This window comes from Cadophora gregata (assembly GCF_030347475.1).
Source record: "Cadophora gregata isolate MNR1 chromosome Unknown scaffold_7, whole genome shotgun sequence".
Classification (NCBI taxonomy): domain Eukaryota; kingdom Fungi; phylum Ascomycota; class Leotiomycetes; order Helotiales; family Ploettnerulaceae; genus Cadophora; species Cadophora gregata.
The window spans coordinates 1,099-279,058 of NW_026695930.1; the positions used below are offsets into that span (position 1 = coordinate 1,099).

At 42.9% G+C, this 277,960-nt stretch overlaps 56 protein-coding genes across 59 annotated transcripts; 28 read left to right on the top strand and 28 right to left on the bottom strand.

The window, feature by feature from the left end:
- Positions 1-2,522: 2,522 nt before the first annotated feature.
- On the top strand, positions 2,523-4,018 carry ONS95_012796 (uncharacterized protein; the record flags this gene model as incomplete). The annotated part of the gene is made up of 2 exons (XM_058506413.1): positions 2,523-3,845; positions 3,950-4,018. 2 exons carry the CDS (start codon positions 2,523-2,525, stop codon positions 4,016-4,018), a joined length of 1,392 nt encoding a protein of 463 aa, XP_058357140.1.
- Positions 4,019-17,024: 13,006 nt separating this feature from the next.
- Positions 17,025-17,833, bottom strand: ONS95_012797 (uncharacterized protein; the record flags this gene model as incomplete). Its single annotated transcript, XM_058506414.1, has 3 exons — positions 17,025-17,441; positions 17,489-17,531; positions 17,580-17,833. 3 exons carry the CDS (start codon positions 17,831-17,833, stop codon positions 17,025-17,027), a joined length of 714 nt encoding a protein of 237 aa, XP_058357141.1.
- A 3,340-nt stretch (positions 17,834-21,173) lies between these two features.
- Positions 21,174-23,108, bottom strand: ONS95_012798 (uncharacterized protein; the record flags this gene model as incomplete). Its single annotated transcript, XM_058506415.1, has 3 exons — positions 21,174-22,717; positions 22,772-22,969; positions 23,021-23,108. The coding sequence occupies 3 exons, from the start codon at positions 23,106-23,108 to the stop codon at positions 21,174-21,176; spliced, it is 1,830 nt and encodes a 609-aa protein (XP_058357142.1).
- A 1,856-nt stretch (positions 23,109-24,964) lies between these two features.
- ONS95_012799 (uncharacterized protein) lies at positions 24,965-26,447 on the bottom strand (the record flags this gene model as incomplete). Its single annotated transcript, XM_058506416.1, has 2 exons — positions 24,965-25,761; positions 25,817-26,447. The coding sequence occupies 2 exons, from the start codon at positions 26,445-26,447 to the stop codon at positions 24,965-24,967; spliced, it is 1,428 nt and encodes a 475-aa protein (XP_058357143.1).
- A 921-nt stretch (positions 26,448-27,368) lies between these two features.
- Positions 27,369-27,824, top strand: ONS95_012800 (uncharacterized protein; the record flags this gene model as incomplete). Its single annotated transcript, XM_058506417.1, has 2 exons — positions 27,369-27,730; positions 27,780-27,824. Exons 1-2 carry the CDS (start codon positions 27,500-27,502, stop codon positions 27,822-27,824), a joined length of 276 nt encoding a protein of 91 aa, XP_058357144.1. The 5' UTR covers positions 27,369-27,499.
- Positions 27,825-29,149: 1,325 nt separating this feature from the next.
- On the top strand, positions 29,150-29,700 carry ONS95_012801 (uncharacterized protein; the record flags this gene model as incomplete). Its single annotated transcript, XM_058506418.1, has 2 exons — positions 29,150-29,601; positions 29,664-29,700. The coding sequence occupies 2 exons, from the start codon at positions 29,150-29,152 to the stop codon at positions 29,698-29,700; spliced, it is 489 nt and encodes a 162-aa protein (XP_058357145.1).
- A 2,881-nt stretch (positions 29,701-32,581) lies between these two features.
- Positions 32,582-33,203, bottom strand: ONS95_012802 (uncharacterized protein; the record flags this gene model as incomplete). Its single annotated transcript, XM_058506419.1, has 3 exons — positions 32,582-32,610; positions 32,658-32,907; positions 32,958-33,203. 3 exons carry the CDS (start codon positions 33,201-33,203, stop codon positions 32,582-32,584), a joined length of 525 nt encoding a protein of 174 aa, XP_058357146.1.
- A 1,040-nt stretch (positions 33,204-34,243) lies between these two features.
- ONS95_012803 (uncharacterized protein) lies at positions 34,244-35,308 on the top strand (the record flags this gene model as incomplete). The annotated part of the gene is made up of 3 exons (XM_058506420.1): positions 34,244-34,738; positions 34,782-34,956; positions 35,004-35,308. The coding sequence occupies 3 exons, from the start codon at positions 34,244-34,246 to the stop codon at positions 35,306-35,308; spliced, it is 975 nt and encodes a 324-aa protein (XP_058357147.1).
- A 266-nt stretch (positions 35,309-35,574) lies between these two features.
- On the bottom strand, positions 35,575-37,424 carry ONS95_012804 (uncharacterized protein; the record flags this gene model as incomplete). Its single annotated transcript, XM_058506421.1, has 5 exons — positions 35,575-35,913; positions 35,961-36,293; positions 36,336-36,492; positions 36,545-37,057; positions 37,135-37,424. 5 exons carry the CDS (start codon positions 37,422-37,424, stop codon positions 35,575-35,577), a joined length of 1,632 nt encoding a protein of 543 aa, XP_058357148.1.
- A 287-nt stretch (positions 37,425-37,711) lies between these two features.
- On the bottom strand, positions 37,712-41,809 carry ONS95_012805 (uncharacterized protein). Its single transcript, XM_058506422.1, has 4 exons — positions 40,109-41,809; positions 39,416-40,063; positions 38,805-39,370; positions 37,712-38,759 (listed from the first exon to the last, which is right to left on the bottom strand). Exons 1-4 carry the CDS (start codon positions 40,701-40,703, stop codon positions 37,800-37,802), a joined length of 2,769 nt encoding a protein of 922 aa, XP_058357149.1. The 5' UTR covers positions 40,704-41,809; the 3' UTR covers positions 37,712-37,799.
- A 1,085-nt stretch (positions 41,810-42,894) lies between these two features.
- ONS95_012806 (uncharacterized protein) lies at positions 42,895-43,275 on the top strand (the record flags this gene model as incomplete). Its single annotated transcript, XM_058506423.1, has 1 exon — positions 42,895-43,275. One exon carries the CDS (start codon positions 42,895-42,897, stop codon positions 43,273-43,275), a length of 381 nt encoding a protein of 126 aa, XP_058357150.1.
- A 674-nt stretch (positions 43,276-43,949) lies between these two features.
- ONS95_012807 (uncharacterized protein) lies at positions 43,950-45,697 on the bottom strand. Its single transcript, XM_058506424.1, has 2 exons — positions 45,000-45,697; positions 43,950-44,949 (listed from the first exon to the last, which is right to left on the bottom strand). The coding sequence occupies exons 1-2, from the start codon at positions 45,615-45,617 to the stop codon at positions 44,080-44,082; spliced, it is 1,488 nt and encodes a 495-aa protein (XP_058357151.1). The 5' UTR covers positions 45,618-45,697; the 3' UTR covers positions 43,950-44,079.
- Positions 45,698-46,677: 980 nt separating this feature from the next.
- ONS95_012808 (uncharacterized protein) lies at positions 46,678-49,892 on the bottom strand (the record flags this gene model as incomplete). Its single annotated transcript, XM_058506425.1, has 3 exons — positions 46,678-47,796; positions 47,839-48,184; positions 48,229-49,892. The coding sequence occupies 3 exons, from the start codon at positions 49,890-49,892 to the stop codon at positions 47,161-47,163; spliced, it is 2,646 nt and encodes an 881-aa protein (XP_058357152.1). The 3' UTR covers positions 46,678-47,160.
- Positions 49,893-50,320: 428 nt separating this feature from the next.
- Positions 50,321-51,768, top strand: ONS95_012810 (uncharacterized protein; the record flags this gene model as incomplete). Its single annotated transcript, XM_058506426.1, has 2 exons — positions 50,321-50,626; positions 50,722-51,768. The coding sequence occupies 2 exons, from the start codon at positions 50,321-50,323 to the stop codon at positions 51,766-51,768; spliced, it is 1,353 nt and encodes a 450-aa protein (XP_058357153.1).
- Positions 51,769-52,240: 472 nt separating this feature from the next.
- On the top strand, positions 52,241-52,959 carry ONS95_012811 (uncharacterized protein; the record flags this gene model as incomplete). Its single annotated transcript, XM_058506427.1, has 3 exons — positions 52,241-52,404; positions 52,467-52,672; positions 52,727-52,959. 3 exons carry the CDS (start codon positions 52,241-52,243, stop codon positions 52,957-52,959), a joined length of 603 nt encoding a protein of 200 aa, XP_058357154.1.
- A 316-nt stretch (positions 52,960-53,275) lies between these two features.
- On the top strand, positions 53,276-55,006 carry ONS95_012812 (uncharacterized protein; the record flags this gene model as incomplete). The annotated part of the gene is made up of 4 exons (XM_058506428.1): positions 53,276-53,296; positions 53,390-53,612; positions 53,735-54,627; positions 54,714-55,006. 4 exons carry the CDS (start codon positions 53,276-53,278, stop codon positions 54,738-54,740), a joined length of 1,164 nt encoding a protein of 387 aa, XP_058357155.1. The 3' UTR covers positions 54,741-55,006.
- A 135-nt stretch (positions 55,007-55,141) lies between these two features.
- Positions 55,142-60,061, bottom strand: ONS95_012813 (uncharacterized protein). Its single transcript, XM_058506429.1, has 4 exons — positions 59,938-60,061; positions 58,427-59,860; positions 58,132-58,376; positions 55,142-58,076 (listed from the first exon to the last, which is right to left on the bottom strand). The coding sequence occupies exons 3-4, from the start codon at positions 58,218-58,220 to the stop codon at positions 55,415-55,417; spliced, it is 2,751 nt and encodes a 916-aa protein (XP_058357156.1). The 5' UTR covers positions 58,221-58,376; positions 58,427-59,860; positions 59,938-60,061; the 3' UTR covers positions 55,142-55,414.
- Positions 58,800-59,474, top strand: ONS95_015066 (uncharacterized protein). The gene has a single exon (XM_058508752.1). It carries the CDS (start codon positions 58,997-58,999, stop codon positions 59,324-59,326), a length of 330 nt encoding a protein of 109 aa, XP_058357157.1. The 5' UTR covers positions 58,800-58,996; the 3' UTR covers positions 59,327-59,474.
- A 14-nt stretch (positions 60,062-60,075) lies between the features above and the next one.
- On the bottom strand, positions 60,076-60,576 carry ONS95_012814 (uncharacterized protein; the record flags this gene model as incomplete). The annotated part of the gene is made up of 1 exon (XM_058506430.1): positions 60,076-60,576. One exon carries the CDS (start codon positions 60,574-60,576, stop codon positions 60,076-60,078), a length of 501 nt encoding a protein of 166 aa, XP_058357158.1.
- A 799-nt stretch (positions 60,577-61,375) lies between these two features.
- Positions 61,376-61,829, top strand: ONS95_012815 (uncharacterized protein; the record flags this gene model as incomplete). Its single annotated transcript, XM_058506431.1, has 2 exons — positions 61,376-61,463; positions 61,633-61,829. The coding sequence occupies 2 exons, from the start codon at positions 61,376-61,378 to the stop codon at positions 61,827-61,829; spliced, it is 285 nt and encodes a 94-aa protein (XP_058357159.1).
- A 66-nt stretch (positions 61,830-61,895) lies between these two features.
- On the bottom strand, positions 61,896-66,502 carry CTF1BETA (Cutinase transcription factor 1 beta). 2 transcript variants are annotated; one of them, XM_058506432.1, is made up of 3 exons: positions 65,377-66,502; positions 64,820-65,325; positions 61,896-64,771 (listed from the first exon to the last, which is right to left on the bottom strand). In XM_058506432.1, the coding sequence occupies exons 2-3, from the start codon at positions 65,288-65,290 to the stop codon at positions 62,975-62,977; spliced, it is 2,268 nt and encodes a 755-aa protein (XP_058357160.1). In that variant the 5' UTR covers positions 65,291-65,325; positions 65,377-66,502; the 3' UTR covers positions 61,896-62,974. The 2 variants fall into 2 exon arrangements, with proteins under 2 accessions (XP_058357160.1, XP_058357161.1); XM_058506433.1 differs by having other exon boundaries at positions 61,896-65,564; positions 65,622-66,502.
- A 3,656-nt stretch (positions 66,503-70,158) lies between these two features.
- Positions 70,159-71,584, top strand: ONS95_012817 (uncharacterized protein; the record flags this gene model as incomplete). The annotated part of the gene is made up of 4 exons (XM_058506434.1): positions 70,159-70,359; positions 70,406-70,685; positions 70,732-71,026; positions 71,086-71,584. 4 exons carry the CDS (start codon positions 70,159-70,161, stop codon positions 71,582-71,584), a joined length of 1,275 nt encoding a protein of 424 aa, XP_058357162.1.
- A 2,712-nt stretch (positions 71,585-74,296) lies between these two features.
- On the top strand, positions 74,297-75,255 carry ONS95_012818 (uncharacterized protein; the record flags this gene model as incomplete). Its single annotated transcript, XM_058506435.1, has 2 exons — positions 74,297-74,769; positions 74,841-75,255. The coding sequence occupies 2 exons, from the start codon at positions 74,297-74,299 to the stop codon at positions 75,253-75,255; spliced, it is 888 nt and encodes a 295-aa protein (XP_058357163.1).
- A 1,204-nt stretch (positions 75,256-76,459) lies between these two features.
- Positions 76,460-77,764, bottom strand: ONS95_012819 (uncharacterized protein; the record flags this gene model as incomplete). The annotated part of the gene is made up of 3 exons (XM_058506436.1): positions 76,460-76,800; positions 77,019-77,249; positions 77,512-77,764. 3 exons carry the CDS (start codon positions 77,762-77,764, stop codon positions 76,697-76,699), a joined length of 588 nt encoding a protein of 195 aa, XP_058357164.1. The 3' UTR covers positions 76,460-76,696.
- A 1,097-nt stretch (positions 77,765-78,861) lies between these two features.
- Positions 78,862-82,417, bottom strand: NAM2 (Leucyl-tRNA synthetase, mitochondrial). Its single transcript, XM_058506437.1, has 2 exons — positions 81,594-82,417; positions 78,862-81,549 (listed from the first exon to the last, which is right to left on the bottom strand). Exons 1-2 carry the CDS (start codon positions 82,233-82,235, stop codon positions 78,967-78,969), a joined length of 3,225 nt encoding a protein of 1,074 aa, XP_058357165.1. The 5' UTR covers positions 82,236-82,417; the 3' UTR covers positions 78,862-78,966.
- A 252-nt stretch (positions 82,418-82,669) lies between these two features.
- ONS95_012821 (uncharacterized protein) lies at positions 82,670-84,545 on the top strand (the record flags this gene model as incomplete). The annotated part of the gene is made up of 2 exons (XM_058506438.1): positions 82,670-83,674; positions 83,718-84,545. The coding sequence occupies 2 exons, from the start codon at positions 82,670-82,672 to the stop codon at positions 84,543-84,545; spliced, it is 1,833 nt and encodes a 610-aa protein (XP_058357166.1).
- Positions 84,546-84,859: 314 nt separating this feature from the next.
- On the bottom strand, positions 84,860-89,862 carry ONS95_012823 (uncharacterized protein; the record flags this gene model as incomplete). The annotated part of the gene is made up of 7 exons (XM_058506439.1): positions 84,860-85,185; positions 85,270-88,860; positions 88,915-88,975; positions 89,023-89,175; positions 89,258-89,431; positions 89,485-89,652; positions 89,707-89,862. 6 exons carry the CDS (start codon positions 89,860-89,862, stop codon positions 86,342-86,344), a joined length of 3,231 nt encoding a protein of 1,076 aa, XP_058357167.1. The 3' UTR covers positions 84,860-85,185; positions 85,270-86,341.
- A 1,697-nt stretch (positions 89,863-91,559) lies between these two features.
- ONS95_012824 (uncharacterized protein) lies at positions 91,560-92,376 on the top strand (the record flags this gene model as incomplete). The annotated part of the gene is made up of 3 exons (XM_058506440.1): positions 91,560-91,734; positions 91,809-92,139; positions 92,196-92,376. 3 exons carry the CDS (start codon positions 91,560-91,562, stop codon positions 92,374-92,376), a joined length of 687 nt encoding a protein of 228 aa, XP_058357168.1.
- A 415-nt stretch (positions 92,377-92,791) lies between these two features.
- Positions 92,792-94,063, bottom strand: ONS95_012825 (uncharacterized protein; the record flags this gene model as incomplete). The annotated part of the gene is made up of 2 exons (XM_058506441.1): positions 93,812-94,063; positions 92,792-93,753 (listed from the first exon to the last, which is right to left on the bottom strand). The coding sequence occupies exons 1-2, from the start codon at positions 94,035-94,037 to the stop codon at positions 92,792-92,794; spliced, it is 1,188 nt and encodes a 395-aa protein (XP_058357169.1). The 5' UTR covers positions 94,038-94,063.
- Positions 94,064-94,436: 373 nt separating this feature from the next.
- On the bottom strand, positions 94,437-100,689 carry ONS95_012826 (uncharacterized protein). Its single transcript, XM_058506442.1, has 11 exons — positions 100,558-100,689; positions 99,898-100,389; positions 98,442-99,837; positions 96,664-98,383; positions 96,580-96,611; positions 95,908-96,523; positions 95,678-95,848; positions 95,491-95,631; positions 95,313-95,444; positions 95,051-95,265; positions 94,437-94,994 (listed from the first exon to the last, which is right to left on the bottom strand). Exons 2-11 carry the CDS (start codon positions 100,004-100,006, stop codon positions 94,769-94,771), a joined length of 4,758 nt encoding a protein of 1,585 aa, XP_058357170.1. The 5' UTR covers positions 100,007-100,389; positions 100,558-100,689; the 3' UTR covers positions 94,437-94,768.
- Positions 100,690-103,608: 2,919 nt separating this feature from the next.
- ONS95_012827 (uncharacterized protein) lies at positions 103,609-107,354 on the bottom strand (the record flags this gene model as incomplete). Its single annotated transcript, XM_058506443.1, has 6 exons — positions 107,306-107,354; positions 106,923-107,248; positions 105,513-106,876; positions 105,305-105,465; positions 104,881-105,257; positions 103,609-104,832 (listed from the first exon to the last, which is right to left on the bottom strand). Exons 3-6 carry the CDS (start codon positions 105,851-105,853, stop codon positions 103,609-103,611), a joined length of 2,103 nt encoding a protein of 700 aa, XP_058357171.1. The 5' UTR covers positions 105,854-106,876; positions 106,923-107,248; positions 107,306-107,354.
- Positions 107,355-111,051: 3,697 nt separating this feature from the next.
- Positions 111,052-112,245, bottom strand: ONS95_012828 (uncharacterized protein). The gene is made up of 2 exons (XM_058506444.1): positions 111,626-112,245; positions 111,052-111,579 (listed from the first exon to the last, which is right to left on the bottom strand). Exons 1-2 carry the CDS (start codon positions 112,152-112,154, stop codon positions 111,359-111,361), a joined length of 750 nt encoding a protein of 249 aa, XP_058357172.1. The 5' UTR covers positions 112,155-112,245; the 3' UTR covers positions 111,052-111,358.
- Positions 112,246-116,411: 4,166 nt separating this feature from the next.
- Positions 116,412-116,884, bottom strand: GRG-1 (Glucose-repressible protein; the record flags this gene model as incomplete). The annotated part of the gene is made up of 3 exons (XM_058506445.1): positions 116,412-116,428; positions 116,526-116,709; positions 116,870-116,884. 3 exons carry the CDS (start codon positions 116,882-116,884, stop codon positions 116,412-116,414), a joined length of 216 nt encoding a protein of 71 aa, XP_058357173.1.
- Positions 116,885-120,617: 3,733 nt separating this feature from the next.
- Positions 120,618-122,510, bottom strand: ONS95_012830 (uncharacterized protein; the record flags this gene model as incomplete). Its single annotated transcript, XM_058506446.1, has 7 exons — positions 120,618-120,883; positions 120,968-121,165; positions 121,248-121,478; positions 121,534-121,586; positions 121,639-121,728; positions 121,803-122,080; positions 122,184-122,510. The coding sequence occupies 7 exons, from the start codon at positions 122,508-122,510 to the stop codon at positions 120,618-120,620; spliced, it is 1,443 nt and encodes a 480-aa protein (XP_058357174.1).
- Positions 122,511-123,596: 1,086 nt separating this feature from the next.
- Positions 123,597-125,037, bottom strand: ONS95_012831 (uncharacterized protein; the record flags this gene model as incomplete). Its single annotated transcript, XM_058506447.1, has 2 exons — positions 123,597-124,707; positions 124,754-125,037. The coding sequence occupies 2 exons, from the start codon at positions 125,035-125,037 to the stop codon at positions 123,597-123,599; spliced, it is 1,395 nt and encodes a 464-aa protein (XP_058357175.1).
- Positions 125,038-126,096: 1,059 nt separating this feature from the next.
- Positions 126,097-131,684, top strand: ONS95_012832 (uncharacterized protein). Its single transcript, XM_058506448.1, has 19 exons — positions 126,097-126,719; positions 126,804-126,904; positions 127,000-127,742; positions 127,816-127,835; positions 127,952-127,967; positions 128,028-128,116; positions 128,188-128,236; positions 128,303-128,357; positions 128,423-128,541; positions 128,689-128,704; positions 128,770-128,851; positions 128,922-129,061; positions 129,167-129,383; positions 129,530-129,732; positions 129,802-129,915; positions 130,044-130,242; positions 130,300-130,365; positions 130,422-130,482; positions 130,538-131,684. Exons 1-19 carry the CDS (start codon positions 126,294-126,296, stop codon positions 131,503-131,505), a joined length of 3,684 nt encoding a protein of 1,227 aa, XP_058357176.1. The 5' UTR covers positions 126,097-126,293; the 3' UTR covers positions 131,506-131,684.
- A 5,796-nt stretch (positions 131,685-137,480) lies between these two features.
- On the top strand, positions 137,481-138,199 carry ONS95_012833 (uncharacterized protein; the record flags this gene model as incomplete). Its single annotated transcript, XM_058506449.1, has 2 exons — positions 137,481-137,574; positions 137,628-138,199. The coding sequence occupies 2 exons, from the start codon at positions 137,481-137,483 to the stop codon at positions 138,197-138,199; spliced, it is 666 nt and encodes a 221-aa protein (XP_058357177.1).
- Positions 138,200-138,259: 60 nt separating this feature from the next.
- On the top strand, positions 138,260-142,284 carry ONS95_012834 (uncharacterized protein). 2 transcript variants are annotated; one of them, XM_058506450.1, is made up of 10 exons: positions 138,260-138,349; positions 138,396-138,818; positions 138,870-138,987; positions 139,035-139,490; positions 139,536-139,688; positions 139,732-140,034; positions 140,081-140,509; positions 140,555-141,007; positions 141,094-141,357; positions 141,623-142,284. In XM_058506450.1, the coding sequence occupies exons 2-10, from the start codon at positions 138,696-138,698 to the stop codon at positions 141,667-141,669; spliced, it is 2,346 nt and encodes a 781-aa protein (XP_058357178.1). In that variant the 5' UTR covers positions 138,260-138,349; positions 138,396-138,695; the 3' UTR covers positions 141,670-142,284. The 2 variants fall into 2 exon arrangements, with proteins under 2 accessions (XP_058357178.1, XP_058357179.1); XM_058506451.1 differs by lacking the exon at positions 141,623-142,284 and having other exon boundaries at positions 141,094-141,502.
- A 2,007-nt stretch (positions 142,285-144,291) lies between these two features.
- ONS95_012835 (uncharacterized protein) lies at positions 144,292-146,026 on the bottom strand. The gene is made up of 2 exons (XM_058506452.1): positions 145,683-146,026; positions 144,292-145,574 (listed from the first exon to the last, which is right to left on the bottom strand). The coding sequence occupies exons 1-2, from the start codon at positions 145,706-145,708 to the stop codon at positions 144,506-144,508; spliced, it is 1,095 nt and encodes a 364-aa protein (XP_058357180.1). The 5' UTR covers positions 145,709-146,026; the 3' UTR covers positions 144,292-144,505.
- A 33,438-nt stretch (positions 146,027-179,464) lies between these two features.
- Positions 179,465-181,380, bottom strand: ONS95_012836 (uncharacterized protein; the record flags this gene model as incomplete). The annotated part of the gene is made up of 2 exons (XM_058506453.1): positions 179,465-180,050; positions 180,167-181,380. The coding sequence occupies 2 exons, from the start codon at positions 181,378-181,380 to the stop codon at positions 179,465-179,467; spliced, it is 1,800 nt and encodes a 599-aa protein (XP_058357181.1).
- Positions 181,381-185,064: 3,684 nt separating this feature from the next.
- ONS95_012837 (uncharacterized protein) lies at positions 185,065-185,959 on the bottom strand. The gene is made up of 2 exons (XM_058506454.1): positions 185,522-185,959; positions 185,065-185,467 (listed from the first exon to the last, which is right to left on the bottom strand). The coding sequence occupies exons 1-2, from the start codon at positions 185,716-185,718 to the stop codon at positions 185,320-185,322; spliced, it is 345 nt and encodes a 114-aa protein (XP_058357182.1). The 5' UTR covers positions 185,719-185,959; the 3' UTR covers positions 185,065-185,319.
- A 1,215-nt stretch (positions 185,960-187,174) lies between these two features.
- ONS95_012838 (uncharacterized protein) lies at positions 187,175-188,477 on the top strand (the record flags this gene model as incomplete). The annotated part of the gene is made up of 2 exons (XM_058506455.1): positions 187,175-187,367; positions 187,426-188,477. The coding sequence occupies 2 exons, from the start codon at positions 187,175-187,177 to the stop codon at positions 188,475-188,477; spliced, it is 1,245 nt and encodes a 414-aa protein (XP_058357183.1).
- A 107-nt stretch (positions 188,478-188,584) lies between these two features.
- SUB7 (subtilisin-like serine protease) lies at positions 188,585-191,044 on the bottom strand. The gene is made up of 2 exons (XM_058506456.1): positions 189,680-191,044; positions 188,585-189,624 (listed from the first exon to the last, which is right to left on the bottom strand). The coding sequence occupies exons 1-2, from the start codon at positions 189,959-189,961 to the stop codon at positions 188,689-188,691; spliced, it is 1,218 nt and encodes a 405-aa protein (XP_058357184.1). The 5' UTR covers positions 189,962-191,044; the 3' UTR covers positions 188,585-188,688.
- A 203-nt stretch (positions 191,045-191,247) lies between these two features.
- ONS95_012840 (uncharacterized protein) lies at positions 191,248-193,014 on the top strand (the record flags this gene model as incomplete). Its single annotated transcript, XM_058506457.1, has 3 exons — positions 191,248-191,638; positions 191,687-191,817; positions 191,877-193,014. 3 exons carry the CDS (start codon positions 191,248-191,250, stop codon positions 192,906-192,908), a joined length of 1,554 nt encoding a protein of 517 aa, XP_058357185.1. The 3' UTR covers positions 192,909-193,014.
- Positions 193,015-193,390: 376 nt separating this feature from the next.
- Positions 193,391-195,008, top strand: ONS95_012841 (uncharacterized protein; the record flags this gene model as incomplete). Its single annotated transcript, XM_058506458.1, has 4 exons — positions 193,391-193,475; positions 193,610-193,741; positions 193,797-194,860; positions 194,913-195,008. The coding sequence occupies 4 exons, from the start codon at positions 193,391-193,393 to the stop codon at positions 195,006-195,008; spliced, it is 1,377 nt and encodes a 458-aa protein (XP_058357186.1).
- A 1,078-nt stretch (positions 195,009-196,086) lies between these two features.
- On the top strand, positions 196,087-199,210 carry ONS95_012842 (uncharacterized protein). Of its 2 annotated transcripts, XM_058506460.1 has the most exons (5): positions 196,087-196,398; positions 196,454-197,024; positions 197,083-197,228; positions 197,293-197,338; positions 197,398-199,210. In XM_058506460.1, the coding sequence occupies exons 2-5, from the start codon at positions 196,557-196,559 to the stop codon at positions 198,826-198,828; spliced, it is 2,091 nt and encodes a 696-aa protein (XP_058357188.1). In that variant the 5' UTR covers positions 196,087-196,398; positions 196,454-196,556; the 3' UTR covers positions 198,829-199,210. The 2 variants fall into 2 exon arrangements, with proteins under 2 accessions (XP_058357188.1, XP_058357187.1); XM_058506459.1 differs by having other exon boundaries at positions 196,087-197,228.
- Positions 199,211-199,592: 382 nt separating this feature from the next.
- ONS95_012843 (uncharacterized protein) lies at positions 199,593-200,132 on the top strand (the record flags this gene model as incomplete). The annotated part of the gene is made up of 2 exons (XM_058506461.1): positions 199,593-199,787; positions 199,839-200,132. The coding sequence occupies 2 exons, from the start codon at positions 199,593-199,595 to the stop codon at positions 200,130-200,132; spliced, it is 489 nt and encodes a 162-aa protein (XP_058357189.1).
- A 394-nt stretch (positions 200,133-200,526) lies between these two features.
- On the top strand, positions 200,527-201,712 carry ONS95_012844 (uncharacterized protein; the record flags this gene model as incomplete). Its single annotated transcript, XM_058506462.1, has 6 exons — positions 200,527-200,709; positions 200,774-200,806; positions 201,038-201,133; positions 201,195-201,369; positions 201,424-201,519; positions 201,591-201,712. 6 exons carry the CDS (start codon positions 200,527-200,529, stop codon positions 201,710-201,712), a joined length of 705 nt encoding a protein of 234 aa, XP_058357190.1.
- A 35-nt stretch (positions 201,713-201,747) lies between these two features.
- Positions 201,748-202,805, top strand: ONS95_012845 (uncharacterized protein; the record flags this gene model as incomplete). Its single annotated transcript, XM_058506463.1, has 2 exons — positions 201,748-202,093; positions 202,147-202,805. 2 exons carry the CDS (start codon positions 201,748-201,750, stop codon positions 202,803-202,805), a joined length of 1,005 nt encoding a protein of 334 aa, XP_058357191.1.
- An 896-nt stretch (positions 202,806-203,701) lies between these two features.
- ONS95_012846 (uncharacterized protein) lies at positions 203,702-204,322 on the top strand (the record flags this gene model as incomplete). Its single annotated transcript, XM_058506464.1, has 1 exon — positions 203,702-204,322. The coding sequence occupies one exon, from the start codon at positions 203,702-203,704 to the stop codon at positions 204,320-204,322; it is 621 nt and encodes a 206-aa protein (XP_058357192.1).
- A 115-nt stretch (positions 204,323-204,437) lies between these two features.
- SEC16 (vesicle coat component) lies at positions 204,438-211,410 on the bottom strand. Its single transcript, XM_058506465.1, has 3 exons — positions 211,151-211,410; positions 205,513-211,056; positions 204,438-205,452 (listed from the first exon to the last, which is right to left on the bottom strand). Exons 2-3 carry the CDS (start codon positions 211,019-211,021, stop codon positions 204,761-204,763), a joined length of 6,201 nt encoding a protein of 2,066 aa, XP_058357193.1. The 5' UTR covers positions 211,022-211,056; positions 211,151-211,410; the 3' UTR covers positions 204,438-204,760.
- Positions 211,411-211,535: 125 nt separating this feature from the next.
- Positions 211,536-216,743, top strand: NEO1 (putative aminophospholipid-translocase). Its single transcript, XM_058506466.1, has one exon. It carries the CDS (start codon positions 211,776-211,778, stop codon positions 215,727-215,729), a length of 3,954 nt encoding a protein of 1,317 aa, XP_058357194.1. The 5' UTR covers positions 211,536-211,775; the 3' UTR covers positions 215,730-216,743.
- A 2,697-nt stretch (positions 216,744-219,440) lies between these two features.
- On the bottom strand, positions 219,441-220,433 carry ONS95_012849 (uncharacterized protein; the record flags this gene model as incomplete). The annotated part of the gene is made up of 4 exons (XM_058506467.1): positions 219,441-219,814; positions 219,864-219,976; positions 220,036-220,040; positions 220,092-220,433. 4 exons carry the CDS (start codon positions 220,431-220,433, stop codon positions 219,774-219,776), a joined length of 501 nt encoding a protein of 166 aa, XP_058357195.1. The 3' UTR covers positions 219,441-219,773.
- A 793-nt stretch (positions 220,434-221,226) lies between these two features.
- On the top strand, positions 221,227-221,952 carry ONS95_012850 (uncharacterized protein; the record flags this gene model as incomplete). Its single annotated transcript, XM_058506468.1, has 1 exon — positions 221,227-221,952. The coding sequence occupies one exon, from the start codon at positions 221,227-221,229 to the stop codon at positions 221,950-221,952; it is 726 nt and encodes a 241-aa protein (XP_058357196.1).
- Positions 221,953-222,564: 612 nt separating this feature from the next.
- On the bottom strand, positions 222,565-222,819 carry ONS95_012851 (uncharacterized protein; the record flags this gene model as incomplete). The annotated part of the gene is made up of 2 exons (XM_058506469.1): positions 222,565-222,653; positions 222,702-222,819. The coding sequence occupies 2 exons, from the start codon at positions 222,817-222,819 to the stop codon at positions 222,565-222,567; spliced, it is 207 nt and encodes a 68-aa protein (XP_058357197.1).
- Positions 222,820-223,827: 1,008 nt separating this feature from the next.
- ONS95_012852 (uncharacterized protein) lies at positions 223,828-224,253 on the top strand (the record flags this gene model as incomplete). Its single annotated transcript, XM_058506470.1, has 1 exon — positions 223,828-224,253. The coding sequence occupies one exon, from the start codon at positions 223,828-223,830 to the stop codon at positions 224,251-224,253; it is 426 nt and encodes a 141-aa protein (XP_058357198.1).
- Between the last annotated feature and the right edge of the window lie 53,707 nt (positions 224,254-277,960).

Here is a 277,960-nt window from a genome sequence, read left to right on the forward strand (position 1 = left end):
AGCCGTGCAGGGCGTAGCCCTTTGTATTATATATAATATAATATTCAGACTTAGGGTCAGACTTAGGGTCACACTTAGGGTCAGACTTAGGGTCACACTTAGGGTCACACTTAGGGTCATACTTAGGGTTAATTTCACTTATTATACCGTCAAATTTACGGCGAAGCCGTGCAAGGCGTAGCCTTGTTTATTATATATTATATATTATATATAATACTTAGGGTCAGGCTTAGGGTCATACTTAGGGTCATACTTAGGGTCGATTTTACCTATTATACCGTCAAATTTACGGCGAAGCCGTTATATATATAAGATACCGTCAAATTTACGGCGAAGCCGTGCAGGGCGTAGCCCTTTATATTATATATAATATAATATTCAGACTTAGGGTCAGACTTAGGGTCACACTTAGGGTTATACTTAGGGTCATACTTAGGGTTATACTTAGGGTTATACTTAGGGTCATACTTAGGGTCGATTATACCTATTATACCGTCAAATTTACGGCGAAGCCGTGCAGGGCGTAGCCCTTTGTATTATATATAATATAATATTCAGACTTAGGGTCACACTTAGGGTTACACTTAGGGTCATACTTAGGGTCAGACTTAGGGTCACACTTAGGGTCACACTTAGGGTCATACTTAGGGTAATACTTAGGGTTAATTTCACTTATTATACCGTCAAATTTACGGCGAAGCCGTTATATATATAAGATACCGTTAAATTTACGGCGAAGCCGTGCAGGGCGTAGCCCTTTGTATTATATATAATATAATATTCAGACTTAGGGTCAGACTTAGGGTCACACTTAGGGTCAGACTTAGGGTCACACTTAGGGTCACACTTAGGGTCATACTTAGGGTTAATTTCACTTATTATACCGTCAAATTTACGGCGAAGCCGTGCAAGGCGTAGCCTTGTTTATTATATATTATATATTATATATAATGCTTAGGGTCAGGCTTAGGGTCATACTTAGGGTCATACTTAGGGTCGATTTTACCTATTATACCGTCAAATTTACGGCGAAGCCGTTATATATATAAGATACCGTCAAATTTACGGCGAAGCCGTGCAGGGCGTAGCCCTTTGTATTATATATAATATAATATTCAGACTTAGGGTCACACTTAGGGTTACACTTAGGGTCATACTTAGGGTCATACTTAGGGTCAGACTTAGGGTCATACTTAGGGTCGATTATACCTATTATACCGTCAAATTTACGGCGAAGCCGTGCAGGGCGTAGCCCTTTGTATTATATATAATATAATATTCAGACTTAGGGTCAGACTTAGGGTCAGACTTAGGGTCACACTTAGGGTCACACTTAGGGTCACACTTAGGGTCAGACTTAGGGTTAAGGATAAGGTTAATTAGATACATAGTATCTAATAGATACTATGTAATTTACTAGCGCAGCGGATATTACAGTAGTAATATTAACCTTACTTAGGGTGAAGGATAAGGTGAAGGATAGGGTGAAGGATAGGGTGAAGGATAGGGTGAAGGATAGGGTGAAGGATAGGGTAGAGGATAGGGCTAGATATAAGGCTGAAAATCAAAGGATAATCGAAGAATCAAAGGTAAAAGAATAAAGATAAAGGTAAAGGTAAGAGATAAGGTGAAGGATAGGGTAGAGGATAGGGCTATACTTAAGGTGAATAAAATTTATTAGAGCCGAAGCTTTGAAATCAAAACTTGAACCTTATAACCGATGCTTTGAAATCAATAGATTAAACCTTATAACTAATACTTTGAAATCAATAGATTAAACCTTATAACTAATACTTTGAAATCAATAGATTAAACCTTATAACCGATGCTTTAAAATCAATAGATTAAACCTTATAACTAATACTTTGAAATCAATAGATTAAACCTTATAACTGATACTTTGAAATTAATATTTTAAGGGTTAGGGTCGGACTTCGGGTCGAGCTTAGGGCCGAGCTTAGGGTCGAGCTTAGGGTCAGACTTAGGGTTATATAGAAGGCTATTCCCTTTCGATTATTCACTCTTCATCACTCTCTTAACTATCATCACTCTCTTAACTATCATCACTCTCTCGACGATTATCACTCTCTCGACTATTATTACTCTCTTACCTTATCTTTCTAAACTATTACTCTCTTACCTTATTACTTTCTCACCTTATCCTTCTGAATTATCACTCTCTCAACTACTTTACTATTATCGACCCTATACTTACCTTATCCCTGCCCTAAGCCTTACCCTAGGCCTCTCCTATCTACCTTACCAGCGCCTACCTTACTAGCGCCTACCTCACCGTCGCCCTCTCCGATTTTTTACCGTTTATTCTTCACTTACCCCCCTATTTCAGCACCTAAGGATTAATTTCCACCGTCTAAAAATCGATTCTACCGGCTAGTTTTCGAGATATCATCACTTTTATAAGTTATCTCGCAATTCTACTGATAAATCACTAAGTTTTCATATTTCCCCTGATTTTTACCCCGCACTTTACCCCGCAATTACCCCTCTACCCCTCTTTTACTATGCTGTTCGAATGCCCCGCGTGTAAAAATGAATATATCGATATTCTCGATCATATTCGTAAAAAACACCCTACTGATTCCTTTACAGAGCTTCAATTACAGCCTATAGGCCTTGTTCCCTGCCCTACCTGTGCTACAGCGTGTAAAGGAGCCCACGGGATTAAGACTCATAGCGCTAAAATCCACGGAATCACCGGTAGCTCTAGGGTATCAACGCAGCACCGAATCCATACTACCCCCTCTGCCTCAGCACCCTTAGACGCTGAAATCGACGATTCTATAGGCACCCCCTACCCTGTAATCGATTTCCCTCAGCTACTAGCACCCTTTCGAGCCGCTACCCCTAAGGCCAGAGCCTCTCTAGGCCTTTCAGGCTCTGAATACCCTACAGCTCCAGGGGCTACAGGCCTGTATAAGTCGCCTCCAGCACCTACAAGCCGAAATCTCAGTACCCCTCCACCCCTACCAAGCCCCCCATTCGATATCTACCCAGGCTTTACAGGCTCTCCGTCCCCTGTAACTTCAGCACCAAATAGCCCTAAATCGCCTACCTACGCCCAAGTTACCGCCACCCCTCTAGGCTCTAAGCACCCTACGGCTCCAGGCTCCAAGTACCCCGCACCTTCAGCACTAACAGGCTCCAAGACCCCTGCACCTTCAGCACCTACAGGCTCCAAGCACCCTACGGCTTCAGGCTCCAAGACCCCTGTACCTTCAGTACCTACAGGCTCTAAGCACCCTACGCCTTCAGGCTCCAAGTACCCCGCACCTTCAGCACCTACAGGCTCTAAGACCCCTGTACCGTCAGTACCTACAGGCTCCAAGTACCCTACGGCTCTAGGCCCCGACCTCCCTACAGGCACCCGAAGGATTCAGACCCCACGGGGTATTTGGTACTCGATTCCAGGGGAAGTAGACGCTATACTCCCAGCGTACGACGGCCCTACAGGCCCTGAACCAGACTCCCTCCCAGGCTCTCGACCCCCCACGCCTACAGGCTCTACGTCACCTACATACGCCCAAATCGTCGCTACAGGCTATATACCCCCGAAGCCGTCCACTAAACGCCCTGCAAGAACACCCTCCCCAGGGGCTCAACGCCCTACGACACGCCAAAAGATAGGCCCTACGCAGCCTATAGAGCCTATAATCAAAGACAGCTCGTCCGACGAAGATCTTTATAGTGCCTCTACAGCGCCATCGTCCCCTACCCCTAGCTTTGAAGACGCTATCTCAACGCCTATACCAACTACACCTACCGATAAGACGCCTACCACACCTAGCCTACCCTCTGATAGCCCCTACTTCCCTCGACTATCACGAGTAGGCTCCCCTATAAGCAACCGAAGCTACTCACCCCTAGAATCACCCCCTAAAGCTCCCCAAGCTTCAGCACCCTCTCACGCTAAAGAGCCTATAATAATAAGCTCTTCTCCCCCAACAACCCCTACAACACACCTACCCTCCAAAACTACCACAACTCACCTACCCTCTAAAAACACCACAACTCACCTACCCTGCGAAACCTCCACACCTAGCCTACCCTGTAACCCAACACTCCAGGGCCGTACTATAGGGCCTACAGCGTCTAAACGCCCTATATCAACACAAGGCACAGCATCTTCAGCGCCTAAACGCCCTAGAACGTCAACACTAAAACGCCCTACCGACCCCCTCACATCTGAGCTACCCTTTGGATTACAACAATCGATCCACTGCCCCCAGCCTCAGGCTACCTCAGCACCTACACCCCTACACCCACAGGCTTCCTCAGCGCCTACACCCCTAGACGAGAGCGCTAAAGACCACTTGAACGCTATAAGCTCAGCGCTAAGAAACCCCTATATGCAATCCCTTATGAGATATAGCACTATTAAGGTCCCTGAAACACGTCTCCACGCCAGGCAAGCAGCGCTATTTACAGAGGCTGCTAATCGAGCGGCTTTAGCGTTCTTACGGCAGCCAAGAGAGAAGCAATTACTGGACTTTTTACTGCTTCCCAGGGTTCTCGGCCTAGGATTACAGAAGGAAGAGCTCGCTAAAACGCTGAAAGCCTACCCTACGACTATACCGGATATCCCTGAAACTCAGGGACCTCCCCCTGAACTCCCTACCCCCTCAAACGACTCCCCCGCCAAAAGAGCGACTAAGCTTCTGGAAAAAGGCTATATAGGGCGTGCCTCTAGAGCCCTAATCGACCCTACGCCTCTAGCTCCTAGCACTCCAGAGACGCTAAATACGCTATACTCGAAGCACCCTATAGGGCATAATAACCCCTTCAGTAACGCTAACCCCTCCCCGGGGCAAAATATCACCCCTGAAACGATACGACAGGCTATTCGATCGATTAATAGAGAGAAAGCCCCTGGCCTCAGCGGCTGGACCCGCCCGCTACTTGATATAGCGCTAAATTCGGAAAACTCCCCTGTAACTATAGCGCTTACATACCTAGCGAATATGATTCGACAGGGTATAGCTCCAGGGGTCGACCTCCTATGTGCTTCCCGACTTATAGGCCTTCAGAAGCCTGACGGAGGTGTTCGACCGATCGCTATAGGGGACCTTATTTATAAGGTAGCCCTAGAAGCGATCCTTATCAGCTCCTTCAAGCCGTCTATGCTTCTACCCTGCCAATTAGGCGTTAGCACCCCAGGGGGTGTAGAGCCTATAATCTTCCTCCTTGACGACGCTATTACCGGCCTAAATACCCTAAAAACTCAGCAAATCGCCTCCTTAGACCTTATCAACGCTTATAACCGAATCGGACGAACCTCAATAGCGGCCGCAGTCGCTAAATACGCCCCTACCCTCTATCGGACCGCTAAATGGGCCTATAACCAGCCTTCAGTGCTAGTAACAAACGAAGGCCACACGCTAGCAAGCGCTGAAGGAGTACGCCAAGGAGACCCTATTGCCCCCCTCTTATTCTCTCTAGCGATCCGCCCCCTGCTAGAGCACCTCCAAAAGACCCTACCGAAGGCTACAATTATAGCTTATTTGGACGATATCTATATCCTTAGCCCTGAAACTACAGCACTACTCCCTGTAGTTATAGAAGCCTTCAGGGACTCTCCAGTAGCTCTTAACCGCCAAAAGAGCACCGAAAGCCCTATTTCCCAGTTACAAACCACTGGACTTAAGGCCTTAGGGACCTTTATAGGCCCTGTAGCACACCGCCGAACGTTCCTCCAGGGGAAAATCGACACTCTCGCTACAGCGCTATATACCCTACGAGACCTCCCTAAACAACACGCTACCCTACTCCTACGGGGTAGTATACACCTACTCCTACGACACTTACAGCGCCAATTGTACTCGGAAGACCTACTAGACCTCTGGAGGTTAGCAGACCTACGAATCAAGTACGCTGTACAAGCCCTAATCGCTAGGGAGCCAGGGGAGAAGACTACCCTAATTCGCCAGGCTTTACTCTCTCTTCCAGTGAGAGAGGGAGGCCTAGGGCTCCCTATACACGCCTTATTAGCCCCAGGGCTCTATAGGGCAGCTAAGGAAGCCTCTCGATCGATTCTAGTGGCTATATGCCCTAATCTCTACCCGGAACCCCCTGGACGCCCTGTACCGACAGCCCAAGAGGTCTTCTCTAGTGTTAACCAAGACCTAGAAGAGAAGATTCTACCTACCCTATCAAAACAAGCGCTAAAATCGAAGCTTGAGAACGCTAGCTACCTCGGACGATACTGGCTTAGAACCCTGCCCACGCAAAAACACCACCTTTTAGCGGATTCTACAGTTACCGAAGCACTACGGACTAGGCTCTTACTCCCTGTAAAGCCCCCTATTTCGCCCTGTACCGCCTGTGGAGCCTACCCTCAAATAGGCCACGAAGACACCTGTAGAGGTGCTGAACGACGCTGGATTATACGCCATAACCAGGTTACCCGTGCATTTATTACTACCCTTTCTAGCCGGGAAGACCTTAAAGTGGAATCGGAGCCTACGCCAGCTAGAACGCCTATAGCCCTAGAAAACAGCCAACGACCGGATTTTTCAGTGCTTATAGGTACTTCTAGGCACTATTACGACGTTCAAATAGTAGCAATCAACAAGGATTCAGCACGCGAAGAAGCCTATGCTACGCTATCAGAGGCAGCAAACGCTAAACGGCTTAAATACAGCGACTTAGGCCCTGTATTTCACCCCCTGATCTTCTCGGCAGGAGGCCTAATGGAAGCCGAAACAGCGAAGACCTATAAGGCCCTACAGGGCCTATTAGGGCACTCTAGGGCTAAGTGGTTAGACGGGTATATCGCTAGCACCCTAACTCAGGCTCGAGGAATCGCTGCAACCTCGATCCTAGCACGTAGGTAGCTTATAACACACGCTATACCTACCCTACAGCACACACTACACCTACCCTATAACACACACTACACCTACCCTACGGCACACACGACACCTACCCTACGGCACACACTTCACCTACCCTAAGTAACTCACACTTCACCTACCCTGTGATACACACTCTATCTACCCTATAGTACACACTCTACCGACCCTGCGACTCACACTCTACCTACCCTTTGGTACACACTCTACCTACCCTATGGTACGCACTCTACCTACCCTGCGACTCACACTACACCTACCCTGTGGTACACACTCTACCTACCCTGTGGTACATACTCTGCCTACCCTATGGTACACACTCTACCTACCCTGCGACTCACACTACACCTACCCTTTGGTACACACTCTACCTACCCTGTGGTACATACTCTGCCTACCCTATGGTACAGACTCTACCTACCCTGCGACTCACACTACACCTACCCTTTGGTACACACTCTACCTACCCTTTGGTACACACTACGCCTACCCTCTGATACACACTTTACTTACCCTTTGGTACACACTCCACTTACCCTGTATTATCTCCTTCTGTCTTAGTACTCTACCTTCTGTACCCCTGACACCTTCAGGCTCTTACCCTCTGTATTATTAGTATAGTCCTTCTGTATTTCAAGACTATTAGAGAGAGATAAAAACACTCGTCGCAAGCTAGCGTAGTTAGAAACAAATATAACCCAAACCTCAAACCCTAACCCTGGATTATACGCCATAACCAGGTTACCCGTGCATTTATTACTACCCTTTCTAGCCGGGAAGACCTTAAAGTGGAATCGGAGCCTACGCCAGCTAGAACGCCTATAGCCCTAGAAAACAGCCAACGACCGGATTTTTCAGTGCTTATAGGTACTTCTAGGCACTATTACGACGTTCAAATAGTAGCAATCAACAAGGATTCAGCACGCGAAGAAGCCTATGCTACGCTATCAGAGGCAGCAAACGCTAAACGGCTTAAATACAGCGACTTAGGCCCTGTATTTCACCCCCTGATCTTCTCGGCAGGAGGCCTAATGGAAGCCGAAACAGCGAAGACCTATAAGGCCCTACAGGGCCTATTAGGGCACTCTAGGGCTAAGTGGTTAGACGGGTATATCGCTAGCACCCTAACTCAGGCTCGAGGAATCGCTGCAACCTCGATCCTAGCACGTAGGTAGCTTATAACACACGCTATACCTACCCTACAGCACACACTACACCTACCCTATAACACACACTACACCTACCCTACGGCACACACGACACCTACCCTACGGCACACACTTCACCTACCCTAAGTAACTCACACTTCACCTACCCTGTGATACACACTCTATCTACCCTATAGTACACACTCTACCGACCCTGCGACTCACACTCTACCTACCCTTTGGTACACACTCTACCTACCCTATGGTACGCACTCTACCTACCCTGCGACTCACACTACACCTACCCTGTGGTACACACTCTACCTACCCTGTGGTACATACTCTGCCTACCCTATGGTACACACTCTACCTACCCTGCGACTCACACTACACCTACCCTTTGGTACACACTCTACCTACCCTGTGGTACATACTCTGCCTACCCTATGGTACAGACTCTACCTACCCTGCGACTCACACTACACCTACCCTTTGGTACACACTCTACCTACCCTTTGGTACACACTACGCCTACCCTCTGATACACACTTTACTTACCCTTTGGTACACACTCCACTTACCCTGTATTATCTCCTTCTGTCTTAGTACTCTACCTTCTGTACCCCTGACACCTTCAGGCTCTTACCCTCTGTATTATTAGTATAGTCCTTCTGTATTTCAAGACTATTAGAGAGAGATAAAAACACTCGTCGCAAGCTAGCGTAGTTAGAAACAAATATAACCCAAACCTCAAACCCTAAACGCCCTAGAACGTCAACACTAAAACGCCCTACCGACCCCCTCACATCTGAGCTACCCTTTGGATTACAACAATCGATCCACTGCCCCCAGCCTCAGGCTACCTCAGCACCTACACCCCTACACCCACAGGCTTCCTCAGCGCCTACACCCCTAGACGAGAGCGCTAAAGACCACTTGAACGCTATAAGCTCAGCGCTAAGAAACCCCTATATGCAATCCCTTATGAGATATAGCACTATTAAGGTCCCTGAAACACGTCTCCACGCCAGGCAAGCAGCGCTATTTACAGAGGCTGCTAATCGAGCGGCTTTAGCGTTCTTACGGCAGCCTAGAGAGAAGCAATTACTGGACTTTTTACTGCTTCCCAGGGTTCTCGGCCTAGGATTACAGAAGGAAGAGCTCGCTAAAACGCTGAAAGCCTACCCTACGACTATACCGGATATCCCTGAAACTCAGGGACCTCCCCCTGAACTCCCTACCCCCTCAAACGACTCCCCTGCCAAAAGAGCGACTAAGCTTCTGGAAAAAGGCTATATAGGGCGTGCCTCTAGAGCCCTAATCGACCCTACGCCTCTAGCTCCTAGCACTCCAGAGACGCTAAATACGCTATACTCGAAGCACCCTATAGGGCATAATAACCCCTTCAGTAACGCTAACCCCTCCCCGGGGCAAAATATCACCCCTGAAACGATACGACAGGCTATTCGATCGATTAATAGAGAGAAAGCCCCTGGCCTCAGCGGCTGGACCCGCCCGCTACTTAATATAGCGCTAAATTCGGAAAACTCCCCTGTAACTATAGCGCTTACACACCTAGCGAATATGATTCGACAGGGTACAGCTCCAGGGGTCGACCTCCTATGTGCTTCCCGACTTATAGGCCTTCAGAAGCCTAACGGAGGTGTTCGACCGATCGCTATAGGGGACCTTATTTATAAGGTAGCCCTAAAAGCGATCCTTATCAGCTCCTTCAAGCCGTCTATGCTTCTACCCTGCCAATTAGGCGTTAGCACCCCAGGGGGTGTAGAGCCTATAATCTTCCTCCTTGACGACGCTATTACCGGCCCAAATACCCTAAAAACTCAGCAAATCGCCTCCTTAGACCTTATCAACGCTTATAACTGAATCGGACGAACCTCAATAGCGGCCGCAGTCGCTAAATACGCCCCTACCCTCTATCGGACCGCTAAATGGGCCTATAACCAGCCTTCAGTGCTAGTAATAAACGAAGGCCACACGCTAGCAAGCGCTGAAGGAGTACGCCAAGGAGACCCTATTGCCCCCCTCTTATTCTCTCTAGCGATCCGCCCCCTGCTAGAGCACCTCCAAAAGACCCTACCGAAGGCTACAATTATAGCTTATTTGGACGATATCTATATCCTTAGCCCTGAAACTACAGCACTACTCCCTGTAGTTATAGAAGCCTTCAGGGACTCTCCAGTAGCTCTTAACCGCCAAAAGAGCACCGAAAGCCCTATCTCCCAGTTATAAACCACTGGACTTAAGGCCTTAGGGACCTTTATAGGCCCTGTAGCACACCGCCGAACGTTCCTCCAGGGGAAAATCGACACTCTCGCTACAGCGCTATATACCCTACGAGACCTCCCTAAACAACACGCTACCCTACTCCTACGGGGTAGTATACACCTACTCCTACGACACTTACAGCGCCAATTGTACTCGGAAGACCTACTAGACCTCTGGAGGTTAGCGGACCTACGAATCAAGTACGCTGTACAAGCCCTAATCGCTAGGGAGCCAGGGGAGAAGACTACCCTAATTCGCCAGGCTTTACTCTCTCTTCCAGTGAGAGAGGGAGGCCTAGGGCTCCCTATACACGCCTTATTAGCCCCAGGGCTCTATAGGGCAGCTAAGGAAGCCTCTCGATCGATTCTAGTGGCTATATGCTCTAATCTCTACCCGGAACCCCCTAGACGCCCTGTACCGACAGCTTAAGAGGTCTTCTCTAGCGTTAACCAAGACCCCTAAGAGAAGATTCTACCTACCCTATCAAAACAAGCGCTAAAATCGAAGCTTGAGAACGCTAGCTACCTCGGACGATACTGGCTTAGAACCCTGCCCACGCAAAAACACCACCTTTTAGCGGATTCTACAGTTACCGAAGCACTACGGACTAGGCTCTTACTCCCTGTAAAGCCCCCTATTTCGCCCTGTACCGCCTGTGGAGCCTACCCTCAAATAGGCCACGAAGACACCTGTAGAGGTGCTGAACGACGCTGGATTATACGCCATAACCAGGTTACCCGTGCATTTATTACTACCCTTTCTAGCCGGGAAGACCTTAAAGTGGAATCGGAGCCTACGCCAGCTAGAACGCCTATAGCCCTAGAAAACAGCCAACGACCGGATTTTTCAGTGCTTATAGGTACTTCTAGGCACTATTACGACGTTCAAATAGTAGCAATCAACAAGGATTCAGCACGCGAAGAAGCCTATGCTACGCTATCAGAGGCAGCAAACGCTAAACAGCTTAAATACAGCGACTTAGGCCCTGTATTTCACCCCCTGATCTTCTCGGCAGGAGGCCTAATGGAAGCCGAAAGAGCGAAGACCTATAAGGCCCTACAGGGCCTATTAGGGCACTCTAGGGCTAAGTGGTTAGACGGGTATATCGCTAGCACCCTAACTCAGGCTCGAGGAATCGCTGCAACCTCGATCCTAGCACGTAGGTAGCTCATAGCACACGCTATACCTACCCTACAGCACACACTACACCTACCCTATAACACACACTACACCTACCCTACGGCACACACGACACCTACCCTACGGCACACACTTCACCTACCCTAAGTAACTCACACTTCACCTACCCTGTGATACACACTCTATCTACCCTATAGTACACACTCTACCGACCCTGCGACTCACACTCTACCTACCCTTTGGTACACACAATACCTACCCTATGGTACACACCTTACCTACCTTGTAATACACACTTCACCTACCCTGCGACTTACACTTTACCTACCCTTTGGTACACACTTTACCTACCCTATGGTACACACTACACCTACCTTGTAATACACACTTAACCTACCCTGCGACTCACACACCACTTACCCTAAGTAACTCACACTTCACCTACCCTGTGATACACACTCTATCTACCCTATAGTACACACTCTACCGACCCTGCGACTCACACTCTACCTACCCTTTGGTACACACAATACCTACCCTATGGTACACACCTTACCTACCTTGTAATACACACTTCACCTACCCTGCGACTTACACTTTACCTACCCTTTGGTACACACTTTACCTACCCTATGGTACACACTACACCTACCTTGTAATACACACTTAACCTACCCTGCGACTCACACACCACTTACCCTAAGTAACTCACACTTCACCTACCCTGGGGTACACACTCTACCTACCCTATGGTACGCACTCTACCTACCCTACGACTCACACTACACCTACCCTGTGGTACACACTCTACCTACCCTATGGTACACACCTTACCTACCTTGTAATACACACTTCACCTACCCTGCGACTTACACTTTACCTACCCTTTGGTACACACTTTACCTACCCTATGGTACACACTACACCTACCTTGTAATACACACTTAACCTACCCTGCGACTCACACACCACTTACCCTAAGTAACTCACACTTCACCTACCCTGGGGTACACACTCTACCTACCCTATGGTACGCACTCTACCTACCCTACGACTCACACTACACCTACCCTGTGGTACACACTCTACCTACCCTATGGTACACACTCTACCTACCCTGCGACTCACACTACACCTACCCTTTGGTACACACTTTACCTACCCTTTGGCACACACTCTACCTACCCTTTGGTACACACTACGCCTACCCTCTGATACACACTTTACTTACCCTTTGGTACATACTCCACTTACCCTGTATTATCTCCTTCTATCTTAGTACTCTACCTTCTGTACCCCTGACACCTTCAGGCTCTTACCCTCTGTATTATTAGTATAGTCCTTCTGTATTTCAAGACTATTAGAGAGAGATAAAAACACTCGTCGCAAGCTAGCGTAGTTAGAAACAAATATAACCCAAACCTCAAACCCTAACCCTAGTCCCCCTTATCTTCTTTAATATCTGATTTATCCCAAGTTATTACCCTTACTACTATTACCTTTATAGGTTCAGCCTTATTTATAGGGTACTATAGTACTTATATTAGCTATACTATCGAACTACTCCCCTTAGCTTATCCCTTACTAGTTCCTTGTATTAAGGTTCCCCTCTAACTAGCTCGTATACCCTCTATTACTAGGACTCTCCTGCGCTACCTGACTAACTGCTCCCTGCTACTCGCGCGTTTATAATATATCTAGCCCTAATAGTTATACACGAGCCCCCTTTCTATATCTATTAGGAAATCTAAGTAGTCCCTACGGAAATACCTATTTTCTAAATAGTAGAAATATTAGTTCTAGCGATCCTTATAAGTACCTACCGCATATACTCTAATTAGCGAGTTATTCAGACGCCGGGGTTAGCTCGAGTAAGCCCCTTATAGCAGTCTAGATAAATTAACTTAATCACTAAGTCCTACTAAGTAAGCTCCTAACTAATTTCCCCCGCTAAGCAGGCTAAATCCTGATCTTCCCCTAGGTACTTATAAAGCCTGCGACACTCTTATAGCTAGCGCTAGCGCGTTAAATACCTAGGTTATCTCCTTTACTACTTCTATAGATATAGTCTTTAAGTTAATAATAAGAGGAACTAGCTAACCTTCTGCCTTAAGAGCGATAAGTACTTAGCTAAGCGAATCTACTAATTCACTAAGGCCCTCCTATTTCACGCGACTATCGGAAAACTCCTGGACTATCTTATTAAACATATAAATCTCAGTAGCTATCTTAACTAAGTTATTAAACTTAATTATACCCGGCTTATTAATATTAATCTTATTCTTATGTATTACCTTCCTATAAACGTCTCCTAGCAGCTTATTTAAGAACTATACTCCCCGAGTGTAATTTTTTAACTAGCCCCTTTTTACTAGGATAGCTAATATTATAGTAAATTATCGAATAAACTACTTTATATCGCTTTCTATAGTTCGTGATTTTAACTTTAGAGCCTTAAGGAATAATTAGGAGTTCATCTGTTAAAAAGTATCCTGATCCTTATACTCCTCTAAAAGAGAGACTACTAGCTCTTCCTAATTCTTACTCGTCTACTCTAGTAGTATCTTAATATACTAACTAATAGTAAGATTATAATATCAGGGAAGCTATTTGATTTAGTCTGTATCCTTTAATTAGGCGTTATCACACTAATTAGTATACTATTCCAAGAACTCTATAATATTAGCTCCCTTAAAGTATAGCGCGCCTAGTATACCCGGGGCTAGTATAACTAAAATATACTTAACTTCTACTATCCTAGAATTCATAGTCCTCGATTCTTAATAACTTTCCTCCCGGACTTAAATATATTCTATTATATTACTTTCCTCTGTGCCTAGTGCTCTTTAGTTCTTAGGATCTCCTAGAAATATAGTTATATCAGGGAATTCAGTAAATAATTTAAACCTTTAGTGCCTGCTTATAAAGTATAGTATACCTAATGTTACTAGAGTTGAAAGTGCTAGAGTTACTAGTAAAAGCGTAGCGATTATACTTCTTATAACTTCTAGACTTAGCTCTCCTAACTACTCTAACTTCCCTAATCCTTTTTCCTTATATCCCTTTTTCGCCCTACTTCAGGCCCCTTTTTTATATTAGACCCGCTTTCTTTTTATATTTATCTATTCCCTACTTATTTTCCTCGTATAAACTTTCTCTATTACTATAGTAACCTCGTCTTCTAAGCTTATTATAATAACTTTCCCTTCCGTGCCTCCTTAGCCCTCTCTACTTATATTCCACTGTTTCCCGATATCCTATCCGCTAAATAAGGGCTCTCTAAGCCCCTTTTTTCTAGTTATTTCCTATATATCTATCTATTACTATAACTAAGTTACTAAGTAGTGAAATTCTAACTCCTACCTTTACTACTAGCTTAGCTATATCCTAACTATTCCTCTACTTTACTTCTAGTTCCCTACGTAGGTCACTAATATAAAAAAGTAGGGTAGTACTATTAAAGTGCATAGTAAGCAGGGACGTAGAGGACTACTAACTAAACAGGTAGTAAGAGTAGGAGAGAGAAGATAATATATTCGTTACGCGCTATCGCGCCTATCTATATAACCTTACAGAACAGGCCAACTATCTTCCGACCCAGAACTACACTACCCCACCATAATACTCTAGAAAAGAGGCTAGCTAAAGCACTTCCTAAAGGGGATAGCTATAGCTATAGCCGAGCTAGCTAGAAGTAAAAGAGTAGTCTCTATACTCTATATACTACGCGGCGTCACAGCTATTTTAAATATAAGGACTATAAGCGTAGACTTAGTACTATAGGCCGTACTACTAAGTACGCTACCCCTTTAGATAGGAGATTCTCTCTCTCTATAGTAGCTCCTTATATAACTGCAATTCTGACAGATACAGACTATAAAGCTGCTATCAAGCCTATAGATAATATTCTTTTGTCCAACTCGAGTTTAGTAATACTCAAGCCAAATCTCCTTGACATACTCAGTGATCACCTCCACAATCCGCAACTACCCGCTGATAAGACCAGCCGGCAACTCCTCCCAGCACCATCATGGTCCCACTGGAATTTGACCAACATGCCGCTCATCCGTTACGTACCAGAGGGCATCCAGTACTGGAACGGCAACAGTCAATCATATTTACTGGCAGACCAAGAGCCCTCTAAGCGAGTTCGAAAGACTCACCACAACCCGCGGGTCTTCAAGAACAAAGGGGGAAGACAGAAGTCAATGCAGCTGCTCCGCGCCCTCACAAGAACAGCCCATTTCTGCTTCTAGTTGGAGGACATTGCCTCGTGGGTCGCCACCCACTGGCCACAAATACCAGAAGATCTTGGTGGGCTCGCTGTCGCGAGAAATGAAGTTGCGGGGTTTATTACCGAGATAAAGTCAACATTGCATGCATCCGCAAAAATTCCAATAGCAGACATCATAAAGGAACTCGATTCTGGGGCGAGAGTGATCAGCCAGATTACCTCATCCCAAATCACGCATGTCTTGGGGTCGGCATGCAGCAATTCGGTGGACCTTTCTTCTCCTCGGACAAAGGCCTACGTGGCCATAAATGTTGAAGCATACAGGACATGTACTGAGCAATCATCCGAGCATTTGCGACGCCAGTGGATCGACTACCGAGCTGAAACGGCAAACCAGTGCAATTAAAAGAGGCAATCATGCCATTCCAGACCGAATGACGGTAGAGCTGGACCATTTATTTGCTGGGAATTCCCGCCCAACCACGTTTGTCAGAGCCGCAAGGCGAAGCAAGGTCCGGACGCAGCAACTACGCGAAAGAGACCTACTAATCCAACAGACTCCTCCTCCTTTAACCTCCCCTCCATCCTAACCTCACAACCTTCATCTCACATCAAATCTCACATACAATCTATTCATTACCATGTTATCGTTTGTACCTACCATCTATATCTATGTCATCGTTTTTTCACATTCTTCCATCAGAGCACATTTTCCAACCCGCCGAATGAAAAGGCCAAAGTACAAGCACACCGGAGGATGGGTCCCCCTGCTTATTAGCACCTCACATAACCTTTCCTCAACATCATCATATCTATTGTACATACCCCAGAGAATTATGCGTGGCCTTGAAGGCCAAAAAGGGAATGGAAGTCAGTGCAATCCCTCAAAATGCTCCCCCTTGAGTGATATAGTGATAATCTCAAGACACGCATCAACATGAAGCATATGAACGTTAAACTCTAACGACAGAAATCCAACTTCCACCTACCTGAACCAAGATAATAACTAGTTCAAGAAGTTCATGTTTCCAAAAAATCACAAGTTTCAATCCGCGTTACCCCAACTCGCCGAGATTTCCGCCTGTATTTCAAGAACTTGGATCAGAGAGACTTGGATGAGTTACACAATTACAAGCCCACTCCGGCGCAAACCTATGAGTGGCAAAACATGCGTCACATCTCAGGTCATTTTTTTTATGATTAATAAGGTATAAGTTCGTGAATAAGCATTCTTTTTATGATCATGAAACTACCTCCTGCTTCCCTTAGTTTAGTAATAATTGGTGTTAGTTCAGTAACGAAAGCACAGCAACAGTTATTCAGCTGTCTTAAGCCCATCCTCTTTCAAAACCGATCTCTTGCCCGTCCTGGGAGATCATGTACCGAAGCGCCCGTCCGAACCCTGTTTATGTTCACAATAAGCTGCTTGGGCTTCCGTCCAGGGTCTCGCTCCACCAGAATATCGTCGAACCGTAGTCTGTCTCTAATAGTACCTAGAATACCATCACCCAGTTCATCCCTCAGCAAAGCCGACACTTGGCCCTGGTCCAACCTATACCCCTGGCTCAAATCTGCTGGTGGTCGGACATCTAGCTGGTCATACCAGATCCTCATCACCGCGACAGAGACCTCCCGATTGAAATTTCTCATGTTCAACTGAACAGCAGCCGGGCCTGGTCTGGCAGAATTGGGCCGTAAACCATTGCATTGTGTACTATGTGAGCCACTCTTGCTCTCAGCCAACCTTGCACCCATTTGTCGCTAGCAAATCGCCGAAAAATTTGGTCACGTCCCCCACGGGTCGTTACATCTACCACACCATCGCTCCATTCTCTTGATTCCATGCAGAAGCTGGTATGTGTTAGTCAGATCCCTCCCACTCGACCAGGCGGCACTTACATAACAGCAGCAAAACATCTGGCAAAGAAGTCTCCCTGTAACGCACCTCCTGGATTATTCGCCTTTAAGTAATCCGTCCACTGCTTTGTGAACTGGTCTTCTGGTGGGGCTGCAGGAGAGACAAGCCTTGCAATCCTGTATGCTGTGATGCTTCCATCCAAGTACACAGCGACCGTGCACAGCCCTCTCTTCATTCCCACATCCACTTTTACATTCCCAATGTTTAACGTAGGAGAGCCATCGTGCGCCAGCATCGTGCTGGCACTTCCGATTGCAGGCAGTACCCTCTTCCATCTTGCTACAGTTGTCAATATCTGGTCTTCCGCGGCTTCTTGTGCCAGGCGATAAGCCCGCAGTCTTCCCGCACGCAAGTCCAGCTCTTCTCCGCAGGCATCCCACTTCTCCGGCGCAGACTGCTTCCTGGTTGGGACAACAGTTCCTAGAAAATAGGCGCGATTGGCAGGGTTGTCTGTAGCCCAAGTTAGAACATGTTGACTCCCTCTGCCCAAGCTTCTAACTTACTCAACCATCCAGTGGCCATTGTAGCTCTGTCCTCTTGTACTCTTGATCAACTAAATTCAGTGGATGGAGACTACGTCGCCTTGTGCTTGAATCAAGTGGACAGACGGATCAGTGGAGGCTGAGAAAATGCCTGCGGCTTCGTCTGCATACGCCACTCGAGATTGATGAAACACAACAGCGCTGGGGATCCGCAGAAGATAATCAGGTTGTCACACTTGGGATGGGAGAATGGGGGCCAATGTGCAGAGAGAAAAGAGACAGAAAGTTAGAAATGCTCCCACCTTCCATTCTTCAGATTCGTTCCTTCCATTTCTGTATCTTGTGGTGAATTTGATTTTGTGGTAGGCCCTCCACTTGACACCGCCGACTTATGTACACGTGCTCGAGATGTTTTTCATCTCCATTTCACTTCTTTGAAACGCTCTTATTCCTATCAACGATCGTATCTCCAAGGTTGGTGAGCAAGCTCTTCAAGCTAGTCTTAATTGCTTGCCTACCATCCAACTTTGAGGCCATTCACAACTAGATACAATCTTGCTATCCACTCACTTCATGAAATCAATTCACCACCTGGCTTCTTCTCTCCTCGTTCTTCGCCCCTCGAGAACGACAAAACAGAGCTCTCCTCTTCCTTCTCAAAACAACGCAAGTTCGTCTTTCCTCACGCTCCGCTTTCCCAAGTATCACTATTCCCCATCTCACGAGCATTAGTCGACGGCCAGGTTCAACTCTGGCTCGCACAGTCTATTCCTTAGACTTCAATTCTCGCCATTGACTGATATCCGTGCTTCCTGCCCAGACTTTTCTATATCCCATAAACCAATTCGTGTCCTTCTCTAGCTTAATAGTAAGTGTTTGATCATCTCACTATGTAAGCACTTGAAATTGTCTAAATCTCTAACTCAAAGCATTATCATAGCTCAAAGCCTGGAATTTCTCGAAAATGGACTATATCCATGATTCGGATACCGGAAGTGCGGACATCAAGGGAACTTTCGACGAGCTAGAAGCCAAGATACCGATTCTTAGATCCATCCAGCCATCGTGAGACAACAATACTACTTCAAGCAGTGGGGAGCTCCTCACCGATTTCTTGTCCCACTCCTCTACGAAGGATTCATCGAACATTGGTCAATGGACATTATCCAAGATAGCCTTATTCAAAAACACCAGCCTTGGGCGAAGATATTGGGTGGGTGATATGTCAGCATATTTGCTGGCAAGCGAAAAGGCCCATAGGCAAAAGCCTCGCGAGACAAGAAGACAATTTCAGAAGCACGATGGACCGAAGAAAGCCATGCACTTACTGACTGCAATCATCCGGACCTGCTACTTTTGCGATTTGCGATGTTCTTTTGGGTGGGTGGTGTCGAACTACCCAGAGCTCGTCCAAGACTACGGCACGCTTGAGGAGGCCAACACTTTATTCCATACCCAAACCAGCGGGATTCGAGATCGAATCAACAAAACAATCAAACAAATCATTCCCCTAATCAACTTCTCCGCCAATATTGCCAATCAGATTAAACAGAGTTACATCAATTGTGTTCTCGGCTCGGCTTTTGCGAATTCGATTGAACTTGAAAAATCCCACTGGGCAAAGCAGTTGATGATTTGATCCTGGAAGCCGTTAATACCCAAGTCTCCACCACTCACCCCGACTATCCTCACGCAATCAAAAATAGGCTCCGAAAAGAGATGGACAACCTGTCGCGAGATGATCCTACCCGAATTTCCGATCCCTTTAAAGTGGATATCGTCCGGCACTTTGCTTCCAGCAAGAGAGGCACAAGATCGTTCAAATTGTCAATTCGCGCGAAAACGCAGGCCCCGTCAAAGATGAGTCCAGGCACAGCTAACTCACCGTCTGTCGTGCTCGAGAGCAAAACCTCAGTCCTGAGCCTCTGACAGCATAACCTCCTCTTTATCCTCAACTACCCTACCTCATACCATTCATGCGTGCCCTACATACTCTCTCTAGAGATTCACTACTCATGTCACCTATCTAGTTCTTCAAGGTCTCCAATCTGTTTCTTCATTATCATGTTTTCCCGCTTCTATCACGAATCAAAATCATGTCCCTTGTATCACGCAGCAGCTGACAATCAATCAGCGAAACCTGCGAGTCTTCCAAATAGATTAGCTCTCGTGCTAATCCTTTGGTCGTTCCGCCGTTTTCTCTATGACATCACGCCCTATCTCGTTTATCACTTCTACGTTCGCCTGCGGGTTCAGATGTTGAATGTTGTTTGTGCCGATCTTACGAGGCTGCTCCTTCTCTTATAGTCGACCGAGAGGCATGTTGATAGCTAATCCCAGCCTCGAGACTGCATCTTTCCTTACTAGTGTAGGGGCCGCATGCAAGGAGCGTGACAAAGGAATTTCCACAGCGGATATTCCTTTGGATTTAACTAGCCTAGAACAAATAATCACGGAACATATGAGTCGTGACGATCTCCGCCGCATCAAATGGATTGATTGGACGAGTTATGCATTCTCGTCCTACTTGGCGCGGGCCATTCGTACACGTGAATGCATAGATGATACGTGCATTACTGCAAATCAATTCTGAGGTCGATCAAATGCCGTTTCTAGGAGGAAGAAGCGGATGGATATGTAAGAGAGGGGGAAGTGGAAGGGAAGAAGGAGCTGCTAAGTGACTATGTCATGATTCTCACAGTCTGCATTGATTGAGCATGAAACGAAGTGAGGATGCAGCAATGATTCTGGATATTCTGGTATCTTGGATTAAAGCTTAACGCAGCTTCTAGATGCTCGACCTCCCTGGGCGACTTCCCAGAGCGCACAAGGCGACAACCGTGCCCACGGGAGGCGGATATTTGACGCAGAGGATAAAAGTGGGGTATCATAATAAGATCGACAGGAAAAAGGGGAGTTGCAGGCGCTGAGAGGACAAATAGACAAGCACTAGTACTGGTGGATGGCGACGGTGTCGAGAAGTGGCCGAAAGATGCAGAAGAAGAGATGAGTATGAAGAGTTGCAATGCAGGGACAGGTGATGGAAGCTGGTACCAGGCAAATTCTTCCCGTCGTGAACGGAGATCAGAATGTTTAACCCTCATGTTTTCTGCGAGGCTTTCGCGAGTCGACAATAATAGCTTGCCTCCGGGTCCGGCGAGTCCTCTTATTACCACGTCCTTTAGCCTGTTCGACATCTCCACTCGGCTCAAGTGGAAGCGATGCGTCTTTTGTCGATTGTGGCGGAGTGATTGGAGGGAATGTTGGGCCATCGGGCGAAATGTATCTGTTGTTCGTATGGGAACTCTGTATGAAGTGATCATCCTCATCGTTCGCCGGGAGATTTGCATACGGTGGAGCGTAGACACTGTCTACAGCAGGAACTTGCGCAGAGGAGTCAGGCTCATTGTTTGTCGGGAAACTCGTCCAGTATTCTGCTAGTAATTGATTGTTGGGATCCTCATCGTCGTCATAGTCGTGGCTATCACAATCTGTAGCGTTCGCAGTTTCGGCTGGTATACTTAGACCGACAGAGGATCGATGATTTGCTAACCACTTCTCGTTCAACTCGTCCCTTAACTTCTCCGAGGTTTCTTTGGCATCGTCCTGTAGATTCCTCAGTCTTCGTCTGCTTTTCTTAAAATCTTGATAGCTTGATATGAGCAAAGAGCTTGATTCAGGATATTGGTGATATTTGACTTGGCCTTGGGTCTCAGATGAATAGTGCGCAAAGGTGTTAACGGTAGTGCCGTCGGTAGTGAAAGTCGAAACAAAGGCATAACCTGGAGGATCAGGGCTCTCGAGGTATGAACGTGCTTCATTTCTGCCGTAAACCATACAAGCACCGTCGTATGCTGCTTGAGTCTGTGCGAGTATCATGTCTTTTCCTGGACCTTTCCACTCTCCAGCTAGATGTGGCAAAGTAGTAGCTTCCGGGCCGGAATACACTGTAGCCGCTCCACCAAGCTGCTCGCGGGCGGGGAACGGGTCAAACTGTGTTAGATCAAGACCCTCGACCATATCTGGCTGTGCAGCTGAAAGGTCGTCATTAAATCCGATATTCTTTGGGAAGTTGTTGAAGGCTTGGTTGTACGACTTGTGATATCCGGACTCGTTATAACGCTGCAGCAGCATGGATGTTTCATACAGTACCGACGCTTCATTTGGTGCTCTTCGGATAGCGGAGGCAAAGTACTGATAATCTGACTCGCTTGGTGAGGCTGTCTCTCGGCTTCTGTCGATTCGGTCTTGACGTGATTCGAGATTTGCAGGAGGCTTGGAGCAGTTTGGATTCAAAATCCCATTTTGAAAAGCGATATCCGGAAAACCCGAGTCCGTCGTGGAAGTGCTTTGTTTTGACTGGGTTGACTTTGTCCCGGAGTATGAGGACTTTGATTTTGGTTGATGGCGGTGTAGACCCAGATCCTTGTTAGTAGTAGTGGTTGTGGAAGATGAGCGTCCAGTAGACCCTTTCCCAGCGGACTGCCTTCGCTGTCCTCCCATATTTTCCAATTCTTTCAAGTTCCTCCGGGTCAAACGAGCGCATTTGAGGGGTCTTTCGCCACTGGTCTCGAAGGATGTGTCAAGTCCTCGCTTCCGAGTTTGGTAAATCTGTTTCTCTGGTGAAGAAAGATGTTCTGATGTATGATATAGATCAGCACTATTCGCCGAAAACAGTACGCACAACGAACCTTGAGCATGTGCGCTTGAAGGTGCCCGCGCCGATGCTTCGACAGCTGTATATGAGGTCTCTCCAAGAGGCTGTGAAGTCTGAGCCGCTGTTGGTCGTTGCTCGCGGGGGCTTTGAGATGCGTGGTAAGATCCTGGAATATAAGTTACTGAGACATGGCGCGTCCTTGACTGTATCCTGGTGCTCCGTCTCTGTAACACTATTCATCATTAACATGTCTGAGTATCGCACAGAGAAGAATCATGCCTACCGGAAGGGGTTTGTTGTGGATCTGGCAGCGGTCGCTGAGGAGCCGGCCGTTTACGAATCCGTGTAGATGGTGGGTTCATGGGGGACATGGCAACTGTAAGTAGAGCGCGATGTTGGTGGTTGATGTTATGGTAGGAGGTCGGCAGGCCGATGGCCCAATGTCCGAGACAAGGTGTGCCGCATTAAGGTGTGGTAATTAGCCTGCAAATTTGATTTGCTCGCGTGTAATCGAATTGCATCGGATGATTCTGGATAAAGTTCTGTTCACTCAAACCCAATCAATTGATTGAGAAGTTGGTCAGTCGCGACAAACATGGAAGTATTTGTTGTGCTGGTCTTGGCGCGAGACGTCGTTGTTAAGCGCCCTAGTTAGCTTCAGCGGGTCGAATCCCGTCACGATTTGCTAGGTACGGAAGTACGTAAAGTCGCTACAAAGCCAATCGGACCACAATGCGATCGGCCCGAGGCGAGGCGAGGAAAGCAGGGGGACCAGGTCTGAAACCCCGCTTTCTGCGATAGGCAACAAATATGCAATGATAGCTACCTAGGTAAGAAATTCAGTTGGGTAACTTACCAAAATCAGGATCAGCAAGAAAGAGCACTATTGCAACATTCAGTAGAGCTGTACGAAGTAATACGGACTTCGAGTTACGCCGTCAGAGTGCATGTAGGTAGCAGGCGAGGCTGGTGGCTGGAACGGCGATTATGAAATGACTCGATGGTGATGTTGACCACTAGTTAGTTCTAACAAAAATTAGTTTCAACAGAAGAATTAACAGCTGCCAATCATGTCCGTGTAACTACGCATTCCTACTTTCAATGGAGGCCCGTTGGGCTGTTACTAACAAATACGTAGCATGCGGCGTATGCTGTATCCAGATGCATTTAAGAATGGATGCAGGGGGTTTTACTTCGTATGTAAACCGTCTTATTCTCCACACTGATGTTCTGTGACACGCTTTCTGGCGGGGTCGGTCAGAAATGCCCTACTCGGCTCCCTATTCGGCTGAGTGGCGGAGATGCGCGTGGCATCAGAGTCAGTTAGGCTGCGATTCTTGCCCTGTACAGAACAGGCCTTTTAGAAACCATGCGAATCCGATCCATGCATTGTTGGTGACAAATAATGTCTAGGCAGCAGTATACCTTGACAAGAAAGGAAGTGTCTTTGGGTGGTGGAAAACAAATTAGCAGCGTTTGGACACACAAATATTTGCACTCTTGACGTGTCTTGACCAGGACCTGCTTGCATGCTGAGCCAGCCTCTAAAACTCTGCGTTGGAGGAGTGCAGCCTATTAAATGGAGAATCAATGCAGGATACCCGCTTCGCTTGGTTTTCCGACGCAATATGGCCCCCAATGTCACCCTAGAGCTCATCAGCCCACTTCACACCATAGCGGGGAGCAAAGGATAGCTGTTGCGGACGTTTTCAAGAGAGTGACAATAGAGCATTTCATTTACTACTGTACTGTAATGGGTGCGTATGTGAAGATACGAAGACAGGCGTATGAACCCTACAGAACAGATAAAGGAACGAGTCCGAAAGACAAGGAACCCTGGCGGAGAGCAAAGCACTTTACATGCTGCTCGAGATCGTCGAGAAAATGCATTTTCCTGCAGGCACTATTGAATGCGCACGAAATGGAGACAGAAATAAATAGTTGGCAGGATGGGCTCATAGAGACCATAACAAGTGAGGTGTGGACTCAAGTGAGGGTGAAGCTCAGCAACCACTCGCGGAAAGCAGGATTCTTATCTACTTCTGGAGTTGAGAGCGACACAGATAAATGAAGGCGATTGAAACATTTCAGGGAAGGCTATTTGATAATACCGCCTTAGGCAAAAGGAAATCTGCTTATTTCAAAAGCCTGACTTTAGGCACCAATCGAATCCTATCAACTCCTGCACGACACTTGAATGTGAATCTAACTCTATTGTTTGCTCTTCTTATACCTCTTCTGCCTTCTCTGTCTTGACCTTCTCTGCTTTCACCTCCTCTTCCTCAGACTTCATTGCCTCATATGCTTCCTCGTATCCATGCAATTCAGCCATCTTTAATGCCACGAATGAGTCCACTTCTTCATGAGGAATTTCCACGTCACCGCTGCTCAATTTCGAAGTCTCTGCGACTTGAGTCCAAAGAAATTCATCGTCAAAGTCGAAGCTCTCCCGTATAAGCTCATGATACCAGAACTTCCCGTCCTCCATAGATTTCCTCATGAGACTTGAGAAACTCTCCTCCAGGGATAGATGCTGGATTTCCAACTCTGAAGCTCCTCCTACACAGAGCTTTGCATCACTTTTCGCAGACAAAAATCTTTTGGATTCTTCCTCTACCAAAATCCCATGGAATGTCTCAAACTTGGACTTAAATAAGTCCATGAAACCTGGTATTTCAGACCACCGACAAGGATTCCGAAGTAAGAGCCAGCGCGGGGGCGAGTACAACATTTGGTACGGAGCAGCATACGTCCACTCTAGGTCAATCCACCACAATTTGAGGTCGTCGTCCAGTATGAAATTAGAGGGTCGGAAGTCGTCGCAGAATAACGTGAAAACATCATTATGATCTTTGGAGATGTAGCTAGGGGTTATGGTCTGGAAAAGACGGCGGTTGGTATACTTGCGGCGTGCATCATCAGCGTCGTCAACACTGTTGCGTTGCTTCAATAGATGCTCAAGATTCTGCTGGCCGACGTGACTGAAAAAATCGCTCGTGCTTTCAAAGGGTGCCTTTAAATGGTCTCAGTGGTGTAAGAAACGCTTCGCAATTGGTAGTAAGAACTTGGATAGGCTTACCACCATTAATCACACCCCCTACTCGTGCTACCTCGTTCATCTTGAGAGTTAATGGTCTAGCCGTCACGGGATAGGAGCCTTCATTATCAGACGAAAGTGACCCAATCCGATCAAACTTATGCTCAGCAAGCTCAAGCAGGATATAGGCGACTTGTCGATACACGATTTCCTGGACCTTCTCGTCGATATCTGATCGCAATCCACTTCTCGGCTCATTTGGGTTTTCTTTCCACAGCTTATCCAGAGTTTTTCCTTTGATAAATTCTGTGATCACAAATGGGCCTAATCCTAAATCGTCCTCCATACCATACGCAATCAATTTCGGGGTGCGGATTTTTGTCTCTCTAAGAATGTACTTTTTCGGACCGAGCTCACGTCTGACTTGTTCCTTGAGGTACATAACTTTTCCAGGCATTGGAAAGCGTAACATCCATTGTACCCCATCTGCAAAGGCGAATCGGCAACAGAAGTTGAAAGATCCGCAATCTATGCTCTGCTGCCAACATGGTTGATCATCTCGGAACTTGGAGACGAACTTAGAGAGAGGGGCGTCTTGTAAGGAGTTGTAGAGATCGAACCATGCATCGCAAGACGCCTCGTGAGAGGCTTCTGTGATCTCGTCAAAGTCCATGAGGATGACGATTGATGCTGAAGGATATGGGTAGTAGAATGAAAGGTGAGTGACGCAGGGTTTTCTGTAGTCCTGTCCTTTCGTGCGTAGGACACAGCAGTCTATGGATGTATGTGGTTCTTGGTGCAGAGACAAGTAACGGAAGTGCCCTTATTATAAACACACACTAGACCCCCTTTGGATTGCTACCCAATTGCCTGAGGTATGACCACGTGATTAGGTAAGCATTGAGTAGCGGGATGGAATGAGGGTATTCATGCTTCTGTTAGCACTTCACCTCATCGATTTCGCATCGGACAATCAGCCAAAGCCCGATCACTCTTCGCCACCGTTCGTGGAGTCTGCCAACATAAAACCCACCCGCATTCTCCTTACCCAGTCTTTCCAGAGCCGCTACCTCGAGTGAACATGGACTCTCCGGCATCATCGCTGCATGCTGATGTGTTTGTCGCGTGAGCCACCCTAATCCCATATTTTAAAGGGAAAAGCAGGTTCCGCCCCACCGTGGGAGGTGCACTTTCCTAGTATAATAATCATATCACTGTTATAACTTACAAGATCTTGGTGACTGTCAACTAGCAGACAATTGATAGTGAAAGAAAGTTCTTGTCAGATGAGAGGTCATTTTTTCAGGAAAGTGCGTTGCAGCTCCGACAGTGGGGCGGAACCTAGTCAAGCCAATCTAATATCCCTTAGCCTTCAAGGAATACCTGTAAAAGATGTTATAACATGTTAGACCAAATCCGGGTCTCCCTCTTATTCGCGTTCCCTATAGCATCTTAGAGTTATCTCTATAGTACTACAGCCTTTTACGAACTAGTGGCCCTAAACTATTAAACTTAACGATATATCCCCGGATTTATTTCTACGATAGTATAACCAATTCACTAGTCCACGACATAGTGATTCAAATAATTATCACCCAAGTATAAACAAAACACAAACACACGCGTCCGTCCTCCACCTTGAGAACAGCAAGCTTCCAAGCATTTTGCAAATCCCAAACTTGCACCTAACCACAATTACTTTCCATCACATAGAGCTTATCCACCATGGGAAAGCCAGCACGACCAGTACGCGACTTCTCCGGCGCCGCCGACCAGTACATTGCCCTTGAGCGAGCTAAGGCTGCTACTACTAAGACCAAGAAAGCTGAGGACCTGGCTAAGGCCAAGGCCGCCGCTGAGGCCATGGCTGCCGCTGAGGCCGAGGCTGCAAAGGCTGCTCTAGAGTTAGCGGAGGAGACGGCATGTATTGCAAAGAGCGCGAGTAAAGGAGCAACAGTAAGCAGGAATCCTTTGTTCACATTACGCAATACTAATAGTTTTACAGTTGAGAGAGCCGTTGGGTCAAGTTAAGCATAAGGCTCCTGATTAACGATCGCTCGCAGATCTCTTAAATAGTGCCCGCCTGCCTCCTATACCAGTATCTCCCGTCTTCCAACTTGAGCTCTCTATAATAAGTCAAGAAATCTGCCAGGTATGATCTCCAAAAGGAAAGTCAGAACTCACATTGCCCCCGCCAATATCTTCATGGTGAATGATGACATTAACGTAGACGAGATATTGTTTCTGTTCAGATATCGCGTCTACTCCGCTATGAATATTATTGCCAGGCCCAGCATCCAGAGGAACCATCTTTTGTATTCTCCTGAGCGACAACTCCATCGCTGGGTGCGCAGAGTGCCTTGGAAGAATGATACCATAGGGTGCCGCGTCCGTTGTTGAAAGTACTGACTATGAAATTGTACTTAGACATCACTAAGAACAAGAGTTGTGGTCTCCATGTCTTTGTCGACAATCATGCTATTTGCTGTTTAATGAGGCGCAGAACAAAGACAGGGTGCAAAGTTATCAGCGAAACTCAACGGGAGGAAAACAGACTTCTGATGTTCTGTGTAGTAAGGAAGGAAAAACAAAAGACAAGTGCCCGAAGTCCTAGCGCCTACAGAACGACTGCACAGTCTTCCTTCACTTTCTTGGGTACTTTTGAAATCTCGATCGCCCGGTGAATCCTTTCAAGGCACTGTGGTTTTTGTGAACAATGCAAAACTTTGCAGCCCATTATGCTATGGCGTTCACAGCTATGGGGCCAGCAATTGCATTACCTGGACGGCCACATGCACATCTCCTGCAGGGGACGCAGCTTGAGCCAACAAGCTGCAAGAGCTCTTTGTCCAAGCAACAGTGCGATGCTTCTTCCGGTTAACCTTGGAGGTCGCTCGATGTTAGCAGGAACGATGAGGCCGACGCCGCTTAGTCAGACGCCGCCCGCCTTTAAGGCGAGGCCGTCATAGTAGATACGAATGCGAGCCTTTGACACTACACAGACTTGTACCCCTTTACACTCGAGCCACCCTCGGCCCACCAAACCTTTAAAGACGAGTTTCGATCTAAACTCAAGAACCTCCACCTCCACTTGCTATGAATTTTGCGATCAAATCGTCGCCGTCTACCTCAAAGAAACCAAAGAACAGACAGAATAGAGAAGGTTGGAGACAAAGAGGAGGTTCTTTCTCGTGGTGACTCGGGAATCGATTGTTCATTGAAGTCTGACTTCTTTGTTCATTCAAGTTTGATTTCGACTTGGAGCTGAGTATGACAGGGATCTACGTATCAAAATAGATGGATACTAAGGAGATTCTAGTTATAAAAGCTTGCGAAACTCCTATCTACGATACCAAAGTCAAAAGCCAAGTCAAGATGGTTCAGTCGTACCCGCACTCGTCTCAGGCTGCTGGCACTTCGATTCGTTTTATTAATGATGCGGACAAGCCCCTTTACGGCATTCGCAACAAGGAAATCATTGCAACAAACAACCCAACATGTCTTAGTGGTGAAGGACTTTCATCACACGAGGATGCTTCGACTTTTGCTGCTGCAAAGTACATCTCAGCTCACGCCGACCCGGTATTCACGAAGTTGTGGGAACAAGACTTAGGCAATGATGTCACCAATCTCATCTTAGCTGCTCTCCCTGATACCGAGCGGTGGACCCTAGCAGTGTTTCGCCTTGGCTTTGCTCGGAATTATTCAAATAATCCGATTGTAATCACTATTACTATTGGCGAGGAAGACTCTGCGGTGCACTCATCAATCCAAGAGCTGATCAGTGGTATTGCCGCATTGCCTAGTTTGCAGTCATATGATGAAAAGTAAGTACCCCATCATACGCCTATCCTCATTATAGTTCGATTGCTGATCCATTATTTACCAGAGTCTATGTTGATGTTTGCAGATCCGGTTCAGCATGAATCTTCACGTGTACAGGGGGCATCCGGTGCCATTGCTACCCAACAGCGAAGAGACAAAAGTCTCTGAGCAATATTAACTAAACATTTCTGGCCTCATCCTTCTCGAGGGCATAAACTGGTCACAGTACATCTTTTGCCTCCAACCTTTACTAATATTCGACTTGGCTTTTCTGAGGCTAATTATCTTGAGGCTACTTCGGCGTGCTAGTGATCATCATAACAAAGTTTTGTGCTGACAATCCCAGTGTAATTCGTTTCAGGGAACCGCTGGTACTGGAGCTATGTCTGGTTTTGATTGTCGTCACCAACTTCTCTGCTGTCGTATATGCTCCTCTTAAAGCTAGCGCCTATTATCAATTGTCTCCGGCTTGTGCCAATGCGAGATGTACAGGCTTACTCGATTCTCCTGTCATGTTTCCTCTACCTGAACTCAACGAGGACCTTTACGAATCTGATTGACTTTACATAGATTTGCTTTGACCTTTGCCTCTGAAACACACTTCTGGTTTAGAATAGATATCTTCCATGAAAAATAGAAAATTAAGCAATGTGCTCGTATCCGTGGTATTCACGGCATGCATATAAGCTCGCTCTCTCTTCTTCATTCGGATCTATATACAGCCGAGTACAAATCCCCAAGACTCTCTATTTACACTTGCATAAACCACTCCTCTATGGCATCAACACTTCTGGACCTACTTTGACGCTCGAACTGACCTTTGGCATTAAGCTGGCATATTATCACACTTGAACCAATATTTAACTTTGAACGGTTTGTTATGCCTGAAGAGACAGAGAGTGAACGAGGAGGCAAGTAGAACTAACCTCGGCTTAAGGTAGCATTAATAAATGAGACTTCCCGCTTCTGGATCAGGTGAACTGCACAGGGTATCTGCACGCGCCGGGGACAGATAGAAAACTAGGCGATAGTGAGCAAAGCCGCATGAACAGAGGGCTTATAGTTTGTGTTAGTACAGGCGATGGCGAAATCTCTGTGGGATATTGTCCCAAAATAGAGTGTAGGGACAGCATATTGTTAACGCAAGGACGTGTCTGGTGTTTTGGTAATGGGGATCTAGAAGCCGCAACGTTGACCCTTTCCTTAAGCTTCTCTGAGGTGGTAATTGTAAACCATGTAGATGGTGGATTCATGGGGACATGGGTACATGACAACTGGGAATATTGCGAGATATTAGTGTTTGGTGTTATTCGAAGAGAGTTGGCATGCTGCATGTCCAGGAGACTTTGATCTTGTCTCAAGCTAAGAGCTCGCTTCCATTTGTTTATGCTGGCGGATGAGTAATCGGACACGACATCACTAGCAGCGGTAATAATGCAGGTGCCGCGAAGATTGCTCCTCTCTTACGCATCACTGTCCTTGTTCATGCCATTGCGGCTGGTGTATGAATCTGAGCGTTGGGATGACATTCTCTGGGTAGGTGGGGAATCCGGCTGTGGTCGCTGGTGAGAATCAGCCTTTATGAGTGGACGACACTTCTGGATTAATTACAAACAAGAAGTTGTAAACAACAGCGTATGCAGCAATGTTTGCGCTATCTCCTCACTCAGGCTAGTAGTCGGGCAGTTAGATTTACGAGAATGCTAGGTGGAGATCGGATTTACAGCAGTGAGATTATGCATCTGTAGCACGGTTTCTATAACACGGCTATGTAAGCACAGCCTTCCTATCAAGTCTCGAGTAATCAGAACTTCTATATTGCAGTCCGTTACATTCGTTCTTTCTCAAAAATTGGTTCAGTGCAAGCACAGTCAACATGTCGGCGGGAGACTTCTGCTTGTCTACGTCTGAAATGATTACTCAATTTATGGGTATTACTGAACAGACAGAAAGCCAGAGAGGAATATAAAGGACAGAGAAGACGTCAATGGGTTATCAATTCTCGATCTCAACTCATCTTCTACCACATAAACATACACCAAACTCAAAATGCAGTTCTCATTCACTAAAGTCATTGCCACATCTATCCTCCTGTCCCCTCTTCATGCAGCAACGGTCTCCTTCTGGCCCAACTATGACTGCTCTGGGACGCCGAACATAGAGTATAATCTTGGCAACGTAGCTTCTAATAACTGCTATCCGCACAACTTTGTCGGATCCGTGAAGGTATCAAAGTCAGCGCCTGGCTGCTTTACTTGGATAGCGTATGGTGGAGACGGCAAGAATACTTGCTATGGGCAGAACGCGCTCTGGGGAATTCACACGCTGTGTACCAGGGATCAAGAGCCTGGGCAGTCAGGAGAATGCTTCAGCTATGCTGATTATCCGGCATTCACAAACTGGGGTTGGAGGCAGGTTTTCGACTGTCCGAGCCCTGCATGCAAAGAGGCTGAGCTCAATCGTACTCTGAGGTAGATTGTCCACCCCTTGATGTCGCTGTTTAGCGCTAATTCATCGTCAGTACGGAGTAAGTATTTGGATTCAATGAGGACAGTGGAAGTCATGAACGCCTTGTCGTTGGAATTCGCTCCACTGAATGTTATTTCGCTTCAACATGGGCATGGGTGTTGTTGTTGATATTGATGATAGTGTTGAGACTGCTGATGACCATGGTGACCATCAGCACAGGGATCAACATGTCGTGACGGAAATTATATATATGGCAAAGTCAATCTTTGAGCAGTCTGATTTCAAACTTATAAACGTAGTTTGATTAATGGATGCATGTTTCTGCCAAGAAGTTTCATGATCGTTCTCTGTAGTCAGCAGTAAAACTAGTTCATGCCTAATGATTTTTGAATTACACAATTTAGTCATGATCCGGGAGTATTTACTACTCGCAAAGAACCTTGGATTTGAATAGCAACTACGAACCCTACCACCCTCCAATACTGCAGCACATCAGCAGTCGGAGACATGTCCTCAAACGAGACTATACCCATCAACAGAAGCTATTCAAGCAATCAGCACAAATCCAAGACCACCAAAATGTACTCACAGTAAGTCGACGTTCCATTCACCACATATGCAGTCTCCACGCCAATGTACACCCCACTATTAATGAAACTATACTTAGAATCTCCCGTCTCAAAGACGTAAGTCGTCCTCCCCACAAAATTCACTTCCCACCCCGTCTGCTTGACCACAATCGAAGCAGGGGGAATCTCCGAGGTCTGAATCAAGTACTCAAGCTCGAGCTTATACGGGCCAGTTCCATTGGCAGTTTGGTAGTAATTGGCAACGCCGGACTTTCCAAATGTTACTTTTCATCACGAGCTAGGGATACGGAATCACTGACCACAACTTTACCGGCAACTCCTTCGTTCCACTTGGCACAGAAAGTCCCTCCAATGACCGGGAGATAGGTCCGGTGGGCGCTCCAGATGTCAATACCGACGTTGGTGCCGGCTCCTAGGGTGAGGTTGATAGTGAATTCATATTGTGGCTTCGGGGTGACTTTTGGGGATGGCTTGCAGATTGTTTCGGTTTCAGCACGCGAGGCCAGAATACCGACAAGAGAGAGAATCGAGGTTGGGAACTTCATTGTTGTGTGATAAAGATCGTTGCTGCTTCTACTCGGCTTGAGGTTAGGGCAGAAGTAGTATTTATCTGCTCATCCGACTTCAATTGCATCACACGTCAATAGCCTGTTCGTACAATCTTACACTGGATTGCAGAAAGTAACCATATCTAGTAACTCTTGGTGATCTACACTCCACATTAGTACGAATTGGGAATCTCTAAAGAGGCAAGAGACGGCGATCTTCCCATGTGGTAGTGCTTATTTTTCGCTTAGGGCTGACAATAAATACGAAGCAATGAGTAACCGGTCGCGCAAACGTTGAACATCACGTACAGATCCAGAGACTGAATAAACAGCCAGAAATCCTCCACCTAGGGGGAAAAAGTTCTTGCAATATCCAAAGTCAGCGATGGCCACGAGACTATCTGTACAGGCCTTGAGGCTGGAATGAAGATCACGAAATCTTGTGCACGTGGAATGGATCAGCAACCGGTAGAATCAGGCAGTCCAAATTCATCGGCCTTTTTATTTACCCCAGCCAAGCCCAAAGGACCATCAAATCCTAGTTTCCGTTCCGAAAGCCCATGGACTAGTACCAGGTGACGTCCTAATCCCCCCAGACTATCGGCGGCTCTCACGGTACACGCGACCGCACCCCACAACTCGCCTCCACAATCTAAAAGAAGATAAACGATCAAGCATCTCGTCTATCGTCAATACAGCAAACAGATCACGTCTCTCCCAGATCCGATAGTGGCTGGCACTCATCAAGCCACAGAAAGTACCTGTGTATTTACCCGGTCTAAGCTTTCCAGGTCGTCACACCAATTCCGGTAACCGAGACACCCCTGTTCGCCCTGCTCGCCAATGACAAAGCTGGGAAGTCCCCTCGCCTCGGTTATGCATATTGATCGTGTACACTCTATCTGTACATGCGAAGCGAGCTGGTAGATGACCTCGATGTTGATCTTGATCTTGATCTTCAGAAGATCTGGAGAAGATAAAAGTGAAGCAATTCCCATCGCTGCATCTTTCTAACCATTGCCAACAACACCTTTAAGATGATCCTCCCCGAAGGATACGTCGCCGGCTTCGTCTGCACGCTCGCAACATGTGACGTGAAACTCTGGGGCTTCATCCACTACCAGCCCTCCCTCGTCGGCAACATCCTCTTCCTCGTGTTGCTCGACCTGCTCGCGCTCGCACAACTCGTCCTCGGAATCAAATACAAGACTGGTCTAGTATGCGTCTCGATGCTTCTTGGTCTAGCGTGTGAATCTCTGGGTTACGTCGCGCGGATCCTGCTGCATTACGATCCGTTTAATCGGGCGTATTTCCTGTGGTACTTGATCACTCTGACACTTGGGCCGGTGTTTATTGCTGCGGCAATTTATTTGTGTCTTGGTCGCATTGTGATGGTGTATGGGGAGGGAATGAGTAGGATTCGGGCCAGGTCGTATACGGTGATATTTATGGCTTGTGACTTGATAAGTTTGGTAGTGCAGGCTGGTGGAGGTGGACTTGCTGCTTCGGTGCCGTTGTGGAATCAGAATCTGGTACTTCCTTTTACACCTTTGTTGAATTTGACTGACTGGGAAGATTGATATCGGTACCAACATTCTTGTTGCAGGTTTATCATTCCAGGTTGCGAGCTTGTTTGCTTTCCTGGTCTGCAGTGCCGACTTTCTTCTTCGCGTAAGGAAGCGCAAGGATGAACGGAAGGTTGAGAATGCAGACTTGTACAACGACAGAAAGTTCAAGTTGTTCTTGGTCTGTAAGTCATCATGCCCAAATTTTCTACATGGTCGCTGAAATGGACAGCTCTCGCGTTCGCAACCCTCTGCCTCTTTGTCCGAACCGTCTTCCGATCAGTCGAATTGAGTGAAGGCTTCTCCGGTCGCCTAGCCAACAGCGAAGTACAATTCATGGTCTTGGATGGAGTGATGGTCATTCTCGCCAGTACAGCTTTAACTGTGATGCATCCTGGGTTTGCATTTGGAAACAAGTGGGCAGTTGGAAAATTCAAGTTCAGGAAAGAGAAGACTGTCGAGGAAGATGGCCCAACAGAGACCGGAGAGAAAACTGGACCATCGGTCATAGAGTCTCCAGTCACCGAACTTAGATGAGACATTATTTCATTTGTTGGCGCTGATGGGTATTAGCCCGGAGATGAAAGAGTTTTTCTAGAGATACTTACATAGATTTTTGGTTCTTAATCATATTCCTGGTCATTTGAATGCCCTGATTTATATCCCAGCTTCGTCAACAATATTGATGCGTTTTCTCTCCCATATTCTGCTGGCTATGCTCGATGTGCTCGTTTACCGGTAATTCCACTTCTGGAGTATGTGTCTCCTCAAATTACAACGCACTCGAATCCCGCTATCGAAGCTCATATCTTCTTCTCTTGAACGGTCTCTGGATCCTGCTCCTTTTCCATCCCACCACCAACCACTGCCACCACTTCGGCACTCTCCTCCATGTGCCCCTGCGTACCAATACTAAACCATGGAACAAAGAGTAATGCCGCTGCCGAAACACCAACACCAAACCAGAAGACCATCTTGTACGGTCGGAAGGCAGTCTGCAAAGCAGCATGGCCATCACTCTGGGCACTGTAGATACTCGAGGAAATACCAAGTCCAACTGCAGAGCATATTTTCATCACTGTGTTGAAAATCCCACCCGCAACAGATTGCTGAGCTGGCGGAAGCGAGGACATTACGTACATCTGTAAACAATCAGCTAAGACTCTCGTATAGGAACAGGAAGACTCACATTAGCGACATTGAACTCCAAATCAGCTCCAATAACAGATAGAAGCAATGAAGGAAATATGAAAGCCCAGTAGGAGCTATCCACTTCCATGGTCGCCAAGAGAAGTGATGACCCAAGGTATGCGAGAGCACCGATGCCAGTCAAAATTTTGTTGTTGATTTTATGAAGTACCAGACCCGCAATGATGTTGACGGCAATTCCGCCGATTGCCATGGGAAGAAGATGGATTGCAACTTTCAAGGACGAAAAGCCGAGAACGTTCTGCAGGAACAGTGAGAGCCAAAATGCACTCATGTTGAAAGACAGGAATCCGAGAAGGACGACGACGTTTATCTGATGGTCAGCTGGATTACCCAGTTGGATCTGGTGACTTACAAGAGAGAAGTTCTTGTCCCTCCAAACGTGAAGAGGCATGAGCGGATACTTGTAGAAAGCCTCCCAGCCAACAAACCCCACCATGAGAACAACACCAAGCACCAGCAGTGCAATGACATATCCGGTGCTCCATCCCTTCGGAGCATCACCAGCAATCCTAACACTTGTCAGCTTCCTTCATACTCTCTCCGGAGAGAAGATGATCTCACGTCAAACTCGAACAAAACAATGCAATCCCAGTAATGCTCAACCCCACCCCCAACAAATCAAACTTCTTCAACACACTCCACTCCACCTTCTCCGTCATCCCCTCCTGCGTCCTCGGCACCGTCCAAATAGCCGCCACAAAGAACCCCGCATACACAATCGCCAGAAGATAAAAGCTCGCCCTCCAATTAAACACACTCGCAACCACCCCAGAGAGCACACTGCCCATGACAAAACCCACGGGATTCCCCGCACTAAAACACGCAAAAGCGTAGTTCTTCCTCTTACAGGGCACTTCGTAAGCCGCACCGAGAATCCCGACTGCGGGGGGAACGGCGGCAGCGCTGAAGAGGCCGAGGAGCCCGCAGAGGACGTCCATGTACATTGCGTTTGTGGCGAAGCCGGTGGTGAGGCTGGCGAGGGAGAAGGCGCCCATGGAGGTGAGGAGGAGGGAGCGGCGGCCGAAGGTGTCTGCTACTTTTGCGAAGAAGAGGAGGAAGGCTCCAGAGCTGAGGCTGGATGGTTGGGAAGTTGTAAGTATATTCTTTTGAATCATAGTGAGTAGAAGGAGGAGGAGGATGGAAGAACTTACGAGGAAGAGGCAGTGATCCACGTGATTTGCGCACTACTCATATTGAGATCTCGTCCAATGGGAGCAGTAATCACTGTACAGATCCCATAGAGAAAGGACGACATGCCAATAGACATCGTTGCTGTTAAAACGAAGAGGCATTCCTGGATAGTAGACTTGAAGCATGCTGGGCGATCGCCTAAATTCGAAGGTTGGGAGGCCTGAGGTGGCTCGATTGAAGACTTGATATCTGGTGGTTCAATATTGGCTGCCATGATTCCTTGTTCTCCCCCTTCTCCATTCTTGTCCATGGCTTAGTGTTGTGCCGTTGTGAGGAAGTGAAGATATCAAAAGATATATCTACGCAGCCTAGAGGAAAAACGGTGTGGGTTTATTCCGTATCCGTACTTACCTAGCTTAAGCTTACCCAATCCCGCGTCAAGCCTGCATGCTGTGGTAGAAGTGGGGTCGGCCCGGCTCCCACGAGCTAGATACCCGTTCCGGACCGGGTTGAAGCCGACCTCGAGACGGGGTTGGATATTAGCAAAACGGAACACTTTGTGCGCGTAAAGCTGTCATTAGGTACCATAAGGTAAGTACGGAATGAAGAATTACATCACAAGCGGAGGCAGCCAATGAGAGAGTGTGTACGGCAACACGAGCCACCCGCCCTAAATATACATTATCTATAACCAACTACCTCTAGGGGTACTCAGCTTACTATAACTCGTCATACTTTTCAAATGCCTCAAATTCACTGGACTATTCCTCCTCCGCATATCATACGCCCTCCCACCTCTCACATCAACCCCCTCTTTCATATAGAAATGACCCGAATGATCATCCAGCACCGTATGGAAATCCACATTCAGCTGATCTCCTTGCGGACCACCTCCACAGCTTCCGTGGAGTCGTGCAGATGGCGGACTGTTGACTGCGAGCGAGAAAAGGTTCTGCAGTTCCGTGAAGTCGGTTACGAGACCGCTTCGCATGAATAAGTATCCCAGGCAGAAGACGTTGGTTGCGAAAACGAGAGCGAGGACGATGTAGAACATGCCCTGCCACCTCTGCGTCACGCCGGAAGTATACTGCTGCGAAGTAATAGTGGCGTTGAACTTCTCGTAGACTCCAGGATCCAGGATCGTGGCAGTGGAATTCCAGTAATGCAGGAACGTCGCGTCAGTTGAGCTCAGAAGCAAAGTACTGCCAGCCATGACAGCCAGAGTCTCGGAGATACTGGGTGTAAGGGTGCTGAGCTTCACATCGCCCCAGCCGGGAACAGTTGGGATGAGTTGTGCGAGTAATCGAGAAGTAGAGGAATTGGCATTCGAGATACCAGTGTTTAGCGACAGGGACAACATCCATTGTGATCCGACATTTCTCCAATCCAGATTTCGAGCACCTAATGGAGCGTTATCGACAGATCTGTTGTATGCCATCCGGTTGTCTTCGTAACAGTGTGATTCCAAACGTCCTCCACTCATTCCGGATACGTTGTATAGTGTACTACAATTGGGCGACAGGTACGATCGCAGCTGGCAGATGGTGTAATCTGGTGTTGAGGCTTCCGCAGCTTTGATCAGCATGTAAACGGAATCCGAGTTTACCACGGTGATGTTGGTCAAAGAGTTGTATTCCATGGGGTACTATTGCGAATTAGATTTATCATCATATGAGGGGTGGTAACATACCATTGGGAAAACAGGCGGCTGTCGACCATGGGTAGGGCCCCATTCAAAGATATCGTCCACCGCGGTCCTGTTGAGGTAATCCTTTCCGGGTATAACCTGAACATCGGCTGCAAAACCATCATAAGCTTGAAGTTGTCCCGGAATGCCACTCTTGTTCGTAGTGATGGCATTCGGAAACTCAGTATAAATCAGAGGCGCCAACTCCGTCTTGTTGAGATTGACACACAAGACATTCAAGCTAGGGCTGACAACTGCTGCCTCGATAGAGTACTCCCCGACACCTGCCAGTTCTTCCGGCTGCAGGACTCCATTCTGAGGCGTTCTTGCAGCAGCGAATATCCCGGCGTGTGGCATCGATAATGTGACATTGTTGACGATCCGCTTGTACTTTGCATAGGACGCTGTCATGTCGCTTGTATTTGTATCGACCCAAGTGCCAATCACAGTAGTATTATCGTGGAGCATTGCAGGGGCTGGAGGTCGGCCGGACAAGTCAGTTGATACACCTGTTCCTCCAGCATTGATAGAAGCCCAGGTGTCGAGGAACGTGATGGAGTTGTGATATGCTGTACTTGGTTAGGATGGCGATACAGCAGGAGATAGAGACATACCTTGTCCTGCATATTCCACAGACAAACAAGTCAACCCCGCGTACAGAGGATCAACCTTGGTAGAAACCGGCGTCTTGCAACTCTGTTCAATATACGGCGGATTCGCATAACTGGCTTTCACTAATCCCACCATCTCCTTATCCTCCCACTTTCCAAACTTCAAATGCGGCGCAACCAGAGCATCGGAAGCAGTAGTGTAGAACATAGCCATGAAAGCAGCTGTCAATGTAATGCATCCTAGAACCGTAAATCCAACATGTTGCAAAGCTTGCCAATGCGTGATCATGAATCCCGGCTGAACAACCCAAGTCCTCATCGTCATCTCCGCGATCGTCACCCCTCGTGAATTTTTCACCAGAGATCTCCGACTCAGCACCTGTCCCAGAAAGGTCACAAAGACCGTAACGAAGGACAGTTCGATAGTTTTTGCGAACAGTGCGAACAGGATCGATGCCGTCTCCGGTGTCAACTTTCCTCCTGAGTGTATCGCTCTCCCATATCGAGGCTGTACGATCGCAAGAACCAAATATATCCCCGAAAAAAGCGTCGAGTAAACCGAGAGGAAAAGAATAGAAATCGAAAGCCAACTCCTCCTCTTGGAATGTATGTTGTTTTTCGCAGCACACCCTGGTGTAGGCGCAAAGAGTCCTGCAGAAGTCAGCATAGTTCACTACCACTCTTGAGCGCACCTACTCGTCATGTCATTATTATCATTATTCATTGAGGGCGGTCCAGATTGCTGGTCCCTCGTACTCTGATATCCCAAATCGATATTATCCACCATTACACTCCTCCCCTTCGTGATATCTTGTTCGTCCAACGAAGGGTCCCTCGAGCCCCCGGTACTGTATCCATCTCGAGCCGGCCACGCAGGAGAAAGTAGAGGATTCGCAGATCCAGGCACGCTCGTTCCAGGCGAATTGATAAATTGGCCGATATTCGGAGAGCCTTTCGCATTCATCGATGGTGTAAAGGGTGTTGGAGGATCGAGAGGAGAGATTGTATCCGAGTTTCGACTTCCAACAGGTACTCGTTGTATCGAATGCCTCCTGTCCGATATTCCCAGTCCCTGAACTTGTGAATCCATTGGTTGGAAAGCCTGAATTGTAGGAATTGGCGATGTATATCGTGGAGAAGGATCTGTAAAGTCACCAGACATTGTGTCCGCTCTGTGGAATGTACCTCGAAGGTCTGGAGAAGGAGTAGTCGAGCTCATCGAGGGGGAATCGGAGAGGTCGCTGATCTGCGGCTTCAGGAGACTTCGACGGTCTGTTGGTTCTTTCGACATCGTAAAGACTCAATTGAGCTGGGGAAGGTAGATAAAGGAGGTCTTCAGCATCGGTGTACTTGCTGTGCCTTTGCAAACATTGATCAGTACAGCATGAGAACGTTCTGTCCAGGAATGACGCGAAGTGGAACGAAGAGGAACGATGAGATAAGATAGATCCGGAGGGGATCTATTCTAAGATGAGGCTGTAGGATGGAGAGAGAGCGACAAGTGGGAAAGCCACAGGCGTAGGAAAGGCTGACGGGAGCATCCTTCGATATAACACTGTACGAGTGGAGTGCATTATCATCAGAACTAACTGTTGGTGTGATATTACGGGGGGTGGTGGAGCACTACCAAGCATCCGCCGCATACCTTGCCTCACACACCTTGTGCGCAAGGCTCTCGCAGCAATCCAGCACCAGGACCAGCTCAAAGCGGGCACGGGCATGAAACCGGAGAGGCTTCTGTTTTGAACTTCTGAAAAGGCTTGACACATTTCATCCCGCTTGCCCCTTAGTTTCGGGGTCTTCGGGATCGTAAACTGGTGGAAGATGGGATGTTGGAGGGGAATTGGTGAGGGGGAATCGGGGAACATTGAGGGGAAACCGACGTGGCATCAAGCAAGTGTGGGATGACGAAGTGACACTGCAGGCTTGGTGCGTTGGAATCAATAAGTGCTTGCATAAGTGAGTGCATATCAACTGAAGTGCATTCCTCATGCAGAGAAGAAGTCCTGCGGATATCGACATCCTGACTGTGATTGAGGCCTGGAGCGGGAGGCTGCTCTGCTACTGCAGACACCCGCAGGAGTTTATTGGTTGGTGGCGTTAGGGCTGGTAGCGCATTGGTTTAGCACTGTTGATCGCGTCTAGAAGCCAGTAAGAAGTGTTGGAAGTGAGAGTAAGGTTCTGCTGCGGCAGGGAGGCTGAGCTTCGCCACAAAGTCCTGTGGAGAGAAGCCCTGTGAGAGTGACGGCACCAGTGATTGATCGGTATTGATCATACTCAGCACTAATAATGGAAGCGAGCGTCTCCTCATTCCTGATGTCCAGCCTTCAAAACCCGAAAGCGAAGTTCATGTTCTGTAAATAAGTCCACCTCCGAACCACATTGCCTCGTTTCCTATCAATACATCACTTCATCTCATTTCAATTTCAATAGCCACCACAGGTTGCAGGTAAAGTGCCTTGCCAAGGGACTACCCCAGTCTACGAGGAACGGACTCCAGAAAAGATCTCGTGAAGCGTTGAACACGAGCCTTGTCTCTCTCTAATGTTGCTTGGCATCCGAACTTCTTCCACTGTCCGGGTTACACGACCGACACTTGCATCTGCAATCAACGGAAAGTCGAAAAGAATAAATTTTTCCCCTGGCTCTGTTGGTGTTCCATGGCTTTCTTTATTCCAACAATTTCCTCTGACATTCATGGCTGAAGTTACGACTCCTCTGTTGTGGGTTTCAGATTGTGTCAAGACAGCATGAACCACGCAAGGAAGATCTGGATCATCCCGAAATAATTTGACTTTCTCATATGTGGGTATCCTCGTAAGCTTAATCTCCTCGTACCATTTTGACGGGATGGCCGAGTGTGCAATTGAGTTTGCCCGAGGACCGGATTGCTCTGAAGCTGGAGACTGGAGAGATGTTCCAGAAAATGGCTAGATCTGCTGAACCTTGCAGGCCGATGTGCTGGGCAAAGGGTTATATACTCGCCGAAACGTCCTCCGCATTTTGAGCATATCTCCAAAAATTGTTTCTCACGGTTGTAACAAGGTCTCGACGAGTGCAGGATCGATCTCCCACAAGTTCCGGAGTTGTTCCAGCGAGTCATGATTTGTCTTCAGCTTCTTCAATCAAGTTTCCGCTCACTTCAACAGGCTCATACTGTCGGCGCTACCATTCCAATGGTAGAGTATCCACTACCACTTTCACATAAGCTCACCTAAAGAATATCCCATAGCGCTTCATGATCTATCCTCCATTTTCAATTTCCCGTCACTCCACTCACCCCTCTGAAGCCATGTCTCCATTTACAACCTACCGAGCGATGCCCTCTGACCTCTACAAGAAGTCGACATCTGAGTGCAAGCATACAAAGAAGGTACTGACTAGTGATCAATGTTGGGATAGATGACCGAGCAGCAAGAATATGCATTTGTGAAAGATACAATTCGGGCAGGAGTGGACACTGGTCGAGATCCGAGCAGCTGATGAGGAGAATGGGTTCAAGCTTCCACCCCACGCCCGCCACTACACCCATCCATTGCTACCTCTGTCTCCATGTCTTTGAGTTTTTGACGTTCCATCCAGTAAAATCACAGGATAGCCAGTATCTCTTCCCCTTGAAGCCCTCACCGGGGAAGAGACGATACTTAGGCCCGCCATCTCGAGCACCACTACTAGCAGGCAACTACGCCCAAGCAAGAAACTTCATGCTCCAACAAATAGTACCTCTATCAAAGAAAAACGGAGTGGACCCAACCAGACATTCGCGTACATACCCTTTCCCATCATACCGCATTCATCCCTATTTGGGAGAACAGATCACCAAGGCAGCATTGTCTTCTCAGAATACCAGTGTCAAGGCCTAATACACCAAGGAGAAGCACGCATCGATGAGATTGCAAATGCTCAAGAGGCAGCTGTGTATGTGATTATATGATCAGCATGCGCGGGGTCATTCTTGAAAGAGGGATTTGAGGTTTTTGTGTGGGGTGATGTGGAGACGGGGGAGATGGATGAGAAATTTTGGGGAAAAGGGAGTTGAGGATTGGAAAAGAGAGAGATTTCTCGGCTGTCGGAGTGGGAGGGAGGTGGACGCAAAGGGTACGCTGGAGATGAGGGGTGGTTGGAGAATGAAAAGTGGTTTGGCGGACTTTTCTCTTTGATTTCTTGTCGCAAACATCAATCTCCACTCACTTCCTCGCTGCAAAGAGCGCCGCAGTAAACTTCTCGTTCGTAGTAACTATTCTAGCATTTCACAGATTCTCAACAACAACAGAGTCACGAACATTATCCGCATCTGAGCACTCATCCGCCAACGAGTAACCGCAACCGTCGCGGCAGCAGCACTTCTCATCACACTGCTTGATTTACTTGATCCAAAAATTACCAGCGAGGCAAGCCGTTGACCGTCTAAGTATTTCAAATACTCAAAGATTGCCGCATGTTCACGGCAACAGTCCATACTCGCTTCGCTAAGCGATATCAACAAATTCCCCTTGCCGAAGTCTGTATAAAAGACCTCAAGCGAGACATGTCCGAGTGATGGCAAATCAGACTTTGAAGATCTAGTCACTATATCTAATTTTTTGAAATCCGCTATCTCCAATCCAGAGGCTTGCCCAACAACAAAACGCCCCGCAGCCAGGTCCTCCCCTCAATCCAAGGTCACTTCACCACCCACGACCCTCAACATCCACGACAACCAAATCGGGTATCATATCTGATCGATAACCACTCCACTCTATCTCACCATGGAGTCCGTAGCCCCGCTCGTGTACCCTATCCCATGCATCAGTCGTATCCCCATCTTCAGCCAGGATCACAATTTCCACGCCCTTCTTTCTCGCCGTTTGAACAAGCGCCTTAATTGCATCCAAGCGATCTGCATTTGTCAAGAACGCTCCTTGTAAAGTCAACTTCATCATCGCTGGGAACACAGTCTCTTTTCTTTCAATGACATCCTGTAGCGCAGCTGGGATCCATGACGGGCAGTAAGTTTGATCTCCCACATATGTAACATGCAACTCCTCCAACGAAGCTGGGAAGGTTCGCCCCAAATCATATTTTACTTCCTTTTTGAAACCTCCCAAAAACATCGCCGAGATCTTCAAATATCTCAGTTTATCGAACGCAGCCAGCGATAGAGCACTCAAATGGTCGATGTCTTCAGCAGCGTCACCAATGTACTCAGAGTGATCGAGCACCAGATTCTCGAGCGTTTTTTCAACGGCCTTCATCGAATCCATAATATCAGATGTTCGCACGGTATACCAAGCCCATGCATGACCGACCTCATAGATGAACGTCTTGAGATTGCGACACGACTTCAAGATTTTGTCAAGGTCTGCAGCATAGAGTTGGGATCCCCGCAGTTCAAGCTCCTCGACCGGCGACGTAGCTATTCCAAGCGTACCAAGGCTTTCCGTCACTGCATCCTGCTCGTTATTTCCGAGTTGATAACAATGGACACGGCGAATCGATGGTAGTTCCATATAAGCGCCAATCATGTCGGGTGGGTTGGGGTATTTCTCATCCCAGCCCTGCAGGAGATTAGAGACAGTCACAGGCAGGGAGCGGGGTCTGGACATACACTTATCAGAACGTCTGTCAACTTCGTCAACACTGGCTTCTTATCGAACGGCGTATCTCGTCTTGATATCCTCTGTATGAAATGTAGAATCCTTTCCTGGGCATCCATCATGTCTCCAACAATTTGCAATCTCCTCAAGTTTGGCAGTTTTGAAATTAGAAGTGCGATGATCAAACCTTCATCACTTCCCTCTAAGACAATCTTGAATAATTTTTCCTCCTCTTTTGCATCCTCTACATCAGCAACGGCCTTCATAAGCAGAGAGTCTACATCCATTTGGTCGTCTGGCCCCCCCTTTCTGGAATTGGAATCTCGCCCTTCACAGAGGGGCACGAGGTCGCCTTCATCCTCGGAACTGAACATATCGCGCATGGCGAAGGTCTGGACCATGGCCGCCAGACTGGTATTTTTGAGAAGATGGTAAGTTAAAGGGATGAGAAACTTGGTTCCAGATGCACCGTTGGAGCCTTCGAGATCGATGTTGGAGTACAAGGCGGGAGTTGCGAGGCGGTTAAGTGTTCGGGACGTGAGAGCAACAGCGTGCAGAGCATGTCGGGGTGTGAGAGAGATGATGCGGACGAGGAGTTCCTCGGACAATGCTTCCAGGGATGGAGCCATAATCGTATTCGAGATCTTGAAACTTCAGATGCAGACATCTCTTTGTTGACAGCAGCCAGGATAGGTGTGCTTTATAGCAGATCTTGGCCAGGCTTCCTGTGCCAACTAATGAAGTCATTGGAGTAAGCTGCATAAATCCTTCCATTTCACGGCGGCGATGCCCCACAAACTCTAGGCACTGCAGCCAGCCGGCTTCTCACTACTTTATGAGAAGTTTAGGCACTTTACTGCTAGGTCAAGCATTCCGGGTAATATCCCGGGCATTCTAACGTTGTTCACTCAAAAAAGTCGGGTCTTCGCGAGCAAGAATCCACAGATCAATGCATTGTCAAACCTAACTTTTGATCTAGGTTGTAGCACTGCTATGTCCCAAAAACTAATGAGAGCTTCAAATGAAGAGGATATGCCATTGAAATCCATGACAACAGCAACTCCCTCTTGTTTTCCCTCGCTTGGCTTTTTCCCGAAAACACAATGCATCCGGTAACAAAACTAGGTTTTGCAATACTCTTCTAAACCAGATGCCAGATCAAGATGTTGAATGATCCTGAGCTGAGATCGTTGCTCGTTCTAAACCTATTGTCAAAGCTGTCCAGAACCACCAATCGTGAACCATTTGATGTAGAATGCAATCCATTAATTCCCGCTGCTTGAACACCTTTCTTCTCCTACCGAATGCTGTTGAGACAGGTAAGGATTGACCTTCCAGAGCATATAGTCCTCATGCTCTAAGGATATAATACACGTGGGTTAGGGTAGCGTACGTAACTCAGGCTGTATTAGAAACTAAGCTAAGAGCTATAAGTTCTTCTCTCCTTCGCAATTAGCTTCTAGGTAAGTAATATTAAGTAGCGATCTTTCAGCTATCCTTTAATGATCCATTTGTGCCTTAAAGTCACCTCGGTGTGCTAGTAATCGTTTCAAAGGACTAAAAGGGCGTTCAGTTGAAATAAAGAACTGCAACAGTTCTGAACCTTCCATTCGTGATCCAAAGACGGCAAATCGAGGAGGAGGTTCTTCACTCATCAGTATGTGTTAGAAAGCTCTATGGATCTAGTCACGACGATTTATACAATCTTTGCTACTGTGCTGATACAATCATCCGCCGAGGGCGCCTTCCATTACCTAGGTGTGTCGTCGCTAGTTAGCATCATTACTCAGCGCACAACGTCTCTGCCCACAAGCACTTTCATCGCAGGCATCAGTACAGTAATAGCGACACCATATCGTCAAGAGACCACAACTGAGTTCATTATAGCCACAGCACCTCTCTACCAATCCTTTCAAGTCACCATCATGGTTGGCATCCATAATTAAAACCACAAATCACAGATGGTGCATGCAAGGCTCCCATTCCTCTACCACCGACGCCTTGCGAGTCCTGAACATCCTCCTCAACTCCGCTCTTGTCTCCACCGGGGTTGGTTCACGCTAATGGAGAGCTTCACTGAAATCATGTCTTTACTGATTGGGTAGAGCTGGATACCTTTCCAAAACCAGCTTGGACTGCCCATCACGTGGAAGAAACCACTATGACGACCGCTCACTGTCCCGCAGGATTCCTCATCGCCCACTCAATAAGTCCAGTAATAGTTGATCTTTTCGCACCTCCCACCGCCGACAGTACCTCCCAAGGGATAATATTCTTATACCCATCTTTATGCTTCGACATAAGCGAGAAGATTTTCGACATGCCATCATACTCCTTGAACTCGTCCAGCTGCTTCAATAAGCTCGACTCAGGATCGTTCTGGAGAACATATTCAAGAACCAGAGCAGCTACTGCAGCAGCCATTGGCGTTGCCACCGACGTGCCGGACATTGATCGTCTGGCATTGGCGTTTCCGTGCGTCGTCCAGGATGATACGATGTTCTCGCCGATGATGCTGAAGTTTTTGTCTGCTTTTGGTTCGGGGTTGAAGCTCGATCGGCCTCCATCGCCAGTTGCAGAATTGATACAGAATACGCCTGTCATACTGGCGGGGAATGCGATGGCTCGACGCGTACCATTGTTCGAGGCGGCGGCGAAGACGAGGACTGGTTTTGCGAGAGCTTGTCGAATAGCTGTGCGGACGAGTGGAAAGATACCATAGAATCCAAACGACATGGTGATGATATCGACATTCCAGTTCCGTTTCCCATCACTGTCTCTGTCGGAGTTACACGCACGAGTGATTGCCTTGGCAGTCAGTAGTTGTCAGAAAGGAGACGACAGTCATACCTTAGCAACGACTTCTGGATCGAGATTACTGTCGAAATCCTTTGCTACCCTTGCGACATAAATATCTGCTTCCGGAGCAACTCTCCGCAGAATTCCGACACAGTATGTTCCATGGCCGCACGTATCGAACGCTTTGCCTTCAGGATCCAGAAAGTCTTCCGGGGTTTTGATTGGCCTGTTCATGCGGGATGCTGATTGATCTTCTTTGAAATCAGGATGAGAGAGATCGATTCCTGTGTCAAGGATAGCAATCTTGACTCTCTTTCCTTGTGATCTTCGGAGGTGTATTAAGAGATTTTGGGTCTCGGACTCAAGGCTATCGAACCAGCCATTTACTGCGAATGTGCTATGGAAAGTCAGGTAAATTCACAACTCCATCCACTAACTCACCTATCATCGTCTTCTTTTCCTCCTTTGGCATCAAAAAGCTGGCTATAATATTGTTGCACTTTCTTTCCGCCGTCTGGGGAAGACCCACGTTTCTTGCCAGGATTCGCAGAAGCAGATCTCACCTCACCTGTTCCAGGCCCTTTGTCTTTCCTGCTGTTAAGTGACCGCGATCGAGAAAGATCAGGGGATGATTTGGCTGCTGGATCAGGCTTCAACGATGGGGAAAGAGGCTTTTGCTCGGGTGTCTCTTGCTTTGCAGTATTGGAATCTAGCTTTGCAAACCATGGTTTCTGAGGCGGTGGTAAAGGCTGGCGCGAAGGTTTTCGGAGAGGCTTTTCAGATTCCCCGACCTCACTTCCACTCGTCGAGCCAGCTTGAGCCGATCCGAATTGTGAGAGGAGATCATTCCTTGAGATGTGACGAAATGGGATCCTATCTGTCGGGTCTCTTGTCTCCTGTGAGTTGGATCTTGGCCGAGGCGTCACATTGCCATTTGACTTCAACTTCCCTGTGTTGGCTTCTAGACCATCTTTCCACTTCTCAAGTCCAGAACTATGCTTGGGTGCAGAAGATGGTCGTTGTTCGGGTTTCTGAACGTTGATAGATGGAATTGGAATTGGCGATGATGGCTCCTCATTCTTGGATGTAGGACCTCCTTGTTGAGACGGCGAGTGGCCTAGCTGTATCATGACATCTTCCCGAGCCTGCTCCCTTCTGGCCTGGGTCTTTTCAATCCTTGCTTTCTCCTCTGCTGCTGCTCTTTCAGCACGTTCTTTGATTCTCAACTCCTTAGCCAGCCGTTCGCGTTCAAGTGCACGAGCTTCAACTTCCTCTAGCCTCTTCTTCTCTGCATCCTCTTTAGATTTATTCTGGTCCGATACCTTCTCCATGGCCACCTTCTCCTTGATCGGGCTCGTGCCTGCTGATTTCTTGGCGTCAACTTCGGCCTTCTCGACGGCTTTTCTCTTCTGTTCCATCTTTCGTGCCTCTCCCTTCTCCGCTTCCTTCCTTATCCTTTCTGCCTCCTCCGCAGCTTTCTGTTTCTCCGCCGCCTTCTCTTTCTTACCACTTTCAATCCTCTTTAAATTCTGCTTGATGGCTTCTCTACTCATCGAAATTTGCTCATCCGAAGCATGTAGTTCAAGTCTCCTCTCCAGCACCCACTCATTCAACTCTTTGGATTTCCTGTACAGTCGAGAATGATGCCAACAGGCCGCCAAGTCGTAAGCGATTTTGAGCACTTGAATATCGACGTCTTCGTAGCTCTTGTACACTTCTTCATACAGTTTGGCAGCCGATTTGAAGTTCTTGAGTGCGACGTGATCTTGCGCTAGGTTCAATTTCACCTCCAGAAGCTCCTTCGAGGGTGGATCACCTCCCTCGACTCGGATCCGGGTGTCCAGAGCAGCTTGGTCTAATCTCCTGGCTTCTTTGAAGCGTTTGAGGGAGTATAACGCCTGTGCAAGGGCTTCTTGGTCGGACACGGTACAGTTGTGATCGGGACCCAGAACCTCCAGGCTCCAGTCGAGATTTAGTTGACACAGAACCAATGCTTCTTCGAATTTACCGTCCTCGGATAGTCTAATAGCTTTCCTGCATCTCTCTTTCCACTTCAAGGCTTCTTCTCGCTTGGAGCCATCCACGTACTTGTCGAGAGCACCCATCACATGGATGAAGACTTGACATTATTCAGCCCCAATCTCGGGTTTGACTGATTACTGGTGGTGAGATTTTGGCCCTAGCGGGGCTGGCCGTGCCGCATAGACCTGTCGATCTTGGCCGTCTGGATAGTGAGCGGGGGGGAGTTACAAATTCGAATAAATTTATCCATTTTATGCTACCTTACAATCCGCTATATCTGTATGAGGAGTAGCAGACTTAGACATCTCATTGAATGCTATTTTCAACAATTATTTCCTACAATATGGGCCAGGGGGCTGATCTCTCATACATCTCTGTACAACTTCTAAGCGCCGGTACCTGTGCCAACCTTGAGGATCCAGAGGACCCCCGCACGAGCGTACAAATAGTGGCTACACCGCCATCCTGACCCATCATTGGAAGAGCAGTACATGAATACCCAACAGAAGGAATGCCTGAGTTCTCCATTCCTGCTCGCGCAGAAACCACGCCAACAAGTCTCTGGGTCACTATAACAGGCGCCGCATTTACTTCCACGATCCTGCTCGGACCAAGTCCCACCCCCACTCCACCACCCGCTGCGAGCTCCTCACCGAGTAGAGGGACAGTCATCGGCGCAATCGTTGGCTCGATATTTGGGTTCTTGCTTCTCTTATTCTTGATCTGGGCTTTCGTTCGAACAAGTCGATCTAACTGGGTCCCGCATGACAGAGGGTCGATTGATGAGGTGTATGTTGCAAATCCGAACGTTGCGCCAGTACGTTTGGTTACCGTGACTGAGAGGACTGAATATACTGCTACAAAGGTTGTGATCGAAAGGACGGAAAGATCCGATAGGTTTATGTTGTCTAGGCCATCGAGAAAGAGGGAGCGCCTGCCTGTCGTGTATTCGGAATCTTCGGAGAGCTCGAAAAGCTCAGATCACTCGTGAACGACCGGCCAACTGAATTGGCAGTAACCACCTTTCTTGTTAATACAAGTCTTGTTCAAATGTCCAAGACGTACTTCCTCGTCCCAACTCGGGACACAGTTCCCAGTGGTTCAATCTTCCTTGGGAGCATCATCAAATCCCCTTACTCCCCAGAACTTTCGATTAATGGAAAGAATTCACATCTTCTTTCAGCCCTCGAAGTCATTGAAACTCGTCTGGTTGATACATCTCAACAGCTATCTAAAAGCGGCAAAGGGAAGACAGGAGTCTGGGCAGAGTTTCTGGGTGGCATGGGGATTGGTGCAGATATCAGTGGGACATGGGACAACACAGAGGAGTCAACATATAAGTTCTCCGAGCTAATTACCAAAACCATTTCCCCATCACTCTCCGAGATCCAAGCTATCTTCAAGGAACCAGAAGTCCAGCAATGCTTGAAAGACAGTCGCTTCCGGAATAACCTGTATATGATTATCGGCATCAAGATAGCAAGAGGAGCCGACGTTGCGATCTCCAGAATTCGCGCCAGAGGCGGGAATTTGAATTTTGGGATTGACATGACACCGTTTGGTGTTCCAATTAAAGTTGGGCCAGAGTTTGAACTTTCGAGGGAGGTAGGACACTCGGTTGAAGAGAAGCATACAAACGATTTCGTGTTTGCATACCGGTTGAGGGAGATTAGGTACCGAAGAAAGACTGTTGAGGATCAGAGGGAGTATCGAAAGGGAGACTTGATGGGAGCTGGTCAGAGGAACAAGAACGGGACAGACGGCGATGAATCGACGGCTGGTGTAGGTGCTGAAGTGGGCTTGGAAGATATGAAGGTGGATCAAGAGGAAGAAGCTGAATTGATTGGTCTAGGAAATGGCGATGTCGATGGAGACGGATGGGCTGCTGACACAACATCGGCTGTCGATGAAGATGGAGAAGAGGTGCAATTTGTGTTACTTGAAGATGATGATGATTGATTAACGATACCAATGATCTGTATAGCAAGCTGAAGAGCGAAATGTAGGGACACACAATGAAGTTTGACCAAGGACAATCTGGCTGGTTGATATCACATGACCAGGCGGCTTCACCCTGACTATCGGCCTGCCCCTCTCGCAAACCAGCTTCCGAGCCTAAGAAACGGTACAAGAGCAGAACGTTCAGAGCTAGCCACTTCCAAAAATATCTTGGACCCTGCGTTGAGTTAATTTGTATAAACAAGGTAGGACTTAGGCTAATAATCAACGCGACACACTGCCGGGGTAAAGATCGGTATCGCATCCTTTTTGGGTCCGGAGGTTGATCAACGTTAATTAAACAACATGGACTGACATAACTAATGCATTCTGTGCCCATTGGATTGTGGATGTATATGAATTGTATAAGTGGCACGGCTCCCATTGTGCTTTTGACGAATATTACTCACACGCAAACTTACAAGTCATATCAATGTTCTCCCTCACTTCCATCATACTAGCTTCCATGGCTATTCTTGGCTCTACGTTAGCTCAAAAGAGTAACTTCACTTCACCAACCCTGCAGGGCGTTTCATATGGAGGAACTGGCTGTCCTCAAGGCTCGATCAGGTTTTCTGTACCGATCAATTCCACTAGGTAAGCCAACCAACGATTTATTGCATAGAAGAATGTTCAGACTGACGAAATGTCTATAAAAGATATGCTCTTGCATTCAAAGGTCATGCAGCTTCAATCGGAGACGGTGCTCCAGTAACAGAAGCTCGGAAGAACTGCCAGATCAACCTCAATCTCAATTATCCTGTCGGCTACCAGTATGCTGTAGCCGGAAATACATACTCCGGATACGCAACACTGGATTCTGGAGTTACTGCTGTCCATCAAAGTACATATTACTTTTCTGGATGTAAGTTTGCCATCCAACTTTTCTGTCAGGCAATATTAATTAGAAATCGAACAGACGCACAGCAAAGCTCCACACAAAAGACCTTTACGGGACCGTATAACGCGCCGTACTCGGTTCAAGACTATGCTGTAGATGAGAAGATTTGGTCGCCGTGTGGCTCGACTGCAGTATTGAATATCAATAATCAGGTGAGGATTACGAGGCCGAAGAACACAACTGGATCAGGGACACTGTATGATTCTGGGCTGTGGGATATCTCGCTGGTGTGGAGGGCCTGTTCTCAGTGATGATGGTTAATGAAAGCTGACTGGAATGGGAAATATTGATTTGGAAGAAAATGAAACGAAACATTTTGTAGTAGCACGGGCTTGTCATCTCTGTTCTGCCTTACGTTGGGGTTCGCGTGCAGTACTATTAGCGGCGAAGACTAAGACAAGCGAGTTGTTTACTTTCCGTCTCCTTCACCGCGTCAACGTCATTTAAAACTCACCTTCGATAAAGATTTCACGATCGATCTAGCAGCCTCCGTCTGCACACATCAGGGTACATACTTCAACAGACATTGAGGTCTAGATACAAATACGACTCACCCAAAGCGCAATAATGCAGTACGAACGCCAACTGGTAAGGCTCACCCTCTTCTCTTTCCTTCGTTTGGAGTATCTCTATCTCATGACGCCAGCATGCATACTAGAACTTACAATCTCTACTCCATAGGACAAGATCTGGCTCCGACTTCAAGATCCCAACGCTCCTCGGTCCCGCCATATAGTCAGCACACGTGAAGTTTTCGACGATGTCTGCGCGGCGTTCTTGCAAGCTGAACTAGGACCAGAGGGAGACAATCATGCTAGTTCCGGACCGTGGGGTGGAGATACAGAACAGAAAATCGACGATATTAAGACGTACCGTGCAGAGTGGAATGTTTGGGCTTATTACTGTGAGTCGATTCCTTGTCTCCCCAGATGAATAAAAGGAAAGGGAAAAGAGTTATATCTCATGCCTCTCAAGATATTGACATTTCCAACCTCTCTGGATACGTCTGCTGATTACATTCTTCAGATGGCGAGCAAGACCCCTTCCCAGGCATTGATCCAGCCCTCCGCACATACCATACTCACAACCTCAACTCCAACACGTCCCCTAGCAGACAACGAGACACCTATTTCCCTTCATACTCCATTGAGGATACGACCAGGGAGAAGAAAGACATCGGTGCTGAACTTCGAGGTCGCCACGCCAGCGAGAAAGAACGAGCAGATGATCAAAAGGACAGGGCACTCCGAGCGATCGAGAAGCGAGCAGAGGAGGCGAAGAAGTTCATGGAGTATCGGCGACGCAAGGAAAAGGAGAGGAAGGAGCGCAAGCGGAGAGAGCTTTTGAGCGTCGATTCTAGGGACAGGGATGGGCACCTGGATGTGGAGGGTAGGGAGACGAGAGGTAGTGCGTATGACACACGATATGGAGAGGTTGAACGAGGTTGGGGATACGATACCGGACACGGAAGACACCAGGAACCGGACCGTGGATGGTCTCATTATGGCGAGCAATCTAGTCCTAAGCCTGTAAGATCTGGATATATTGACCGTGAAAGTCGGCGTGGCGAGCGACATGCCGTCTGGGGAGAAAAGGATCAATATCACGCCGAGCGACGCTCCGACTTCTCACCTCAAGTTCAGACAAGCAAGCAAAACTACCCAGGCAAGACCCGAAGAACTCATAGTATTGACAACCACCATGCTCGATACCCACTCTCTCTCCACCGCGAAGATGCCATCCGGAACCTCGAACCCCACGACAAGTATCGGTCATCCCAGTGGATTCATGGCAGTCAGGCCGAGGAATACTCATCTTACCAAGGGGTCTCAAAGCAAAAGGGTAGAGAGAATGATTCGCAAAGTCGTTGTGATCGGGGATTTGGGATCTTGAGGGATGAGAAGGATTGTTATAGACAGGTGAGTTGAGTATATTTGTCTGGACTAGGAGGGAGATGAAGTACGAAATAGAAGTGGGAACGGAAATGCTGACTTGGATTAAATAGGAAAGGAAGAGATATCGAACGGAATAGGCGATGACAGACAGAGATATGAGCTGGCATGCATGATACCGAGCGGTCTTGAAGTATTTTGAGGTCATGCCCTGTTGAGTTGAGACAGCTAGGGGTGCCAGACTGGTTGTATTTTATTGAGGCAGCGGTTGGGGCAGAGAGCATTTCCGGTTGTTATTCTCAATCATCCACGAAGAAAAAATTCTGGTTGATTCTGAGGATTTGGAGAGTGCTTTACAGAACAGAAAGCGGACCTTCCAACGATGAGCCTTTCTTAGATATCAAATGAAAGAATGTTGGTGACATCGTTAGCCTTCTTTGTCTTTATTACCGGAAGTAGTGTTGATACACACCCTGTCCACTGTGCTGAGTACCAATTCATGCCGCACCTCATCGTGTTCCTATCGTTTAGCCGAACCTCTGTTGACCTTAATCTTCACATAATTATCATCTCACGTTCACTTCAACTTCACGGAGTCATCATCCCGCTCCTTCTCTGTCGCTACATGCTAATGTCTCTTAGAGAAAAGAACGACAAAATAAAGCAGACGCCATCTCTACTAACATCAAAATCGACCTACCATATTATCATCGCAAACACATGGAAAAGGCCTCAACTATAAACCGTCATGTCATCATTTCATTCTCGTAATTCATACATCGAATCATGTATTCATCCATCATCCATAGCTCAATCATTCCCACTTCCTCCACTCCTCCTCCAACCTTCCCACCTCCCTCTCCACAACCCCAGTCACACTCGCATTCCCACCCGAACTCCCGAAGCCCTTCTGGCGTCTCAACTCGCCCAAATTCGCCTTATACGCACTCTCAATCTTCTTCCTCTCCCTCGCCTTACTAGCCAGCATCTTGTAATCCCCGCTATCGACAGCCAGTCTAAAAATACCCCTCATCTTCGCACTGTAAAGTTGACAGCTCGCCTTGGGCAACCTCTGAAGATTCTTATTAAACATCAGCGGAATAGCCTTATTCTCCTCTAATTCCGGCCAGACGACCTCGTCAAAGCATTCTTCGCAGACGGTGAACTCGGGGAGTTGCGTGATCATGTGCCAGCGGCGGTCAAGAAGGTCTTTATCCTGCTGGCACTCCTCGAAGAGGGCAAGGCGGCGGGCGAGGCTGGCAAGGTCACGGGTATCGGGCGCGTCGTCGTGGTAGGAGGCGAGGTCGGCGGTGGTTTCGAGGGCGTCAAAGTACTGGACGAAGCGCTTGCTGTCGAATCTAAGGTCGCAAATTCGGGGGCTGGGGGTGGTCTCTGTGCGGACGAAGACGCCGCGGATGGTCGGGAGGAGGACCTCGACGCTTTTGACGCAGCTGAAGCAGACATCGAAGCCGCGGACTGGGGCGCCGGTTTTGTGGTCGATGACGGAATGCCATTGTCTGATCGCTTCGTGTTTACCGAGACAAGGTGGGTAGCTGGCAGCGATGTTGGCTAGGCCGTAGAAGAGGTTTAGATCTCGTCTTCTTTCTTTTCTCGTCAATAGCCAGGCGATCCTGTACCATGGAGAGCTACCGAAGTCACAGAGAACCTCGACATCTGGCGGTCGACGAGCGGCAGGTATAAACAAGTTACGGAAGTCGGTTGGAGCGATGATGGAGTTGAAGCAAGACGGACAGATATCGAAAGATGGGCATTGAGGTAGAGTCAACCAATCGTTTCGTCCACGAGTGAAATGCGTTCGCGGACATGTTGGGAGCGGCGCCACACTTCCACGTTCAATATCCTGAGAATATCTTCGATATGATCCAACTGGCTTCTCGAGATTTTGAGATGGAGGCTGCCATGAGTTGGCGACTCCAAATTGTGGAATAGCTGGCGAAGTTCTTGTTTCTCCTGGCGAGTGTAGATCAATCCTTGACGGGATATGAATTGGAAGAGATGTATAAGATGAGTTAGATGGGCGAGGCTCGCCTGCTCTTGATTTGGGTCGTGGGACATCCACAGGATTCAATCTATCTGCTCTTGGTATTTCGGAATTTGGCGATACAGGGCGCGACGTATTTCTTCTTCCGGACTGTGGGAACGTTTCTGCACGTTCAACGTAATCTCCTCTAGGAATCTGACTTGGAGAGACCTTGGGAGAAGGTAGTGGACTCGCACGTCTTGATCCCTTGAGATCCATGGAGGACCTGTTAGATTTAGACGGAGATCTGTGATGATAATCTTCTTTTCCTCGAGGGCCAAGATGGCGTCTGTTCTTATCGGAGTCACTGTCCGCAATCTCATCATCACTGCTGCTGTAATATGATTTCCTCTGTGTTGACGATCTCGAGGATCGGGCAGATTTCTCGCCTGGTCGACCACCAACTTCTTCCATCAGCTGCTGCGGTCTAGTCAGCTTTTCGAAATTCCCACTGTTCCGTTTATCTGAAGATGGCGTTCCAGGACGCGATCCAGAAAAGCTGCCGCTATTTCTTTTGTCCGTCGGAGTTCCACTCTTTCCCCATAGCGCGTCATGAGCTTGTTGTCGAGGGACGGATTGGGTGAAGTATTCCTTAGGCCTGATAGCTTCTGGCGAGAGAAAGTATTCTGCAGCTGGTGTTCGTGGAGCTGGTGGTTTGGGAAACTCCTCTTCTCTTGGACTTGCTGCAAACGCAGAGGCACTTCTTCTGAATTTGGGTGGGATCTCTCGCGGGACTTTGGTTTCGAGCGTTGGGAGGTCCTGTCTACTCCTCCTGCGCTCAAGCGGTGGGTGTGGTTGCTCGATCTTGACCTCTCTTCTAGAATCCTGTCGCGGTGGCCTCTCTGGTCGATCTTCCTTCCTGGATTCCTGCCGTAGAGGTTTCTCGGGCCTCTCCTCCCTCCTTGTGTCCCTTCTCTCTTCCCGCCTAGAATCCTGTCGTGGTAATTCTTGTCTCTGCTTTTTCTCTTCTCTTCTCGGATCATATTTCCCCTGTTCATACCTTGATCCATTCTTTATCGGCTCTTCTCTCTTTGTATCCTTTGCTTTGTTTCTTAGCTCCCTCCTCCGCTGCTTCACCTCATCGTCCGAACCAGAAGTGCTCTCCGCCTTTGGGACGAAGACAAACCTCCTCTCTGGATTACCATTTGCATCTTTTGGGCAATCGACATCTTGTAGGAACGCTCTTTCGGCTGCTGTGACCTCTGCTTCGAGTATGATAGGATTCTGGTTGATTTTACCCCGCAGTGGGGGGTCGTAGGACGGGATAGAAGGGGATGATTCTCTAGCTAGGGAGATAGCTTCGTCTTCTACGATAGGGCGAGGGGGAGGTGGAATTCGAGGTCCTCGACTTCTGCTGCGTTCTCGTTCTCGTGGGATGTGATGGGTGGGGGTGTGGAGGAAGGACGGGACGTTGGAGCTTGGAGGCTGAGGATTTCTGTGAGATGGGGGATTAGATGAAGCTTATTTGAGGAATAAGGAATATGTTATACCTGTCGTACCCAGATGGACTCTTGTCTCTCGCTGTCTTGGTCTTGAAGTAGCCATTTACCAGCAGCTCATTAATTCGCAGCCCCTCCATGGTCAATCCTTGGCTTAGCCCGAACCTAGCAGAACCTCTCGGAGGTTGTGGCCATAGGACGAAGGTGTATTAGATGTTAATAAGAGATGTATTGAGGTGGGAATGACTTCAGTTCGTAAATAATACACTGGCCGTAAGAATGTTGTCGTAGTATCACTGGTATGGGTAAGTTGGCGGTTACAAGGAGGTGGGCTGGCTGGATGTACGAAAGATGCGGCGGCGTCAGCAAGTGCAGTGGCCAAAACGTCAAAGACAAGACAGGACAAAGACAACCCCTCTTCAACTGTCCTTTACTCTCCTCTGCATTACGGAAGTTACCACACTACGGAGTATTCACGGGAAGAGCGCACAAAGTGTCAGGATACCGCGTAAAAAGATCCACAAAAGAGCGGTGGAGATATCTTCAAGTGAAGTGTGTGGTGTTTTCTCCAGGGACTAGGCTCTTAGGGGTGTGTACATGCATATGGTGGAGGAATATCATTTGTTCATTTGACGGGTAGAGGGGTGATTTGCCCCCGGATTTCAGCGAATTGGTAGAGACTTGTGCCTGAAAATTCTGATGATCTACAGTAATGTCTGCATTTGGTTGGAGGGGTTGGCTGAGAGGAGAAGGTTTTTGACTCTGTTGTGCTCTTTCGACGTGATGATATGATTTGATGAGTCTATTATTATGGATCAATCAGGTAGAGACAGATGTAGTGATACTCTGAATTTTCACTTTGTTGTCTAAGTATTAGTGGAGAAGTGAAGCCCAATTATACCTGAACACGAGACCAATGTCCAAGTTGAGGTTGTACAGCAAAAGGAGACAAGGGAAAGAGACACTCAATCTGGACACAAAGGATCGTTGTGACAAGCATCCAGTTCTAGGCAACTTTGTCGTTTCGAATTCTCCATTCTTGTCATGTGTTATCCCAAGTATCCAAGGATCTTTCGATGCCGTACAGACAGAACTCCGGCTGGCAAGTATCCAGCGCTATGAATATATGCCTTTGAGCCCAATAACAAAGACTTGGTATGCTGACGTCCTTTATGCCTCAAAAGTAGACTTTACTAGATTACCTACCAAGGAGGAAGAACATACACGATTCAGCGCTATACATTAGTCTCGTCCACATGTCAAAAGGTGACCTTGCCGTGGCCCGTTCCGTTCCCGTTGGATTGAAGTCATAGTTATGCCTTCTCAATCCACTCTTCGAGTTATGCCTTCTCGATCCACTCTTCGAGTTATGCCTTCTCGATCCACTCTTCGAGAACAGTTTGCTTCGGGTCCATGATGTATGGAGTGTTATAGAAATAGTATCATCTGGATGGCAGTAGAACTTCGGACATGCCGAGTATGGTCCAAGAGTTGTGAGGGGAGCATTTGCATCCGAGTTCCGGGGTTGAGCATTTCCAAGAACTTCTCCACTGTTGCGGTGGGTTATTTACAGAGATAAAGAACTCCCAAAGATAAAAGAGAGGGCTATTTCAGCCAGGGCCCGTGGATACTTTAATCCGAACCTTATGCGTTAGACATTCTTCAGCTATCATTCCTTTCCAGACGTTCCATAGAGTCACTTGGCTATATTTAGCGGAGATATTGAGCCGGAGCCATGATGTCTGTCGAGTCCCTTTGTAGCCCCTTTGTCAGAAACCATCTAAACTGAGAAGGAAGTATTATTAGTCGTTCTTTATTCCCAGCTAGGATACAAGTCATGCCAGGCTAACATCGTACCGCTGATGAACCTGACATCCCATATTACCACAGCCTAACGCCAGCAATGCAACCGCCGTCCAGATGCAACCCAGCCGTCCGTCTACCATTACCATTGTATTATACACCCATTCCTACTAACCTCTCTCCGAAGCGCATCTACCAGCCATCCTTACCCTCCTCGTAATCGACAAGGTGCTCCATAATGTCAATCCCATCACTGTCATCCCCCTCCGCTGCAGCAGCCATCTTCTTCTCCTCCAACTTCTTCTGCCTCTTCTTCTCCTTCCTCCCCCACTCCTCTTTCGCACCCTCTCCCTCACTTCCACTCTCCGCATCACTCCCCTCATCCGCAAAACTAACACTCTTCCCACCCCTTAACGCATTCGGACTAATCTTCGCCTTCTTCCCCTTCTTATCTGCTGCTTTCTGACTCAACATCTTCTCATGCTGTTTCGCCTGCTGCCTTTCGCCCCATTTTTGGATGTAGGGACGCAGGAAGAGGTAGCCGCCGACGATGGCAATCATGCGGATGTAGTTGAGGGTGGTCATGTCGTCCCACATGTGTACGGCGTTGCGGGTTAGGTTGGTGTAGCCCTGGCGGGGGAGGGAGATGAGCCATTGGAGGAAGTCGAGGGTGTTGGCTAGGAGGGCGTCCATTGTGAGGATGTGGGTGTGGAGGTTGTGTGTGGTTCGTAGGGGGTTTGAGTGAGGGGTTTGCTAAGACAGGTGAGGCTGGGAGAATTGAGCCTGGTGCCGTTCGTTTGTCTATCGATCGATCCGCAGAGTATGATCGTATAGGATTATAGACAGTGAGGCTATTGTTGTCGCAAGCCGTCGTTGTTCGTAGTCGTCGCAGATACGCAGTCGCAAATGAAGAATATCTTCAATTCCAAGTCTCTATGCTCTCTCTCTCTCTTTTCAGAACAGAATCTCTCAATTGCAGAAAATTATATGCCAAATCGAGTGGCAATATGCGCGAAGAATATACTCAAATAACCCCTCTGGCCAAAAAGAAGGAAAGGTCGGATGTGCTGGGCGATTACTTTTTAATGACTGTGCAATCTATGGACACTGGTGCCCGCAAGTGTGCCAGCAAATAAATTCCCGCGCCGGCAATGAACCGGTCGGGAACGGAGAAAAGTCGGCCCAGGATCGCGTCTTCTGGAGTCCAGACGCGTCCCCCTCCAAGTTGTATCAGACTTCAAATACCCCTCACTGTCTGCCCAAACGGCTTCGCAACGGTTGATTGTGAATTATTCGAGGTCGCGATGTCTCAACAAGAAGATGAAGATCCTATGCGCGAGGTATTACCCCTAGCGTTCTCTCTCCTCGGAGTTCATTTCGAATTCCAATCACAATCGCAATCCGAGCCCCAGGACTGGGATTGAAGCACATAGCTGACTTGAACGTTATGAAATAGAAACTAAAAGCTTCCCTCTGGTTCAGCATCGGCAAAATGGTAGATGAAGAAGCTGCTTTACTGAATACAACGGCTACACCACAATTCATCGGTGCCATGACGGAGATGGTATGGGCACAACTTGGTATGGCACCGATCCTTTCAATTCCAATCGTGCCACCAGGAATTTCAACGCACAGAACCGATCTTCCTCTATGATCACATCCATTACATTCCCCTCCCCCCCCTCCCTCCCTCACGCCTCCACAAACACACACCCCGCACAACACTACACCCTCTAATTCTCCCCTTAGAAAACACAGCCATAGACCTCGAGTCCTTCTCCCGACACGCAGGCCGCACAACAATCACAACCGAAGACGTTTTACTCATGACACGAAAGAACGAGGCTTTACAGGGGATATTACGGGATTTTGTGGAGAGTGAGAAAGAGAAGGGTAAAGCTGTGGGCGAGAGGGGGAAGGGGAAGGGGAAAGCGAGGGGGAAGTAAATGGTTTGGGGGAGGCAATGATAGGGAATGATTGACGGGAGGGGGGGGGGGGGGGGGGGGGGGGGGGGTGGAGACAGCAAGGAAGAGAGGAAGGATTTTGGTGAAGAATAAGGAGGGAAGTGGGGGAAGATATATACCCAGGAAATGGATGGAGGGAATAGCTGGCACAACGAAAGGATGGCGTTTAGGCTGAGCTTTTTATTTGACAAGCATACGACTACGGCACCACACCTAGCTTTTATGGGCGGATGTCGATCACAATCAAAACACAATTTCAAGATTTAAGAAAGCTGTCACGCCAGCTAATTCTCCTTCGAAAGACCGCATACATATATGAATTTTTACAATTCAAGGGGAAAGAAAAACTTTTTGATTTCCAACAGGCCCCGCCGCCCAGGGTACTGTATACTATCTGTTTGTCTGCCTGGCTACCTGCCAACCCAGCCAGAAAGCAAAGCAAGCAAAAAAATCGAAAAGCTCGCGAATATCTCTTATTGCTCACGAAAATCGAATCGACTCAGATCCAATGAATCCAATCCAAGGAGAGCCAATACACTCTCTGATTGTCGATACAAGAAGAAACAAGGTAGCCAAAGCCATCAAAGGAACACAACAACCCAAAAAAAAACAAAAACCAAAACCAAATAACAGGTCAAAAGTCCAGATCTTCAGCAGCCGGCCATTTAAACTCATCCAAAAACAAGAAAACCTAACGCCAGCCAGCCAGCCAAACCCAGCCCAAACCAGTCGATCTATTGCTGAAATACAAAAACAGGCGCCCAGCCATCAATCTATCCAAATTTCTTCCAAGACATGGGTAGAAGCCAAATTATCACTTCTTTCTTTCACACCCCGCGGTGTTTGTTTGATTTCCTCTTCGCTTCGTTTTCGACCTCGCGCCTCTGCTCCATGATGGATCTGGTCGCTGGTATTTCTCTGGATGGACGATTGTCTCTGGGATCCACCGCGATTCTTTCCGCTTCCCATTCTATCCTCTGGACTTCTTTGTCGGCTCTCGGTTTTCGGTCTCATCCCATCTCATCTCTCCAGTTTCCATCTCATCATCCTGATCCGAAGAAGGGAAGCAGTCTAATACCACCTAGTAGAGTCCATCTGTCCATCTCTTCCAAAATATCTCGCATCTTTCACGCCGCAACATCAACCTCCCCACCCTTCGTCCCCGCTCCCACACCCACACCCACCGCAGCAGACGAGAAAAAGTCCTCCCCAGGCACAGGACTATGCATCCTGCTCCACCCAGGCCCCTGATCAACCCAACTCATATCGCCCATGAATCCACCACTCTCTCCATGCGCGCCCTCATCGAGCGGCAAGCTCCAGAGATCGTTCGCGCCGCCTGCGCCGTCGAAATTGAGGAAATCGCTCAGGTCGACGTTGGCGTCGAATTCGTTGCCGGTGAGGCTGAGAGAGCCGGGGAAGAGGGGGGTGATGTTGGTGTTGGTGTTGGAGGAGGAGTAGGGGTTATTATTGGTGTTGTTGGTGTGGGAGGAGAGAGGGTCCTGCGATTGAGATTGAGCACCATTTGCAGGAGGAGGCGAGAAGGCAGATGCGGTGTGGGAGTCTGAATCGGGTGGTGTATGTGCGAGGAGAGACGACGCAGCAAGGTTATGCTCGAGCCCACCTCCATTTACGATCTGGCCGTTCTCCATCCCGCTGTATCCAGAATCCATAGGTAGATGCTGCACGGCGTCGTCTGCTTCTCCAGGCGGCGACATCCTTCTTGCGGAGTACATCATCTTGACTTTCTCGCGCACCTCGCGGACTTTCTGGCTGGCGAGGGTATTCTGGATATCCTCGTGGCGCATGTGGCTTCTTGCCATGGAGCTCGGTATCACCATGTCGATATCTGCTTTTCGGATGGCGGCTTCAAGGAATTGGGTCGCGAAGTCGGCGCTGGCGTAGTTGTCGCGTAATTTCTCGAGGACTAGCATACATTGGCAGAACCCGTTCATGGCTGCGCGACGGGCCTCGTCGTTGCAGGATTTGATGTCTAGGAGGTGGATTATGATGGCTGGCAGGAGCACGGTCACGCCTGTGGTGGGGAGGTACTTTTCTAGGTTGTGCTCGTGGATGTTTTGGGAGATCTTAGTAATTTCGCGAGACGCTTCTCGCACTTGCTTCCTCGAGAGATCTTGGAGTTCTCTGCTGGAATCGGGTTGGGCGCCACTTGTTCCTGCGCAGGGGAGGACCTGAGGCCGGTGCAGAGCAGAGAGAGTGGTGTAGTAGACCATATGGAGCAGAGAACGCTGGACAAAGACTGTTTCGCCTGCTTGGCCGGGGCCGATGAATTCGGTATAGTGGCACGCTGGAGGCAGATCCCGAACCCATTCTTGCAGCTCCTCGTCGCAGCGGGTGACTTCGTCCGTTTGGTCGAGTTTCTTGGGGAAGAGCATGACGGAGGAGCGCGTGCTGCCTTCTTGGCCTTGCATGCCTTGGTGGCGGACTAGGACGGAGTATTGTGCTGAGAGAACGTGGGAGATGCAGAGGCAGAGTTTGGCTTTCGCTATGCACATTTGGGCGAGTTCGAGCTGGATGGAGGGCGTTCGCATGAGCGTGCAGTCTTGAGGAATGATGGTGATGTTTTCTGATAGTACTCCAATCTCAAAATCCTCTTCTACCAGCATTGGGACGTCGTAATCCTCGTCCTTCACGCGTGTTGGCCTTCGCATTCCCAGAGCAATGAGACGATCCCGCATGAAGCAGGACCACCAGATGCGTTTCCATAGCTTCTTTTTCGCGGGCTCCATATTGGAGTTCTCTGGATTTCGGTGTAGACCAATTGTATGTGCTAGGGAAATTGCCACTCCCATCCAATGCCATGTATCTTTTTGATCGTCGGGAGTTTCGTACCAATATGTCATGAGCAGGAGGGATTGAACAAGGGAAACGCGGTCAATTTCGTAGTCGAAGTCGTAGAGAACCTGCAGAGTTAGCTTTGCAATTCTCTTCCTAAACGCAAAAATACTTACTCTGGCTTTTTGGAAGAATGCTTTTCTAGCAGCCTTTCGATTCGTGTACCCCGCCGCGACCAATTGGCTCATATCCACGAATGCAGTACCTGCAAACATGATAGCCTGGAAGAGCAACAAACTGATCTTGCCAGATTCTCCAGTCGAATCATTCATTATCTCCAGAACATTGTGTAGCTCCAACAAAGGCATATACGGGTGTACGAATTCGCAGTATGCTCGTAGCAGGGCATCTCGCACCGGCGTATCGGGCAGGGACAATGCGCCTTTCGCAAACAGGTAATCGATATCCACAGAGGTCATCCGTTGAGGCAGCGGTTTCAAGTAGGCTGGTAATTGATGCTTGAGCAGAATCGGCGGAGTTGCCAGTCTCGTCTTCGTCAGGTCACCGCTGAGGGATGCAGATGTCAGGAGGGTATAGGTCGGATCTGGATCGTACTGCGTGGCAATGAAACCCTGCCTGCGAAACATAGTGTGGTTCTCGATCTTTTTGGACACATTCTGGTCTGCGGCTGTTGTTAAATGGGAATGGTGGGAGAGTATCCCAGGCTGCTTACAGATTGGATGGGGGACGTGAGCTCCTCCCGCAGCTGCGTAGTCTTCAGGCAAGTCGTTGGACGAAGAGCTGCTCCATCTCCTGTTTTCTGGATTCGAGATATCCGAGGGATTCACGATGCCGTTCGGCCATTGTTGTGGTTGTTTTGGTTCTGATTGTTGTGATATCTGAGTGCCATTCAGATGTTTTCTGGGGTTTGACGGTCAATTTTTGGATTACTGAATTCCTAAACACCAAGAAACTCACTTCCGCCGTTTACTCTCTTCTATCACACATTTAATTCCATCCATCGTACAATTCGAACATGTGACGTCTCCCTCTGAATTGACATGATACCGTTGCATGACATCACAGCGCACTTTTCTTGCTCTACACGCGGCGCATGCCTTCGCCGCCCTCCTCTTGACGGGCTTGGGATTTCCATTGCCTCCTGCGGAAGATGCACCGCGCTTTTTTGGATTTGACTCCGGGGACGTGGGAGATTGTGGTGCAACAGCGATTTTGGTCTCTGGAGAATCACTCTCGACCGTTGGCATGAGCTTCATAGTCTCTGTGGGGGAAATTGAGGCAGGCATGTGATGTAATATTTCGTGGGTCTGGTCTGGTCGACTCGTTTTTCTGGTCAGTCAGTGTGCGCCAATGAAGGGACCCTGACAGACGGAACCGGGATTGAAGTTTCGTGGATTGGATTGATATTGCAATGGGTATATGGTCATGAAAACAGGACAGAAAATCAAAACAAAAGGTCCAGGTACTTCAATGGCGGACGGGATCGGGTTTCAAATCGGAGGGGGCATGCTCCAGTATGTATATGTAGACGTCAAGACGGCCAAGACATGGAAAAGTCCGCCGCGCGACTCTGTTTGTGGAGGAGAAGTGGATGCGATACCTTAGTCCGAAGCCATGCTAGTTTGAGGTCCCATATGAAAAAGCTGGAGCATCACATCAAAGGCACATACATGCACAGGGATCTAGGATGGGGGGAGACCAAGTTTAAACCTGGTCTAGACGATGGGGCTGGGGGAGCTTGAGGCTCGAATGGGCAAATAAGATCCGTTGTGTGGAGGTGAAAGATGGAGTTAGCGACTAAAAGGGACAAGACCGAAGACTTGAAATTCATTTTGTCTGGCTTGTGATTCGTGTTTCATTTAATTATTTTCTCTATTATTGACAGCTGTTGTGTGATCGCATTCCTGTGCTCAGAAGACATGTGGTTGTTTTCATATGAGACAGGGAAATCCCGCCACTGCAAAGCATGTGAATGATGTGAGATCAGATACCCTTTAAGCCGAGCCGAGACGAGACATATTATGGTTGTACAAAACAATGACCGTTCATCCCAAGCGAGAGAATCCTTCTTCAGACTTTATCTCACAGATCGAAAAAATATATATATATATATATAGTAATCACGATAGCATGTACAAGAAGGATCAACAGCACGGCAAGAGCGGCATTTAAATACTGTGCTTTTGCATCCATCCATCCATCCATCCATCCATCCATCCACTGAACAACCTCATCCCGTCCCATCCTCACACACGGTCCGGTGCCGGAACCAGTATCAACCAACAACCTGCAAGCAAAGAGGACTGACTTCTCAAGAACCAGCCGTTGTAACGCTTCTAGAGAGATCTAAACCGTCAAAGAACTGAAATACAGAAAAATCCAAGCAAGCCCAGCCGTACTTCTCCGCAGAGGCGTTGAGCTAGAACAGGTCAGTATGCAGGGCTAGTATTTGGGGAAGCCAATAGCGAGGGCCGGATTCTGACAGTTGACCTCATGAACCGCCAGAACGCCATGCCACCAGTTGCTGGATTGAGGAGAGATGGGCTTGGGTTGGCGTGTGTGGTGCCCAGCTCAGTAGAGTAATCCAGATTTGAATTTTTCTTGACCCTCGAAATATGCTTGCAATGTGGTTTGACTTTTGGGAGAGCCAGTCGTCATACCCATGAGTAGTTTCCTGCGAAACGGGGAGATCCCACTTTCTCCAGAATCAAAAAAGATGCGAACTTCCTCCCCACTACTCATGTTTTAGTGGGGAATCGAAACTGCTGGTAGATCACGATCCAGGTCCAGGCTTTTGCACACAAACATCAATAAACTTTCCGTCTTCCGTCCTCAATCCCGTGTATGAGTCCCGTCCTTGTCACTACTCGGGTAGACTCGTTTACGACTCGACGAATTGAAAGTGCGGTCAGGGTGATATTATTCCCGTGGATGGATCCGTTCCCATCCGATTATATCATGTAATCTTTCAATCTTACAGTACTACTGCACTATTGTGCGGTGTGTATGCGAGATATATCGTACATAAATTACCTACCCCGCCAGATTGGTTACAGGAACGGTAGCGTGGTACAGAAACGGCGGCGGCGTCGTCATGCTTGGTAGGTATGGGATCTGTGATCTGATCACTCACGACTCACTGACCGCTGATTTCTTTATCGCCGATACAATAGATGCACATTTTACTGCACTGCCCGCATTACTTTATTATGAAGCGAACAAAGCGTCCCACACTGCCCGCATCTCCAGGGGATTGCATGGATCTTCAGCTGTCCAGTCGTCCATGTCCAGAAAACGATCCTTCAATAATATCAGCCCCTTCTTTCTTTCGTTCTCCACATGATGAGTAGGCAAAAGGCGTAAAGGCGCACGCACGCATATACGCAACGAAAAATTATCATTGAGAGAGGCACCTCCATACATTCCATTCCGTACTTTCTCCTTTCCTCTCCTCTTCTTCTCTTCTTCTCAGACAAACAAACAAACAATCCCCACTTCACCACAAATATCCAATCCACGGCTCAATCCCACAAAAATTACACACCATGATTATTCCCACCGCCGAATAATAATGGCATAAAACCTTCGCCTTTCAATAATAATCCCATCTCGCGTGTCCCGAGCAACAAGCCCCTCCCCTCCACAAAACCGGGGTAGTAGTGGAGGTGGGGTCATCTCCCTCCCACCTCCCACCAGCGAGACGCGGCATCCACAGCGGCATGCGCTGAGAAAGAGAGAGAGAGAGGATGAGGATTATCTAGGCGCCGAGACATCCTTCCAGACAGGGGTAGTGATTTTAAATCTCCCAAGAGCCCAAGGGCTCCAAGAGTGATGCAATACCCGAACTTTGCCGAGGAGGAAGGCCGTGCGTCTTGTGATGGGCTTGGCGACGGCTGGGCTGGGCTGGGATGGATGAGATGAGGTTCACGTGTGGGTGTGGGTGTGGACACGATTGGGAGGAGTGTGAGTGTTTACATGTGCTTTCGGCCGTTATAAATATTTTCACGAGGGGACGAGACGGTGAGTGAGTAAGTGAGGGGGATTGCAAAATTCTGGAATACCGAGGTGAGGTGTTTGTCTGTCTGTCGGTGAAGGTAAGTTGCGATATTCCGTTTCTTTGGAAGGAGTCGGATAGATTATTCTTCCTTCCATCGAGATTCACGAGTACGAAGAACACGGATCGGTGAAGTTGAGGAAGGACACCGATGCGAATATGGGGTTTGTCGAAAATTCCCATCCAGGTCCTCGATTGCAAAGTATGTATGAGACCGACCATCCAGGTACCTAACGGTTGCGGATGCTGTCTGAGTCTCAGGATATATACAAACCTGGAGGCTGGGACTTGAAGACTCCCTCCCTTGCTTCGTGGGGTGGATGAATTAAAGGTCTCATCCTCGACCCATCTATCCAGCAATTTGTCTTTCCGCTTGCGTTGCGGACGAAGAGTCCCGGGATCCTGGGAGGAATATAGCTCACCATGACACTTGTGGTATGTACTTCGCATTTTCTGTGGATGTTGAATATCGTGTGGTATGAATGTGGCAGCAAGCGCTGTCTTCATTTACACACAGGTAGATGGATGGGTAGGCAGGTATGGCTTGATCTCGGTCTCATTTTATTTTCTTTCAGGTTACGATACAGGCCAAGTGGTACTCTTATACCTTCATAGCCCCAGGAGAGAAATGTGAAACCTTTACTTTGGGAATTGCTGTTTCTTTATACTTATATTAAATTGATATATTCTCTCAAGTTTGTTTTCACGGTGGACATATCCTCACACACCTACCAACACATGATACAAATCAGGGACGAAAATCTGAGTTGCAAGTGCTCCCTTCGTTCCACTTGACGGGTATACTGGAGGTATCTCTGTATCATGCGAATATTCTCGTACGTTATTTTATCTGTAAATCGTATCTACGAGTTATTGTTTCTCTGATTTCACAGCCTATTTGCGTCGTAAACTGGTTTCTCTCGACGTATCCCAAGATCGAGCGCCAGTCTGCGCGCTTTTCAATTTCTCGACACTTTTCAAAGTCGAGCGCATTCAAACTTGGAAACGTTTAGAATTCGAGCGCCTTCAAATATCAAGCGCTTCCTAATCGCTTCACAAAGTCGAGCGCTCACCAAATTCCAATGCCAAGCCTGATCGCTTGTCGCTTCCAGACCTCGACGTCACACATTCCCCACGGGTCCATCAAAACATCCTGATGTCATGCAGGTGCGCTCTCAGTGTCTACAGCATCGGCGATAAACAATGGAACACAATACAATAGCCGATATTTCTCCAGTCGCGACTACTGTATCGCTCCTTGTGACAAATGAAGAATGAGTGGTGGACTGAACAAGTGGTGAGGTCACAGCACAATTTATTTTTGATCGATGATGAGCAGTGGAGCTGTTGTTGCATCACCAAAAATCCACTTCAACGCTACCATTGCATTTGCAAGCGGGTAATCTATCCGACCATAGATACAAAGCCACCGTCGCAATAATGGAAGGAACAGAAACCAAGGATTTTGGAGCAACTGAATTTCGAGAGGATATCAATAAATCTACAGCAAATAACAATCAATCTCAATTGGAATCACCAACGAAGAAACGCAAAATCATAGCAGAAATGGCAGTTCCAGAGCAATTCGAGGGTTTCATGATCCATGATACCAAGAACTGGAACAAGTTCACCAAGGAGAAGGTATGTCCCTACCTTTTTTCCGTAAAACATATACTGACCCAGACAGTTCACACCCAAGGTCTTCGAGGAATACGATGTCGATATCGAGAACGAATGTTGTGGTGTATGCGGCTCAGACGTCCACACCATCACTGGAGGATGGGGCGAGCTTGCCACAGCACCTATTTGCGTCGGCCACGAAATCATCGGAAAGGTTCTGAGAGTTGGATCACAAGTAAAGGAGTTCAAAGCTGGAGATCGAGTTGGGGTTGGTGCACAGGTTCAATCGTGCATGAAGTGCCCGCAATGCAAATCCAACAACGAGAATTACTGCCCGAATATGGTTGGTGAGTAGTCCCTTCTTTTGCAAAGAGGTTTGAGCTGACAGAAGAGATACTTATGGCGCTCCATACAATATCGGAGGAGGAAATCCAAATAAAGATGCTGGTGGACCAATGAAGGATAAGGACGGGAAGCAAATATTCGCACAGGGAGGATATTCATCCCACAGCCGAGTTCACGAACAATTCGTTTTCAAGATCCCGGATAACATCCCTTCCCACGAGGCTGGTCCTATGATGTGCGCTGGTCTCACAGTCTACTCCCCCCTCAAGCGCGCCAACACCGGTCCCGGAAAGAAAGTCGCTATTCTGGGTATCGGCGGACTAGGCCATTTTGCTATCATATGGTAAGTCATCCCTCGCCCTCACTCTCCGGTTTTCAACATATCTAATAATGATTTCACAGGGCCCGCGCAATGGGCGCAGAAGTCTGGGCCCTCTCCCACACCCCCTCCAAAGAAGCCGAAGCAACCAAGCTCGGCGCCCACCACTTCGTCTCCACCCAGTCCCAAGACTGGTTCAAGCCCCTCGCCTACACATTCGACTTCATCCTCAACGCCGCAGACATGACGCACGAGTTCAACCTGCAAGACTACATGTCCACGCTCGCGATCAACGGCGAGTTCCACAACGTCGGGCTGCCCGATAAGCCGCTCCCGCAGATGATGGCGCAGGACTTCGCGGGTAACGGGTGTAAGATTGCGGGCAGCCATATTGGGAGTAAGCAGGAGGCGGTGGAGATGCTGAGGTTGGCGAGTGAGAGGGAGCTGCATCCGATGATTGAGACGATTGATATTTCTGAGGAGGGGTGTAGGAGGGCGGTGGAGAAGGTTAAGGGGAATGAGGTTAGGTATAGGGTTACGTTGACGGGGTTTCATGAGGTTTTTGGGACGGGGAAGAAGTAGATGGTGGGTGGGGAGGAAGTTGTGAGATGGAGATCTTTACGGTAGAGAGTCGGCTGAGTGTCTGAATGTACGTGTATCAGTATGACGATGTGTGGTATGGCTCAGGTAGCAGCATTGGTTCTTGTTGATGCACAAGGTAGACAGAGGAAGACGAAGGAAAAGAAAAGAAAGAACAAACCTTCAAATCTCCGCGTCGATTTCAACAACGTGTACCTCTGTGACCAAATTGTTTATCGGTAGACCCCATGACTTGATTTCATCCCACAGTACTCTAGATCCAACAACCTACCATGCACCGCCTGATACTGTTCTATTTTCCCCCTCTTTCTCACCTTCTCTGTCATGCTTGCTCGGTCCTACCTTGCTCTAGACCTTTCCATTATCCCAGACAAATACAAGTAATCAGCAATCTTTGAAGTCAACCACTGAGTAGGCAGTATATTCATTTCAGTCCAGCAAACTTCAGCTTGGGCTCCATGTCAATCACCCAACTCGATCTTTTCTTTTCCCCCCAACGAACCAGTTTACAGCCACAGCGCAAGCTATGTGGATGTTGATGTGGGTCAGGCTGAGCGGCTTCCAATCACTCACTTACACACTTACACACACACTTGCACACTTACACACTGTATTTTTTGAGCTTACTTGCTCAGGTGAAATTGAGTGGAGAGTAGAGAGTGGTGAGTGGTGAGTGGTGAGTGGTGAGTCGTGTTGTGTTTAAGTATCAGAAAGGATAGGACAAGTACACCGCTATCTTCATAAGTCGAATTGGACTGAAATTCCGTGTGAATCTGGAGTCTGGGAAGAAAAATGAAGAGGGAAGGGGATGGGAAGAGAAAGGGAGGGAAGGGAAAGGAAAGGAAAAAAGATGTAAGACTGGATCAAGTACACTGCCACAACAAACGACAGATACGAAAATCAAAAGTAAAGTTCCAAGCAAGGCAGCAAGAACCAAACAACAAAAAGGGTAAATCAGTGTCGTTGACTAGACTAGACTTGAAAGGACATGGATACCCCAATCCGAATATGCTTTGAATTCCAGCTCTGACTTTGACTTTAGTGATATGCAATGAATGATGTGCAGTTGACGTGCGGTACAGCCACAAACGGGAAGGAGGGATATCCATAACTAACTCGATGTGACAACATGCTTGTTGCGAGTCGCGAGCTCGAAGAGGTGGATTAGAGTTCAACGGTCCATTCATTATGTAAAACGGAATGGAAGAGGAGAGGAGAGAATGGAGGGAGAACGTTGGTTGAAGTAGTGTGGTGTAAACTGTGACATGAAATGATTTCATTACTGTACAAGCTAAAGCTGAGTCTCGAAATTGAAAGTCGTGAACCGTAGTAGAAAAGGCTAGGAGTGTGTTCACAGCCCTTGTCTCTCGTAGCCAAGATTATGGAGCACGGTACAGGACGCTGAGTGGAGGCCCCGGAATGATCGTCTTGATGCGCTGTATTAGAGTTCCAAAGATTGAAATGCCGTGGTAAACTTACTCAAGGACATAGCTAACAGGAAGCGATGCTGTCAAAACTGCGGGGTGGTGAGAATTGAAACAGGTACCTGTTGGCTACCAAACAAACATCCATCAAGCGGTCAGGAAAAGTTACTCTTCAAAAACCTGAATAAGCGCGCCTACACAACAGGTCCCAAAGCAAAGCAAGGCTGGAGAGATATATGAAACTATCGCCAAAAATCTAGACCCTTCCCCAAGCCTCGGAGTGTTCGCTTCCAACTTCTGTTGTCTTTGGCAGTGCGACTGAGCGGTTTAGAGCCAGACAGACAGGGCAAAACAACTAGATCCTGCCAAACCAAGGTTCGAAATGAAGCTATTCCCAACCAAAGCATCATGACGGATGAGGCATCTGTAGTCGAGCATTAGCTGCTTCTTTACCGTCGCACTATGCAAAACCAGGAGAAAAATCCCCTCAACTGCCGTGAACGCACAGTGCTGTACATCCCGCTTCAAGTGTAAGTCTCTGCTTTTCACGTGTCAGTGGCTTGCCCTTTCTTGCATCCAGACTCTCCCCTCTTTTCCTCTCTTTTATCCGCACCAAATGGAAGGTCAGCGATGACCATCACAGCCACAACAACAGCCACATCCACACGCAAGCCACAAGTGTCGATCTTCAATCTCACGCTCGAGTTTCCTTGGCATCATGGGCAAGGATGACGTCGCAGCGGTGCATCGACATCATATGTGTGGCTTTGCCGTGACATGATTCGTTGATCGTGAGGGAGCACCCACCTTTTAAACTCTAGCTGCGCGGCATGACGATGGGAGAGTGACAGGGGGGAGATGAGGAGGGAGAGGGGAGACGGTCGAATGAGGTCGTGTTGTTGGGAGGGAGCGGAGCTAACTGCCTTGCTGGGAGGACGCTGGGAGGAAGGAGGAAGGAGGAAGTGTGCTAGGGTTGGGGGTATGATATAATGCCAATCTATTGATGGGAGCTAGGGATGTTTGTAGTGGTTTGGTAGTGTGGAAAGTGGTGGTGTGTTGATAACCTGCTCCTGCTCCAGCTCCTGCTACTAGCTGAGTGATGTAGCTTGGCACAACCCGAAAGGAATATATTGAGGTCCGCTTTCCCTCCTTCCCCGGCTTTTGTTTTCCTTCCCCCTCCATCGACAATACCACAAACAGTCTAAGAGGACGAAACATTACAACTCCCACCATCAACAACAACAACAACAACCACTCATACACCATCACAATGGGTTTCGGCGGCGTCGCTCTCAAGAGCGTCTCCCTCTTCTTCCGCGCCATCGAATTCGGCTGCGCAGCAGTCATCCTCGGCATCTTCTCCTACTACCTCGCCTCTCTCACAGACCACAGCCTCCCCATCAGCGTACACATCAAAGCCGTAGAAGGCATCTCGGGCGTAGCAGTCATCTACACGATCGCAGCTCTCGTTCTCGTCTGCTGTCTCGGCGGCATCGCTTTCTTCTCCGCTCTGGGCATGCTCCTGGACTTTGCATTCTGTGGAGCATTTGCGTATATCGCGTGGGTGAATCGTCATGCTACTGATGGGTCTTGCTCTGGTTTCGTCAGGACCGCCTATGGAAATGGGTATACGAACCTGGGCAATGAGGTTGTAGGCGGTGATGGTGGGGTTACGATCTTGCCCAAGTTGAGCACTGCCTGTAGATTGCAGAAGGCTGCTTTTGCCGTTGCTGTTATTGGATGGTAAGTTCTCCATCTTCTCCCCTCTCTTTACTACATAATCTTGAAAGGTCAATACTAATATCCCCTCCCAGCGTCTTCTTCTTCATCTCCATCTTTCTCGAGTTCCTCCTCATCAAGCACCGCCGCAAGGAGCGCGCCTTCGGCCCCTCCCCCAACAACGGCTACACCGCCGGCTCCCCCAAGCGCAAGTTCTGGCAACGCAAGAGCAAGAGAACCACCTACGCCGACAAGAACGCTGATGTCCTGCCCACGCACGCTACACCTGCCGATATGCGCACTAGCTATGCCACGGATACTACGGCTGTGGGTGGAGGAGAGCCCCCGATTAACAAGTATGGTAATACCGCTGCGTATGGAAATGCGCCTGTGAGCAATGGGTATCAGACTCAGACTACGACGCATGCGGCTCATGGCCCGGCGGCGGTGGGTAATGGTGTTAGCCATGATGGATATGTAAGGACGAGTCATAATCAGGGGACGTTTTAAGTGAAGAAGGAGTGACGGGTATGAGAATGAAAGATTTCTTTTCTAGGTGGGATGAGGAATCAGTGGGATAAGGTGGGAAGGGAAAGGTGTATATATGAGAGATGATACCATGATTTCCTATACTGTACTACTACTACAACTAATAATTAATACAACTGTACATCAAAATTACCATTTCCCTCCAGTGTAATATTCAATACCACTTCCTATCCCAACAATTAACTCGCAACTAGCCCTTTGCTCTTTCCAGCCACAGCCGTACTAGACTGATTGAATTCTTGACTGCTAAGAAAACTCAACCGCCTACAGCAGTTACCTACGTACTTGGCATAGTGATCTCTGTTAGTCAGTCTTACTCTTTGAAAATTTCGTACTATAACCCTCAGACTTCCTTCCCTCTATTTTAAGTCTATGATAGCCTCACTTTGATACCGACCGTTGTATTTTGCCTCTATTATATCACATCACATCACATTACATCACATCATATCATATCATATCATATTATATCATATCACATCATACCACATCATATTATAACAAAACCAGAATAGAAATAATAGGGCTAGAGCTTATCTTTCAAGGTACTAGGTAGTTTAGTAGAACATGAAAGTTTGTTTGGAAAGGGAGCCTAGGTAAGTAATGTTGGACGCTATTAGTCAAGAGATCTATATTACATAGGGAGTAGTATGTATGTTTGTGTATATATATAAGAGCTATCTTCTGGGAAGAATGTAGAGTGTGAGAGTAGCGTGGAAGAGCAAGTTGTGAATGAGCTAAGCAACGTTCCCCTTTCTTAAGAGATCTATGTTGAATGATATTTAGTAAGTGTATATAAAGAGCTAGCTTATAGGAATATTGTAAGCTTGAGACTTGAGAGTAGACTTGAGAGTAGATTATTTAGTCGAGTTGCGAATACGGTTTTGTGTACCGTTTATTAGCCAAGTATTTAGAAAATAAGTTGACAAAGATTTGTGTAATATTAAGAAAGAAAAATGATAGGCGAAGTATGTTTGATATTGTAGGGAGGGAGAGTGAGATACGTAGTTAAGTGACTGACTGGAGAATTTTCACTTTTAGGCTACGTACCAAATGTGAAATGTACCGATTTGACAAGTTGTATGATACTTGTATATAAATAGAAAACAAGGTCAAGCTTTCACCGGGTATATTGAGAAAGAAGAGACAAGGAGGAAAATATTGACTCCTTGCAGCTTTGTTAAGTCGTGACCTCAACTCCGTACGACCTTATCTACCTCCATCACTTAAAATTCGACATTCGACATTTATAAGATCAGCATCACACATCTTTCTCCCCTCCCCCCTGCCCTTGTTTGATTTCTTCTCCTTCCTCTCCTTTCCTTTCAGGACTGTTCCTCTATCTGTATCATACAGACGAGCAGGGACTGACTACTTCGCTGTGGACAAACGTTAAGGTATATTACCAATTCAACTGATCGCACCACAGGAAACAATGTGCCCTGCCTTTCTGGCCCCAGAGTTCAGAGCCGCCGTCGTAGTAGCAGTCGCCGCCGTGTATCATGTCTGTGGAGGTGTGGTTGAGTTAGCAGGGTAAAAAATGAAAGCAGGACCTGAAGTAGAAGAGCGTAACCCAAAATTACAAGAGGAAATAGATGTAAACAAGCTCGTGACTTCAGACACAAACCCAATCAACCAATCCCAAAACTCAACTCTCTACATTACCAAAAAAGAGAAAAAGAAGAAAAAAGGGGGTCAAAAACAGAAAGAACTAACTAACTAACCTCTATCATCCCCACTCTTATGCCCCTCAAGATGTAAATACGCCTCCCTAAACCCATACCAATCCTGCGAACTCTGATACTTCAGGAAGACTTGAAAGCCGCGATGACCATCGAGGGATTGGAAGCGCCATTGGCCGTTGGCGGGGAGGCCGGGAAAGGTGGCGTAGCGCTCGTTGGAGTTGTTGTCCGCGACGACGACTTCTTCGACGAGGAAGTAGTCGTTGTGGCATTCTGTGGAGGTGGTTAGTGAGTGGGAGGAGGTTAGTGAGGTGAAGAGGAGGGGAGGGGAGGGGAGGGGAGGGGAGGGGAGGCACGGGTGGTGGTGGGAGGTGAGAAGAAGTTGCAAATAAGTCTTTGGAAGGATTCGTGGAGGGGAGGAGAGGATAGATGAGTTAAATTGGCAAGTTTGATAGGCAGGAAAACATCTCCTATAATAGTGTTTTCAAACCCTCAAAAAGTCCCTAAATTTGAAACAAACAAATCTTCTACTTACCAGTATCACAATGATACTGATTATACAAATCCCTATACATCGAAATTCGGCAAGCATTCGACTTTGGGTTAAACGGGTTGCGACTCTCTATCTTCCCTGTCTTTGTGTCATAGCGAGGTAGAGGGAAAATGGCGCGTGTGGAGTTGTAGTGGGTATCTATTTTGTGGATTTTGGATGTGGTGGTGGTGGGAAGGGCGGATGTGAGAGTGAGAGAGGAGAGGAGGAGGGTGATTGTGAGAGGGAAGAGATGCATTGCAGGTGTATCTGTGTGTGGGTTGCTGAGGATGAGGATGAGGTATTTTTTTTCAGAAATTGAATTCCACTGTCGAGTTGATTCTTGAAGTCAATGAGTAGGTAAGAGAAGTTTCTATAGTGCTGTATTAATACACACTCCGTTCTCCTAATCATCAACGTCGGCCGACGTGGCTGAACATTATATCTTCATAATCTATCTCAACCTTGTCCTAGATTCAACAAGAGAGTTTTGAGTGAAAAATATGGTAACCAACGAAAACTCTCTCCCTAACGGCTCAACCCCAAGAAAGGAATATGGTCCTCCCTCCCCCGACCTTTTCATCTCTATCGTCCTTCCCAATCCAGTATCCATCTCCTCGAGGATGTTCACCCCATCGAATTAAAGTCAAGAACATGAAGGTCACAACTCCAGCTCGTTGCTTACAAAGCTTACATAAAAGTTGCCCGCCCGACTCATCTATATAGCCAGCCACCTAACATACCTAAATCTTACCATCAACCCATTCATTTCTTGAAAGCCATGGAAGAAGCTTTAACTTTCCGTGTAAGTAGCTTTGAGCAGACTCTTTATCCGATCACACCAGTGCCAATCACTGATGCTTACCGGCTCCAGCTTCAGCTGAAGGATTTGCCAAGATAAGCCTGAAAAATACTAAATGAAAGGCATAGCTGCCATTTTTCAGCTCGACCGATAAAGGTACAGGGCCAAGATTCTGCTGAGAGAAACGGCTCGGTAACCATTTTCGGATGAGGCATGCATGCGATGAGGTTCGAGAAGCCGAGCTGTGGGTGTTGTATAGTCTTTGTTGATTTGATTTTGATTTTAGCCGAGGGGGCCAGATGTGGTGGTGGTGTCAAGTTGGATGTCTGCGCTTCTTGATCTTGATGCGATAACGATAATTTTTTGTGGTGGTTGATAAGTATGATGGAGGGTCAGATATTTGGAGATAGAAGGAGATAGCATGTTTCTTTTGTGGTGTGATCATTTGAAGGTGAAGAGCCCAGCCTGCTTTGGGCTTTTGGATGGGTATGATCTATCTTCGGAAGGATGACCAGAAAATCCACTGTGGGTTCTCGAGGGGAGCAAGGAAAGCATGCTAGAGGTAGTAGAGAGTAGCAGCAGCTCTGATCTATTTCAACATAATCTATACAGGGTGTAATATCTTACATCTCATCTTGAATCCTCTGCCAGGGTAAAATCTACATGATGAAATTAACCGCCTTCCCATCTCTAATAACAATCATCTTCTTCGCCCTCCTCACATCAACACCCTTCCCACCCTTTCCCATTAACTTCTCCCTCCCCTCCTCCGTATCCAGAATCTGGCTTCTCAACCAATCTTCCAAATTCAGTCCCGAAAGTCCTTCGTCCGAGATTGGGATCTTGACGGCGCATTTCATTTTCCCGTTGACTTGTACCACGCAGGTTCGTGTCGTGGGAGCTAGCATGCTGAGAGTTCCATCAACGGTGGGGAATGGTGATGCGAAAACGGAGCAGACGGGAGTTGGGGTTAGTGCAGGGTGGAGGAGCCTCCAGCACTCTTCTGAGAAGGCTGGTGTTATGGGAGCCATCATTTGGATCAATGCTCTTGTGGCGTGTACCGAGAGACGGTAGTCGGGTATGTAAGTTGTTGATTTTGGGTCCTTGGAGTCAATTTTGCGGTCGTTGTACTCTGCTATGGTATTTGTGAGAGTCATCAAGTCCGAGACGACGGTGTTGAGTGAGTGAGTCTTCTCATATGACTGCGTCACATTCGATATGGTGGCTTGCACCGATCGCCACAGGTCGCGATCTCGTGCCACGAATCCTGACCAGAGCTTCACTTGATTCTGTTCCAGTTTTTCATTTGAGTTCTCTTGCGGCTGTTGTGATTCGAGAACGATGCTATTGATTATCTGTACTCTCTCCGTTGACAGCTGCGACTTAGCTCGCAGAGACTGCTCTGAATCCTCTCCTTCTGACGCGTCCACCCTGCCTTGGTTCGTGGGCGTCTCAGTTGCAAGAAAGTAGAGCTTCGGATTGAATTCATCCAGACTGTTCGAGTCGACCCAGACACTCCGGTTGGTAAAGATCATCTCGTGAAGTCTCCGAAGCCATCGAGTTACCCCTGCAATCTTCTCTTCGTCCCATTCGAGCACCTCACTGACTGGAGCTTGGAACAAGATGTGTGCTCTGGTGGCATCTGCTCCATATTTAGCCATGCAAGTTCCGGGATCAACCCCGTTATACTTCGATTTTGACATCTTCTCAAAGCTGACGTTTGGTGTTTCGTTTGTAGCAGTGATGAGAGGCTTGGATGGGTCTGTGAGATCTACTTCGTCTGGTTTGAGAAATCGTCCAGTCGATGGATCCGAGTAAGTTTTCCCATGTACCATGCCTTGAGCCAGGAGCTTTTTGAAAGGCTCCCCGAGAGACTTTGCCCCATTAGGCCAGAATGGTGTGGTGGCCATGAATTTGGAAATAAATCTCGAGTATAAGAGATGCAAGATTGCATGTTCTACGCCTCCGATATACAAGTCTACTGGCAGATTTGCATTTGCTGCTTCAGCCGAGAAAGGCGAATTAGAATTCTTGGGGTCTGGAAATCGCATGAAATACCAACTGGAATCAACGAATGTGTCCATAGTATCTGTATCTCTCTTGGCAGCTTCCCCACATTGTGGGCAAGGAGTATTGACCCATTCGTGGGCATGCTCGAGCGGATTGCCCGTCTTTCCATTCGCCCAATGGCTATCAACAACTGGGAGTTTCACAGGAAGCTGATCATCTGGCACAGGAACAGGACCACAGCTGCCGCAGTGAATGATTGGAATTGGTGTTCCCCAATATCGCTGTCGACTGACTAGCCAGTCTCGCAAACGCCAAGTTTCTGCTTCTGATCCGAGGTTTTTCGATTTCAGAAGATTGACAATACTATTGGTAGCATCTGCAGTCTTCAAACCAGCGTGTGACCCGCTTTGCTTTGTGAGATGCCCATGATGAATAAATGGGCTCGTCTGAAGAACACTTGTTGCTTCATCTGGAGATTGAGAAACGACAAAGCGAACTGGGTCGTCGTAGCGATTATGTTTCCAGAAAGCATGGTCACGAGTGTCGTGACCTGGAACACCCATCACAGCCCCATCTCCATAATCTCCAAGAACATACGGCGCGACGTAAATTGGCAATGAAGCCTTGGTGGCATCTGGTGTGGATTCTTCATAGGCGAGAGGATTCAAAGCCCGGACGTTCGGGAGGAGGTATCCCACTTTCGAGTCGAGTGGAAGAGCTGGAATGGTATCGAGGAAAGCTTGGAGCTCCACATCGGCTTTTGCCAAAGATTGAACAATAGGGTGCGTCGCAGCCAGAGCAACATACTGCACACCATACAAGGTATCCGGTCTGGTAGTAAATACTTCGATGTCGGAATGTGTTTGTTGATCGTAGGCCACAACGGGGAACTTGATTCGAGCCCCTGTTGATTTCCCAAGCCAATTCTTCTGCATTGACAAGACACGTTCTGGCCATGCGCCATTCTTCTCAAGCTCCTTCAAGCCATCCAGCAATTCTTGTCTGTATTCCGATATCTTGAAGAACCATTGCTTCAACATCTTCTTCTCAACCTTTGCTCCAGACCTCCAGGAACATCCATTTGAGTCTACTTGTTCGTTTGCCAAAACTGTCTTGTCCACGGGATCATAGTTTACTAATGACTCTGCTTGGTACGCGAGCCCAGCTTTGTGCAGTAGGAGGAATAGTTGCTGAGTATGCTTGTAGAATGTAGGATCGCATGTGGCAAATTCCTAAGAAATCAGCGTTGTACTGCTTAGAACACAAGTCCACATACCCTCTCCCAATCCCATTCCCCATTCATGGCTTCCAGCTGCGATTTCATTTTCTGGATATTCTGTTTCGTCCATGTTGCAGGTTCAATTCCTCTTTCAATTGCTGCATTCTCTGCTGGTAGGCCGAAAGCATCCCATCCAATTGGGTGTGTCACCTCAAAGCCTTGCATGCGGTGGAATCTTGCCAGCACATCAGAAATGGTGTAGACTCTGAGGTGACCAAGATGCAAGTTTCCAGATGGATATGGAAACATTGGAAGGACGTATTTCCGTCCTTTACTTTCTACTTCAATGTCGTCCGGGTATTTCTCCTTGATGACCTTGTTTTTGGCCAGAAATTCGTCTGCAAGCTGTTTCTGCTTTCCTTGTCCCGTCTTCGAGGTTTCTTCCATCTTCGCCCAAGTCCGTAGGATTGCCTTGTGTACCTCTGGAATGGCATCTTTCGTTACTCCGTGTTTCTGTTTCTCCTCCTTCTTGCTCTGCCATTTCGCCCTCCATTTCTGGTCCAGTGCAGGGAGATCAAGGCCATTGTAGGCAGCTGATCTAATTCCTCGGCTGACGATCGGGGAACATCTACCTCCAAGGATTCTCCCGTAGGCAGGACGGAGCCCCCGGTGCCCGTTTCTGCCAATTGCCGTAAACATCTCGTCTGCCGGGCATTGTGCACTATAGCAATCGCATCATTGCGTGGTTGGGAATAGCTTCATTTTATGGTCAACGGTTAGAGAGCTTGGAGCTCAAACAAAATGCATTGGTCCGTGCATTGCAGGTGAGACAAGCTCCGCCAAGCCAGCCTGCCCAGCAGACGTCCGAGAACGACAAAGCAGGAGGAGAACGGAACATCGAAACTCTGCAAGCATCAGCGACCGTCCCATCTCTCACATCTCCACGTCGCTTCTTTACTTCTAATGGTTGCTCTTCGAGTATATATTTTGCGACACACCCAATTCCCTACATCTGCTATTTCAACCTTACGACTTCACGACGACATGATCCATAACACACAATAATACAGCCCTCCAAACCGCATTTCCCCAAATCTCTCTGCCAGAGCATGAGGATATAAAGCACGAAGATCATGTCACGACCCTTTTCCAACCTCCAACCTCATGCGCGCGACTCCTTAGAACTGGCCAGTCTGGCCTCGAGTTCCCCCGGTGCACGAACATCCTCGTCCTCATCACGATCCGGAATATCATCCTCGAGGAAGCTTTCCCTAGAGGCAGACGACCCTCTTGATGCACGGAATCCAGCTGCGAATACTAGAGAGAATCGGTCCTACTCCAATTCCTCAGTCTTCGACTTCACATCGAACCTCTATCCTCTCTCCTCCACATCTGAGAATGGCTATGCGCCGATTGGAGCCCCTATATCTTCTTCGAATGGGCAGACGACATTAGGGGGAGGGTCGCTGGAGAAGCACAAGACGTTGACATATCTGAATGGACTGTCGCTGATAGTGGGATTGATAATTGGGTCTGGAATCTTCTCGTCCCCCAGCCAGGTCAACGCCAATGCTGGATCACCGGGAGCGTCGTTGATAGTATGGACAATTGCGGGCATATTGGCATGGACGGGGGCGTCTAGTTATGCAGAGTTAGGAGGAGCCATACCGCTAAATGGAGGAGCGCAGGTGTATCTTTCCAAGATCTACGGAGAGCTGTCCGGCTTCCTGTTTACGTGGTCTGCAGTAATGGTATTGAAGCCCGGTTCGAGCGCCATCATATCTATAATCATGGGAGAATATCTTGTTCGAGCAGCCATTGGAGCAGAGGCAGAGAATGTTAATTCTTGGATCAACAAAAGCGTGGCGTTGGTTGGATTATTCGCGGTCACATTACTGAATTGCATATCGACGAAACTCGGGACGAAGATGGGAGACATGTTTATGTTCTTCAAGTTTGTTGCATTGCTTGGTGTTACGGTTGTCGGCATAGTGGTTGCACTTACTGGATTCTCGAATTCTGGAAGTGCGAATCAGGATTGGAAGGATAAGGGATGGTTTGATGGGACGAGTACGAGTGCTAGTTCTTGGGCTGTTGCTCTTTATGCTGGACTCTGGGCTTTTGATGGATGGGATAATGTGAGTAAATATACTGCAGGAGAAGAATATTGCTAATTTTCAGACCAACTATGTTGTAGGAGAATTTCGAAACCCAAGCAGAGATCTACCCCGCGTTATTCATACCGCAATGCCTCTGGTCATTCTCTCATACCTCCTGGCAAACGTCGCATACTTCTTCGTCCTGCCTCTGAAGACCATCAACCACTCGAACACAGTCGCTGTAATGTTTGGCAATAAAGTGTTTGGACCAATTGGATCTCTCATCTTGGCCTTGATCGTCTCAGCATCTTGCTTTGGGGCTCTGAACGCCACAACCTTCACATCTGGACGATTGGTATATGTGGCTGGAAAAGAAGGACTGCTTCCAGCAGTGTTTGGAAAGATCGGTCTTGGAAGTAGTGCGGAACCTAATATCAACACCCTCCGAACACGAAATTGGGCATCGAAGACTCTAGCCCGTATGTTTGGTGATGAGGAAACAGGACTATTCTTTACGCCAATCAACGCCATGATTCTCAACGCCGCTTTGACAGCAGGATACATCCTCGTGGGCGAGTTTGGAACTTTGGTCACATTCTACGGCGTGGCAGGCTACACATTCTATTTCTTTACTGTCCTCGGGCTCATCATCCTTCGAGTTCGAGAACCCAATCTAGAGAGACCGTACAGGACGTGGATCACGACGCCAATTATCTTCTGCTGTGTGAGTCTGTTCCTGTTGAGTCGGGCTGTGTTCGCAGAGCCATTGCAGACGGTGATTGTGGTGTTGTTTATTGGTGCTGGGGTGCCGATTTATTATTGGAGGATACGAGGGAGGGATCAGGGGAGTAAGAGGGAGAGGGGGGAGGAGGAGATTGGGTGGAAGTTTTGGAAGAGGTGGCAGAGGTAGTGAGGAGGTGTTTGAATTGAATATTAAGTGTTGAGTGTACACTGTTGATTTCTGCTCCGCTTGTTCCCTCGAGACTTGATACTTCCTGGCCCCCCCCCCCCCCCCCCCCCAAAAAGGATCCATACAAAAGACCCGCCAAGTGGCTCATCATTCGTCCACATCACACACATGGCTACCTCCACCTCAGTTGTTTTCTCTTTCAATTACAAAAATGGCCCAAAAAATGCCAAAAAAAAAGAACTTTCTGATCACTACGAGGGTCGAACTCGCGACCTTGGCGTTATTAGCACCACGCTCTAACCAACTGAGCTAACTGTTATCATATATTAGTATTTTGTTCTGATTCATAAATCATCGTCAGATGATGAGTGAGTAAGTACTTACGCGATCCTTATCAGGTGTCGTGATGTCGGGAATTTTGTTATTTGGGTAGATGAGGGAGGAGGGATATTTGTGTGCCGAGGAGGATGCGGGAAGCGGCTTTGGGGAAAGGGTGAGTTGAGTAATGGAATGGATCCACTGTTTTGGAGAGGAGGGTCGACCCACTTGCTCACTGAGAGAGGTACACGGGTGTTTGTTCGTCTCCTGAGCTGGGCTTGTTCTAGTTTGGGTGTTATCATGTAGTGCATCGTGTTGTGCACTGTTGGGGATACACGTCGAAGATTAGTCGTCGTTTTCTTGCACGTTTGAGACAAGAGCAGAGTATCACGGCCGTTATTCTCACCTTGAAGTTCCGAAGAGAGGCAACCATGGAGTTCTTATCCTTGGGAAATCACCGTACACATCGACCGGATTTCTCCCCATCATCCGCCCTCAGCTGTTGCGGTTAATTACTCGACGAGATGCTGGAGTGATGGGTGTGACGGACGTTTACAAATATATCACCAAAGATATCAGGTCAAATCCAAAGTACGAAACGAACACAAAACTCGAATCACATCACACATCCCACGGAAGTCACGAACGATTCAGCACCACAAGGATGTCATTCTTCGACTATCAGCTTTACCCAAAAATGCAGATCTGCTTTCCCCGTTGCTCTCTTCTCTTCCTTTCTGAAGAAGTTGAGAGACAGTAGGCCACAAGATCTGGAAAACACGGTATCGCCTCAAGTCACCTCACCTCAACACTACACACCCATCCCCAAAACGAAAGAAACCCACTCTTCAACCCACTTAGCACCCCGCACAAGTCCCACACCTAATCGCCGCAAACACATTCTGCACACACTGCTCCGAAATACCCGGCGGAAGCATGATGAACGAGGGCGGGACGTCGACCGCGATGGGACGTTGAGGAGGCACGACGTCCGGTGTTGAGATCGGGGGAGGAGAGATCGGAGGATCGACCTGAACTGGTGGCTGTGGGGGGATCTCGCCGGTAGTGGATGTTGGAGGTTCGATCAGGTATGCGGAGTCGTGGGCGTCGTTGTTGCAGGGGGTTTGGACGTCGTAGTTTCCGTGCTCGAAGAGTTGGCAGGTTTTGATTGGGTATTTGCTGTTGGAACCTTGGCGGGCTGTGTAGAGGACGCTGTGGTGTTCATGTTAGCACGGTGTAGGATCAAGAAATAAGGAGCTGGAAGGAGAGTGGGGAGACTCACGACTTGCAGTTCGGGGTGCCGGCGCAGATGTGGATGCAGTATTGCAGAGATGGGACGTCTGGAATGACAGTGATCTCTTTCTTGCCGCCGTCAACATGGCGACAGCAGAGGATGTAGAAGGATTTGTCTGGACCGACGGCATATCTTCTATCCTGGGCTGGAGTGTGGAGGTTGAGTCAGTACTTTTACTTGAAAATTACTTCAAAGGCAAAAGAGAGGGATCCATTAGCTTACAAGTTGGACAAACAGCTTCAGGCACAGTCGGAGCATCTAGAAGCTCAATACGGCTCCTCGGCGGGCACTTGTACGTCCCTTGCGACCCCTTCGAAACATCAACCGGTTTACCAGTTGAGTCAAAAGATCCCCCGAATGGACCCTTAACCACATCTTCTCCTCCAGCACTAGGATGCGATCCGTCCGGATTAAGCGGCGTCTGACCCGTCTCGCCTGGCTGCTGTACAGGAACTCCACCACTCTCATGCGAACCAGACGTCGAGCCTCCGCCTTCAACAGGCTTTGTAGTGTCAACAGGCCTACCACTTTGGTCGAACGAGCCTCCGAATGAACCTTTGATGACGCCGGTGTCTCCGGATGAGCTGGGAATAGATCCTGTGCCGCCGGTTTGCGGATTCTGCGATGTTTGGTCGCCTGTTTGGCCTGGTTGCTGGATGGGGATGTTTCCGCTACTGTGGGAGCCGGATGTTGAGCCTCCTGCTTCGATGGGACGGCTGCTTTGGTCGAAACTACCGCCGAATGGGCCCTTGATGGGTTGCTGGCCTTGCTCACTTGGCTGTTGGGTTTGTTGATCTCCGGTGGAGGGGCTCACTGGAACGCCACCAGTACTTTGTTGCCCTGTGGTGGTATCAACTGGCTTGCCAGTGTGATCAAAGCTGCCTCCAAATGGACCCTTAATGGGTTGTTGGCCTTGCTCGCTTGGCTGTTGACTTGACTGATCACCTGTCGATGACCCTCCGGTGCCCTGCTGACCGGAGGTATCAATTGGTTTCCCAGTATGGTCGAAACTTCCACCAAAAGGCCCCTTGATTGGAATTTGTCCTGAATCCCCTGTCTGAGGTTGAGATCCAGTTCCAGTTCCTTGCGTACCTCCTTGTGGGACATCACCACCTTGGATAGGAATATTACCAGTGCCGTGTGTTCCCCCAGATGGTACATCCCCGGTGATTGGCTTACCAGTCTGATCAAAGCTACCTCCGAATGGGCCTTTGATAGGAGCTTGCCCCTGATCCCCAGGTTGTGTTCCGCCTTGAATGGGGACATTTCCAGAGCCTTGTGTACCCCCGGATGGCACACCTCCAGTGATCGGCTTGCCACTTTGATCGAAGCTACCTCCAAACGGACCCTTGATGGGTACTTGTCCTTGATCACCAGTCTGCGGCTGCGTTCCCCCTTGTGGGATATCACCACCCTGGGTCGGAATGTTACCTGTGCCTCCTTGAGTTCCTTGCTGTGCGGGTAAATCTCCTCCAGTGACAGGTCTTCCACTTTGGTCGAAACTGCCTCCAAAAGGACCTTTGACGGGAGCTTGTCCTTGACTTCCACCCTGCGGAACATTCCCACCTTGACTGGGGACGTTACCTGTGCCTCCTTGTGTAGGTATGTCTCCTCCAGTGACTGGTCGACCAGTTTGGTCGAAGCTGCCTCCAAATGGACCTTTGATAGGCTGATCCCCTGTTTGCGGTTGACCCCCACCATGTGGGATGTTTCCGCCTTGAGTTGGGACATTTCCGGAGCCACCGGTCTCAGGTTTTGTTTGATCAAATCCGCCAGTTGATGGCTGACCACCGCCTTGCTGGAACGATCCACCCTGATGACCTGGTTGGAACGAGACGCCTCCAGAAGTTTGATCTGGTTGGCCTGGGATATTTCCACCCTGAGTATCGGGTTTTCTGTCGAAGGATCCTCCGAACCCTGTACCCGTACTAGGCTTTGTATCAAACGAGCCTCCACTTCCAGTGCTAGGTTTGGTGCCTTGACCTTGTTGTCCTGTTGTACCGGAATCCGGCGTTACGAAACCTCCTTGGAAGCCTGCAGGAATGCTCTGCGGTGCACCAGGTGTCCAGCTCCAGTAATAACCATTCCCGGACTGGCTGTATACCCACGTCCATGATCCTGAGCCTGAAATTCCAGATATAGTGGGAGGTTCCTTGTTCGAAGGAGAAAACACCCATCCAGTTGAGCCTGGCTTTGTAGCAGGAAGCTGCTGAGAAGAAGGTGTGAAAGACCAGTAATAGCCATTTCCAGTTGGTGCAGATACCCATTTCCATGTGCCTGCTGTACCTGAAATTCCTGCTGGCAGTGCCGGAGGTGTGGTCTTTGATGGGGAGAAGATCCATTCTGTCGATCCTGACTGGGGCGGCGGCAGTTGCTGCTGCGGAGATTGAGGCGAGGAAATGTACGACCAGTAGTATCCGTTTCCGTTTGGAGCAGAAACCCATTTCCAAGTTCCTGATGTAGACGCACCAGCAGGCAATGGAGGTGGTGTAGTCGACGAAGATGAGAAGATCCATCCAGATCCTCCTGTTGGTGGATCGGGGAGCTTCTGCTGAGTTGCTGGCTGTTTTCCAGAAGGAATAAAAGACCAGAAGTAACCATTTTCATCAGGACTGCTCACCCATTTCCAAGTACCGGAGCCTGAAACCCCTGCAGGCAGTGGAGGTGCGGTTGTTGATGATGTGGAAAATATCCAGGGAGTGCCTGAACACAGAATTTGGTAAGCAGTGGGAGGTATCTCTGAAATGTAAAACAAACCTGGTGCTGCCGGCAAATTTTGCTTAGGTCCGGCAATGAAGCTCCAGTAATATCCTCCACCCTGGGAACACGTCAGTGTCGCTCTCGGCTTTTGATCCAAGAACTTACTGAAGGCGCAGATATCCACTTCCAAGTACCAGAAGTTGATCCTGCGGGCAAAGGAGGTGCGACACTGTTCGACTGAGAGAATTGCCAAGCCGTGCCAGGAGGCGGTGGAAGATCCTGCTTTGGACCAGGAATAAAGCTCCAATAGTAACCGCCCTGAATCGCATCAGACCGGCCCTCGTTCATGGATTCAATGTATGATAACAGGATTCATCAGAATCTTAAGCATAATACTTACAGACGGACCAGAAATCCATTTCCAGCTTCCATTAGACTGACCAGCAGGCAATGGAGGTGGTGCGGTGTTGGATTGCGAGAATTGCCAAGGTGTACCAGGCGCTGGACCAAGTCCTTGAGATGAAGAAGACGGAGATGACGAAGATGAAGATGAATAACTCCAATAGAAGCCACCCTGTTGTAGAACAAGTTAGGAAAGGTGGAACTTGTTGGGAAAGAGAGCCTTACAGATGTGGGAGCGGGGATCCATGTCCATTTCCCTGACGACGATGCGCCAGCAGGCAGAGGAGGAGCAACAGTATTCGATTGAGAGAATTGCCAAGCAGAACCAGGGGCAGCAGGAAGTTGTTGATTTGCTGTCCACTTCCACTGCTCGCTCCATTGGCCTGACTCACTCTGTCATGAGTTAGTCTCTGTTGATGACCTTACACATTTGAAATCCCTTCTCACCCATTGTTGCGTTGATGAAGACCACGGTTGACGCTTTATATCCCAACCATTACTTTGAGAAGTGATCCAAGGCTGAGGTTTGATGTCCCAGCCGCCTCCTTGGGCGAAGACCCCGAATCCCAAGCTGGCAACAACGCCAAGCTGGGCGGTTCTCATTTTGGAAGTGCAAACTCAATCAGAAAGAATTAAAATAAAAAATAATTGAAGAGAACATTCCATTGGCCCTGAAAGACCTATATAGGGTCTAATAATGAATTCAAAGACCTCTGTGTCCGAGATGCCTCGGTATTGTGGCGTCTTACCCCGACGATCTCTTGTGTTTCTCAGGCACTAGGAGCTTCATTTTCGTCGCACAGCCTCAGTGCTTCCCGAACAGGAATTCAGAAACTTCTCAGGGGTTCATGATGTGACAAATGAACGCAGGAGAGGGATTGAGCGACACTTGTGTAACAGCTGAAAAGCCAATCTCCCCACCACAATACGGGATTTATCAACTCTCCCATTTTGCAATGCCATGACGCGATTGGTTCGCTAATAGAGGGAATCAAAACAAACATCATGGAGCGCTAGCCAATGTCTGCGGATGTAGGTATTAATCGAGATGTGGACTGTCGATATTATCTTAGTAGATGCACTTCGAAACCCTCGACAACACTCTACGCAATTTCTCTCACGGTCCGCTGGTAACACAACCCCCGCATCTGCGGAGATTGTCTTGTCCAATATCTGACGCCGCAAAGATCCCTAACATGTTGTCGAACGTGTGTCTCAGAGTTCTGGATACATTGGAAAGATGAACCAAGAAATTAGAAGGACGAGACCGGGGATCAGCGCATCCAGATGTCGTGACTTTCGTGAAAATCACGACTTGCACTATTGGAGCACCTTCCCAAGGCCTTTCAGTCTGGTCTTGTACTTGTGGTTGCACAACATGAATCGAATTGAACGTTGATTATGTGATAGTAAATCTCTGTCCTTTGGCCAGAAGTTGTCTTGATCGCTGCATAATTTCCTGCCAGAGGTTGCCGATTTCTGGACTGCTTTGCATGATGGAAGATGGGCTTAAAAAAGCTACTGTGAATCTGGCAGTCATTACACTCAGTACTCGATTCAATCACTGAGTAAAGTTTTTCCTGATTTACAAGTACTAAAGAAGACATGGAAGCCAAGATTCTCATGGACACCGACATGCTGTGGTCAACTGGAGATTGCAGATCACGAATAGCAGAGCTGTAGTACGAACCATTTCATTCACCTGCTACCGATCCTCAACTTTTCGGGCATTCCGAATTGTTTGTGTTCTTGATAGATGACTCGAAATGATTAAATTTAATTGGTTCCCCACTCGTCTGTTGAGGGACAGTCACACAGCAGGCTGTTCAACAACCTCACTCATCTCGTTTCCCAGAGCAACTACGATCCCGACGCCACTCAACATCTCCATTTCTTTGTCTTGAAACAATACACCTGAGCAACATTGAATGAAGAATGAACATTAATAATAGACAAATTAAAACCATGAGCTGCGTCGTGATAGTCTCTCAATATGGCAAAAGCAGCTTCCTTTTCTCAAGAAATAATCTTTAGATCTGCTTTTCATGGATAATTAATAGTGGAAACTTGACGAGAGACAATTGTGAGATTTTACATCTGAACACAGCATATAAGATTATCTCGGAGTCATCAGATCGTCAAGATTGAGTATCGTTCAGGATGTCCTTGAAGAGTCTGAAACTCACATTCCGACGAGGTTGGAGAACATCGTACCGAGAAATATCACTACCCGCCACAAACGAGCAAGTTCAACATTTGGGCCCTTTTTATCCACCATCAGTTTACTTCACTCTTAAAACATGTTCTCTAAGTTTCTCATTCTGACTGGCATCACCCAAGTTCTGTTGGTGGATGCTGCTTACTACCCACCAGGATGTGGTCCATGGCCAGCAGGTGTTCCTGAGGTAGTGAATGGCGTAAAGAGACCACCATATCGGTGTGGGGGTGGTCCAGCATGGCCTCCGGAGCAGCCAGGTGAGGAAATTCCATTTACATTCTCAAAGCCCTTCCATTTGGTGAGCAGTTTGGCTAATAGGAAATTTCTTCAGCGCCGATCTCCGTCACAGTCACTGTGACATCCACAACCACAGTACAACTTGCACCAAAGACTGTCACGGAGACTACAGAAGCTCCTCCAAAGACCAAGACTTTAACTGAATTTGAAGAACTTCCTCCCAAGACACGCACCATCATTGAGACGGAAACACTTCCAGCCCAGACCAAAACCGTCATCGAAACCGAAACTTTACCAGCAAAGACCAAGACTGTTACGGAAACGGAGCAGCTCCCAGCAAAGACGAAGACTTTCACAGAGACTGAAACAGAGACATTGCCAGCCAAAACACTCACAGAGACAGAAACTTTGCCAGCTAAGACTGTGTATGTTCCTTGTGCTTCGTAAGGAAGACATTTAATGCTGACAATCACTTCCCCAGCTATCAAGTCGCTCCGACCGAACTTGCTCATGCAGCAGCGAACCAGTGTGCTTCTTGGTTCAGTGATGGCTCTCGACCTGTACCGGTATTTGATCTTGATGGGCAGCCTCAGTGTTGTCTGCCACATCCTGACTCGTACTCGAAAATATATGGCGACTGCCATGTGGGACCGAGAATTTGAGGCGCTTGACGATGGTTGAGGAGAACACTTGGAACCATCTTAAACAAGCAGGCTATGACTGAGTTTGAAGCAAGGGATGAGTCATTGGAAACAGAAGTAGCACAATGGTCACCAGAGCACAGTTCATATGTTCCGTTACAACTGCATTTTAACTCCGATGCTTCAAAGTGTTCTTGCAACGAAACTAAGCCGATTTGAGAGAGTATCAATACCATCGCTGTGTCTAATATTCTTTTTCTCGTCCCGTCATCCTTCAACAGAGATATGTTAGACCTTTCAGACATCTTGTTGTCGTATAAAGTTAACTGGTCGGATCCCCCATGCCCAGGGACAGGTGTTCTCATCCTCTAACTGACGCTCCCTATGTTCATGTTTGATCGTTCAATTCTTTGGCAACATCAGTCTACCCCAAGGATTAAGCTTGAAGCCGCTCTATATTCCGTTTAAAAAACGTGTGAAGATAGTCTTCCGCACCTAAGACATCCCTTTGATAGAACTCAAGTAGCCCTGCGATCATCATATCCCTCTGTTCGACAGCTTTGCGGTCCGTCCGCGAGACTCCAATCCCAAACTCAACCCAAACAGCCAGGTCTTTTCTTCCATCGGCTTTCATTGGGGTTCGTTCCCATCTCAGACGAAGAAGAGGAAACAAGTCGTTGACCTTTGCAATTATTTCACCCTTCACGCTCGGAGTGATAGGCCCAATGATTCGAGCGAAGGCTTTGTTGGTGGAGAATACGAATGAACCTGATGGAAATCCTGTCAGGGGATCCCAGCTGTCTTGGAGCTTGATACTTGGCCAGATTGGAGGCACTGTATGTTGATTCTCAACTGCTCCCGTGACAATAGACAAAGGGTTAGCTGGGTAAGTGTTACCATCCAGCACATGAGGTATGGGTTGCGATGTATTGACTGCCATTTTCTGTGGATCACTGCTTGTCTTCACTCGTGCGGATTGGTCATCTTCTTTTCTTATGCAGCTGGCAAAGCTCGGATGTGGTGTTGTACTTGATTGCCGAGCTACGGCCGGAAGTGCAGGAGACTTTTGCAAATCTTGAAGTTGGGGAGAAGTTGTCTGCTGCTCTATTTCGGAATCCTCATGGCTGAGCTTTTGTTTCCGATAGGATCTTGATTTGATCGAGGCTTGAGGCTTCCGGAAGGATATGCGAAAAGGTGAAACGGAAACGTCTGGTGTGGTTGGTTCGCGAATTTTCTGTGGGCTTGGTGCTTGTTCGATTTGCTTCAATGGTGAAATGCTCTCTGGCTCCTTATCTTCCCTTCCTGTCAGAAGCTTAATGCGATACAGTGCTGTTGCTCGATATTTTGCTGCTGAGGATTCTGGGGGTGGAGGAAAAGCGGCATGAGCAGAGAGTCCCCCTAAGTTAATATCAGCACACTGCACAAGATATTGTGTTGCTATGCCATCAAAACCTACAGAACTCAAGAACAGTGATCTGCCTCGCTTGGTACAGCAGCATCTCCTCTGACCGTCTCAATGCCACCGGTAGTTCAAAGCTTTCAGCTCGAAGACTTATAAGGTATGAACTCACAGACTCGCATAGCTGTTGGTAGCTAATGAGGTTTCCTCCTTCAGGTTCTTCAAGCGGGGGGACAGTGGCTGCCAAGTGTTTAAGAAATCCTTCTGTCTCAGCAGAGCTCATTTTGAATACAATGTGTGACTTATGGCTCTTGTTTTCGCGTCTGAAAATAATCGAAGTGAAAGAAAGATGGATATCGAGACGAAAGTAGCTTTAGTGTTGAAGATGAGACCTTTTCATGTTGTGGGAAACAGCGTTTGGTGTGGAAAATCGCTAGTGGAAACGGCTGCCTGCATATCCTCAATCATTGATGTTGAAACAGCCCAATTCCTACCCCCAATCACGTTTGATAGCTAGATAGGATATTAAAAAGATAGTGGAGACTACACATCCCTCACTCTAACCATCTACCACGTTGCTGTCGTCGGAACTGATGATTTGTTCATCCCTGGTCCTGGTGAATTCATCGTTTCGACAATACCACACATGCTAAGGTGAACTCTGATCAAAGAACTGAAAGGGGAACAAAACTTGATTGTATGCTGTGCTGATCTAGATGTGGCCACAGAAAATGAAGTCAACAAACGCTCGCTTGAAAGTCACGTGCAATCGTCGATCTAACGCACACAGCGTTGCTTTCTAGACGAAGGTGCGGAGGGTCAGATCCATAATATCAAACTTGATTGAAGATTTCAACAATCTTTTCTTCATCTGAGATGCATACTGGAAGTATTCAAGAGGCGAAGTAAGATGAGATCCTAACATTGTATTCCAACAATTGCGCATCCAGTTCTAAAGTTACATGGAGTCCTGATTCAAGACCCATAGTGTCGGAGTAATTACTCTAGAGAAGATCATGGCTTCTTCGGCGGCACCTTTCCAGCTTCTACATCGTCCAGATGGGATACCCGACGGGTCAGTGAATGAGTCAGGGTTCTTGCAAGGGATGACTTGGTGGAACTTTCGATCGGGTTGAGTCCTTCCAGACTGTCATTCTTGGAGCCTGGCCTGTTCTTGCCTGTCTTCTCATCTTCATTTTTAGATTTCCAAGGCGGTCTGAGACTTTGAGCGTAATTCCATCTATTGGATGGCCGTGTTAGCATTTGAGTTATGCCAAGCCGTGCACTTCTACTCACCTCGGGATATTAGCAGCCGGTGGTGGGCGTTTGGATACAAAATGCCAAGCCATCCAGAGTGAATTTCTGATCCAGTCCAATAGTTCCAGCACCTTACCCATAAGAACTGCTGTTGTGAAAGTGAGGACGAATAGAATCAAAATGATACCCACGAACCAATCCCTTCCCATCGCGGGCACCACAACCTTTTGCTCGTCTGGAATAGCAAATATGGCCTATCTCTCAGTCAGCCATGCCTTGCAGAATTTTCACTTATACTTACTGCGGTCAATCCCACTGGAAGGTAGGCAATGGTCAAGTAGGTCAACTTTTGAATAGTGGTACTCTGTTTAAGAGAGGTCATACTCTGTTTGAGAGAGTTTCGACTGTCGTTCAAGGAGAGAACTATAGATAGCTAGAACAAGTTAGATAATTGGCATAATTTGACTACCCATGCTCACCGAGTCTCGATATCGACCACCAAGTTCCGTCTTTCTCTTGATTTTGATGTGCAGGGCACTCAATAAGCACACGTTCCGCTCAAATGACTCGATAGAGGATTGACAGAAGCTCTCAAGCTCAGGGCTGCGCTTCCCAGGGCCCTAGAGTAGTCAGAAAACAATTGTACAGCTTAGTGTTTAGACTTGCCTCTAGTATTTGAGCAACAAGAGCGACTCTTGCCTCATTGATCGTGACCAGAGATCCTTCCAAGGTGTTGCGAAGCTTGTACAATGACTCTAGGATCCAAAGCGCGAGCTGCAAATTCCCAATTGCATCGTCATCTTTGAGCCAATCTTTTTCTCCTCTAAGGAAATAGTTCTGGTATTGTCAGTCTAATTGCTCAACAGCTTAAGATGTGTTCTGTCTATGGAACTCACTTCAATGTTCATGATAGATGTAAGGTAATCGATGGCTTCTTGGTGTTCATCCGCAATCGCTTGGCACAATCTTCCCAAGAGTAAAAGAAATACCAGACAGCGGCCAGTCTGTGGTTGATGGATAAATCGCTGCCAGAGCTTGGGTACATCTTTTTCCAGCTGCAACAATGTTGCCTCTGTGATCAATTCGGATATGATGGAGCATTTGCTGAAGTCACCAAATTCATTCGTAGAAAGAACGATTGAAGATGCATTCAATAGAATGTGTCCTGGCGACCCATCTTCCGCGTTATGAATTCCAGAGTCGATCTGATGTAACGCTTCGTGAAGATGGGTTGGTAGATGGATAGGCTCATCTTCTGGACAATGTTCTGTCTTCTCCTTGGTAGGGCCGAAAACTGGTCGTTCATATTCGCAAGGCCGTTTTGGAAACGACCAGTCAGTGCGGGCAAACGACCAGCTTCTTAATGTGACATTAGTAGCCCAAACACCGCGATTCTTGCATGAAAAGCGAGATGTTTTGAAGATGTTATGAGTGAATGCATCTGCCGACTCGGGATGGAAGACGTATATGAAGTGTGCCACTAGATCCTTGTTGTGGCTTGAGTCTATACTCCTGCTCTCCTCAGTCAGCAATAGTGTCGTCAAACAAGTAAGCGGTACTAGACTCACAAAAGGCGATGCTGCACACCCTTGTCAACGAGCTAATATTGGATGTTAGTGTGGTGATATGCTTCTGGGATGATCAGGTCTCACGCTGTCAGAGAGCCTTCTCGTCACTCTTTCGTACTCCCGCTTTCTAATTGCTTCTCTTGATATCATGCGACCGATCGCGCTTTGTCGGATTCCCTCTTCGCGGACTTCTCCAAGATGTAGGCGAACCATCCCAGCCGTACGAACCCGATATTGATGTGCCGCTTTCCTGTTCACAAACTCGAATTGTTCTGACTTTTGAGCAGTCAAGTCGATCATTGAGATCGCGATTGGAGAGATTGTATCCAGGACAGTCTCTTTGGAGAAGTTTTGGCCAATCAAGAGCTTTAAGGCCTCCGCAATACTCACATTCTCTCGTAATCCTGCACCAGACAGATGCGCTCGAAGACTAGCAGGAATCTCCCTTTTGTGGAGCCGAGCGTAGCGGTAGAGCTCTGGTGTATCCTCGAGAGAATTGAAGAAGTCTTCTGGATGATACCGACTTGGAGGGCGGTATTGCTTCCAATCAAGGCCTGGCAGTCTCTCTTCTTCGCAAGACTGTGCAAATGTCTTCTGTTTAGAACTTTCTGTTGTATCCTCGTCGTCTTTGTCAACAGGGTTGATTCCCGCTTTTGCCTCCCGCAATCTTCTCTCTTCCTGCAACAACGCAAAGTCCTTCTGACATATTTCCAAGAGAGTAGCCCCAAGAACACTTGTGGCCTCTGAACGAAGCCAACCACGACGAGTAGCCAGATCAGTTCTTTCCCAACAGGGAACAACTGAGGATTCAGCCGTGATGAAGTCGCAAAGTCTCTCTCGGTAACTTTCCACCTCTTGCATCTTCTCGTCACTCGATCTCCCATCATTCCTCTTGTACAGATAATTAGCTACCATCAGTCGACTGTGGTGGCACAAAGCATGGATCTCCCACGGTCCACACGTCAGACCTGAGCTGTTGGAAGCGGAAGTTCCTGGGTTGATTTGTCGCGTGAAGTCACGTTCTCGTATGCGCTTGGCCGTGAGTGAGGCAAGTGTTGCTGGACAGTAATCTGACTCAACACGGTCTTCTAGATCAAGAGGCCAGGCTAGGAAGCCCAATCTATCTAGAATTTCATCTTCGGCAACATAAGGTGTGTGAGATGAGAGTTTTGCTTTGGCAGCTCGAACAGCATCTCTTTTGAGGCGGTAGACGGTATTGCTTGCAACACCATCCATCCACGACATAGGAATGAGGCCGGCTTTGCAGAGCTCTCTGATGGAGCCGTAGTGGTACCATTTGAGTAGCATTACCTTGTCTTTGAAAGCTGGATTGAAGTTAGCGTTGTCGTCAGGTACACACTTGTACAAGATACTGTTGATCTTGTCCCAGCCTTTTATATCCTTTGGTGAAGGCCAAGAAAATTTGAAGCGCTCAGTTTTCTTGAAGACGTAACATAATGTCATCATCGCATAATAGTAGTTCGGCTCAAAAGCTAACATGTTGTCTGGTAGCAAAGGAGTATCGGAGTTGGGTTGGAGGAGTGCTTGAAACAAGTACTCGACCACCAGCTCGATGCGATTCCGGATAATTTGCAATTGGTAGTAGGCAGCATATTTCATATAAGCAAGATATTTTTCGACGAATTCGAAGTCATGGTCTTCGTCCCTACCAAAGTCTTGGGTAGTTACTCGACTAACAGTTGCTTCAATTGGGGTCTGAAGTGTGCGAGACTGCACACTTGACTGTGAGACCGCAAAGTCCTGAAGAAACTCGTAGGCTTTTACAAGGAAACGAACTTTCCAGCTAAACATGGACGATGATTAGAACTTGTCTCGAAATCATCTATGATAAATGGACTTACAACATTGCTTTTAGATCCACGTTAGGCTGAAGAAAAAGGTTGCTGACAAGCGCCAAGGGAACGACACTCAGCCTTCGCTGAAGGCTTTCATTTACGCCATTGATGAGCTGTTCTTCGAGGCGATCCTTGTATGAAATCGGTAAGAGGTTCTTTTCAATAGAGACTGCTGGGTACTCTCGCTGCTTGCCCTTCCTAAAGGCAGTTGGCACAAGGTCCACATGTATTATCTTCTCGAGACACCGTGCTACAAGGCGATCTTCGGAGAGTTCGGATATTCTCCCTGTCAATGATTCTCGCTGTGCGAATATAGTTTCCCACATGGCTCCGACTGCAGTAGGCTCCGATGAGCTGATGCCTATGTGTTTGTATATCTCATCCGACGTTGGAATGTCAGGCCAGGCCGGTAATTCGGACTTTTCTCGCAGTCTGAACGATGCCATGAATGTAACAGTGCGTCCTGTGCAGGTATCTCTGTTCACACCCTTATCGTAACTAAGCTCTGCTTCCGCTTGGAAATATCCGATGCCGTTGTCTGAAGTCGGACGCAATGTAAGATCCGAAAATTGACTGTCGTAAGGTCCAAGTCGAGTAACGCGGATATCCAATTCGAATGCTGGATCGGTCCAACAATCGCTCAGCGATATTCCTTGACCGCTCTCATTGATGACGATCTCTCGATAAGGAAGCTCTTCTGGGCCATGATGCTCTTGATGGGGACAGGGTGATGTGCTTTTCTTCTTGCTCACTATGGATGACTGGTCGAAATTCCGAAATCTCATCGGACCTCCTACCTCAAGAACGACATTCCCAAAGTAAGGGAACACTGGAAACTCGTCTGCTTCCCATCTCGTACTGGCCTCGAGTCGTAATATCTGATAGAGTACGCCGTCCTTGACAAAGGAAAGCATTGCGCAGGTGCCCACTTCTTGTTCCGTGACATAAGTCCTGGTAGGCACGCTTTCGATGCTCTCGCCTTCGCGCACACTACCACTGTCCATATCGCATTCGCTCTCGTCGTCTTCAACTGCATCGAAGTTGCTAATGAGAGCATATTCGTTGAATGGCCACCGGTGATTGAACGAGCCACGTTCGATCATTTCTCCAAGACGGATTGCTGAGCCAGTCCTTTTTACCGGATCGTATTGCTGCGGCGATACTGGAATCTCGAGTCCAAACGTTGAAAGTCCTACATAGCTTCGCTGAGCTCGAGCAAGAGAGGAGTACAAAGTTGATTCAAAGTTTCCTTGTGCGAAGATGATGCCTCTCTGCTTGGACTTGGCACTCATATGAAGAAGCTTGCCACCATCATTGCAGGATGCAGCATATCCCTCCTCGCCAAAGTCGAAGGAGCATGCTGCTTTGTGAGACTGCTCAGTGTAGCTGATATATGCAGAGCCTAGAATCCTTTCAGATCAGTTCTTGTCAAAATAGATATGATGTGAACACTCCGACTCACCTCGTGCCTCACGGCTGAGCCAGTTAAACGAATTTTCCATCCCATTGGAGCATCCAGCCTCGCTGGCTCCTCTTCGGGCCTTCATTGGAAAACTTGTCGTAATCTTCATTTCAATCCAAAAGGTTGGAGACGATCTGAGCTGATTCTTTGATGACTCTTGGTACAGATAACGAAAACAAATTGACAGAAGAGAGCATTGCTAAGCAATTTTACAGCTGAGTTTCCTTCCCATCTCGACATCACTGGGTCTACAGCCAGCTCGGAAACCCATAACCTCCGGCCGTAACCTCATCAATTCATCTACAGGAGGGTATAGCACTCGCAATATTGGCTTTGCGTTGTGCAACCGTAATGCCAGTATAAGCATTGTTAGTGGGCGGTGATTGCACAATGATTTTCCTGCCGTTTGGGAAGCGGAAGGCGTCCAACCAGGGGCTGCGGCGTTGGAACAGCTGAACTCCGCAGATAAATCCCCGTCAATTGACAGCTTTGCTGCAGTACAGACCAATCAGAACATCGTCTCCGGATAAAACGGAGCACGAATATGTATCCAAGGGTACTTCCGCTGTCAAAAGAGCGTGGGGTGAAAACGGCTCCTCAGACTAGTTCAATTTGGTGTATACTTCCAGCCACGACGGAGCGAAAATGCAAACGACTTACCTGAGCTGAGACATACAGCGCAATACTCATTACTACTGGAAGACTAAATGTCGGCTTCGTAGAACAATGCGAGGTAAAGAAGAGGATGATCGCAAATTTGAGGGCAGATCGAACATCTTTTGGGGGCGAAAGCCAAAGTGCAGCCTTCACATCAGCTTGACCTTTGCTATGAAAATGGAGTAAATGCCGGAAAATATAGCAGAGCATTCTTAAAAGACTAAAGAAAATCAAGGAAGCCACTCAGAGAAAAGCGCTCGATCAAAACAATACAATGTTGCTGGACACGGAGATACGAAAGATCCGGACTTGATAAGAACCGGAATCGGACTTACGTATGTACACAATCCATCATTAGAGACTGGGCTGTGATATCAGAGACAATGAGTAGTAAATAAACAACAAGAGAAGTCCGAAGTCAAGGAGTGGTTCAATCCATACCGAACTGAAGATGTAAGATGCCCATAATGAGCTGGAAGGGCCAAGGTTCTCATATGTCCTTCTGTTCTGCCCAGTCAGAGTTCAACAGACGGCACCATGCAATTCCAGGATCTGAGATCCCTACAAAATTCCGACTCCTACCATCTCTTTATCCTGCTGCCTTAGCCCATAGTGAAAGCTGCAAGGACGCAGCTGTCAAGTATTCTTGCCAATGGTCGGTCTTGCTGGCACGAAAGCACCTACAAGGACCGTGGACTAAATTTATAGGCAAATAGATATCTCGCTGCACATAAAAACACTCCGCTTCAAGACCACAAGGTTAATCATCGGCCTCCGAGCTAACCCCATGAAACGAGCCGCTCCATGAAACATGAATGTCTACTCCCAAATCACGTGGCAGCGCAGCTCAATATATCCAAAACCGGCCCCTTCTCACGCAATCCACAGTCCAAACAGATCAAGCTTTTCTCGACATCCACAATTCTACAAGACAGAATTTACGTCTAACAAATCCCCGATACATCCCTCGGTATAACACCACATCTTTCAGATCCTACACGTGATAAGGGTCCCTCGCTTAAAGTCTATTTAGGTGACAACTCCGCCCCCGCGATCAGCTCAGACCCCTCATGGATGCGCTTCTGAAACTCCAGCTGCGACGAAGGAGCACACACACGCATCTTCAGACGCAGGCAACGATCAAACTCCAGGGCGTCGTCTACCTTCCAAGAAGTTTCGTTGCAGCGCGAGAAGCGGGAAGAGGGAGATGGAAATAGAAATAGAAGTAGAAATAGGGTTCGGGTTACGGCATTTGAGGTCGAAGGCCGATATTTTGCGAACGAAGGGCCTTTATACTTACGAGTCGTTCGGTTTAGTAACAAGAGGCTCGAAACAGAGTTGAGCTTGTCGCTTCGAGATCAAGTGTTTCCTGGAGACCAAGGATGGGATTTTGCGAGGTGAAGGATGTTCGGAAATTGGCGAAGAAGAGAATGCCGAACGTTGCTTGATGAATTTTCCTTTGTTTCTCACTCCGGGTCGCTTGGCATGTGGGATTTGATACCGAGAGCTGTCATGAGGATACCTTGAAGGCGGGAGAAAGCAGGTTCCGCCCCACCGCAGAAGGGGCAGTAGAAGGGGCACTTTCCTAAAATAACGACCTCACAGCTGTCAAGGGATTTTTATCACTATGAATTGACTGTCTATTAACAGCCACAAAAAGTGTTCGACAGTTACATGATTGTTATTCTACGAAAGTGCCGCTGCCACAATAGGGCGGAATCTGCTTTCGCCTTTAAGATAGTAGTATATCGAGTCAGTAGTCGTACGTACGTGCACTTGACTTAAGAGCTGTGACGCTTGGAAGTAGGTGGTAATCAGGGCGGAGAACAATGTCGGTGTCTAGAAATGGGTTCCGAAAGCTTCATCGTCAAGTCAGCAGCTTGCCAAAGTGGAGAGCATGCAGAGTGGACGTTCTAGACTTCTGAACGTTGAGGAGAACTCAGGTGGGGCCCATCGTACCAGTGGCCTGGTATGCGCATCAAGCGATATCTTTGACTCTGCCGGCCTGTGCGTATGTATATATTTGCAGCCCATCTTCAAATTCTGGGAAGGTGGACGCGGGGTCCGCCGTTGGTGCGGGTGGTTCAGGTAGTTGGAAATGGTCAAATTTGGATCTCCAAAGTAATTGTGGGAATTGTAACTGATCTTGGCTTGAAAATCCTATCAATACATTTAAGGACCGAGGTCGAACACTTTCTTCGGGCATGGATGTTGTTGAATTCGGCGATCAGATTCCGCGCGAGTAAGGAATTAGCGAAGTCCTTGCGGGCCACTTTAAGGAATGGACTATGGACGAAGCTCATTGGAAATTTAGCTTCGACACGTGTTTCTGTAGTGGAAGGCGATATGGAGCAGAAAGTTCACAGAACCAAGCCCGTGGTAAAGCCAACGAAATGTCGGTCGACGAACTTAATCTGTATTCGGCGATAAGAGCCATGGAGTTTGAACACTGTTACAGAGAAAGGACATCGAGAGAGTATTTGTGATGAGGTATCTTACTGATGGCCACGATCAAATATCTTCTGGTATATACGAACAGTCCATGTCTCCGTCCCCACTCTCCCACCATGATGTACACATCTGAGTCCACAGCCAGCACCACAATCAAGTTCCAGATCACCACCAACGCCATGCATATGATCCACTCATCAAGAGACACACTCATATCGTACCACACCACACATAATACACCAAAGAAAAGGCAAGTGATGACCAGCAAGTTTGACAAAGAGGAAAAAGGTATCATTAGAATCGAAAGACAACATCCATACACATCTCATCTCACGCCCGATCCAAAAATGGGACCGAACTCTTCCAACCTCCACACCAGATCAGATCAGATCAAAAAAAAAGAAACCCCCAATCAGTCCCAAAGGACAAGACAAAACACCGAGCTCCTCGCCAAGTCTCAATATGTCAGCCAAAGCGACTTCACAATCCAAGCCAGTGATGGCCACTGTACAAGTAAATTGCCCCGAAGAACTTTTGGTCCTGTTCTTTTCTATGCCCTCTATAATCGTATCCCGCGGAAGTAAAGTTTGAATCAAGGGACATTCATATCCAGTCGGCCTTCGTGCGCTTCTGTGTATTCGAAGCCTGTCTTACTGGACCCGCCATGGGAGACCCAGGTGGGTTTGCCCGAAGTGGGTTGTTGTTTGGCTTTGCGACAGCTGGCGTGGTCTTACTCTCGGGCGAGTAGACTGTCGGGCTTAACGAATAAACAGTGGGGCTGAGTTGAACTTGTGACTCGCGGACCTTTTCTATTTGCGGGAGGAAGGCCTTGGGTGTTGGGGGTAGCGTCTTGTTGATTGAAGCGGGGCTTTGTTGTGGCGAGCTGGTGATTTGAGTATTGAGTGGTGAGGGCATTGGCTTCTTGCCCGCGGATGTTTGGAATGAGGTTTGTACTTGGAGAGGTACGGTTGGGTATGTACGCTTCGATGCCGATGGCGAGGTTGGAAGACTTGAGTTGGAGGCGGAGTATGTAGTGGATGGTAGCGGTAGGGTGCTATAGGTGGCAGTTGGAGATTTCGGCGCTGGTGGTTTGAGCGACATTGCCTTGTATGTCGTAGAAGGTAATGGGAGGGAGTCAAGATCTTCTTGAGAAGGTGTTGGTGCATGCGATATGCGCAGCCCAATTTGTACTGTCGCTGACGAAGCGATGGAGGAGTCTCTGCGATGCCTTGATCCACCTGGAAATCGTATTGCTGGTGGCGGCGTTAGTTCACTAATGTCGTATACTGAGTCTTTCTGTTGTCCCGCTTTGGTTGGACTGCCACCCTCGGTCGGGAAAAGCGAGTATGAGGGTTTTCGTGCGTGCGTTCTTGCTTGAACAGCTGGGCAGACTGTCGCAACCTCTGGCAAATTCGGCAAGGTGCTGCTCATCTCTGCTTCCTGTCTTTTCGCCGAGCCATATGGTGGGCTTCTCAGAGATTCCATTGAGATCCCTCGTCCCTTTTCAAGTCCTATGAGACTTGCTTGACTATCAGAACGGCACAACTGATTGTCGTTGGTCGTCCGTGGCCCAGTTACTGGGTTGGTCATATGTGCGTACATTGCCAGCTCATTTGGCCCAAACATTCTGATCTCATGTCGCGGCTGCGCCCACTTCTTTCCAGCCGTCTTTGGGGCGAATGAAGTTGTTGCGGTATTGCATCTTAAGAACAGTTGCAGTAAACCGCTCATCAGTCCTGATAAGTTCAAAACTACAGTTGCCATCATGGCAAGCTTGATATCACCCTCCTTATCGATCAAAGAGAAAAAGAAAGGAATAACGAATGCCTATTATGATCAGTCAAGGTACTCTCATAGTCAGATAGCTGTACATACCAGAGATAGTATACCGAGGACTAGGTAGTATACCATCCGCGAAGCAGCAATTCGCTGGTGCTGATCAATCAAGTTCACTGTTGACAGTCGGATGAAGATTGTCAGAGCAGCTGCAATCATCAATGCTCCCACTGTAGTCAACATCACAAATCCTATCTTTCCAAACTTCTGGATGAACCATATCAATGAAGCGAAGCAGGCGTTGGGCTCGGGTCGAATGAATGACGGTATCCAAGTGAGAATCAACATAACCACCACCACTGAACAGCAAATAATTACATCCCATTTCCCCCTCGCTTGAAATGGTGTACTTCGAAAAGATCGGATGGCGCATTCGGTACCGAATACTAATTGAATGTATGGCACGATGAACAGTGCTAAAGCTCGTTAGCTTAGTTCAGATTAGTGACAATCCACCACGTACCTGGCCACATGAACTGTGCTATTAACCCACATCCTGTTGCAAACAGTGATGTGAGACCTTGTCCTTGTACACCTGCAAAGACAAGACCTTGAATAACAATTCCTATCGCCAACACTAGAGGGAAGGTTTCGGCAGGATGTATCGACGACACACAAAATTTCCTTCTCACAGTCAGCACTCATCTACCCCAGTACTCTCATATACTCACGATGCCTTGAACTTTGGGTTACATCTCTTCGATGCCCAGTAACAGTCGTACAGGATACTGCAGGCGGTCGCAAACGCAGCCAATACATTGAAAGTGGCCAGAATAATCGTCGACGTCCTGACCGACTTGCTCTCAGCAAATACCAGATTCGATATCAAGTTGAAAGTAGAGTTCCCTCCTGATCCCGTCCTGTTGGTCGCCGATTGGTAGAATGGGTTGCCCGTCCGATTCCCTCTCGTCGACGTGTGGTTCACCGCGGCCCTCACCATCCCATGTACCATCCTATCCGCAATCAACTTCGCCGAAGCAGCCATTATTCCTTCTTGCTCCCCAAATTCCATCAATAATCGTTATTATCGTTGGCAGCGAGCCGGAGCGTTGCCGTTCGAAAATGTTGTTTAAGTCATGAAGATCGCCTGCGTCGTGTGGGTGGTGGTGAGAGAGTGGAGTATGGAGATGTTAGAGAAGAGAAAGAATAGATTATGGAAGAAGGTAAAGACTGGAGCACACCGATAGGCCAGAACGGTGGAAAAAGTAAGATGAAACGGGTTTCCGAGCCAGCAGTGTGATGACCAGAAGCACCAACGAATGGAAAGACGACAGGAAAAACTGACAGCAACACACTCAGAAAGAGAACGTTGAGACAGAGGTTTGCCTGCTCCAGGATTGCATGAAGTATAAAAGAAGTGCCCAAGCAGAAAGGGTAGACGCACGTCTAGTGGTCCAGGCGCGGGAGAAGGCCAGGCCGGGTTGCTAGGACCGACCTTATGGTGGGGGAGTGGCTCCGCAGCTTGTCTTGCTTGGGGAAATGCCGTCAGTGGATCGAGAGACGATAACCTGACTGGCTATACGTTTCTACTTGCCAGCCAGGATCGCCGTCGAACGAGAGGCTCGTTGCAGGAGCGCCCAATCTAACTGGATCTATGGTCCACCCCATGTGCATCGGTAGCTGGCAGAGGCAGCGGGAGGCATGGCTTCTGGCCTGGCATCTGGACAATAGTGAACCCAACTAAGGTCTTCGTCCGTAGGCGTGGCGTGAAGCCAGCTCGTAGCTGTGCTTGGGACTTTCAAAACTTGAGGCAAGGCGAGTCAGAAGGTTGCGATGAGGCACACTTGGAGTTTCGGTGTCGTCGCAGGCTCTCGCTTAACCCCCTGAAACCACGGGACAGGGGCAGTGGAGCAAGGAGTTCATGCAAAGTGGTCCAGCGAGTCAGAGAGTGCGACACGAAGAAGATACTTCCAGATCCCAGTGCTGTGAGCAATTGTGGGTAAATATTCAAGATTTCCAGTCCTCTCACTGGATAAAGCCATGGATGAAGTTCGTCGGTAGACATTGGACTGCATCGCACGGGCTTGAAGGTGATCTGATTTTCATCAGCCAAAAGGCGTCCCATCAATTGATTTACTCGCCTCGAGAGTCGTTCACAAAGATGTGTATCAGAGCTAGTGATTTTGAGTCTTTTGGTACTCAGCTCTGTTGTGGGCTTTTGCGGAGATATATCAAAACATGCACAGCCGGCAACCCCGACTGGTCAAACGAACAGATGGAGAAACGGAGTATTCGCCGGAGAGGTTCGTCCAGAGTGACAAACTTCCAGACTCTGGGTGGCTTCGCCAGGGCGATGGAGCGAGACCGTCGGCACTGGTGGCGTTGGATGAAGCTCCAAGAGTCGCAAGATATGGGATGAAACTTCTTTGATAAACGTCCCGTCCTGTCCTGAAGTTTGCGAGCGGAACTATGTCCGTTTAGTATGGACGAAAAGAAGCATACAATGAGATGCGATTAGTTCTACCTTCAAAATGTCGAACAGATACTTGCGAGCTGTGGATGTCAAGGTTGCGCGCATTCGAGGTTCAATGTCGCAACAGAGCTGACCTCAAGAGGACAGAATATCCAAATCACGTGATATATGTCCCAGTAAAATCTGCCGAGCCAATGAAGCCATTTACACAATTTTGCTATTATCATCACTTCCAAGATATAGGATCCGTTTGGAAACAACCCAAAAGTCTAGTATCCAGCTGCGCCATCATGTTAAGAAAGGAATTCAAGCCGTTCGGCTCATGGTATCCGATGCCATCATCATCAGCAATCTATCGGATCTTCCTCATCAATCAAGCTTGTTTTTCCCCCGATTTCATATGCACAAGGCTAGGTGGTTCTTAGCCGACCTCAAGTATATTACTCTTGACATCAAGCTCCACTCTATATGCACGTCAACGCTCAGATAACTACTGCGCCTACCCTCACCACAATACTGTTCTCGGCTCGCAAGAAAATTTTGTACGCTTTTCATTCGCTGTTCTCCTTTCTCCGTTCTATTCTCATTTCGACTTGTTTCGTGCATGAATGGATACTCGTATTAAACCGGTTGAGAGGAGTTGGATGCAACAGTAACCCACGGACTCATCCGAACTATTGCTTCTCCCCCACCTTTCCTTGTGGATAGTCAGCCCCGATCAAGCATCGTGTATCGACAAGGTGTGGGGGCATCCTCGCTTCTTGACCCCTCTTACCAGTCCTGCAATATAACTTCTCTTATCGCTCCCTCGTTCTCGTCTTTTAGCCTTCCCGTTGACAAAAGTTCCCGTTCTCAACTTCTGGCAACCGGTCGGCTTGATGCGGCTGGTGGGGTCGGTTAATCTATTTGATTTCCATCCGATCTGCCTCTAGTGAGCTTGACACAAATCCTAAAGTCTAAGTCTACATCCGTAGCTTCTTTGTCGTGATATCGAAAGGATAGGCTAGATACAGAGATTGCAGTCGAAATGCGGAGAGAGAGTGGGGGTTATGTTCTTCATGGGCGGATCTCAAGAAGCAGGAACTTCCCCTCTCATCTCGATATCTGTTTGGAGGCCATGAAGTGATTTTCTGAGACGTGACGATGATTTACAATCCATTCCAAAGGCTTGGGTGCCATCACTCATCTACTTGGGTGACCGAAAGAGGGGTTCGGGAGGGGCTTGTTCCGGATGCACGGCAGAAGTGCATGCATGACGGCTCCCTGGACCGTCGCCTTGGCTTAGGATGCAGCTGAAATCGTACCGTTCTTTGGGGCTTCGAGAAGGATTGCGGGGAATTTTGTAGGAGGTTGATTAAAATTGCTCGCGGAAGTTCATCTGATCAAGACACTGGCTGTGGCCACAACGTGACGAACCTCGACAGGATATGTGGGATCTCATGGGAAATTTGTGGGACAATGGACATAACTCCTTGTAAATATGTCTCTTCCATGTTTTGATTTCTCAGCTTCTTCTGTGCTGCCAGGGAGGGATGTCACTACTTCATGCTTTCCAAAGTTTAACCCTTGTCATCTACTTCAAGAGCAGCAGTATGTCACAGCTGCGTCTTGGGACAGCATGATATAGGTGTGAATTGGATCATGTTGGATTGGCGTATGAATAAGTGCTTTGGAAGCAGTCAATTTTCAGAAGACGCGTCATTCGATTCTGTGAGGGGTTCTGCTTCGGGGAAATGAAGAAACCTGCTTCGATTTCGTGTCTATGCTTTACCTTCTGGAAGCCATACCAGATTCAAACGTCCCTGTTACCAAGATAATATCACAACTCGTTTCTCGCTCATCAGTAATCACTCTTCGCGTCCAAGAAAGCATGAGACACCGTCGCATCTGAATTCGTCATTGTAGATCTGTGTTGTCATCTCGCACGGCACTAACGAAGAATTCCCTTGAAGTGAACATTGCAAGATTTTGCATTTTGACCATCGTCTTGTATTACACATGTTCAACATTTGGCGCCTAATGAACATAGCCAAGGTCCGTTCCACTCGCCCAAAGTATCTCAGCATCATCCATCGATTTCCTGCTCTGAAATCCTGAGGCCCGAGTGCAATTCACTTACAATCAAGCCTGGAGAAAGCGGAACACTGACATGATCTTCCCTGTTTAAATCACTTGCAGTCTTTTCCTCACCATCGTGATGTTGACCATGAATGAAAATTTTCAAAGACATGGATGATGGAGAAAAGTGAGCAGCTTCAGCGTGCATAGAGCTTGAGTCTTCAGAGCCAAACAAAGTTGACATGCTACCGACTGACAGTTGCTTGCACTTTGACAACAGAGCAATTACATTTGACACGATGAATTTCTGTCTGGCTGAAGGTAAACATCCAAGCGAGGTTTCAATATCCAAGCTGTCACTCTTCGTGGACACTGAGCATTGAACACAGAAAACATATCTGCAGAGCCTCTCTTCCATACTGGTCTTCGTATATTGCAAGCTTGGGAATAGTTATCCAGTTCAGTCTCGAGTGGGTGCTCTTAGAACACAACACTGTGTCTCCTCAAATGTTAAGTAGAAATTGAATGTCCAGACAGGAAAGGACAAATCATGATTCACTTCCAAAGAGCGCCTTCTCTAGACAGCTATCTTGCTCTCTGACAATGAATGCAATGACAAGTTACTTTTTTTTTTACTACGAAAGCTAGAACTTTCAGATATAAAGTCTGATATGATTTCTCTATCAGTCGCTATGGTTCAGACATACTGAAGGAGACAAGAATATGTTGGTGGTAGTACCAAGGCTGAGATCACAGCCTGGTAGAAATTATGCATAGCTTTTGACATGAAAATGCTGGAGTATTTTTTTCATGCTAACCTGGGTCCATTCTTCGGGTTCGAACCCTCTCGAGCTTGATGAGCGGAGCTTAAGACACCTCTCGTTGACGGCAAGAATGAGTATGACAGCAGGTCCTAACTTCAAGTCTTTAGTCTTACTCTTGGGTGCATTGTGGCGAAAAATAATATGTGCATATCAAAGTGATTCAGGAGAAACAATAGAAAGAATTTGATATTTATTCTTCGGAACTTCCGAACGTGGTCATGTCAGGCGTTCTCCAAAACGTAAATCCATATTAGCTTTTGTGTTCTAGATGACCAAATCAAATAATTCATACTAGCTATTTATAGATAAGTTGAAATGCAATAGTGTAGAGCATTTGGTTTCCTACGGAAAACTAATCTGTCCTGTTTACAATACAACTGTTCACAGCACATAGTGATGTCTTAAACCATGGCTCTAGATTATTCACTCAACCTGGACTCCATGGTAGGGGAGAAGTCAATATGGTTTTGTCCATGTACGACGTTACCTTCTCCAGGGTAACGTTGGGGGTTCCTATATATTTTCGGCATGCTTCAAGCAGTCGCTACTGTAAACAACAGCAGAGGGTGGCAGTACAAGGGTGATGGCGTGCCAGACCATGAGAGGCACACAGCACACTCGTGGCTGGATAGCTCAAACTTGAGGAAATCTCGAAATGTTTCAAGGCAACGTCAGTCCATGTCTTCAATAGTACCGAGGTCCATTCTTAGCACACATGACGCTTGGTAGGACTTGACTGAAGGATATTGACAGCACGTTACAAATTGACAGCTGCTAATCTATGCCTCCAAAGAAGTGCCAATCCTAGCTGTTTTCTTCTTCGAGTAAGTTTCAGGTGTCAAGACATCGTAAGTTGTCCTCATCACTCATGAAAGACGCAGTTCCGCACTTGCCCGAGGACATGGCAAGAGACTCTGCAGCACTGTTCGGAGAGGGATCGGAGAACGGCTATAACAGAAATGGAATAGAACAGCGGTGGCACGGAGAAGTCTAATCATAATAGAAGTTCTCTGCGAGAGTTCGATGCTAAAACAAGTTCTAAGTTCCGAATTTGAAATCTGAACACCAATCAAACTTTTTCTAACCTGAAGTCCTGTGCTGCCATCCAAGGGAGCTTCACCGTAAGCGCAGGGTATATCTCATCTCGTACAAGTGTCTCTGTAAATTCGACCTTTCGCATCCCAGTAAATGCATTTATCTATTTGTCTCCTGCTGAATCGCCCTACTTTGTCTTCTTTTGCTTCGCCTCCAAACTCTTCAACACAACCCCATTCCGCACCAAAAATGCATTATTCATATCCACATATGTATGATACATAGCATATAATGGCAAGAATACCCACAACATATTGAAGAACACCAGGTATACCCACTTGAACATAAAGTTGCTTGCATCGAGGTTCTGGTTTCCAGTCAACCACTCGGGGCAGAATGTCATGAAGCCTGTACTCATTAGCATGTGCCCCGGTAAACTCAATCTGTATCATACCTCCATACAGCTCCCCTGTAGCCAAAACAACCATCCAAAACCCGGTCATAACATCCCTCCTCACAATCCCCCAACAAATATACAACGCCAGCGGGCCCGCTCCTAAAACAGTCAAGAGCTCCAAACTAATAACCGTCAGATCCGCGCCTCCCCACCTGCTATCCGCCTGCGCATACACCATCCACAGCTTCGTCGCCCAATTGTCTCCATACTTCGCGCCAAACAGCCTATCAGGCTGAGACAAGAAGTTTGTGATCAGCGCAGGATGGTGGATAGCGGGGTCGAATGGCGCGGATGTGAAGAAGCAGTTGTAGAGGAAGGAGCCTTCGAAGATGGAGTGGATGAGGAAATCAAAGAAGTGCCAGATGAAGAGGATGCGGAGGCGGGAGGGCGTGCTGCGGTGGAGGAGGGAGAGGGAGAGGAGGTAGGATGTTGCGAGGATGGCGACTACGGCGAGGAGGGAGATGATGGTTGTGGTGTCAATGTGGTCCATTATGGAGCCCGTTGAGGTTGAGGAGGAGGAGGCCATGGTGGTGTTTCGCGTAGAGACGCGTCGGGGTGTTGACTTTGAGGCGGGGGTGGTGAAGCGTGGAGGTGAGGATGTTGACGGGAGGGACTCGTGGTGGAGTTGAGCTTCGAGCTTGTGTGGAGACGAAACGGGAGTGGCGTTTCATGCCAAGCAATTTTGTCGGTCGGCTCGGTAAACCCCTGAACTTACCTACCTTACCCCTGAGATCTCCACTGGCTTCAAAACATCGCACCAGCCGAGAGTTCGTATTCCTTTTGTATGAAACAGAAAGTCAAAACGAAGCTGGAATTTCCCAGTGGATCAATCACACTCGGTCGTATAACTCAAGGTAGTATTGGAGGTGGCTTAGATGCTTCATTTCTCTTGCAGCCTCATAGTTGTCGCGAACTCTGGAAGCAGTCTCAGATTAATCAAACAAAATCCTTACGAAACTTGCCGAATCCACAGAGGAGGGAAGACAATTATCTAGGATGTCACTCGTGATCTGTGATGCTCTCTCGGAAATGAGTTATCATGGTACAACTGTCTCACAAGAAGTTCAAATGAAAGGGATTTACGATCCGAAACCAGCCGAAAGGTGGAGGCTCAGCAAAAGAGTATGTATGCCGTTTCTTGACAACACTTCTGAAAATGACAACTTGGTTGGCTTCTCCACTTTGTCATATCTGCTCTAATGCGTAGCGGGGCCCTCCATTGACATTCAACATATGCTGGAATCCATGCTGAGTACAAATGTTTTGAAGCTTCAAAACACTTAGGTAAAGCAAGGACCAAACAGAGTCCGGTGCAAGGCCAGTCTTTCCACTCTCCACCTGTATATACCATCTCGGGGTTTGGATAATTGAGAGAACTCTACCCCAGGCTAGAGACCTTTTTATACTCTAGAAGGCAAAATAAAAGAGAAGATCAGGAAATTGAGGATGCATCCCCAGGTCACTCACTCACCCACACATTTCATGCACCGCCATCGATTCACTCCTCATGTACATCTAGTCGGTTAACTCCATCTATTTCAGCAGTATAAATACACTTCGCATGAGAGAGTTCTTCCAGCCTTCAAACGAAAGACAACGAGACGATAGAGAGGTCGTTCTATTTGGCGGACTTCGCTTACAGATAGTGGCAGTGGGACGCAGCTCATCTATTGTGGTCGATGAGAACAGCTAGATTGGCTATAAGCCTAGATACGCGTGATCTGTGTCTGATGATCGAGTTGCTCACTGAGAAATCTAGGAGAGTTGATACAGCGAATCTAGTGTAGATGATAACGACAAGAGAGTCGACAGCAGTTTAGAGTAGGGACAACAACAGCTTGTGATATCTTAAAAGAAAATGGCACCTTATCTCTCTTTAGGTTGCTCAATCAATACTCTTAGCAGGGTACAAAATGATACTGTTCTGTGCAGGAAGCTGTTGACATAGCAATTACTCGGGCATGTTTCTTCGACCCAGTATATCGAATGCCGTAACAAAATCTGACAGAATGAAAAGCCTGTGGATATGGACTTGGGATTATGTGCGACATAAGAGAGTCGACAAGTGTTATAAGATAAGAGGTTTCCAGTAATTAGAAACAGCTTTGTGAGTACTTAAAATGGCTAACTGTTGCAGTATCCGCCACACTTAAACTGTTTAATTCTGCCGCAGCTTCAAACAATGACACGTATCCTGCGACCAGCAACAACTTAGAGCAAGTTCGTTCCCATAAACGTGAGAGGGATACCTAAGAGTGCTCATTCACGAAGCGAGGTGTGCGACCAACAAGTATAAATCACCCATCGGTTGCCTACGTCCATACCTCCCCATCTCTTGGAAGAATGTATGAGCGATACGATTCTCACGAGCATGGCACCAGAGCGAGAAAACCAACTACCTACAGGAGAGGCATCTTTTCAGATTGTAGAGTTAATGATACTATTTACTGAAAGTACATAAAAGACGAAAATGAAATCTCACTCATCATCCCTTCTTACTGCAACCTAACCCGGTCCACAGGAGATAGTACGACAGCAGCGATGACCTTAACAGCAAAATGCCAAATGGCAATCATCCATTCTTTCACCCGCTTAAAGCCAGCCTCATACGCTTTGAACATGAGAGGAGCAATTTCTTGAAAAAGTGGACGTATTTGTGACTCGAGTCTAACATCGGAAGCGAATATCCATCCAGTTTGACCACCCGACGTCCAAGTCTCTCTACACTTCCAAACGACCTTCCCAGCAGCGGTGGCTCTGAGAACAAAGGAGTTTTCTCGGACATCTCGTTTTGGGTTCTGGGACGAGAGAGGAAGGGGTATATATACTTAAACCCCCTAGCACATCAGCAAGAAAAGAGAGACGAAACGAAGTGATAGCGTCCAGTGAATGAATACCGAAATGCCAAACTAGCGTATGACTCCACGCCAGACCCCACGTGCTAGACTTTTGAGGACGATCTCACAGGGTTATTTAGGTATAAATATTCCCTCCAAGTGCAGAGGGTGTTTCTTCTTGCTATCTCCAACGTTACTCGGCCGATCAATCACCATTTCATTGGTCTGGAAGAAGCGGGTTAGGCGTCTCTACTTGCTTTGGATTATGTTTCTGGGAGGGAGGGGTAGGGATAGAGAGGATTTGGGTTTAGGTGTAGGCAATGCTAAACTACTTGCAGTGGAAGAGGAGTTGAGCTGAAGAGGTGGTGTTGAGGCTACAGAGAAATGGCAACAAAACACAAATCCCTTGCACGACAACAGCAGCAGAAATGACAACACTCTCTCATCTACCTACCCGTCCCAAGTTCCACCCAACCCTGTCTCCCATTATCTCTCTTTTCCAACCCATACAATCACAATTATAATCTATCTTCCCTCAATCTCACAAATATACACAGCATTCACTCCTCACACTCCATTTCCATTTACCATCTCTATCTTCCAAGCTGACAGTACCACACAACAGCAGAACCAACAGGGTCTTCAATGAGTTCAGGAACATCTTTTGCCACCTTTGGAGTTTAGAAAAACGGTGCTGGAAACGTAGATTATATACCACTCTAACATTCTACAAAAAACTCATCTTCCTCCCCACAGCTTGCATCCTTTGACTCAGGACTCTAGATGGCAGGTTAGTGAATAATGAATGGTGAACAGTAAATGATATGATATTCGCGCCCAGCAAGGCTTGAGGGGCAAAAAAAAGAAACTAAATGAAAGTGTAAAATTCCAGAGGAATAAGTTAAAATAACAAAATAACTTGCAGGGTAGAAAGAAATATAGGATCTTCCACGGGCCTCAGTCATTGCACTACATTACATTGCTTTACCACAATAAAAAAAGAGAGAGAGAGAGAGAGAGAGAGAGATGAAAGTACGCCCCCGTACTGTATGTACAACAACATAATATCGTGTCTTCCACCACCACCACCACCGCCTCGCTGTCTTGTCTTGTCCTGTGTTATGTTGTGTTGTGTTGTGGTGGAAACACCCTTCCTTACCTGGATCTAGCCTGTTCGTTATTATTAGTTGAAGACAAGGGCGAGGGCGAAAGAAGTTGAGTTGGGTTGGGTTGGGTTGGGTTGGGATTTGAATCATATAGCTGGGTGGGCGTACGTGCGTGCGGTGTGGTGATATATCAGGGGAGGTGTAATGCAATGTAATGGGGTGGCGTGGAGGTGGTATGGGAGGTTGTGTTGTGATGTGTTGTGATGGCGGGGTAGTAGAGTTGAGAATAGCGGGGTTGCGGACGTGGACTAGGATGTGGGATGAAGGGGAAGGGGGGTTGAGGGAATTGGTGGAGCTGGGAAGGTTGATAAACGTGTTGATATATTGTGTAGTCGAGGGCAGGGATTTTGTAAAAAGGTGAGGTTAAGCAGATTCGAGTCTGTGGTGAAGCTGTTTGAAACAGTCTCACCGGTAGATGTTTATGTTGATTTGAGGCGGGTGATTACCAGCCCCGGAAGTCCAGGACGTTGAAATATATTGCTGAACGGTCGAACGTGTCAAGGGGTACAATCACAATAAAAATCACAAGTCACAATCATCAGCTATTGAAAGATGAAGAAACGTAGTGGTGGCAAAGTCCTTCATTGACAAAGACTATGCTATCCGGGGGGTATGAATTCCATGCAATCGATGCTTCCATTCCATTCCATTCCATCCCATCCCAACGCCCATTCATTCCATTCCATCCGCCGAAGAAAAAAAAAAGAAAATCATGCCATCATCGTACAGTCATGAGGTATGCTTTGCTTTGATTGGTGTTTTTCGTGGAGGGTGAGCAGTTTAGTGCTTGGCAGCCTCTGTTTCCTATGTATTAGCATAGATTCTCAAGATGAGGTTTAAGTTTGGAAGAGGAGGAGGGGTGAATCGCGGGAGAATGCAAAGAAGAGAACATACCCTTGTGGAGATCAGCCTTACCCTCGTGGGAGGTCTGGTCAATCTTGTCTCCGATGGCATCCTTGGCGGCAGTGGCACGGGTTCCGAGGCTGGCGTCGCTGTCCTTGGCGACTTGCTTGTTGGCTTCCTTGGAAGCGGCGGCACCTCCGCCCTGGACGGACTCGGCGACGTAGTTGGCGGCGTTCTGTGAAGGGGGGGAAGAGATGTTAGTTTGTTGTTGGAGGAGGTGAAAGGGAGGGGAGGGGAGGTGAGGTGAGGGTCGAGCATGGTGTTGATGCCGAGGTAGAGCTAGAGCTAGAGCTCAAGCTCTGAGTGGGAAGAAGGAGAAGAAGATGCTTGCTTACCTTGATGGTCTCCATTTTGATTGTTTGGTTTGTTTGGTTTGTGTTGGTTTGTGTTGGTTTGTGTTGGTTTGTGTTGGTTTGTGTTGGTTGTGTGTGAGGTAGTTTGTTGGTGTTTGATGATGAAAGAAAGAAATGCTTTGGTGGAAGAAGAGGGGTCTTTATGTAGGAGGGGAGGAGAGCTCCTGAAGCTCTAGCCTCGTCAACCTAGCCACACTATGACGTAGTGTCACGTCCGTGAATGGACAAGCTACTTCGCAGTTGCCTCGTTAATGAAATGAAGGTGAAGCTTCCTCACGCGGCAGTAGCTCTTTCCTGCTACTGTACAGCATGTCTCAAATTTCACGGCGTCGCCCCATCGACAGGTCAAGCACCAGCAGCTTCTAGATTCATTGAGGGGGTTTGGTTGTTTGAGGAAGGACGACCTCGGACGCGCCACACCTTGAGTGTTGACTGGTGCTACGACGTCAGCGGGGTCACTGGCGGGGATGACTATTGGCTCGCTAAAAGTGTTTACCCCTCCAAAACAGGCGACGTCATAGATACTGTATTGTTGCGATCCAGCCTCATCCTCAGCTGCACCCTCAGATGCAGCCTAAACACGTATGAGGAATAAGCATGAGACATCTTTCACCAGCCGATTGGTCCATGGCATTGGAGTACCTCCATGGTCAACCCAATTGTGGCTGTGCACTTTGCCAACTTTTCCCCCCTCGGTCGGCGACGGGCTTTTTCCCGGTGGGAAGGAAGTGCTGTTGACATCGACTGGCTGGCCTTACATACTCTACCCACGCAAGCATAACAAACTACTGTAATATGAAACTACTGTAATATGCAAGATGAATGCAGAATGATCTGTGCAAGGTTCAAATCTAATCCCGTTGCTTCCCGCGATGGGGGATAATTAGTATCAGTATCAACGAATAGCATGTATCAGTTGCAGTAGACGTGTCTTCAGGGACAAATGCTCCGGGGTAGGTGAAATGCCAACCTGCAGTTCCTGATACGCATGTGATGAGATGTCCATCAAAATGGCGCAATGCAATCAATGCATCTTCCCCATTCCTGTACAGTACATGTGGCCAGGTAGAGAATCGGATTCTCGCTAGTTATCTGAGTCCTCCCCAATTCCCGATCCCCACGTTACATCATTTTGGCTCTTTGTTGTCCCCGTATCGAAGGCGTCCGTCGCCCTTGCACTATCACAAGCCTTTTTTTTTTTTTTTTTGGCTCGAGCCTGCCCCTTCCAAGTTTTTTTTGGTCCCCGATAAGTCAGCTGCCCTCGCTGCCCTGGATGTTTTTGGGAGATCATGCAGCAACCCTAGCTGTGGTAACTACCTAGTTTCCGAGGTACGCCGTAGTCCCCTGAGTGGCTGGAGGGTGCTACCATTACGTATCTGGGTTTGTGCCGAGGGAGGAGCTATTTTGAGGGGTTGATATTGGAGAGGATGAGGGGTATCTTTCATCAACATCCACAACATTTTGAGAGTTGAGGATTGATGTGAGATGTTCATACATGTGAGGGCAGGATATGCGGCCTTTTCTATGATCAGTCATTTATCGATGTTCAGGCAAATCCATTTGCTGCTATTGAGTGTTGTTTGGAGGTGAAGTATTATGAAGGGCCCAAGTTGACTGTACCTAGAACCTGCTCGGTGCCGGGACATGCGTATGGGCACATCAAAACGAGACTTCCAAAAATCAAACCATATCTCAAAATCTCTCAGATATTGCCCACACGTTGGGGCTTCATTCGAATTTCCTGATCACGATGCCTGGGACTCCTCAGGTCCATGCGGAGGGTTCTCATTCCATCGCATTGCGGCAACCTGCAATACAGCTAGGTGAGATGCGAACAGGCCGGACCCCTCCACGACATGCTGTCTAGAAATCTTGTCTCTGTAGTCTATCGAGACAATTTCGAACGAGAGCTCAGCACCAATATCCTCGTTTATTTTTGCGAGACGCCCCATCTTGCCCCGGCGTGTCCTACATTAAACGGATACCCTGGACCTTGAATCTGGCTTGGATCCTCCACGTTCACGGAGTGATTGGTTTCTCAAAAAATCTGTTACCATTTCTCGCGGGAAAACTTCATTTCGAAAGCTCCAGCTCCATGGTGATCCAGTGGATCTCAACAAGGAGATTGAACAAACAAAAGGAATTTCCGAAATACCCCGCTATCTGCGACCAAGGCGTTGATCAGAGAGAGCGATTATCATCTGCAGTCTACAGAAGTCGCACATGCGCTGGAGAAGTCTCTCATCTTTCCAACACCAAAGACGAACCATACCCACCCTTGTTGCAGATGTCCCTCCACCCTCTGAATCATCAAGACTGGTCTACGCGAAGAATGCCGAGCCAATGAGCCCAGGTTGCTGTTTGTCCGGGTTGCTCGTTTCTAGAGTTTGATTCGGAGAATCAAAATGGCAAGTAATTCAATATTCAGGCTATGGAAAGGTGAGATGTTCTACTGGCATGGAATAGGGTGAGGATGCTTGCAGCCAAGGGCTCCAGCTGGATTCATCAGCCTGTGCCTGGGGGTTGCTGGTCTAGGAAGAAAGGCAGTAAGTAAGTTTCTTCTTAGTCTGTATGGGGGATATCAAAGACTTCGAAATCTTGAGAAGATGCGAAGCTGGTGCGACCACAAATGTACCTTTGTAGGGATAACTGGGTGGGATGGAGGAACAATGTCCATTTTTCAGCGCAAAAATTACGATGTTGGTGTTGTTTTGGGCGACCCAGGAAGCCTGGACGAGGTTCCGCCTGGACCTACCTCGCAGCCCTTTAATTTCGAAGGATGGAGAACGGAATGTGTTTTGAGTGCCTACAGAATTGAATTGTAAATAAGAATCCTGTACCTCTTTTGCGCATGTGAAGGAGGTGTGAAGTTGTATTGGCCAGTCAGAATATAAAGACTTGCCAGGCAAGAGCTGAGAATTGTCCGCGCCATCAGCCGCCCGCTCACCCAAGCCAGCACCCGCTATCCCCTCAGCTGCCGAAAGCACACTTTTCCAGGGAACAGCGCTGAAGCGAGGCGCTAGGGCTGCCCAGATGACAATACAGCAGACAGGCGAGACAGGTTTCAGCGTTCTTCGCTTAATTACAGGGTGTCGCTACAAGCCATGCACTGCACTCCCTGGAAAAAGCGTGTTCTGAGCGGCACCAAAGTCGAAGAGGCTTCGGTAATATTCGCCACATTCAAAGATCAATCAATTATTTACCGAGTAATATATCTAAGTCAGACCTATCTCTTTCATTCAGAACCTCCTTTTTTGATTCAATACCGGGATGTGTAAGTTAACTTAGAGGTTGTGTGTGTGTAAGTAAGTAAACGGGGAGCGAGCACTTGTATGGGGCTATAACCTACATACCTGGAGACTAGAGTGGGATTTGATGTTCTAGCTAAGTATTCTCCAGAGGTTACATTTGTCTCTAAAGGGGCGGAATACCATACCATGGGATGGAAGTATAGCGTTACTTGGTCTGGAAGAGATCAAAACATGGATGGTAATTGAAGCTTGAGTTGACTTGAATGTAACCTGCACCTTTGAAAATGTTGCAGCGCATGAATTGCCTCCGAAATGAGGATTTTATCACCACTTTTCTTAAAACTCTTTTCGAAGGTATCTATCTATCACGGTACGTCTTTCCACCATAAAAACACAAATCATCCCAAACCTCAACCCTTCAAATTTAACAATCAATTAACCTCTTCCTCTTCCTCTGCCCCCTCCCCCCTCCCCCCCACTCAATACTCCCCCCTACTCCTAACCCTAACTTCATTCGCGCCGACATCATGCACCACCAGATTACTCCTCATCCAGGTATCGCCCAACGTATACGGCGAGTACTCCCTCCCATTATTAACACCGCTGACGCAGCCGCCCTCGCCGGTGAAGTCATCCATAATGATATCCTTCTTGTGCCAGGGGAGGATGACGCCGTTGATTTGGACGGCGAGCTGGGGGACTGCGGCGGTGCAGGGGACGGCGTAGCCGTAGATTGTTTGGTTCCCTGGGGAGGCGTGTTAGCGAGTGAGCTCGAGGCTGAGAGTGACTCCATATTTGGAATGGGGAATGCAATATGGGGGGAACGTACAAATGGCGGGCGGATTGAACAGACTCGCGACATGGTCAGCGATCGGGGTTGGAAGCCATGTATGCGTGACGCCCGAATCGATGATTGTTTGAAATTTCGGCGTGCCTGGTGGGCCGGTGTTGAGTGGTTTCCAGACTGGAGGTTGGCCGGCTGGGGTGGTGGTGTAGAGGAATGCGTCGGGGGTTATGGTGTACCATTCTATCGCGATGTGGTAAGTCAATCAGGCTTTGATACTTGGAAGTCGCTTTCTGCTTGTTTGAAATGAGGAGAGAGTACGTACGGATCTGAGGATACGGTAAACTCCCATTAATATACCCTGGTCCAAGCGGCGAGATCTCAATATCAGCTCTTGCCCAAGGGCCGGTCGTGGAAACGGGTGGAAGACCACCAAGTGCAAGGTAGCCTTCCGATGCACTGTGTGGAGGAACTGATGGTCTTCCGATGGCTAGACTGAACACGGGTGGGATTTTGTGCTGTTTCCACATGGAGGTGAAGATTGGGTCGTAGGGTACTAGAAAAGTCAGTCTGGGGAGGGGATAACCCGAGTAGAGGAAGTGTAACAATACCTTGCTTCTCAGGTGTGTCAGCTGAGTAATCTGTCCCTGAGTATGCCATTGTGCTATCCCCAAGTATAAGCGAGTTGAACATTGAAGAATTGGTGAGAGGCTTACATTGAAGGGTATGAAAGACCAAGTAATCCACTCGTGATCCCATCTGCAACCCACCCAACGTCCTTCGCCAGCGCAATCTGCGTCTTAACCCTACAACCCCAAACTCAATCAGCAAAACGATACCACACATATACCTCCATCCATTCTCAGGGAATCAAACTCACGTTATACCCGCCAAAGTCACCTTCGTCATCCCATAACTCCCCCTAAGATAAGACGCATCCCCATACTCAATATTGAAATTTACATCATTCACCGGCTCGAGCTCTTTTCCAGGACTATATTTTGGACCAAAATCACAGTCCGCTTGCGGAGCAGAGGCGCCATCTTCGCCGATGCAGACGAAGTCTTTGGTAACGATCCAGGTATCGGAAGAGCCAGAGTCGACCATGAGTTTGTAGGTTTTGCCGCCAACCTGGAGGGGTGTGTACCAGAGTTGGCCCTACTCATCAATCATTAGTCAATCGTCTCTTCCCATTTCTCTCTTGTCTCTTTCTCTCCTCAGCCACTCTCTCAAAATATCCTAGATGGGAACAGTCACTCACAAGCTGTACACTCGTCAACTTCCCCAACCCGAAATGCCTTCTCATCATCGCCCTCCCCGCCACACTCTCATAACCCCTCTTTCCCTTCTTCATCTGATCATCCATATTCACATCTCCTCGTGAGAGAGTAACCCAAGTCGAGACATTTACGTCTGGGCTTGGTGGGAGGAAAGCTCGTGGTTTGAGATTTATGTTGAAGTCAAATGGTGCTGTGAGTATTCCATTTTCTTGGTCAACTGCAGATGGTAAGGCGGTGATGAGAGTCGAGAAATAGAGGGTGAAGAGGGTGAGGATGATAGGAGGTAGGGGCGTGAGAGGGAAATGCATGTTGACTGCCTTGCCTGTGGGAGACCCGGACAGAGAAATGTCTTGGCGTTTGTCAGCTGCCCGAAATGCCGTGGTAGCAATGAGGATTCGAAAAAGCTTCGAAAAGCTTGAATAAAATCTTGTCTTTCCTTGAGGCTGACACCTCACCTACTTATTCTTCTTTGCATCTCCCAGAAGGCCTTCTAGAAGGTCTTTCAACCTCCCCGAGTGGGCTAACACCAACACCAACTCCAACAGCCGGGTTGGGCTGTCTTCTGTCTTGGAACGGGAATAGTGATAGGATGCTTGTTGGAAGCTTGGCTCGGTTGGCTCTGTGGAAGACAATATCAAGCGTGGGAAGAATACCAACGTTCTTGCAGGGAAGAGGGGGCTGGTTTGTGTAACGTCGGGAAGACTTCCGTCCATACGGCTGTTCGAGAGACACTCTAGAATGATGATTTGTATGCATGGAAAGAGAAGAATGCATACTTGCATATGCATAGAAGGGGCCAAGAGAATGCTATTGGTGATGGGGGTTGGTGCAGATGCGGATGGTGCGGTGAGAGGGGGTCTCGGTTGTTGATGCTGATGCAAGGGGTGAGTGAGTGAGGCTGTGGAACATGAACTAGACATGTCAGGTGTTGACTTGAAATGTGGTGTAAGCGAGAAACACGCAAGGGCAAAGCGCTTAGAGACCGGTTACGTGCATGAAGAAGTTGGTTTGATGGATGAGCCCGAGACCTTTTCAAAAGTACCTGGGTATTTGGAATGTGTTGAAGACTCCAGTATCACCGAGAGGAGGATGTGAGAAGGCTGTGTTGGAAAAATCGATGGTGTCTTCCAATAGGGTTCTGATATTGAGTAGCGATGTGTTGATACATTTTATTACAAGATGACCTGAGAAGTCTCGACCTCTGAGTAGGTGTCGCTGCAACTTCCATCTCAGAAGCCGGTACGGAGGCCAATACGTGTCTTGGTCCACGTGTCAACTTTCTGTCAAAGTAGACCGTTGAGATCGGCGATCATGCAGCAGGTTGGACAATGGAGAATCAACAGCCCTCTGCAATCTTACACTCCCTTCCAAGCCGCGAGTGTCCATCAGTACGATCAAAAACTCCTCGGTATCCGTCTCCGGTCCCTGTTACTCCTCCTCGCTCTCCACTCCCTCAACTCCCTCCTCCTCCACTCTCCCAATTCATTTCTCTGCCTCCTCTCCTCCCTCTTCCTCCTCTTCCCCTCCATCTGTAAGTCCCGCTTCCTTACCAAAGACCCCCCCAAAAATCTTCTCCGTCCGCATCCTCCTCTTCCCCGCCTCCTTCCGCCTAACGATCTCCTCCATCCTCCTCCGCTCCTATCCTCCTTCTCCGAAGCCCTCGCCAAACCCAACTCATCCAACCGGTTCACCACCCGCGAATTCAGTCGTTCCTTGTAAATCGCATGCCTATCCGTCCGCTCCCTAAACAATACCACAGCTCTAATCTTCCCTTGTCCTATAATTCGTATCTTCTCCCCCGCCAACTCCTTCACAACTTCATTCGCACCGTCGCCCGCCTCGATATCAGGATTGTCCCTCCAGATCTCCACACGGTTCATGACCCTCGGTGCATGTTTAAAGCCTGTATTGTTCATCTCAAACGCTAGTGCAGCGACACGAATAGCTTGCGCAGCGTCTCCAACTTCCATGACAAGGACACGAGAGAGGTGGACTTGATGCATGCGGATGAGGCGTTTATAAAACACATCAGGATTCTGACCGAGTGGCACGAGGGCTTGTTTAGGCTCGTAGTTGCGCACTGAGCGGGTTGTTTGCGTGTTGAATGCGGAGCGGGATATGTATGGTGGATTGGAGATTATGATGTCGAATTGCCCTAGGTTTCTGGGCGGGTGGTGGATGATGTCTGCAAAGCCGAATTGGACTTCTGGGGGGTGGTAGGGGGTGTCAATCAGAGCTGAGGCATTGACATTCCCGGAGTTGACGTTATGTGCTAGGTTTTGTTTTGAGAGGGCGATGGCTTGTTGGGAGATGTCGAGGCCGAAAATTTTGAGTTTGAAGTTGGTTGAGAGGAGCGAGTGGAGGAGAAGTGAGATGCAGCCGCTTCCTGAGCAGACGTCTAGGATCCGGAGGGTTCGAATAGCTCGTTTCTCTGAAAAATTAATTCCGAGCTTGTTATCATTTGCCAACTTGGCAAGGTAGGTTGTGTACGACTCAGTCTCTGGCCTTTATTTGGTCAGTAAGCCACGTGACATTGAACGAGAATCCTCACCTTGGAATCAACACCCCTGGACGGCATTTGATATCCAGTTCTCCAAATGGCTGAGAACCAAGGATGTATTGCAAAGGTTCGCCCCTCGATCGTCTCTCGCAGAGCCTTAGAAGCTTGCGGCTTGCCACATGTGAGCAAGTTTGTCGAAGTGATTTCACGTGCTCTCTCAGCCAACGGAGCTCATTCGTAGCCGACTCGATGGTTCGAGCGCCACGGAGGACGATTGGGAGGAGTGGCGATGTATTGTAGGCTTGTATGAGGGTAGCTGGTGGAATTCGAGGCATCTGAGGGATGAGCGATCACCGGATAGGGAGAATTTGGGAGAGGCTAGCACAGTATGTTGCGGTGCAGTGCGTCTGTCATCGTAACATGGTAGATTACAAGGTTAGAATATCGACAGAAACTGGAGTAACAAATCAATTGAAGCGCGTGTACAGAATGGGTATTGTAATTGTAACTCGGAATGAATTTGGTGTACACGGTAAAGACGATTGGATGGAAAAACTTTGACCCGATGTTTTCTTGGCATTATGGGACAGCAAATCTGTGCAGATCCATTTGGCGAGGCTCACGAAGAGGGGTTATATATCTACAAACCTGGTAAGGCTCGCAGAAAAGTAGGCAAACGGCAGTCGTGAGGCTAGAACAGATAGGATAGTCGATGGTTTATACAATTATGTCTTTCTTCGTCTCTTCTTCGCGGGACATAGTTCTAGGTCCACAAATGGTTAGCGCCGCTACAACTTAAAAGACGTAGTAATAAACCTCTGAAGCATTCCGACTTGTTGTCACAACCTGAGGTCTTGCACTACGAGTAGCACTCGTTCTATAGCACCCGGCATAGACATTCTATTCCGTTCCTCTTGAACAAATAAAGTGATGATCTTTGGTATTTATTCGGTCGTAACTTTGGTTTTCTGCCAGCTTTACAAGAATGCTTTACGTCTGTCCCTGCGTGCCGAGACACATCGTGTACCTCCGTAAAGAGACAAAACGGAGTTAAGTTAGACTTTTGGTCGCGTCGGCCTTTTGTTTACTCGGCCTCTTCCTTCCACCGACTGAGGAACTACGCTGATTGGCGGCCTCGTAAGCGAAGTTGAGGGATTGCCTGCGCCGCTTGCAAAGAAAGTTTCGCCTGATCAATGTAGTTGGGCGTCTTGGCATGCGGCTGGTACCTGTCATTTTTCGCGATGCTGAGTGGTCGACAGAAATAGCATCATTTTGGGTAAAAGGCATGAAGATGCTGTGCCGTCGCCATGACGATCTGAAGTCTCTGGTTCGCTGAAAGGAGAGGCAATTTCTTCAACGCTGACTTATGATATATAATTCCAAGGTCAAAGATGAAAGAACTATCGAAATCACGTACATCCCCTGAAGGGCTGTCGCCTCGTTCAAAGCCTTTTTGGTTGACTAAAGTACCTGTAGGGACTTGCCTGTATACACATATAAATATGCCTCTCAGACTTCCTTCTTTGATTTTTCCGCATCTGATCAGGATCGAGTTTTGGGACCAATTTGAGTCACAGACGTCTTATTGACCATGGCTCATTCGTTGAATCCTCGTAGACTTTACACTTTCTATGGCCTTTCCTTCATTCTCTCATTTTTCCTGCAACTCATTGTCGCGCAGCACTGGGATGGCCCATCACCATATGGTCAGAACTTTGCCCCAGATGTTAAGTCTATTGTCACAGGATGGGACGCTTCCTACCCAAGTTTCGAGGGCAATAACAGCTACCCGCAACCGATCATAGGCGGCAGTGATGATAAGGGCACTGAGACGTTGAAGTCCAGGGCAGCAAAGGATTTCTACCTCAGAATCATGCCGCTGGGTGCGTCAATTACGGAAGGTGTTGCGTCGACGGATGGCAATGGCTACCGCAAGTGGCTGCGTCAACAACTTCGCTGGAAGGGGTGGAAGGTGAATATGGTTGGATCGAAACCAAACGGAAACATGGCCGATAGAGTATGTACTCCACTATTCCCGACTCTGGGTCTAGGCCAAGTTTTCAAAGGTCGAATTGTGACTAACGAACGTCATTACCTGCAGGACAATGAAGGACATCCTGGTTGGGTCATCAAACAGGTGCACGATGCTTTCTTGCTTGTTGCTAACATGAAGCCGAATCTGGTACTTATCAATGTCGGAACGTAAGTTACTCTCTCAGCTCTTTTCAGCCCGAACTCGACGACTAGAGACAGCTCTCTTGGTTCACTCCAATCCTTTAGAGGCTAACATCTATTAGAAATGACTGCGGCCAAAACGTCGACACCGGTAACGCCGGTGTCCGTATGAAGGCTATGATCGATGACATCTACTCCAAAATACCAGGCGTGACTGTGATACTCTCAACCTTGGTGAAAAGCCGAGACAATGACGCGTGCGCTGCGTCGTTGAGTCGACAGTATAGAGACCTAGTTTCCAACACATACAGCGGGCAAAGAATCGGCCTCGCCGATATTTATTCGGCTATGTCCATGTCCCAGCTCTCTGGTGATGGCATTCATCCCACAGATGATGGCTACAAACTGTTCGCAGCAGTATGGTGGGATGCGATTAGCAAGCTCGAGGACGTCATTCAACCACCTGCAAGCGACGGCACTGTCAATGATGCGTTGAGCGGTGTGACCACTTGTCCAAAGGTTGCCGGGAATGCTCGAGGACCAGTTCGGACCCAGCAAGGAAGCGGTCACGACGACGGCACGTATGTGCATAATCGTGTCGAAAGAGGTGTCATCGAATCAGCACGTATCCAGAAGCTGAACGATCCGCGAACTATTACTGAGCAGATTCCTTTCAACATATTCTTTGCCAATCTTGTCAAGGGCGATCCTAACGCCGATCGAACAGCAGCCCTGGATGATTGGATTCGAGTATTTGTGAGCTTGGAAGGCGTGACCACTTACTATATGCGTCAGAATCTTGGGGGCGGTACGTTTGGTGCTAGCAAAGTGATAGATTTCAAGACGGATTGTCCTCCAGGTTCGGGTAAGTAGACATACGGTGCTTTCAATATCCATTGCTGTGCAACGAGTATTCACTAATTCTCCCGGGGCAACAGGCTATGCATTTGGCGATTTTGTATGTTTACCCACTCTACAGCAACGTCGAAACTCTCACAGCGGTGCGGGAGCGATATCATGACCGTCTATTTCACCTTCGTACGTTATGCTAATTTAGAACGTTCCTTGTGACAGAACGGGGATGGTCTCGGTGAGCCCCATTCTTCTTGTTGTTGATTACATGTATGGGCAAAGACTCACGCGTATACAGACGATTTCTTTTGTATAAAAGCAGGTGCCTCCGTGTCGGTCTCGTTGAACAGGGGAGGCAACCCGCCCACATTTGAGTCCATTGGGCAGGTAAGCGCTCGCTACCTTTTGTTAATTGGCGAGCTGTGTTCCGACATAGCTAACCGATATGATTGACGCAGGTAGTGCCAGCAACCTCTGGCTGGGAAATTCTAAATGTCCGCATTGCAGGTCAGTGAAATCCAGGCCTGGCCTAATCCCGATATCTCCAAGGGAGCGATTTACTGACTGTCACAGATATTGATGGTGACGGAAGGGCCGACTTTTGTCTCGTGAATGGTGTTGACGTCAAGTGAGTTCGATTCCCCCGGTGCGACACACATGCGTTGCGCGTATTTTCTCACAAAGGTGAAATAGATGTTCCCGAAACGCCGGTCAAGGAGACACGCACTCCTGGCAGGGTTTCAGCACCCTGGATGGCATCCGAGGTATAGTCTTCAACCAGCAACAGGCACCTGTCAGCGCATTTACGTTTGGTAAGCAAACCTCTTCTTCATATTTAGGTGCCAGCAATGAACGATTTTTGATATATCGAGTCTCTTTCAATCCTGGCGAACGTTGATTGGAAAACAATATTGGTTTTATGGATAATTTATGCTGATATATTACTGTGCGGTATGCAGGCGACATTAATGGCGAGTGAGTATAAGCATCTTCTTTCCACCAGGTTACCGTTTAGCATGACAACTGACACTTCCCGGTAGCTTTCGCTCTGACATTCTACTTGTCGGCGATAATGGTAATGTCGAAACTTGGACGAATTGGAGAGGTCGAGGGAGTGGTATTGTATGCGCCTCCACTTCATAAGTATTGTCTCTTTTCAAGGTTTCGTCCTTCTAATCCCCATGTGCTCCAGGTACCCGAATGGTCGTCCTCTGGAATCACGCACCAAGGACAACCGGCAACCGGTATCCGAAGTAACATCAAGTTCGGAAAGATTTACGGCTCTAACCGGCTCGACTATATATACATCAAGGAAGAAGATGACTGGTTCGAGTATGTCCAGTTTAGCTTCCTTTGTCAAAGATATGCCAGACAAGCTGCTTCCGAGCTGCTCGCCTGATGAATCAATCTGTATACTCATACTAATTTGTTGTACAGTGTGCGGGTGTGGGAAAATACTGGTGGCGGTGGCACAAAGCGCAAGGGAGATGGCGTTTTCTACTGTGATATGCGTGGTCTTGGCTCTGATGACTACGTGTGGATCTACATGGACGGCCATTCGAACGAAATCTACGGGAACACCCACAACCCTCCGTATTGGGATCCCAACATCAAAATCACTATCTCGGTGCCCGGGCCGCGGATTGGTATTCACGTAAGTCCAGCTTTCCGCTATTAATTCTCCGGTTCACCAGGTACAAAGAGCAACCTCTAAAAAATTGCGATTCTATTATGTTTCTCAGATATGCAATTCCCCGAGAAGCCATGATACGGTAACTAACTCCCGGTTCACCGCTCTAGCTGGCAGATTGGACCGGAAATGGACGGTGTGATGTTCTAGTCCAGAATAAGGCGACAGGAGCTGTAACCCTTTGGGAAAATCAGTGGGATTCAGGTGCAAATACTCTGACTTTCGCTAATCGAGGTGTTGTCGCTTCACCAGGCTGTACAGAGGGCTGGGGGGTTGGTATATTTGACCGCGGCATGCGTATAGCTGACATGGAGTAAGTCTTTCGTCTTTATCCCATCGAAATAATGATAAGGACAGAGTTAACGAGTCGGGTGTCTGCTAGTGGCGATGGAAGAGCAGATATAGTATGCTTTGAGAAAGGTGGACGTCTTACTGCTTGGCTCAATCGGGCATCCGGCATGTTCAATGCTGGCCAAATCAAGCTAACAGAAGGCTGGTGAGTCTACCCCACGATTGTTTTCTCCATTCTCTGATAGATAGTCTAATTGTCCACCATTCAATATGTCATCCGTCGTTACTTCACATATCACCAACAATGACCCTGCTGACCAAAGATCGTGCCAGGGATCGTGCCAACCTTCGCTTGGCTGATGTTGAGAACTCTGGGAGAGCCGATATCATCTGGCTTGATAAGTATACAGGGGCCGGAAGAGTGTGGAAAAACAACGGTTATGCTGGGCCGAATGGTGGAGGAGGAGGGAGCTCCTTTTCCTGGACCAGTCGTGGTGTGCTATATTCACCGATCGACCGAGGCGAGTGCATGGTAAGCTTGGAATTTTAGCTGCAAAGTGAGAGCGAAATATTTACTTGTCCTTTGCAGAACTTTGCGAACATAGGAGGTCTAGGTCGAGCAGACTTGATACAAGTATACCCCGGCACCAACGAGGTAAGACCCCAGAACGGTTGGGTCATCGCGCTCTGGCCTGTACTAATTTCTCCCAGGCCTACACATTTTTCAATGAATGTGGTGGTGCTGGATCTGGCGGGGACGATGGTGACATTGGTAAGTGGAATCGTAAAGATGGTCTTACTACACTGGTGCTAATACACATCTTCAGTGTCTCCCGGTCTGCCTGACTACTCATCAGAGGATAACGACCAAATCATCGTTCCTACACCAGTAACAGTCACAATTCCTACACCGACAAATACAAATGCCCCACCAGAAGTCACCGAAAACGCACAGCCTGTTGAAGCCAACTCATACTTCTACCTGGACACAGGCAGTTGCAATACCATCAATAAGTCACCCGAAGGCGAGACCTACAAGCATTTCGTCGAGTGGGCTATATTTGACGCTCAAACCATTGCCATGACCGTCGACGCTTCATGGCCAAGTCGTTTGACAGGGTCATCGGATCTCTACATCGGAAAGAACTTCCACATGTCGCAATACATGAATGATTTCAAAGCCAACGTGCACGCCGCTAGTAAATTCCAGAACCCCCAGTTCTGGCCGTTCCAGCAATACATCCGCGTCAACTGTTACGACACATACAATGCTTGCGGAGGCAAGATCGGAAAGGATCCAAGAAGCGTCGGGGCATACGCCAACAACACGAAAGGAGTATTTGGCACCAATTACTACACTATCACCTTGTGTCCACCGTTCTTCACCCTCAACTCCCTGAATCAAGTTTCACATGAGAACGGCGAGAAAGACACCTCCACCTTCCAACTCATCTACATGGAAACCAGCGCCTCCAAGTTCCTGCACGAGGTCATGCACATAAACGCCATTACGGAGAAGCGGGAGCACATCATCGACGAGGTTTTCGACAGCGGAAGACGCATCTACGGGCCCAAAGACGTCGCCAAAGCCGCGCGCATCGCCAACCGCGATGGCTTCCAGTACAACTACAAAAACGCGGATACGTACGCTGTTTTTGTCATGGCGGCGTACTGGGAGTGGTTTTATGGGGTGGTGATTCCGCCGACTGTGAGCGGAGCGGCGCAACCAGCGGGCTTGCGCGAGTACGATGCTGTAGGGGACAGTCAGAATAATTACCTCATATATGAGTTTTGAGCGACGAACTTACGACGTTCGGTGATGAGGATTTCTCGTCCCGTTGGGCCTTTTTTCACGTCTTTGTTTTCTTGATTAGACAAGAGAATATTAGGGTTGTTATTCCATTTGTCAAGGGGGTAGATCTTTGCACTATTACTAGAGTATATTCTTCATTCATCCGTACATGATTATTAGAGCAATATAAGAGAATTTAAATCTCGTGTTTGAAAAATGGTTTCGTCGGGTCTGCGACGGTATGTTTGGAACACATTTGTTGACGAGTGGTAAAGCGTTGGCAGTGTTGACTTTCCGTCTCGCTTAAACGCACCACTCAAAATTGACAACATCTGTGCCCAAGACGGGTGTCTTCGGTTTAATCACACGTATAGACTTTCAAACCAATATTTTATGAAATAAAGAGGAAGTTGCTTCACTCTTTAGGTACAGAGTACTAGAATGAAACACTGCGATCGAACTTGCCACCATATCATCGTGAGAAGCCCAGAAGGAGTTTTAGCATCAATGTCAAGGACTTCGCTTCTTTCTCATTCATGACAGGTGTGTGGATCTAGGCCCACGTATCTTGCTTTTTGAAAACTGAGTGAGAATACATGACCAGGAGCGACAAGTAACTCATGGCGGTACAACCAATCATTGCTGTGTGAATTGCTCTTACAAAGACGAAAGTGTAAATCATCAACGTGATTAATTTTTTAGTTGGAAATATCGGCAAACGAAACCCACACCAGCTGGTATATAAGAATGAAACCCCCAAGATAATCCAAAGCCAACGCCGATGCCAACCTATTCCGCCTCGGAATCAACGCCTTCCCTACCCTAAGAAACCAATTCGCAGCCACTGGCCATGTGATAATTACTTCCTGCCACCATATTCTGGTCCGGCGACTCTCCTAATAGCTAGTTCTTCATCCCATCACCCTTCTACCGCCTTTCACAAGAACTCGTTGGCAGTCGTCTAATGTCTACCCCCATGCGATGCCACGTCGTCCCTCCACCGTGCAGTCTTCTCGTCCTGGATCTGCTGAGCTTCCGCTTCAAGTCTTGCTTTCTCTATACAGGCGTCACAATCTCGAGATTGATCATAAATTTCTTCCGCGACGAACTCTCTTGCGCTGCAAGGTCCAAGTTTGCCAATCGAGCATTCACCACCTTCGACTGGCTGAGCCCAGGTGTCGGTTTCATCTTTGATGCAGCCGCATCTCCAGTTGACGTACTGGTGTTGACACATATTGTGGTATGTGTTGGGACTTGGTTTTGTTGATTTTTTTTTAAATGTAGTGGTTTTGATGTGTTGGGGCTTGGTTCTTTACTGGAGAGTGAGAAAAGAATAGATTGAGAGAGCAGCGATGGTGGTTTATGTAGTTTAGGGTAGTGTTCTTAGAATTGAGAGGCCTTGAGCTGGGCAAATAGGAATGATGTATATCAATTCTATAAAAAGGATAAGTACGGATGTCTTCATCAAAGCTGGTTTGATCCTTTATGATGTGATCTGCTTGATATTTCCTATTACGAAACTCCAAATTTATCAGATGCCCTATTTTTGACTGCTTGCCAAAGGAATCAAAAACAACTAGAAAGAAGTCGACTGTGTCCTCTGCCAGAAATAGAAAGATGAACAGCAGCTATTAGTCAATTATTGAGTCTCATGACGGATAGTTCGCATGACGAGTGGCTTCTAAACATACATAAACAAGCAAAACATGTACTAAAGAACAGCTGCTACTATTTACGGCTGCAATGTGTTCAGGAGAGTCAAAGAATGAATCCAAGCATAGCCACGGGTGGGTAAATTTGGAAAGACCGTTGCCAATCTGACAGCATAACAAGCTTCGAAATCAGCAAGTGAATGGTGGCGAGATTAATATATACTCGTAGAGTCATATGCTACCATTTACCGCGCGTCAACAAAGACCTTGGATTTGGAAAACTCGCTGAACGCTCTGTAGGAGTTGGGTGAGGCTGGATCTGGCCTCCACCCAAGAAAATCTAGCTTCCCATGTCAAGTGATGTAGTGTGGGTGATCTAGATTTCAAACAAAGAATGGTAATAGTCAGATGACTCCTCAAAAATAACGAGGCAATCTGAAGATAAAGTAATTTCCCGGCTCTGATGCTATGTCTTGTGACCTCTTAGGAAGATGAAAGAAAGAGAATGACAAGATCGCCACAGCGTTTGCCACTTGCCACTATTCGCTGTCCGGTAGCACACATCCACATCTCTGATCAGGCTATGAGATTTTGCGTTCAAAGAGGCTGTGAACTGAAATAGAATAGCTGAGATCAAACTTAAAAGTGTCTTTAGAAGATATCCCTCTGCTACATTACTAAGGGCTGGGTGGCGGTGAGCACAGTACATGTTCCAGATCTTGGTCTTTCCCATCGGAATAGACCTTCAGAGCTCCATTTTTCTTTTGCCTATTTGACGGTTCTTTCATTTTTGTATTCCTCTGAAAACTGTTCTTTACTATAAGAGCTGTGCCGCACGAGTGTTACCTCGCTTAGCGATTCAGGTAAGTAAACAAACGAGATAAAATTCGATTTTGACAAAAGGGAAGCTGTTCATATAAAAACTTGGTCACGTAATGAATTTTTACAACTGTGGTCTCTAGTTTGACGGAAGATGAAGAAATAAAACATTGGGGTGAAGCATTGGCTGGAGGTAATAAGGTAGATCTGGTTTCGATTGTCAGACGATAAGATGAAGGGAGGCAGATAGTTCTGGTCATGCTGCTGGGTTTTAGGTGGAGAGTGTCGAAGTGTAGAGTTGGGTGGCTTTGATGAGTTTATATGTTGAGTGTTTGATGCGGGGATATCTGGACAAGAATTCAGCTTTTCTTTTTTTGGGAAGGGCTGCTGACCACAAGATAAGGTGGATGACATCTGGTTCTGCACAGTTTCCACACATTGAAACGTTGCGCCTGGTCAAGACGCAATGCTGTACTGATTATATTAACTCTACTGTGGTTTTCTGGAAATACGTGAATACGGGAATAGGGAGTTTGGGGGGTGCAGTGAATATCACTTGATTTTCATTCACCACGTGGGATAGTGGAGGAGGTATAAGAAAGCTCAACAGTTCCCATCACTAGGTCCTGGTATCGACTGCACAATAGACCAAAGACACCTTCACCTCCCTGTAACTTGTTTTAATTTGAAAAAGTTATAGACACTTGAAGAACTTACAAAAGCATTTCACAATTTTTGAGTACCCTGCTCTCAGCTTTAGAGCTTTAGACTGGCATGTTTCAACCCCCATCTGGAGTTTAGAGAATGGATGGCAAAAAAGAGTAGAAGTTGACAATAGTCTGTATCATTGACAACAACTCCCTTTCTCCTTTTCCTTTGGCCACTTGGCCCACCCCACAAGAAAATGAGACGATCTCCAATGGCGGGAAAGCCAGAACCATCTCCCCAAAGAGGGAGATCCGAGAAACAAAAAAAGTCTCCTTCTCCGCTGGAAGAACTTGCACCCCCATTCCCTGCCTAGAACGTAGCTTTGTCCTCTGAGCCATTCTTGGTAGAAAGTAGCTACCAAGGCGAAAACCTGGTTCTCTTTATACCCCTTGGATTGATCGGTGCGAGAGAGAGATGCACGGGATCAAAACCACAATGGAATTGGATGATGAGTTGAATGAATATTGCAGATTCAGATAGATTGGGTGGGACAAGGGAGTGGAGCAGGTGGGAGGTGGATATCCAGATAAGGATAGTGAAGTGTTGTGGATTGAAGGTGAATTTATGATGAGGGTGTTGTAGAGTCTTGGGGGGGGGTTTATTACTTATAAGAGATAGGATTGTGGGGTTTTGGACAACCAGTGGAGAGACGATGATATGGTTGAATCAAGTGAGGCTGGGGGTGGGTGTCAGAGGTGTGGAGATGCTGTGTCTGTGTTTACTGGATAGGGAGAGGAACGATCATTTTTGATTGGTGGGAGAGTGAGGAGGGGCTGGGAATTCGAGAAGATCCTTTTTTTTGGCAAAAGCAATTCATCTAGTTCTAATCAGATCAAAGTGGCATATTAGAATGACAACAATGCTGCCGCTGACAACAGCTCAGCTGGGATATGAGAATTGAACAATCTCATCGAGTACGCAGGGGATGAAGTGTGGTGAATTACGGTTGGGGTGATGAGAGAAATCCAATTGATACCAAGAATATGTTTCTCCATGTCTATACTGGATATTTCGTTAGATCATCTCTCCTCATCCAAAAGTTAGAGTCTTTCCCCTGTATTTTCTGCTGAGAAGCTTGTGATGCGAAAATTGGAGGATATTTATATGTCCTCAGTGATGTGAAATTGTAGTTGCTTGCACTGATTTCTTTCTAAGCCAGTGAATACAAGTCAGAGGAATCTAGCCAATGGGTACCTCTTGTAAAAAGATTCACTTGATATGGAGTTTCCGAGGCTTGATGTGTCTCTGTAGTTGCCGCTTGATGAGTACAGCTTCCATGTTTTAAGGATCATGGATTTGGGAGCGGCAATGAAGCAAGCTCCTTAAGAACAAAGAGAGATTAATGGTGGGAGTATTCTCGATGTCAAAATATTGCTTGTAAGTAAACGGTCGATCCCTGGGATTCGATTTCTACTCTCGACTTCTGAGATGATATAACTGCGAGTGACTTTTCTCCAAGAGCAAGCGATCACGTGGATTTCCAAACGTGACCTTGCATTCCAGGACAGCTCTTGCCGGTCCCAAGAACTCGGTTTAAAACGGCTACAATGTTACAAAACTGTGAGAATCGTCTGAAACATACCTAGACCGTGTCATAACCGAGCTCGGAAATTCCGTCAATAATGGCGCTGGCTATGCAGCTGCCTGCATCATACCCGATGTTCGATGTTCAGGACCGGGTTAGATGCACCGTCACCTGCAGATATCGACGTCGAAATCCAAGGCGGCCGGAATTCCCATATAAGAAGCTCCAAGACATAATTCCATATCTCCATCCCGCCGTACGAATAGTTATACAGAGATTTGGTGCATGAGAAACGATGTGATACGATGTGATGTGATGTGATGCTCATTTCACGGAATGCTCGGCCCCTATTTCCCCGCACTCCATTTTCCCCCAGACTCTCGAACCCCCACACTGAGCTCCACTGAACTCCACCGATCCATCCATTCGACCCGTGGACCCGCCGTTCCATGCCCGCTTCCGCTTCCGCTTCCGCTTCCACGCGCCGTCGTACCCCACAACTTTGACTGCACCGGTCCTATTCTATGGCTAAGTGGACGTTGACCCTGACCTGATACAAATCGCATCGCATCGCATCGCACTCGGCCAAACCCCCGCGCCAGCGCCAACCAACGCCAAAGTCAGCCAGGCTCCAGGGCACGCACATGAACCAACCGTGGATTCGGCACGAGGACGAACGAGAAAAGGGGAATGGAGGGATGGGATAGGTGAGGATAGGATAGGATAGGATAGGGTAGGATAGGATAGGATAGGATAGGGACGGAAACGCACCAGTCCAGGTAAAGCGCGGGTTGGCAAAAGGGCACAAAACAAACGAAGTGCAGCTTCTGCAGCGGATCATAGCACAGGCAAGTAAAGTAGCCGCCTCCGGGTCAATTCATTGCATTGCGTGTAGCAAGCTAGGGCAGGGTGTGGATGTGCTTTGCTTTGCTTTGCTTTGCTTTGCTCTACTCCTGGACTAGCTACCGCTGCCCGCTGCCTTGCTCTAACTGCCTTCCTATTCCACCTCCCTCGGACTTGGACACCTTCATTCTTCCGTGCGACAACACCAACACTGCACTACACGACATCCCATCCCATCCCACTCTCCACTCCTCGTCCTCATTCTCGTCTTGAGTAACAAAGAGACGACAATCGACTCGAGTCCACGCGCAGGCACGAGGACAGACTCGGTCAAACTCGACTTGGCTGCTCTCTGCCTAACTGACTGACTGGCAAATGCCAAATCTACCAGCTCTCGACCCCTCGTCGTGGCAACGACGCGCCTTTCGACCATGATAAACTCGTCGACTATGCGGCCGGCAATCATGCCTTGTCGCGCTGGCATGCGATCTACGAATACTACTCGCGCAAGTCTAGGACTTCTAGGTACATTATACCCCTCACTTCTCAATTTCTCTACACAATCTAACAATCACCAGCTCGCCATGTCCGTCCCCTCTACCGTCCAGCTCAGAAATGGAACGACAGGAAGCAATTGCGCCCTCGAGTCTCAGCAATTATCCCCGCCCGACACGGCACCGTCCTATCCACCAACGCCGAGCCCATTCCCCCCGTCACCTCGACCCCATACTCCGAACTTACTATCGGCGTCGTGCGCGAGACATACCCCAACGAGCGGCGCGTGGCAATCACACCGCAGAACGCAGCGCTGCTTCTCAAGAAAGGCTTCAAGCGCGTGCTGGTCGAGCGAGGAGCCGGAACAGAAGCTCAATTCACCGACCAGGCATACGAGAAAGCGGGCGTGACATTGGGCGAGAGCAGGACGGTGTGGTCGGAGAGCGATATCCTGTTGAAAGTGCGGGCGCCGAGTTTTGATGGGGCGATGAGCGAGGTGGATCAGTTGAAGGATGGGGGCACGATCATCTCGTTCTTGTATCCGGCGCAGAATAAGAAGGTGGTGGAGAAGTTGGCGAATAGGGGGACGACAAGCTTTGCTATGGATATGATTCCTAGGATTTCGAGGGCTCAGGTTTTTGATGCGTTGAGGTAGGTTGGATCCGGGGAGCTCGAGATGCAGGCGGATTGAGGGGTATTTGCTGATCACGTGAAGCTCGATGGCAAATATCGCGGGGTATCGAGCTGTTCTGGAGGCGTCCAATCATTTTGGCAGGTTTATGACGGGTCAAGTTACAGCTGCAGGGTAAGTAGCTCTATCTGCGTGGGAAACGGCTGCTAACGATGTGTAGAAAAGTAAGCAAGTCGGTACCCCTCATTTTCACTTACTCACAGGTCCAATCAGATCCCTCCTTGCAAAGTCCTGGTCATTGGAGCTGGAGTTGCAGGTCTGAGTGCCATCGCTACAGTAAGTCTCCTCACTCTGTCCTGTGACACTGTGTAAACATTTCTAGGCCCGTCGACTCGGTGCAATCACTCGCGGTTTCGATACTCGCCCAGCAGCCCGTGAACAGGTCCAGTCCCTCGGAGCGGAATTCATCGAAGTAGAAATCGAAGAAGATGGCTCGGGAGCAGGTGGATATGCAAAGGAGATGTCAAAAGAATTCATTGAGGCCGAAATGAAGCTCTTCCTTGAGCAATGCCGCGAAGTAGATATTGTGATCACTACTGCATTGATCCCTGGAAGACCTGCACCGAAACTCATTACGGAAGAGGTAAGCTGCTGTACATCATTTGATGGTACTCGTCTGATTGTAGATATCTAGATGCTCTTGGCCATGAAACCCGGAAGTGTGGTTGTTGATTTAGCCGCCGAGAATGGTGGGAACTGTGTTGCTACGGTTCCGGGGAAGCTGGTTCATCATCATGGTGTAACAGTCATTGGTACGTGTGGTGTGAATGAAGTCATGCAGATTTCTGACGTACTGCAGGATACACCGATCTGCCCTCCCGTTTACCAACCCAGTCCTCGACTCTCTATTCGAACAACATCACCAAATTCCTCCTCTCTATGAACCCCGAAGATGGCAAATTTGGTGTTGATCTCAAGGATGAAGTTGTCCGTGGATCTATCGTGACATACAAAGGCGACGTCGTACCGACTGCACCTCGACCATCACCACCCCCAGCGAAACCAGTCAATCCAGCTGCCGATACCAAACAAGTCGAAGAAGTAGCCATCACACCATGGCAGAAGACTTCGCGAGAAGTGGCTACTGTGACAGGTGGTATGGGAATGGCACTTGCTTTGGGAAAAGCTACTGGTCCCATTTTCATGGGCAATGTGTTTACATTTGCTCTTGCTGGACTTATTGGTTATCGGACTGTTTGGGGTGTTACTCCTGCTCTGCATTCGCCTTTGATGAGCGTTACAAATGCTATTTCTGGTGGGTTCGTCAGCTCTGTACAATTCCTTGGCTAACGAAACACAGGCATGGTCGGTGTTGGTGGATTCTTCATCATGGGAGGTGGTCTCGTCCCTCATACCATCCCACAAGCTCTAGGCGCTTTGTCCGTCCTTCTAGCATTCGTAAATGTTTCAGGTGGATTTGTGATTACCAAACGCATGCTGGATATGTTCAAGCGTATGTCATGTATCTCGTGAAGGGTCATTGCTGACAGATACAGGTCCAACTGATCCTCCCGAATATCCTTGGCTATACGCAATTCCTGGTGTCCTTTTCGGTGGTGGCTATCTCGCTGCTGCTAGCACTGGTATGGCTGGACTTGTTCAAGCTGGATACCTTGCAAGTTCTCTGCTTTGTATTGGTTCACTGTCCGGTCTTGCATCTCAAGCTACTGCTCGACAGGGTAATATTTTAGGCATTCTCGGCGTTGGGAGCGGCATTCTTGCATCACTTGCTGCTGTTGGTTTCCCAGTCGAGGTATTGATGCAATTTGGAATGGTTGCTTCTGTTGGTGGTATTCTAGGTGAGCGAGCGATTATTCCGTCTAGAAGAACTAAGCTAATGATCAGGTCTCATGATTGGTCGTCGAACAACCGCTACAGATCTACCTCAGACAGTCGCTGCTCTTCATTCTGTTGTCGGTTTAGCAGCAGTGTTGACAAGTTATGGAAGTGTCATGGCTCATATCGGAGACATCTCAACATTACATCTCGTCGCTGGGTACCTTGGTGTTCTCATCGGTGGTGTAACCTTCACTGGATCAGTCGTCGCTTTCCTTAAACTCGCTGGACGAATGTCTTCCAAACCGATCAAACTTCCAGGTCCTCGTCACGCAATCAACTCTTCACTCCTAGGTCTCAATGTTGCTACCATGGGTACATTCCTCGTCATGGCACCAGGCTCACCCATCATTGCTGCTTGCTGTTTGGCTGGAAATGCAGTTCTTAGTTTCTTGAAGGGATATACTACGACTGCTGCTATTGGAGGAGCTGATATGCGTAGGTGGACCTGAATTCTGGGTGTGTATCTGCTAACTCTAGCAGCCGTCGTCATTACCGTCTTGAACGCATATTCCGGATTCGCTCTCGTAGCCGAAGGATTCATGCTGGATAATCCACTACTCACTACCATCGGCGCACTAATAGGAGTATCCGGATCCATCCTCTCATACATCATGTGTGTAGCCATGAATCGCGGTCTAAGCAACGTCCTCTTCGGCGGTATAGCACCAACCGATAACAGCGAGTACAAGATCGAAGGGTCAATAACCAAGACCAGTGTAGATGAAGTCGCTGATGCTCTAGCCACAGCAGAAAGTGTGATTATCGTTGTCGGGTACGGCATGGCTGTTGCGAAGGCTCAGTATGCTATATCGGATATTACGAGGATGTTGAAGCATAAGGGTGTTAATGTTAGGTTTGCTATCCATCCTGTTGCGGGTCGTATGCCGGGTCAATGTAATGTCTTGCTCGCAGAAGCTAGTGTTCCATATGACAGTACGTCCTCTTTCCTTGCCATCCCTTTCCCCCTTCCCCTTTCCCAACCCCCCATCCCAAACACCCCAACTAACCTCCCCCTACAGTCGTCCTCGAAATGGACGAAATCAACGACGACTTCAACGACACGGACCTCACGGTCGTCATCGGCGCCAACGACACGGTCAACCCGATCGCGCTGGAGCCCGGGTCCAGCATTGCCGGGATGCCCGTCCTGCACGCGTGGAAGAGTAAGCAGGTCATTGTTATGAAGAGGGGGATGGCGAGTGGGTATGCGGATGTCCCGAATCCGATGTTTTATATGCCCGGCACCAAGATGCTGTTTGGTGATGCGAAGGATAGCTGTGATGGTGAGTTTTGGGCTGCGTTTTTCTTTTTGCGTTTTGTTTTTGTGTTTTGATTGATTTGGGACTTTGAGATGGGTTGTGGTTGGCGTTTGGGTATTTGCTTTGGAAGGGCGGGGGGAATATTTTGAGTGGATGGGGATGCGGGAGGGGAACAGTGGATTGAGATTTATGGGTGGGGAGGCTGGGCTTGAGCTGATGTTCTTTTGACTGCAACATGAGAAAAAAGTGTTTTGATGGAATTGTTGCTGACTCTTTTGTGTGTTTACAGCTATCAAGAGTGCGTTGGAGGCGAGGGGGAAGATGTATGATATCTGAGCTGGGGTCGGGGCTCAGATAGACTCGCTTAGTCAGTCGCATATTTCTGGATGGGATGTGAGGTTGGGGATAAGAAATGAGAAATGAAATTATGGATGGATGAGAGGATGATGGGTGGGAGGGGGAGTGGCGTGTTGTTGGGAGGAGTGGGTTGAGAGACCACTATGAAGGGAGAGGGTTTGGTTGGATGGGTGGGATGAATGAGCGACGATGATTTCGTTGGGGAGCAGGAGATGCTGATTTTGACTTTGATTTTGATTTGGACTTCATTCTTGCTTTTCATCGTCACGTTCAAGGATGGAGGGAGTTTGTAGGCGTTTTTTCTTTCTTTTCTTTCTTGGTCCTTCGCATCTGCATCTGCATCTGCATGCGTACATTCGTCTGAGCCAAGCACAGCACATCACGTATATAGCTAGCTACATCATGGTACAGAACTTTAGGTCCAGCACAGCAGAGCACAGAACATTAGGTATATCATAGTACATACTATTGTCAGGCACGTCATAGTAAAGCAGAGCACAGAAAGTTACATAGGTACTTCAGTACACCGTGGTACAGCATAGCATGGTGCAGTATAGCAAAGCGGAGTAAAGCACATACAATGCACATAGGTACATCATGGTACAGAGCATTGCATAGGTACATATTATTGTCAGTCACGTCATGATACATTTGCATTAGGTACATAGGCACGTACTTACAGCCGTCAGACACGTCATGGTACAGTACATTTCCATGGAAACTACATAGAGATTACATGCAATACTAGAGCCTGGCTTGTTTGTTCACTTGGTTTGTTGAGCTGAGCTGAGGAGTTCTCGGCATGTATGTAAGTATGTATATTGATTTGGTGATTTTTGGAGGTAGTGGTAGTAGTAGTAGTGGTAGTAGTAGGAGTTGTGAGATAGGTAGGTAGGTAAGTACAAACAGACAGAAGTGGAGAAGTAGATGTGGGTGAGTGGATGTGATGTGATGTGATGTGAGTGAGTAGGCGTTTGAGGTCTTGCTTGCTTATTTTCCTTACTTCCGTTTCCATGCTATCTCTCCTCTTTTCTTCTCATCTCTTCCCATCTCTTCTCTTCCCTCCTCTTCTCACCCACTCACTTCCCTACCTAGGGATAGACTCTCTGATACTCTGAGACTCTGAACCCGCACCGTACCGTACCGTCCTTCCGTTCACTTCCTTCCTTCCTTCCTCGATTCCTCAATTCCTCAATTCCTCACTTCCTCAATACCTCCTCCTCCCCTGCCAGCAGCCAGCAAACTAGTAGTAGTAGTAAGCGGGCCAGGTAGCCAGCTAGCCAGCATTTCAGTTCAGTTAGCAGTTCCTTCCTGCCTGCCTGGGTGTACTTACTTGAGGTTCTTACTTCCTCCACAACCCAATACGTCAGCCAGTAAGCCAGAAAGGCAGAAACCTAGCCTCTACCGTACTCCCTCCCTCCCTTCCTACTTTCTTATTTAGGTACTTATTCACTCTTTGTAACTTTACTTACCTAGGTTTAGCTACATCTATACTTGTACCTATACCTAGAGACCTCTATTCTATTCTATTCTATCCACTCATTCTTTCTTCCTTGGGATCAACACCTCACGTAAGACCTATCTATAGCCAGCCTGCTTACGCATCTAGTGAATGGGATGCGTGCGTGTGTGTGTGGTTTGGATTGAATCAATTTGATTTACCATTCCCCTAGTGGTTTTTTATCTTCTTCTCCCTCTTCGTCGACTTCTGCTCGCTCTTCTAATCTCCTCGCTAGTCCAAGAATTATTACCTTGGAGGAAAATGCAGGGGTAAGTAAACCGTCCCTAGAAAATTCTAGCACGATTCCTTATGAGAATAGTTCTTACTTAAGAAACTAGTCCTGAGATCACTTTAGGACAGTTTCTTTACTCAAGGGCAGTACTAGATAATACATATATAGCTGCCTAGATACCCTTTTTTTTTTTCGCTGAAATCCTTGAAATTGATTGTTATTCTTTAATTACTTTCGAGTCTAGTTTATATATTAACCTTATAAAGTAAGCTTTTCCTAAAGCGATCAGTTTAGATACTAGTAAGAGCTGAAGGTAGGAGTTTATGTTATGCGAGAAGTACTAAGTGTTTAGGTAAAGTGAAGAGGATTTGAGTTCTATTCCCTCTTTAAAAAGGGTTAAAAGGGCTCTTACCTTGAGGGTAGAGATAAGAACTGTCCCTAAGAAAAGAACTGTTCTAAGATAGTCCGAGGAACGTTTCTATTCAAAGACTGTTCGTGTACATCCCGAAACCGTTAGGGGGCAATCTATTTGCACCTTCCTTTGTCTCTAAGGTAGCTTCCTCGCTAAGCCCAAGTTTGTTAGCTTTCTCCTCTGACTTTTATTTTAGCCTTCTTTACCCTTTGCTCTATCCCTCTCCTTGTATTATCTGTCTCCTTACTCGTTTTTATATAAATGCTCTCTTTCACCTAGCTGATCCGCGGTATTAGATTTATTAAAAGTTCAAGTCTGCGGTTACTTTAGCGGGATAAGGATGAATTGAGATGGGATAGGATCGGATAGGATGAGACAAGGTGAGATGGGAGAGCATAAGATTAGGATACGGCTTTGGTATGTTTATATAAAACGATTGATTGTGATGATTGGGTGGGCAAAGTGAACAAGCAAATGAGCGAGCGAAAGAGAGGGAAGGATTAGCGTTATTATTTGGACATTTAATGATTTTGTTGGACTTTGAGGGTGAGTAAGTCAGTGAGTGGTCACCAAATAGTAAGGTATCTTTCTCGATATGGATGAAAGGCCTTCATTTATACAACAATAATTGATTCAGTCCCTCATCTCCTCCTTCGACATCGACCCCACCTCAAACTTCCACATCCAAATCCGCCTCCCCAAGCTCTCCTCCATCTCCCCCACCCCCACCAGCCTTCCTAGCCTTCTCCTTCAACCTCTTCTTAACCTTCTTCTCCCTATTCCTCCTCGTCCTCTTCTCCCTCTCCGCCTCCTCCTTCCCTTCCCTCTCTTTCCTCCTCGCCTCCTCTGCAAGTTCCCTCTTCCTTTTCTTCTCTCTCAGGATAATTCGGCGTTTTTTATTGGGTTTGGTGCGTTTGGTGTGTGGATTTTCTGGTATGGTTGGGTCAGGGAGGTTGAAGGGTTTGGAAATAGTGGACTTGAGTGTTGTATGGGGTTTGTTGAGGCTGAGACTGGAAGGAGGTAAAAGCACCCCATCTCTTCTCAAAACTCTAACTCTCCACCCAACTTCCAATCCCCAGTGTCTCTTCCCTTTATCAGCGAGGATATCCAGTCCGGTTACAGCAGCAGAGTTAAATTGTGTCTTTTTCTCGCCTGTGGCTTTGGGGACGATGTAGAATTCTCGGGGGCGGGGACGGAGGATGCGGCCTGTACCGGTGGGTTCGTCGGAGGTGCTGAGGATTATTTTGTGGGAATGGGAGGACTGAGATTGATTGGAAGGGGGTTGGAAGAGGATGAAGTCGTATTCTTGATCTTGGTCTTGGGGTGGCGTTGAGGGGAGGGGTTGTGGATTGTTGTCGTTGCTGGATGTGTCTGATCCTGAGTCTGAATCCATTGCTATATCTCCATTGCTGTCTCCTCCCTTTTCTTCCTCTGCAGTTTTCCTCCTCTTGTTTCCTTTATCAGCATGTTCTTTTCTCTGCCTGTTATCTGCTCTTTCTGTATCTCCGCTTGTCCCAGCATCAACCCCGCCATTCCCATCCTTCCCAGCACCACTACCCAGTCCGCTCCTTACAGGAGTATCAAACTCCACTGGGCCAAGCAAAGCAGCGAGTTTGGCTTGCAAGAGAGCCGTTCGTGCATCTTCTGCATCTATATCTGCATTCCTTTGTGTTGGGTCGGTTTCTGAAGAGATGGAGGGGGAGGTTGAGCGTGAACGATTGAGGTCTACCCGGCGTACTCTGCGACAAAGAGGTTAGTTCATTGAGGAGAGGAAGGGTTTTAAAAAGACAGGAAGAGCGGAATAATGGCAGGTCGGAAGGTGAATGCTGAAGGGGAGGAAGATATACCGTTTTGCATCTGGGAGGTCGAACATCTTGTCCTCTCTTCCTTCACTTCGCCTCGTGTATGGCCTCAATTCCGTTTGATAGAACTGGCATAGCTTATCAAACTGGCCCCAATCAAATCTCTGGTATCTCAGTGCTGGTGGGGTGTGAGTACTCGAGGCTGAACAAGGCTGTGGTTCACAACAAAATCTCGGCAGTCAAGCTCAAGCTCCAGCTCAAATTCCATCGGAGCGTGTTAGAAATATAGGGATTGTAGGCGTAGACTCAGTACTATAGGCCGTACTACTGAGTACGCTACCCCTTTATATAGGAGATTCTCTCTCTCTGTAGTAGCTCCTTATGCAACTGTAATTCTGTTATTATTACGAACGCACTCAGAAGGAGTATCACGTGTGTCTTAGCCCTGAGGCTCAGCAGCCTTACTACACAGAGAAGCTAAGAACTAGGAACGGAATCACGGAACTATATGTCACGTGATAGTATAGAGCTTTTAGAACTATAGGATCTAAGGTTCCTAGAGCCTTAGATCGTAAGATCTATAGGGATCCTCGAAGAACGAAGGTTCTATATAAGACTAGTATATCTGCTATTAGATAGGAGCTTCGTGCTTAACTTTAAATAGTATTCTAATACTTAGTAACTATCTTCCTATTTATATAATATACCTACTTCTTAATTATTAGAGATTAACTATAGCTTTCTATATTTATAGCGAGTAAATACTAGACTATTATACTTTAAGTACCTTCTTATTAGAGGTACTGACTCATGAAGATAATATATCCTCTATTAAAGGATCGTCGAACAACTACTCGACTCCTACTAAGGTCTTCGACTTAAAGAATATACCTAAGATCGCCGCCCCGGATCTCTATAATAGAGACTGATCTAAGCTTAGAGTATACCTCATGTAGGTTAAGCTCTATATAAGCTTTAATAGTTACTAGTTCACTATAAAGACTAATAAAGTCCTTTAAGCTTTATTTTTTCTCCGGGGATCTGCTTTTAACTAAATTAAGACTTTCCTCTCGGACTATATTTAGAACTAAACTAAGGATAAGAGAGTCTTTATAGTAATAACTAAGGAATCCTAAAAGATCTTTATAACCTTCGAAGGTTTTAAGTATAGGATTAACTATGTCTTTAGCGATATTAATTAGAACTGTACCGCTGAACGGAATATCCAGAACCTAAAGCAGGTCGGGTTAGTGACTATATATACTGCCGCTTTCTAGTAATTCGCGAATTAGACTAGCTGGAATAATAACGCCCTTCGGGTATAGTACTATAAAGGGTTAAAAGACGGAGTAAAAGATAAGATAGTAAGATTAGACGCGCTTACTAACTTATAAGAACTTATCGAAATAGCTATTAAGATTAATAACTGAAACTACAAGAGAGTACTTGAGAAGAAAGGCTAATACCGCTCCGGAATATATATATACTAAGGAAGAGGAGGTAATAATAAGAAACTATTCTACCCTCGGGAAATAGAACTTAATATAACGTTCCGGAAGCTAAGTTATTAAGGAAAGCTATATAGCAGTAGGCTATCTAAGAAAATTATAAGTAAGTGATAAGAGAAGAAGTTATACTTCGAGTATAGCTTCCCTAGTTATATAGCTAGCTCTTATCAATAAAAGAAGTCGTGGATAGATAAGAAATATACTAATATAATAGGATATAGTTCTTATAATAAACTAATATAATAACTTGCTGCGATATATTAATATATAACTATAAACGAGCTCGAGGAGAATTATATCTATACTTAGTTAGGCGATTCTAATAATAGTAAGCGAGATTCTATAAGTGTTATAGATTAGCTCAAGTAGACTATCGTTAGCACGCCCCCTGAGGACTATATATATTAAGATAACGATAGCTCTGGACTAGATAACGATATAGAGCTAATACCGAGTAATAGCGAGGAAGAAGCCTAGGAGCTAGAGTAGACTCCGGAACTAGGGCTACCTTAACTTAAACTCTTAGGACTAAGAGTAAGTGAAACTTAGGAAGTTACCTAAAGGGAAGAAAGCTTATATTAAGTCAGCTATAATACTTACTACTAGACTAATATAGCTACCGGGGTTACTTATCAAGAGCTAGGTCTTATCAGCTTAAGGGGTTTACTATAAGGAGTAAAGTACGAAGTAGTCTACTAGGACTATAAGCGGATCGGATAGAGGATAGCCGGAAGCTAGGAAGGACTAACGACCTTTATATAGTACTTACTACTTCAGAATACCGCTATTCTTAACGCTAGCGCGCTACTAGAGGTAGGCGAGGAGTAGGAGATTATAGCGGAAAGTTAATACTATAGGATATAGGTATACGTTAAGGATAATAGCTGATACTATTATAAGATATATAACCTAGTAATATACACTAAACTCGGAATAAGGCTTATATATAAGGTCAGCTTAAGCTATAGTAACTGAAGAGTATAGGAAAGTGTCCTTAACTATAGTGTATATTAGGAATATTTCTATGTATAGTAACTTACTACTATTAGAGATAAATATCTTATATTAGAAGTTAAAATCAAGGGAGTTAAGCTTTAGGTAATAGTAGACTCTAGGGTATAAGGGAACTTTATATCTCCTACTATTATACTTAAGCACTACCTATTAACTAAAGTAAAGGATAAGGGATACTATCTAGTACTAGCGGATAGTAAGGTCGCCTCTGATAGACTAATTAAGGTCCAGACTACTCCAGTCTATATAGGTATCGCCGGATACTCTAAAATAATCTAATTCGATATCGTTAGGATTAGAAGGTATAATATTATCCTAGGATTACTATAGATAGAAAAATATAACCCTATTATTAATTAGTAGATAAGAAAACTTAAGTTTAGTTATTACTAGGACTACTATTATCTACTAGGAACAGAAGTAGTAAGTATTCGAGAGGTTAGCGCTACCTCTAAGGAAGAGCTCGGATACTAAGATAAGAGTCTACTGATAAAGGATATACTATTAGTATTATAGTAGGGTAGTGTGGTTCTGGGTCGGAAGATAGTTAGCTTGTTTCATAAGGTTATATAAATAGGCGCGATAGCGTGTAATAAATATACTATCTTCTTTCTTTTACTCTTACTACCTATTTAGTTAGTAGTCCTCTATGTCCCTACTTACTATATACTTTGATAGTACTACCTTACTTTTTTATATTAGTAACCTACGTAGGGAACTAGAAGTAAAGTAGAGGAATAATTAAGATATAGCTAAGCTAGTAGTAAAAGTAGGAGTTAGAATTTTATTACTTAGTAACTTAGTTATAGTAACAGATAGATATATAAGAAATAGCTAGAAAAAAAGGGCTTAAGGAGCCCTTATTTAGCAGATAAGATATCAGGAAACAGCGGAATATAAGTGGAGAAAGCTAAGGAGGTATAGAAAAGAAAGTTATCACAATAAGCTTAGAAGATAAGGTTACTATAATAATAGAGAAAGTTTATACGAGGAAAACAAGTAAGGAATAAATAAATACGAAAAGAAAGCAGGTCTAATATAAAAAAGGGGCCTGAAGTAGGGCGAAAAATAGATATAAGGAAAAGAGGTTAGGGAGGTCGGAGTAGTTAAGGGAGCTAAGTCTAGAGGTTATAAGAAGTATAATCACTACGCTCTTACTAATAACTCTAGTACTTTTAACTCTAGTAACGTCGGGTATACTATACCTTATAAGCGGGTACTAAAGGTTTAAATCGTTTACTAAATTCCCTGATATAACTATATTTCTAGGAGATCCTAAGAACTAAAGAACGCTAAGTATAAAGGAAAGCGATACAGTGAAATATATTTAAGTCCGGGAGAAAAGTTATTAAGAATCGAGGACTATGAATTCTAGGATAGCGGAAGTTAGGTATATTTTAGTTATACTAGCCCCGAGTATACTAGGCGCGCTATACTTTAAGGGAGCTAATATTACGGAGTTCTTGGAATAGTATACTGATTAGTGTGATAACACTTAATTAAAAGATATAAACCGAATTAAACAGCTTCCTTAATATTATAATCTTACTATTAGTTAGTATATTAAGACGCTACTAGAGTAGATAAGTAAGAATTAGGAAGAGCTAGTAGTCTCTCTTTTAGAGGAGTATAAGGATTAGGATACTTTTTAACAGATAAACTCCTAATTATTCCTCGAGGCTCTAAAGTTAAAACCGCGAACTATAGAAAATGATATAAAGTAGTTTATTCGATAATTCACTATAATATTAGCTACCTTAGTAAAAAGGGGCTAGTTAGAAAATTACACTTGAGAAGTATAGTTCTTGAATAGGCTACTAGGAGACATTTATAAGAAGGTGATACGTAAAAATAAAATTAATATTAATAAGCTAAGTACAATTAAGTTTAACGACTTAGTTAAGATAGCTACTAAGATTTATATATCTAATAAGATAATCCGGGAGTTTTCTGATAGTCACGTGAAATAGAAGAGCCTTAGTAAATTAGTAGATTCGCTTAGCTAAGTACTTATTACCCTTAAGGTAAAGGGTTAGCTAGTTCCCCTTATTATTAGCCTAAAGACTATATCTGTAGAAGTAGTAGAAGAGATAACCTAGGTATTTAACGCGCTAGCGCTAGTTATAAGAGTGTTATAAGCTTTGTAAGTACCTAGGGGAAGATTAGGATTTAGCTCGCTTAGCGGGGGAAATTAGTTAAGAGCTTATCTAGTAAGACTTAGTAGTTAAGTTAATCTATCTAAACTACTATAAGGGGCTTACTTAGGTTAACCCCGGCGTTCGAATAACTCGCTAATTAGAGTATATATAGTAGGTACTTATAAGGATCGCTAGAACTAATATTTCTACTATTTAGAAAATAGGTATTTCCGTAGGGACTACTTAGACTTCCTAATAGATATAGAAAGGGGGCTTATATATAACTATTAGGGCTAGATATATTACAGACGCGCGGGTAGCAGGGGGCAGTTAGTTAAGTAGCGCAGGGGGGTCTTAGTAATAAAAGGTATATGAGCTAGTTAGAGAGGAACCTTAATATAAGGAACCGGTGAGGGATAAGCTAGGGGGAGTAGTTTAATAGTGTAGCTAATATAAGTACTATAGCACCCTATGAATAAGGCTGAACCTGTGAAAGTAATAGTAGTAGGGGTAGTAACTTAGGATAAGTCGGATATTAAAGAAGATAAGGGGGACTAGGAAGCTATAAGAATATTAGAGGCTAGAAGTGAAAAACCGAAGAGCGGAAAGAATAATAAATAAGTAAACCCTAGGAAAGTATTAAAAGAGCGAGTTAAGAAGGAAAAGGACTTAGTAGCTCTAAAAGTTTTATAACTTAGAAAGTAGAAGTAAAAGGATCTAATTAAAGGGGTATTAAGGGAGGGAGTATAATAAGAAGAGATTATTAAAGAAATAGAGATAGATAAGAAGTAGACTAAGAAGTTAAAGAAAGTTAGTTTAAGAGTTACTAGGAAAGTAGAGTAGTACCTAGATATCCTAAAGCAGGGGGCGTAGCCTCTAGAGCTATTAAATAAGGTCCTGGATAACGAACTAAAGGGTATTACTAGTAGGGAAGTACTTATATACTCTAAGCTCCTATAGAAACTACTTTTTAAAAATATAGCTATAGTGAAGTTACCTCGGACCTCTGAGAGGGGAGTTAGAGGTGATTAGACTAACCTAGTATTAATAAAGTCGGCGGGGGTAGAGAAAACGTTGGAGGACTTCTAAGTCTTAGTAATTAGGAGCCCGAAGGTTAGAGTCCGACTAGGCTCTCTAATTATAATAGCGCTTATTAATTGCGGATTAGAGGCTAATCTGATAACTTCTATAATTACCTCAAAGGCCGGGCTCCTTATTCGACCTAACCCTAATCTTGGAATAATAGGCTACTTAGGGGAGCGGGAGAAGTTCAAGGGGTTGTACGAGGGAGTTATTATAAAGATCAGAAGTATCTTAATAGTAGGGAGTTTTTTTACTTTAGCGTAGGCGGAGAATAATATAATCCTAGGATAACTCTTTATTATAGCAAGTCTCTTATTATTTTCTTATAGCGGAGGTTATTAGTTTACTATAGTTATAAAGAATAACTGAACCAAGTAGGTTATAGTAAAGGTCGCGGATTTAATAAGGTCTCGTACTAAATCGGATATTTTCCCGGAAAACGCTTAGCTAAGGTTATAGTAGTAGGCAGTTCTAGCGATAGATCTACTAAGGGGAGAAGCGAGTTAACTAGCGTATTTAACTCACTTAGCGAGAGAAAGGTAAAAGTATTTTCAGCTACGGTATTTACTAAGCCTAATAGGGAAAGGGATAAGGATATGATTCTTTTAAGGAGTACAGATTTAGTTACGCTTTTATAAGTAAAAAGGGTTTTTCCTACTATTAGAGTTTAGGGTACTTATAAGAAGAAAGCTAATAAAGTTATTCCGATTTAGGAGGGAATTTCAGATAAGTTAAAGCTAAGGGAGAAACTGGACTAGAAGTAGAGGCGATTAGAATAAGAGAGAGTTAAGAGGCTTATTAAACTACCTCATGAATTCGATAAGTAGATAACCCTGAAGTTCTCAGAGTTATTACATAGGACGAGGTTAATATTAGAAAGAATAAAAAAGATAATAATTAGAAGAGGATTATAGCTATGAGAATATAAGCTTTTAAAGGAAATACTATATAAGCGCGAGGCTATAATAGTATTTAACTTCTCTAAATACGGAAGGATATATAAAGATATCTACTTACCGTAGGAAATTTATACGATTCCGTATAAAGCTTAGTAAGCGCCTAGATTCCTGGTACTAAAATATCTACGTGAATATATTAAGGATATACTTACGGAGAGGCTTAAGGCTAGTACCTTGGAATATAGCTATAGACTATATAGGAATTAGTAGTTTTTAGTTAAGAAAAAGAGTAGAGCGTATCGGATAATGGATACTATGATAAAGTATAATACGGTAATAATTCGGGACGCTAACTTACTACCTAATATCGAGGAAATATTAGAAGATTTTATAGGGTATATAATTACCTCTTTAATAGACTTCTTTTCTAGGTACGATTAGGTTACTTTGTACCTAAATAGTAGAGACCTAACTACGTTCTAAATACTACTTAGTCTCCTTTACTATACTACCTTAGTTCAGAGGGCAACTAACTTTATTATATAATTTTATAGGGTTAGAAAAGTAATTCTAAAGGATTATAAGCTTAAGAGAGCTAGGATATTTATTAATAATATTCCTATCCTAGGCCCTTACTTGAAATATAATAATAAGGAGGTTAAGCTTAGTATTTAAAGATACGTCTTAAAGTACTTTATTAATTTAGATATAGTCTTAGCTAATATAAAGAGAGCGGGGGCTATAATTAGCTCTAAGTTATAGTTCGGGGTTAATAGCCTAAAGTTAGTAGGTTATATCTATACTATAGAAAGTAAGTCACTAGATAATAAAAAAGTAATAAAGATACTTAACTAATAAGAATATTAAAATACAACTAAAGTTAAGGTATTTCTTAGAGTCTATAGCTATTACCGTATCTAGATTATTAACTATACTAGAAAAGCTAAGCTACTATACCTTTTACTCTAAAAAGGAGTAGAGTAGAAATTTAGGGATATTAAAAGGTTTATAATAAATACACTAAAGTTAGCTCTAATAATAGCCCTAGCGCTAGTAAGGCTAGATATCTCTAAAGGAAGTAATAAAGTAATTCTAGTAGTAGATATAAGCTTGTAGGGATAGGGGATAATCTTAATATAGCTAGATTATAACTTTAAGTGTTATTCTATTAAGTATAATAGCGGAGTATAGATAGCTACAGAAAGAAACTATAATACTACTAAGAGGGAGTATTATAGGGTTTTAAAGGTATTAAAGAAGATTCATAAGGTCCTAATTAGCCGCTACTTTATCCTAGAAACAGATACTATAGTTCTAGTTACGTAGCTTAATTAAGGGGTATTAGACTTACCTAGGGCTCTAGTTATAAGATAGATTACTTAGATATACTTTTTCAATTTTAAAGTACGCTATATACCGGGAACTAAGTATACTATAGTAGATAAGCTATCTAGGCAGCTAGCTACTTAGAAGAAGTTAGATACTAAGGCTCTAGAAGAGGATATTAATAACTTTATAAATACTTAGTTTAGCTAAGTTAAAGTTAGTATCTAAACTAAGAGGGCGACTCCTTACTTATAAGGGGTATAGAGTTTAGATTCTAAGCTTATCGTAAAGTATCTTTTCATATTAAGGCGACTAGGTAGGGTTAACCTTGAGGATTTCAGGGGATTTAAGTAGCGAGCTCTGAATTACGCGGTTTAAAATGAAGTTTTATATCGCTATACTAATAAGAGTCTTCTAATAAGAAGGGTCGTAGATAATAAAAGAGAGCGGTAAATAATCCTTAAATCTCTTTATAAGAATATAGGCTATAAAAGATAGGAAAGTACTTACTAGAAAGTTACGGAAAAGTATTTCTAGGACTTACTATACCCGGATATAAAGGCTTATATAGCGATATACGAAGCTTATTAACTTCAGGACTCTACTAGAATAAAGGAAGCGCTTTATCTTATATGGACTAGCGCTTTATAAGCTAAAATGAGAATAGATATGGTATATTTACTACTAAAGCGAGGAAAGTACTACTTAGTTATAGCGTGAGATAATCTATCTAGGTAAGTTGAAGCTAGAGCCCTAGTAAATGCAACTTCAGCAGCTATCGCAGATTTCCTCTAGGCAAATGTAATATATCGCTATAAGATCTTTAGAAAGCTAGTTATAAATAAGGGGCCGGAAAATAAGAAGTAAGTAAAAGAGCTCGCTTAGAAATATAAGATCCGAAGGGTAATAGTATCAGCTTATTATACCCTAGCGAACAGAATAGTGAAGCGGAGTTATAAACCTATTATAAACGCCTTAGCGAAGATAATAGATAAGGGGATAGGCGATTAAGTTAGAAATCTGTATATAATACTTTTAGTAGACCGCTATATAGTAAAAGGAATAACTAGGTATATACTATTTTAGATATAATATAGGTTAAAGGCAGTTCTACTAGTTGAAATAGGAGTCCCTACTTAGAGGGTTATAGATTAGAAGAATACTCAGATAAAGGTAAAGACTCTAGCTCTTTATATGAGGCAGATTTAGATTAGGGATAAAGATTTAGAAGAGGTAACTACGAAGTAGTATAAGATACGAGTAATAAGTAAGGATAGGTTTAATACTAGTCGGCGGATTTATTAGGTAGAAATTAAAGTTAGCGATATTATTCTGCTATATAATACTAAATAGGAAGTTAATATATCTTCTAAACTAAAGCTTAGCTACTAATAGCTTAGCTTATACAGGATTAATATAGCTATCATGGAGAAAGGAATATATATACTCTTAGAACTCTATAGTACTTAACTTAGTAGTATATTTTCAGGGAATTAACTTAAGGTCTTTTATAAAAGGGACTTTATCTAAGAACTAGTTGAAGTTAGTAAGGGATTTAATAATTCTGAACTTGAAGATCTAAGCAGGGGGGAAGGCGTAGTAGCTAGTAATATAAAAAGCGACTTAGGAAATGATATCCTAAGTACTGCGCTAGTAATAAGAGAGTAAGCTAGAGTAGAGAGAGACTTCTAAGAACTAAAGGAAAAGCGGGCGGTAATTCCGGAAAGTAGGTATATAGCTATTATAATTAAGTTACTAGGCCACGGGATAATTTAACTTGCTTAGCGAGAGAAATAAAGTAATAGGAGTTCCTAAGGGGGCTAGGAATTTTAGGTAGGGGATATAGGTTGTATTTACTTACTAGGCAAAGGAATAGGTAAAGTTAAATATTATTAAATCCTATCTATTAACTACTTATAATAATATTAAAGTCGAACTAGGAGAAGAGGAAATAAGTAGTATCATAAGTAATACTTAGAGTAGTTATTATACGAAGAAATCAAAGAAAATAATCGCCTTAAATACTAATTATACAACTGAATAAATCTATGCGGATAATAAATATAGTAGTAGGGGGGACCTATTAAACTAAGGGGGTAGTATCCTCAGCTATTTTATTATTATTAGCGTCTATTTCTTTACTACTCTTACTATTACTATTGTTATTAGTACTATAGCTAGCTGGGAGAGGAAAGTACTTACCTGTAGTAGCTAGGTAAGCTAAGGAAGAACTACTTAGTATACTACGCTTAGTAAGAATAGCCTTAGTAATAATTTAATAAATATATCCTTTGAGGCAGGTTATATAATAATATTTACTATTAATATCCTAAGCAAGGGCGCTACTAATATAACTAATATACTTAAGATTAAAGTATATCTAATAAGTAATAAGATAGAACTAAGTATTAGTAGAGTCAGAAGTACTCTTATTATAAGGGTATTACTAGGAGTACTTATTAAGGAGTAACTTAATCTTAGGAGGATAGCTAGTGATAAAAGTGGAGGTAATTATAGTAGCCTTATAACAGGGGTAAGCTTAGTGTAGTCTAGTAGTAGTTCCGGAAGTAGTCTTAGGAGCTTAACACTTAGTAGATCTCTTTTTCTTCTTCTTCTTAGAATAATTACTATTATCCTTATTCTTAATATTATTAATATCAGCGCGAACCTTAGTATCCTTATTACTATTAATAGCTTTCTCTAGAGAGAGAGCGGTCTTAAAGGACTAGGTAACTTAAAACGAGATTTTCTTAGAGGTCATAGGAGTAGAGGCAGTAGTAATAGATATAAGCTTATATTTAATAGTAGGGGTATTACCTTTATTAGAATTATCCTAATCTAGGGCGTTATCTATATACTTATTAGTATCCTTCGACTTCTTTATAGAAGAGGTCTCTTTCTTAGTAGGTTTCTCTTTCTTAATAGTGTTCTTAACGCGGATAGCACTAGAGGTAAAAAGGTCTTTAGAAGATAAGCTAGAAGTCTTTATAAGTGAATTAGTTAAGAGCTTAGACTTAATATACTTCCGTAATTCTTTCTTCTTGTAGTTATTAAGAGGGTTATTACTACTAAATAAGTGCTTATTACGTTACTACTTGTAACTATTATACTCTTTTATAGAGATAAAGGTTAGGTCCGAAGTATTTATATTAGATCTTATAGCGATACTACTACAGAAAGGTATATCATTAAACTCTATAATAAGGTTATCCGGACTAAGGAAAGCGTGACTTATAGACTTCTAACTAGAATATATACGAAGATATAAGAGAAAATCGATCTTCTACTTATCAGATACTTCTATCTTAGTAAGGACCTGCTTATTAAAAGTAAGGACTAAGAAGCTAACTATATAATCTAATAAACGTATAGTCTTATTAGCTCAGATAGCTATTATAATATCCTAGATATGGACTATACTAGGGGTTAAGCTATATAGAAAACACTCTAAGATATACTAGGCGGAGATAGTCTTTAGAAGTAACGCTATAATAATAGAAGTAATAGAGGTATAGATTAAGAGTATAGAAAGTATAAGGAAGGTAGTAGAGTATAAGGATAGTAATAATAGCGTAGGGAAGGGAGGTAACTATAGAAAAATAGTTATTAAAGGAAAAAGGAAAATTTAAAAAAATAGGAATATAAGGGGGTTTTTATATTAAGCGAATAGTAGCGGCGAGGCTATAGAAAAAGTGAATTTAGTGGGAAGAAGCGTAGGATAGTGAATAAAAAGGTGAATTTTAAGGGAGAAAAGTAAAAAGAGCAGAGAAGTTACTAGTTATTTATTATATATTAGTTACTAGCGGGTAGCGCGATAATACGATTAGAGGAATAGTAGGCTATAAGCTGCTAAGCGAGGTATAGGAGCTTTTAAAGGGGGATTTAAAGCGCCGGGGATTTTTTCTAATTCGAAACTTTTAATTTTCTTTAAAAAAAAAATAATAACTTCCTTATATTCTACGCTATAATAACTAAATCACTACGTAGATATAATAGTTCGCTATAGATAATAGGGGAGATATAAGTATAAGCCTAGTCGAAGTGCCTACGGAAGATAGATTACTAGCTTTTACTAATTTTAATAAGGTAGTTATATACCTAAACGGGATCCTGCTATAAGACTAGTATAATACTTAGTTAAGGGTCCTAGAGACTATAATAGCGTACTATAATAGGGCTAAGGAACTTATTAAGTAAGTATATAAGTATATAAAAAAGTCAGGAGTATTCCGGATCTATATATTAAAGAACAAGTTTCACTAGTCTTAGATAGAAGTTTAAGTTATAATTATTAATAATATAAAGAAGAGAAATAAATAAAGTAAAGCTTATAAGGGTGTAATAAAGAACTAGATAGACCCAGAAGTGCTAGCCTAGCTAGTAACTAAGTTAAGGGAATTTATAGATCACTACTAATAAGCTTCTACGAAAATATTTATTAAGGAAGCTAGATTATAAGTTAACTTAGAAGTTTAAAGATAAGTCTCGGGGCTACTCTATCGAGGGATATCTAAGGTAAAGGAAGTTACTATAATAGATATAACTTATATAATAAGCACGAAAGCGAGAGAAGAGAAGGTGAGAAAGTTATTAGGAGGGGAATAGAGGAGTATTAGAATATAGGTCGGTGTAAAAGGCTTTATAGAAGAAAGGGTATTTATAGAGGAATTAGAAGATACGCTTATAGCTACGAGTAAGGAGGAAGGGAGCCCTAGTAATGTTAATAATTTAGCTCGCTTAGCAGGGGAAATTATTACGGGCGCTATAGTAGCCCTAGCTTCTTAACTACGTTAGTCTCAGCGCTAAAAGGAAATAAGTGAGGCTATAAAAGAGTTTAAGTTTATATATAAGAAAAGGGCTGAGATTAATAAGGAAGAGGTTAACCTAGTTAAGGAGAAACTAGAGGAATAGGAAAAGTAGGAGGTTAATAAAGAGGGCGGAGATAAGTAGAAGTGCGGCTATAGGAAGGACGTGACTATTAGCTAGAAAACTATAATAGGAGGAAAGAAAGTTCTACTAATTATAGTAATAATAAAGCTCCTAGGTAAGATGCTAGGATTTCAGCGAGTTTACTATAGTTACTTGCGATTAATAGTAGGGCGTATAAGTCTCTATATAAAGTAGCTCCCGGAAGGTTTAGCTATTAAGAGACTATATATTATATATAATAGGAAGTTAGAAATCAGAAAGCTAAAGACGGACTTAGAGACTTATATTTAGTTTTATATAACTAATTACTCTCCTTACTTATTAGATAGGCTCGGACCTTATAAATTTTATAAGAAGAAGGGGCTTAAATTATTCGATTATAATTAGAAGCTGATTTTAAATAGCTAGGATCTAATAATCTTACTATAGTAGGAAGAGAACAGATAAGTTATTTACTCCCTTTTTAAATAGTAGTTTAGTTCCTTTCTCGGAAAGTAAATCTATAATAAATTAGATATATACTAGTATTACTTATAAGAGATTAATAGGCGTAAGAATATCGGATGGCTATAGAATATGTTTTTTTCGGTAACTTAGTAGTTTATACACTAAGACCCCGCTTATTATATATTATATATAGCTCTTTATCCCGATAAGAAGTGGAGACTAGTTAGTTACCCTTACTATACTAAATATACTATACTAGGAGATAGAACCTTTTTCTATTATATTAATTTAAATATTAATAATATACTTACTACTAATCAAGGGGCTATTATATTTAAGGTAGTATCTCACTAGATTAAGAGGATAAGGATAATTATATTTTCTATTATCCGGGGATATAATATAAGCTAGGCGAGTAGTAGGCGCGTGTTTATGAGTAAGGATAGGATACTAACTACTATATTCACTAAATTATAGACTAAATATTTACTTAAGAAGATATAAAGGTCTTAGGAGTAGATTAGGTTAGGACTCCTTATAGCCCTAGAGATATACGGATTACGCTACTAAAGATCCTATATAAGTTAACTAGGCCTATGATAAAAGTTTATTAGATTATCTTACTATAGTTTATTATAATTTAGGATAATAAGGAAACCTTAGAGGTTATAAAAAAGGGAACTTGGAAAGATCTGGCCGACTCCTATTAAGATTTCACTATACTCTTAGCTACTCTATTAGGCCTTATAAATTAGTATAAAGCTATTTCCTTTTAGTTTACTACTATAGTTAAGCTTTCCGGGTTAAGTACTTTATCTAATACTCTAGTTATATGATAATAATAGAGTTCGCTAGTAGTAATAGCTTAGAGAAATATTCTATTAAAAGGGGATTAAGCGGTAGCTTATAGCTTTATTAATAAGTGGAGAGCTAAGGCATTAGTTATAGCTATAGAGGCTTTTAAAATAATAAGGAGGGTAAAAAAGGAAGCGTTTAGAGAGAAGTCCTTTTACTACCTAAAGGAGGTATTAGAGGCTATAAGCGTTCTAATAAAAGAGGTAGAGACTAATACTAACTAGCTAAGTGAGGAAGTAATAGAGATCGCGTTAAAAGAGGGCTTATTATTTATAAAGGAGGCCGAGAAGTACTTAGCGATAGGTATAGGTGATATAATAGAAGTAGATAATTAAGAGGAGTATCTATATATTTCTTTTATTTGTATGATATATCAGGGGATATAGTCAGGGGGCGACTGCTTAGTTAAGGGGGGACGTATATAGTGGAGTAGTGTAGTTCTAGGTCGGAAGATAGTTAGCCTGTTCTATAAAGTTATATAGATAAGCGCGATAGCGTGTAACAAATATACTATCTTCTCTCTCCTACTCTTACTACCTATTTAGTTAGTAGTCCTCTATGTCCCTGCTTACTGTGCACTTTAATAGTATTACCCTACTTCTTTATAGTATATAAGAAGTTTATAGTACTATTTAAGGAGGAACGAGGTATCGAGGCCTTACTAAAACACTAGGACTACGATTATTAGATCGAGTTAGAACTAGGTACTAAGCTGATATTCTAACTACTTAGGGAATACTTAGCGATAGACTTAATAATAATCAAGTAATATATTAATAAAAACCTAGCGAAGGGATTTATCTAAGAGTCTAAATCTCTATAGGGGAGTAATATCTTATTTATAAAAAAGAAAGATAGTAGATAACAAATATATATTAACTACTATTAATTAAACGATACTATAAAGAAGGATTATTATATACTACTATTAGCTAAGGAGCTGTAGGATAGACTTATTAGAGCTAAGATTTTCACTTAGCTTAACCTAAGAGAAGTATATAACCTTGTTAGGATAGCTAAGGGTAAAGAAGAGAAAATAGTATTTCGCACTTATTTCAGTTACTACAAGTATACAGTTATGCCCTTCGGCTTAACTAACGCACTAGCTATATTTCAGTGTCTAATTAATAATATTTTATAGCCTTACTTAGATATAATATATATATACTATTTGGACGATATACTAGTCTACTCTAAATTAGAGGAGTAATATATAAAGGACGTTATAACTATTCTCTAGAGGCTAGAGGATACTTACCTATTACTTAAACTAGAGAAGTGTAACTTTTATATAGATAAGGTTATCTTTCTAAGCTATATAGTTACTACTATAGGATTAGCTATAGATCCTAAAAAGATTAAAGTAATTATTAAGTAGATAGGGCCCATAAATATTAAAGAAGTATAATTATTCCTCAGGTTTACTAACTTCTATAGGTAATTTATTAAAGATTACTTAAAGATTACTATCACGAACCAGGCTCAGTCTTGGTACAAGTCACGGGTTGGTACTATAATACTGATGGTACTACTAAGTGGATGGCACCAGTCGGTGTTTGGTACTAAAGGGTTGATGGTACTATTGAGAGAATAGCACTAATAAGAGAATGGTACGAATTAGTGAGTAGTACTATACTCCACGCTTATTGTCATAATAATAGTTATGTTGATCACGGTGGACATAGGTCACGTGATATGCTAGCTTACTAGACGGGCTTGCGGGCTTGCGCGCTCTGTAAGATATCTTACACAGCTTGTATAGGAAGTCGGAAGTTCTATATAACAAGTAGGTAGTTTCCTAGATAGTAGAGCTTCGTGCTTAAATCAAATAGTAAGTTTATACCTAGTTTACTACTGCTTATAACGTCTTAATTCCTATTGAGAATTAAGCGTCTTATTACCTTACTTTATAGCTGATACTAACTGACGAGTCTGTACTTATGATACTGACTGAGTTAGAAACGTTACACTTTGAGTACCTCACTTGAAGTATTGTTAGTAAGATATAATAGCCCCTAAGGAAGGATCTGTCGTAGGAGAAAGCTCCTAGACTAGTAAGAAGGAAGATAAGGTTACTTTACCTTGAGTTAACTTACCGGATACTTTCTATAGTTAATAATCTAAGCTAGGATAGTTCGTACTCTAGTACTAGATGTACTTAGCTTTTAACGGAGATAAGTTCGAGGCCGAATCCCTTAAGGTCTTGTGGATCGCCTTGTTCCTCCGTGATACTGTAGTATACTAGATCGAACTAGCCTTTAGCGACTACTTTCTCAACTAACATATAACCGGAGCTTACTTTATTACTATAACTGAGAAGAGTCGCGTTATCTTCTGTACTGTCGTAGGATTTACTACGGCTATTAAGGGAGTCTTCGGAGACTCTAACGAGAAAGAATAGTCTGAGAAACACCTGCTTAGTATCCGCTAATGAGGATCTGTTTACGAATATACTACTGAGTTCTACTGTTACTCTATACGACTAGACTGGACGGATAGTGATTTAAAAGCCTAGTACTACAAGGGCCTAAAGGACTATATTAAAGATGAACTCTCTAGGGCTGATAAACCTGATAGCCTGGAGGAAATGATTAAAATAGCTATAACTATCGACGAACGGATCTAGGAATAATAGAAGGAAAAAAGAGGGTATTTTGCCCTTACTTAATATAGGAAGCCTTAGTTCCTGGAACGATATAGGAAGAGAGGAGGAAACTTCTAACCCTACTTTAATAATAAACGGAGTTATTATGACCTGATAGAAATAGATAGGGCCGAGAGAGAAGGTAAGGGCTAGGCTGAGAAGTAGAAACGACGAGAGAAGGGCTTATACTATACCTGTGGTAAGGCCGGCTACCTTGCTAGGGACTGCTCTTAGAATAAGAACGGAGGGAAAGCCCCTCTTAAAGATAAACGATAATTCGCTTTGGCTGAACGAAAGACTAAGCGCCGTGAAGCGGTAGTGCTCGAACGAGTTAGCGAGGACGATAGTTAGGAGGAAGTCCTAACTGAATCCCTTGAAAACTAGCGAATCAGTGATATAGAATCCCTGGATACCTAATAAGAAAGCTAGGTGATTAATAATCACTAGGTAGACTAGCTGCTTATTATTAACGAAAATTAGGCCCTCTGCTCTTATAACGGAGAACAATGAGTTTAGATACACGTGGGAGATAAGTTAGACCTAGTGGAAAAGCGAAGGACTCATGATGCCTTAGAGTAAGGCCTTAGTTGCGTTGTTATCTACTGAGACGCCGAGATTATTATATTCTAAGAGAATACTGAGTATATAGACTAATGATCTAAAAGATATACGGCTAGCCTTATAGAAGAACCTGAGCCTCGGGAATATAGCTAGCTAGACGATTATCTAGAAGTCAAAGATACGTAGGTCGTGACTGTAACGACTAGCGGAAAACGGTATTAGAAGCGAAGATAGTAAGTATAGGAACCCCTCCGATTCTAGAGGACGAGAGAGGAACTTATATAGAGCTAGGTTAACTTTAAGAAGGATGTCCTGTATACCCTTATCAGTTATAACTAAGGCTTAAGGAAGTGGATGGACGAGATAACGGGAGAAATCGTTAAGGAATAAAGGGATTTACTTGTAAAACCGCAGGAGTACCTCGATTACCTCGATTACCTTGAACTCGCTGCTACTGGAGAGATGAACTAACTAGTGGTCTAAGTAGAGCTAAATGGGAATATAGCTAAGGCCCTGATCGACTTAGGAGCTATAGGAAGGTTTATTTACCTACGACTAGTAGAACAACTAAATATACCTATTATACGTAACTTACGCTCTTATAGACTTACTTTATTAGATAGGAAAAACGTAGGGGTTAACGGGTAGGTACGAGATAAAACGGCGAGTATTGAAATAAAGATACCTGATAGTTACACGGAGTACTTATCGTTCGACGTTATCCTAGTTGGATGATATAATATCGTCCTCGGAACTATATAGATAAATAGCCATAACCCTAGTATCGACTAGAAAGTAAGAACGCTTACTTTTGATAGATACAACTGTTACTGCAGTTAACTATCCGGCGAAAGGGAGGCTAGCGCTGCCTCCTTAAGGATAACGCCGATTGACTCTATACGGAAGAGTCCGATTCCTAGCTAGAAGGAATCTGAAGGTTATCCTAGACAGAAGGATAATATACGGGAATAGCTGCCCGTACCCTATAGGAAGTACGTAAAGATATTCGAGGATCTATAGGATATAAGGGTATTACTTGAATATTAACCCTGGGACTACGAGATTAACTTTAAAGAAGGGTTTATACCTATTGCAGAGAAGCTTCGCTACTATAATTACGCTACCACGAGGACGCTTAAGGAATAGCGGGAACAAGGAGTAAAGAAAAGATGGATTCGGAAGTCTAAATTACTATGCGCAGTTAATATATTAGTCGCTAAGAAAGTAGGGGATCCTAAAGGAAGACTTTATGGCGACTATCGTATGATTAACAACGGGATGATAAGGGACGTGTATCTTTTGCCTAATGCTTAGTACCTGCGGGACAGGCTAGCTAGAGTAACGGTATATACTAAATTAGACTAATGTAACGCGTTTAATTTGATCCGAATTAAAAGAGGGTACGAATAGAAGACGGCTTTTATCTTACCCTTAGGCTTATGGGAACACACGGTGATGCTATTCGGACTTACGAATATACCGGCTATATGCTAAAGGCAGAATAATGAGATTCTAAAGAACTTCATTGGAAAATTCGTAATATACTACCTGGATAATATCCTGGTCTACTCGAGAACTATTGAGGAACACTAAGGATACGTCCTATAAGTTATGGAAGCCCTATATAAGGTAGATTCTAGACTGAAACTATTAAAGTGTGAATTCTTAGTTAAGTAGGTTACTTTCCTAGGATATGTTATAAACCTAGGACGGATAAGTATTAACTTAGAAAAGGTTAGAGCGGTGAAAGAGTGGGAGTTACCTAAGAACGTTAAGGATATGTAATCCTAACTAGGATTTACTAATTTTTGTTGATAGTTCATTTGAAACTACTTTAAAATCGCCGAACCGCTTACTAACCTGACTAGGAAGGGTGTCTCTTTCACCTGGACTAGCTAGTGCGAGGAAGCCTTCTAATGAATTAAGAAGGAATTCACTAAGGAACTAATCTTTTATAGTTTTGACGAGGAAAGGGAAAGTATAATCGAAACTGACGCTTCGGATACCTGTACTAGTGTAGCCCACTTATAGCGAGACGAGGAAGGCCGACTACACCTAGTCGCCTACTATTCTGAAAAAATGTCCCTAGCTGAATAAAATTATAATATATACGAGAAGAAGCTTATAGCTATTGTTAAAGTATGTAAACATTGGAAGATCTATCTGTAAGGAGCTAAGTATCTAATTATTGTCTACACTGACTATATGAATCTTCGAACCTTTATAATTACTAAGGTCTTAGATAATCGATAGTTAGCTAAGTAAGCTGAGGAACTTACCTCTTTTAATCTTGTAATTAAGTACGTACAAGGAAAAGATAACGCTAGAGCTGACGCCCTAAGTAAGCTGCTAGGGTATAAAGGAGATAAGATTTATAATAAAACCGCCTTACTTAAGGAATTGGATAATAGGGACTTAGTCCCCTATATCCGAGAAGCAGCGGCCTTAGAACTTAAAGGACCCTGGGCAGAAACACTGAAGAAAGCTCAGGAGCTCGAAAGGTCTCTCCTAAAGACTAATAACTATACCGCGGTTAAGAAAGGATACGTGCGAGTAAATAAGAAGCTATAGCTCCCGCCTAGCCTAACTAAGGAATATGTTTAGGAATAATATAGACTACCTGCACACGGATATTAAGGGGTACGAAGAACGTACCTAAGGATTTCGTAATACTACTAGAGTAAGAGACTTCGCGCAGTAGTCAAGGAGGTAGTTAGAAATTATGATACTTATATCAGGAATAAGCTAACTAGGCACGCACCTTATAGGCAGATAATCATAGTACCTATACCACTATAACCTTAGAAATCAATATCATAGGATTTTATTAGACCATTACCTATATCTAAAGACCCGGCTATAGGAGTTAGCTATAATATAATACTAGTTATTATAGAGAGACTTACTAAATATATAAACCTAGTACTAGTTAAATTAACGCTTACGGCTGAGGACCTAGCGTAGGTATACCTTAAAGAAGTAGTCTCTAAGCGTGAAGTACCGGAAGAAATAATATCCGACTAGGATAAGCTATTTATATCTAAATTCTAGAAGGTATTAACAAGTTTCCTCGGAACTAAACGAAAACTCTTAATAGTATTTCACCCTTAGATAAATAGAGGAAATAAACGGATAAACCAAGTCGTTGAAGTATACTTGCGATACTATATTAACTACTAATAAGATAACTAGGTAAGACTACTGCTACTTACAGAGTTCACCTATAACAGCTCGACTATAGAAACAACTAATATAACACTATTCTTCACTAACTACGGTTATAAACCTATCGTATACAGAGAACCTAACTTAATAGTTGAGGATAATAATATAGCTCGTATCTAGGTCCAGAAGATTCAGGACCTATATAAGGAATTATCCTAGGAACTCTAGTTCGTAGTAGAAAGAAATATATACTACTATAATAAAACGTGTAGCTAAGAGCTAACGCTATAAGAGAGGGATAGGGTTTATCTTTTACAGAAAAATATTAACATATAGCGGCTAAGTGATAAATTAGACCATAAGAAATTAGAACCGTTTAAGATTAAGTAAGTTAAAGGACTTTTAAATTACGAACTCTAACTGCTGAACACGATAAAGAAGGTATTCCTAGTATTCTATATATCCTTATTAAAAAAAGTACCACCGGGCGTACTACTAGCCCTAAAAATAATCGCAGAACTTATCAATCCGCTTAAAGAATACGAAGTAGAGGAACTACTAGATTATTAGTATAAGTACGGTATTATTAAATACCTAGTGAAATAGAAGGATTACTTATAATCTAAGAATACTTGAGAACTTAAGTTAAACCTTTACTGCTTAAAGCTACTTACTAGTTTCTATTAACGAAACCTAGGTCTGCCTAGAGTAGGTCCTTAGGATCGAAGAGAAGGCTAACTGTTAGGTCGTAGGGAGGATCGACGTCGCCGGAACTAGGACGTTCCGCGCTTACTAACTTAGTACTTTTCTATGCCTCCTCTACCTTCCGCTTCTCCTTAGCTTCCTTTTCTAACGCTTCGAGAGCGTCGAGCTCTTCTATTAAGTTCAGCCTGGTAGCAATTATCTTCTGCTGCCTTTTATAGAGGAAACGTTTCTGTTTCTTCAAATGAAGGATTTTCGCTATCGCCTCCTCTTCCTTAGTATCTAACTTCTCGATCTAGGAGTTAAGGGACTCCTAATCTAACGCTATTAGTATACGGTTTATAGTACGTATATCATATATCTTATTTAGACGGGTATATCAACTACACCGAGTTAGTTTAGGATCGCGGGGCGATATATAGTCTTTGTAATTCGCATTTTCATATCTAGTACAGGGTGCCATGATTTTTCTACTTAATTTAATCTGTCGCCTAAGCGTAATATAATCGACTCTTTTAGTTAAGCGTTCGGGTAGTATAATAAAAGAAGAAAACAGCCGTAGGCAGTCGTTGATATTTCCTTAGGCATACTTAAGCGTAAGGACACGCTAGGCTGGAAGGGGGATAGTATCACGAACTAGGCTCAGTCTTAGTATAAGTCACAGGTTAGCACTATAATACTAATGGTACTACTAAGTGGATAGTACTAGTCGGTGTTTAGTACTAAAGGGTTAATAGTACTATTAAGAGAATAGTACTAACAAGAGAATAGTACGAATTAGCAAGTAGTACTATACTCTACGCTTATTATTATAATAATAGTTATATTAATCACGGTAGATATAGGTCACGTGATATGCTAGCTTACTAGACGGGCTTACGGGCTTGCGCGCCTTATAAGACGTCTTACACGGCTTACATAGGAAGTCGGAAGTTCTATATAATAAGTAAGTAGTTTCCTAGATAGTAGAGCTTCGTGCTTAAATCAAATAGTAAGTTTACACCTAGTTTACTACTGCTTGTAATGTCTCAATTCCTATTAAGAATCAAGTGTCTTATTACCTTACTTTATAGCTAATACTAACTGACAAGTCTGTACTCATGACACCGACCGAGTTAGAAACGTTATAATCACCGGGTTACTTACAGAGTTAACTTATAAGGATAAGGAATTCCACTGGTCTAATAGTGTATAAAAGGCGTTTAAGGCACTTAAAGCGGCTTTTATCGCGGAACTAGTACTTACTTCCTTTACTCCTAATAAAGAAATACGTATAGAGATAGATTCTTCAGACTACGCTATTAGAGCTATACTTAGCTAGCTAGGCGAGGACAGAAGATAGTAACTAGTTACTTACTATTCGCGGAAACTATTACTAGTAGAACTTAACTATAATATATATAATAAAGAGTTACTAGTAATTATAGACGTAGTACGCGAATAGAAAGTCTACCTTAAGAGCGCTACCTACGAAGTATAGATCCTAATAGACTATAAGAATCTTATTTACTTTATAATTACTAAAGAACTAAACTAACGCTAAATTTAATAGTATAAAATACTCTCTACTATAAAACTTCGAATTTCTTATATTAAGAGAACGGAAAATACTAGAGCTAACGCTCTAAGTAGGAAACTAGAATATCTCGTAAATAAAACTCATGAATCTTATACTATACTATAGAAGGATAGTAATTCGCTAATAGTTAATCACTAATAGCTGGCCTTAATAGGCTAGGTCGCTGAGAAAATCTAGAGGAGCTATACTAATGACCTAGTTATAGCTGAATAGAAGAAGTAGCTAAGCGAAGGATTCTCCTTTACCTCGGATAGTATACTTTTATACTAAGGACGAATCTATATACCTACTAGGGACAGGATTAAATTCGTTACGCACTAGTATAAGCTACTTGCTTATAGATACTAGGGGGTAGCTAAGACGCTATTTAAGCTATCTAGGGAATACTATTTCCTAGGTATAAGGAAGGTAGTTAAAGACGTAGTAGTATTATATGATATATATATCCGGAATAAGGTATTACACTATGCTTCGTATAGGCTTATGAAGTCACTAATAATACTACCTCACCTATAGAAATTAATCGCTTTAGATTTCATGGTTAAGCTATTACTTTTAAAAGACCTAGTTATAGGAATTATATATAACTCGATTTATGTAATAATAGATAGGTTTATAAGGTACGCGTATATAGTACTAGTACTTAGAATATAGGACGCGCCTATAATAGCGCAGGTATTCCTTAGAATAATCTTCGTAAGCTACGGAATACTAGATAAGATTATCTTAGATAGAGATAAGCTCTTCACCTTAAAGTTCTGGAAAACTCTTATCACGCTCTTAGGAATAAAGTAGAAAATATCAATTATATTCTATTCCTAGACTAATATATAGACAGAATAAATTAACTAGATAATAGAGACTTATCTTTAGTGTTATATAAACTACAAGTAAGATAACTAGGTGTAACTACTCCTACTTGCCCAGTTTATATATAATAGCGCGGATCAAGAGACTATTAGAGTATCGCTATTCTACGCGAATTATAAGTATAATCCTATAGTATATAACCTACTAATAGCTAGTCAGGGTACCGCGTAAGAAGCTATACTATAAGCAGATGAGCTTAAATAGCTCTATGAAGAATTATTAGCTAATATTCTTTTTATCACGTAGAGATCTACGATCTACTATAATAAAAAGCGTAGTATAAGACTAACGCTTAAAGAGGGGGATAAAGTCTACTTACTTAGAAAGAATATTATAACTAAGTAACTAAGTTATAAATTAGATTATAAGAAGCTAGGACTATTTAGGATTACTAAAGTTAAGGGACTAGTTAATTATTAACTAGCTCTGCTAAAGATAATAAATATCTACCCGGTATTCCATATATCTCTCCTCGAACTAGCACCGCTAGGAGCACTACCTGCTCCTATCACTGAAATATAACTGATTAATCTGAACACTAAATATAAAGTAGAAGCTATCCTTGACTATTAGAGCTACTATAGTAAAATATAATATTTAATTAAGTAGAAAGGGTACCTATAGTTAGAAAATACCTAGGAACCTAAGTTTAACCTCTATTACCCTAGGTTATTATGAAGTTTCTATTAATAAAACCTAAGTTTTCTTAAAAGGAGTTCCTAAAGTTAGGTAGCGGTTTATTAACTAAGTAGAACTCGAAGAAGTTACTAGTAGGCAGCGGTATAAGTAGCTAAGTAGTAGAAGCTTACTTCTCCCTCTTTACTACTTCTTGCGCCTCTACTTTCTTTACTCTTTCTTTTACTTTAGCTTTATTTAACTTATCTAGAGTTCTTAGATTATAATAAAGTATTTCTCTCCCTTACTTACGAAGCTCGGCTTAGCGCTACTTAAGCTCGCGGATATAAGCTAAGCCGGCTATAGTTACTTTAAAAGCTATATCTCTCTTAAACTTCAGGCGATCTTCCTTTATCCGAAGACTTTAGAGGTCGTTAATAGAAACCTAAAGAGTATTATATTTCACGCTACGATAGATATACTCTTTATACTTCTAAGACTTCTTATTTAGGACTACGTAATTATAATAGTAGCAGATATAATTAGAATACGGTATACTAAGCGAACCGTAGGAGTTGATCGTTTTAGTAAGTGCTATCCTTTATTTATATTTAGTAGTTTTAGAGGATATAATAAAAGAAGAAGATAGCTATAAGTTATTATTAATATTTCTTTTAGTATACTTAAGCGTAGGGACTACGCTAAGCAGGAAGGGGGATAGTATTATAAACGCACTTAGAAGGAGTATTATATATATCTTAGCCCTAAGGCTCGGTAGCCTTACTATATAGAGAAGCTAAGAACTAGGAACGGAATCACGGAACTATATGTCACGTGATAGTATAGAGCTTTTAGAATTATAGGATCCAAGGTTCCTAGAGCCTTAGATCGTAGGATTTATAGGGATCCTTAGAGGATAAAGGTTCTATATAAGACTAGTATATCTACTATTAGATAGGAGCTTCGTGCTTAACTTTAAATAGTATTCTGATACTTAGTAACTATCTTCCTATTTATATGATATACTTACCTCTTAATTATTAGAGATTAACTATAGCCTTCTGTATTTACAGCGAGTAAATACCGGACTATTATAGTTATAGTAGTAATTCTAATCGATTGTAAAAGACTTTAAAACTTTATTTTTATTAAGATCTCTACTTTATTAACTCTTAGTATATCTACTATTACGCTACGATATTATCCTAATTAAAAGTACTAATTCCCTATATCACTAGAGCTTTAAAAAGCAAAACTCTACTAGAGTTCGATAACTTCTTTAAATAGGAGCTTAAGACTAAATAAGAGCTAGCTAAGGCTAGTGTTCTTTATTACGTTCTTACTGAAGTTAGCGTACTGAATAGTATTAATTAGTAGAATACTCACGCTAAGGAAAAGAAGAAAGCTTTTAAAATAGTTATTAACTTAATCTTTAAGCTTCTCTTTCCTAAGTATAGAGATATTATTAAACTAAATAACGCTAAGCTTCTCTAGGAAGCTATTCACGCTAATAAAGGTAAAGTAGTTTAAGGGAGTCTTACCTTTACTAATATAAGAGACGATTTCTTTAAGATAAAGTTTATCCCAGGGGAGGAAATACTTTAGAACTATATTATAAGGCTCTTACTCTTTAAAGTAAAGCTTAGTAGTGATAGTAAACCTCTTACTAATAAAGATATATATCTTAAGCTATTATAATTATTACTAGTATCCGGAGCTTAGATTACTATAGCACTTACCTTAGAATCGTAAGACCTAGATCTTAGAGATACTATATAAAAGCTTAATAAATATTAAATTCAATAGAGGGAATAGCTTTAACCTATAGCTACTAGTAACACCGCGAACTACGCGAATAGAGGCTATAATAGAGGGAGAGGTAGTAGAGATAGTAGAGGCTAGAGGGGTAGAGGCTACTTATATAAGAGAGGTAATATATATGAGAATAGGAGAGAATAGGAAAGATAGAATAATAATAGCAGGGGTAATAGTTAATAGAGATATAAAAGGCGTATGGAAAAGAGAGGAAATCGCTCTAAATTAGGCTGAAATTAGTATACCCGGTGTAAAGGCTATAGCTACTAGTACATAGACTACACGGAAGCTAAGAATACTTACGTGAGAGATAGCGCTAATAAAGTAGAGGAAATTAAAGATAATAATACTTATCTCGTGTTCCTTTCAGAAGAGATTTACTACGCTAAAGATATAGAATATACTTTATTAATAATCTCTATTACAGAATCTGTCTGGAAAATTAATTCTAGCGCTACTTGCTACTTTAGTAGACTTCTAGCTAAGGATAAGTAACTTAAGCGCTAGCGTAATACTAAATATATTAAAATAGCGACTAATTCGTACTTAATAGCTGAAGGTTATAGAGATATTACTATTAATAGGTTAACCCTGAAAGACGTGTGATACGTACCTAACTTCGGAGCTATAAAGCTAGTATTGATATATTAACTCTTAGATAAAGGAATTAATACGGAACTAACTAAGATATTAGTAAATAGATACTGAAATAGTGAACTAGCTTTTATAGGTATAAGAAACGGAGGTTTATATATTCTAGATACGAATCCTTGATATTAAGTTACGTATAATGTAATTCCGTTAGACTTAAAGCTACTAAAGGAACGAATAGAGAGTTAGCTTAGTATAGAGGAAATAAAAGTAGATCTGCTCTATAAGCGTTTAAGCTATATAAATTACACCTATTTAAAGAAACTAGTTACTTATAGTAGTTACGGAATAAGACTGATTTCTATTCCGGAGCTAAAGGGAGAGAGGTATTATAAGGCTTACCTTATAAGCTATATAAAAGAGTACTTTAATAAGAAGTCAGATAGTAGAACTAACGTACTTATTTATTAACTATACGCTGATATCTCTAGTATCTTACTACACTTGTTTCATAGCTATAAATACTTCTTTTTAGTAGTAGATAATACTATGAGGACGTATTAGGTAGATCTCTTAGTTAATAAGTCTACGTTAACTATTTAACTAATTATTCGGAAATTAAAGCTATAGCTTGAAACTTAAGAATAAAGTAAATTCTGTATAATTATCTACTAGAGGACTGATAATAGTAAGGGAGAGTTCAGTCCTGAGTTTATTAACTAGCTATAAGAGAGTAGAATTATTCCTAAACCCTCTCCTTTATATAAATACTCTCTAAATAGAGTTATAGAGCAATAGATATATGAATTAGCTAAGATTATACGCTTAATCCTTTACGACGCGAAGATACCTGAGAATATATAGTGCTACGCTATTAAGTAGGCGGTAAAGCTAAAGAATAGACGCCTAACTACTACTTTACTATATAAAATAGCTACTAGACTTACTCTAATCGAAGCGTACAGAGGATAGCCTGCAGATTTCTCTAAAATAAGAGTATTTAGCTCTATAGCGTACCCTTTGTATCTACTAAGGCTATATCAAGGTAAAATAAAGTAAAGGACGATTCCGGGGTATTTCGTATTAGTAGGTATAGCTAATACCTTAACCTATAAGCTCCTAAACGTAGAAACTTTTAAGGAACTAGAAACAGCTGACTATAGCTTTAATAAGTATATAATATACTCTATATATACTAGTAGTAAGGAAACTATACTAAAAGGTAGTAATAAGGCAGTGGAAAGACCTCTATTACTAGCTACCGGTTTAGCACTTACTAAGAGGCTAGCTAGAGGTGCTAAAGGCTTAGAAAGACCTTTAAGAGAGAAGCTAGCTATAGAAGCTGAAAGACCTCTAAGAGAGAGGTTAGCTATAGAAGCTGAAAATCCTTTAAGGGGAAGGTTAGCTATAGAAAATATAGTAAGAGATACTAAGGGAGTGTCTGATTAACGCCTCCTTAAATAGACTTAACTAGTAAACATATCTAATAATACTCTATTATTAAGATATAGTAGGAAATAGTATAGAAAACAATACTTTAAGTAAGCCGCTTAAGTAATAACTATGAAGCTATACTCTTAGTAAATCCTTAATAAGGTACTAACCTATTAAATAGCGCTAATTACACTAGAGAGTGAACTTATACGACCTCTTAAGGTTATAACTATTATAGAGGCTCTAAGGGAGAATCTAGTGGAATAGAAGGCCGCTATTCTTAAGGAATTATAAGCTATATAAAGCGCTAGAACTTATAAAGTATACTTTAGTAAGCCTCCCTCTAGCTTAAAACTGATATCTTTAAGACTAGTTCTACGTAATAAAATTAACTCTGATAGCTTTATAGTATAGCGAAAGGCTAAGCTTATAGTAAGAGGCTTTAAGTAAAAACACGGCCTTAATTACTTCGATACCTTCACGAGTGTTATATACTATTCTACTTTATAAGCACTACTTACTATTACAGCTAAAAGAGACCTAGAGATCGAGTATATTAATATTAATACTACCTTCCTGAACGTGTACTTAAAAGAAGATATATATATAATAATTCTGAATAATAAGACACTAGAGATATAGAATAAGCTTTACTTAGAGCTAAATAAAAGGAAAGATATATATCTAAAGCTCTTACGCTCTCTTTATAGCTTGAAATAAGTACCTAGGGAATAGTAGCTCTTTATTAAAGATAAGATAGAAAAGCTAAGTCTAGAAGTATTAGAAGCTAACCCTAATCTCTTTATCTTTAAGAATAGAGCGTATATATTAGTCTTCATTAATAATATACTAATTATAAGTAACCTTACTAACTGCGAATATCTTAAGAAATAGCTCTTAAAGATCTAGAAAAGTAAAAACCTCGGAGCTATTAATACGTTTATAAGCTTATAAGTTAAAAGGGATAAGAAGAATAAGACTCTGCGGATTTATTAAATAGCTTATATATAAAAGCTACTAGAAAGGTTTAGAATAACTGTAGCTAGAGGTAATACCTTACTTATAGCTGCTAGAATAGTACTAAGGGAGTTAGCTAAAGATAAAGGTATTATACTAGCTTCCCCTGAAGAGATCTTACTATTTTAGTAGATTATTAGCTCTTTAATATACCTCTCGAACCTCACACGACCTGATATTACTTATATAATAGGCTAGCTAGCGTAGTATATATTAAATCCCCTTAAATCTTACTTCTAAGACACGAAACCTCTCTTCTAATATCTATAATATATAGAAAGTAACAGAATAACGTTTAGAATCGGAATAAAATACAAGGGAAAGCTAGATAATAATATATTCGATATTTAGACTAATACTACATAAGGAACGGAATATAATAGGAAATTGTTCTAAGGATAGATAGTAAGGTTTTATAGGGGTCTAATCTCTTGAGCTACTAATAGGCAAAGGTCTATAGCTCTCTCTAGCTTAGATTCTAAGATAATAGCTACTAGTAATAGCTCTAGAGAAGTAGCCTAGTTACTTAAGCTATAAAAAGACCTTAATATAAAGCTATCCCGAATTCCTATATTATATCTTAATAACACTAGAGCTGAATCTCTTTTAAAAGAACAGAAATTCTATCTAAAGGTAAAGTATATTAATATCCGCTAGTTTTATATTTAAGATAATATAGTTTTATATAATAAGTTAGTAGTAAAACACGTTCTAGGTAATAATAATATAATAGACACCCTTATAAAAGCTTTACCTTTAGAATCGTTTAAATGATATAAGACGTATATAGGGTTACTTAGTAATAACTAATTCTCTAATAATAACTCTAAGATTAATAATAGTTAGCTAATTAATAGTAGACCTATATAAATCAAGGCTATTTCTAGTAGTAGAACCTATAAAAAATAGAATATTCTTCACGGAAAATCAGTTCTTTAATAAATATCTTCCTTAATGATAATATATAACTATGAATTAAGTAAAATATAATATATAACTATTATACCTAATAGTTAAGATAAATCTTATTCCGCGGTTAAAGGAAGAAGGAAAGGAAACAGAACTAGAAGAGAACGACTTTTATATACCTTAGAGGCTAGAGAGAAGGCTAGTAAGGAATATCTTAGTAGCTATAAAAGAAAGGTATAAGGTAGCTATAAAGAAGGGTAAATAAGAGCGGTAGGAGTAGGAGATTATTAATAAGGGAGCGATTTAGGTACACTCTTATACTATTTTATATACCTTAATACTGTAAAGTTACTAAACTCCTAGGAAAACAGGAGACGTAAGTACTATATATATACTAGTATATTATAGGAGTTAATAAGGTATAATCGAGGCTCCTTATATAATATAAGTTATTAGTAATACTTCGGTGATACTCTAGTGTCACTTCGGGAATATTCAGCGCTATACTACTTTAGAAGGCTCTATTTACTACAGATATAAAGAATAGGGGGGCTATTAGAAATATAGGGATTATAGGCGTAGACTCAGTACTGTAGGCCGTACTACTGAGTACGCTACCCCTTTATATAGGAGATTCTCTCTCTCTGTAGTAGCTCCTTATGCAACTGCAATTCTGTCAGAGCGGAACAACTAAATTCCTTCCACACCTCGCTTGCACCGGCGGCCCCACCTCCACTCCGCCGTTGCGCTAACCTTTCCGCTCCTGCTGTGCCATCCAGAAGTCTATTTACCCGCCGAAGCGAGGTCGAGCTAGCGCGCAGCTTTTCTTGATCGGTTATCAAAGGAAAGGTTGGATTTTGGACCGGAGAATTAGCGGATTATTTGTGAATTTGATATTGATATGGATAGGGATAGGGATAGGGATATGGAAAGTAACGAATTATTCTTGGCTCGGAATGTTCATCCTGTGGCACAGACGTAGCTGGGATTGTAGTTTCTGACCAGGGGGGTGATGGTGACGAAGACGAGGGCTAGGATGGAGGATGAGGACAAGGGGGGCAGAGAGAGAGGCACAGGGACATGTAGCAGGGGGCAAGGAGGGCTTGAAACCTTGTTCCATGTACCCGCTGCAATGTCTTGCACGACCTGTCTTTGCGCCTTACCGAGGCCATGAACCTAGACGGCGATGACCTGAAGAGAAACGATATGATGACTTCTATTACAACCAAGTCCGAGCATGTGGTTTTTTACAGTTTTGATGGATGGCTTATTCCGGTGTTGGATTTGGGACTTCTCCGTTGCGGCATTCGATGCTACATTATACATTACCTTTTCGTTCAAAGAACTTACTTGACAATGGATCCTCTCCACTCGATAGGGTAGGTTTCTGACGGCTCAGTAAACGTCCTGTTCCTGGAGTTTGCCAGCCCCATCGTCAGTCCCCATGAGTCAAGACTGAATAAAGTATGGCTGTAGATGGAAGGTGGATAGGAAGAAGTGGATAGCCTTTTTTGCAAGACATTCCATTCCAACGGTTAGGCTCAAGGCAACAAAAAAAGGGCCGTCCATACATTCAATAGTGAGCGTCAAGAGAATATCCGGAAAAGATCAACCTAGAGAACGGAAAACCGTTTTCAGCACGTGCGAAAAGAAAGCCGAAGAGAGAAAAAAATTCAAAACATCTGTTTTCGTTCAAAACACTCGGATAACGGCCGAGAACAACCGCCCAGGAACCAACTACCGATACCGATTCGAGCCGATCCCCCAAAAACTGACATGAGCTCCGTCTTACGGACTCTTTCTCTCTCACCAGCAACCGGGGGTAGCCGGGGGGCAAATGGCTAGATCGGTGGTGGCAGGCGAACAGGTGATGTAATTTTCCGATCTCCGAAGAGTACCGGAAATGTGAAAATCTTGAGGTCGGTTGCTTTGCTCGTAAGGCATGGGTTCTTTGACTTCGAAAACTTTGGTCGACATGTGATTACGTTAGATTACTGGAGGCTTGAGGACGACGATCGATCGATTGCTTGCTTGGGGGAGGAGGGCACAAGATATGCAGTTTACTTTGCATGGACGTGTTTCATTTGGCGCGAGGCAGACTTGAGTTCCGTCCCGTCCCCTTTTTTATCAGCAGAAATCGTGTTTTCAAGGTTTTATTTTTGCATTAATCCGTGTCGTGGTGCTGCGGTGAGGCGATTTGGCGATATCAATACTTATTATGTCGCGGTATGGTGATCATTGGCTCTAGGATACCCGTAATAAATGAGACGTAACAATGGGATTTGATCTGATGTGTTACGTGCGCAGCGCGGGTCATTGCGATCGCTGCTCATATGATATGATCTGATACGAGAGCGATGTTATGGCATTATTTGGCGGTGGCGTCGCATTGAGTTTTCTAGACTCTGGTCCAAGCTTGTACCACACTTGGAAGCGCTTGGCGATTCTACCTGGGTTGGGTAGGAGAGGGGAGGGGACGTTTGGACCGGTGAACTACGGTACTCCCTTTTGTGCAACGAACTGACAGTGGACCATATCCACTATTGGTGGAGGGAGGATTTCCGGATTTTCAGTTCCTCAGATGCGGGCCTTACTGTGGATAGGATGTATTGACGGTTTATTGAATAGAGGTGGCAGATTGCACAATGCGAATGAGAATTAATGATTAGTGATTAAAATTCGAAATGCGTTATACCTCTGTCTCATATAATCTTGGATTTGAGTCCTGATCATCCGTCTTCGTTACCATTGTTTCTAGCAATTCAAGTTCTGGGGCAATGCGCGCGGTGGCAGGAAATGAACCGAGATGCTAGATTTTATGGGTTGCAGTCACAGACGGGAAGGATTCATGCATGGTGTGGTGAGATGGATGGATGCGTTGGTAGGTTTGGTGTAGCATTGAATGAATCATCGTTTGGAGTGGATGGAGGCATTGTCTGTTAGGGAAGCTAAGCATCCGCAATCATCGTTCGCATTGATTGACTGGGCGATGCTTGTTGCATAGCCGTGTTTGATAATGGAACTGTTGGGTCCGGGGCTGTCAGTTTGTGTTTCAGCCTGTTGATGCTTGCAAGGACACTTCTGGGTATATGTATGGTCGGGTGTTTCGTTTCTTGTTGGTGTTTAGTTTCGTTTCCGAGGGTTTGTTTTGTTTCGAGTCCTCAACATCAGCGACTACAGTTCTCAGCAAATTCAATCCGGATTCAAACATATTTAAATCACCATATGAGATCAAGTTGGAGGTTTCAAAGTTATGGGAATTAATTATGGAGTGTACTCGGGGTATCTTGCTTTTCCGCTAGACTTCCAATCCGTTTCCATCATCTCCTTAACCACATGAATGAGTTCAACCAAGTCCAACAATCCATTTGATGCCAATGTTACGCCTCCAGAAGAATCCCCTAGCCAATGAGCTCGTCGTATATCCAACCCATATTTCCCAATACTCCCCGTCGAAAGCTCCCTTCTTGAATCCCACATCATTATCCATTCAACATGGCATTTTGGAATAATTCCTTTCCCCCTTCCAATCCTCCTTTCTATGCCCACTTCCGGTTATCGTATATGCTGAATTAAAAAGATGTGCTGTTAAAGGGCCCAATGCTGACTGATGAACGTTATGTAGTTTTTGTAATGATAGGTTGTGCTGTTGTCCTTTCGGTAAAAATACGCCACATCGACCTCCTCAAGGCATTGAATTCGTCCAAAAGCTGCCAATTGTTTTCTTCAGGCGGAATTCCAAGTATAATGCGGCTGTTGTGGCGCACTTTCCTCTTTGTACTGCTCACTGGGAAACTCATAATGATGCACACCAGGCGCTTGACTAGTCCCATAAACCACACTCGTATCCGGTCCACTGGTCCAAGATTGCATCTGCTGTTGAGTCGGTGGAAAGTAATCTGGTGCTCTTGATGGCATAGCTTCGTTGGTGTTATTGTTGCTGCTGTAGGGTGGCATATACCGCGATCCGTACTCATAATTGCCATTTGAAGGCAGTGGAGGCAGAGGAACTTCAGCGGGTGCGGCATGCCGTGGAGATTTGGCAGGCCGTGGATTGTTGTCTATGAAACGGAGGGGCTCACTGGTTGGTGCTGAAGATGGTGGGTGGTAGGTGTAGTGTTGGCGGTTTGGGGGTTGGGGCGCTGGCATCGTTGTTGATGGAGGGTGGGAAGAGTGGAGATCTGATGCTGGGTTGCTGGTATTGTTGACTTGCAGGTAGGAGTCAAGACTTAGAGATGGTGCAGGGTAGCTGGGTGTATTTGGTGCCGTAGTATGGTCCGGAGTATGTGCCGTGTTCCAAGATTGGTAAGTTCTGTTTCTTGTCAGCGTTTGTTTCATCTTCTGCTTTGACACTGCGAGAGGGTATCGGGGGCCAAAGGTAATAGCTTATTTGTATGTGCGAGGAACTTTGCGCAGGGAATGACTTACGACTGTCGAACCATTGAAGGGGATCCAGAAATGGTGCTCGAATCAAAGGTGAACTGCGACCTAGGAAGCTCAACAACATGCGGCTTGCTCATTTTAGCCTTTCCCTCCAAAACTGCAAGGCTAGGCATTACATTCGTAGTAACGTGGAGTTCCGGTGGTTGTCCACGAGAAGATGATGACCCAACAAGAGGAATCTCTTTTCTTGCTTGAAAATTCCTTGGACTTCTTCCTCTCACCACAATCGGCGACGTCGATGTCTCGCACACATTCATCTTCGTCCCATTCGCGAGCGTCCCAACAACATTCAGATGCAAGGTGAAGTGTTGCTGAAGTTCTCTCCTTCGTCCGTTGTTCGCAGTAGCGATTCGGAACTGCAACCTTCGATAGGCAATCGGAAACACTGTGAAATCACTATGCGCATCGGGACCTTCGTCAAATGGCAGTAGTGGTATCGGCGCTGGTTCGTGTTCCTGTCCGGTTGGGATTTCTGGAGAGTTGGGAGGTGGAGTTTTCCAAGGGATCACAATCAACTTGACGATATGGCCGTCGACCGACTCTGTTGCTGAGATGACCACCTCCATAGAAACGATGGGGATTCTCTCGCCGCGATCTGTCAGTACAGATAATGCGCCTCTTGCTGCAGTGACACTTCCAGAGATTTGGAAAAGATTCCGTCGATAACATGTCAACTCTGGTTGCATCATGTTCTCTCCTGCTGGCGTCGCCAGTTCAGACAAGAAAAACATGCCATGGATTTGCGCTGCCAGGTCAATACGTTGTACTCTTCCCTGGCCATCCAGTATGGTGTTCTTCTCAGGCAGTCTGGCAAAAGAGAGGAGTCTGTGATCTTGGTTGATACTCGGCTTTGGGATATCTTGCAAGTCGTCCCTATAGCTCTGGATGTGGTCTCCATATGGCGAATCATCGTGGAAGGCTCTCTTGAGTGATGGATAGCTATGATGCGTATTCAAGGATGGAGGTGAAGCTGTCAGTATCCCGTTTCCATTCCGTAAAGCTGGTCGTGCGTGGCTGAATGGTATATCCAGGGATCGATAGTTGCTTTTCTGAGGTCGACCATGGTATGGAATTGTCATCGCAGGGGAGTGATAAGCCGAATCGTATGCAGGGCCTTGTGATGATGTCGGATGGGGAGGATGTAGACTATAGCCTTGCCAGATGGAATTGTCACCATCTTCTGGCTTTATATGTGCCATCGTTACTGATTGCGTGATGGACATCGACACATTCCCCCTCTAGCAGGGAAGAAAGGAGACCGAAAGAGTAATAAAGAGTGACGGTAACGACGAACAAGAAGACGAAACAAGATGGACGAGCCAGAGTTCAAGCGCACAGAACAATGGTGATCATGTTTACACTCAGACCAAGCAAGCAAGCAGGCATGGCATGGGGAGAAAAGATAGATGAAGGCCTGAGAATGAGCTTATGCTTGGTATGGTGCTAAGCATTGATTCGTGGTTCAGAGCAAGGGGAGCTAGGGTCATATTTTTCATAGGGGCCAAACTTTTTTTGAGGGGCCGAAAGCCTCATGGCTTTAACTTCCTTCCGCATTCTCTAGAGCCCAGCCAGAGTGGGCAAGGAATGATGGGGATACCTATCATGGGATGGGCTGGAGGGGGATGGGATCGCTTGTTCATGTTAGTGTCTTCTCCTCGTCCTTAAGCCATGCCATCCCCCCGTCACCACTAGAGTAACGGCAGTGTAATCCCATCGTTTCTCTCCAGGTCTGGGCTGGCTCAATTGGCTGGCACTGGCAGCAAACGATGGCCATCTAGAACAGCAGACGTGGCTGGCGCGTGATCTGCATTGGTGATAGTCCTTCCTGCACTGGAAAGAGCCGCTGCTCATTGGACCATGCTCCAGTTGCCTAAATTCGTTTCTGAAGGTGATCATCGATAGGGATATATCAAAGCCGTTGAGGTGCCCAGGATAGGCTTCTCGAAGGAGACAGACAGCATGGGGGAGAACCATGTGCCGCTCCCGGACAGTGGCCATAAGCAGTCGGAATGCGTCGCAGGTATACCAAATGAGGAGTAGTGCAGCTCTTTCTAGCCTTCCTGAGCGAGCCTTCTTCCTCTTCTTCGCCTTTTCGCAACGGCCGCCCCCTGATGTGACAGAAATGGAAGAAACACAACATATGCCAATAAATGGGTCTGTTCGGTACGGGTTGGCTACTGCAGACCTGTAATGCAGAAGGCAGCCTGCAACAGCTCTGCCACAAACACAGTTGCTGTGCCCTGTTCGGTACAGGCCAGTAGGAGTAAACAATGCCTGTCATGCCCTAACTCTCCCAACTCGAGGCCATGGCCCCCCTCCCGAATGCATCCGTTCCTTTCCAGAGTCCCCTGCCCTGGCCTCTTATGCCATGCTGTTCCCCTCTTCTTTACCAGGCCCCCAAGCAAGCGCCAAACTATTGCCCGATGGCAGATTCAGATTCGTGCCTGTCAGGACTTAATCAGCATCCAAAGAGTGGTAACGCCCCTGTACGGCCCCCAGTCAATGGGGCACATCCATCCAGTAGGGACAAACTCCCAACGCCATTCTTTGAACGACTGGACTAATCGGGATTCCCCAACGGCACGAACTGTTGACCGCAGCACCCATTCGAACAGTTGGGGCCTCATCTGATGCCTCACATACCGGCACCTGCGGGTTAAATTAGCTCGACATGGGGCCCGCGCCGAGCGTCAGTGCAAGTGCCAGTGCCTTTGCCTTCTACCCGAGTTCGAAGCCATGCCAGCGAATCCACCTTAATGGAATCTGATATTGCTCAAGCCAGCAAGATCCTCCCGTCAGGCCAGGAACATACAGTTATGGTGACGCTGCCGCCTGTGCGTGGGAGGCAGCGACTCCGCCGTGGGGGTTGACTTTGATGGTTTCGTGCGATGTCAAATGATGAAGCGATAGATATCATGGGGCTTACTGGCGGTCGACTCCAGAGCTTCTGGAAGAAAGTGCACGGCGACAAAAGTCGTTCAATCGAGGTGTCAGAAATCAGAAGGACAGGATAGGCCTGCGAATCCCCAACCCCAACCCCATCAGCATCAGCATCACCAGCACCAGTAGTGCTGCCAACGGCACACGGATAGGCACTTTAGCCCCAAATTCAATCGTCTGTTCTTATCGAAGTCAGGGAAGGCCTGTTCGCTAAACCAGCGTTGATGGCGCTGTTCGCACGAGCTTAAACGTTTTCAAACAAGCCCAAAACCTCCCCAACCGACGACGGATGCCTCCGCGAGCCGCCCCAGAGTTGTCGCGACCACCCTAAAAACAGCCTCTCACGACATTTGTTGCAAGTGGAAGAAGCCCCAGATCGGGATTTAGAGCGTGTTGGAGACACATCGACAGCCCTGTCCAGCCTTACAAGATGTACCATTTAACTTCTCCTCCATGGTGGCATATTGACTGGCCAGCATTCATGCATCGAACCCCTCTGTGACGACATCGACGAGAGACGTCCAAATAAAAGCGTTCTAGAAAAACAGCAGAAACAAGACTCCGATTGGTACCGGGATGTTTTTGGTTTCGAAACAGGTTCGTTCCGCTGGAACTGGAACCTCTGACCCTGCTGCCTGCGCCCTGCATTTGCAGTTGCAGTTGCATTCATCCGAACAAGCAGGCATTAAACAGGCGGCGTGCGTTCTGATTGCTGAATCCTTTCCTCGGGACCTCCGCCCCTTTTACCCCGGACACGTTTTTTGCTTCTTCTAGTGAGATGGGATTCTGCACCTCATCTCAACTCATTTCTTCTGTCGGGATCCACGGTCTAATCAGCGTTGCGCCGTTGGTCGTTCGTCTTTCGGTACTGCTAAGTGAGTGGTAACGTTGCTTGCACCCATGTCTATCTGTCCTTTCCTGTGCCTAGATGCGCGCGCCTTTTCCGAGCAAAACAGTTGCCGACCGTAATTTTAAAAACAGCGAGCAAGATTAGGATTTCCAAGATTCTAGCAAGATGAGAAAGGGATTGTGTTGTGCGGATAAAAAGGACCGATAGATATCGAAACAGAAATCATAATATTGATATGTGAAAGAGGATGCAGCCAGTCACCCTTCGACCAGGGATGGAAAACGTGGAGGTGTTAATTAAGTGGCCTGCATTGCATGCGCTGGGCTGAATGCTTGAAGCCACACCTCTTCGTGTTGCGATTTGTGCTACTTGCCTTCCTCTTAGGGATCGATCCGCCACGTTTTTAGATAGGCGGAAGGATGAAGCGCCGCTTTTCCAATGTGTTTGTGGACTTGTGAATCTGGAAAAGGGGGACAGCTACGCAAGTGGGGCCGCCGAACGAGAAGCTGACGGGGAAAGAGGACATTCTTATGGTTTGACATGTCGCTGGGCAGATATAATAGAATTGAGAAAGCCCCTGGATGAGAAGCATGCGTGGAAGCAATTCATCTAGATTGGAGATAACAGCTTGGAAGGAGAAGAGGTACTTAGGTACAAGCAATTATCACGTGGGTATAGTGGATATGATATAGGTAGGGCTGAACGCCACCATCAACTACTCATTTGATACTGGTTCCGTAAGGCTGAGTGACAGGTGCGGTTATGATAAGCATGGGCGTGGATCTGCGCCTCCTGAACTTTCAGCCTAGTTGCGTGTTGTCTCGCTTGAGAAAAGGGGTAAGACAACAGAAATACACTACTTGGGAACTGAGAAATCATTTGCTTGAACTGGAAAGCAGAAACAACCCAAAATGTAGGACTTAAAACTAACGTATGATTGGCATGACCGATCTGCAAATGCGCGAAATTAATGATTTAATCTGTAATTTGAACCGAACGGTGTCGAATAAAGATATGGAGTGAAGAGTCAAAAATTCTATTCGATCAACTCCTGAACTTTGAGTTAAGTAATTGACAAGACACTGGACAAATCCAATTATTAAGAGGCTTCTGAGTAAGGTGTTGGTGGTGTGGCAAGCGAACGGCGTGCTTCAACACATGTTGAGCATCGATTTCTGCGTCCAGGCTCTTCTCCAGGCTCCTCTCATGACTGGAATGCTGTGAATGCGTTGGCTTCTAATGAACACTCTAGCTTTTCGTCTGCTTTTGGGGGAAAGAGTTCGGCAACAACATGGAAAGTGTCGGCTGAATCGAGGATTTTATTGTTGCTTGGATCTTGCTGAAATATTTAATGACCGTCTCGGATTGTCGAATTGCGAATCATCGTTGTGTGTGCAATATGATGTACACTGCCACTGCTAAGAAATTTCCGCCTACTAATGGAAGTTTCTGACATAGAAAGACCTATAGAGAATATTTGCCAGCTCTGTGTCGAACTATCTGTCAAAGGTAAAGTCAATGAGTGATCAGATGTGTTTGGCAGCGCTCACGTTGGTACCGCGAGGCCTCTTTCCTGACGGTCGCTGCAGAAGCTAACAAGCTTGTTTATCTCAGGTCTCTGGAAATTGATGATATTGTATGATCTGTCGAGTGGCATTGACGAGGCTGACACTCCAAGCTCTTGGTCAGGACCACTCGAAATTCCGTTAAGGCTCACTACTAGACGTCTGAGGTCCAAGATGACCATGTTCAGTCACTACCAGCTTCTTCCTGTGCGTAGAGTTGGAGTCAAACTCTGGGAAATCCTGCCCGTCCCATGCGTGCTGTTCATCTTCACTTGACATAGCGCCCCGCGCGCAATCGATCGACCCTCAAGACCCTGATCACTTATGGAAGGTGGTCCCAATATGATGGATATTGGACTTGTACCAGTTGATCAACTGCACTGACTCCAGGGAGAATGGCCATTGATGAGGCCAGCGAGAGGCTCCTTCGTCAAAGCGGCAGATTCTGGATGACTCGAATCACATGAACATAAGGCGGATCGAACAGTCGCTCTCTGGGTACCCACTAAGCACATTGCGATGTCGCAAGTCATAGAAAAAATAGTTAGAGGGCGCTGAGATGATTCTCGTTGAGGTTTTTAGTGCTGCAGGTGCCTTGGTTGAAAAATTACTAGCCGTAGTAATGGAGGCTCGCGCTACCTCACGTGATGACCGTCTGGCATTTGTTGGGTACCTTTAACATGGGCTTCTCACGACTATGATGCCATTCTGACAGCCAATCATGATCATAAACAGTATATTTAGACTATGGACGGATTGTTTATTCTTTTAGATCCCCAGGAACCGTTGTGGACACATGATATAGAGCACGTGCCGTTGCGACGAGGATCCGCTGGCCGTTCGCTGCTTGGGCTTATTTGTTTGTATTATATAATGTCATAACTGCATCTTGGTACTTTCAAATCCATACAGGTAAGACGTCAAAACTCTTCAAACTCGTTGAGCCTGTCGTGGATGTGTTGAGGTGAATGCTTGGAACATTTGAGAAAACTGTAAGAGACCAGGGAAAGGTCCATGATCTGAAGGAAACTGAATCTGTCATGAGCAGAGCAACTTGAGTCAACTTGGTCCGGAATTGACGGTCCAAAGCTGAGAAGCTCAGCACCTGTGCGACTCTTTCTCCTCCTACCCTATGTAACGAACATCATTACTTGGTTCTTCTTTCGCCCTGTTATGCATGATCGTGAAGCAAAATTGTACGCACTCACAATGATAGACGAAAAAAAATCTTTCAGTCCTATCAAGAAACTTTTCCATGCAGCCATTAACCGCGTTGGTGTTCCTCAATGTGATAGCCAGTGGTCGCCCGAAAAGCAAGCAAACCCAGGCAAACATGTAATTCATTGAATGTTTTTAGTAGTCCTAACAATAACGAACACCTCAATTATACGTATTTGTACCTGTTTTGGGATCAGTTTCTCTCTCAAGTCCTAAATATTTCTTGGGACATTCAACTGCGGAAGGAGTATTTTCGGCTAATTTCGCGCTAACTACATAGAGCTTAACATCAACACCGAACACAGCTTCCTTCAACCTTGTCTGTTCCCCCACCATCAACAACTCCGACGCGACTCGCAACAGCTTTGAAATCTGCCAGCGAGCTCATCTCTTTCTCTGAGCCGTGCTCGTGGCGCTTCGATGGCTTCCTCACCAATGGCCTGGCTCCTCGAGCGAGCCGCCACTTCTCCAGCAAAAGCTGGCAAGCCCATCACAGAATTTGAGATCTGGGCAGCGGTCGAAGATAATCAGAGGGCTGTGAAAGTTGAACGATCCGATGCGCCAGTTCATGTCCAGCAGTACCTTGCAGAGCGCAGAACTTTCATTGATTTCTGTAAGTTTGCTTCGACTAGGTCACTAAGGAGTTTGGCGCATCATCTGACTGGTAGTAGGGGGAACTGACGAGCTTCACCTCTTTCCTGGTCCCAGAGTTGTCCCCTCTATCGAGTTGTCGACCGCTACTCCTCCACCCTCTATACTTCCCGCGGCTCGAGGGCTCTTCCTGTCATCATCTGCTCCTGGTGTGAGCCCTGTCCACAATCCCACCATCAATGGTCCTGCCCTTCGTCGACAACCAGTCATACCAACAGTCACAAAAGAACGTGGTCGAGGACTGGAGAGGGGGAATGCATACAGAGAAAGATCCCGTTCACGGTCTCCTCGACGACGTGGGGACCTATACCCTCCCAGAGACTGGGACCGTCTGCCTCGTTCTCGATCCCCAAGATGGGAATCTCGCATAGACCATCGTCTTGAATCTCTAGAACGTGGTCATGACTCCTACCCCCGCAGAGATTCGCGATACCGATCGCCATCTCCGGTTGAACCTCGCCGCAAGCGACGTCCCTCCCCTCCAGCCCAATCGATGCCCGGTTCTTGGCAGGCGCTCGCTGAGAAGGCAGTCCCAAGTCATCCTGCTGCTGCAATCCACAGATACACCTTCCCCGCCACCGAAATCCGTCCCAGTACCCAAGATGGTGTCAAGGCATTGAATACCGGTGCCGTACCAAAGGCTCATATCGATCTCCGGACCCAGAAACCATACCCACCACTGGAGTTTACGGATTCACGGGCAAAAGACAAGCTCTTAGGGAAATCCAGACAAGCACTTGCAGAGATATGTCGATTCTTCCCCGCTGTAGTATTCCAGCTTGAGGAAAAACCAAAGGCACCAAAGAATCCCGCGACATTGAGACTCTGGCTGGAAGTCAAGTCGAGCTCCGATCCTACCAATGAAGGAGTGAGATGGCAGATTGACGCCTGTCGTCGTGGGTTTGAAGCTTACCACAAGTGGGACCAGATGGGTCTGCCGTGTGTGAAGGATTATTACTATACCAATAGGAGACTTTTCCATCATGGAAATACATTACAGGGGCGTATAATGCAGGGATTAGGGAAGCCTAGGGATGACCAGGATTTGAAGCGACGATCGGGAAAGAAATAATGCTGGCCGTATACGGATTGAGCGAGTATAGGCGTTTTGTACTGTTCTGATGTTAAGAATACATAACGCGAACAATGCCCGAGAGAGCGAGAATGGGTAAATTATGACGCGAATGTGAATGATAATTGAGGTTTGAATGTTTATGAACAATCTCCGATATTACAATATGCTTTAATTTACTTGGTACAACCCATTCATCACTTCCCAGCCTTTACGCACCATTGCCATTATAGGCAAGCAAGTTTGGAGTTCCACTGAGACCAGGGTTAAGAATGCCACCAAGGCCAGTAGGAGTGACACCAGTCAACACATTCCTCGTCGCCAAACTCCTGATCCTCTCACACAATGGTCCAGGTGCTCTCCTACCCTCAAGAGCAATCAAGTAAGCACCCAATCCAACAATATGAGGCGTAGCCATCGATGTGCCAGAGATGGTATTGGTATCCGTAGGACCATTCTTCCACGTAGAAAGGATATCCGTACCAGGGGCGAAGATATCGACAACAGAGCCATAATTCGAGTACGAAGCTCTCGCATCGTTCCTATCTGTCGCTCCAACGGTGCATGCAGACCTCTCACTAGCTGGCGATGTCAAAGCAGCAGAGCGTCCATCATTGCCAGCAGCAACGCCCATGAAGAGACCTTGCTGAACGGCAGATGCAACAGCGGCGTTTGTGGCTTGAGAGAAAGCACCGCCGAGACTCAAGTTCGCGAGGGATTTCCCAACGCGTCCCTTGCTCTTCATGTCGTTGACAGCCCACTGGATACCAGAGATGATCTGGGAAGTGGCTCCAGACCCACTAGCATCGAGGACCTTGACAGCAATGAGATTGGTCTTCTTCGCAACGCCGTAAGCGCGCGAACCGATGGTGCCAGCGACGTGTGTGCCGTGGCCGTTGCCGTCTACGTTTTGGCCATCGCCAGCGAAGTTGGCGCCGAAGGTGGCGCGGCCTTCGAACTCGGTGTGAGCAGTGTAGATGCCGGTGTCGATTACGTAGGCGTAGGTTCCGGCGCCGGCGGAGGTGTCGTAGATGTAGTTTGTTGAGCCTTTTGCGCGGTGGGAGATACGGCCGAGACCCCAAGGGGCGTTGGCTTGGGTTGTGAGGGCTTGGGTGCGGACTTTGGTGTCGGGTTCGATCCAGGCGATCTGTGAGGTTGTTAGAGAGTATTATGGTTGAGAAATGAATGTATTGAGAACTTACATCAAGACTTGAAGTGAGGAGATCGACTAGAGTTTGGCTGAAAATTCCACTGTATCCTTTGAAGCTGCCCAGATTGAACGTTGACTTTGTTCCGGAAACGACAGCTGCGTCGCGGTTTGCTAAATGTGTCGCGAAAGCAGAGTCTGAAATGTCTTTCATGACAACAATCCATTTGTCGGGAATGATATCTGCAACATTGGGAACTTGGACAATTGGTGCTAGTGGGGCACTGGCTACCAGCGCTGCGGCACCAAAGAAATTGAGAAGGGTATTAAGACGCATTTCGATGGTTCATAGGAAGTAATAGATGGAAATCATATTCGAACAAGACATGAAGGAAATCATCGCCATTTTATATTCGCAGATCAGGCGGGTCAAAAGATCATGTCATTGCCTCCTGGTGCCTCTCTCCCAGCCGTCATGTACTAGTAGCCGAGCTAAATGAAGCTATTCAGATACCGGCATCGTGGCGGCAACTGCCAACACCTAACGAAGCGGGGAGCGATGATCCCATTTCCCCCAACCAGTGACAGGCTTGGCTTCCTCGAGCCGTGCCAAAGACCCCTAAAAGGGTTTTAAGGTTAAAATGATTCTTTGTGGAGGAATCGCACGATCTTGGCTCCTGCCAGACGGGGGAGATGATGATCGGCCAAGACAGCATGATCAGCCGCTACGGACGCCTTCTTTTCTTCGCCAAGACTGATCACCACCTGATAGTGTACCGAGGATGATGAAGATTGGGGTTGTGGAGGCAATGCTTTAGCAAAAGATACAAAGCTGTGGACGCCACAGTTTGGAGATCTTGCGAATGAGGTTAGAATTGTGGTGGAGGCCTGTGTTTGGACACTTGAGAGGACCGTACTTCCCCGCTTTGAGAATTATCCTGACCGATCAGTAGTCTTGGAAGGCTTCAAGCCTCGGATGGAATGAAAGATGCATGATTGTGAGGAGATGTAGGAAAGAGAGGCAGAGTGCTTCCGACATAGTAAAGTACCTTCACCTCCTCGGCCAGAAGGTAGAAGTTCCCGAGAAGAGATGTCTTTCATCCGTGGCAGGTCCAGGAGCAACCAAGGGAAAAGGGGTCTTCTTTGTCTCAGAACAGGGGAGTCTAGGTCGTGGGAATAAGAGACAAGAGAGCGGGTGTCTTGCTGTGATGGATGATGCCGTGGCTTATGCTTTGAAGCTGAGGTTGGGATCAACTTTATCTCGCCAAGCAATCTGCACCAGAAGCTTCAGCTCACGTGCGTATCATGTGAGCATCGAATATCTTTGATGCAAAATTACGAATCTCCATGCTACTGAGACTTTCACGCAGCCTGAGGTTGCTATAAACCAAGTAGCAGCAAGGCAACGAATGTAATTGAGATGCTGTTAAATACTATTAAGAAATTCGGGACTCAGATTGCTACACGCTGCTATGAACAGGAACCGATATAGAGCTTAGTACATTGACGTATATTGTTTTTGGCCAGGTATCAGGCTCCTACGATGAATCATTCTCGGTACAAGGGTTGAAGGTCAAAAAGAAGTGAATATGGTAGCCGAGCCAACCCAGGCAACCGGCAGCGATGTCTCCCTCTTCCCTCGTCTCCTTCTCCAATTTCAACTCCACCTCCACAATTTCTCTCTCTACGGCAACTATGAAGCCTCAAGCAAGCATGGGAAAAATGATGCGCGCCCCGTCATGGGATCTCTCCTCAGCCGGAGGATCTGCCGAAGACCACTCCGCAGATAAGTCTGCTGAGTGGCAAGGAAAGACCGAACCTGAGCCTTACCAGTCCTGCCTGGCAGAGATCGACAGAATGATCACTGAGGGGCTCTCAAAATCTGCTGCCAACAAAGTACGCCACGGAGGGGCATATAGAGCTGTTCGACGGGTCTCCATCGCCCAGGGTAAAGGTGAAGCCGTCGACGTGAAGTGGCTCCAAAACGAGGAGATCAACTTGTGGTATACTTACTGTAAGTGCATTCTGCCTATCTACGCGAGAACATACTGACGATGGACAGCGGATGATCCCTTCCCTGGAGTTATATTCTCATTTGTTGACATTGGCTCTGGCTTGGACAATGTTAGCAACCAGAGCGCGACAACTGAGAAGATTTCGCCAGCCTCGGATATTGTCGACCCGAACGACGAAGTAAAGATCAAGCAGTCGCGTGCGATCGGTATTGAGGTATTTCAAAATTATGACTCAAGTTCAGACTCGGATACAGGAGGTGCGATGTCGATGTCGAATGGGATGTTTCCAAGACTGCCTACATCCAGCCTATGGTTGACCAACTATCTACCTCCGACACATCGCCAAAGTCGGATATCAAATCATCGAGTTCATCCACCGCAGAGTCTAAAAAGGAAGACATCATCGATGACAAGAAGAATGGACAAGCTCGGCATCACGAGGATATATCAACAGTGATTAACGGTGAACTCGCCAATGCTACGAAGAGAGTCACATTCAACAAGTCTAAGCCCATGTCCCTCGGTACATTCTTGCATGAAGAGGACTCTGTTCACAAGACTGCTGCGAGACCCGAAGGACCAGCAAATCGCCGTAGAGAGACCAAGAAACACAATTCGGTCCGCTATGCCGACATGAGATCCGGTTTGCTCCCCTACATCAAGAGCTCTAAGTCCAGTCAATATCAATTATCTAACGCCTATGATTCCCACGTCACTATCAAGAAGTCTGCTAATACCGATGACCTGCCAGGCAAGTCACGCCAGCAAAAATCACAGGACGTGGCGAAAGCCTCGTATGGTCAGTTAGATGGCATTGACGAGGGCAAATATGTTGTTGGCCATGGAAGAGTCTTCTCCTCCTCCATTTCTGAAGAGGCCCATACTGCTCAGTCTCGTCGACGAGGCAGCAGACGCGCTTCAATCCTCCAGCCACCCCCACAAGGCACTGGATGGATCGAGTTCCGCGACCCAGAGCCATTTCACACCTCACCTCCAGCAACAAACATCCCATGGACTTTGACAAAAATGACAAATATCGAGCAGGATGCAAAGAAGGCAGCAGCTCTCAAGGCATGGGCCAACTTCCCTGCTCAAGCTGTGGAAGAAGATCGCGAAGCTGCAGCTGCGTATGTAACCCCAACTACTCTTGGTCTAGTCACAAACACCATGGCTGCTACGCCCGTCATCAAGGAGACGTATAAGCAGGTTGTTGTTTCTGATACATTTGAGCGTAAGATTGTTGGGAAGAGTGTGAATATTTTTGAGTGAGGGGAGATTCTTGGCATGGACTTTGGCGATGTTATTGTGTCATGCACAGGTTGGGTTCGCGTTGATGGTGTTACTGCTGGGTTAATTGAGATGACGAAGATTAATTACACAGGTGGTCTTGATTGAGGATATTCTTCGTAGATTCTAGACATGCAGCATGGAATTGAGAATGAAACCACCGACTCGTGTACATGACGGCCATACTGCTTTTCCCTCACTTGTCATCCCCAATGACAGCTGTGAAACTTCTACCGAAGACTAAGAAAATGTATAACCATGTTCGTCGGTGTTTGGTGCCTGAAATCGGTCCATATTTTCTGTTTGGAGCTCAGAAGTGTTTTTTGAGGTTATTGATATTGAGCCTAATCTGAACTAGCGCGAGTTTAGCGCAACCACGACACAAGAAACTTCACAACAGAACCCTTCCCTCCTTTCTACAACATACACCAAGAAACTCAAGAGATTTTGAACATTATCTCAACATGCCATTCACATACACGTCTCAATTAGGCTGGATTCTCTCCAGGGCTGGTACCATCCCAGCCACAAATCCACAAAGATTAGCAGGTTTGTGACATTGCCACTTGTTATCTTTTGACTTCACCTTCTCTCCTCCGAGATCATCGAATTTTGCAGTGTACCAGAACTGTCTATCTTAGAGCTGTCTAGTCATTCGTGAATATATCACTAATCCCTAGTAGCCACCTCCATCAGCAAGCTCGACATCCGGTCAGCGCATTTGCAGCACCTCATCACAATCGAGGACGAATACCCATTAGCAGATCCCAGCATGAAGGAGTGGCTTGCGGAGATTAGGACATTCCGGAACTTCTGTAAGTTCACTGTGGTAGGCTTTGAAGCCGACAGCACCTTGCTAACCGTTATTAGGGACTGATGATGAGGAACTGTTGCTTCGACTTGCGGGGTACGAAGCTCCATTAGCCACTCTGGCTCGATCGGAATTGGAAGGAGAGACTTCTAGGCCTTCACCATTATTATCATCAGCAGTAAATCGACCACCTCCTCCTCGTCCATCTGCACCATCAGCAAAGACCGATTTAGCTTTCCGGCCTCGGTCGGAGATATCACCTCGTGAGGCTTCTGGGCCTTCATCAGCAGCAGAAACACCACGTCTTGAAAACGGTTCATCTTCCCTATCAGCACACACTCCATCAGCGACTTGGCATACTCCAGCTGGTCGCTCTTCACTATCAGCGCGAAACTCATCAGCCTCCTGGGCTCGATCAGGGACATCAGCTAGGGAAACTTATACCCCTCCTCCATCAGCACCTCGACCGCCTCCAAAAGGTCCACGTTCGTTCTCAGCAAGATCATTAGCAAATCGACCTCGTCCGAGTGGTGCATCTATATCATCAGCACGTACTCCATCAGCCAGTGGGCCCCTTCCAGTTGGTGCATCATTACGACGCGATTCACGCGTCGAATCTGCACTGGAATCTTCAGGATCGGATAGACTTATATGGCGACCCCGTTCGTCTAAGCAGCAATTATCAGCAACAAATCAATCAGCAACTTTACAGCCGAGTAACGACTCTCGAGACAGAGCACATCAGCCATATACTACTAGCCATCAGCTCTCTCAAGATCCAACCCCTCAAAGCGTTGAGCTCTTGAGTGGGGCCTATCCGTCAATATGCGGCCCTAAAGGAAGTTACTTTAATCAGTTCCGGAACAACTTCCCAGGGCTGCTTCTCTACTACGAGCGTCGCCAACCTGGAGGTGAAGTCGTCGTCACCGTCGATATTAGCTCCAGTCATAGCCACGACAATTCTGCTATCATCACCATTAGAGATGCTGCCCTTGGGGGTCTGCGACAATATGCTAGAGACTGTGCAAATGCTCGGCATATAGATAGGATCACAGACTACTACGATGCGCATCGAAGTGCGTTCCATCCGGGTCCGCAGCGACGCAAGCGTCCAGTGGAAGAGGTATGTTCAAAAGCTCTTCTACTACGTCCTGAATGGTGCTTAAAGTGTATAGGATGATATTGGCCAGTTGATGAGAGAGGAATGTGAGCTCCGCCGCGCAAACAGAGATGAGTCTTCTGGAAACAAGCGGCGACGTCAGGATTCGTGAGATTAGTGGGACAGTTGGTGGTATTAGAGGTGGGATAATTTGGATATGGGGCTTCATTAGAAAGACATGTTATTATCAGGGGAACGTGATGTCCCAGGGATATTTGTCAACATTGTTGATATTCGTGTCTATATTGTAGATAGATTGGATTAGATCAGAATATATTAGCCAAAGAGTGAGGAGGTCCAGATTGTGCTGTTAGAAAATACAGATGCACAGCGCCGCGCCCAGTGTATCTTGTCTCTTGCACGATATATTACAAGTAGCAGCTCCAACCCACGCTCGCTCTGTGAACTCACCCTTCGGCATATATATGCCACTAGGTCTGAAGCGTTATTTGCTCCACGAGAATGTGAATGAGAATGAGAATGGTCAAAGACGAATATCCAGGTACAGCATCGGATCGTCTTTCTCCTGGGCCATAGGGAAGCACCATCTCATCCTTCGTTTCGAGGTGTGTCAGTCGACTGACTGCCTTAGTGGGTGGCTTGGCACCAGCCAGGTCTAGAGCAGCCAATGTTTTCAGCTGCAACAGCTTACAGCAATATCAGTAACTAGTATTAATCTGGATTCTAAGCGACCCTCACAAAAAGTGTGGAATCTGCCTTTCCGACCCACCTCCAACTTCCCTGAGGCAACTTAAGATTACTTGAAAATTAGATATTTATAAAGGTTAATATTAATCTTGTAATTATATCTATTTTCTATAGGGTGCAGCGTGTTATATATTAAGAAATCATCGATCTACTAAAATCGAGATTTCTCAAGAAGTCTTAGCAGTTTGAAGCTGAAGGCTTAGTAAGCAGAGCCTCAAATCCTGTGTTTTCGACCCCCTCTTCTAACTTTATAAATAAAATACTACATACAAAATGCTTTAAGAGAAATAAAATTGAACAGGTTATTACTAAGTCCGCGTTTATAGCTTCTAATATAGAGGTGTTGTTGAGGTGTAATAATTCGAGGCGTTTTCCAGAGTTAGGTGAGGGCCAGAAAATCGCGAGGGCTGGCCCCGCAAAAATTGATACTAGTTACTGATATTGCTGTAAGCGACCAGCAACCGCTTCTTGGAAAAGCTTGACTGACATAAAGTTCCTGTACTGTAACTCAGGTTACCCCAACCCACGGTACCATCTCACATCCCTTGCCGCACTCAGCTTTCGCAACCGACCGAACGTGGCTGGATTCTGAAGAGCCCAGAATGAAGCCTGATCCACGACACGAGGGTGGCGGATCCTCTCACCAATTTTCAAGCATCAAATGCTTGTTTAGGGTTTAGCAGCCAATGTCTCGGTTGCGGGGGAATGGGATTAATGCAGCTTCTGAAGCGCCTGGAGAGAACGGGATAACCTCCCATGTCAAAGTATGGTATGGTCGGCAAACCTCAGCTGCAGTAAGAGACTATATGACATCCGAACCCCGAAAGAGAGTTGACGTGCGGTCTCAAGACTATGAGGTCAACAAAATCTCGACATTGATTGCACTGTTCATTATTTCTCTCTTTGTCTCTACCACTTGCATCCAAATCCAATTACAACCAACAGTCAAAGGATGGCTATACACACATCGCCCTCTTATCAAGCGACTGCACCGCCTTCCGATCCTCCTTCCGAGGAGAAACTCTCGACCACTGGTCTAGCAGGGCATCAGTCCACAAATGCTAAGGCGAAAGGCTCCAGGAGCACAGGCAGCATTATGATTCTTGGTACCGCTATCTTCGTACCATTCGTCGCCTTCTCAGTTGTCCTGCTGTATCTTGTATTTCGCAACCTCGTCGACAATCAGGCATCAGACTTTTCGCTACCAAATCTGATTAGCGGGCGCTCGAAAGACCTCCCAGGAGGATACTACCTCGTCGACTTCCCCGCTACTAAATTGATCTTCATTTCGTCGTGGAGCAATAGTCTCGCACCGCGGGCAGTAAGCCTCGCAACGGCACTATGGCTCTTCCCCGTGACAGCAAAGCTGGTGGAACGTTCTTTTAAGAACAAAAAGTCGAGCTTGCCAACTCAATATCAGGTATATGACATGATACGTGGACTTGCTGCTGCGGGGTCTTTTGCTCATGAATCTATAGTTTTCTATGCTGATCGGTCTGTCGTGGGCAAGTATGTCAGAGGGCTGGAAATTCATCAAGTATTCTTTCAGCGGTCGTTCTACGCCTAAAACGGTGCCGATGGTTGGCACTATGTTCCTGATCCTTCTGATCGGACAGATGATTGCGTAAGTTGCCTTGAAAAGTCTCGCTACGTCTAGAATCATGTAAACTCACGACATGGCACAACAGCTTCGCGATCTTTGCTATCGACGCGGTTCTTCACTTCACGACGGAGGTATGGAACATCCTGAAGCTGGTGCAATGGAATTGTTATACGTAGCTAACTTCAATCAGAGTGTTCCATACATTCGGACTTTTGAAAACTCGGGCTCCCTCTCCTCCTTCAGTCAAGGATTGGTTGGAATTTGTACGGGAGACCCTTCGATAATCCGAGCAGTTCCGAGTGCGCCGTGCACATACAATGTTGCAGCGACTGGAGAAGGCTTTTATGACGCTTCTGAAGTTTCGGCAACTCTCAACAATATATCCACCTCTCACCAGATCTTCAGCAGCATCTACGAGGTGGCGGGCAAGCCGACCGATCTGTTGCTTCTTGGACCGCCCCTTACCTCTGTTCCGAACAATTTGAGCTACCAGGCAAGTACAGTCGGTGTTGCCACGAGCTGTACGCCCGTAAGTCAACAATGCAGCCTCAAGGCCCCCTATGGCGCCAGCACTCCGTTCAACTGTAGCGACATCTTCTTCGGGGACCTCCAAATCCCCCAGGTAAACACAACCTCAACACTCTGGAGCGACTACTCAACTGGAAACTTCCTCTTTGGCGCCACATTCCAGGACGCCAACTTCAGCCAACCCTATACGAATTACAGTTTAGATGACACTTACCCAGCCACCGGCCCCATCACCATTAATCCCTTCTACATGGGCATCGCAGCCCGTGCCGCATTCGGCACCAATGTCAACATTCTAGAGAACGACCCGGATATCACCCTTCCAGTACACGGCGGCCTGGCCTTCGTTCTCGGCTGCGAAGTGCTCACCGTCAACGTGGCATACACATTCTTCAACAACAGCGTCGTGACCATCGACGCCGCCACCCCCGCCAACGGCACCTTAGCCTGGTACTTCAACAGCGTCATGGGCGCCGCGGGCTCACTGTCTCACGTCGCGCAAGGCATCGATATCGCAATTGCTGAGCCTACCGCAGCCAAACTCGCACGAGCTTGGTCGCGGTCGTACAGTCAGGAGGCGCTTTCTATTCTCGCCTCCGTGCATTCGGCAAGGCCAAACATCGCTGAGAGGTTCGTCGTCAGTTCGCTCGTCACTCGTGTCGCTCGGGGCCCTCTGCTCGCACTCGTGGCTCTGAATATGCTTTTTGCGTTGTTGGGAGCGGTGCTGGCTGTCTGGGCGGTCGTCAAGGACTCGCCGCGTGTGACGGCGGTGATGAGTGGATTGGGGGTGGAGGGGTTGGTGTCAGCGGCGTTTGCGGATGGAGAAAGAAAAGAGGGGGAAGGAGAAGGAGAGGTAGAAGGATCCGGCGATGCTGAAATTCCAGGTCGGCGAACCGACAAGTCGTTGAAGATAAATACTGCGACAGCAACAACTTCGGCTGTCCAGTTTCGAGGAGGGCAAAATCGTGGGATAGTGATGCGTGAAGGACCAGATCCCAAAGAAGACTTGAGGCATCGCTTGTTGAATGAAAGTAGAAAGATCGGGATAGAATCATTAGGCAGTGGAGAGTGGGTGACGCGGAGCGTGTCATAAGTTTCAAGTGTATCGGTCGGGCAAAGGCAAAGGAGGAGTAATGAGTATCGTTGTGAATAGTCGACTGAGGCTCACCGTGTCTACAGGAGTGTTGTTAGTCAATTCAAAAGAAGAATGTCTGCCCTGTGACTTTACTACGGGAAAAGGTGGATTCACGTCCAAGCTCGAATAGGACTTCCCGTCCATTATCATCACCTCCGCCGAAGATGATCTCGGAATTCTCCTTTCAAACCCCGCTATCTGCATTTTCTCTCTCCACATAAAGGTACCCTAGAGGCGCAGTCACGCGATCGTGTTCATTGGTCTTTTTGACAGCTGGCTTTCCCTGAAGATAAGATGGGGAAGAGGGTACGATTGTTCCATGAGAAGTCCGGGCGTCTTGGACGCCACATTTCTCTAATTTGAAGATCTCCCGGCACCAAAAACACCCCGCCAATCTCTCGTCATGTAAGACCCCCATTACCCCCAACCCCCACCCCCATTCACTTCAAGTCACGTTTTCCTTCCAATCCAGCTACATTTAATGACTCTCATGATAGGCAACCCAATACGATATAAAACTATTAAAAATCAACTACTAAAATACTGTGAAGTCGCCTGAAAGATGTCCAGGTAGTGCCTCGGCTTCGCCTCAATCGCACATCGGTTAAATCCCAAAGAAGCGCCAGCATCCACCCTACCTAAGAGGGGACTGGAGCCTGACATCTCCGTCTATTAATATTTATCTGAATCCCCTTCAAGTTCTCTATCTCTAACCATCCACCATGCGAGAATTGATCAACCTCCCGGTTGAGGTCACTACTCAAATATTTTCAGCATGCGATGACATTTCATTAGTCCTGGCACTCGCTGCATCATGCAAGAAACTCCACTCGGTCTGGCAGACCAACTCCTCAGTAATTGTATGGAGGTTAGGCATCACATCCAATATCAGATCCTTTGATATCGCATTGATGGCCGTAAGTCATCCCCAAATTCCAGGACGTAGAAAGCACTAAACCAAACCCCAGGTCCGCGCAACAGCACTCGTCCTAAAAGCCAGCCAGGCCAACCTGCCACCACCTGAATTCCCATCCATATACGCACTCAGCGGAAAAGCTCAATTGCCCACAGTGGATGAATTCAAAGAAGTATTGAACATGCAGCATCTAGTTCGCTGCGTCGAGCACATGTACTTCCACTCATCCATCGACAACGACACCCTCTTCGGAGGCTGCATGCTCCCATTATTGGTAATCCTACGCAGATGTGAGGACTTGCCTTTTGAAACAACCTCAATCATTAATGGCCTACCAAGGAAATGAAATTACTGCATTAGGCATTCAAAAAACACTTTTGGCTGAGGTAGGAGCGAACGGGTAGCTTGGCAGGAGGATGGCTGGCTCGGTGAGATTTCCCCGAATGTGCCCTCTCTAGGCAGTTGTGGTAGTCTCAAGATAGGAATGCATGCCACACGGACCTTAGCTTATGCATGAAATCGTCTCATTCCGTGTTGTTGCTACCTTGGCATTTACGGGCGCTGGTACGGAGGTCTGGGACAACAAGCCCCGGCTCCTCCGACTCCGATCCTGTTGGTCAGTGGCACGAACGGAGTGAAAGTCATCCGCCTGCCTTTAATATGTTGACTCAAAAGTAAGTTTATAATACAGCTACGCAGACTTCGCTGCATCAGTAAATCAACCAATTCGATCGACAGAGATGATTTCTTCCGAAGAAAAGGCACGCGAAACGGTCGACGAGGGGGGGATCTCGACGCCCATCGAGACCGAAGAGAAGAAACCTGAAGATGGATATTTGGAGGGCTACAAATTATGGGTGCTTGTCGCATGCTTGACGTTCGCAGGCTTTCTGCTCATGCTGGATGAGTCCATTATTTCTACAGTCTGTTCTCAACTGCCTTTTTCAATTTTAGTTGAGAAATACTAATGTCTTCTGATACATCCAGGCCATACCCCAAATCACCACTGACTTCGGATCGGTAAGACCTACCTGCATCTTTTCCAATTGCATCTCCTTGGAGATGTTGACATCTTCTCTCTGGATATATGAAAATGCCAATCCTGTGCCTTCACTTCAGCAGCATGGCAGCCACGCTGGAACTCTGCTACGCATGTTTTGATGTCTGCTTCTTGAAAGTCTTCAGCAGGCTGCCAGATCAGACGTTTGAAATGAAGACATAATTTTAGAATGTTACTAACATTTCTGGCAGCTGGACGATGTTGGATGGTACGGAACATCCTATCTTCTCACGAACTGTGCACTTCAACCGCTATCGGGGAAAATATACGGTGAATTCAATATCAAGGTACGATTATTTCTCACAATCACTCTTCCGAGGCCTATGAGCTAACTGATTGCTATTATAGAAAAGTTTCTTGACGTTCTTCTTCATTTTCGAACTCGGTTCCGCTCTTTCTGGCGCCGCCCAATCTGCCGAAATGTTGATAATCGGGCGAGCCGTAGCCGGCATCGGGGGCTCTGGTCTTCTCAACGGAGCTTACGGTATCATTCATGGGATTGCGCCAATCGAAAAACAACCTCGTTAGTCATCACTGGTCACATATCTCGGGGTCGAGCTAATGGATCGTCTTGTAGGACTACTCGGAATCATCATCGGGCTTTCCCTCTTAGGAATTCTGTCGGGCCCTCTCCTGGGGGGCCTTTTGACTGAGTTCGCTTCTTGGAGATGGTGTGAGTCTTGACGATACTCCTCCCTTTTGCATGTTGCGAAAAAAAGAAAACCGCTAAATGAAAACCCCCAGGCTTTTACATTAACATCCCTTCCGGTGGCCTAACAGCCTTCCTCCTTACCATCATCCATTTCCCAGGGGAGAAGAAAACCGCCGCCACGAGAAAACGATCATCCAACGACTACTCACTCTAGACTTGGTCGGATTCTTTATCTTCGCGCCAGCAACCATGATGCTCATCTTCGCGCTCGAATGGGGTGGAACAAAGTATGCTTGGAGCAGCGCCACAATCATTGGACTCTTCGTTGGCTTCGGTGCTACACTCATCGTCTTTGTCGTGTGGGAACATCACGTCGGTGCTGAGGCCATGATACCTCTTCACATCATACGCAGGCGTGTCATTTGGAGTAGTTGCTTGTACATGCTATTCTTCATTGGTTCAGCCCTAACAGCGATTTTCTACCTGCCGTTGTATTTCCAGACGGTACGCAATGCGTCACCAACGATGAGTGGTATAGATCTTCTACCTTCTATCATTGCCACTTCAATATTCAGCATTGTTGCTGGTGGACTAAGTAAGTTGCAGTTCCTGTCTCAAACAAGTATTTGGCGCTAATTGCTTCGTCAGCGGAGAAACTTGGATATTACACACCTTGGGCCATTTCTGGTTCGATTCTAGCAGCCATTGGCACTGGACTCTGTTCAATGTTCAATCCTAATACAAGCATCGGAGTTTGGATTGGGTTCCAAATCATCATGAGCGCTGGGCGAGGCCTTGGATTCCAGACCCCGATTATTGCTGTCCAGAATCACGCTTCGAAGGAAGAAATTTCGGTTGTCAACGCCCTTGTGGTTTTTGCACAATACCTCGGCGGGGCATTATTCTTGTCTCTGGATAAAAATGTGTTTACTAGCGCATTGAGACACTACCTTCATGTCCTCGCCCCCGAAGTCGAACCCGAATTAATCATCAATCTGGGTGCATTGGGCGTCAAACAAGTGCAGCCTGAAACGACGCAAAAAGCTGTTATCTTGGCCTACAGCAAGGCCATTGAGCGCAAGATGTACCTTGGAGCTGCGTCCGCTGCTTTTGGGTTGCTATTCGCTTTCGGAATGGGCTGGACTAATATCATCAAGAAAGCAGAAGCTGATAACTTGGCAAAGATGGAGGGGGAAGGAAAAGCCTCGGAGAAGTCAACGGAGTCTGGGAGTGCTCACGGCAGCAAAGAGGAAATGTCCTGCAATCTGCAATTGGTCAATCACTCGCAGGAGCACCGAAAGCTGTAGTCAAGATAAAATCCGGTGTACGAGGATGACCATCTGGCCAAAGGAACTATGTGACAACCTTAATATTAATGAGTTGTCGTCATGATGATAACGAAGCATATAAGTAGCAGCTGGAGCGTTTCTCTGCACTTGAAGGAGAAATGTTGGAGATGGCTGCGCCACCACTCACGTGACGATCCTCCCTCCCTGTGATTAGCTAGATTAAGTCAACCAGACAGAAACGTGAATACCGTTCATTATGCTTCTAATAGTCGACAATATTGGGCATACAGTCTATGCTGTTTCGTTAAGTAAGGGACTCTTAAATTAACTCAATATCGCCCATGACTTTGTCTATAAACTGACTTCAGATTCTTTCCTCACATATCTCCTCTCTAACTTCAACCGGATCTCTCAGAGACGCCAAAAAGACGAATCAATCACTATCAAACCTGAAACAGCAATCACTGTAGTGATTGTATTGATCACTATGACCAAGCTTTGTCCCTGCCACACTCTCCCTCGAAGCTGACTGGTTTTGTTTACTTTACTCGCTTAATTCCGCCCATGTCTGTGCGTCCGCGCTATCATTAATCACCTTCCCCCCTCTCATATCAGTCACTCTCCTTCTATCGCAATGTAAACTGTGTGTGTAGCCTCCTAAGTTAGCCACTGTACATTTAGAACCATAACCAGACATAAATATCTCCATTACAAATCTAGCTCCTTCTCATTCATTACCGCTGTCTCTACCATCCTCCCAAGTAATATCACCAAACATCAACATCTACACACAAGTCCATACACAATATTACACCCCCGTCAACCATAAAACCTAAGTCCCAAAGTCCAAATCCAAACCCTTCCTCACCACGCAAAAGCCCCATAAATCCCCGATAAACCCTCCCACCAAACAAATGCGCCTCCGCCTCGGCGCCCACTTCAACCGCCACCCCGCCCTCCACGGCCGCATCCACGCCAGCTTCTCATTCGGGCAGCGACCACGCCCTGCATTCGGCGGTGGGAGGGGCACCATGGGAGGAGGAGGTATCTACCAACATCTGCATAATACCCCTGCGCAAGGACATAGTATTAATGCGTGGATGAACCACGCTTCTGCGCATGGGGCGCCGGGGTCGAATCTGGGGCGTGGGAGTGTGGGGGGATTTGGAGGGAGAAGGTCTATGGGTGGGTTTGGGGGATATGGAGGGATGGGAGGGATGGGGATGGGTGGGTATGGAGGCTATGGAGGGATGGGAGGAATGAGCCAGTTTGGGGGCATGGGTGGTTATGGAGGCTATGGAGGGATGGGAGGGATGAGTCAGCTGGGAGGGATGGGGATGGGTGGCTATGGAGGTTATGGAGGAATGGGTGGGATGAGTCAGTTTGGAGGGTATGGAGGGTATGGAGGAATGGGAGGGTACAGCCGGTACGGAGGAGGACTCGGAGGGCTCGGTGGCTTTGGCGGAGGGATGGGCATGGGCTACGGAGGTTATGGTGCAGGAGTCAATGGGCGAGTGGGTTATCGAACTTTGTAGTTGGTAGTGAGAAGGAGAATTTCAAGCGTCAGGTTGCAAGCATGTTCAACCATCGACTTGAGATGAGTGAAAGGAGTGAGCTTTGAAATATGTTGAATCATGCTCCATTCAAGCACTGTGGTCCGATACTACACTCAGCAGATAAACAATACAGGAAGAAGAGACATAGAAGTAATGGCACAGTAGAAGGTACCTTAGAGGTAGAAAAGATTATCATATGATACACAAATTACAACGATGTACTACCCTCCAGCCAACCAAGGAACCGGCTCAACCAGCAGTCCATGCACGCGACGATCATCTAGATGGAATCCAGCCTGTGGTATAACGAACAGCCAGACCAAAACAGACCACATGGGAATCTATATTACACTCATTCTCCTCACCCTCCCACATTCAAAGCACCCAAAAACCTCATTACTCTCCAGCACAGGCACCTCACGCGCCCTTATCCCCCATAACATCAACATACCCGCGCCCCTTCTTCTTCGCACCCTTCTTCGCCGCACCACCGGCTCCATCCTTCCGACTCCTCGGCACCGGCGGTCCCAGCAAATCATCAATACTGCTCGCATTACTCATACCCGTGCCAGGGCGACTCGGCGGCCCACTACTCCTCAGACTACCATTCGACTGACTCCTGTTTATGAGCGGCGGCGCATTGAGATTCACGCTCCCGTCGTCACTCTGTGGTGAGGAGGAAACGAGATGGTGTGGTGAATGGGTATTATCGCTTACAGCACGCTGGGCCACCATTTGTGGCCCCATGCCGGGACCCATGTTGCCAGGTGTAGGGATTGGGCGGGGTACACTTGCTGGTGGACCGCCAGCTGCACCGTTACCTGTTGGCGGACCCATATTGACAGGTGCGCTGGCTGTTCGAGGTGGACCAGCAGCTCTTGGAGGAGGTGGTGTAGCACTCTTAGCTTGTGTGTCTTCTGCGCCGGCCTTCTTGTTGACCCAACGCTTGAGCTCCGGGTCGTAGTAGAAGGAGGACGCTTCACCTAATTTGGCGCGAATGGGCTTGTTGGGGTTGGCACCCATGTCCTGGGATTCTTTCTTTGCGCCACCAAACCAGCCACCGAGACCCCAGCCTTTCTTTGCGGGAGCAGCTTCTTTCGCTTTTTGAGCTGCGGGGATGGTGTTAGTATACCTGTGAGAGAGGAGCGGAATAGGATAAGAAGGCTTACCATCTGCTTCAGCTGCTTTCCGGAACGCCTCATCAGCTTCTTTGTCTTTCTCTGCCTTAGTCTTTTCACGAGGTGTGGAGGCAGGGGCGGCTTTGAGGCCAGGGATGTCATCATCATCGTCATCCATGAAGGACTTCTTCTTGGGACGAGGTTCGACTGGTGAATCTGGCTCATCATTCGGCTCATATGGGACATATCCGCTGGATGGGGGTTCGTAACCACCAGAATAAGGCTGGTACCCGCTGGACTGAGGCTCGTCGTTGGAAGGATCCTGATAGCTACTTGAAGCAGGAGGTTCGTAACCAGAAGTAGCTGAAGGATCGTAGCTACTTGTAGCAGGAGGTTCGTACGCGGATGTTGCAGGTGGGTCGTAGCTATTCGAGAGCGGAGAATCAAAACTTGACGTAGGCTGCTGATAAGAAGGCTCAGAGGGTGCGTATGAGGGCCGATGTCCATCAAAAGAATTGACAGCCTGCGGTGATGCGTACAGGTTTGCCGGAGGCTGCTCGGTAACTGGTGTCTGTGGAGTATGCCCGGAAGCAGATTCATATGGCGAGGAGTTGCCGAAGGGAGTATATGCTGATTGAGGAGTGAAGCTGGACCCTGTTTGGGGCGTGTAGCTGTTGGCGGGTGCGGGCTGACTATTTGGTCGATAATCGGACATCTGTCTCTGCGGCTCATATCGCTTGTACTCGCTGGAGGATCTCTCATCAAGCGACTGTCTTGGCTGTGATCCATACGATGTTCCAGTCTGGCCATCTTGATTGCCGTACGACGATGCCCCAGGAGCATACCTGGAACTTGCCTTGGTAATTGGAACAGGTGCGCTGCCATTAATGCCAGAACCTCCTGGGTATGAACCGTAAAGATCAGCATTGGATGGCGATCGGCTAATCGTCGGGGTTCCGCCAGCAATTCTTGAGAATGGCCCAATATCAGCTGCACCTCCAACTGAAGCGGCAGAAGCTGCGTCGGCCTCGTCACCCGCAACGAACTTGTTGAAGGTTGCCCATACGGAACCTTTTGCCTTATCAATGCTGGGCTTTGAGATCCATGACGAGTTCTCATCTTTGGGCGACTGTTTCAATCGTTTGCTCAGGTCCTCAAGCTCAGACACTAGTAAACCATGGTGATATGGTGACCGTCTTGTCTGGGACGTGATGGAAGCTGCGATCGCCTCGCAGTACTGCAGAGCTTTATCTCTGAACCCGTATTCTGCCAGAATTTTCGCGTGCTGCAGCTTGTAGATCGCAAGATGTGGGCTGGAAATCGCAATTGTCGAGGTACTTGATAGAGACATTCCATACTCGAAGACTTCACTCAGCAGAACTGGCTCCAGCTCTCTGTCAAAATCATACGGTTGTCTCAACTGGTCTGAACCAACAAGCACTATGCTTGCTTGAGGGTCATCAACCCCACCAAAGATTGACAAACTTCTTGCAAACAAGAAGCAGATATGAGCTGCCTCGGCTCTGCCATACCCAGACAGTAGCTTACCCAGAGCATTGAGCGCTTTGCTGTCATCGATGCTGCGGTTGCTGAGGACAAGCCCAAGTGTCTCCCGCCATCTGTCCAGACCATCAAGGGCGTCTTTTGAGGGGCCAGTACCATTTGATGTGCTGACCATCTGGAAACCAGCTCTTGCAGACGGAGGCACAAGCTCATCGATGCTCTCTTCAAAGTTGCCTGCAAAGATCTCGTAAAGAGCTGCAAGTGGTTCAACGTTGTCGCCTATGATCTTGACTTCTTTCTGGATGAACTCTTGGGCAACTTGTTTGTACAGTTCCTTTGATACCGTATTCGAGATGAGCATGGCGTGGGCCCAGAGTCTTTTATCAACTGCATCCCAAACTGCCTTCTCTCGCTCACCACGGAGCAAATGCTTTCGCAATTGATCTACAGCTGCAGGATCCACTGGGTCGGCTCTCGTTGTCGAGTTGGACGAGTGTGAGATTCCGGATAGGTCTGCGCCAGTCGCATAAAGTGGCGCAGAGGAGCTTTCATCATCATCAATACCGGGTGAGAGGACAGCGCGAACGGCTTTGTCAACCACAGATGTTCCTTCCAAAACTCCATCGTTTTCAATGAATACTTGAAGAATTTTCCATAGCAGAATCCGCTCTTCTACACGTTTGTCTTCATGCGACAAACTCGAGACTGTTCGAAGATAACTTGCGTTCTGCTCCAATATCTCAATTCCAGATGCAAGCCATGTCGAGACTTCCTTCTTCTTAGACTTGCCTTTCAACGGGCCAGGGAAACTCGCGAGGCGCTCTTGAAGGGGATCGAGGTCCTTGATATTCCGAATCTTCACAGTGCCAGGACTTCGAATAATCATAGCCTGGGAGTTCATACCATAACGAGGTATATCCTGTGGAAATGAAGTCATTATTGAACCACCTACGCCCCATGCAAAGACAGGAGCACCTCTCCATCTCTGCAATGGATCAATCTCTCGGCCGTCAGTTGGTGCGACGTAGTTGAGCCCTTGTGAGAATCCTCTGGTTCGTCCTTGTGAGGATGACGCTGGCACTGACTGATAGCTGTTATTGACTCTTGGTGATGCGGGTAATTCTACAGATGCTGGACGCTGATATGGGACCGAGCTGCTCATTTCCAGGCGCGGGCCAGCAAAAGCAGTTCCGGGAGACTGGGTTTGTGATCTTTGAGGTGGCACAAACGGCTGAGGTTGACCATGGGAAGATTGCTGAGGCATGTAATTCGTAGTAGATCGTTTTGGTGGAGAGCTCACTAGTCTAGATGCAAGATTCTGAGGAGGCGGTGTCTGTGATGGCCGGTGGGCCAGCGAAAGGTGTGGCGATGGGTTATATTGGCTCTGCAGTTCGCCGTAATTCCGTGTTGAGGTTGGAGAAATCTGACCTTCCTCCTCAACTTCTCTAGTTGGCGGCAAATGCTGATTCCTTAAACCAGACTCATAGCCAGAAGAACTTGTTCGGCGATCAAAACTACCCGATTCGGAGAACGAGCCATGCGATCGAAGTTCGTGACTTCTTTCGAAATGGGCTAGAGGACTCGAAGTTCGAGGTTGATGGGGAAGAATCGGTGCTGATTGTGGTGGTTGTGCATTTACAGGAGCTGCTGTATATGATTCTGTAGCCGGTTTCTGGATAGAAGGTGCAGGCGAGTATCGAGATTGAGCGACTGGAGGAGGAGCAGTCTGGCTGTGCTGCAGAGGTGGAGGCGCTGGAGAGTATCTGGATGCCACTGCTGGTACGGGTATGTTTCCACTCGGTAGTGACGCATATGGGCTTACACGTTCAGGCGCAACCAAGCCTTGCACTTGGGCTGGCTGCTGTGGTTGAACCGGCTGGTGCTGGACTAGCTGTTGGACGGGAGGTGGGCCATAAGAACTTCTAGGTGGACCTGTAGGAGGGGGTAGAACACCAGGTTGTCCATAAGGGCTTTGTAAAGGAGATGGAAGACCACTCGAATGTCTGACCGCAAGTTTTGGCTTGGACATTGGCAACTCCTCGAAAAATCCACTTTGCGTCTTTCGAACAGTCTTGGGCAGTTGCGCCTGAGCGCCTGGTTGCATTTGACTGGGTTGGGAGTAACTACTTGTAGGTGGAGATATTCCTGCTGAAGCGGCCCTAGGGGGAGGTGGAGGAGCTTGCATACTACTGCTCCTGGGAGGCGCCATTTCCGCTGAAGCGTGTGTTCGATTCATAGTCTGCATGCTGACCCTCTTTCTCGGCTTTACAACATCCATTGGGAGGTCGTAAGGCGAGGCGTAGCCACCTTTAGCTTTGTCTGCAAAGCTCTGTGCTTTTGGCATCTCTGGTCTCGGAGGCTGCGGTTGAAAGCTCGCCATTGATGACGACATGTAGGGGGAAACTGCAGCGGGTGTCAATGTCGATTTCGAGAGATCAGTCAACAAAGGTGCAGTAGGTGCATATGCGTTCTTAGGAGCCACGGGTGGCATTGCAACCGCACCGGGCGGTAGATACTTGTTACTACTGCTGGTCGGCCGTTTCGTTTGGGCGCCTCCAAGGATGTCAAATCCCACGACATGACTATTCGGTCCTGTAACAGGCGTGGGTATCGGGGGGCTCGTCTGCTGGCCGAAAAGGCTCTCGCCATTTTGGTCATTGTCCTCAAGAAAACCTTCATCATCACTGCCAAACACAGTAGCGGGGTCAAAACCTGCACTTTCCGTGGGCTCATTATCGTCTGGAAGCAGCTCATCATCATCTGGCAGAAGTTCATCATCGTCGTCTGCAAGGAATTCATCACCAGCCAAAGCTGCTTTCCATTTCGCGGCAAGATCTTCCTCACTCGCATGTAGATCTGTTTGCTCATGCACGGGAGAGTCTGGGTTGCCGAAGACAGCCGACAGAACTGTACTGGGCGATGCAGCGATTCCCCCACCAGTAGATCTTTCCAGGGAACTCTGGGAGCTTTCCATGGCATTTTCCTCTTGTATACTGTCGTGGATTTGCTCATGTGGCTGGTAATGTAGCGAATCTATAACATGCATGGTGGATTTTCTCTCCAAGTATGGTTCAGGTACCAATTCCTGGCTCTCGCCTCCTTTGGTGACCTGGGTAAAAAAGTCCTCCTCGCCTGCCTCGTCCGCAAATAGATCGTTCGAATTTGATTGCTCAGGCTGATATGTAGAATCCTCGTGTGTTTGGACCAAGGGAAGACCTTCTTCAAATCGGGCTTCTAGCTCTTCGTCCTGCTCGGGCCGTACATCTCCTCCATACGTCTGTCCATAGTCTGGTAGTCTCAGCTCATCATCATCCATGCCATGTGAAAAGTCCAGGTGACCCTCTTCCTGGCCCGACTTTTGAGCGAAGAATCCGGCCTCTGGATCGTTTTCTTCGTCCCCAAATAGATCTTCTGATACCTCCTGCTCAACCTCGTGGAGAATATCCTCAGCCTGGCTATGGGGAAGCGTCTGATCATGGCCAGATTCCACCGAATGTGCAGGCGGAACTTGGGGAAACGAGTTTGTGCGGTCTGACTTGGCCATGAACTTGAATGGGTCTGTATCAGTTCGTTGAGTATTCCATTGCGGATCCACATCGTCGTCCTCTCCCCAGTTGACCTCCTCTGAAACAGTCCGAGCAAAAGACATCGTACTGAGATGTTTATTCTCATGGTGGGGTCCTTCCGAGGGGAAATCGGCCTTGTCGATAGCTTCCGTACTTTGTTGTTCAGTGCCATTGTGCCATGGGCTCTCTTCCAGCTCAACTCCACCCGGGCTTGCCAAAGACGTTGCAAGCGCATTACGAAGATCCCCAAGCTCCGGATGATCATTGTTATCTTGCGGTACTTGTCCCTCGGCAGCAGGTATCTCTTCTACAGCTTCGACCTCCACTGGATTCGATGCGATGGGCGTTGGCTCTGACTTGTACTCAAAAGGAGGCTCGGATGTTGGGACCAGACTCGACGGGACCTCGGGCGCTGCTGTCGCAATTGTTTGTGGTGTTGAATTTGGCATAAAGGCTGGATGCCAGGATGCATGTGCCGACTCCGCCATCATGGCGCTGGTACGTGTTTGGGGAAAAGAACTGAATACTGAATCCAACCGTCAGCAGCTGTCCCAAAGTCCGTTCCATTGTCCTTCCACCACATCGTCATCAGAAAACAAAGGGGGCCGAGCCAGCCATACTTATACAAGGATATCCGCTAAAGAACAATCAGATTAGATAGTGATATGAGATGAAACTGAAGCCATTTGCTACAGTGAAGAAGATTTCATGGTCTTGCCGTGTCTGACAGGGCAGAGTATTGTAAGTGCGATGTTCGGGTCGGGATGCAAGGACCATTGGACTTTCGCGACAAGGCGACGGTTGAGGCCAGCTTTCGAGCTATGAGGCGCTACGGCAGCCAGGATTCACCACAGATACAAGGAGACCTGGTTGAATACAAACACGAAAGCTGAGGGAATAGATTGAGGACTTTACAAAGCTGTGCATGATTAGAGGGCAGCAATGTCCTTGGATGAGCACAATACTCTACATTAAACTTCTCAGCAATAGAAAGTGATTATATACTTATAATAAGTAATGCCATCTCGCCTCGGCTATGAAAAGGGGCAGCAACATTTCTACGGCGGACCAGGATCTATCTCTCAGCCAAAATAGCCACGTCCGCGTGTCAGTGGCTGAGGAAGACAAGGCTACAGTGAAGGACACCAGATGACAATCTGTACATATTGATCTCGACTCCTTGAACGCGACATTCCTTCCTCCTCACCCATCACCCCCCATACTCGTCCACCGCATCAATGAGGCATGTCGTCGAGCGCATACCATCAATCAAATGCCCCCAAATCACCAGCGGATGACTCGGACTCTGACCTCGACCTCGACATCCAGGAGCTTGACCCTATCACCACATCTAGTCCCTCGGGGCCCTCGTCGTCGCGCAGAGATCGCACACAAAAGGAAGAGAGGAGGACAGGTCATATACCATTACGGAATCTGCGTATGAGTGGGCTGCGAGGATTTGGCAAACGCAATAGAGGATATGGAGATCTGGGGCGGGATAGAGATGAGGATGCCCATGGCCTGTTGAACGATACACCGGATCTGGATGGGGCAAATCGATTATCTGCGGGCAGCTTCAACAGTGCTGAAGATGACGCGCCATTACTACCAGGAGGGAGCGGCCATCGAAGACGGCCCAGTATCGAGGCATTCAACAAGCTAGGATCGCATATTCGACTTCCCAGTTTCCTCTCGACTTCAGGATCTCAATCAGCGCCAGAAAATGAAGAGGAGCAGGAAGAGGAACATGATCCGGCCTCGTCCCGAACAGTCCATATTGGCACCTCTCAAACCTCGCGATTCCCTCCAAATGCCGTCTCCAATGCGAAATATACCCCTATCAGTTTCTTGCCGCGAACTTTGTATAACGAATTCTCTTTCTTCTTCAACATGTACTTTTTGCTCGTCGCGCTCTCGCAAGCGATTCCCCCTTTGCGGATTGGATACCTCTCGACCTACATCGTGCCGTTGGTCTTTGTTTTAGCGATTACATTGGGAAAGGAGGCTTGGGACGATATTGGACGGAGGAGGAGAGATACGGAGGCTAATTCGGAGGGCTATACGGTGTTGTGTTTTGATGAGCTGGGAGTGGGAAATAAGGACAGGTATCATGCGAAAAAGAAATTGAAGGGAAAGGGCAAGTTCAAGAAGAATTCGCTGGTCGAGCCGGACAGATTGTCCGATATTCAAGAAGAGGAAGAGAGTGCGGAAAGCGGAGGAAGGCGGCAATTGCCATCTTCGGAAGTGCGAGAAGTGATTCGAAAATCTCGAGATCTGAAAGTTGGTGATGTGTTGAAATTGGGCAAGGATCAACGAGTACCAGCCGATGTGGTGATTCTAAAGAGCTTCACAAACGAATCAACAGTAGCTGTAGAAGAGGAGGCCGACTTGCCCCCAGTACCTGAATCACTTCTGGTTGAGCCTATATCCGATCCCCCAATTGAGGAAACAAGTGTCACCATCGCAGATGCTCGGGAATCAACAGCGGAACTGGGGAGCACTCCTGCTGCTGATGCTGGAGGTGTGGGAGAGACGTTCATTCGAACTGACCAACTTGATGGTGAGACGGATTGGAAGCTTCGATTGGGTTCACCGCTCACTCAGGCTCTTGATCCGGCTGAATTCGTTCGGCTCAGAGTTGTCGCGGGAAAACCTGACAAGAAAGTGAACGAGTTTATTGGGACAGTGGAGTTGTTGCCCAAAGGTCGCAACGGGTATGATCCATATCTTCCGCGGCGATCTCCGCTCAACGACGAGGTCACCGTGGATGAGCCAACTTCAAATTCGGCTCCATTGACTATTGACAACACCGCTTGGTGTAACACTGTTCTCGCTTCGAATGCGACGACCTTGGCGGTAATCGTTTACACTGGACCTCAGACGAGATCCGCACTTTCGACCTCTGCTTCACGTTCCAAGACTGGCTTGCTTGAATACGAGATCAACTCCTTGACCAAGATCCTCTGTGCTCTCACACTCACATTATCCGTTGTCTTGGTAGCTTTGGAGGGATTCGAGCATGTCGAGGGTCGTGCCCCGTGGTATGTTAAGATCATGAGATTCTTGGTTCTCTTTTCGACCATCGTTCCCATCAGTCTGCGGGTCAATCTAGACATGGGAAAGAGTGTTTACTCGTGGTTCATCCAAAAGGATCCTGGAATTGCAGGAGCAGTCGTGAGAACGAGCACCATTCCAGAAGAATTAGGACGAATCGAATATCTCCTTAGTGACAAGACTGGAACTCTGACCCAGAATGAGATGGAGATGAAGAAGATTCACGTCGGAACTGTCTCATATGCCAACGAAGCAATGGATGAAGTTACTGCCTATGTCAAGCAAGGCTTTTCAGTTCCTGCCTCAACAGATCCCAATCAACCGCCGATGCTTATTACTCCTTCATCAACCTTCATGGCGTCTACTACAGTCACAGCTACCCGAACACGTCGAGAGATCGGAGCTCGTGTACGTGATGTTGTCTTAGCTTTGGCAATCTGCCATAATGTCACACCCACTGTTGAGGAAGAGAATGGTCATACATTTACCTCTTACCAAGCGTCTTCGCCGGATGAGATCGCCATCGTGAAATGGACGGAACTGGTTGGACTTAGATTGATCCATCGTGATCGAAAAGGTATGCTTCTACAGTCGGTCGATACAGGTAGACCTGTCGTTCGAGTCCGCATCCTGGAGGTCTTCCCTTTCACATCTGACGGAAAGAGAATGGGTATCATTGTCCAGTTTATGGATGGATCTGAGAAACCGGGAGTCACTAGCCCTGATGCCGGCGAGATCTGGTTCTACCAGAAGGGTGCAGATACCGTCATGACTTCAATCGTTGCTGCAAATGACTGGCTTGACGAGGAAACTGGTAATATGGCTCGAGAAGGTCTTCGAACCCTCGTCGTAGGCCGGAAACGTCTGTCTGTACAGCAGTACCGGGAATTTGCGGCCAACTTCAAAGAAGCCTCTGTGGCAATTAATGGTCGCGATGCAGGCATGGCTCGTGTAGTATCCCACTACCTTGAACGAGATCTCGAACTTCTCGGAGTTACTGGCGTCGAGGACAAGCTACAGAAAGATGTCAAGCCGTCTTTGGAACTTCTCCGCAATGCTGGCATCAAGATTTGGATGTTAACTGGCGACAAAGTCGAAACAGCACGCTGTGTAGCCGTTTCAGCCAAACTCGTCGCCAGAGGTCAATATATCCACACAATCGCCAAGCTCAAACGAAAAGACAACGCCCAAGACCACCTCGATTTCCTCCGCGGCAAGAAAGACTCCGCCCTTCTCATCGACGGCGAATCCCTCTCCCTCCTCCTAACCCACTTCCGCAACGACTTCATCAGCCTCGCCGTCCTTCTCCCTGCCGTAATCGCCTGCCGCTGTTCCCCCACCCAAAAAGCAGACATCGCCCACCTGATCCGCGACTTCACCAAGAAACGCATCTGCTGCATCGGCGACGGCGGCAACGACGTCTCCATGATCCAAGCCGCCGACGTAGGCGTCGGAATCGTCGGCAAAGAAGGCCGTCAAGCCTCCCTCGCCGCTGACTTCTCCATCACCCAGTTCTGCCACCTCACCAAACTCCTCGTCTGGCATGGTCGCAACTCATACAAACGCTCCGCCAAGCTCGCCCAGTTCGTCATCCACCGCGGACTCATCATCTCCGTCGCCCAAACTATGTACAGCATCGCCATCAAATTCGAGCCCGAAGGCCTGTATAAAGACTGGCTGCTGGTAGGATACGCTACAGTTTACACGATGGCGCCAGTGTTCTCTCTCGTGCTAGACAAGGACGTTGATGAGAACCTCGCAAACTTATACCCTGAACTCTACAAGGAGTTGACAACTGGCTCGTCCCTCTCATACCGCACCTTCTTCGTCTGGGTTGCAGTTTCCATCTACCAAGGTGGCATGATCCAAGGCCTCTCCCAAATCCTCACTGAAGTCGATGGGCCGCGCATGGTCTCCGTGTCCTTCACGGTACTCATCCTCAATGAATTGACTATGGTGGCGTTTGAGGTCACGACGTGGCATCCCATCATGATTGTTAGTCTTGTGGGCACGCTGCTGTTGTATTTGGGTAGTATACCGTTCTTGGGAGGGTATTTTGATCTGGGGTTTATTGTTACGCTGTATGTTTCCCCCTTTTACTTTCCCTTCCACTCTTTGACCTCATCTTCTCCGGCCAACTTGTGAATTCTTACTGACATTTACATCTAACAGTGGATTCATCTGGCGCGTTGCAGCCATCTCAGCAATCTCTCTCATCCCGCCGTATGCAGGGAAGTTGATAAGAAGGGCTATCAAACCACCGAGTTATCGGAAGGTGCAGGGGATATAAATTTTACCCGTAGCGATTCGAGGGGGATAGAATATGGTTGGGTGGAGCCTGTTTGGTAAGGTAGAGGATCAGGTTGAGTTGGATTCAGTTACAGCATAGCGAGGCGTTATTGCTCTTTACTTGTTTTTAAATTCACTGGTTTACAGCACTTCATATCAGGAGTAGGAGTAGAAATACTACTTCACTTCCTAGTTTTTCACTCCTAGCCACGTCTCCTGTGGTTTATATTTCTCCCTCTAGACTTGAATCTTCAGAAAAGAGGTAAGCAGGGGGGAAGAGTATAAATAAACCTCTCCTCTTCCTATTCCATCTCCTCCTCAGACATGATCAGAAACAAATCGCATGGAAACCCTTATGTCTGTTTGTCCTGTCCTGTTCTCTTAATTCATCAATGACTCGCTGAGATGTTCGAAGGTGGGTTCGAAGGTGGGTTCGATCTTTCATAGGCCACTACCCTTCGCAGACCGGAGGACACATTTTTGAAAAGTTTTGAAAACGGAAAAGCCCTCCTTTAGTTGATTGTTGATGGTGAGGATGACGATAAAGATGGAATGAAAGTGTACTTGGCAGTGACAATGACGATACACCTGTAGATGACAACGACACCCTCTTTCGTCTTTCACTCCAAGTCTTTCAAATCCCAAATTTAATCACTAATCTATTGTGAACCCACCTATTACTCGAAAAATACGCTCACAATTTTACCTTTATCTCTGCTCGAGTTGAGACCACAAGACCCCATGGCACACAATGCTTCCAGAACCTCGACGTCGATTATAGCTGCTGCGCTTGGTCTGATTTCCAAAATCGATACTCGGGGTGCGTGTGTATATATGTATGTGTGTGAGTGGGGGTTAGCTGGAGTAGTGGTTTCAGCGTGGTCGATAGTTTTCTCGTTCTTGGCAAAACGGGAACGAACGGCCGTTCCTTTATGCTAACCCTAAACGGACTGGCGTTCGTTTAAGCGATCTAGAACGGCCGTTGGTTGGTCAGATCTCCAACGGAACGGGGTCGTTTAACCCCGTTTTAGTATAGTTCCTACTAAGCCTTTTTCAGGCTTGAAACCTTAGCAAGATCACTTAGTAGGTACCTAAGGTAGGTTAGTCAGTGGAATGCAACTTACCCTCTATAGTATATAAAGCAGCTGAACGTATTATTCTATATGTTTTAGTACGTAATTTATATAAGAATAACATTATAATAATAATTTAACACTTATACTACATTTAGGTATATTTTTAAAAATAGATTATAAAAGGCTAGTTTCTTCGTTCGTTCTTGGCAACGACCTCGTTCCGTTCGTTTATAGCCTTATAAAACGAACCGCAGTTCGTTTTATAGTACTAAAACGTCAGTTCGTTGAGAGACCTGAAAACGACGTCGTTCAACGGCCGTTCAACTATCGACTACACTGAGTGGTTTTGAGCAAGGACCAAGTGGAGAGGCTACGTATTTTGACAAGCATTGGGGATGTGTGAATGGTCGGGCTGAGGATGGGAGGCTGGTGAGGAAATCAATGGTAGGTTGAATGGTTGTGGTGAGTACTCAATAGTTCCATCAAAGCCCCGATTCGCTCAAACTGAATATCATTGTCCCATGTTTCTCAAGGCTGAGCACAGCTGTAAAAGGTTATATAAATCACACTCCAGGCAGCTACCGGAATGGCACGCAGATTTAAAATCTGCAAGGACCGGGGGGCGAAGTTGGGTGGGTTTGAGGAGCCTGCCGCTGTAATGATTCTTGATGTATCTTTAAACGCCTTCACATGATGAGCGACAAATGCTGAGTATTGGAAAGTGTAATGAGAAGCAGATGTTGGTGGAAATGTGGATTTTGGCATGTTTGGAACTGAAAGGAGAAGAGGTGGGATGATGATAGCGATAGATGGAATTGTTAGAGATGACAGCAGGAAAGAAGTGACGATAGCAAGTTGCTAACCATGATGGGCTTCCTAGTACACAAGGTTTCAGATCCATGTCTACTATGGAGTATGAAGAAAATCACAGGAAAAAGGAAAGGTTCGAAACGGGCTATATTTTCAAAGCATGCAATGGAAACCCAAACCTGACGGAACGATGTCGTCCATATTGTAAGTTAGTGGTTGTGGCATTTTGGAGAGAAACGTCTTTATATAACCTAGAGTCGCTGATCTCGGAGTGTTTTCTTTGCGTTCGTGAATAAGCGAATAATTCACTCATGCTGTTCCAACGATGTTCTGAAGTGAGATGAATAGGTTAGTATAGGAAGCTTGCTTTCTGACAGATAATTAAATTTAATTTTCTACTAAACAATTCCGACCTTCAAGACTCTGAATTCTGAACAGTACCTTCCAATGGACGTGTGGTGTCGTAGCCACTTTATCTTCTGAGTATAAATCTATGAATATGGCCTGTTTTGATAGATTCGATGATAGATCAGGAAATAAACTACGTACTGGAAACATCTGAAGAATTTCAATTGCACTCAAAGGAAAGAATGGTGATAAGCAGTAGAGGATGGCAACGGAAACGGCAGTAACAGTGGTAGATTATTACGACAGAGATTGCAACGCCTTCTCCAATCTATGGTTTATGAAGCAGCTTCTCGATGATGGTCAAGTTCCCAGTTCGCGAATATGCGTTAATATTATAGAAATAATTCTATGACACCAGTGAAGCACGTCTGCATGCTCCATAATAGTGACGTCTGAGCATCTGTATTAGTTACCGCCAGTGATTTCCTGCGGCGGTTACAGGTTTATATAGACGCGGTTCTCTTTTTTGGGCTGCGAGTAATCCGGAGGGGAATGATTGAAACTTCAGATATAGCATAATTCATCCAAGTGTAGCAATAGAACCCCTATTCAGAATCTCAGATGTGAATATTCAGAACATGCAGGATTGAATTGGAATGAGCACGCATTGATTCTTCTTTTTAGGTACCCAGCCACGCTTCCTTTGGCTTCTTGCAACTGCTTGGCTGTTGATGTAGAGTTAGTGATAAAGCTCTTGTTCGCAAATCTTTGAGCCATATAAATCAAATCGTCTGCCCCCAGGAACCTCACACCCTACAGTGACCCCTGATCGGACGACTTTTCATGTATGGCTCATCTGAGCAGGGCAGAATGAAATATTTGACTAGAAGTGGCTTTTGTCAACGATAGTTTCGATTGATCTATTAAAAGCCTGGGTTACACTCCGCTACTGAGGGCGATCCAGGTCTTGAAACCCGATAATATGATTGATTGAGTTTTGGCGGATTGGCAGTAAAATTGGAATTGACAACAAATCCAACACTTTTATACACTCAAGGTTGTCTCATTCGTCTTTGACAGATAGATTAGAATCTATAACATGCCGCCTCGACTGTTCATTTCTTCACTTGATCAGAACAGATTTCACTAGAAAAGAAATTGGACCCTTGCCGCGAACATGCTTCTGGATTCGGTTCGAGGGGAAGGTTGTTTGTTACTTGTTTCTCTAAGACTGGAAACTTGGGTAGTTTTATATGCGATACTTCAATCTCTCATTCACTTGTGAAATAAAAAACAGTCATTGCAGCGCTTACTGAAGGTACGAACGGAGGTTGACAAGGTTGATTGCTTTCTCATATGGGTAAAAGCTTGACAAGTATTCTCCCTCTCTTACCCATAGAGTAACAGTACAGTTGAAGCAGAATTCCCAAACACGAAGCAGTCAAAGTAAATAGAACCAAGCAAAAAACGAGTCCCGATCTTCTTATCAGCTCTTAGAACACGGCAAACTATCGGATCATATCACCCAAACCCTCGGCATTCAATCGGCAAGAAAGGAAATAGAAAAGAATGAATCAACGCTCTCCTGCTTCTCGATGACCTTCACTAATATTGCATACTGAAGTGTGGTCAAAGACTAGGACTATCAATGAGACCCATGGCTTCTTTAGCATGTAAGGACACCATCCTCATTCCTGATGAAAGTATCTGTTGACAGAGTTAGAAAGGGTCAGTGGCAAAAAGAATGCAAACTTGCCGAGATCCAAGATAGATAGGTCTTCATCTCCATCGTCGTCTGTACAGGTACAATCTAGCCTGCAGATAGAACTGACAGAGCAGTCCTTACAAGTCGCATCGTAGCCAGAACTACTATAGGATGACATACAGTTAGCCAGCGCTATACCCCGAAGGTAAGGTTGAGAACATACCGTCCCTACCAGAACCAGTTAGCTTGTATTCCTCATGCAAGATATGAATGGCTTACAACAAGGGCTCCATTGGAATTACCAACACACTCATGAAGATTGATTGACGAAGTAAATGATTCAGGCACTCCTGGCTCATTGGGATAATCGTAGGTACAGATAAGGTTTGTCCCCAGCAACTCGGCCCAAGTCATCGAATCCCTCAGACTTTCGCTCCACGCGGATACGAGAAGAGGTGCAGCCAAGAGAGCAAGTAAGGTAGAAGAAGCACGCATGGTGGTTTTGGTACTCGGTTGACTTGGAACAGAAAGAGGCTTGTGGCCGTAAGAATCTTCGAGTGTTGCAGTGATTGGAAGGGCTTTGAGCAATTGGAACGATTGTGGAGAGGAAATGAAAAGCATGAGTGCGAGGAAGTTCCTCCATATATACACCATAATCAGTCGACTAGTTGTGCACGGCAGCGCAGAATGTTAGTGAGGGGGAGACACGTATTCAAACGCTGGTCCACCTGTGGGGATGAGGCGGGCTGAAACCCAACATATGCGGCTTGGAGGTACATGAAGACTATATTTAAATGCTCTCGTCCACAATTGGACTTGTGAGTGATATCAAGATTTTGTATGGGGTCCTGAATGCTGCCAAAAAGTATTTTGAGAGTCATGTCCAACACGAAGCTGCCAATCAATTCTTCATCAGCTCGTATTGATCAGTGCACCTCGCAATTGAGACCCGATCTCGATCCTGTAGTTCGAAACACAGAAAGATCCTGTCTGAGATTGACACGTATACACTACCTTTGTTCTGGCTGTTGGCTAATCTATTAGCATCCATTTTCGCCAACACTGGATGCCATTTCTGTAATCAGGAAGCAGTTTCGCAACACTTTGATCCTGCAACATATGATGCACAAGGGTAATATTTAGGATGAAATACAGAACATGCCTCGATGCGATAGTTAGGAAGCGATGTTAGCCTAGATTTTCACTAAGCCAGCGATGTTGCTGTGTTTATATTTACATAAGTGGGCCCTCTCGGTAAAGGAAGCCGCCACGTCGTCTTGACAAGTCGTTTTAGGCGAAACGCCCATGCACGTGGTGAGTGGTGCAATCAGCAAGCCTAGATATTTGCCTCACCTTCCCCACCATCTCACCCCAAATTATTCCAACCAACTTCTCCTCTCACCATCTGCACAGCATGGAGTCTAGTGCAGTGGTCGCCTCAGGATGGACCAGTCTGAGCCTCGAACTTCGACAGGCTATCTGGGAGTTGGTTTATACTACGCAGGACGCGCGTGTAGTTGAAGTGAGCACCGCAGAGCACTCTCATCACAGTCAAGAACACGATTGGTGTCCTCGGTTTTCACCGAGCCCACGGCCGACAATGGTCAACATCTGCCATGAAGCTCGATGCATCGCACATGATGTCGCTCAACGTGCTGGCCATCTGATCTTTCAAGGTACCCAAGATACCTACGCATCAGACATCTACTTTAACCCTGAGATTGACACTCTATTTGTTCGCAACGATAAATATTACTGGATTCGAGATTGGGGATCAGAGGGCATCTTGACGCAGATGTGGAAGATGCATGACCCTGACCGCTTACGCTTTCTTGCAATTGAGCTCGAGCCATTGACCCGTGCCACAACGCCCTGGTCGCTCCACATTGATTTGTTCTACTTCCCTCAGGTAGAGGAAATCATGTTTGTTGTGAAGCAAGAGAGCGAAGAAGCACAGGAGCGGCTTCGATTTCTGAACCGGGAGAGGCGGCATCTGGTGCAGGATGGTTCGTCAGGGTACACCAGGCCCCGGCCTAAAGTATCGCAAGACCTGGGGGATTTCAAACTGGCCAGGATCCGCCGAGGAGCGCTGGAATACCTGCCGTCCCCCATGCCTGCCACACGACGCAGGCATACTTAAGGAGAAAATTTCTCAGCAAGGCTACAATTCTTTTCCGGATTTGGCATCAATCAAGGCTAGGCTTCCTTTCTCGCATGTCTTTGTTAAGGAGTCGCCTCGCATTGGAGATGTTAAGTTACTCCACATATAGAGATGTTATGGTTCAATTGCTCGTTGTTGCTTCGGTCCAAATGCATCCCAGACAACGACCAACACGTGCTGCCCGTTGTCTTCGGCAGATGTCAAATTGTGCTGTAACACTTCGGACCCATTCGTGTTGATCGCCATGTGTCATACAGATTACATTCACGATAGTTCAGTTACGATCTGCATCTTTGAAATGTTCTCTTTGCCTTTCATGTGCGGTACGAAGATTCGAAGTCATTCCAAACGACTCCGTTGGATGCACTTAGACTATTGATCATTCAGGGCTGTCATGTACAAGGAATGTGGGCTTGATTGGCTTTGTGGTGTAAATTATGGTATCCTGTTACTCCAACTTCCGAACCTCTTTTCAGCTTCCGTTCCTCCCTTCAGATCCTATTGCAATGTTCCCATCGGCAATATTGCAAGACAATCGCGTCCTGTTTTATGCTCGCCACCTGCATCTCTTTTGTCGAGCGTCGATCTCTTCTAGAGCGAGGCGTCGTGGCCACTGCTTCCTCGGCCGATCTGAATGTTGATGAGGCCACGGCTTTGACCGGGCCCAAGAAGGTTCGGAGCTTTTGCTTCTTAGCATACATGTCAAGAAGAAGACAGGAGTGGTGTACCTGAGACTAAGGCCCCATCGACGTTGTCTTGAAGTAGCCCAGTAGCTAAAGCACGCAAGATTGCTACATCGAGAGATGGTCGAGGCACCGGCGCGGCGACGGCGGGTGAAATAAACATCACCAGGAGAGAAATGTGTTGAAAGTAGTTCTTGAGATGCATGTTCTTTGCTCTTGGGCTTCAAAGATTTAGATGGAGGATGACATTCGTTGTAGTAGAAAGTAGAAAGACGGAATGAGGAGTCCAAGTATCTCCGCGACGGCCGGGGGTAACAACATATGTCTGCCTGCTGGGGCTGTGCTATGATGGTGTGCAGCCTGGTTTGAAGAGAATTCACGCTATCTGTGGGTGCCAGGGCTAGTTTTGAAGCGCTGCATATGTTGGTTGGCCAAACTGGGCCATGCATCCTCCAACATTATAGCAAGCGATGCAGCGCACACCTGGCCCCCCAAAAGTGGCCCACACCAACCCATTGGGCCGCAGGATAGAGAGAAATCCAACCGTATATTGTATCTGAAACAGTACTCTCTTCCTGGCGATGAGGATGAGGACCGCAAAAGTCCCATAACCTCTCCTGTCACTGAGTTGTCGCCAGAAACCTAGTTTCGTCGCGATGAACTAGGTTGAGCAACCGTGGCAACATCTACTGTCACAGGGACATGGAATAGCCAATTCTGTCAATTCAAAGGGTGTACACAGCACCGAAGATGCAGGTGGGATGACTAGGATCTATTTGCGAAGCGCTGCCACCGTCAAGCCGCGACTTGAAATAGCATCAAGTCAACACTACGTGTCTTCTCAGAAGTCGACACTGCTCTAATTGAAACCTCAATGCCAACATATGGAACTGGCATGTTATCTGGCTTATATGTGTATCGTTCATCATTTCTAGTATCTCTTTCACAGATATGTGTATATATACACGCCAGAGTTCCACCTTTTCCAGAGCCCAGAGCTTAACATCACATCACTTCAATCAATACCTGTCCTTCTACTTGACGCCTCCCTGCAACTTCGTCTAAGAATTTGTCATCGATACACAGTTTCAGTTTCGAAGATCACTCAGGTAAAATGATATCCCCTCAATATGTTAAACCTTTCTGACTTCATTTCCCAGCCACTGTCAAAATGCATTTCTCCCGTCACTTCTGCCTCATCCTTCTCACGCCTCTCCTGGCTTCAGCTCTGCCGGCAACGGATGGAGTTACTGATGCGGAAATTGGAAATTCCGTCCTCCAGGTCGCACCTCTCGTTGTGCCAGGCAAAGATGTGGCGGCCCATACGCCTATCGCCAGGCGTCAGTCAAATGATCCTCCTGCAGTTCAATTCAGCGACTTTGCAGACGATACGCCAGGCAAGGACAAGATCCCATCGAACTTCGTAGAGACGGCGACCCTTGATGATAAGTGGAGCACACCAGTTTGCAAGATTCTCACTGCTTTCAAGCCAGAGGCGAACGGCGACGCAAGAAACTTCAATTACAACGTTCAAGGCACGCATAAGAAGGGGATGTACTATAAAGGCTACACAAAAGAAGGAAGCCTAAGAGAGTAGAATAAAGAAGTATCAGAATACACTTAAGTTAGAATTAAGAGGGAAAAAGTCTTTAAATCTTTATTATAGTATTAAATAGAGGTTCTTATAAATAATAAATATCACTAATATAAGGTCTAACTTAAGGCCTTAAAGTACTAACTAAAGTAGGATAAAAGTTTATTTTATATTTATCCTTAATTAGATTAGTAGTTATCCTTAACTATAATTCAGATATATATTATATATATTTTAAGAGGAGAATTAAAAGAATAAATATATAATTATACTTTTCTTTAAAAATTAAATTAATAATACTAACTTTTCTACCTAATAACTTAATATATCCTATAATAGACTCTTAATCTAAGATTATAAGTTACCTCTTACTTTTTCTTAACTTTTTTATAAGTCTTATATTTTTCTTATTCGATTTATACTTTTTACCTTTAGATAGAGTAGATTAGTTAGATCTATTATCTCTACTTAGTATTATAGTTAAGTTATCTTCTATATAGGATTTTATAAGTATAGTATTTTATAGAGATCTACTAGTATTAGAAAAAAGCCGATTTTTATTAATAAGTTTAAGAGACTTATCTAGAGTTAATAATCTAGTAGCTATATTAGCGAATAGTACCTAAAAGCGGAAGTATATAGTAAGTTTTAGTTTTAGTACCTTAGGCTTTATCTTTTAAAGCTTAATTTTAAGCTTAGGTTTAGGTTCTAATAAAGCTAATTAAGACTTTTTAGATAATTACTCTAAAGATCTTATTATCTTAAGCTACGAATTATTATTAAGTTCCTTAAAGATAAGATCCTTAAGTTCGTACTAGTTATTACTTCAAGCTCTTAAGCTAAGCTTATAAGTATTAGAGGTCTTAGATTTAGATTCTTTATTTTTATTATTACTAATTTACTTCTCTTCTACTCTTAAGGCGAGCTTAAGAGTTAGGAGTTACTATAAATCTGCTTTATTCTTATTATTAATTACTAGCTAAGATTATCTAAGTAAATTAAGCTCCGTGTTTAGTTCTTTAGTAGTTTCTTTATTATCGCTTATTAATAATCTCTTATCTAAGTTCTCTAACTCCTTATTTACTTTATTATCTAAGTCCTTAAGCTAAATAACTTCTTCTTTATATCTTAATAATTCTCTAAGGAAATCTTAGTTAATAATATTATTAGGACTAACTTTATTTTCCTGATTCTAAGCTTAAGACTTCTTTATATAAGCTATTTCCTTTATATTTAAGGTTTTATCCTAAAGGTAGTTTATAAGTTTAACTTATTATTTTTAGTATTACTTAAGATATTTCATAATTTCCTTATTATCTATTACTAGTAAAGTAGTAGCTTTAGTAATAATAGTAAGATTACTCTATAGTAGATAACTAAGTAAAGCTTCCGAAAGAGCTCTAAATCTAGTTATAGTTAGAATAGTAATAAACGAAGTATAAGTTCTTAGATATCTTATAAATCGCGGAGTAGTTAAGATCTTTTACTAAATATAATCTATTATATACTTATTAATTAAAATATTATTCTTAAGCTAATTCTTATCTATAAGAGTAATATAATTATTAAAGAAATAAATATTCGTAGCTTTCTAGTTAAGATTTATTATTATAATTTAAGTATTTTATTAAGTGAAAACTGATTAAGTAGGATTCTTCTTATTAGTTAAGATAATAAAGAGGCTAAGTAACTTATTACTCTTAGTATTATATTTACTATATAGCTCTCTTTTATAAATACTTATCGGAATATATATCTTTTAAGCTTTAGAGTTGTCGAACACTAGCGCTATGTGAGCCTATCTTAGGTTTAGTGTATACTTAGTAAGTATGCTATATATATATAGTATACTCTTAGCCCCTGATTCTAAGGAGTAATACTCTTTTAAATATATCTTTTAATACTATAACTTCCACTTAATTAAGTAAGCCCTCTACTATATAAAAGCTTACTCTACTACTATATAATAGTTAAGAGCTATATCTATCTCCTAAGTACTTAGTATATATATAGTTCTATTACTTTAATTAAGCTTTTAACTAGAACCTTTCGATTATTTCTTAATTCCTAAATCTTTATAACTCTTTTATAATTATATCTACTTTTCTAATAGATCTAGAATCTAGATAATAACTTAGTACTAATACTATATACTTAAAACTAGAAGACTTCCTTACTTAGATAAAGCACTTAATACTAAGTATAAATATTCTAGGACTCTAGCTTTATATTAATCTAGAAGCTTTAGATACTCTTTCTCTTACTTAAATCCTTAATAAGCTCCCTTAGATTATAGAGTAAATCGTAGCTAATATAATAGCTTATAAGATAGAATTATATAAAATCTCCTATACTAGGTATAAGATAGAGCTTATAAGCTAGGTAGTAGTATAAAATTTAAGAACTCTATAGAGCTCTTTAAGTAAGAACTCTAGATCTCTCTAAGCTATTCTAAAGGCTTTAATATAAGTTATACTAATAAAAGCTTTAGATTATAAAGTAGTAGTAAAAGCTAAGTAAGAGCTATAGAAGATAAACGCTAAGATCTAGTAACCTTGAACGACTTAGTACTAAAAGCTCTATAAATAGATCGAGAAAATAATAGCTAAGTAATACTTTAAGATCGCGAGTATAGAAATTATTACTAATAAGAGCTTTAATATTTAAGTACTCTTTCGATTACTTAAATATATCCTAAATCAGATAAATAGTACTATTTAAACCTCGATTAAGAGTAAATATCGATTATTACTTAAGTTAGTAAAAAGAGCTAAGCTTAACCCTAGGACTTAGATTATATCTTACTAAGAGCTTATACGTAAAGGTATCTTATACTATATTCTAGATATAGATAGAACGCTTAAGATTATAGACTTTCTGATCGCTATAAGTAACTTTAATTATATATAGTCCTATAAGTACTACCTCTAATTTAAGGAAGCTAATAATCTTAGAAAAGAGTAGTTATATACTCTTTTATAGCTTATACGACTATTCTATATAAAGGAAGTTAATATATAATATTATAAGCTTATAAGTAGTAAAAGTAAGAGATATAGTTATTTCACTACCCTTAGAGAAAAGAGTAGTAAAAGATAAGGTTCTTCTGCTTTAGAATCTAGTAGTGAAGTGTATATTAAGCGTTTAGGAAAAAGTACTTATACTTTTATAATAGAATATATAAGTAAGCCCCTAAAGATTATAGTAAGCTCTAGCTAGTAGTATATAGAAAGCTCTTTACTAATACTAGTAAGTAAAAACTAAACCTAAGTAAGGAGAAATTAGAAAAGATCTATAAGTGCTTTATAAGTAAATACTAGAAGCTACTTAGAGCGAAGTTTAGGAAAAGCACTAATTTACTACTTCTACTAGAAATTAAAAGTATTCTATAGAAGTAAGGATTAAGTAAATCCTTAAATAAGCTAAAGAGCTCCTTCTTTAGAAACTTAATAGATAAGAGAGAAAGATAGCTTAGTAATAACTATATTATTATACTCCTAGACCTAGATAAAGTATTCTAGCTTAAAGTCTACTTTACTTAAAGAGCTTATAAGTATTACCTATTATTAGTAAGTACTTTTCTAGATAACTATAGAGTTACTAATCTTATTAATAATAGCTTCTTATTAGAACTAGGCTTATTTATAAAAGCGGATTCATATAATACTATAGAGTATAAAAGCTCTTAGTTACTAATTATTAGATATAGCACTTATATACTTAGAAACGTACTTATTAGAATAAATAGAAATACCTTTAACTTTATACTTATAGATATAGCTATAGTTAAGGGATTCTATATAAATATTATTTCAGAAGCTTATCTCTAGAACATAAGCTTATAGTACTATAAGATAGATTATACGCTTAGATAGCGCGATAATAGTTAGCTTATAAGAGATTATCTAGTAGTCTGATAGCTTATTTATAAACTTAATCTTATATTCTTTAAATATAATAAGCGTTTAAACTGCTCTTCTAACCTCTATAAGATCCTATTTAATAAAGCTAGTATTATAGTATTTATAAGCGTAAATTATTTATAGAATCAAGTATTTTACTTATCTTATAATTACAGTAAATCCTACTTAGATTCGGAAATAGTATAATATCTACGATTAGAACACTTAGGTCTAAATACTCTTTAAAAGCTAGTAAGAGCCTTAAGAGAAGTAAGAATAACTAATACTATAGGACGCTTAAAGTACGAGTACTATATACTAGTGTATACTACTTAAGTTATATCCTACTACTTACTAAAGCGAAGATTAATAAAGCTATTTTAAAGAATTAGTTAGGATCTATTTAACTTCTTAGAATACCTTAGAAACTACTCCTAGCTCTTAGTACTTAAATACGAGTATAGTAGACTACTTATTAGCTATATACTCTAATTAAAATCTTATAATAAAATATTTAAAAGTATTAAAAGCTTTAAGCGCTAGGTATATACTTAGTTTAAGCTCTTAATCTATAAATTCAAGTACGATTAAGAGAAGGTAGTTATTATAATTTAAAAGTTTATAAGGTATAAGATATAGGTAGATAAGCTTAGTATTAAGCTTGAGCTTTCCTTTACTACTATATATAAACCGAATAATATAGCGGAATAAGCTAGCTAAGAGGCAATTATATAAGTAGTGAAAATATAACTATTTATAAATCTCTCTAAAGAACTTAGATTAGAATACGCTTTAGTAGATATTTATCTTTATAATAAGTACTCTAGTAAAGCGTAAAATTAGAGATTATTACTTAAGGTTAATAACTAGTAGTTTTATAACTACTTTTAGTAGTATAATCCTACGATTATAGCCTATATAACTATAGATTTTAAACTTAACTAGAATAGAATCTATATATATAGATATAAAGTATACTTACTAATAGTAGAATAAGTACTTAGAAAAGAAAAGAGAGCGTTTAAAGTTAATATACACACGTATATAAGCTACCTTATAAGTTTCTACGCCTCTAATATCTATAAGATCTAAGTACTATAGCTTAATTATATTATTATTACACGGAATATTCGCTTTAATAAAAGGAGCTTTTATATCTCTAAGGAAGAAGAAATAAAGATCCTTATTTAAGACACTTAATCGCTTATTAAGCTCTTATAAGAAGATAAGTAGACGGAATATATCTTAAGTAATATAGAGAGTATTCCTAGTAATAAATAGACTAAGTATATAACTATATTAGATAAAGGGATTCTACTTAGTCTCTATAAGCTCTTAGAGTAAGCTCTATCTGTAATTATTAGTAATAAAAGTTAGAACTTAGAAGTAAAAGATTATACTAGAAATCTAAGTATTATAATTAGACTTCTAACTTTAGAAGATAGCTCTGAACTAGAACATATACCTAGTAGTTAGAGAAATAATAAGTAATTATTAATAAGTATATCTAATCCGGGACCTGCTCTAAGTATAAGGCAGAATCTTAAGGAGTTAAGCTAGAGTAAGTATAAGTAACTTATAGATCTAGAAATAAGTATACTATAGGACTAAGCGAGGAGTCCGCCTTATTTAATAAGGATCGAGGTATAAATTCCGATTAAACTACCTCTAATAATAATAAGAGGACCTATATTAGTACTAGCTATAGTAAAAGCACTAAGAGGATAACTATAAGCTAGAATAATAGGAATATTAAGAGTTAATATATATATATATAAGGGCGCGCTAAGAGCTTACTAAACGATAGTCTACTAAGCCTAAATACTAGAAGTAGTATAAAAGTAAGATAAGAGTATAAAAGAAGAAGTAGAAGAGAAGTGTTTATAACACTTAACACTATCTTTTAAGAAATATATAAAAGTAACTTAAATATTAGAGGTAACTTAAACCTCGAAAGTAATCCTCTTAAAAGTATATATATAGATCTATTATATAAGCTAGATCAGCTTCTTACTACTTTTATACTTAATTAGTATAAGATAGTTAAAGAGTAAGAAGAGCTTAGATATCTAATATAAATAGTATACTTAATAGTTATAGTAGTAATCTAAGTAAGCTATCTAGTACTAGATAGGAAGATCTTACTTCCTAAAGTTAAGGTTTAAGACTTACTACTAGAGCTAAAGTAATAGATAGATCTTAAGAATTATCTAATAAAAGAATAGTTTATCTAGGATATGTATTTAGAGATAAGGAATATAGATAAATATAAATATTAGAAGCTAAAAATATATAACTCCGAGCTAATAAGCTCGCTTATTCCCTTAATATAAGTATTTAAGTATAAAGTAGATAATAATAGATATATAAGCAGATATTAATCTTATATTATTATTTATAGAGATCTCTAGAATAAGAATACGATCGTATTAACGTATATAAGCACGCTCTTAGTAAAGTTATTCTATATAGTTATAGCGCTTATAGTGAAATTTAACTTAGAAATCAAGTGCTTTAACGTAATTAATACTTTTATTAGTACTCTTAGGGATATTAATAATAAAACTATATACTATTAGTTCCCTTCTAGGTTCTAAAAGCCTAGCTTTATACTATAAGTTAATTAAGCTCTTTATAGAATAAGAGACTTGCTATACCTTTAGTACAAATATATTAGTAGTACCTTAATAGATCTAAGGCTCTTTCTATACTTAGAGGAACCTTATATATTTATAGATAAGGAGTATAAGGTACTTGTCTTATTGTATATAGATAATATCTAAGTATTCTACTACTATAATAATTATTTACTTAGTAAGTAGATTATTAGTAAGCTAAAGAAAGTATATAATATATATAATCTTAGAGATATTTAGTAATTCCTTAGAATTAAAGTAATATAAGATAGAAAGTATAAGATAATTACCCTTATTTATAACTAATATATTAAGAAGATCGCTTGTAAGTTTAAATTAGTAGTGTTACGGACCCTTGGCGCTACGGTTCAGTTGGTACCTATATGATAATAAAACCATCAGTGGTACTATAGGGGCATTAGTACTAATAAGGGAGCGGTACTATCGATAGGGTAGTACTAGCTAGGGAATAATACAGGATAGTAAGTAGTACTATTATATACTCACACTTCAGTAGTAATAGTTACCTAGATTATAGTAGACGATAAGTCACGTGATAGATCCCTAGATCCCTAGATCCCCTTATAAGAAAACAGATCTAAGGATCTAAGGATCTAGTATCCTAAGGGATCTAAGGCGAACGAAGGTTCTATATAAGACTAGTATATCTATTATTAAATAAGAGCTTTATACTTAACTTTAAATAGTATTCTAATACTTAGTAACTATCTTCTTATCTATATAATACACCTACTTCTTGATTATCAGAGATTAACTATAGCCTTCTATATTTATAGTGAGTAAATACCGGACTATTATACTTTAAGCACCTTCTTATTAGAGGTACCAACTTATAAAGATAATATATCCTCTGTTAAAGGATTATTAAACAACTACTCGGCTCTTACTAAGGTTTTTAACTTAAAGAATATACCTAAGATCGCTACCCCGGATCTCTACTATAGAGACTAATCTAAGCTTAGAGTATACCTCATGTAAGTTAAGCTCTATATAGGCTTTAATAATTACTAGTTCGCTATAGAGACTAATAAAGTCCTTTAGGCTTTATCCTTTCTCTAAGGATCTGCCTTTAACTAGATTAAGACCTTCCTCTTAGACTATATTTAGAACTAGACTAAGGATAAGAGAGTTTCTACGGTAATAACTAAGGAATCCTAGAAGATCTTTATAATCTTCGAGGGTTTTAAGCATAGGATTAACTACGTTTTTAGCGATATCGATTAGAACTATATCACTAAACGGAATATCTAGAACTTAAAGTAAGTCGGGTTAGTAACTATATATACTACTACCTTCTAGTAATTCGCGAATCAGACTAGCTAGAATAACAATACTCTTTAGATATAGTACTACAAAGGATTAAAAGATAGAATAAAAGATAAGATAGTAAGATCAAACGCGCTTACTAACTTATAAGAACTTATCGAAATAGCTATTAAGATTAATAACTGAAACTATAAGAGAGCACTTAAGAAGAAAAGCTAATACTACTTCGGAACGTATATATACTAAGGAAGAGGGGGTAATAATAAGAAACTATTCTACTCTCGGGAAATAGAACTTAATATGATATTCTAGAAGCTAAGTTATTAAGGAAAGCCATGCAGCGGCGGGCTATCTAAGAAAGTTATGAGTAAGTAATAAGAAAAGAAGCTATACTTTAAGTGTAGCTTTCCTAGTTATATAGCTAGCTCTTATTAATAAAAGAAGTCGTAGATAGATAAGAAATATACTAACGCAATAGGACGTGGCTCTTATAATAAACTAATATAATAACTCGCCGCGATATATTAATATATAACTATAGATAAGCTTAAGGAGAATTATATCTACACCTAGTTAGGCGATTCTAATAATAGTAAGCGAGATTCCGCGAGCGTCATAGATTAGCTTAAGTAAACTATTATTAGTACGCCCCCTGAGGACTATATATATTAAGATAATAATAGCTCTAGGCTAGATGATAATACAGAGCTAATACTAAGTAATAGTAAGGAGGAGGCCTAGGAACCCGAGTAGACTCTAGAACTAAGGCTACCTTAACCTGAACTCTTAGGACTAAGAGTAGGTGAAACTTAAGAAGTTACCTAAAGAGAAGAGAGCTTATATTAAGTTAGCTATAATACTCGCTACTAGACTAATATAGCTACCGGGGTTACTTATTAAGAACTAGGCCTTATTAGCTTAGAGGGTCTACTATAGGGAGTAAAGTATAAAGTAGTCTACCGGGACTATAAGTGTATCAGATAGAGAATAGCCGGTAGCTAGGAAAGACTAATAACCTTTATATAGCACTTACTACTCTAGAATACTATTATTCTTAATACTAGCGCGCTACTAGAGGTAGGCGAGGAATAGGAAATCATAGCTAAGAACCGATATAATAGGATATAGGTCTACGTTAATAATAATAGCCGGTACTATTATAAGATATATAACCTAGTAATATACACCGAACTCGGAATAAGGCTCGTATATAAGGTTAGCCTAAGCTATAGTAATCGAAGGGTATAGGAAAGTATCTTCGACTATAGTGTATATTAGGAATATTTCTATATATAGCAATTTGCTACTATTAGAGATAAATATCTTACGTTAGAGGTTAAAATTAAGAGAGTTAAGCTTTAGGCGATAGTAGATTCTAAGGTATAAGGGAACTTTATATCTCTTACTATTATACTTAAGTACTACCTATTAACCGAAGTAAAGGATAAAGGATACTACTTAGTACTAGCGGATAGTAAGGTCGCCTCTAATAGACTAATTAAGGTCCAGACTACTCTAGTTTATATAAGTATCACCGGATACTCTAAAATAATCTAATTCGATATCGTTAGGATTAAAAGGTATGATATTATCCTAGGATTACTATAGATAGAAAAGTATAATCCTATTATTAATTAGCAGATAGGAAAACTTAAGTTTAGTTATTACTAAGACTACTATTATCTACTAGGAATAGAAGTAGTAAGTATTTAAGAGGTTAGCGCTACCTCTAAGGAAGAGCTCAGATACTAAGATAAGGGTCTACTAATAAAGGATATACTATTAGTATATAAGAAGTTTATAGTATTATTTAAGGAGGAACGAGGTATCGAGGCCTTACTAAAATACTAGGACTATAATTATCGGATTAAGTTAGAACTAAGTACTAAACTAATATTCTAACTACTTAGGGAATATTTAGTAATAGACTTAATAACGATTAAGTAATATATCGATAAAAACTTAGTGAAGGGATTTATCTGAGAGTCTAAATCTCTATAGGAGAGTAACGTCTTATTTATAGAAAAGAAAGATAGTAGATAACGAATATATATCGACTACTATCGATTAAATAATATTATAAAGAAGGATTATTATATACTACTATTAGCTAAGGAGCTGCGGGATAGACTCGTTAGAGCTAAGATTTTTACTTAGCTTAACTTACAAGGAGCGTATAACCTTATTAAGATAGCTAAGGGAGAAGAAGAAAAGATAGTATTTCATACTTATTTCAGTTACTACAAGTATATAGTTATACCCTTCAGCTTAACTAATACACTAGCCATATTTCAGCGTCTAATTAATAACGTTTTGCGGCTTTACTTAGATGTAATATGTATATACTATTTGGATAATATACTAGTCTACTCTAAATTAGAGGAGTAACATGTGAAGGATATTATAGTTATTCTTTAGAGGCTAAAGGATACCTACTTATTACTTAAACTAGAGAAGTGTAACTTCCACGTGGACGAGGTTGTTTTCCTAGGTTATATAGTTACTACTGCAGGATTAGCTATAGATCCTAAAAAGATCAAAGTAATTATCGAGTAGATAGAGCCTACAAATATTAAGGAAGTATAATTATTCCTCGGATTTACTAACTTCTATAGGCGATTTATTAAAGACTACTTAAAAATCGCTAAGCTACTTATAGAGTTAACTTATAAGGATAAGGAATTCCACTAGTCCGATAGCGCACGAAAAGCGTTTAAGGTACTTAAAGTAGCTTTTATCACGGAACTAGTGCTCACTTCCTTTACCCCTAATAAAGAAATACGTATAGAGATAGATTCTTCGGACTACGCTATTAGAGCTATACTTAGCTAGCTAGGCGAGGATAGAAGATAGTAACTAGTCGCTTACTATTCGCGGAAACTATTACTAGTAGAACTTAACTATAATATATATAATAAAGAGTTACTAGTAATTGTGAATATAGTACGCGAATAGAAGGTCTACCTCGAGGGCGCTACCTACGAAGTATAGATCCTAATAGACTATAAGAATCTTATTTACTTTACAATTACTAAGGAACTAAACTAATAGTAGGTTCGTTAGTATAAAATACTCTCTATTATAAAACTTCGAATTTCTTATATTAAGGGAACAGAAAACGCTAAGGCTAACGCTCTAAGTAGGAAACTGGAATATCTTACAAATAAAACTCACGAATCTTACACTATACTACGGAAAGATAGCGATTCGCTAATAGTTAATTACTAATAACTAGCCTTAACGGGCTAAGTCGCTAAGAAAATCTAGAAGAGCTATACTAATAACTCAGTTATAGCTGAACAGAAGAAGTAGCTAGGTGAAGGATTCTCCTTCACTATAAGTAGCACGCTCTTATACTAAGGATGAATCTATATACTTACTAGGGATAAGATTAAATTCGTTATATACTAGTATAGGCTGCCTACTTATAGACACTAGGGGGTAGCTAAGACGCTATCTAAGCTATCTAGGGAATACTACTTCCTAGGAATAAGGAAGGTAGTTAAAGATATAGTAGTATTATATGATATATATATCCGGAACAAGGTATTATACTATACTCTATATAGGCTTATAAAGTCACTAATAACACTACTTCGCCTATAGAAATTAATCGCTTTAGATTTTGTAGTTAAGCTACTACCCTTAAAAGACTTAGTTATAGGAATCGTATATGACTTAATCTATGTGATAACAGATAGGTTTATAAAATACACGTATATAGTACTAGTACTTAGAACATAGGACGCGCCTATAATAGCGTAGGTATTCCTTAGAATAATCTTCGTAAGTTACAGAATACTAGATAAGATTATCTTAGATAGAGATAAGCTCTTTATCTTAAAGTTCTAGAAAACTCTTATTACGCTCTTAGGAATAAAGCAGAAAATATTAACTATATTCTATCCTTAGACTGATATATAGATAGAATAAATTAACTAGATAATAGAGACTTATCTTTAGTATTATATGAACTACAAGTAGGACGACTAGGTGTAACTACTCCTACTTACCCAGTTTATATATAATAGCGCGGATTAAGAGACTATTAGAGTATTACTATTCTACGCGAATTATAGGTATAATCCTATAGTATATAACCTACTAATAGCCGGTCAGGGTACTACGTAAGAAGCTATACTATAGGCAAGTGAGCTTAAATAGCTCTATAAAGAATTATCAGCTGATATTCTCTTTATTATATAGAGATCTGCGATCTACTATAATAGAAAGCGTAGTATAAGACTAATGCTTAAGGAGGAGGATAAAGTCTACTTACTTAGAAAGAATATTATAACTAAACGACTAAGTTATAAATTAGATTATAAAAAGCTAGGACTATTTAGGATTACTAAAGTCAAGGGATTAGTTAATTATTAACTAGCTCTGCTAAAAATAATAAATATCTACTTAGTATTCTATATATCTCTCCTCGAACTAGTACTACTAGGAGTACCGCCCGCTCTTATTACTAAAATACGACTAATTAATCTGAACGCTGAATACAAAGTAGAGGCTATTCTTAACTGTTAGTATTTCTATAGTAAACTAAAATATTTAATTAAATAGAAAGGGTACTTATAATTAGAAAACACTTAGGAACCTAAATCTAACCTCTACTACCCTAGGCTTCTACGGGAATTCTATTAAAGAAATCCAGGTTTACTTAGAAGGAAGGGGACCTAAGGTTAGGGACCGAGCCCTTGAAGAAGGACGCTAAGTAAGTATTAAGTTCGAAAGTAAGGAACTAAGAAGTAGGATTATCCTTAACAGGCTTAGAGAAAGGCGTTAGAGAATGAGTAGGGGTCACGGTTTTTCCTATCTTAAACTAATATATAAGTTATTTAGGAGTAAACCTCTTAATATACCCCGAGGTATTATAATCGTAACGCTTTAAATAAATATACTCGGAGTATTGTTTCGAAATAGATAAATCTAAGAAGTAGGTACAAGAAAAGCTACAGTAGAAGGAATAAGGCTTTACGAGTTACGTGGTACGCTTAATATAGAGCGTGAGCTAGATACTCTATTTTTTCTTTATCTAAGTAATACTCGATTTCTTTATAACACTAGATATAATAGATAAGGAAGATAGTCGTTAGTAACTATCGATGTTTCTTAAGGTTATACTTAAGCGTAGGGACTATACTAGGCTAAGAGGGGGATAGTATTACAGACCCTTAGCGCTACAGTTCAGTTAGCACCTATATAATAATAAAACTATTAGTAGTACTATAGGGGCATTAGTACTAATAAGGGAGCAGTACTATCGATAGAGTAGTACTAGCTAGGGAATAATATAGGATAGCGAGTAGTACTACTATATACTCACGCTTTAGTAGTAATAGTTACCTAGATTATAGTAGATAATAGGTCACGTGATAGATCCCTGGATCCCTAGATCCCCTTATAGGAAAATAGATCTAAGGATCTAAGGATCTAGTATCCTAAGGGATCTAAGGCGAATAAAGGTTCTATATAAGACTAGTATATCTACTATTAGATAAGAGCTTCGTGCTTAACTTCAAATAGTATTCTAATACTTAGTAACTATCTTCCTATCTATATAATATACTTACTTCTCGATTATCAGAGATTAACTGCAGCTTTCTGTATTTACAGCGAGTAAATACCGGACCGTTATAAGTAGATAGAAAGTACCCGAGTATACTACTTCTACTTATTAATCTTTAAAAGTATATAGGATAAGCTACTAAGACGCAGATTAAGTGTTTTAAGAGCGTATAAGCTTAGTCCTAAATATAGTAATTATTATAAGACTAGACGTAGCCTTTACTACTACTATACTCTTAAGGTTTATAATAAACCCGGGACCTAAGTACTTTACTACTATTTATTAGCTTATATATTACTTCTTTAGAACGCGTTTCCTAGGTATTATATATAATAGAAAGTATAATAGCTCTCTTATATATATATCTAATATATCCTTTACTAATAATATAAAAACGCGACACTTGTTATAAGGATATATAATTATAATATTCAGTAGTCTAGTAATCTAAAAAGCAGGCCTATAAGCTATAGTAACTACTTTAATAATAGAAGCTGAATTACTTTTATTAGAGTATATAAGTAAAGAAGTAATAGCTCTATAGTAGTTCTTCAGAGATCTAGTACTTAAAATCAGTAAGATATAAGAGATCTTTTATAATAATTAATAGACGATTAAGCTAGTTATAAGTAAGAATAAAAGGATCGCGATAAAGCTTTACTATATAGATATTTAAAATATATAGTTAAAATAAGAACACGCTTATAGATTATTTAAAGTAACTTATATTCTAACTGCTAATATACCTACTAATAAGCTTATAAAGAATCTGTCTCACTAGAAATTTAAGCACTTTAAAGCTCTTCTTAACTTTAAGGATTATATATTAATAGTAGAGAAGCTCTAATTATAGTTATTTCAAGCTGTAGTTTAAAGGAGTTATATAAACTTTTTATTTATACTTCAAATAAAATAGGTATTCTTCCTCTAGAATACTAAAAGATCCACTTGATCCTACTATAAGCTTAGGTAAATCCACCTAGAGCTTAGCGGAAATCTATTAATCTAGAGTAAAGATCTATTATAAATTCTGTAAATCCTATAAAGTAAAGAAAAGATCTAGTAAAAACTAAAGGAAATCTACACTCTAGCTTATACGAGCTTAGCTATCTACTAGTTAATAAAGACGCGAGAGTACTAAGGGTATCTGCGGTATACTTCTGATCTAATATAAATATCCTACTAAATCTACTAAGTCTATTATTATTATTATTATTATTATTATTATTATTATTATTATTATTATTATTATTATTATTATTATTATCTTCCTCGCGCTTATAAAAGGGATATTTAGGACGTGTTAGGATCCTACTAAACAGATTATTATCTTCCTTATCCTCCTTAAGGCACTTAGTCTTAAAGGTAACCTATAGAGCTTAGTAGTACTATACTTAGTCTTACTATATATTAACTATAAGATCCTAAAACTAGGAAGGGTTTAACTTATAGCTTTATTATTCTTATCGATAGTAGTAATTAGACGTATAGTAATAGAAGTAATCGTATTAGATATAGGAGTATATATATAACCGGATATATAATTATAGTAGCGATTATTACCTAAAGTAGTATTAGTATAGTAGTAACTTTTATCACCTTTACTAGAAAGCGTAAACCGGATATATTTAAAGTATAGGCGAGTAAACTTATTTCCTATAAGTATTATTAATATATATTAATAATATAGATTCTGAGAAATAATTACTTAAGAAGTAAATAGAATAATCACTTACTTTTAACTCTCTTTATAGGACTAGTCTTCTTATATGACTCTAACTCTATTAGAAGATTAATAAGAGTAAGAGTAATTATAGACTTATAAGATAACTCTAGAGTAGTAGTAGTTCTCTTCTTTCTACTAGACTTAGATATAATAATTAGTAAGAGATTATTAATAGAGAGAGGATAGCGCGAATAACTTAATAAGAGAGCAGATAAACAGGTCTAGGTATAAGATATAACCTTAGAAAGAGAAAGAGACTTATTATTATCCTTATTATTATTATAAGTATTATTATTAGCTTCACTAAGCTTATCCTAAGGAGAATTAGAATATAAAAGTAAAGTAGAAGTAGGAGGGGACTAAGTAGCGAGCTTATTATTATCCTTTTTATTAGATCATATAATAGCTTCTTTATTAGAGGCAGAATCTTCGCGCTTTTTATTAGCTTTCTATATATAAGTTAGCTAAAGTAAACTCTATACGCATATAAGAAACGCGTATCTCTACTAGTAATAATTATATAAGGAAGTAAATATTAATCACTTACTTAGGAGGCTAAACGATCTCTAATTCTCTTAGTTAAAGCGGAAATAGCAAGGGAATACTTAGTAAGAGGTCTCTTTAGTGTAGACTTCTTCTTAGAAGATTTAGGAGTAAGCTAATAAGATATAATAATATAGTAAAGGGATTAATCACTTAAAAAGGTATTAGAAATAAGTAATAAAGAAAGGAAAGAGAAGGAATACAGAGGTAGAACGTAGGCGCGAGTATATAATATATAGTAAGCTTAAAGTTATAAGGTTATAAAGGGAAGACTATATTTATATATATATATATATATATAAGCGTATAGTATAATCGCAATCACTTAACCTATAGGTAAATCACTAACTAGATCACTTAAACTAGCTAATTAAGAGGCTCCTTTAAGTGTAATAATAATTACCTACTATTATATCTTCTAAACTTATATATAATTACTTAATCTAGCTAATCAGTATACTCGTAGCGTAGTAAATACTATATAATAGCTATAGAGCCTTACTTTAAATTTAACGACACTCTATATATAGAATACGCGTATACTACTTAGATTTAGATACTAGAATAATTTCTTTTAAGAATCCTATACTTAGATCTCTGTATATTTATTTAGTTTAATTAGACTATATATAGCTTTAAAGCGCGTCTTAATATTTAGATTTCATTTGTTTATAAACTTACTTAATCAGGTGATACTTTACCTCTAAGCGCGTTTACTATTATATATAATTATAATATATTTCTTTTATCACTAAGTATATAAGCGGTTAGATATAGAATAGTTACTACTATATAGAATACTCGCTATATCAGACTTAATCTTATATTTAGTATATTTAATAGTAAGCTCTTATAGATTTAAATATACTATAGGGGTATATCGAACACTAGCACTATATAAGCTTATCCTAGGTTTAGTATATACTTAGTAAGTATACTATATATATATAGTATACTCTTAGCCCTTAATTCTAGAGAGTAACGCTTTTTTAAATATATCTTTTAATACTATAACTTCCACTTAATCGAGTGAGCCCTCCACTGTATAAAAGCCTGCTCCACTACTGTACGACAAGAGTAATAGATAAATTCTAAATAATTATATAACTTTCATATATCAGTAAAAAATTCTGGCGCCGGGTGCACGTGCGACTCGCTATTTTCGCTGTTTTCGCCGAATAGTCGCTATTTACGCTTAAGGCGCCTTAAAATATAAGAGGCCGTTGTATATCGGCCTTAAATAATAAAAGGCCGCCTTATACGCCCTAGGCGCCTTTTATAAGATTCACTTTTATATATAAGCTAGACTAAATTAGGAAAGATATAATATTTTTAATTAGAATTAAAAATTAAAAGTTAAGTTTATTTTTAGATTTTAAACTAACTAAAAACAGTTAGACTAGCGTGGATTTTAACTGAGAATTTAAAAAGACCTACACTTTCTACGCACGTCCTTAAAACTAATCTCGCTAAGCCTTTAACACTATAAATATCCACGCTAAAAAATCGCTAATAAGCTTATAATTCGATTTAGGTAAATTCTATATAGGGGTGAGTCGCCGCCTTACCTAATCGGGCGATATAAGCCTAATAATACCCCCTTATAAGGTATACCTTTATAAGTACCTTTAATATCCTTAGGATTAGTATTATTAAGCTTTCTAAGCTTATTAAAATATCTTATATAATAAATAAAAAATCGGACTTACTTTTATTTTATACGCTAGTCCTAATTAGGCTTATAAGCACCTATAGCGCCTTAGTCGCCTTAGGCGCCTACGTCGTTAATTTAAATTAGTATATACCGCTTTAGGGGTCACTAGCTGTCAAATTAATCGACATGTAACTTAGGCTAGAATAGCGAAAATAGCGCCTTTAGCAGCTAGCCGGCGGCTGCCTGGAGCTAGATTTTTTTACTGATGTAACCTTTCTAAGTAACTAGAAGTAAGTAGCTTAATATAAATTCCGTAGAAATCTAAAATACGTTAATAGAGATTATTAACTTATAAAGCCCGGCTTATTAGTTAGAGAGGTGTTATAATAGTATATATCTGCCTTAGTGAAAACCTATGTTTAAATACTATTAAGACTTAGGATAATTAGAAATTTAGGATAAGTTATAAGTTAAGTTTTACTATTATTACGCGAAGTAACTATAGCTAAGTACAGCTTATAATTAGCTCTAAAGTACTATTATAAAATACTATATATTATATTATAAAGAAATACAGCTTTAGTTCTATTCTTTAGATCCGAGTAATAATAGAATCTATATATAGTAAGTTCTTAACTTAGGATCTATAAGAGAGGGTATAACTTATTATTATTAGTAGAGGTAGTAAAGTATAATACTAAGAATATTCTATTAGTATTTATTAAGTGTCGTGCACCTGGCGCACCTGAGGCACTCTCTAAGGCGCTCTAGCTAACTAGAGGATGCTTATATAACTAGAACTCCTGGAGCTTCCCCTTATAGGGGAGCTCTAAAATACCTTAATAAATTAAGACTTTTATATTATATAAAGCTCCTCCCTATAGTACACGATAGTTAAGAGCTATATTCGCTCGTTTAAGCTACTATACGAGTATACTACGTAGTATAGGTAAAGTTACAGGTAGTGTTAAGAGACACTTATACTACTACTTAAAGAACTCCTTTAAATACCTCCCCGAACTTCCTGAAATACTCTTAACGCTATTAGTTCTATAGAAAGCCTCTTAGATATATTAATATACTTTTAAAACAAGTTAATTAAATACGAGGGTGATACTCTCGATTAGAGAAAGTAGTAGCTATAGTAGTAGATAACCTTCTAGTACTATACTGAACTTAAAGGAATCTAGAGATTTATTAACTTTAACGCTGATAATATTAGAAATATCGTTAAGTAATAACTAAATCTCCTAAGTATCGATGATTTTATATAAGAGGAGATAAATAGTCGCCTTAGTAAGTAGATAGCGTTATTAATATAAGCTAACTTAGATTTACTAGTGAAATAGAACGCCGCTACTACTAAGGAAAGAGAGAGTATAATAGAACCGCCGGCGTCTATAAGTAAGCCCTTAGAAGCTAAGTTTAAAGATATTAAAGTACTCTAGGAAGCTCGAATAAGAGAGTACTCGAATAAGCTAGCTAAATAGATAGCGCTTAATAACTGTATTTAGAACCTCTTTAACTAGGTAAATAGTATTATTAGCTAGTCTATTCTAACTAATATAATTAATAATAATACTACTAAGGGCGCTATAGGACTATAAGCGCTAGTCAGGTCTATTAAGCGTGATATAGTATCTTTAGACGCAGTAGTACTAACCTCTATTATTTCGGATTATACTAATATACTTAGCTTACTAATACGTTAAGATAAGAAGTCGCGAATTAAACCTTATATATAGTATAAGCTATAGTAAAAGAACTTCTATCTTACGAGAATATATAATATTCCTAATATATAAGAAGTATGTAGTATATGAGCTTTCCTAAATATAGTATTAGTTTAGTTAGAGACTTAGGCTACTTAAGCACTCGCTGATATTATAAGAGATAATACTCTAGGATATTAGTATAGTATAACGCTAGAGGAGTATAGTCTAGCGTTTATAGCGAATATAGAGAAGCACTACTGGAATAGAAGTAAGGGAGCTAATAGTTTCTACGCTACGCTAATACTAGGTAGTTATTCTAATTCAGGAGGCTCGTAAGATTATTCCGGAAGCTCTTAGAATCGCTTCTATTTAAATTAAGGAGATAGGAAAACTAATTGCCCCTGTAGAATCAGATACTAGTATCCTCTAATTAAGTGCTAGAAGCTCTGTTTCGCTTATAATAGCTTTTAAGCTAATAGTATAAGATTCCGTTTAAATAACGAATAAATTAAGAGGATTCACGAGGTAACTTAGACGCCTAAGTATATAGAACTATACTAAGAGATCTTAAAGGAAAGTTAGGCTACTATCCCGGTTATATAAATCACTAGAAAGAAGTCTAGTAAAGACTAAGACTTATTATCTTAGTATACTAAAAGGAAGTACCCCGGAAACGTTAATATAGCTACTATTAATTTAAAGCTCTTAGACTTTAAAGAGACGCTCGGAATCTATACTACGGACTTTATCGATATCCTTTATATACTATTAGAGAGTACCTTAGTAGATAACTACAGCGCTTAGTACTTAGTAAACTATAAGAGTAAGCTAGTTCCAGGCTCCTTTAAGCGATCTACTAATAATAACTATATGGAAGCTAGTATATAATAAATTCCAGTTATTAGCAGGGGAAAGCGAGTGTTTAAGAACTTACTAGCTAAGCTGAATAGTTCGAATACTTAAGACTTATTACTTAATAATATTGCTATAGTCTATGATTTCTATATTAATATTATCTTAAAGGCGTTACTAAAAGACGCCGGGCTATAATACTTAGGGAAAGATATTACCTTATAGTATAGGGAGGTTCAGATAAGTATAGTTATTAAATAGCTAGTTCGAAAGTTCAACTTAACTTTCTTTGAATATAAGCCTTTTAGATACTCTTATCGCTTCTATAGCCTAGTAACCTTAATATATACGCCTATTATAATATACCTAACTCTAAGTCGTAGCTTAAATAGGTAAGGTTTCTAATTATTATATTAACTACTTAAGAAGTATTTTATAACTTAGTAACTATAGCACTTATATACTAGCTATTTGGGAGAGAGTACTCTATAGGCGCTACTTAAAGCAGGGAGAGGCGTATAATTCGACGGAGTATTAAGAATCTAGTATAAAGACTATACTATTATATACGCTAGAAATATTATATTAAGATAGGAGTTAGAGAATAAGGTAGCTAGGCTATTCTACTGAATCCTCTAGGACTTATTCGACTTTAACGTAAGTTATAATAGTACTTACTAGCTACTTATTATTAAGGATAAGTATAGTAAGAAGCTTTTTAGCTATATATTACTAAGTAAGTTAGCTAGCTATATTATACTAGTCTTAGAGAACTTCGAGCGTTAGACTAAGTATTAATATAGACTATTAGTCTATGTTATTTAGTATAATAACGATACCTTAGTTATAGCTATTTAAGGCATATTAAAGTATAAGGAATAGACTATAAGAGAAGAGATAGAGGTAGAGAATCCCTTGCTATATACTAAAGAACCTGTAGATAGCGCGAAGCGTATAAGATAGGAGATTATTACTAAATCTATTAAGATACGTATTTAGGTGAACTTACTAAAGAAGCTTTACTTAGAGGTATATTATATAATAATTTACCTTTATAATATAAGTCCTCTTACACGCTAAGAGATAAGGAGTTTAAATTAAGTACTTTAGGAATAGTTTCGGAACTATTTTTAGTAGTATAATCTACTAATAGTAAAGAAGCTCTTAATTAACTTAAGACTTAACTAGAGTAGAGTGTACGCGTATAAAGCGCGTATATATCTAGTTATAACTAATAGAGAAGCTAGAAGGAGTTATAAAGGCTTTAAAGTTAGCTCTAGGGTGTATATTAGATACTTAGTTAGTTATATTACTTCTAACTTATATAAGATCTAGGTGCCTTAGCTACGTTATATAGTGATTACATGTAATATCCGATTTAATAAGATAATATTCTATTTCCCTAAGGAAGAGAGAAAAGCTAGTTAACTTACCTCTACTCTAAGGGAGCTTATTAAGAAACTAGAAGAGAATATTATTACTCTAGATATAAAGTATAGTATTAGTAATATTACTAATATAGTTATAGCGGAATATATAGCTAAACTGAATAAAGCTATAGTTAAAGCTAATATTAATATTAAGATTACTATACTAGTTACTAAGGAGGTACTAGAACTAATAGATATTACTTTAGTAGAGCTTCTATAAAGCTCGGGGGTAGTACTAGAGGTATAAGAACCGATAGAGGTCGACTCGCTAGAGCTCTCTTAAACTTCTGAATTACCCTCTTATAAGAGTTAGACCTTAGAGGTAAAGAGTAATAATATAATCTTTTATAATAATAATATCGCTAATAGTAGTAGAGATCTGACTTCTTATAAGAGGTTAAGTTGAAGTGCCCTAAGAGATACTAAAGCTATAAAGACTAATTATCTCTTACCTTAGTACCGGAGGGACGCTATAAGTAGTAATAATACTAGTCTAGGTATTAAGGAGGCGCGCTAATAAATATACCCTTAAGTTGTATTACTTAGTTAATAGCTATAAGACCTTAAGTAATAGGTTATTAAGCTTCTAGAAGCTCCTCTTAAAGTAATAGGGACTGAGTTTCTATAGGTAGCTAGAAATAGCTACTAATAGTAATAAGTAATAGAGCGTGATCGAATCTAGGTAATATAAGAAGCCTAGAGAGAACATGAAAAGCTTACTATATATAGCTATTACTCTATAGTAGTAGCTCTAAGATAAGATAGCTACTTACGCCTCTAAGAGTTTATTATAACCTTCTATAGTAAGACTCTAACGCGAGCTAATAGCTACGACACTATTATACTTTATATAGTAGTTTTAAGCGCTATATTAAATATCCGAGTAAAGGTAAGAGCTTCTAACTTATAAAACTAATATTAAGGGAAGCTCCTAAAGCTACCTAAGAACTAGAGGGAGCTAGAGAGTTACTTATATAGCAAGTAGTTTAAAGCTAATACGGAAAGGGAGATATTAAACTTAGAAGCTTAAGATTATTAGAGACTGATTCCTAGGGAAGACGTAGCTACTTTACTAATTCCCTTAAAGTAGGTATTTACTTATAAAGTAGATTCTATAGGATAGCTTAAGTGTTATAAGTCTCAGATTATAATATAAGGTAATATATAAGATAATTCTATAATATTCTTAACTTACGCGGCTATACTTATAGCGAGGTTATTCTAAGTTATAATAGCACTAGCAGCTTAATTTAACTTAGAAGTAAAGTAGTTTAATATAATTAATGCTTTTATTAATATAAAGAGAGATAAGAGAAGTGCCTTAATCTTGTGTTTCCCTCTAGAAAGCTGGAAAAGACTAGGAATAGTAGTAGAAATTAACTAAGCGCTCTATAGCTTAAGAGACTCACTTATACTCTAGTATAGCGACTTTATAAAGACACTTAGTAAGCTAGACCTGTCTCTACTCGCGGAGGAGCTATATATCTTTATAAACTAGTATAAGACTATTTTTATAGTGTTCTACGTTAATAATATTCAGGTCTTATATTATATTAGATACGCTAAAGAGAGCTAGATAATTATAGATAGATTATACGAGGTATATAAGCTAATAGTCCTAGGAGACGTGGAATAGTTCTTAGGAGTATAAGTAGTATAAAATAGGGAAAAGAAGATAGTATCTCTCTTATATAATATCTATATTAAGAAGATAGCTTAGAAGTTTAATATAGTAAATAGGAAGTGCCCTAGTATACTTCTCTTATACTATAAGCTAGTTAAGAACCTTAGTATAGTAACTTTTAAGTAAATTAAGAAATATTAAGAGAAGGTTAGGTTAGTACTATATATAGCTATTATACTCCGGCTAGATATCGCCTTTATAGCCTCTTAATTATTACACTTCTTTACTAACTTAAGCGCGCTATACTTAAAGGCAGTTAATTAGACTATATAATATCTGTTTAGCTTAAGATTCCTAGCTATTATCTATAGTTAGAAGGATAGAGAGATATACCTTCTTATTACTTTAGACGTGTCTTTTACAGATAATACTAAATCGCGTTATTCCTTCTAAGGATTCCTAATTATACTATTTAGAGGAGCTATTATTTAGAAAGCCTCCTAATAAGATACTATTATTACTTCGATAACCGAGGTAGAGCTTCTTAGTATAGAATAGACTACTAAGGAGGTAATAGTGCTTTAAAGGTTCTTTAAAGAGCTAAGGCTTGATATAAGAGCTCCGTGGAATATATTCTATAATAATAAATAGATAATTCAGCTAATAGTTGAAAAGAACTAGCGAATCTCAACGAAGCTTTAGTATATTAATATATAGAATATATAACTACGATAGGAGTATAAAAAGGAGAGTTTTCAGGTAATATATCTCCTAATAAATAATATACTAGCTAATAGCTTAATTAAAAACTTACTAAGGTAGAAGTTTAAAGTGTTAATTGCTCTTTTAAACTTTTAAGACTCTTAAGCTAATATCAAGAAGCTCGCTTAAGCTATATAATCTATATAAACACTTTCTTTTATTATGTTTTCTTTACTTTATATTTATAGTTCTTAAATACTATTAGAGAGGAGAGAAGAGGTAGAATTATAAGACTTGATCTTAAGCTACTACTTCAGGGTTATAAAGCCGCGCTAAAATAACGCGAAGTGTAAGAGACTTGATCCTAAGCTACGACTTCTAGGTTATAAAGCTATACTAATACGCTAGCTTAAACTATAATAATAAAGGGGTAATATTCCTAAGCTACTACTTAAAGGTTATAAAGCTTATACTACTTACTAAGGAAGGAGAAAAAAGTTAATTAACCGCTAAGTAGCGCTAGCTATAACGTTAACCTCTACTAAAGTAGAGGCATATAAGACTAAATACGCCGTAGGGGTAATAATAGTAGCTCCTATAGAGTCAGAGCTTATTTCTATAGCGCTAAAAATAGGGCAGGGGGGGGGAATAGCAGTCTCTCTACGGAGAGTAGAGGTAAGAGTAGGGGTAGTAGCTGATATTAATAGTTAGATAATATCTGAAATCTATAAGACTACTATTATAACTTATAGATAGTAGTATAGATCTTATCCTTATTCTTATTCTTATTCTCCTTAGCTTCTAAAGCCTTCTAAATAGTAGCTTAATAGACTATAAGAGCTTATATATATTATAGAGTTAGCTTCGCTTAGTACTTTAATATTAATACCTTAATACTTTGTTATTCTAATACTATAATATAAGGAAACACTTACGCGTATGCCCTTTAGAAGGGCCCGGGCTACTAAGTAGCCGGCGAAGAGTTTAGTAGCGTAAGCGGGGGTAGTGATATAACCTGATTTATTATTTTTATAATAATAAAAATAGTATAAAGCTATCTCTTCGTCGTGATAGGGGTCGCCCGGTATACCTTATAAACTACTGCGAATATAGTAGCTGTAAAGCATGGCACGGATAGCCCCTGCTATAGTAGGGCGGCAGGCGGGAGTTAGTAGTAGTGGTAATAGTAGTAGTAGGGAGGCGGCGGCGGGGGAGGTGCGGCGGCTACGGGCCTATTTTACAAGGTATTAGTGTAGTTCTAACGATTCCTTATAACACTAATTACGTCGGAATCTTTAAATAAATAACTTATAGTCTTCTTCTTTACTACGTGAGTAGCAGCGAGGTTAAAAGCGCGTAAAGTACAGAAGGCACAGGAGCTTTTAGCTATATTTACTAATATTATATCGAAGTTATTATTTAAGGAAAGAGCGTTCAGGGGAACCTACTTACTTTATATACTTAGAGCTACTAAGCGGTTAAGACCTAACGCTATTAGTTAGTATTAACTCCTATTATAGTTCAGGTAATATTATTTACACTATTTATATCGCTTTACTTACTATTATAAAGCTAAGCGAGAGAGTATATTATACACTTAGCGCACCTAAGGCACTCTCTAAGGCGCTTTAGCTAACTAGAGGATACTTATATAACTAGAACTCCTAGAGCTTCCCCTTATAAGGGAGCTCTAGAATACCTTAATAAATCAAGACTTTCATACTATATAAAGCTCCTCCCTATAGTACACGATTGAGGCACTCTCTAAGGCGCTCCAGCTAACCAGAGGATGCTTATGTAACTAGAACTCCTGGAGCTTCCCCTTGGAGGAGAGCTCTAGAATACCTTAATAAATCAAGACTTTCACACTACATGAAGCTCCTCCCTACAGTACACGATATTAAGCTATATATACTTAGTTCTTAGCTATATACTTATAAAAGGTATTTTCTCTAGTGCTTACTAGTCTATCTATATTATATAATCTTATTAGTAAACGTCTCTAATACTTTAAAGTTAGAAGAGCTAAAGTAGACTATAGCTTTAGCTTTAGATACTACTTTAATTTTATAGAAAAAGTATATAAACTTCGAATTAATCTTAAAGGTTTCTAAGTCTTTAGTATTAGCTTTAATAAGATTAAAGGTATTAAAGAGATATATTATTATATTCTTATTATTTACTTTAATAAATATACTTAAGTATTTAGTATACTTATAAAAGTAGAAAAAGTAGAAATAATTCCTACTCTTAATATTATTTTTAATAAAACTAATAAATCGTGCTTTTTCTATAATAGTAAGATCTAATTTAAATTAGTTCTTATAATAGTAAGATCTAATTTAAATTAGTTCTTATACTTAATAATATACTTAATTAAGATAAGTACTATATACTCGCAGTTAATACTAAGCTTCCGATCCTTAAGAGTATATATAACTTTAAGAGGACTAGGTTTTCTAACTTATAAGACTATCTTATAAGTTATAAATAAGCTACTTTTACTTTTAATATCCTTAGGAGTCTTATTATAAAGGAGGATATATCTTAAGATAGTATCTCTATTAATAAGGTCTTATATAATAACTTAGATAATATTAATAAACTAGTCCTTTATATCTTAGGTAGCGAGAGTTATAATACTATTATTAGTTAGATTAATACTTTTAATATTTCGAATTCGTTTCTAATATACCTTAAAAGCTATCTTAATAAAAGCTTAAAAGTAGATATAATATTTCCGAAAGATATTAGCTTTCTAAAGATTTATAGTATTATATAAGCTTAGCTTATATTTCTTAAGTATAGCGAAGTAGTAACTTAGGAGTTTAGAGTAATTATAGATAAGACTAGTAGTACTAGCTTATAATTTCTTCTCTAGTATATCTCCTAAGCTAGGCTTATAAGTTATTTTAGCTAAAGAACTAATACTAGCTAATTTTAGTTATTCTTCTTACTAAGATAACTTTTCTAAGGAATTACTTTTTTATTTTAGATTACTTCTATCTTTTAATATACTAATTTCTATAAGATCTTCTAAACTTAGTTAGTTATCTTAAGTAATAGCTTCTAAGTTTTATTAAGTTACTAATTCCGCTGAACTAAATAGAGTTTTTTTATAAGGTTTCTACTTATAAGCTTAGCTTATAAGATAGATTAGCTACTAAGTTAGTTTTCTTACTAGCTCTACTTCTATTATCTCATATCTCTTTAATTAAGACTAATATAGTAGTCTTTATAGCCTTCTCTTTCTTAATAGAAATATAGAATTTTAGTATTATAGCTTTATTAGAATAATTATTAGGTTCGCTATTATTATTTTAATAAGCTAGAATAAAGAGTCTAACTTTAAATAGTTTTAATTCTACTCTTTTTAATACTAACTTAGTTAGAATTACTTTAGCTTAATTAATAAATACTACTAAATCTTTTTCTAACTCCTTATACTTTCTAAAATAAGTGTAGATTAACTTATTATCTAGGAATCAGTTAGTTCTTATACTTTTAATATAACTTCTGTTTTTAAATTCTAAGGCCTCTTTAAATAACTATTAGTTTAAAGCTTAAATTATATATAGAATATTAGCTATCTTTTAAAAAATTATAGTAAAGTTACCTAAGCTTTAGTAGCTTTAATAGTATTCTATAATATATTCTTATTAGAACTTAAATCCTCGCTAAGTAATAAGAAGTCTTCTAAGTTTAGATTTATTTTCTTTAACTTTATCTTATTACTACTTATAGTTTTATATAAAAGAGTATAAGTATAAGTTTATATTATAATACTTATTCTTATTATACTTATTAAGCTTCTAAGTATATATTTCTATAATATCCTACTAAGTAAAGGCTAGTTCTCTTATAAGCTTAAGGTGTTCTTAAAGATTATTATTTACTAATATAAGAATTACTTTTTTCTATTCCAATATAGATTTAGTTAAGACTTCTAAGATTTAATTAAGTTTATAATATATAGTTCTGTTCTATTTAACTTTAATTTCGGACTTATAAGGTAAGCTTATAAGTATAATAAATAACTTTTTTAGTTTTAGTTAAATACTTTACTTAGTAGATAGAAGGTTCTTTATTTTCTAGTATTTAACTAAAAGTATAAGCTCACTTTCTAATCTAGAGTTTATAACTAACTTATTACTATTAATTATAACTATATTAGACTTTAATTTTCTATCTTACTTAATTAGCTTAGATAATAGTTTTCTTACTTATAAAGTAAGCTTATAAGTTAATAGCGCTAATTTATTAGATTCCTTATTTTAAACTATCTTTAACTAAAATAGTACTTATAATCTCAGATTATAAGGTAGAATTACTATAATTTTCCTTACTTTATACTTAGTAGCTACTAAAAGAAAATAATATTATTAGTATAAAGTTTAGGTTTAGGAATAGTAAAGAATAAAGCTTATATAATTAGGCGAGGCTTTATTTATCTAGGAAAGCTTATTATTTACTTACTATAAAGGAGTAGGGTAGTGCCGTTAAAGTGCATAGTAAGCAGGGATATAGAAAACCACTAACTAAATAAGTAGTAAGAGTAAGAGAGAGAAGATAATATATTTATTACGCGCTATCGCGCCTATTTATATAATCTTACAGAATAGGCTAACTATCTTCCGACCTAGAACTACACTACCCTACTATATACGTCCCCTCCTAATTAAGTAGTCGCCCCCTAACTATATCCCCTAATATATTATATAAATAAAAGAAACATATAGATACTCCTCCTAACTATCTACCTCTATTATATCACCTGCACCCGCTGCTAAACACTCCTTAGCCTCCTTTATAAATAATAAGCCCTCTTTTAATACGATCTCTATTACTTCCTTACTTAGCTAATTAGTATCGTACTCTACCTCTCTTATTAGGACGCCTATAGCCTCTAATACCTCCTTTAAGTAATAAAAAGACTTCTCTTTAAACGCCTCCTTCTTTACTCTCCTTACTATCTTAAAAGCCTCTATAGCTATAACTAATACCTTAGCTCTCTACTTATTAATAAAGGTATAAGCTACTACTTAATCCTCCTTTAATAGAATATTTCTTTAAGCTATTACTACTAGAGAACTCTATTATCGTTAAGTAACTAGAGTATTAGATAGAGCCCTTAACCTAGAAAGCTTAACTATAGTAGTGAATCGAAAGGGAATTACTTTATACTGATTTATAAGGCTTAATAAGGTAGCTAAGAGTATAATAAAATCTTGATAAGAGTTAGCTAGATCTCTCTAAGTTCCCCCTTCTATAACCTCTAAGGTTTCCTTATTATCCTAAATTATAATAAACTATAGTAAGATAGTCTAATAAACTTTTATCATAAGCTTAGTTAACTCGTATAAGATCTTCAGTAGTATAATCTATATATCTCTAGAGCTATAAGGAGTCCTAACCTAATCTACTCCTAGGACTTCCGTATCTTCTTAAGTAAATATTTAGTCTATAATTTAGTAAATATAGTAGTTAGTATCTTATCCTTACTTATAAATACACGCCTACTACTCGCCTAGCTTATATTATATCCCTGGATAGTAGAAAGTATAATTATCCTTATCCTTCTAATCTAGCGAGATACTACCTTAAATTATAGTAGCTTCTTGATTAGTAGTAAGTATATTATTAATATTTAAATCGATATAATAGAAAAAGGTTCTATCTCCTAGTATAGTATATTTAGCGTAGTAGAGGTAACTAACTAGTCTCTACTTCTTATTAAGATAAAGAGCTATATATAATATATAGTAAGTAGTATCTTAGTATATAAGCTACTAAGTTACTAAAAAAAATATATTCTGTAGCTATCTAATATTCTTACGCTTATTAATCTCTTATAAGTAGTACTAGTATATATCTAATTCGTTATAGATTTACTTTCTAAAAGGGGAACTAAACTACTATTTAAAGAGAGAGTAAATAACTTATCTGTTCTCTTCTTATTATAGTAAGATCGTTAGATCCTAGCTATCTAGAATTAGCTTCTAATTATAATCGAATAATTTAAGCCTCTTCTTCTTATGAAATTTATAAGATTCAAGCTTATCTGATAAGTAAGGAGAGCGATTAGCTATATAAAACTAAATATAAGTCTCTAGGTCTATCTTTAGTTTTCTAATTTCTAACCTCCTATTATATATAATATATAGTCTCTTAATAGCTAAACTTTCCGAGAGCTGCTTTATATAAAGACCTATACGCCCTGCTATTAATCGCAAGTAACTATAGTAAACTCACTAAAATCCTAGTATCTTACTTAAAAGCTTTATTATTACTATAATTAGTAGAACTTTCTTTCCTCTTATTATAGTTTTCTAGCTAGTAATTATATCCTTCCTATAGCTATACTTCTACTTATCTTTACTCTTCTTATTAACCTCCTGCTTTTCCTATTCCTTTAGTTCCTTCTTAACTAAGTTAACCTCTTCCTTATTAATCTCAGCCCTTTCTCTATATATAAACCTAAACTCTTTTATAGCTTTACTTATTTCCTCTTAGAGCTAGGACTAATGCAGTTAGGGAACTAAGGCCGCTATAGCGCCTATAATAATTTCCCCTGCTAAGCGAGCTAAATTATTAATATTACTAAAGCTCCCTTCCTCCTTACTTATAGCTATAGGCGTATCTTCTAATTCCTTTATAAATACCTCTTCTTCTATAAAGCCTCTTATACTAACTTATATTCTAATACTCCTTTATTCCCCTTTTAATAACTTCCTTACCTCCTCTCCTCTCGCCTTCACGCCTATTATATAAGTTATATCTATTATAATAACTTCCTTTACCCTAAATATCCCTTGATAGAGTAGCTCTAAGACTTATTTCTAGACTTCTAAGTTAACTTATAATCTAGCTTCTTTAATAGATATCTTTATAGAGGCTTATTAGTAGTAACTTACGAATTCCCCTGACTTAGTCGCTAGCTAAGCTAGTACTTCCGGGTCTATCTAGTTCTTTATTATACTCTTATAAGCTTTATCTTATTTATTTCTTTTCTTTGTATTATTAATAATTATAACTTGAACTTCTATCTAGGACTAGTGAAACTTATCTTCTAATATATAGATCCGGAATACTCCCGACTTTTTTATATACTTATATACTTACTTAATAAGTTCCTTAGCCCTATTATAGTATACTATTATAGTCTCTAGGACCCTTAACTAAGTATTATACTAGTCTTATAATAAGATCTTATCTAGATATATAACTACCTTATTAAAATTAGTAAAAGCTAGTAATCTATCTTCCGCGAGTACTTTAACTAAGCTTATACTTATATCTCCCCTGTTATCTATAGCGAACTATCATATCTGCGTAATGATTTAGTTGTTATAGCGCGGAACGTAGGAAAGTTATTATTTTTTTTTAGAAGAAAGTTGAAAGTTTCGAATTAGAAAAAAATCCCTAGCGCCTTAAATCCCCCCTTAAAGGCTCCTATACCTCACTTAGCAGCTTATAGCCTATTATTCCTCTAATCGTATTATCGCGCTACCCGCTAGTAACTAATATATAATAAATAACTAGTAACTTCTCTACCCTTTTTACTTTTCCTCCTTAAAATTTACCTTTTTATTCGCTATCCTACGCTTCTTTCTATTAAATTCACCTTTTCTATAGCCTTGCTACTACTATTCGCTTAATATAAAAACCCTCCTGTGCTTTTATTTTTTTGAATTTTCCTTTTTCCTTTAATAACTATTTTTCTATAGTTACCTCCCTTCCCTGCGCTATTATTATTATCCTTATACTTTATTACCTTTCTCGTGCTTTCTATACTCTTAACCTATACTTCTGTTACTTCTATTACTATAGTATTACTTCTAAAGATTATCTCTGCTTAGTATATCTCGGAGTGTTCTTTATATAGCCTAACCCCTGGTATAATCTATATCTAAGATATTATAGCAGCTATCTGAGCTAATAGGACTATATATTTATCGGACTACGTAGTTAGTCTCCTGATTCTTACTTTTAATAAGCAGGTCCTTACTAAGATAGAAGTATCCGATAAGTAGAGGATTAATTTTCTCTTATATCTTCGTATATATTCTAGTTGAAAGTTTATAAGTCACGCTTTCCTTAGTCTAGATAACCTTATTATAGAGTTTAATAATATACTTCTCTGTGGTAGTATTACTATAGGATCTAATACAGATACTTCAGACCTAACCTTTATCTCTATAAAGGAGTATAATAGTTATAAGTAATAGCGTAATAAGCACTTATTTAGTAGTAGTAACTCTCTTAATAACTATAAGAAAAAAAGAATTACGGAAGTATATTAAGTCTAAGCTCTTGACTAACTTACTTATAAAGACTCCTAGCTTATCTTCTAAAGACCCTTCTACCCCTAGTGCTATCCGCGTTAAGAGCACTATTAAGAAGGAGAAGCTTGCTAAGAAGGAGACCCTTTCTACGAAGAAGTTAAAGGATACTAATAAGTATATAGATAGCGCCCTAGATCAGGATAATTCCGATAAAAGTAATACCTCTACTATTAAATGTAAGCCCGTATTTATTACTACTACCTCTACTCTTATAACCTCTAAGAAAATCTTATTCCGAGTCACTTAGTCCTTTAAGACTGCTCTCTCTCTAGAGAAGGCTATTAATAGCGATAAGGATACTAAGGTTCGCGCTGATATTAATAATATTAAGGACGAGAATAATAGTAACTATTCTAAGAAGAAGAAGAAGAAGAGATCCACTAAGCGTCAGGCTCCTAAGACTACTTCCGGAACTACTACTAGATTACGTTAAGCTCGCCCCTGTTGTAAGGCTGCTATAACTACCTCTACCTTTATCGCTAGCTATCCTCCTGAGATTAAGTTACTTCTTAATAAGTACCCTTAGCGATACCCCTATAATAAGAGTACTTCTAACTCCGCTAATACTTAGTCCTACCTTATTACTTATTAGATATACTTTAATCTTAAGTATATTAGTTATATTAGTAGCGCCTTTACTTAAGATATTAATAGTAAATATTATTATATAACTTACCTTAAAAAATATATTTATTAAATTATTACTAAAGCTATTCTTACTAAGCGTAGCACACTAAGTAGTTCTTCCTTAGCTTACCCGGTAACTATAAGTAAGTACTTTCCTCTCCTAGCTAGCTATAGTACTAATAATAATAGCGATAGTAAGGGTAGTAAAGAAATAGATATTAATAATAATAAAATAGCTAAGGATACTACCCCCTTAGTCTAATAGGTCCCTCTTACTATTATATTTATTATCTATATAAATTCATTCGGTTACATAATTAGTGTTTAAGGCGATTATTTTCTTTAATTTCCTTATATAATAACTACTCCGAGTATTACTCGCGATACTACTTATTTCCTCTTCTTCTTATTTAATACTAATATTATTAAAAGTAATTAATAGATAGGATTTAATAATATTTAACTTTACTTATTTCTTTACCTAATAAGTAAATATAACCTATCTCCTTTACTTAAAATTCCTAGCTCCCTTAGGAACTCTTATTACCTTATTTCCCCTACTAAGTAAGTTAAATTATCCCGCGGCTTAGCTACTTAATTATAATAGCTATATACTTACCTTCCGGAATTACTACTTACCTTTCCTCTAGTTCTTAGAGGTTTCTCTTTACTCTAGCTTACTCTCTTATTACTAGTGTAGTACTTAGGATATCACTTCTTAAGTCGCTCTCTGTATTACTAGCTATTACACCCTCTCTTTTACTTAGATCTTCAGGTTCAGAATTATTAAATCCTTTACTAACTTTAACTAGTTCCTAGATAAAGTCCCTTTTATAAAAGACTTTAAGTTAATTCCCTGAAAATATATTACTAAGTCGAGTATTATAGAGTTCTGAGAGTATATATATTCCTTTCTCTACGATAGCTGTGTTAATCCTATATAAGCTAAGCTATTAGTAGCTAAGCTTTAGTTTAGAAGATATATTAACTTCCTATTTAGTATTATATAATAGAATAGTATTACTAACTTTAATTTCCGCTTAATAAATCCGCTGACTAGTATTAAACTTATCCTTACTTATTACTTGTATTTTATACTACTTTATAGTTACCTCCTCTAAATCTTTATCCTTAATCTAAATCTACTTTATATAAAGAGCTAGAGTCTCTACTTTTATCTAAGTATTCTCTTAATCTATAACCCTTTAAGTAGGGACTCTTATTTCAACTAGTAGAACTACTTTTAACTTATACTATTATTACGAACGCACTCAGAAGGAGTATCACGTGTATCTTAGCCCTGAGGCTCGGCAGCCTTACTACACAGAGAAGCTAAGAACTAGGAACAGGATCACGGGACTATGTGTCACGTGATAGCATAGAGCTTTTAGAACTATAGGATCTAAGGCTCCTAGAGCCTTAGATCATAGGATCTATAGGGATCCTTAGAGAACGAAGGTTCTATATAAGACTAGTATATCTGCTATTAGATAAGAGCTTTATACTTAACTTTAAATAGTATTCTAATACTTAGTAACTATTTTCTTGTCTACGTGATATACTTACCTCTCGATTATTAGAGATTAATTATAGCCTTCTATATTTATAGCGAGTAAATACCGGACCGTTATACTTTAAGTACTATCTCGTTAGAGGTACTGACTTATGAAGATAATATATCTTCTATTAAAAGATTATTGAACAACTACTCAGCTCCCGCTAAAGTCTTCGATCTAAAGAATATACCTAAGATCGCCGCCCCGGATCTCTACTACAGAGACTAATCTAAGCTTAGAGTATACCTTACGTAAGTTAAGCTCTATATAGGCTTTAATAGTCACTAGTTCGCTATAGAGACTAATAAAGTCCTTTAAGCTTTATCCTTCCTCTAGGGATCTACCTTTAACTAGGTCGAGACCTTCCTCTTAGACTATATTTAGAACCGGACTAAGGATAGGAGAGTCTCTATAGTAATAACTAAGGAATCCTAGAAGATCTTTATAACTTTTAAGGGTTTTAAGCATAGGATTAACTGTATCTTTAGCGATATTAATTAGAACTGTACCGCTGAACGGAATATCTAGAACTTAAAGTAAGTTAAGTTAGCGACTATATATACTACTATCTTCTAGTAATTCGCGAATTAGACTAGCTAGAATAATAACGCCCTTCGAGTATAGTACTATAAAGGGTTAAAAGATAGAGTGAAAGATAAGATAGTAAGATTAGACGTGCTTACTAACTTATAAGAACTTATTAAAATAGCTATTAAGATTAATAACTGAAACTATAAGAGAGCACTTAAGAAGAAAAGCTAATACCGCTCCGGAATATATATACACTAAGGAAGAGAGGGTAATAATAAGAAACTATTCTACCCTCGGGAAATAGAACTCGATATGACGTTCCGGAAGCTAAGTTATTAAGGAAAGCCACGTAGTAACAGGCTATCTAAGAAAGTTATAAGTAAGTAATAAGAAAAGAAACTATACTTTAAGTGTAGCTTTCCTAGTTATATAGCTAGCTCTTATTAATAAAAGAAGTCGTGGATAAACAAAAAACATACTAACGTAATAGAGCGTAGCTCTTATAATAAACTAATATAATAACTCGCTGCGATATATTAACATATAACTACAGATAAGCTCGAGAAGAATTATATCTATACCTAGTTAGATAATTCTAACGATAGTAAGTAAGATTCCGTGAGCGTTGTAAATCAGCTTAAGTAAACTATTATTAGCACGCCCCCTAAGGACTATATATATTAAGACAATAATAACTCTAAGCTAGATAATAACATAGAGCTAATACTAAGTAATAGCGAGGAGGAGGCCTAGGAACCTGAGTAGACTCTAGAACTAGGGCTACCTTAATCTGAACTCTTAGAACTAAGAGTAGGTAAAACTTAAGAAGTTACTTAAAGAGAAGAGAGCCTATATTAAGTTAGCTATAACACTTGCTACTGGACTAATATAGCCACCGGGGTTACTTATTAAGAACTAGGCCTTATTAGCTTAAGGGGTCTACTGTAGGGAGTAAAGTATAAAGTAGTCTACCGGGACTATAAGCGTATCAGATAGAGAATAGCTAGTAGCTAAGAAAAACCGATAACCTTTATATAGTACTTACTACTCCAGAATACTGTTATTCTTAATACTAGCGCGCCACTAGAGGTAAGCGAGGAATAGGAAATTATAGCTAAGAACCGATATAATAGGATATAAGTCCATGTTAATAATAACAGCTGGTACTATTACGAGATATATAACCTAGTAATATACACTGAACTCGGAATAGAGCTCGTATATAAGGTCAGCCTAAGCTATAGTAATCGAAGGGTATAAGAAAGTATCCTTAACTATAGCGTATATTAGGAATATTTCTATATATAGTAACTTACCGCTATTAGAGATAAATATCTCACGTTAGAAGTTAAAATCAAAGGAGTTAAGCTTCAGGTGATAGTAGACTCTAAAGTATAAGGGAACTTTATATCTCTTATTATTATACTTGAGCACTACCTATTAACTGAAGTAAAGGATAAGGGATACTACTTAGTACTAGCGGATAGTAAGGTCGCCTCCGATAGATTAATTAAGGTCTAGATTACTCTAGTTTATATAAGTATCACCGGATACTCTAAAGTAATCTAATTTAACGTTATTAGGATTAGAAGGTATGATATTATCCTAAGGCTACTATAGATAGAAAAGTATAATCCTATTATCGATTAGTAGATAAGAAAACTTAAGTTTAATTATTACTAAGACTACTATTATCTACCGGGAATAGAAGTAGTAAGTATTTAAGAGGTTAGCGCTACCTCTAAGGAAGAGCTCGGATACTAAGATAAGGGTCCACTAATAAAGGATATACTATTAGTATACAAGAAGTTTATAGTACTATTTAAAGAGGAACGAGGTATTAAGGCCTTACTGAAACACTAGGACTACGATTATTAGATTAAGTTAGAACTAGGTACTAAACTGATATTCTAACTACTTAAGGAATATTTAGCGATAGACTTAATAATAATTAAGTAATATATCGATAAAAACCTAGCGAAAGGATTTATCTAAGAGTTTAAATCTCCGTAGGAGAGTAATATCTTATTCGTAGAAAAGAAAGATAGTAGATGATAAATATATATTAGCTACTGTCGATTAAATAACGCCATAAAGAAGGATTGTTATATACTACTATTAGCTAAGGAGCTATAGGATAGACTCGTTAGAGCTAAGATTTTCACTTAGCTTAACCTATAAGAAGCGTATAACCTTGTTAAGATAGCTAAGGGTAAAGAAGAAAAGATAGTATTTCGCACTTATTTCAGTTATTATAAGTATATAGTCATGCCCTTTAGCTTAACTAACGCACTAGCTATATTTCAGTGTCTAATTAATAATATTTTATAGCCTTACTTAGACGTAATATGTATATACTATTTAGACGATATACTAATCTACTCTAAATTAGAGGAGTAATATATAAAAGATATTATAGCTATTCTCTAGAGGCTAGAGGATACCTGCTTATTACTTAAACTAGAGAAGTGTAACTTTTATATGAATGAGATTATCTTTCTAGGCTATATAATCACTATTATAAGATTAGCTATAAATCCTAAAAAGATTAAAGTAATTATTAAGTAAATAAGGCCCACGAATATCAAAGAAGTATAATTATTCCTTGAGTTTACTAACTTCTATAGGCGATTTATTAAAGACTACTTGAAAATCGCTGGGCTACTCACGGAGTTAACTTATAAGGATAAGGAATTCTACTAGTCTAATAGCGCACGAAAAGTATTTAAGGTACTTAAAGCGGCTTTTATCGCGGAACTAGTACTTACTTCTTTCACCCCTAATAAAGAAATACGTATAGAGATAGATTCTTCGGACTATACTATTAGAGCTATACTTAGCTAGTCGGGCGAGAACGGAAGATAGTAACTAGTCGCTTACTATTCACGGAAACTATTACTAGTAGAACTTAACTATAATATATATAATAAAGAGTTACTAGTAATTATAGATATAGTATATGAATAGAAGGTTTACCTTAAAGGCGCCGCCCACGAAGTACAGATCCTAATAGACTATAAGAATCTTATTTACTTTACAACTACTAAAGAATTAAACTAACACCAGGTTTAATAGTATAAAATACTCTCTACTATTAAACTTCGAATTTCTTATATTAAGGGAATAGAAAACACTAGAGCTAACGCTCTAAGTAAGAAACTAGAATATCTTATAAATAAAACTCACGAATCCTATATTGTACTACAGAAAGATAGTGATTCGCTAATAGTTAATTACTGATAGCTAGCCTTAATAGGCTAAGTCGCCGAGAAAATCTAAAGGAGCTATACTAATAACCCGGTTATAGCTGAACAGAAAAAGCAGCTAAGCGAAGGATTCTCCTTCACCTTAGATAGTACGCTTCTATACTAAGGACAAATCTATATACCTACTAGGGATAAGATTAAATTTATCACGTACTAGTATAAGCTACTTACTTATAGATACTAGGGAGTAGCTAAGACGCTATCTAAGCTATCTAAGGAATACTACTTCTTAGGGATAAGGAAAGTAGTTAAAGATATAGTAACATCGTGCGACATATGTATCCGGAATAAGGTATTATATTATACTCTGTATAAGCTCATGAAGTCACTAATAATACCACCTCGCCTATAGAAATTAATCGCTTTAGATTTCGTAATCGAGCTATTACCCTTGAAAGACCTAGTTATAAGAATCATATATAACTCGATCTATATAATAACAGATAGGTTTATAAAGTATATATATATAATACTAGTACTTAGAATATAGGACGCGCCTATAATAGCGCAGGTATTCCTTAGAATAATCTTTATAAGCTATAAAATACCAGATAAGATTATCTTAGATAAAGATAAGCTCTTTACCTTAAAGTTCTAGAAAACTCTTATTACGCTCTTAGGAATAAAGTAGAAAATATCAACTGTATTCTATCTTTAAACTGATATATAAATAGAATAAATCAACTAGATAATAGAGACTTATCTTTAATATTATATAAACTATAAGTAGGACGACTAAGTGTAACTATTCCTACTTACCTAGTTTATATATAATAGCGCAGATTAAGAGACTATTAGAGTATCACTATTCTACGCGAATTATAAGTATAATCCCATGGTATATAACCCACTAATAGCCAGTTAGAGTACCGTGTAAGAAGCTATACTATAAGCAGATAAGCTTAAATAGCTCTATAAAAAATTATTAGCTGATATTCTTTTTATCACGTAGAGATCTATAATCTATTATAATAAAAAGTATAGTATAAGACTAACACTTAAGGAGAAGGATAAAGTTTACTTACTTAAAAAGAATATCGCGACTAAACGACTAAATTATAAATTAGATTATAAAAAGCTAGGACTATTTAGAATTACTAAAGTTAAGGGACTAGTTAATTATTAACTAGCTCTACTAAAAATAATAAATATCTATCTAGTATTCTATATATCTCTCCTTGAACTAGTACCGCTAGGAGTACCGCCTACTCCTATTACTGAAATATAACTAATTAATCTGAACGCTAAATACGAAGTAGAGGCTATCCTTGACTATTAGAACTATTATAGTAAACTACGATATTTAATTAAGTAGAAGAGGTACCTATAGTCAGAAAATACCTAAGAACCTAAGTCTAACCTCTACTACCTTAAGTTATTACGAAGTTTCTATTAATGAAACCCAGGTCTTCTTAGAAGGAGTTCCTAAAGTTAGGTAGTAGTTTATTAACTAAGGAGAACTTAGAGGAATCGCTGGCGGATAGTAGTATAAGTAGCCGAGTAGTAGAAGCTTACTTCTCTCTCTCTACTACTTCCTGTGCTTCTGCTTTTTCTACTCTTTCTTTTACCTTAGCTTTATCTAACTTATCTAGAGTTCTTAGATTATAATAAAGTATTTCCCTTCCTCGCTTACGAAGCTTAGCTTAGTGCTACTTAAGCTCGCGGACGTGAGCTAAGCCGGCTATAGCTGCCTTAAAGGCTATATCTCTCTTAAACTTCAAGCGATCTTCCTTTATCTGAAGACTTTAGAGGTTATTAATAGAAACCTGAAGAGTATTATATTTCATACTATGATAAATATACTCTCTATACCTCTAGGACTTCTTATTTAGGATTATATAACTATAATAGTAGTAGATATAATTAGAATATAGTATACTAAGCGAACTGTAGGAGTTAATTATTTTAGTAAGTACTATCCTTTATTTATATTTAGTAGTTTTAGAGGATATAATAAAAGAAGAAGATAGCTATAAGTTATTATTAATATTTCCTTTAGTATACTTAAGCGTAAGAACTACGCTAAGTAAGAAGGGAGATAGTATTACGAACGCACTTAGAAGGAGTATCACGTGTATCTTAGCCCTAAGGCTTAGTAGCCTTATTACATAGAGAAGCCAAGAACTAAGAACAGAATCACAAGACTATATATCACGTGATAGTATAGAGCTTTTAGAACTATAGGATCTAAGGCTCCTAGAGCCTTAGATCGTAGGATCTATAAGGATCCTTAGAGAATAAAGGTTCTATATAAGACTAGTATATCTATTATTAGATAAGAGCTTTGTGCTTAACTTTAAATAGTATTCTAATACTTAATAACTATCTTCCTATCTATATAATACACTTACCTCTCGATTATTAGAGATTAACTATAGCCTTCTGTATTTATAGCGAGTAAATACCGGACTGTTATAACTATATCTAAAATAGTATATACTTAATTATTCCTTTTATTATATAGTAATCTACTAAAAGTATTATATATAGATTTCTAACTTAATCACTTATCCTCTTATCTATTATCTTTACTAAGGCGTCTATAATAGGTTTATAACCCCGCTTTATTATTCTGTTCACTAAGGTATAATAAGCTAATACTATTACCCTTCGGATCCTATATTTCCGAGTAAGCTCTTTTACCTATTTCTTATTTTCCGGCCTCCTATCTATAACTAGCTTTCTAAAGATCCTATAGTAATATATTATATCTTTTTAAAGGAAATCTATAATAGCTACTAAAGTTGTATTTACTAGGGCTCTAGCTTTAACTTACCCGGATAGATTATCCTATATTATAACTAAGTAGTGCTTTCCTTACTTTAGTAGTAAATATATTATATCTATTCCCACTTTAACTTATAAAGTACTAGTTTATATAAGATAAAGTACTTCCTTTATCTTAGTAGAGTCCCGAAGTTAATAAGCTTCGTATATCGCTATATAAGCCTTTATATCTAAGTATAATAAGTCCTAGAAATACTTTTCTATAACTTTCTAGTAAGTACTCTTCTATCTTTTATAACTTATATCCTTATAAAGGGATTTAAGGATTATTTACTACTCCCTTTTACTATCTATAACCCTTCTTATTAGAAGACCCTTATTAGTATAGCGATATAGAACTCTATCCTAAACTATGTAATTCAGGGCTTACTACTTAAATCCCCTGAAGTCCTTAAGGTTAACTCTACTTAATCGCTTTAACGTAAGAAGATACTTCGTAATAAGCTTAGAATTTAAACTTTATATCCCTTATAAGTAAGGAGTCGCTCTCTTAGTCTAGATACTAACTTTAACTTAGCTAAACTAAGTATCTACGAAGTTATTAATATCCTCTTCTAAAGCCTTAGTATCTAACTCCTTCTAAGTAGCTAGCTGCCTAGATAGCTTATCCGCTATAGTATACTTAGTTCCTAGTATATAGCGTACTTTGAAATTAAAAAAGCGTATCTAAGTAATCTATCTTATAACTAGAGCCCTAAGTAAGTCCGACGCCCCTTAATTAAGCTATATAACTAGAACTATAGTATCTGTTTCTAGGATAAAGTAGTAGCTAATTAGAACCCTATGAACTTTCTTTAATACCTTTAAAACCCTATAATACTCTCTCTTAGTAGTATTATAGTTCCTTTCCGTAGCTATTTATACTCCGCTATTATACTTAATAGAATAATACTTAAGATTATAATCTAGCTATATTAAGACTATCCCTTATCCTTATAAGCTTATATCTACTACTAGAATCACTTCGCTACTTCTTTCAGAGATATCTAGCCTTACTAGCGCTAAGGCTATTATTAAAGCTAACTTTAGTATATCTATCACGAACTTTTTAATATCCTTAAATTTCTACTCCGCTCTTTTTCAGAGTAAAAGATATAGTAGCTCAGCTTTTCTAGTGTAATTAATAATCTAAATATAGTAGTAGCTATAGACTCTAAGAAATACCCTGACTTTAGTTATATTTTAGTATTCCCGCTAGTTAAGTATTTTTATTACCTTTTTACTATCTAGTAACCTGCTTTCTGTAGTATATATATAGCTTACTAACTTCAGGCTATTAACTCCGAACTACGATTTAGAGCTAATTATAGCCCCCGCCCTTTCTATATTAGCTAGGACTATATCTAAATTAATAAAGTATTCTAAGATATATCTTCGAATACTAAGCTTAACTTCCTTATTATTATATTTCAAGTAAGTATTATGAACACACTTAGAAGGAGTATCACGTGTATCTTAGCCCTAAGGCTCGGTAGCCTTACTACATAGAGAAGCTAAGAACTAGAAACGGAATCACGGGACTATATATCATATGATAGTATAGAGCTTTTAGAACTAAAGGATCCAAGGTTCCTAGAGCTTTAGATTATAGGATCTATAGGGATCCTTAGAGAATAAAGGTTCTATATAAGACTAGTATATCTGCTATTAGATAGGAGCTTCGTGCTTAACTTCAAATAGTATTCTAATACTTAGTAACTATTTTCTATCTATATAATATACCTACCTCTCGATTATTAGAGATTAACTATAGCTTTCTATATTTATAGTAAGTAAATACCGGACTATTACACTTTAAGCACCTTCTTATCAGAGGTACTGACTTATAAAGATAATATATCCTCTGTTAAAGGATTATTAAACGACTACTTAGCTCCTGCTAAGATCTTTAACTTAAAGAATATACCTAAGATCGCCGCCCCGGATCTTTATAATAGAGACTGATCTAAGCTTAGAGTATACCTTATGTAAGTTAAGCTTTATATAAGCTTTAATAGTTACTAGTTCACTATAGAGACTAATAAAGTCCTTTAGGCTTTATCCTTTCTCCGGGGATCTACCTTTAACTAGATTAAGACCTTCCTCTTAGACTATATTTAGAACTGAACTAAGGATAAGAGAGTCTCTATAGTAATAACTAAGGAATCCTAGAAGATCTTTATAACTTTCGAAGGTTTTAAGTATAAGATTAACCGCGTCTTTAGCGATATTAATTAGAACTATACTACTAAACAGAATATCTAGAACCTAAAGTAAGTTAAGTTAGCGACTATATATACTACTGCTTTCTAATAATTCGCGAATTAGACTAGCTAGAATAATAACGCCTTTCGGGTATAGTATTATAAAGGGTTAAAAGATAGAGTGAAAGATAAGATAGTAAGATCAGATACGCTTACTAACTTATAAGAACTTATTAAGATAGCTATTAAGATTAATAACTGAAATTATAAGAGGGTACTTAAGAAAAAAAGCTAATACCGCTTCGGAATATATATATACTAAGGAAGAGAGGGTAATAATAAGAAACTATTCTACCCTTAGGAAATAGAACTTAATATAATGTTCCGGAAGCTAAGTTATCTAAGAAAGCCACGTAACAGCAGGCTATCTAAGAAAGTTATAAGCGAGTAATAAGAGAAGAAGCTATACTTCGAGTATAGCCTCCCCGGTTATATAACTAGCTCTTATTAATAAAAGAAGTCGTGAATAGATAAGAAACATACTAATATAATAGGATATAGCTCTTATAATAAACTAACCTGATAACTCGCCGTGATATGCTAATATATAACTATAGATAAGCTCAAGGAAAATCATATCTATACCTAGTTAGGTGACTCTAGTGATAGTAAGTAGGATTCCGCGAGTATTGTAAGTCCGCTCGAGGAGGACGTTGTTAGTACGCCTCCTAAGGACTATATATATTAAGATAATAATAGCTCTAGGCTAGATAATAATACAGAGCTAATACTAAGTAATAGCGAGGAAGAAGCTTAGGAGCTAGAGTAGACTCCGGAACTAGGGCTACCTTAACCTGAACTCTCGGGATTAAAAGTAAGTGAAATTTAGGAAGTTACCTAAAGGGAAGAAAGCTTATATTAAGTCGGTTATAATACTCGCTACTAAACTAATATAGCTACTAGGGTTACTTATTAAAAACCGGGCCTTATCAGCTTAGGGGGTTCACTATAGGAGGTAAGGTATAAAGTAATCTACCGGGACTATAAGCGTATTAGATAAAGAATAGCCGGTAGCTAGGAAGGACCGACGACCTTTATATAGTACTTACTACTCTAGAATATTATTATTCTTAATACTAGCGCGCTACTAAAGGTAGGCGAGGAATAGGAAATCATAGCTAAGAACCGATATAATAGGATATAGGTCCATGTTAATAATAACGATTAATACTATTACGAGATATATAACCTAGTAATATATACTGAACTCGGGATAGGGCTTATATATAAAGTTAGCCTAAGCTATAGTAATCGAAAAGTATAAGAGAGTATCCTTAACTATAGCGTATACTAGGAGTACTTCTATATACAGTAACTTACTATTATTAGAGATAAATATCTTATATTAGAGGTTAAAATCAAGGGAGTTAAGCTTTAAGCGATAGTAGACTCTGGGGTATAAGGGAACTTTATATCTCTTACTATTATACTTAAGTACTACCTGTTAACTAAAGTAAAGGATAAGGGATACTATCTAGTACTAGCAGATAGTAAGGTCGCTTCTGATAAACTAATCGAGGTCTAGACTACTTTAGTCTATATAAGTATCGCCGGATACTCTAAAATAATCTAATTTAATATTATTAGGATTAGAAAGTATAATATTATCTTAGGATTACTATAGATAGAAAAGTATAATCTTGTTATTAATTAGCAGATAGGAAAGCTTAAGTTTAGTTATTACTAAGATTACTATTATCTACTGGGAATAGAAGTAGTAAGTATTCGAGAGATTAGCGCTACCTCTAAGGAAGAGCTTAGACACTAAGATAAGGGTTCACTAATAAAGGATATACTATTAGTATATAAGAAGTTTATAGTACTATTTAAAGAGGAATAAGGTATTAAGGCCTTACTAAAACACTAGGACTATAATTATCGGATTAAGTTAGAACTAAGTACTAAACTAATATTCTAACTACTTAGGGAATATTTAGTAATAGACTTGATAATAATTAAGTAATATATTAATAAAAACCTAGCGAAGGGATTTATCTGAGAATCTAAATCTCTATAGGGGAGTAATATCTTATTTATAGAGAAGAAAGACAGAGGATAATGAATATATATTAACTACTATTAATTAAACGATACTATAAAAAAGGATTGTTATACACTACTATTAGCTAAGGAGCTGCAGGATAGACTCGTTAGAGCTAAGATTTTCACTTAGCTTAACTTATGAGAAGCGTATAACCTTATTAGAATAGCTAAGAGTAAAGAAGAAAAAATAGTATTTCGTATTTATTTCAGTTACTATAAGTACATAGTTATACCCTTTAGCTTAACTAACGTACTAGCTATATTTCAGCGTCTAATTAATAATGTTTTACGGCCTTACTTAGATATAATATATATATATTATTTAGATAATATACTAGTTTACTCTAAATCAGAAGAGTAATATATGAAGAACGTTATAGCTATCCTCTAGAGGCTAGAAGACGCCTACTTGTTACTTAAACTAGAAAAGTGTAACTTCTATATAGATAAGGTTATCTTCCTAGGCTATATAGTTACTACTGCAGGATTAGCTATAGATCCTAAAAAGATTAAAGTAATTATCGAGTAGATAGAGCCTATAAATATTAAGGAAGTATAATTATTCCTCGGATTTACTAACTTCTATAGGCGATTTATTAAAGACTACTTAAGAATCACCGGGCTACTTATAGAGTTAACTTATAAGGATAAGGAATTCTACTAGTCTAATAGCGCATGAAAAGCGTTTAAGGTACTTAAAGCGGCTTTTATCGCGGAACTAGTACTTACTTCCTTTATCCCTAATAAAGAAATATATATAGAGATAGATTCTTCGGACTACGCTATTAGAGCCGTGCTTAGCTAGCTAGGTAAGAACAGAAGATAGTAACTAGTCGCTTACTATTCGCGGAAACTATTACTAGTAGAACTTAACTACGATATATATAATAAGGAGTTACTAGTAATTATAAACGTAGTACATAAATAGAAGGTTTACCTCGAAGGCGCCGCTTATAAAGTATAGATCTTAATAGATTATAAGAATCTTATTTACTTTATAATTACTAAGGAACTAAACTAACGGCAGGTTTATTAGTATAAAACACTCTCTATTATAAAACTTCGAATTTCTTATATTAAGGGAATAGAAAACATTAAGGCTAATACTCTAAGTAGGAAACTGGAATATCTTACAAATAAAACTCACGAATCTTATACTATACTATAGAAAGATAGCGATTCGCTAATAGTTAATTACTAACAACTAGCCTTAATAGGCTAAGTCGCTAAGAAAATCTAGAAGAGCTATACTAATAACTCGGTTATAGCTGAATAGAAGAAGTAGCTAGGCGAAGGATTCTCTTTTACTATAAGTAGCACGCTCTTATACTAAGGATAAATTTATATATCTACTAGGGATAGGATTAAATTTATTATACACTAGTATAGGCTACCTGCTTATAGATACTAGGGGGTAGCTAAGATGCTATCTAAGCTATCTAGGGAATACTACTTCCTAGGTATAAGGAAGGTAGTTAAAGATATAGTAATATTATACGACATATATATCCGGAATAAGGCTATACACTATACTCTATATAGACTCATAAAGTCACTAATAATATTACCTCGCCTATAGAAATTAATCGCTTTGGATTTCATAGTTAAGCTACTACTCTCGAAAGACCTAATTATAGGAATTATATATAACTTAATCTATGTAATAATAGATAGGTTTATAAAGTACACGTATATAATACTAGTACTTAGGATATAGGACGCGCCTATAATAGCGCAGGTATTCCTTAGAATAATCTTCGTAAGCTACGGAATACTAGATAAGATTATCTTAGATAGAGATAAGCTCTTTACTTTAAAGTTCTAGAAAACTCTTATTACGCTCTTAGGAATAAAACAGAAAATATTAACTATATTCTATCCTTAGATTAATATATAGATAGAACGAATTAACTAAATAATAGAGACTTATCTTTAGTATTATATAAACTATAAGTAAGATAACTAAGTGCAACTACTCCTACTTACTTAGTTTATATATAATAGCGCGGATTAAGAGACTATTAAAGTATCACTATTCTACGCGAATTATAGGTATAATCTCATAGTATATAATCTACTAATAACTAGTTAGGGAACCGTGTAAGAGGCTATACTATAGGCAGATAGGCTTAAGTAGCTCTATAAAGAATTATTAGCTAATATTCTCTTTATCACGTAGAGATCTACGATCTACTATAATAGAAAGCGTAGTATAAGACTAACACTTAAGGAGGGGGATAAAGTCTACTTACTTAGAAGGAATATTATAACTAAGTGACTAAGTTATAAATTAGATTATAAAAAGCTAGGACTATTTAAGATTACTAAAGTTAAGGGACTAGTTAATTATTAACTAGCTTTACTAAAAATAATAAATATCTACCCGGTATTCTATATATCTCTCCTCGAACTAGCACTGCTAGGAGCACTGCTTACTTCTGTTACTGAAATATAACTAATTAATCTGAATACTAAATACAAAGTAGAGACTATCCTTGACTATTAGAACTACTATAGTAAACTATAATATTTAATTAAGTAGAAGGGGTACTTATAATTAGAAAACACCTAGGAACCTAAGTCTAATCTCTACTACCCTAAGTTACTATGAAATTTTTATCAATGAAACCTAAGTCTTCTTAAAAGGAGTTCCTAAAGTTAGATAGTAGTTTATTAACTAAAGGGAACTCAGAGGAATCGCCGGCGGATAGTAATATAAGTAGCTAAGTAGTAAAAGCTTACTTCTCTCTCTCTACTGCTTCTTATACCTCCGCTTTTTCTACTCTTTCTTTTACTTTAGCCTCGTCTAACTTATCTAAAGTTCTTAAACTATAATAAAGTATTTCTCTCTCTCGCTTATAAAGCTTAGCTTAGCACTACTCGAGCTCGCGGATATAAGCTAAGCCAGCTATAGCTGCCTTAAAAGCTATATCTCTCTTAAACTTTAAGCGATCTTCCTCTATCTAAAGACTTTAGAGGTTATTAATAGAAACCTAAAAAGTATTGTATTTTATACTGTGATAAATATACTCTTTATACCTCTAAGACTTCTTATTTAGGACCACGTAATTACAATAATAGCAGATATAATTAGAATATAGTATACTAAGTAAACCGTAGGAGTTAATTATTTTAGTAAGTATTATCCTTTATTTATATTTAGTAGTTTTAGAGGATATAATAAAAGAAGAAGATAGCTATAAGTCGTTATTAATATTTCCTTTAGTATACTTAAGCGTAGGGACTACACTAAGCAGGAAGGGGGATAGTATTACGAATGTACTCAGAAGGAGTATCATATGTATCTTAGCCCTAAGGCTTAGTAGCCTTACTACACAGAGAAGCTAAGAACTAGGAACGGAATCACGGGACTATATATTATATAATAGTATAGAGCTTTTAGAACTAAAGGATCTAAGGTTCCTAGAGCCTTAGATCGTAGGATCTATAGAGATCCTTAGAGAACGAAGGTTCTATATAAGACTAGTATATCTGCTATTAGATAAGAGCTTTATACTTAACTTTAAATAGTATTCTAATACTTAGTAACTATCTTCTATCTATATAATACACCTACCTCTCGATTATCAGAGATCAACTGCAGCCTTCTGTATTTATAGCGAGTAAATACCGGACTATTACAGTAAGGGCCTAGGATAGGAATATTATTAATAAATATCCTAGCTCTCTTAAGCTTATAATCCTTTAGAATTACTTTTCTAACCCTATAAAATTATATAATAGAGTTAGTTACCCCCTGAACTAAAGTAGTATAGTAAAGGAGACTAAGTAGTATTTAGAATATAGTTAAGTCTCTGCTATTTAAGTATAAAGTAACCTAATTATACTTAGAAAAGAAGTCTATTAAGGAGGTAATTATATACCCTGTAAAATCTTCTAATATTTCCTTAATATTAAGCGGTAAGTTAGTATCCTGAATTATTACTATATTATACTTTATTATAGTATCTACTATCTAATACGCCCTACTCTTTTTCTTAACTAAAAACTACTAATTCCTATATAGTCTATAGTTATATTCTAAGGTACTAGCCTTAAGCCTCTTTATAAGTATATCCTTAACGTGTTCCTATAGATATTTTAGTACTAGGAATCCAGGCGCTTACTAAGCTTTATATAGAATAGTATAAATTTCCTATAGTAAGCAGATATCTTCATATATCCTTCTATATTCAGAGAAGTTAAACGCTATTATAGCCTTACGCTTATATAGTATCTCCTTTAAAAGCTCATGTTCTTATAGCTATAATCCTCCTCTAATTACTATCTCCTTTATTCTTTCCGGCGTTAACTTTATCTTATATAGTAACTCTAAGAACTTCAGAGTTATTTACTTATTAAACTTATAAAGTAGTTTAATAGGCCCTTTAGCTCTCTCTTATTCTAATCGCCTCTACTTCTAGTCTAGCTTTCCCCCTAGCTTTAACCTATCTGAAATCCTCTCTTAAATCGGAACAACCTTATTAGCCTTCTTCTTATAAGTACCCTAAATTCTAATAGTAGGAAAACCCCTTTTTACTTATAAAAGTGTAATTAAATCTGTACTTCTTAATAAAATCGTATCCTTATTCCTTTCCTTATCTAGCTTAGTAAATACTATAGCTAAAAATACCTTTACTTTTCCCCTGCTAAGTAAGTTAAATATACTAGTTAACTCGCCCCTCCCCTTAGTAGATCTATCGCTAGAACCGCCTACTACTATAGCCTTAGCTAAGTATTTTCTAAGAAAATATCCGATTCAGTATAAGACCCTGTTAAATCCACGACCTTTACTATAACTTACTTAGTTTAGTTATTATTTATAATTATAGTAAACTAATAACCTCTACTATAAGAAAATAATAAGAGACTCGCTATAATAAAAAGTTATCCTAAGATTATATTATTCTCTACTTATACTAAAGTAAAAAAACTCCCCGCTATTAAGATACTTCTAATCTCTATAGTAACTCCTTTATATAACCTCTTAAACTTCTCGCGCTCTCTTAAGTAGCTTATTATTCTAAGATTAAAATTAAGTCGAATAAGGAGCCCGGCTTTTAAGGTAATCGTAGAAGTTATTAGATTAGCCTCTGACCTATAATTAATAAGCGCTATTATAGTTAGAGACTCTAACTAGACCTTAACTTTTAAGCTCCTAATTATTAAGACTTAAGAGTCCTCTGATATCTCTTCTACTTCCGCTGACTTTATTAATACTAGGTTAGCCCGATCGCCCTTAACTCTCTCCTTAGTAGTCCGAGGTAACTTCACTATAGCTATATTTTTAAAAAGTAGTTTCTATAAGAGCTTAGAGTATATAAGTACTTCTTTACTAGTAATACCCTTTAGTTTATTATCTAGAACCTTATTTAATAGCTTTAGAAGCTACGCCCCTTACTTTAAGATATCTAAGTACTACTCTACTTTCTTAGTAACTCTTAAATTAACTTTCTTTAACTTCTTAGTTTATTCTTTATCTATCTTTATTTCTTTAATAATCTCTCCTTACTATACTCCCTCTCTTAATACCCTTTTAATTAGATCCTTCTACTTCTACTTTCTAAGTTATAGAACTTTTAGAGCTACTAAGTCCTTTTCCTTCTTAACTTACCCTTTTAATACCTTCCTTAGGTTTACTTACTTATTGTTTTTTCCGCTCTTTAGTTTTTCACTTCTAGCTCTTAATATTCTTATAACTTCTTAATCTCCCTTATCTTCCTTAATATCCGACTTATCTTAAGTTACTACTCCCGCTGCTATTACCTTTACAGATTTAGCCTTATTTATAGGGTACTATAGCACCTATATTAGCTATATTATCGAATTACTCCCCCTAACTTATCCCTCGCTAGTTCCCTATATTAAGGTTCCTTTCTAACTAGCTTATATAGCCTTTATTACTAGGACCCCCCTGCGCTACCCGACTAACTATCTCCTACTACTAGTACGCCTATAATATATCTAGCCTTAATAATTATACACGAGCTCTCTCTTTATATCTATTAAGAAGTCCGGGCAGTCCTTACGAAAGTACTTATTTTCTAAATAGTAGAAATATTAGTTCTAGCGATCTTTAAATATCCTTATAGTATATACTCTAATTAGTAAGTTATTCAGGTACCAAGGTTAGCCTAAGTACGCCCCCTATAGTAGTTTAGATAGATTAACTTAACTACTAGGTTCTACTAAGTAAGCTCCTAACTAATTTCCTCTGCTAGGCGAGCTAAATCCTGATCTTCCCCCGGGTACTTATAGAGCTTATAATACTCTTATAGCTAGTACTAGTATATTAAATACCTAGGTTATCTCCTCTACTACTTCTATAGATATAGTCTTTAAACTAATAATAGGAGGAACTAGCTAACCCTCTGCTTTAAGAGTAATAGGTACTTAGCTAAGCGAATCTACTAATTTACTAAGGCCCTCTTACTTTACGCGACTATTAGAAAACTCTCGGACTATCTTATTAGACGTATAAATCTTAGTAGCTATCTTAACTAAGTTATTAAACTTAATTATATCTAGCTTATTAATATTAACCTTATTCTTACGTATAACCTTCCCGTGAACGTCCCCTGGTAACCTATTTAAGAACTATACTCCCTAAGTATAATTTTCTAACTAGCCCCTTTTTACTAAAGTAGCCGAGATTATAGTAAATTATTAAATAAACTATTTTATATTACTTTCCGTAGTCCGCGGTTTTAACTTCAGAGCCTTAAGGAATAATTAGGAGTTTATCTGTTAAAAAGTATCCTAATCCTTATACTCCTCTAGTAAAGAGATTACTAATTCTTCCTAATTCTTACTTATCTACTCTAGTAGCGTCTTAATATACTAACTAATAGTGAGATTATAATATCAGGGGAGCCTTTTAATTCAGTCCGTATCCTTTAATTAAGCGTTATCACACTAATTAGTATACTGCTCTAAGAACTTAGTAATATTAGCTCCCTTAAAGTATAGCGCGCCTAGTATACCCGGGGCCGGTATAACTAAGATATACCTAACTTCTACTATCTTAGAATTCGTAATCCTTGATTCTTAATAGCTCTTCTCCCGGACTTAAATATATTTTACTATATTACTTCCCTCTATATCTAATGTTCTTTAATTCTTAGGATCTCCTAGAAATATAATTATATCAAGGAATTTAGTAAATAATTTAAACCTTTAGTATCTGCTTATAAGGTATAGTATACCTAATACTACTAGAGTTAAAAGTACTAGAGTTACTAGTAGAAGCGTAGCGATTATACTTCTTATAACCTCTAGACTTAACTCCCTTAACTACTCTAACCTCCTTAACCCTTTTTCCTTATATCCCTTTTTCACCCTACTTTAAGCCCCTTTTTTATATTAGACCTGCTTTCTTTTTATATTTATCTGTTCCCTACTTATTTTCCTCGTATAAACTTTCTCTATTACTATAGTAACCTTATCTTCTAAGCTCTATATAATAACTTTCCCTTTTATATTTCCTTAGCTCTCTCCACTTATATTCCGCTATTTCCTGATATCCTGCTTACTAAATAGGGGTTCCTAGAGCTCTTTTTTTTCAGCTGCTTCCTATATATCTATCTATCTCCGTGATAGAGATACTAAGTAATAAAATTCTAACTCCTACCTTTACTACTAGCTTAGCTATATCCTAACTACTCCTTTACCTTACTTCTAGTTTCTTATATTAATTACTAATATAAAAGAGTAAGGTAATACTATTAAAGTATATAGTAAGCAGGGATATAGAAGACTACTAACTAAACAAGTAGTAAGAATAAGAGAGAGAAGATAATATATTTATTACGCGTTATCACGCTTATCTATATAACCTTACGGAATAAGCTAACTATCTTCCGACCCAGAACCACACTACCCTACCATATTACGACTTATAATAAACATAGTCGACTTCCGAATTAGATATAGCGCTTACTCTCGCTTACTTCTACTTCTATAGTTATATAATATTTACTACTTTTTAACTTATAATCCTGCCTTATGTAATAGCACGGTTTAGCGTTAGCTAGCACGTGAGCGAAATAACCACGGATCAGGTGATAACCTCTCTATTAGCGCGAATATTAAGCTAAGGAGCCCTTGATTCCGTGGAGGGCGCTCGAGCCTATATAGACAAATTCCCCGGGCTATTCCCGATTAGGCCTAATTACACTTGACGTAAACTCCTATAGTAGCGTAGAGCTATTTCCCTTTGCGTATAACTAAGTAGGTAACTGTTAGCAAACCCCTTTAAAGTTAACCGAGCTCTACTGAGTCTTACCGAGCTTTGCCGAGCTCTAGATTCTTCCTAATCAGGTATAGTAAAGAAGTGGTTACTACTATCTTTATATTACCCTCCCTTTTGAAAAAATCGAGTTATAAGCTTAAAAGTGTAATAAAACGATTAAAAAAACAAAGTAGAAGTGATTATTATATATTAGAGATGAAAAGTAAGTAAAAATAAGTATAAAACTAAACTAATAAGTAAATAAAACAAAGTACTTTTTAACGCTAGTAGTCTTATAACTGTAAATAGTATATATTTACTAGATATTCCTGGACCGCTTATTCCTTATTAAGATTAGCCTTTCGCTAAGCTTTTTCTATTTGTATTATAATACGGGTGATTTTAACGAGTTTTCGGTTCTAGGCTTATACGTAGG

What these genes read in the sequence shown, in the direction of transcription:
- ONS95_012813 (XM_058506429.1), bottom strand. Translation starts at nt 58,220, where the DNA reads ATGGAGGGGCTGCGAATTAATGAGCTGCTGGTAAATGGCTACTTCAAG. An exon ending in AGTCCATCTGGGTACGACAG is followed by an intron (nt 58,077 to 58,131) that starts GTATAACATATT and finishes CCCATCTCACAG; the next exon opens with AAATCCTCAGCCTCCAAGCT.
- NAM2 (XM_058506437.1), bottom strand. Translation starts at nt 82,235, where the DNA reads ATGTTTACGGCAATTGGCAGAAACGGGCACCGGGGGCTCCGTCCTGCC. An exon ending in GGGAATGGGATTGGGAGAGG is followed by an intron (nt 81,550 to 81,593) that starts GTATGTGGACTT and finishes CTGATTTCTTAG; the next exon opens with GAATTTGCCACATGCGATCC.
- SUB7 (XM_058506456.1), bottom strand. Translation starts at nt 189,961, where the DNA reads ATGCGTCTTAATACCCTTCTCAATTTCTTTGGTGCCGCAGCGCTGGTA. An exon ending in TCCTCACTTCAAGTCTTGAT is followed by an intron (nt 189,625 to 189,679) that starts GTAAGTTCTCAA and finishes ACAACCTCACAG; the next exon opens with ATCGCCTGGATCGAACCCGA.
- ONS95_012807 (XM_058506424.1), bottom strand. Translation starts at nt 45,617, where the DNA reads ATGGCTCCATCCCTGGAAGCATTGTCCGAGGAACTCCTCGTCCGCATC. An exon ending in TGACAGACGTTCTGATAAGT is followed by an intron (nt 44,950 to 44,999) that starts GTATGTCCAGAC and finishes AATCTCCTGCAG; the next exon opens with GGCTGGGATGAGAAATACCC.
- ONS95_012834 (XM_058506451.1), top strand. Translation starts at nt 138,696, where the DNA reads ATGTCAAAAGAATTCATTGAGGCCGAAATGAAGCTCTTCCTTGAGCAA. An exon ending in CGTTACAAATGCTATTTCTG is followed by an intron (nt 139,491 to 139,535) that starts GTGGGTTCGTCA and finishes AACGAAACACAG; the next exon opens with GCATGGTCGGTGTTGGTGGA. An exon ending in TATTGGAGGAGCTGATATGC is followed by an intron (nt 140,510 to 140,554) that starts GTAGGTGGACCT and finishes TAACTCTAGCAG; the next exon opens with CCGTCGTCATTACCGTCTTG.
- NEO1 (XM_058506466.1), top strand. Translation starts at nt 211,776, where the DNA reads ATGTCGTCGAGCGCATACCATCAATCAAATGCCCCCAAATCACCAGCG.
- ONS95_012842 (XM_058506460.1), top strand. Translation starts at nt 196,557, where the DNA reads ATGGCTATACACACATCGCCCTCTTATCAAGCGACTGCACCGCCTTCC. An exon ending in GCTTGCCAACTCAATATCAG is followed by an intron (nt 197,025 to 197,082) that starts GTATATGACATG and finishes ATGAATCTATAG; the next exon opens with TTTTCTATGCTGATCGGTCT. An exon ending in CTGATCGGACAGATGATTGC is followed by an intron (nt 197,229 to 197,292) that starts GTAAGTTGCCTT and finishes ATGGCACAACAG; the next exon opens with CTTCGCGATCTTTGCTATCG.
- ONS95_012832 (XM_058506448.1), top strand. Translation starts at nt 126,294, where the DNA reads ATGGCTCATTCGTTGAATCCTCGTAGACTTTACACTTTCTATGGCCTT. An exon ending in GAGGTCGAGGGAGTGGTATT is followed by an intron (nt 128,852 to 128,921) that starts GTATGCGCCTCC and finishes CATGTGCTCCAG; the next exon opens with GTACCCGAATGGTCGTCCTC. An exon ending in ATCAAGCTAACAGAAGGCTG is followed by an intron (nt 129,916 to 130,043) that starts GTGAGTCTACCC and finishes AGATCGTGCCAG; the next exon opens with GGATCGTGCCAACCTTCGCT.
- ONS95_015066 (XM_058508752.1), top strand. Translation starts at nt 58,997, where the DNA reads ATGTCCAAGTTGAGGTTGTACAGCAAAAGGAGACAAGGGAAAGAGACA.
- SEC16 (XM_058506465.1), bottom strand. Translation starts at nt 211,021, where the DNA reads ATGATGGCGGAGTCGGCACATGCATCCTGGCATCCAGCCTTTATGCCA. An exon ending in GAAAGCAGCTGAAGCAGATG is followed by an intron (nt 205,453 to 205,512) that starts GTAAGCCTTCTT and finishes CCATCCCCGCAG; the next exon opens with CTCAAAAAGCGAAAGAAGCT.
- ONS95_012828 (XM_058506444.1), bottom strand. Translation starts at nt 112,154, where the DNA reads ATGGCCTCCTCCTCCTCAACCTCAACGGGCTCCATAATGGACCACATT. An exon ending in TACAGGGGAGCTGTATGGAG is followed by an intron (nt 111,580 to 111,625) that starts GTATGATACAGA and finishes TAATGAGTACAG; the next exon opens with GCTTCATGACATTCTGCCCC.
- ONS95_012837 (XM_058506454.1), bottom strand. Translation starts at nt 185,718, where the DNA reads ATGGTCATCTTGGACCTCAGACGTCTAGTAGTGAGCCTTAACGGAATT. An exon ending in AGAGGCCTCGCGGTACCAAC is followed by an intron (nt 185,468 to 185,521) that starts GTGAGCGCTGCC and finishes TTTGACAGATAG; the next exon opens with TTCGACACAGAGCTGGCAAA.
- ONS95_012826 (XM_058506442.1), bottom strand. Translation starts at nt 100,006, where the DNA reads ATGAAGATTACGACAAGTTTTCCAATGAAGGCCCGAAGAGGAGCCAGC. An exon ending in GTGGATCTAAAAGCAATGTT is followed by an intron (nt 98,384 to 98,441) that starts GTAAGTCCATTT and finishes GTCCATGTTTAG; the next exon opens with CTGGAAAGTTCGTTTCCTTG. An exon ending in GGTGTGCAGCATCGCCTTTT is followed by an intron (nt 96,524 to 96,579) that starts GTGAGTCTAGTA and finishes TGAGGAGAGCAG; the next exon opens with GAGTATAGACTCAAGCCACA.
- ONS95_012805 (XM_058506422.1), bottom strand. Translation starts at nt 40,703, where the DNA reads ATGTCGAAAGAACCAACAGACCGTCGAAGTCTCCTGAAGCCGCAGATC. An exon ending in TGATAATAATGACATGACGA is followed by an intron (nt 40,064 to 40,108) that starts GTAGGTGCGCTC and finishes TGACTTCTGCAG; the next exon opens with GACTCTTTGCGCCTACACCA. An exon ending in AGCCGCCTGTTTTCCCAATG is followed by an intron (nt 38,760 to 38,804) that starts GTATGTTACCAC and finishes AATTCGCAATAG; the next exon opens with TACCCCATGGAATACAACTC.
- CTF1BETA (XM_058506433.1), bottom strand. Translation starts at nt 65,950, where the DNA reads ATGCCTGCCTCAATTTCCCCCACAGAGACTATGAAGCTCATGCCAACG. An exon ending in GAAGAGAGTAAACGGCGGAA is followed by an intron (nt 65,565 to 65,621) that starts GTGAGTTTCTTG and finishes GTCAAACCCCAG; the next exon opens with AAAACATCTGAATGGCACTC.
- ONS95_012835 (XM_058506452.1), bottom strand. Translation starts at nt 145,708, where the DNA reads ATGTTCGACCTCCCAGATGCAAAACG. An exon ending in GACCTCCCAGATGCAAAACG is followed by an intron (nt 145,575 to 145,682) that starts GTATATCTTCCT and finishes TCTTTGTCGCAG; the next exon opens with AGTACGCCGGGTAGACCTCA.